Source organism: Ursus arctos, unplaced genomic scaffold (genome assembly GCF_023065955.2).
Source record: "Ursus arctos isolate Adak ecotype North America unplaced genomic scaffold, UrsArc2.0 scaffold_10, whole genome shotgun sequence".
In the NCBI taxonomy this organism is placed as follows: Eukaryota; Metazoa; Chordata; class Mammalia; order Carnivora; family Ursidae; genus Ursus; species Ursus arctos.
In genome coordinates, this window is record NW_026622764.1 from 48,634,433 (window position 1) to 48,922,790 (window position 288,358).

At 39.9% G+C, this 288,358-nt stretch overlaps 1 long non-coding RNA gene across 1 annotated transcript; it reads right to left on the reverse strand.

Annotated features, from left to right (window-relative positions):
• Positions 1-42,194: 42,194 nt before the first annotated feature.
• Positions 42,195-229,291, reverse strand: LOC113251390 (uncharacterized). The gene is made up of 5 exons (XR_008957938.1): positions 229,163-229,291; positions 196,279-196,422; positions 171,077-171,130; positions 73,921-74,039; positions 42,195-49,503 (listed from the first exon to the last, which is right to left on the reverse strand). It is a non-coding gene; the product is annotated as an uncharacterized LOC113251390 (long non-coding RNA).
• Between the last annotated feature and the right edge of the window lie 59,067 nt (positions 229,292-288,358).

The following is a 288,358-nucleotide window of genomic DNA, read 5'->3' on the forward strand; positions in this document are numbered from 1 at the left end:
TGCTCAGCCCATCCATACAAAGATACTGCACAAGCCTGAGACATAACCACACAAAAAGATTAGAGGAAATAATCCCTGGTGCCCACAAAGGGAAGGAAACAGCACCAGTTCCCACAAGCAGAACAGAAAACTTCTTAATTCATAAGGAATTGGAAAAAGTCCTCAGGATTTTGCCACAGTGATACGGCAATGTTTCAGACGAGACGAAAGGTTATTCTTGTCCCTTCTAATAAAGCTTAAAAGCAAGACCCCAAAGGATCAAACCGTTTTTTAATAACTTAAATGTGTCTCAGAACAAAGCTGAAGAATATTTATAAAAATACAAAAACAGTAATCAACTAGGTAAAATTCATAATGTTAGGCACCTAATCAAACCCTGGCAGGCAGGCAAACATATAGGAAAAAATGACCAATAATGAGGTGAAAAATAACTTAATCAAACAGGCCCTAAAATGAAACAGATGATAGAATTAGAGGGAAATCGTTGTAATGGTATTCCGTGTGCTCAAAAAGCTAGAGAAGAAAACATAAGTAGAGTCATGGCAAGTATAAAAAGAACCAAATCAGACTTCTAGAGGTAAAAACTACAATATCTGGTACAAAAAAATAATAATAACTGGATAGGATTAACATTAGCTTAGACAGAGCAATACATTCATTAACTTGAGAACAGAGAACAAAAATTATATAAAATAAAATACCAAGAGAATAAAGACTAAAAATAAAAATGAGCAGAATATCAACAAGCTATAGGACAAATGCAAGCAACCTAATATAAGTCTGATTAGAGTCCCCCAAAGAGATCAGAAAAAAGGACAAACAAAAATAGTTGAAGAAATAAGGGCTTACATGTTTTAAATTTGATGAAAAGTATAAATCAATACATGAAAGAAGTTCAATAAATGCCAAACACAAGAAACAGGAAGAAAACTATACTAAGGCACATAAAAATCAAGCTTCTTAAAACCAGTGATAAAATAGAAAATCTTAAAAGCATCCATGGAAAAAAGACACATCACCTACACTTTACAAAAATTTTAACAATATATTATGGAGCTTATAACATGTCTCACAGTACAACTTATTACAACAACAGCATAAAGATCTGGAGGGAAAAAATGGATATAGTTGAAAGTTTCTTAGAGTTGAAATGACATAAGATCACTTGTAGATTGTGATAAGTTAAAGAAATCACTAAAATTGCACACACATACACCACCACCACCACCACCCCGTGCCATACAAGAGACTCTAAACTCTAGGAAACAAACTGAGGGTTGATGGGAGGGGAAAAGGGTGGGGGGTAGGGTAACTGGGTGATGGGCATTAAGGAGGGCACGTGATGTAATAAGCAACTGATGAATCACTGAACTCTACCTCTGAAACTAAGAATACACTATATGTTAACTAATTGAATTTAAATAAAATTTTAAAAACAGTTATAGCTAATCAGACAAAACTGGTGATTAATAACATCAAAAAAGTACTAGACTAATCTGCAAGTAAACAAAAAAAGGGGGAATAGGGAACAAAGAACAGATAGGACAAATATAAAACAAATAACATGATAGACTTAAACTCAATCATCTCAGAGATCACATGTTCTCACCACACACACACACACACACACACAAAGTCAACTATGTAAGGTCATGGATCTGTTAATTAACTTGATTTTTGTAGATACTTCACAATGTATATGTACATCAAATCATTATATTTTACACATTAAATATAGACTGTCTTTATTTGTTAATTATACTTCAATAATGCTGGAAGAAAATTTAAAAATCACATCTATATGCAAACAGGATGAACATACCAATTGTAAGGCATAAAGTATCAAAATGTATGAAAGGGGAAAATCCAACTATATGCTGTGTTGCTGAATGTAAGAAAATATATTTTTAAATATAAAGACAAATAATTTAACAGTAAAAAATACAAAAAAGATATATGCTAAAAAAATTTTCTTTAGGCTGGTGGTGCTATTTAACAACAGAGAAAGTTGATTTTGGTCAAAAGAATATTAATAAGGCTAAAGAAGGTTAATTCATAATGATAAAAGGGTCAATTCATCTAGAAGACATAACCTTCTAAGCATTTGTGATCTAATAACAGAGCTTCAAAATACATAAAATAAAAACTGATGAAATTCCAAGGGAAATGGACAAATCCACGATTATAGTCAGAGATTTAAATACTACTGTCTCAACAATTAATAGAGAAAATAAACAGAAAAGCAGTAAAGATATAGAAATCTTGAACAGCAACAGACAGCTTGACCTAATTTACTGACATTAATAAAACACTCCACCCAATAAAAGCATACCTTTTTTCAAGAGCAGATAGAACATTTACCAAGGTAGAACATATTTGAAGCAATATACAGGTATCAATGAATTTAAAATGATTTAACTCATATACAAAGCGTATTCTCTGATCACAATGAAATTAAATTATTAATCCGTAACAGAAAGATAACTTAAAATCCTCACAGATTTGGAAATTATATAACACTTTTAAATAATTATATATTAAAAAAAAGAAAAAAGTGAAAGTATTTTAAATTAAATGAACATGATAAGAGAATTAATCAGAACTTTAGAGATGCAGCAGCAGCAGTAGATAAATGGCAACAATAACTACAAGGTTATATACAAAATTATGTTAGCAAAGAAGACAAGTCTCAACACAGAGATCTTCTCTTCCATTCAAAAAATACAGGAAAAGTAAAGCAAATTAAACCTAACCCAAGCAGAAGAAATAAAATATTTTAAAAATCAGAGCCAAAAATCAGTAAAATAGGAAAAAAAACGATACCAGTGGAACCCAAAACTGGTTTTCTCAGAGAATCAATAAAATTGAGAAAAACCTGCTACACTGATCAGTAAAAAAGGAGAAAGCACACAAATTACTAATAGAAGAAACAGAAGAGGTGATATGACTGCTGAGTCTACAGATACTAAAAGGATAATCAAGAAATAGTATGAACAACCTTAAGACAGTAAATCTGACAATGCTAATGAAATTGACAAAAGTCTTTGAAAGACAGTAACAACCAAAGCTCAATGAAGAAGAAAGAGACTATCTCAACAGTCCTATATCTACTTGTATTAAATTTATAGTTGCAAACATTTCCAAGAAGAAAACTCCAGGCTAATTTCCCTCACCGACATAGAAAACAAAAAAACTTAACCAAAATTTTAGCAAATTGACTTTTAAAATGTAAAAGGATCATAAGCAAGTGGGGTTTATTCTAGGAATGCAAAATTATTTGAATGTTCAAAAAGTACTGGTGATTCTCAATAAGGATGGAAAAGCAATGGACCAAAGAAAGGATAATATTTTCAACAAACTGTATTGAAAAAACTGAATATCCATATAAAAAAAGAGGGAAAAACTAACTTTGATCCATGCCTGGTTTCATATCCAAAAAATAACTTAAAATTGACTGTAGACCTAAATGTGAAACCTAAGACTATAAACCTTCAGAAGAAAACTAGCGTAAGATAAGACCCAGTCATTCCACTAGTAGATATAATAAAGTGGATTCTATGTTCACTTAAAAACATATTCACAAATATTCAAATCCACTTTCTTTGTAATAGCCAAAAAACTGGAAATAACCCAAATGTCCATCAACAGGTAAATGGATAAAAATATTGTGGGATGCATGTGTATTTCATACCACGGAAAACAACTCAGCAAGAAAAAGGAAGGGTCCAATGATACTAATGATACACATAATAAACATGAACATATCCCCCCAAATAATTATACTCAACAGGGAGAAAAAGGCAAAAACAAAAACAAAAACAAAAACAAACAGAAAACCCATACATATTATATGATTCCATTTATATAAAATTCTAGAAAATACAAACCCATCTGGAGTGATAGTAATCAGGCCAGTGACTGCCTGGAGAAGGGATTTAGAGGTGGGATGGATGGACTGCAAAGGGGTATAAGGAAACTTGCGTTCGTTCATTCATTACCTTAATTATGGTGACTGTTGCATGGGTGTATACACATGTCAAAACTTTCCAAATGGTACACTTTTCTCCATGTTAATTATTATATGTTAAATACACTTCAATCAAGCTGTTAAAAATGCCATTGGACACTAATTTCTCTTAAAATAATTGCATTATTCTGACCAGCCCAGAATCCTGACAAATAGTATGTTTACTGAACAAGTATTTACTGAAGATTTAGTAAGTGCCAGATAACAATTTGTGAATCTAAACAGGAAAAAGTCCTTGCCCTCAGGTCACTCACACTGTACTGGCAGAGGTCAAATGTAGACACACAATACATTGAGGTCAGTTCTACGGGAGAGGCCTGCAGGAACTGAGAGAGGAGGGAAGAAGGAAACGTGGAGCCAGCCAGACAAGGCTCCCATGAAGAGGAAAGGCTTGAGCATCACGATCTCGGAAGGTCAGGATGAATCTGCTAAAAAGAAGGCAATGATATGAACTAAGGCACAGAACCATAAGCAAGCATAATGCAGCAAGAGAGTGTGCATATGTGAAAGAGACAGAGAGAGAGTCCGCAGAGAGAGAGGAAACTGAAGAGTAGGCCAGCTCAGAAAGGCTTTTTGTGTGCTGGCCTAAGGAACTGCAGTTTTACCCAGCTGGCTATCAGGAGCTGGCTAAGGATGTTAAGAGGGAAACAATGACATTATCAAGTTTGAATTTCAGAAAACTCACTTTGGAAGCAGAGTGGAGAACAGTTGGGAGGAAAATAAGACGGGATGCAGTTAGATCAGGTGGAGAACACTACCGTAGTCTCCGCACGCAATGGTGATTGCTTCAACCAAAGGGAGCACGGAAGAGTCTGGATGCCATCAACACGTTGGGGGGAGAGTCTATAGATTCAGACACTGTTAGTGAAGGAAATGAAGAGTGCTTTGCTACAACCAGGCACCTGATGTGGGCAATCAGGTGAAAGGTGGCGCCACTCACTTGAGGACAAATAACAGGTTCAGAGGGAAAGAAAGTTAGTTCGGTTTTGGAAACGTTAAGTTTGATGCACATTTGGGACATCTATATGGATGTATTTCAGTAAGCAAGATTCTAGATAGATCTTAGAGCTCCTAGAATGCAGCAAAACTGATGTGTCACATTAGAAACTTCAGTCACTCCTACAGACGACATTCACATTCTGGCAAAAGAAATAATAGTTACCATTTGCTGAGCACTTCTTTATACTAGTTATTGGGCTAAGCTCCTCACACGCATTATGCTATGTAATACGCACAGAAAACTGATGTCAGGATTTTATACTTGTGCTATGTATGAATAAAGTGAGGCCTGTCCAGCTGATGCAATTTGCCCAGGAACACATTATGCTGCAGTCGGGTTTCAATAATGCAATGCTCTTAATAGGAATAGAATGCCAGAACCCTGTATTTTAAAGGTGTTCCAAAAAATGCAGAATGCAGCTGTGTCCCTAACTCACCCTATGGATTGCCCCAAAGAGCTTGAGAGTAAATCCTGAGAAAAAGCCCCTTGTCTTTAGAAAATAAAGGGAAACAAAGTAAGGAGCAACCATAACATTAATCTAAGATCCAAGCTGAGGTCCCCAGGAGGCAACCACTTGTCTCCAAGTTCCCTCATTATCCATGTTTTCTACTTTGTATTTTCAGATCTGAGTCCTAGCCTGACTGGTTTAACATCTAGGTCCAACTTTCTTTCCTGTGTTGAATTGTGGACTCATGCCAAGTAATGACTTAGCAATTCAGCACTTTTACAAGAGAATTGACACATGAGTGACAGCCTTACATCTGTCTCTTATGGGGTATATGATCTTAGGCAAGTCATTTAATCTGAGAGTCACTGTTCTCATAATTTAATGGAAATAATACATCCAAGCTATCTACTTCAGCACAATCTCCTTCAAAACTATATATTAAAATACACTGAAAACTGTAAAATACAAGTAGAACTGTAGATGAGCACGTGAAGCTTTTGTTTGTTTCCTCCTCTACGGCGTCTCAGTGACCTTCTATGTATAGTTTTCAAGGACAAACACCAGACTCAAAATTATCTGGTGTGATTTATTCCCTAATTTTGCTTTTCCTTGAAAAGACTCTGAGAAATTGCCTGCACTTTACAAAACAAAGAAAATACTATTTTCTTTTGCCTACTAAATTGCATAGCTTCTATCTTTCAAACTATTGCTCACAATCCAGTTATCAGTCTGTCTTCCAAGTTAAGTTTCTTGCATAAAAATGAATTTGATACAGTGCTCCATAAAACAAAAACACTGATATATTTCTCTATATACTTCATGACTATTTTTGGTAATAAAATGTGATGCTAAGCTATTGAGCTCTTAGTTGGTTCATTGAACCTTGGTTCATTAACAGCTCCATTTACTAGTGATGTAACTTTCATCAGATGACATCATTTCATCACTCCATTCCCTTGTCTGTAAAATGAAGCTAACAGTAACATCTAACTCATAAGGTGCTGAAGATTAAATAAGATAGACAACATAAAAAATCATTATGATGCCTGCCATAAATAAGAGTTCAATAAATATCAGACGGTATTGTTCAGTAATATCACTGGTACGCACTTCACATGTGCACAGCAAAGTGCTAGCACACTACATATTCCTCTATTTGTTTTTTAAATCTCTATTTTCTCTTGCTTCTCATGTCTTCCTTATATCCCATAACCTCATTTCATCATTCAGTAATAATGTCTTTTTGTTGCCATGTCTAGTCTGTTAATAAATGAGTTTCCAGCCCATCCACCCCCAATACGGAAGCATTCTGTAATCAGACTATTTTTTACATGGAACTCACTAGCAATTACCTTTGTGCATCGTACCTCCATTAATATAGGAATATCATGTCCTAAGTTTAGCCTTCTCAACAATTCTGAGATAGCTGAGAAGGATCCCGAGTTCTTCCGATTTTTAACTGATGTCCTTATGTTCCTTCAATTTGCATGACCAGATCATGCTTCCTTATGCTCCTCTCATTTGTTGTAGCAACAACAGACAGTGAATATTTTAGAAGTTCTAGTGAATTTTATGGAATTGTGCCCACGTAGTTATGCAGCTATATTCCTATAATCACTGTATAATTCAATCTTGTATACCTCATTTTCCCACAGCCTAATCTTTGCTTCAATCATGTGGCCTGCTTCTTTCTCCCTCAGCCTTACATGCACAGAAATCTTATTTGGTCAGTATTTCCAGACTGGATCTACTTCTCAGGAGTAGGTTCACCTTATCCGGGCTCACAAGAACGACTATAAAACTGAAGTCATCATTTACTAGTTTCCAAGGAAAATATCACTGTGACATAGTTCGGGATCCTGGCATTAACAGAATCATCACATTCTCTGGTTGACATTATACGTAGGGAACAGAAAATCAGATGCCATGGAGAAATTACTTTCACAGCTACTGAACAAACATGAAGTTTCATGAGCAGAACACTATCTCGCTCAGCAGACTTACATAGACAGCAATACCCAGAGTTGCCTCAAGCAAGGGATCAAAGTAATAAAAATCAGAGAAATCAAATGGTTAAAAGGAACAGAGGAAAACCTTTATAAATGGAATTGAGTTTCTGACAGTCAGCTGGCAAAGGTTTCCTCTTCGATGGACAGTGTTTTAATGAGCCCAGCTAAAGAAATGTCTCTCTCTCATTCTCTTTCAATCTCTTTCCTTAGTTAGTCCTTCTACTGTAGGGGGACTTGTTCTTTCTTTAACTGTATTACAATATTCAATTCAGATTATCATTGTCTCCTTGCGGCAATTTGGCATTTTTTTTACTCTGATCTGACATCTATCTATTGATTTTATTGTTCAGTTCTATAAATGTAATCTTTCTTCTTACAAATTCCTGGGGATAGTATTATCTAAATTTTGGTAAAGATTCCAAACTCACAAGAGTTTAGGCTGAGAATATTAGACATCTCACGGAAATGTTTTCTTTCGTAAGAAAAAAATCACACTAAAAATAATTATGCTCACACACACATCCCCCATATGAATGTTTTGGCATACAAACAACAACTCAAAAACTGAATTGTAAAAGGAATCCACTTTGGGTTGGGGACATTTGTCTAAGCACAGTCCTGGCCTCTCTCTGCCTTTGATTCATTTTACTCCTAGGGAAGTGGCCTTTTTCAGTTGGTAATTTACAAAAGAATAACTATTTAGCCATACTCAGCTCAGCATTATCTTTCTTCCTTTTGGGAGCAACCTTGCCTCCATGTCTAAGTGTTTGGTCTAGCTAACTAGGAGTGTGATGGTAGGCATACGTCTAATTCTGGTAGGAGAAATTTGGTAGGAGAAAGCCACTTTACTAACAAATTCAGAGTCCTGCCCTCAAAGCTGGCCACAATGAATGTGTTCTTTTACCCTTATTTACTTCTAATTTCTCAACTTACTCATAAACCAGGTGGGAGATGGGCATACAATTTGCTAGCCCATCCCTTGGAAATTCCAAATCCAGTGAAAGCTAAATTTTTAGTACCCTTAATCCACACGCCTATCAACTTCAGGTGACTTAGCAGCAAACTTTGGATCAATAATTTACTATTCAGCCTAGAGAAGATTCTAAATTATTGTCGTCTAAAAAATGTTTTATAGGCCAGTGCACACATTTTTTTTAAGTTGGAGCCGTGCAAAGCTCTCCACACGCTGTTTTAAGCACTAATGTGTTTCTGAGATCACACAGGTCTGGAAGGACGCACTTTCCCTTCCCAAAGACATCCTTAAGCCAGACACTTTAATTAATTCTTTGGGGGCAATGTATTGAGGGAAGACTGCTGGGACCATTTTCACTTATACCACCAGCTTTTGTGTGAAAGGTGAGATGTGTTTAGCTCCACGTCTCAATTATCCTGCCTTTGCTCTAGTTGCCCACATCAGGTCATGCTGCTGGTAACAAAATCGTTTCAGGACCCTTGTGCAACAGTGAAGATAAAGTATGATAGAATTCTCTTCTTTTTAATGAGAAAGCTTTTCCAAACTTGACAAAACAGTACTGTATGACCACTTGATTTTAGTCTTTATGAAGTAAATTTATTCCCAATCAATTCCCTCTGTTCACAAGTAGATTTAGTTTTTCATTAAGATTTGTTAGGATAGTGATATTCGGTATTTGCTGAGTCTCCCAGTAAGACACTGAATTTATTGGCTACCTTTCCATCTTCTTTCAAGGCTGTTCGGCTTCAGCAAACAAATTTTAAAAAGTCATTTTTTCACTGAGAGAATGGTGTTGACTCCTTGTTAGAATTCTGATTACACGGTTCGCCCTTTAAAGGTAAATTTCAGAAGTAGATACAGTTGCCAAAATCTCTCATTTAATTTGATTAAGGTATTATTTAAAAAAAAAAAAAAAAAACTAATTCCACCTCCTCAGATCTCTTTGACATTCAGAGAACTACCATACAACTGGTCAAGTGGTCGCATGAATGCTTTCAGTGGCAACCTCATCAAAAGAACATAATCAGGAAAATTATTGCTGACTATTCCCCTTCAGAATATTCTGTAAAGCATGGGAGGAATGTGGAAAGCGAGTCACATGCCTAGACTTTCCGGACGGCGACGAGGACCCTTGTTCCTTGTTGATCTTAATCAGGTATGTAATTGCCTATTTAATTCTCAAAAGTTAAATAAACTATTATTTATTCCCAAGGACTCAAGCGTCCTTTACAACCCAATCTTTTCCCACTTAGAATCAAACTACAGAGCATGCGTTTAAGACAATTCTCCCTATACTGCTTCCCAGCTATGAAGACGGCTTGCGTGAGGCAAATGTGGTTTGCGCGTGCGCTGCATTCACCCATCTCGTCTCCCGCAGCACAGTGCCTCGTCGTGGCATTCCCGAGTCAGGTTCTTTCCCGGGTTAGGGTATGTGCATAAAAACTGGGGCTCAGGAAGTTACAGACCACCGAGCCGCTGTTTCAAGATTCCAGACATCTTCTAACTGCCATCAGTTAAAAATCTCTCCATATCCTCAGTTAGTATAACTTTGGGGAAATAACCGGTCTAAAAAAGCGCCAAGAAAGTAAGCTATCACGTGCAATATTGCTGTAACTTTAGACTGACCTTTATAATAGAAGAAGCGGTGGTAAGGCTTGGGAGCAGGAAAAAAGTGAAGGAAATCTGTGAGGAAGGAGGGCAGCATAAACTTCAACTGGGGGTGAAGTCCGCAGGAGATAAGCGCTCAAAATGGCTTCCCCTGCAGGGCAGCTCTACCTCTATATCACCAACGTTGATGCTAGACAGCTGTTTTTTTTACTCAGGAGTCTACTTCTCTCAGGCTCTTTGAAATCTTGGAGATAGCACTGTCAGCAGTAGAGGAGATGAAGATTTACAGCTGGTGTCAGCAGCATATTAATGCCTTTGCGGTCTGTCGTGTCTTATGAGTTTCCACAGTGGTTTCACATAAATTTTGACTTAAGACGCATTAGGATAGAGTAGTCTTTGGGGATACCGGATATAAGTCCCTGAAGTCAGATAGAGAAGGGGGTCAACGGGCAAAACATAGGATTCCATAGTAGGGTTCCATAGTAGTCATTATTGCCTCTTAGGGGTTAGATCCAATAGCAGCTTAATCTACAAGAGCGCACGTTCCATAGTGTCATCTACAGCAAAGCTTCTCCAAGCAGCACACTGACAGTCTGGATTAGATCATTCTTTGTTGTGTGGTGATGTCCTGTGCACTGCAAGATTTTTCAGATCATCCCTGACCTCTGCCACTCGATGTCAGCAGCACTTACCTCTCCAGTTGTGACAATCAAAAATGCCTCAAATGTCCCAAGTGGCAAAATCACCTCCATTTGAGAACCACTGGACTAAAGCAGCCCTAGTGCATCGCACTGAATTTCCCATCATTTTATCCAGCACAAAAATATGCCCCCCATGTCTATATCTACATACAGATATGCCTATCTATATCTACGTATGTCTATATACGTAGATGGACTGCTTTAAACTACCTTTTAATGATCAGTTTTTTAAAAAGTGTTCTACAGGGTTAAAAAAATTATCAAAGGGTAAAAATTTTTTGTTTAATTTTCAGATGCAATTAATAGAGTCAGCCAGGAGGTTGGTAAAACCCTTGCTTATACACTCTGATTCAAAGTTTTTCGGAAGGAAATTTCAGGGGATTTTAAACTATTTTTACTAAGTTATGGAAGAGTAATTAACATACTTATAGGGAAATTTTAAAAGGACTTCTGTTTTCCTTCTTTCACTTAACCCTCACAATTACCCTAAGCAAGCATTATTTTGAATTTGTATGAGAAAGTCTAAGTCACTAAGAGCATATAAAAGAATTCTGGAGGAACCAGAAATCAAACTCATGTCCTTTGACTTTAAAACCAGGCATCTTCCAACAAAATACTCGGTGCCTCTGCTAATGCAACTTGAGGCAACAAGCAAAATGTTATCACTAGGATCAGAAAGCTCAGAGAAGGAGGGGATTGATGTCTCTGAATCCATATGCCAGGTTGGGTAGGTGTGCTGGCTTCTTTTTAGTTGTGGTAAAAAACATAAAACATACCATCTTAGCCATTTTTAAGCACACAGTACAGTAGACTTAATATATGCACATTGTTGTACAAGAGATCTCTACAGAGTTTTTTCATCTTGCAAAATACTAACTCTTCATCCACTGAGTCCTCTTCCCCTGCTCCTGGCAGCCACAATTCTATTTTCTGTTTCTAAGAGTTTGATGACTTTAGATACTACCTCTTATAAATGGACTCACGAAGTATCTGTCTACTGTGACTGGCTTATTTCACTTCATGTAAGGTCCTCAACTTTGCTCCATGATGTAGCAAATAGCAGGATTTCCCTCCTTCTCATAGACAAATAATACTCCATTGTACACATATATACCACATCTATCCATTCACCCATTGACAAACACTGGGTGGTTTCCATACATCTTAGCTATCACTTATACTGCTGCAATGAACATGGGAATGCAAGTATCTCTACAAGAGCTGGTTTTCAATTATTTTAGATATATACCCAGAATTGGGACTGCTGAATCATATAGTAATTATATTTTGGGTTTTTTTTTTTTTTTTTTTTTTGAGGACGTTCCATACTGTCTTCCATAGGAGCTGCACCATTTTACATTCCTACCGAGAGTACACAAAGCTTACAATTTCTACATCCTTGCCAACACTTTGTTATTTTCTGGTTTTTTGATAGTGGCCATCTATTTTCTGTTTTTTGATAGTGAAGTCGTATCTCATTATGGTTTTGATTCACATTTCCCTGATGATAAGTGATGCTGACCATCTTTTCTTGCGCTTGTTGGCCGTTTCTATATCTTCCTTAAAGACATGTTTATTCAGTCCATTGCTTATTTTTAAATAAAAATATCTGGGGTTTTTTGGTGAGTTGTAGTGTATGTAATATATTGCAGAGATGAGGGGTGCTTGGGTGGCTCAGTCGGTTAAGCATCTGCCTTCGGCTCAGGTCCTAATCCCAGGGTCCTGGGATCGAGCCCTGAGTTGGGCTCCCTATTCCCTGGACAGCCTGCTTCTCCCTCTCCTTCTGCGTCTCCCCCTGCTTATTCTCTCTCTTCCTCTCTCTCTCTCATGAACAGATATAATCTTTTAAAAAATATATTGTAGAGATTAACCCAATATCAGATATATGGCTTGCAAATATTTTTTTCCGTTATGTAGTTTGCCTTTCCACTCTTTTGACTGTTTTATATACTTTTATATGTAAAGTGAATTGTTTTCTTAATTTCCTTTTTGGATTGTTCGTTGTTAGTATACAAAAACACAAATGATGATTTTGTATCCTGCAACTTTGCTAAATTTATTAGTCCTAGAAGTTTTCTAGTGGAATCTCCTGGGTTTTCTACATCCGTCATGTAGCAGAGATAATTTTATTTCTTCCTTTTCAATTTGGATGCCTTTTATTTCTTTTTCTTCCCTGAGTGCTTGGCTAGGACTTCCAGTACCATGTCAAACAGAGTAGCAAGAGTGTGTATCCTTGCCTTGTTCCTGATGTTAGAGGGAAAGCTTTCAGTTTTTCACCATTGAGTATAATATTAGCTTTTCATGTATGGCTTTTATCTTCCTGAGGTAATTTTCTTCTACTACTAGTTTCTTGAGTGTTTTTATTATGAAAAGGTGTTGAACGTTGTAAAGGTCTTTTTCTATATTAATTGAAATACAGATCCTATGGTTTTTATCCTTATTCTGTTAATATGGTGTATCACACTGATGGATTTTCATATGTCAAAGTAGCTTTGCATTCCAGAAATAAATCCCGTGTGGTTATGGTGTATGACCCTCTAAAAGTGCTACTGAGTTCAGTTTGCTAGTATTTGTTGAGGATTTTTACATCAATACTCATCAGGGACATTGGTCTGTAGTTCTCTTTCCTTGTAATATCTTTATCTGATTTTGGTATCAGGGTGATGCTGGCCTCACAGAATGAATTTGAAAGTGTTCTCTCCTCTTCAATTTTTTGGAAGAGTTGGAAAAAGATTAGTGTTAATTCTTCCTTAAATATTTGGTAGAATTCTCCAGTGAAGCCATCTGGTGTTGAATTTTCTTTATTGTGAGCTTTTTGATTACGAATTCAATCCTCTTACTCATTATATATCTGTTCGGATTATTTATTTCTTCTTGATTCAGTCTTGGTAGACTGCTTGTTTCTAAAATTTATCCATTTTTTCCAGGTTATTCAATTTGTTGGCATGTAAATGTTCATCGTAGTCTCATGATCCTTTTTATTTCTATGGCATGAATTTTAATGTATTCTCTTATATTTCTGATTTTATTTACTTGAATCTTCTCTTTTTTTTTCTGAGTCAGCTAAGGGGTTTGACAATTTTGTTAGTTACAAAAAAAGCAACTCTTAATTTCATTGATTTTTCTATTTTTTCAGCTTTCTATTCCATTTCTTTCTGCTCTAATAGTTATTTTATTCCTTCTGCTAACTTTGGGTTTAGTTTGTCCTTTTTCTAGGTCCTTAAGCAAAGTTAGGTTACTTTTTTATTCTTTTTAATATAGGTATTTACCACTAAAAACTTTGCTCTTAATACCGTTTTAGCCGTGGCACCTAAGTTTTGGTATGCTATATTTTTGTTTTCATCTGTCTCAAGGTTTTTTCTTTTATTTTTTAATTTCCCATGTGATTTCTTTTTTAAGCTACTGCTTGTTCAAGAATGTGTTGTTTAATTTCCACATATTTGTGATTTTTCCAGTATTCCTTTCGCTATTGATCTCTAGTTTCATTCCACTGTGGTCAGAAAATATACTTGGTATGATGTCAGTCTTCTTAAATTTTCTTCTTTAGTGGCCTAATATGTGATCTATCCAGAAGGACTGTTCCATGTGCACTTGAGAAGAATGTGTATTCAGCCATTGGATGGCGTGTTGTATGTAAGTGTGTGAGGTCTACCAGTTTTTGACTTAAAGCCTCTTTTGTCTGATAGAAGTATGGCCGTCCCTGCTGTCTTTTGGTTACCATTCGCGTGAAGTATCTTTTCCTATCCTTTCACTTTTAGCCTATGTATGTCCCTGTATCTAAAGTGAGTCTTTTGTGAACAACACATAGATGTTTCTCGTTGTTTTTTGACTGCAGAATTTAATCCATTTATATTCAAAGTAATCAATATAGGGAAGGACTTATTGCCATTTGTTTCTGACCTCTATATGTCTTGAAGTTATTTTGTCCCTGCTTTCCTCTCTTGCTGCTTTCCTCTTTGTGTGTGCGTGCATGTGTGTATGTGCACACGTGTGTGTGTGTATGTGTGTGTGTGTAGCAGCATGCTTTGATTCAGTCCCATTTTCTTGTGTGCACCTTCTGTAAGTGTTTTCTTTATGGTTACTATTGGGGATTTAATAAAACATCTTATGGTTAAAAACATATATTTCTAACTCATAAAAACTTCACTTCAATCATATACAAACACGTTACATCTTTACATCTCTACCCACTTTTTGTTATCGACACCACAAATTAAATCTTTTACATTTCTAGTGATCTACATAGTTTTATAGTTATATTTATGCTTTTATCTTTTATCTATGAATTAAAAGTGATTTACACACCACTTTCATGGTATTACATGACTTTGTATTTGTCTCCATATTTACTTTTAGCAAAGAGCTCCATATTTTTGTATGTTTTTATGCTGCTGTGTAGTGTCCTTCTGTTTGAACGTGAAGGATTCTCTTTGTCAATTCTTTCAAGGCAGGTACAGTGGTGATAAACTCCCTTAGGTTTTGATTATCTGGGAAAGCCTGTATTTCTCCTCATTTTTGAAGACCAGTGTTATTGGATATAGTGTTCTTGGTTAACTGTTCTTTTCTTTTAGCACTCTGAATATGATATCTCTTTTGGTCTGTGATTTTTTGCTGAGAAATCCACTGATAATCTTATGAAAACTCTTTTGTACGGGGAGACACTTTCCCTTGCTTCTTTCAAGATTCTCTCTGATTTCTGATAGTGAGATGAGATTATAGTGTTTCTTCATGTGGACAGTCCTGTAAACTTTTTGTTTATTTGTATATTTTTTAATAAAATTGTACATATTATATATATTATATATATATGTATTATGTGTAATACACGATGATGTGAAATACATACACATAGTAAAATGATTGCTGTGTTTAAGCTAACTATCATTGCCTGACATAGTTAACTTCTGTGTGTGTATAAAGAAGAACCTGAAAGCTATTATTCTCTTAGCATATTTTCAGTATCCAATACAGTATTAATAATGATAATCATCATGCTGGTGCTTTAGATCCCTACTATTCTCTTATCCTTTGAATGTCTATTGTATCAGTTGTAATATCTCCTCTTGCATTTCTGCTTTTAATCATTTAAGGCATCACTTTTTTCTTAGTCTAGTTAAACATTCGTCAATTTTTTTAATCTTTTCAAAATGTCAACTCTTAATTTCACTGATGTTTTCTACTGTTTTGCTAGTCTCTAACTGATTTCTGTTCTGATCTTTATTATTTCTTTCCTTTTTCTAACTTTGGGCTTAATGTATTCTTCTTTTCTAGTCCCGGAGGTGAAAGTTAGGTTGCTAATTTAAGATCTTTCTTTTTTCTTACTGCAGGTATTTATCACTGTAAAATTCTCTCTGAAACCTGCTTTTGTTGCATCCCATAAGTTTTACATGTTGTTTTTCCATTTCCATTTGTCTCAAGATATTTTTTTATTCCCTTGTGGTTTCTTCTTTGACCCACCGGTTTTAAGAATCTGCTATTTAATCTCTACCTATATATGAATTTTCTTCCCATTATCAATTTCTAATTTATCTTTCAAGTCAGAAATTTAATATGATTTCAATCTTCTTAAATTTGCAAACATTTATTTTGTGGCCTAATATTCTTTTTTATGGTTTCTTTTTGTTGAACTTCTCATTTTGTTCACGTATTATTTTCCTGATTTTGTTTAGTTGCGTGTATGTATTCTCTTGTAGCTCACTGAGCTTCATCTGCATGATTATTGTGAAATCTTTGTCAGGCAATTCATAGATCTCCATTTCTTTAAGGTTGGTTACTGGTAGTTCATTTATTGCTTTGATGGTGTCACGTCTCCTTGATTATTTGTGATCTTTGTGGCCTTGAGTTGATGTCTGTGCTTTGGGGCATGCCAGGAACCTTGGTCCATAAGATTCAGCCTGGGGCCAAAGGTGCCAGGCTGGTGCTGGGGCAGGCTGTCAGCTTGCAGGCATGGTAACTACCCTAGCACTTGAGACTGCAGGAGCTTGCCTGGGTTGTTACTTTTCCTCATTTCTTTTTTATTTTCCTCTGACTCAAATCATTCTAAATGACTTGTCTTTGAGTTGGCTAATTCTTTCTTCCACTTGATCATGTCTGACATTGAACCTCTCTGGTGAATTTTTAAATTCAGTTCTCTTCAACACCAGAATGTTTGCTTCTTTCTGTACTTCCTATTTGGCATGTTCATTTTGTTGATATGTTCATTTTGTTCATGTATCTTTTTCTGATTTTGTTTAGTTGTCTATCTGTGTTCTCTCATAGTGCATTGAGACTTTCAAGGTGGTTATTTTGAATTCTTTATCAATTAATTCCTAGATCTTTCTTTAGGATCAGTTTCTAGAGATTTATTTTTCTCCTTTGATTGGGCCATGTTTCTGGTTTTTTGTGTGCCTTGTTACTTATCTGCAATGATTTGTGCATTTGAAAAAAGAACCACCTCTCTCAGTCTTTGTGGACTGGCATCATACCAGGGAAGAACTTCACCAATCATCTGGCTGGAGATTCCTGGAGCCTTTCAAGCCATATTTTATGAGGAGGATAAGGTGGCATCTTTCAGGATTTGTATTTCCCTATTTAAGAGGTTGTTGGTTACTTTTCGGAAGCTTATAATCTCTTGCTGATTCTGGGATCTGTCTGTGGTTAAGAAGGCTCTCTGGGGCTTCGAGGAGCCAATGAGCTCTCTTTTATCCTCTCTGACCCCTAAGCATCCAAAATATGCCAGTTCTATTAGCACTCTGAGTCAAGTGAGACAGAAACCAATTCTTTAAGAAGTCCCCTGAAAGCTGAACTGTTGGACATACACATTCCAGTCTTCTCTTTCCCTCCTGAGGTAGAAGCCACAAACTGGGCACTTTTTCCTTATCCCTTTGAACTGTACTAGCTTCTAGCTGAAGTGGCTGGAGGTACTCTGGTGCTGCAACAAGCCAACAAGCTCTTTTGTTTTCATCTGCCCCTACCCATCCAAAGTACACTGGCTCCCTGTCAGCATTCTGAATCAGGTGAGCAGAAACCAGTCCCTTGTGCAACCCCTCAAAAACCAGAATACTAGAAAAATGTTACATTCTTCTCTTTCCCTCTCAAGGAAGAAGCTGTAAGTTGGGTTTTTTCTCCTGACTGTACTCAGCTGTGCCAGCTTGGGGTAAAGTCTGATGTGGCTAAATCAAAATGGTTTTTCTTATCAGTTTCAATGCAACTGTTCTTGGCTTTGAGCTTGCTTGAAGTACCGAGATTTCTTAACTAGTTTCTGGAATTCTAATAAGAGCTTTTTGGACCATACATTGTTGTCAAGTCAATATCTGCATGGGGGAATGACATCTGAGGCTTCCTATTCCTCCATCTTGCAGATGTTACTCCCCAGCTTGCTGGTTTTTTAAAAGAGCATATTGTTTTATTTAAAAGAATAACTTAATTTTTAATTTTTTGTCTTAAAAGATGGATGTGATTTCACATGGTATATACTCCTGGTCTCAGAGCATATAATTCTGTTTCTTTTACCTTCTACCCAGAAGGAAATTAGATCAACTCTTTTTCAGATATAAAGATATGATTGATCAACAGAAATCTCATTTAATGGACTCACCTCACCTAGAATAGAACAAATGTGGAAATGAAAAGAGGATTACAGTCCTATTCTAAATAATTACAGAAGACTCCAGTTACTATGAATTCAATAAAAATCCACTTTAGCTTTTGTGTACCCTAAGAGAACAGGAAAAATAGGTTTGAGCACTTGCCCTGCAACTTACTGTGTGATCTTACACAAGTTGTTTCACCTTTCCTAATCTCCATTTCCTCATCTATAACATGAAGATGATGACAGCATCTGCCTCAAAAGTTTATGGTGGAGATTAACAATGAGTAGGAAATAATAAATGTTCAAAAATTGTATCTATTACTATTAACTGTGCTATGTAAATATTATTAACTTCATTACCAGATTCCACCACTTATGCCACCATGATGGCAATAATTTCTATTAATAAATCTAAAACAATCCTCCTCCTTTCTACTAACCTGCATGATCATGTGTGTCCTATCTCAGGCTTAGGCTAATTAACACATGTTTACCCAAATGACTCTCCTGGTAATGCTGCTCACTAAAGCCTTTACCTTTGAAATTTTTTCTGTGTGTTTTAATATTCAAATATGTCTTATTCCAAAAATATGAGTGACACTACATCTCTTTTAATACCCCTTTAAATAGTCTTCTCTAGCATCACTAAAAACACTTGTTCTTTCCTAAATCAACTAAAGTAAAAGAAATGGATTCTGGATTATATAGCCTCTTTCCATTGGCCATCAGAAAGTAATACATGGAATTTGGCTATCGTTATGTTAGCTTAATCAATGAAGACAGTGAAACTGAATCACATTACAAAGAATATTTTCTCTGAAGCTGAATAATCTAGCCTATTTAAGTTGATGAAATTATCTGGAGATCTTGCCTGTTCTTCCTTTTTCTGCCAGGTAGAAGCAAATACATTAAGTTTCTTGGAAAAATAATGTATTTGTTATTTCACATAACATTTATTATCTTACCGCTGAATTAAAAATTACCCCTGCAATTAGCAGCTTGAAATGACAAATATTTATCTCACAGTTTCCGTTGGTCAGGAGTTCAGGCACAGCTTAGCTGGGTCCTCTCCCTGAGGATATCTCACATGGCTATAATCCAAGTGTCAACTGAGCTACAGTCATCTCAAGGTTTGGTGGGTGGTAGGATACATTCTTGACCTCCCTCATGAGACTGTCGACAGGTCTCAAGTCTTTGGGCTGTTGACCTGAGATGCCAATTCCTTGCCATGTGAACCTCTCCATAGGGAAGCTCAGAATGCAGCAGCTGGCTTCCCTTTTGAGCCAGTAAAAGGAGAGAGGGTGCTTCAGCTGGAAACCACAGACCTTTTCCAACTTCATCTTGGAAGTGACATCCCATTGCTTTTGCCACATGCTTTTCACTGGAAAAAAGTCATAAGACTCAGTCTCCACACAAGGGTAGGGAAGTACCCAAGGGTGTTTATACCAGGAGGCAAGATCACTGGGGACCTTTTAGGAGGCCCTCACACACATAAATCAATAGGAAATGAGCAGGAAAGAACAACTGAAAATACTGGGTAAGTAAGGTAAATTAGGTTCTTTGCTTTCTGGATCTTTTACTCCTAATGCCAGTCAGATAGTAAGAGAATATAAATTGTTTTCAAGTGAAGACTTTCCACTGCCTTTTATGATGCCAAGTTTAGAAGTGCAGGATATTAAGAGGGATTCTTCAAGAGGAACAGCTCAGCACCAGCCAAGGCTAATGAGCGAACACCATGATACTATTTCTAGAAGTGTCACCTTTCTGGTGATCTTTTTCTTTAAAATCCCCCTGGAGGTCTGCATTTATGTCCTTTGACTAGGAAATGTGCAGTAGCTCACTGCAGAAAGATGGAGTCCCGCAGGAGGAAAACTTCTACAAGATATTATTTATTCTCTTCCTCCCTACTTATTCTAAAAGGAAGGGAAATTGAAATAGAGGAAGCTTTTGAACACAGCATGAATGCAGAGCTTGTAACTGTCGTGTTACTTTTAGTTTAAACTTAAGCCTCTCTTGTTCTTCCAGTAGACCCTTTGAAACTGCTGCTGTCAATGCAGAGGAGACCACGTTATTTCAGAGTGACTACTTTTCAAGCAAACACCGCATCTAAGTTAATTAAAATGCCTACGTTGTTTTCCTTCTTGAGCCTTAACAGCTTTGAGGAAAAAGCAGACAATTCAACTGCCAGGGGGAAAAAAGTAAAGTCAAACAAATTGACAAAAAAATCATGGGCTGAATGTATCATCACCACATCCTTCAAACTGTACATTTCTTTTACTGGGCCATTGTTTTCAACTTGTTTCTTCTTGTAGCATGCTGATGACCAACTATACTATTTACCTCTGGGTTTTAATGACCAAAGCAATTACAGTGCTTTGGGGCTCACTTCCCTTCTATGAGGCTACTGGGCTGCTGCTGTGAGCTTTGTTGGGTCTGAAAGTGAGATGAGTGAGCCCTACCAACCCAGCTCCATGCACAGGCAGAGCAGACGGTCACATGCTGTGACAGAAGCAAAGAAACCTATTAAAGTATTTAAATTCATAGTGTTTAAAGTGTTAAATTCATATATTCAGGACTCCTGCTTGCTGTCTGCTAGTCTCCTACTTTGCAAACACTGTAGAGAGAGATGAACTCATGTAGACAGAAGTAATTTGATGTGAATTCACTAACCAGGTTGCTTTTCTTTGGCATTGTGAGGACAAAGAAATTAAAAGACCACAGACCATTTAGAGAGACAGTACCTTCAATCCTAGTTCTCTCGCCTCTCCCTTTACCCCCCCTCAGGACTACCGGTAAGAAGCTATTAGACATGATTACATGGTAACACAGCAACCCCGGGTGGTTCAAATCTGTGCTGGAAGTGGAACTTTTCTCACTTGTGATGATTAGTCTTATGTGTCAACCTGGATAGGCTATAGTACTCAGTCACTTAATCAAATACTAATCTAGGTATTTTGCTGATATAATTAACATCTACAGTCAATCGACTGTATGTGAAAGAGATTAGACTCTGTACTCTGGGCGGACCTCATCCAGTCAGTTGAAAGGATACAAAAGCAAAAACATCTCCCAGAAAAGAAATTCTGCGTCAAGATTGCAGCACAAAGGCAGAATATATATATATATATATATATATATTTGGAAGTCATTTTAGAAATCTTTCTTCCCTTTCATTCCCTTGTCCAATCCAATCAGCTCTACTTCATATATATTTCTGAAATGAGGGTAAGAGGGAAGTAGAAAGATACGAAAGAGTTTGAGTCTGTAAGATTTGGTCACCAGTCAAATGTGTTAAATGAGAGAAGAGGAACACAGGATGACTACTGGGTTCTTCTATTAGATAACTGAGTTGGCAGTGATGTCTCTGAGACAAAAAAATACAGAGGAAAAAACATTTTTCAGAGAAGATGGGTTTAATTCTGAAATTCTGATTTTGAGATATCTGTGAGACTGCCAGGAGAAAATGTACAAGAGTTGTTAGACTTAGGAGCTTAGTACTCAGAGCACTCTTGGTCAGGAACAGAGAGATATGAGAGCCTCTCAGCCTACATGCACTCACTCAGGAAATTCAGGAGGCAAAAAAAAATGATGATGAGATGCTAGGAAACAAGGAAACATGGTGTCAAGATGATCAGAAGACATAAAGAAAATCAAGAAGGAGCAGTTCAGATGACCTAGAGAGTACTTCATTTTCTTCTTTTCTTTCTTCCCACAGAAAGGCCCAATGCTGAGAAGAAGAAAAACTGAGGTAAAGATTTAAAAAGTGCCCAATAGTATCAAAAACTAGGAAGTTATTTGGTGACCTGACCAAGCACAATTTCAATGATACAGAAGCCAGAAGGCAGCAGACTGAGCAATTGATGAGATGTGGGAAACCAGAGAAAGTGATTATACCCCTGAAGGGAAGAAAAGAAATGGAGTAGTAGCTGGAAGACAATGAATGTTGAAAGAGGAATGCACTTTTTAACTATGCAAGAGTCTAAAGCATTCAAATTAAGGGATATTTCTGTGTTGTTTGTTTTAACTAAGGGAGAGTCACTCTAGAATATATTTACGTGCTGAGGAAAAAGAAGAACAGGTGTTCTTAATTTGAGAAATGCCTGGCTGGTCTGAAGAGGCTCCATAAATCCCAGAAATTGTAGACAAAGACTGTGTATATACTATTCTGTGCAAGTTAGTTTCCCTGTGGACCCACCTTTCAAGGTCTCTTGAAAACATACGCGTTTAAAACATTGGTTGAATGAGCGGATGAATCAAATAACCATGGGGAGCTGTGACCCCAAAAATGGTCAACAGAACCCTTAAAGATAAAATCAAGAGAGAAGTTAAGAAGTGTTTTTATACTGAGTGAAATAATATTTACATTAAAAAACAGAAAGTTTGAAAGACCCCAAAGTGTACTTCACTGGATATGGCAGACAATTCTCAGCTGTGAGATGTCTAAGCCACGTGGCGGTGTGGCCAAAGCAAATCTGGTGTTCTGGTATATTTCCCAGTGACTAAAGTACCAGACAAACTATACATGCCTTGAAGACAGCCTCTTATTTTTGACAAATAGAACTTTATAGATATTATTGATTTCTAACCCTTTCTCTCTCTCTTTTTACACGACTTTGTATCCTAACCGAAAGTCTTTTGTTAAATAAACATTAAATAAATTTTCTTGCTCTAGGAATGGTTTGAAAGAGGGCAGCTCATCTTAGCTCAGTGTTAGGTCTCAGTCTCCGAGAAGGTCATGCACAGAGGAGATGAGCTGCACTTACTCTGAAAGAAACCCTCACAAGTATTTCTTTTAATGAGAGCCTGGAGAAACAGCTGGGGAGATATTCAAACGGGAGGTGTTCCATCTTGGAAGGTTAACATCGAAGGAGGTGCCACACCAAACAAACCACAAATATTTAAACTGTAAAATGAAAGGAAAGAAAAAAATATATTCTAAATCTGTATTAAAAGTAATGCCATGTAGCTGTATAAAACTCTAGTGAGGGTTGCGGAATGAATCTTTAATGGTATCATTTATACTTGTCCCAATGCACTATGTTCACAATGAGAACTGCCTACAAATCTTGATGTACCATTTTATTGCACAGAAAACTGCCCACCATCTCACAGAACAGCAATTGTAAATTAGAAATATATTCTGTTTGGTTTGAGCCAACAACACATTTGGAAATTTATGAAGTTACATAAAAGTACACAAAAGCATTTCTGAGACAGTTGTGGCTTTTCTTCTGGTCTTGGGATTCCAAGAAGGGGAGTCCAGGCTGCGGGCAGTGCCACTGTTTCATCAGCAGAGCAGCTCTACCCGAGTGTGGCCCCCAACTCCTCCGAATCCAGCCGGTAATGATCCCTACATTCCCCCACCCCCATTTGGGGCCTAGCAGAGATGACTCAATGACCATGAAAGTTTCCGAATCCTGAGAGAAAGTAACTGACACTGCACGAGCGTGGTTGGGTATACTCCTGTCTCTCATGTTACTCGGTTACATTTTAACTAAACAAGACCTTATTATAGGTATGAAATACATGTCATGGCAATTTCAGATGTTAGAAACTGCTGAATCCAAGTTTTCGAGACCAAAAAAACCCAAAAAACAAAAAACAGAACAAACAAAAAAACCTGTATAAAGACTTACTATATTTTAGGTGGTTTTCTTTTTTTTTTTTTTTATCCTGTTTTATCAAAGTTGGGCTTTTTAAAAAATCAGTAAAACAAGAGATTCCTCTTTCCCTAGCTCCATTTTGTGGGGACTGTTGTTTAGTGCCAAATTAAATACTGATAAAAATCTTAAAGAATGAGTGTAACTTTCATTTAGTCTTTGAATATTCTTTGGGTTAATTTTGTTTTACGTCAAAATCAAATGCCACATTTAGCAATCCAATGTCCAGATTTATGTTGATCACATGAACTAAGTTTCCAAAAGACAGAGAGCACTAGGTAGACAGGAATGATAATTATATTTTGTTTTTACAAAGTTACATCCAAATTCTACATGAAAGATGTATCTAGATCTAAATAGACTCAAGCCCTCACTTTCTTTTCATAGAAAATAGTTTCAAATAAATAATTAGAAAGTTCAACAGGACAGAAAAATTCTTAGCAATGAAGAGAATAATTTAAGGGTAGGACTGGAAACATAGGAAGAGTAAATTTTAACAGATATTTACAGTGCTCTGGAAGAATTCTGTGTACACATAGTCTGTACTAACTTGAGAGCTAGTGAAGAAATGATACAGAAAGCAGAAGCTGAGCCTTAACAAAAAATATACTAATAATTTCTTAGCAATGAAGAGAATAATTTAAGGGTAGGACTGGAAACATAGGAAGAGTAAATTTTAACAGATATTTACAGTGCTCTGGAAGAATTCTGTCTACACATAGTCTGTACTAACTTGAGAGCTAGTGAAGAAATGATACAGAAAGCAGAAGCTGAGCCTTAACAAAAAATATACTAATAATTTCTATGTAGGTAAAACAGGTACCCATGCTAATTGCAAATAATACAGCCAAAATATGCCTGGCTATTAAGGTGACCTTACTGAAACGAAGGAGAATGAGTCATCAAATAACACCTTAGGAGGAAGTTGCTTATAATTATCGAATGAAACGTATCTGAATATAATACAATATAGCACAGGTAACATTAAAACACTCTTGAAGTCTTGAGAACTCTGAAGATTCCACTACTAGAAATCTAGTAAAGACGTTTGAACAAAATTGCAGACATGTTTTTTTTAGATATCAAACTAAATAAAAGCTGACAAAGCAGGTTTTATTTGTTTGTAACAGATTACACATACTCTTGTCCTATTATACTGATTTCTATTTTGAACTGTAATCCATCTTCAAAATACAGGATTTTTGACTATCAAACATTTACTCATCATTGTCTACTCTTTCAGAATTACTATGGTCACTCAGTTTCTCATGCAGAAGGACAAAGAACATTTATTTTTGAGCAATTTTATTGTAAACTGAGAAATAATATTTAAGAATGGAAAAGATAGGAAATCTCTTTTCCAGGGATTGAAAAACAGGAAATAAAAAGGGAAAACTGATTGAAAGAGGTTATAAGATGAAGCTAGCTGACAAACAAAATTCCCTATTACTTTAAGTGAATATGTTTTAAAATACCCAAATCCTTAAAAGTTACATATTTTATTTTGAATAAAAATTCCAGAATAAACAGACTTGATTTTTTCCCACAAATAAAACCCCATTTAACATTATTTTAAGAAAAATTATGGAATTTTCTTTCTCCTGATCGTACTTGGCACAATGTCTCCTACCTCCAAATGAATTACTGAATTAGAGAATCTACTTTCCAAAGGCTTCAATTAGCTTTAATACACAAAATAATCAAAGGATCACTGATTTTCCGATAATGCTGAAAAAATCATCTATTTAGAATAAAAAGTCAAAATAAATTGCTGCTTTAAGACGTAGTACATGTCTCCTGCATTAGACAACTTTTAAGATGGCCTCACTGAGTCTTCCATGCTCTGTGTCATCCTTTTCCTCTGTATGTAGACTGCACCTGGTGACTCCCTTCTAATACACAGAATACAGCAGAAGTGAAATGAGACATTTCTGACATTAGATTTCAAAAGGTCTGTGGCTTCTGTCTTGTTTGCCCTCCCTCACTGTCTTGCTGTCTTGCTCTGAGGCAAGCCAGCTGCCATGGAGCCACCTTATGGAGAGGCCCACATGGCAAGGAACTGGCCAAGAGCCAGTGATGACCTGAGGCATGTCAGTAACCACTGAGTGAACATGGTAGCAGATCTTTCCCCAAATGGGCCTTGAGATGACTACAGCTTTCAACACCTGTGAGAGAACCTGAACCACAGACACCTAGATTCTTGGCCCATAGAAGGCACGAAATTTTGGGGTCATTTGTTATGCAGCAACACATACCTAATACAACGTCTAAAATTGAACCCAATTCAGGCACATGCCTAAGAAGTTTTGATATCTAGCAGAAATTATATTTTGTGTCCTCAGTGGAAACATTCCTACAAAATATTTGTGTACAGTGACACCAGGATAAAGTCATAATCAAAGATATTCTTAAGAAAAAAATATACAGTAAAGGGATCTTTTTTATTCACAAATTATTTTGATAATCATTAATATAATTTGGCAATATTTTATGTTTACCCTTTTTAACCACTCAGACCTTTTCTGTAATAAGTGATATTTTAATATTACATGGAGGTTTTGAAGGAAAAATGACATTAATGTCTTAAATCATCAATAAGTAAAGTTTCTAGAAAATATGAAGAAATTCATGTCATCCAAACAATACCATTGTTGATACCCCTATTGGAATCCTGCCTTTCAAAAGACGTTTCCACATAGCTCCAAATCAGGTTTCCTTATCAATTTTTCCTCTTCTCTGTTAGAGATTTAATAGGAAATGAAAAGGGAAAGCAATCAGATCAGTGGGATAATGGGGTTGGCAGATCTAACAGTTAAAGGGCTCCACAGTCTCAGCACCACACACTAGCCCTGAGCTTGCGAGGTTACGGGTGCCTCCAATGAATGTTTCTGTATATTGGGTTCTCGTTCTTACACAAGTTTTTGGTTATAATCTTCCCATTGTAAATAAGAAACAGCAGATGTGTTTTAATTCATATGTCAAATACCAATTATTGGTATTGTCTGTGTTAAGAAGTCTGAAGCTCAGCAACAAAGAAAGTTGAGATCTTATTAATCATCACTGCCATTTCCCTAGGAGGGGACAGTGGGCCTGAGTAATACACTGTCATCTATTTCTTATCAGTACTGTGTGCTGTCCAACCTAAAATTTCATGATTCAAGTGCAGTAAATGCTCCAGTCTGGTTTGATGATGTTTGGATGCCAAGTACAGAGAATAATTATAATTAATTTTTAATGGTTGAAGTTACTTTGACCTTTGCTTGCCCAAATGGATGCATTTTTGCTTGTTTGTTTGTTTTACCTTGGTCAAGTGTATCTAATCATCTAACCCAGATACAAAAAAAAAAAAGGGGGGGGGTGTTACACTAAGAAAGGACTTCATTCATGAATCACTAATGAGAGGCCTAAGTGGGAGGGAAAAGACGAGACTTAAAATGTAGGTAGGGAACTACTGCAGGAAGAACCAACATTTTAGTCAAGATAATAACTCTTTCCATTTTCACCTTGCTGTGCTTTTAATAGAAGTTTAACATGAAAACCTCCAGACATAAAATAAAATAAAGTAAAAAGGGCAGCGGGCACTTCAAAATTTCCAATATCTAACTGAAAAATCTTTGTCCTAATTAGCCATCTGCTATTATATTGCAGAGATTCACAGGATATAATAATGACCCTTACATCTTTTCACTCCTTATACTCTAGTATCATATTGTCCCATTAGAGGCAGAGAGGCTGTTTAAGGGTTCTTAACAGCCAGGTATGCTTCAACTGGAGAAGCAGCTATTAATTCTAATGTCTTTTGTATTAACACATTAAATCAAAGGAATCTGATAGATCGGGACTAATGGATCCTGTACCCCCTGCTTCCCTAGAGTATATCAATATGCCCTGCATTTCCAAAATACTCTCCAAAAGTTTAATTCTTATCGAATATAGGAAGAAGTTTAAGAAAACTTTCTCAAAGTGCACAATGCTCACAAAATTCACAGAATCTCCTCATTTTAAACTTCAATTACATAGCTGCTACTGCAGAGCCCGATTTTACTTTCTTCTAATATTGCAAAGCTCATAAAACTCCCTCTAACTATGATTTCCTGGATTATTCATTTATTTACTCATTTAATTTTTTTTTAACTGAAGACTTTCTGTTGACTCATAGTCTCAGCGTCTCTTCAGGGATTCAGAGTAACACGGGTATTTTAAAAGGAAAGCTTCGGAAATCTTCCATAATGTTTGCGATACAACACTGATGGGAGACAAAACACCATAATCCTCGAAAACACTAGTCCAGCTCCAGCTCCAATCTCAAAGTTCTGGAGCTTTAGAGCCACCTATCAGCATCCCATGACAGGCATCCCATGACAGGCAGTGGAACATTCCATTCCATGGTGACCTTCAACCAGCAACCCCAGAGCCTGAGTGCCCTTTCTCTCTTAAGAGAGAGGAGAGCTTTTCCTTCACTTTTATGCAACTGTGTGGAGGTATGATTAAGGTCAAACTCCCGGAAGTCCAAAGAAAACGATATTCTAAAAAAAGTAATAATACCCAGAGACAAGGAACTGTGAAGATTGTATGTGTGCTGGATCATTCTCTTGAGATGCATCTCTGGGTGGGACAGACTTAAAAAGAACACTTAAAGTTCATGCAAACCCGTAAATTAGATGATAGGCTTATTCAGGATACAAAATAATTCCTCCTTTTATAAAAAAATAAAATCTTAAGTCCCTTTAAGTGTTTGTTTATAGATTATTAAGAACTTCATGTAGTGAGAAGCTCAATACTGAAGTGTTTCAAATTGCTTTTTTTTAAAGAATTTATTTATTTGACAAAGTGAGACTGAGAGCACTAGAGTGTGGGAGGGGCAGAAGGAGAAGCAGAGTTCTCGCTGAGCAGGGAGCCTAATATGTGATGCCCGTCTCCATCCCAGGACCCCGGGATCATGACCTAAGCCAAAGGCAGATGTTCAACCCACTGAGCCACCCAGGCGCCCTCAAATTACTCTTGATTAAGTATCAGAAATTATAAGGAATGCAATGATGAATTGTTGAACACTACATCTGAAATTAATGAGGTACTACTGTATGTCGGCTAATTAAATTTAAATTAAAAAAAGAAAATAAATTATAAGGAAAATTAAAAATTATAATAGTAAAATAACATTTACAAGTCCATTTTCAGTTTTAGTTTTTAACTTACTAGGCAATTACAAACCTACTTGATCAAAATGCTGAATACTCCTCTGTTTACCTTCCATGGTCTTGCCCTTCATCACCATGACAATCATTTTCTCTTAGATGTATGTGTGGATGAATGGATGGATAGGTAGATGGAGAGGTGGATGGAGAGGTGGGTGGGTGGATGGATGGCTGGCTGGCTGGCTGGCTGGCTGGCTGGATAGATAGGCTGATAGATGATTGATAGATAGATAGATAGATAGATAGATAGATAGATAGATAGATTTTTCTCCATAAATCTTCTCCTCATTTCTATGCCACTATCCTAGTCCAAGTTCCATCACCTCCCACTGACCTCCTTCTGCCATGGCCTCAGGACAGACCCTTCTACCTCTTCTCCACAATACCCTTTCCACCCTCGTATTAACACCATGTCCAACACTTTTCTTACACACCATGCTCTGTCCATACCTTCCTCCCTGCATTTCCATCAATTCCCCATGGTTACTCCCAATACTGAGACTTTACAATCCTCTTCCCACTCACTATCTTTCATGCTTTTTTCCAGTTCCTTCTCTCATTTAGTACCAGTTCGTTCTTCAACTCACCAATCCCCAAAACTGCTTGATTATACCCACATCAGTAAAATTTTTGCACTTGCAGCCTAATAAAAGTGTACACACACACACACTAACACATACATACAGTTATAAATATGCTATGTATGTGACAAAAATACCTGAAAACAGAAAGTGTAAAGGATAGTCTAAGGATGAAATTTAAAAATTATATTTTTAGTAGTACTTATTAAAGACTAAGAAGCTTCTTTCTTCACTAAAAAAATGTTTTCAATATTTTTATGAGATATGCTATTAAATATGAAGTGATTTGAAAGTTTACTGCTTCTAAATTCTGTGTGTGTGCGTGTGTGATTTTACATACATAATATATGCACAGTTATTATAGCTGAAAAAAGATACCTCACAAAGGTATAGAGACAGAATTCACTAATTGCCCCTAGAGTCTAACTGACCAGATTAACGTGGTTTAACCACGTTCTAGTGGTATGATCTTCAGGAGGGTTATGAACTTCTCTGTACCTCAGTTTCCCTCTCTGAGACACTGTAATTTTATCACCCTCCAAGAGTTTTGATGACTAATGAGTGAACACGTAAGTCACAAAAGGACAGAACCTGGCTCAGAGGACGTTCTTCATTAATGCCAGCTAACACTACAGTTGTGTTTATAAACTCAGAAATACACCATAGCACTTTGCACACTTCCGGCTTCACTTTCCTGCTCTGCTATGAATTACCACAGAACGAAAACATTTTAAATGTGATGCTAACTCTGTGCCCTTGCCCCGTAACCATTCTTACAAATTTCAGCCAAGCTGCCACTCTATAAGAGTTTATACCTCCATAATTTGTCTGTAAAATGTTTTAATTAAAGTATAAGTCCAGTACATCTTTTTTCTTTACTCAAGTGGCTCACAAAAATAATTACTTTTATATTTCATTATTAAAACAAAATCTTGCAAATACCATAAGCTCAGGCATGTTAGAAACATCTGTTCCTTCAACCAACTGCACAGCAAACCTCCCACATTGTGAATTTGTTCTAATACTTGTTTCTTCAAATATTAAACAGTATTTTCTTTGTGCCAGTATTTACTGCCAAAGGAATGTATTTTAGTTTGTTTCTTACTGTTCTCTACTGTCCTCAGCTGTTTTTATTATACCATGAAAACCAAGTGGCATTTTAAATTCTGTTAATAAACAGGAAATCTCAGCGGTTTTTAAACATGTGTCGTTATGCTTCGTGAAGACACAGAGTGCTGCATTAGGTATCACAAAATGTTAAGCATAATTGAAAACATTATAGAACTTTGTCCTCCTGCTTTGGTTTCTTGGGCTTCCTAGTACCACCAGCTAATTTCCCAAGGCATTCTATGCACTCTCCAAGTGGATTGTAATTGCGTTCCTTCAGCACGTGTCCTAGAAGAGCTCACACAAGGAATGGGACAGTCAGCTCTCCATTTTCTTGCGCACACTCCTTGCATTATTATAAGTGTGTTCTTCAGTTGTGATCTCCATATGGTCACTATTTTTCAAGCAATCTGTTCATTTTGTGAGGATTAATGTGGTTGACAATATAATCTTACGCAATATGACCTGTGCAAAAGTAGACTGTAATATATCTCAATATACCCTGAACCAACAGAAGGGTGAGCACACCACGGGCAGCCTCTCCGTAGAGAAATCCCTCTTGAACATGGCTCAGGGCTGACGTAGAGATCAATTTAGGGTGCCCACGTGTGTCCACATATTATTAAATAATGGACAAATGTGTTTTCATTCTAATTGGTAGATAAATAGACATGCGTGACTTCTATTCCTGTCTTGGTGCTCCACCAATGGAAATGCTTCATATGTTGGCGCTCCAGGGTAGGTCACCTCTTTGGGTTTTTTTTGGTGGAGGGCAGCTGGGTTTTGTTTTGTGTTGTTGTTGTTTTTCTCAGTTGCCACTCTGATTTTATTTATTTACTTATTTGAGTGTAGTTGACACACATCACTTCCACTTCAGAGGCCCTTCATTATCACTTTTCTCAATCATCACTTCTTTGGAAGCATGTATCAGGGCAATGAGTGATGGAGGAGAAGTGAAAGCCTTATCCGTTGACTCTGGCAATATAGCTTTTCGAGGGGTCATCATGTTGCTTTTATACTCCTGACAGAAACAAAGTCAACATGAAGATTAGGTAGACTGGTCTAGCAATGTACCTTACTCTATATGGTAGAGAGGGAAAAAAAGTGGAACTGGTTTTAATATGTCATTCTGGCCACTCAGGAGTACAAATACTCCCTGATTTTGATCTAGTGGCAACATACATTCTTTATTCTTATTTCATTTTTTAACTGGCTTTGATGTTTTCCAAATTATATCTCCTGGCTTCATTTTGAGTCTCTTATTCTAAAATTCACAAGTTTCCCTCAAATTGAATTGGAAGATGCCCAGAAAACTGGGTCTGAAAAGAGATGGCTACAGAATATAAAACCTAGGAATAAAATTTAAAAACAATTCAGTAAAGAAGACAAATTACAGAAATAGGTTTCATTTATGAATCACTCAAAGAGAAGTAATATATATGTAAATAAATATCAATTGGGCTAAGTAGTGATTAAGGTTGACAGACATGAGACTATCACAACCATTGTAAGGCGTGCACATTAAGGACTGAGAAAATTTTTCAAGGCGAATTCAAAGCATGAAGTTAAGGGGTGGTAAAATGCATGCTTCTGGAAATACTTTTGAGAGTAGACACTTCTGGAATAAGAAATAAAGGTTCCTCAAGGGGAAGGATAAAGAAATAATAATCACCTGTTGCTGCTAGTTACACGGGGAAAAATCATTCTGGAGGGTGTGTGGTGAAGAGAAGTTCTGAAACCCTAAAACAAGCTATTGGATTGGTTGAATTACTTGATTTTTCCACATCTGATTTTTCAAATTCAATCAATTTCCTACCAGCTTTTCTACTTTGCCATCTGTTTCTAAAGCAAAACTCAACACAAGTCTGTGGAGAATGAGGTTTGTTTTGTTTCTTTTCTAAGTTTTAGTGACTCATGTCTAGGCTAAATTCCAGGTTGAATGGATCATCAAAATCCAGCATCACACTCACATGTTTTCTAAAATTCGGGCAGAGCATATTGTCTTTCCTGATACATTACGTTTGAACCACAGAAATAGATTTACTATGCTAAAAAGCATCCAAACAGCACGTGCAGTAGTGCTTCGTAAGGAAAGAGATAGTTAACGAGCGTTTCAATACCGTTCATCTCCACCGAGTACCAAATTCTTCGCTCTTCTTAATGCATTTTTAAACTCTGTCTATCCTAAATCTGATAGTTCTTATGCAAATGAGTTTGACATACACTGTGTAGGATAATCTGGTCCATGCTGACATGTAAGGATAAACAACCGGCACACATGTACCGTTCTGTTTACGTTAAGGATGATCCTGAGTTCAAATTTATATAAGAATTCATTATCGCATCACAATAAATTTCCATACAACAGTAATTCTTACATTCTTCCTGTGGATAAAGAATGCATTTGCCCTTGAGCTTTGGAAGAAAATAAATCGAAAACACGGTGCATAAATAAAGACCAAATATTCATGTCAATATAACAACCCCTAACAACAGGGGCAAAAATAATATGAGGCTCGACTGAGAAACGACGCATGAGAAATGGTTGGTTTACACAAGTTACTCAATAAATATTAGTTGTTATTGTTATGAGACTTAAAACAACTCTATAAAACTCTGATTTTTAGTTTTTAAAGGAATACATGAGGCAACAAAATGCTGTTCTTTTGCACACTAAAATCATGACTCATTCAGGAAAAAAGAAAATCCATTTCGAGGCTGAAAGTAACCAAACTGCATACTCTTATATCTAATATAAAGACTTACAGAAAAGTGTGCACAAGAAATGACAGGTTTGCACTGAGGTGCAGAAAAAGATCCTGGGGTGTCAATTCAGTGTTTACTGAGTTTACTGAGCAAGTTCTTTACTTGGTGTACTTAGCTGAGAACTGAGAGTCCACAGGTACAAAAGAAGTTTTGCTACAAGAGGAAAACACTCCTACAAACCACCTCACAAAAATGTGAACTCAGCCGATTACTGTTAAAATCTGCATGCCTTCAGGTACTGAATTTGTTTCACTTCCAAGTATTTGCCTATGATTAAATAATGTTGATTTCGAGAAATACGTTCTGAAATTTGAAATGTAAATTGGTGCTCTGATTATAAACTTCTTAAGGGCAGGGGTTATTTCCTTGACATTCTTTGTTAAATACAAATGGTTTATGAACTCACAGAGTTTATTCTTCCTAACTGTAATGATAATGTTCAAATTTTCTTCATAACGCTAATGATAATGTTCAGAATAAGACGTGGGGGAAAATAATGTCATTTGATATCATTTTACAGCCTCAATTTTTCCTTTAACAGCCTTAGTGATATAATTGACATACAATTTGATAAGATTTAAACATGTACACAACCATGAAACCGGCAGGGCAATCAAGGTAATTAACATATCCATCACCCCTAAGTGTTTCCTCCTGCCTCTTGTAATCCCATCCTCCAGGAGGCCTCTTTTCACTACTTCCTCCCTGTCCAGTCAATGGATCTTTGTTTTGCTAATATTAATTAGTTTGCATTTACAAGAATTTTATATAAATGGATTCACAGATAAACTTTTAGGTCTCTTTTACATATGGTAATAACAGAGATTCATCTCTGTTGTATCATTTACAGTTCATTTCTTTTTATTACTATTTCATAAAAAACAATATACCACAGTTTGATAATCCTTTCACCTGTTGATGGTTAGCTGAGTTGTTTCCACTCTTTAGCTATTACAAATAAAGCTCCTATGAACATTTCTGCGCACGTCTTTATATGGTTCTATGCTATCATTTCTTTTGGGTAAATACTGAGGAGGAGAATGGGTGGGTCAAATGTTGGATGAATGTTCAACTTTATATGGTCAGGGTGTTTGTTTTTATTATTTACTTATTTATTTTTAAAGATTTGTTTATATATTTTGAAAGGGTAGGGATGGGCCTGAGGGAGAGGGAAAGAGAGTCCTAAGCAGACTTGGCACTGAGCGGGGAGCCCAACATGGGACTCAATCTCATGACCCCGAAATCACAACCTGAGCCAAAACCAAGAGTCAGACACTCAACCGACTGAACCACCCAGATGCCCCTATCTTTTTTTTAGTCATTCTTATCGAGATGTAGTGATACTTTATTAGGTTTTAATTTTTCATTCTCCTAATAACTAGCAATGTAGACAATATTTTCATATTTTCTTTTTGCCATCTGTATCTCTTCTTGCTGAAGTGGCCATTAAAATCCTTTACTCATTTTTTTGGACTCTTTTATTGGTATTGGGTTTTGAGGGTCATCTGTATATTTTATATACAAGTCATTTGTCAGATAGATGATTTTCAAATACTTTGCCAAGGCCTATAGCTTGTCTTTTTGTTCTTTTAGCATTGGCTTTTGAAAAGCAGAACTATCAATTTTGATGAGGTTTGATTTATCAATTTATTCTTTACTCTATCATGTTTTGGGGGGTTGTATCTAAGAATCTTACTTAAGGGGTGCCTGGGTGGTTCAATTGGTTGGCATCCGACTCTTGATTTCTGCTCTGGTCATGATCTCAGGGTTGTGAGATTGAGCCCCAAATCAGGCTCTGTGCTGAGCATGGAGACTGCTTAGGATTCTCTCTCTTCCTCTCCTGCCCCCTGCCTCACACTCTGTATCCCTCTTTATCTATCTAAAAAAAGAAAACAAAATAAATTTTTAAGAAAAGAAATCTTACTTAACCCAGGTTATAAAATCTTCTCCTATGCTTCTCCTAAAAATTTTATAGTGTGGGGAATTATACTTAGGCCTGTAACCAATTCTGATTTATTTTTATATACAGTGTAAGTTATGTGGAGAGGTTAAATTTTTGCATATAAATGTTCAATTTTTTTAGCTCTATTTGTTGAAAAAAAAAATTCTCTCTACTGAATTGCTTTTTAACTTTTGTCAGAAATTGATGACCACATACACATGGCTGTGTTTGGGGGACTCTGCATTTTATTATGTCAATCTACTTGTCTCTGTTGACATGAACACCAGATTTTATTGAATACTATAGCCTTAGAGTAAGTCATAAAATCATGTACCATTCATTCATCCTGATGAGGGAACAGAAGGCAAGCTGAGGACAAAGCAGAAACTGACACCCCACAACCCCCCACTCCACCATGGGATATATGTGACATTCCTCAGGCACTCCTGGCTGCCCTAAAGGACAAAGAAATAGTTAACCTATAGATACCACAATCCTGCAAGATTTAAGTCTCCCTCAGTTTTACAAATGTCTTTAGCAGTTTACAAGAACAAAGCATTTCTATCAATAACCTAGCTTCTGGAAGGGAATGTAGATACAATTAAGTGTCCTTGTAATCTGCAGGTTCCAGGAAGTTCCCAACTATCTTCACATTAACGCCTTACTAGAGGGGTAAACAATATTAACTTGACAATGGCAAAGCCTCTGGTATCTTGTGAATCTTCTTTAACATATGAAAGTATTTCCTCAACCTCCCTTTTTCCTTACCTTCCCCCAACCCCATAGTATATAATCAGCCACCCCTCATAACCCGGGGCAGCAGCTCTTTCTGCCCACGGGTTTTGTCACCGGTGGTTTAATAAACCACCAATTTTGCACCAAAGATGCCTCAAGAATTCTTTCTTGGTCGTCGGCTCCGGACTCCACCCCACTGAACCTCACGTATATTCGGTAACCTCATCAATCCCACTGTTTTGTTCTTTTTCAATGATGTTTTGGTTATTCCATGCATTCAAACATGAATTTTAGAATTAGTTTCTTAATTTCTAACCAAAAAGTCAGCTGAGAATTTGGTAGGATTTCATTGAGTCTGTAAGTCAGTTTGGAAATACTGGTATCTTAACAGTATAGAACATTTTGACCAATGAATACAATAATCTCTCCATATATTCAATTATTCTTTAATTTTTCACCAACAGTATTTTCTACTTTTCAGGGTACAGGTCTTTCACATATTCAAATTTATTTCTATTTCTTTTTTTTCCTACTTCATAAAAGGCACTCTTAAAAAATTTCAGGTCATTTCATCCCTACATATAGAAATACTATTATTTTGGCACATAAGTCGTGTATACCGAGAACTTGCTAAGCTCATTCAATAGTTCTAACAGCATTTTTATAGATTTCTGTAGAATTTTCTACATAGATGATTATGTCACATAGAAATAAAGATTGGTTTACTTCTTCCTTTCCATTGCAGATGCCTTTTATTTCATTTTCTTACCTAACTTAAGAATACAATAATGAGTTAAAGTGATGAAAGTGAACAACCATGTGTTTTCTTATTTTAGGGGGAAATTATTCACTCTTTCAACATTATTATGTTAGTTGTACATTTTTTATAGATGTCCTTTATCAGATTTGTCTATTCCTAATTTACTCAGAGTTATATCACAAATGGGTGTTGAATTTTGATTAATGATATTTCTGCAACTACTGAGATATTTTCTTCTCTTTTACTGTTAACATGATGAATTGTTTTGATTACTTGTTTAAAAGTTAATCCAACCAAAAATCCAAATAGAGAGTCCAGAAATAGATATACACATATGTAGAACAATTGATTGTGCCAAGACAATTCATTTAATAAAGCGTGATCTTTTAAACAAATAAGGATGGAACAAATGAATATCTATATTCCACATGGAAAAAAAATCCTTGACCCTTATCTCATGCCATAAAAATCAACCCAAAACAGTAATAGGCTTAAATGTAAATGGGAAAGCCATTCATCTTTTTGAAGAATACATAGGAAAAAAGTTTCATGACCTTGACATTTCTTAGATATAAAACAAAGAGTGTGAACCATTTAAAAATATATTTGGGACTTGATCATTTAAAATGTAACTCTTTCAAAGACACTGCTAAAGTAATTCAGAGGTGGGCCACAGATTGGAAAAATATATTTAAAAAACAGATATATATTTTAAAAGCCTTGTATTCAGGATAAATTAAAACTTTTACAACACAATCATATGAGAAAAACTACTAATTAAAAATATGGGAAAAATGTGAACAAATGCTTCAGAAAGAAAAGATATGCAAGTAGAAAAAAAAAACACATTAAAAGACATCCAACATCATTAGTCATCAAGGAAATGTAAATTAAAGCCACACTGAGATTTCTCAAGATTCAAACTGATCTATTGTTTTAATAATTAAAACAGCAGGGTTTTGTTGGGGTTTTGTGTGTGTGTGTGTGTGTGTGTGTGTGTGTGTGGAAAGTGAGGAGTTAATTCCAAAATTTATATGTAAATACAAATGATCTAGATTATCTAAACAGCTTTTGAAAAGACAAAGTTAGAAGGCTTATACCCAATTTAAGACCTAATGTAAAGCTACAGTAACCAAGTCCATAAGATTGAAATAATAATAAAGATAGATTAATAGAACAAAATAGAATCCAGAAACAGACTCACACATCTCCGATCAACTAATTTTCAACAAAAATACAAAGACAATTCAATGGATAAAAAATAGTCTTTTAAAAAATTGTGCTAGAAAAAATGGATATCCATGTGGGAAAAAAATGAACCTTGATTAAAGTATATAACATCATTTCCAAAACTTAATTCAAAAATGATTCAAACAAATATGCAATAAACAAACACGCAGAATCATATCTATAAATAAAGAGAACAAACTCATCGTTGCCAAAGGGGAGGGGAGGGGATGCGGGGAGGGGAGTGAGGGGATGGGCAAAATGGGTGAGGGGGAGTGGGAGGTGCAGGCTCCCAGTTATGCAACGAAAGGTCATGAGAATAAAGGGCAAGGCGCAGGGAACAACGATATTGTATTAGCATTGTATGATGACAGATGGTAGCTACGCTTGTGGTGAGCATACCTGATAAAGAAGCTGAATCACACCATGTTGTACACCTGAAACTACTGTAACATTGTGTGTCAACTATTCTCAAAATTTTAAGAATCACAAAACCATTCTAAAAGTAAAGCCTAGGGGCGCCTGGGTGGCACAGCGGTTAAGCATCTGCCTTCGGCTCAGGGCGTGATCCTGGCGTTATGGGATCGAGCCCCACATCAGGCTCCTCCACTATGAGCCTGCTTCTTCCTCTCCCACTCCCCCTGCTTGTGTTCCCTCTCTTGCTGGCTGTCTCTATCTCTGTAGAATAAATAAATAAAATCTTTAAAAAAAATAAATAAATAAAATAAAAGTAAAGCCTAAAATTATAAAAGTTTTATAGAAAAACACAGGAGAAAATCTTTGTAACCTTACCTTTGGCAAAGAGTATTTAGATAAGACACCAAAAGCATAAGCCATAAAAGGAAATGAGTGATAAATTGAATTTCATCAAAATTTTTTAAAATTAAGGTCATTATTAAGAAAATGAAAAGATAAACAGATGGAGAGCAAAAAAGTCATTTCTTTCCGATTTTACATATTTTATTTCTCAAGTCTAAAATTTTTTTATTTAAATTCAATCAGCCAACATATAGTATATCATTAGTTTTTAAGGTAGTGTTCAATGATTCATTAGTTGCATATAACACCCAGTGCTCATCACATCACATGCCCTCCTTAATGCCCATCACCCAGTTATTTCTAAAAAAGGATTTGTACCGAAAAATATATATCTATATGATAAGAGATGACATGCATTATAGTGTGTGTGTATATATAAAGACAAACTATAATAAAACACCAAGATAACCAACATTTAGTTTTGCTTGTTCTAAGCCGTTGCCTACTTACTCAAAGTTACTCCTTGAACTAACACCAATGATCCCACCTTGGAGTTTATCAGAAACAGCATCTTGCACCCCATCCCAGAGAGCATCTAAATTAGGATCCGTATTTTTAATGACTGAATTTCACATTAATATTTGAGAAATCCTGGAATCTTTTTCCAAGCTGGAGTCTTCCTATGCTGCTCAGAGCTTGTCTTGGGATCCCTCATCTATCTCACAGGTGTCAAGACCTCTCAAGTCTTTACTATTCAACTAGAGAATCTTATCCATGAATACCTTCAATTCTAAGAAAAGTTACTATCCTTCACTTAATCTTTGCCTAGTTGTGGGTATTTTCAGGAATCTGTATCTCTCTCTCTTACTTTTACACCATGACAATAGTGGAAATCTATCCAAATCCTACTTGCCCTTTCGACGTCATTATAACCCTATGACTGTCTTTTCTCCTAATCAGAAAGGAATCACTTTGTTACCTGCCTGCCTGCCCTCACCTAAGCTCTTTGTCCTTTGAAGCTATAGTTTTCACATGTATAATCTGAAATGAATAATTACTGGTTATACCTTACACACTTCCTTTAGTAGCCCTCAAGTTTTACAAACTAATTTTTTGAAACTCATCTCATTCTGCTCTGGTCCCTGAAAACACAATTTGATAATCATGTAGAGGTATCATAAACATGCTTTGATACAAAATGGCAACGTGATTTATTCAATGTCTAGTACTTCGGTTATCGTTCATTTCGCCGCATTTTAAAAAAGAAAACATACATCCTACATGAAGAGCTATAAAGATGTTGTTCATTGTCAATATGCTGTATGCATGCTATATAACTGGAAGATAAAGTAAAGAATAAAGGAATTCTTGTTCTTTTGTCCTTTGCTTTAAAGTCATGAGAGATTAAAGGTAGAAAGAGTTGGAAAAAGAAAAAAAATCAGAAATAATACATGTTTAACTCTGGTTAAAATTACACATAAAAGCAGATGAGAGGGGCGCCTGGGTGGCACAGCGGTTGGGCATCTGCCTTCGGCTCAGGGCGTGATCCCGGCGTTATGGGATCGAGCCCCACATCAGGCTCCTCTGCTGTGAGCCTGCTTCTTCCTCTCCCACTCCCCCTGCTTGTGTTACCTCTCTCGCTGGCTGTCTCTATCTCTGTCGAATAAATAAATAAATAAAATCTAAAAAAAAAAAAAAAAAGTAGATGAGAGGTGCCTGGGAGGCTGAGTTGGTTAAATGCCCCACTCTTGATTTCAGCTCAGGTCATGATCTCAGGGTCCTGGGATGGAGCCCCATGTCAGGCTCTGAGCTCAGCGGGGTGTCTCCTTAAGATTCTCTCTCTCTCCCTCCACTCTGCTCCTCCCCCTGTTCTCTTTCTCTCTCTCTCAAAAAAAAAAAAAAAAAAAATAGATGAGACTATTGATGCCTATTCTCCTCCATACACATGAAAACATAATATGGTACAGACATCTACATGAAAGCAAGCCGTGATGTAAAATTGGGATTGATAAACCAATGAATAATTAAAGATCATTTATTCATACCTAGGTATATAAAATTACCTGAGACTTATACTGGAATTGTCAACGTATTACAGTTAGACCATTTTTTCATTCCAGATCATATAAGGCCTTTATTCTGCGTATTCTCTCTATACGTTACTAATTTTGAAAGTGAAAATATTAACCATGCATATTTTTCAAAATGATCCCCAACTCGCAACACTGACATTACAACTCTTCCTTTTAATATATCTCAAATAAGATGCTAGCTATATAGAGTTTTATATGCTTTTGTAGGGGTTATCAAATTCCACAGAAAAACTTGTTACTGAAATTTGACTCATCACCCCAAGATTTTTTTTTTCCTATTTCAGGTCAACATTTGACATGGCTCAAATATAATGAGCTCGTATGCCAAAGCCTGCATTTCAATGAATATATTTCTCATTTAAAACATGAGCTATTGTGCCAAAGCCTGCATTTAAGACGAACAGATTTCTCATTTGAAGCAGCAGTAGGATATAAAGTTTGCTGAAATAATAAAACCAAGTTTCTAAGTGAAAAACAAATAATTAAGAAGTAGTGAGAAACGCTTCACAAATAGAAATGTAATAAAGACACATCATTGGCTCACTTCTGGTTTCTTAGAAATATCATCTCCTGACCTTTTCTCTACTTGATTCTCTGAAGTTCTTTCTAACTACATTTTGCATTGATACAGTTCAGTTCTCTTTTAACCCATTGGTGTCATTCTTGCTTTTGTACCTACTCTTAGCCTTCCTCATCTTCTATGGATTTCTGGAATAGGTATGAAAAAGCAGAGCTTGGAAAACAAGAGAAAAAGAGATCAATTGGTAAGGCAACAGGCTTTTGCTTTTACTTCTCTGTTGTTCATAGAGGATTTAGCTGGTTTTGTCATTTCCCCCTACACTATAAACCATAAAAACAAAACCTTTAAAGTTTAAATGCACAAGCTTGGGCAGAGAAACAACAAATTGGCCAGTCTCAGCAATGCAAGGTTAATTGGCATCTCAGAGGTTCAGTTTTCATCAGAAAGACCTTGGCACTGATTCTTTCCAGGACAAAAAAAAAAAAAAAAAAGTATCATCAGGACATTAGCTAAAAGAGAGAGCATACTAAGCTCTTGGATGGGATAGAGAAAAGTTCAAATCTTCTTTTCAGTGTTAGTTCACAGCCAGATTACTCCCTGGGCTTTCATATGTTTGAGAGAATTTTCTAAGGGTCTCTTGTATTTCTGCACATTTTGCAAGTAGATGCACTGACAAGCTCTGTACTGGACTATCTTTTCAAGGATATTTTTATAGAGAATAGGCATAGGAAATTGAGGACTGACTTTCTGTAGAGGAAAAGGTGGATTTGTTGGGTCACCAGTGTAATAAAGATAGTATCTCCTTCTGGCACAAGGGCTAAACAGATTTACTTATGGCTTATTGTAAAAGACTGGGGTTTCCTAAACTTGGGGTTCCTCCTGGAGACACAAACACACTGCCTGAACAGCATTCATCTATATGAACCTGTGTTGCCCTGTGGAAATTGGGGAGCATGAGGAACCAGTGGAAACCTGAATTGTGCAGCTTGTTGCATCGTGAGTAATCAAGGCTTCTGTCTCTGGCTCAGGAGTCTTGGTTTTCTGCCAGCATCTATGAATCTGTGGCAAACGAACTTGTTAACGTGCAAGCAGGGTAGACTCTCAGACCCTTCCCATTTCCATACTCCAAGTCATTTCTGAACATTCAGTGCACCTACCTTCCTCAAACTCACTGATATTTCACATGTGTCCATAAGGACATGCTGATGCAAATGTCTGGGCCGAAAGTACATTTAGTCTTTAGTTGCTCATATTACTTAATCCACATATAGGGTGCCAACAAAACATTTGTAAGGACAAGAAAACTTTGAAACAGCTGCGGTATTTTACGGCGGATGTCTTTCATATAGTCGCTTCTGGTTTCTGCGGAAATACTGGTTCACCAGAAGAGGAGCCATGAACTGGTATATAAAAGTAATCGGCGAGTCCCACCAGGAAAAGTATCTGAGTGGGGGTTTATCACGGTTGTTAGTGAACTCTCCCCATTTATAAACAGGCCAGAGGGAAGGCAACAAGGTAACTGGCCGCCAGGCTGACCCTCAGCTGGTTTGCAGACATACCGATGTACCAGCTGCATATGACTGCGTTAGTTACCAACGGTTATGTACCAACGGTTATGTACCAACGGTTATGTACCATAGTACCAACGGTTATGGCGGGCATCTCCTCTGACCAGTCATACACCCATATTTGCTTTCGCCTCTGCCACCACAGCACATTTTTTCTTGTCCTGGGTAAGAGAGTCAGGATAAGGCATACGTAATATTGGGATTGCTTACAACAATATTTTATCCAAACACACTCTCCCGCAGTGTACAAAGAAACAGGGATGTATCCAAAAAGTGGCAAGAGACCCTGGCTAGCGTAGGTAACCAAGAACAAGCAGAAGAGTTTCTGTGAAAGGGAAGTTATGACTTCTCATGAAATTGTGGTTGTCTATAGTAGACTCAAAATAATTAAAAGCTGCGAAGTTATACCAAGAGCAGAAGGAATGGGTAGATGTATGGGAAAACAAGAATAAGAAACTAAGGGACTGAAAGAAAATACTGATTTTCCTTCTCTGTTCTAAACTGATCCATTATTTCTAGTATTCATCGACTCAAAGAATGAAATGATGTTAAGCAGAGAAATAACAACTAAAGGGTACAAGCTACGTGACAGACAAAGATAAATGGCATTCACAACATTCTTTGAGAAACTTCTCATTAACCCAATCTGCCAATGAGGCTGGTGCCTCACCAAGACCAAGCTCAAAGAGCTAACAAGGGACAAAGCACAAGTTTTAACTCTGTTTTCTCGGATTCGAAAGCCACATTAGTCTGACTAGTTTTAGTCCCAATATCCGCCAAATTGTGAGGATTTCAAGCGATGACGGGCTGAATGCTCAGCACAGTGACAGACACAAAATAAATCACTGATTGCTAGTACTGTTGGTCATTTTAATAAATCAGGAAAATGTCAGCAGGATTCAAGAGACGGCTTTTGTTTTATCACAAGAAGTCTGGCTCATTAAGTCAACAAATTGTTTTCAAATGCTGACTCCCATTCAGACTTGGGAACGTTGTGTCCTGGTTGAACAAAAACAGGTCTCTACTGTCGGGGAGCTTGCGGTTCAGTTGGAGACAGGCAATTGCACTGGCCATCTCAAAGCCATATTGAAAGGGAAGTTTTGGTGAGGTTAGTATGCGTGTTACAGAAGGACCTAGAAGGCACACCTTCCTAGTAGAGGGGATTTCAGGATCAAGACATTTTCCCCAGGGCCTTCACTGACTTCTTACTGAGAAGAGTGGGTTCCTACCCAGGCCAAATTGTTCCACAGAAGTATCTGCCTTCTGGGGCAGATTTACTGTCTCTGAGATTTCTGCAGACTTACTACCCGGGAGCAGCAACGTCCAGAGAAATCAGCAACATCAGTGTGTGTCTGAAGTCCTGTTATCTGACACCACCAAAGTCAGAAGTAACCCCTGCACCCGATGTCCTGTCTCCTTACGCTAGGCTCCAGCAATGAACCAAGTGCGGTATTTTCCTCCTCGAGTTTGCCAAAGGTCAGGAATGAAAGGACAAGCTATACTACTATTCCTAAATTACTATCTGTATATCCAAAATGAACTACAAAAGAACAGTTTCAAGGAATGTACTCCCTGTACAATCAAACTGAAGTAAAGCAACTTCTGACTTCAAAAACTTCCTGCCTCTTTGAGCACTAAGAACACATGTTGTAAATAAGATAGTTGAAGCTACTTATTATGCTCGGAAGGCACATTTCCAATTCCCTTGAGCTTTTCTACCTGTAATACCCGCATAGAGCTTGGAGCCACCCCACACAGAACAAATTCCCCAGAGACCAATGAATTTGAAGAGAATGCTAATTATCATGGGGAAAGAAAAGGTTCCAAAGCTCCATTTCATCCTCTCTGATTCTGTACAATCTTCCCTAAAAGAGAGATTTGAAAATGAGCACTTCCCTGTACTTCATCCACTTCTTGAACTAGAATAACTGGAGAGTTTGCTGAGGATGGAAACAGAAGGAAACGGAGAAAGGACAAGCAGACCGTGAAGTCTTTTACTGCTACAAAAGCCACCGTGGGAAGCCCCATCCCTCATCCCAGCAGCGTGCAACTGCAAGCCCAGGAAATGAAAACACACAGGCAGACTAACGCTGAGCCTCTGCGGAGACCCAACGCCAGCCCCATCCTTCCACAAACAAGTAAGTACCCAAGTCTGTCCACACATCACCGTCCTGGGTGGGGCTGGGGCCGATGTTGACTTTGCGTTGGCAGACACCCGAAACGTCTCCGAACAAAGACAAAACTAAAGAAGGTGGGTCCACAGATGTTCAAACTGTCAGCAGGGAATGACTTGACCATTTCAGAAATAATGTTCTTACAACTCTAGAAGAGTAATGAATGGAGGTTTGTAGAAGGAGCAAAACCAGACACCCAGATAATGCTCTCTATATTTCTTATATCCGATTTTCCCCTTTTAAAAAAAGAAACAAAATCGAGATTTGTTCTGCCTGCTTATAGGTAGTACAAATTCTAAACGTCTGCTCATTTGGCCTGTATCTCAGAATAAAGCATTTGTTCCTGCGAGCACGAGGAGAGGCTGCGGTGGACAGGGGAGACGAATTGTACCCAGATCAGTGCATACCCGTCACTTCCCATGATTTACGTTCCTGAATGTCTGGCTCTTCAAAACAGGTGAGTAGATGAATATCTGTGTTTACCTTCGAGGTTTATACCACAGAATTCCTGAAGGGAAATGGGACATTGGAAATGAAACCTGATTAATTCTGATGTGAGAGGCATTCTATGCAATGGAAATTAAATTTGGAGCCTTGGGGATTGCTAGTTTCTCGAGCTCTTGAATAAAATTGGAAGTTGCAGAAGCTTTTGTGAAGTACAGTCTTTAACTTCTCAGGAAAAAGGTTAAACACTTTGTTTCTTTTTTTTTCCTCAACAGTTATTCTTTTAATAATCTCAGACTTTTCACAGGAATTTTCTTGAAAAGCTTTCATTTCCTTGATAGGTATGGAAATGTGCTCTTTAAAAAAGTAAAAATGCTCTCTGCGTGCTTGTCTAGAGAAGAGAAACACACCCTTTCAGGGGAGAACAGGATGGGCTCTCCGTATAAAGAAAAGAAACTAGCACTCATGAGAAGATATGTCCTAGATACTCATATTAACATTGTGTCCTAGATACTCATACTGTGTGTCCTAGATACTCATATTAACAGTATCCTAGGTACGTATATTAACCTTGATAACCTCAAGAATTTAATATCAATAATGTGTATATATTGATGTCGTAGAATATACCGGCATGCTAATTTCAAATGATCATGCTTTAGAACTAGTCTGGCTGTTGCTGTTTTCAGGACTGCTATCATTAGTTGTAGTAGGAGTGGTAGTAATGGCTACGGTATCTGGGTATCTACGGTGTCTCACCCCTGAAGGATAGGCACATTATCGAAATCGCTTCTAATCTTTACAATGGCCCTGATAAATATTATTCTCACTTTATAGATGGGGATACAGAGTTTAAGCAAGGGTTTGAGATCTTGAAAAGCTCAACTTGAGGAATCGTGCTTCACAAAGAGACAAAGTCAGGAGGGAGGGCAGTGGGCAAAATGGGAAGAAGACGATCTCCCAAGATGGCACAGCAGTTATAGGCCATAAATGTTAAGTCTGTGAACTTCAGTATGCAGGCAGTGGAACTGTATTTTCCCAAAACTAAGCTGAATTTTTACTAAAAATATAGAGAAATATACTCTTCCACTGCCAGATATCTAACCCCCCTCCATGAAGTAGAGCTTCAGCTACAATCTGGGGAAGAGGCTTCTGTGGTGAGAAAGCCTAAGAGGGAGGGGAGGTGCCCAGGCCCTGGCGGATACCCATCTGAGTTGGTATTCACTAAGACACGTCTACTCCTTCCAGTCTTCGATGACAGGGCCACAGGGGCATAGCTGTAACATACTGGTCTGGGCAGCCAAGGTCTGCTGGCTCTCTGGGCCATGTCCATTCTGCTGCTGGGTGAACGTGAATCATCTTTTTTTTGCCCTTCACATGATGCATAGACTCTGCGAGGCTACTTTAGACCTGCCTCCACAGATTCCCCACAGGACATTTCTGCCAAGCTCCACAATGGAAATGATCTCAGACTCTCAAGTTCTCGGGGCAATGTGGTTAAGGAAAACCAGTATCATCATGGGTAAGCTGCTGGCCTGGCCTCATCCTCTGTGAACCTGATACAGGTGTAAGACACCATCTGATATTGGAAACAGTCCTCCGCCCCCAGACCCCACAAATAAAATTAAAAAAATAAATCTCTGTTCTGGCTAGAACAGGTGTAGAGTTGAATGAGAATAAGAATGCAGGGGTAATGCCTCATACTGACTTGCTCTCGGAAATGAAGAGAAGACATAAAGAGGCTTTAAGGAATACTCTGTAGAATCTTCTAGCAAGTGTCAGCTTTGAGGTGAGAGTCAAAACCAATTCCTGAATTCCTGCACCTACTACCGTCTAACGGGTCTGCCTATGAAAAGGTTCTTAATTTACCTCTTGATGGTGCAGTGTCCTCATTACAAAGCGGCACAAGGACAACTTCATTACAAGACTTTTGTGAAGATTTAATACAAACCAAACCTAAAACTGTTACAGAGCCTTCATAGATCAGGCCCTGTTGGCAGGGCTTTGTGCCTAGTAACTCAAGTAATCCTCACCCCAACCACAGGGATAGATGTTATTATTATCCCCACTTTACAGTAACCACAGTCCAGAGACAGTGAGGAATTTATCCGACGTCGTGTGACGATGAAGCAGCAGAGCCGAGATTTTTCTCTCGGGAGCTCTGTGCGACAGCCCGTCTTGCTAGCCTCTCTACCACGTTGCCCTTCCACTATGATGGGAAGTGGGTTGCCATATCACGAATCGTCCAAATCAGGATCCTTCGGAGTAAAAGTGGCACTAAAATAACGACACTAGGGTAAGATGTGTACACAGAGATTCTCCCGGGGAAACTAGAACACGGGAGCACGTGAATCACACGGAGGGCCTTACTTCCCCAAACAGAGAAGAGAGTACTTTAGCATGACCCAGAGCTATGAGCCACACTTCCACGTATTCCACTGAAGCCACAACATGGCAAAGTTTTCATCAAGAGTGGCAAAAACAAAATTAAGCACTATCTTCGAGTGAATCATGTCTCACCAGGGTATCAAATTTCTCTTCTGTTCCAACGGGCAATCACCTCCCCCGGTCCCATTCTCTCTCGCTGTCAGTCTAGTTGGGGGCCGTCTCAGCATCTTTGCAAATCACACCACTAATCTCCCTATAGAGAAATCAATCCAGGTCCTCACTTGAAGCTGAGAGCAATTGGTTAGGCTCCTCTGCCAAAGGCTTTCCCACTGAAGACTCTCCTTCACTTCTCCCTGAAGCATTACTCATCTTCCACCTGGGAAGCTCCTCTCTCTCAGTAATCAGAAGACTGTGGCAGGTGGGACAAGGAAAGCTGCCCAGGGAGAGGCTGAATGGCTCTTTTTGGTCCTTACTGCTGAATTGCTATTTTTCCAGGCACAACTCACATTTATTTAAGCTATATTGCAACACTGATGACTCACAGTCTGTCTGGCATTCAAAATAAATCAACCAACATCAATCAATGCATACGTATTGAACACCTATTTTAAGCTCACAGGGAGCCTGACCTTCGTTCTTACACAGCCAATTAGTCCCCATTGTGCTGATGAAGGGTTTGCTTTTCTTCCTAGGCCTGCTGCTCTGTCCTTGCCCATGCTGACCTTCATCTGGGTTGTCTTGACATCCTGCCCAGATCAACAAGGGCACTTTGAATTTTGATCCAGGCTTACTGGATGTTGGCCACTCTCCCGTATCTTGGTGCAAACATAAAATGAAATGAAAATTTTCCTTACTGATTCTCAGGACCTCCCAGTAACCATTCACCATCCTGAGTCCAGGAATGAAGGGTCCAGCATAACACAATGGACTCAACACAGGCATATTAGTTATCTCTTGCTGCAAAACAAAGTACTCTAAAACATAATGGCTTGAAAACAGTAAACATTTGTTATTTCATATACTGTCTATGGCTTAAGAATCTGGGAGCAGCTTTGTTGAATGGTTCTGGTTCAGGGTCTTCCATGAAGTCGCAGTGATGATGTCAGTAAGGGTTTCCATCTTCTGAAGGCCTGGTGGGCTGGAGGGTCCACTTCCAAGATGGCTCACATGTCTGTTGGCTGGAGGCCTCAGTTCCTCATCACGTGAACATCTTTATACGTGGCAGCTGCTTCCCTTAGAAAAAGTGATCTAAGAGAGGAAATAAGAAGAAAGCCATAGGGCCTTTTATCACCTTGCCACACACTGTCTCTTCTACTGTATTCCATTCATTAGAAGCAAGTCACTAAATTTAAGGGAGAGCAGAACTAGGCTCCACCTTTTGGAGGGAAGAATGTCAAAGAACTGTGACCGTGTTTCAAGATCACATCACCAGGTATATTAGTAGGGGTTCTCTAGAGAAACAGAACCAGTATGACTATCTATCTATCTTTCTTTCTACCTACCTACCTGCCTGCCTGCCTACCTACCTATCTACCTAGTATAAGGAACTGACTCACACAATTGAACTTGGCTGGCAAGGTCAAAATTGGAAGAGCCGATGTCCCAGTTCTGGTCCAAAGGTCAGAAGGTGCTGTAGAACCAGGAAGAGCTGATGTCCCAGTTCAAAGACCATCAGACAGAATTTTCATTTACTCAGAGGCGGGTCAGCCTTGTATTCCATTCAGGCCTTCAACAGATGGGCTCACCCACATCATGGGGGACAATCTCCTTTACTCAAGTCCACTGATTTAAATGTTAATGTCATCCAAAAAAATTCTCACAGAAACATAAGAATAAAGCTTGATCAACTATCTGGGGACCCTGTGGCCCAGTCCACTTGACACATAAAACGAACCACCATAGTCGGCTTTCAAAACTGTCCATTAATAAATGACATACTGGTGTTGTTGCTCCAGAATTTCATCAACTGACTGACCCATTCTCTGAGAAACAATGAGCTCTTGTTCCAATGGAATATTGTAATTTACAAACCATTTCTCCAAAGCTTTAGTAACTTGTTCAAGAGCTCACAGCTAATTGGAAGAACAAAATCAAAAATCAAAGGAGGTTCTCTGAGTCCAGCTCTATGGAATTTTCCTTCACACAGCTTTTTCAGCAACTGCATATGCTCTTAATATTTGTGCAGACTAGATCAGTGTTGTTTTGTCTTGGGTTTTCTACAATGTTTATAGCGATCAATTCCTTTTGTAAATGAAGTTTCCTAAATAATTAAATGTCTTAAAGGAGAAGAGTGGACCTGCTGAGGACAAAGACAAGCAAGGCTGGAGCAGATGGAGCTCCCCCCGCTCTGTCCCTCCTTCCCTCCCCTGTGGGCTTTCAGGCATCACTAAGGATCTGTGGGACCTGGTTTGAAATCCACTGGCCTAGATCAGCTTGGCCTCTGTCCTGAGAATGGGACTTTGTGGGAGGAACAGAAAGCTCGAGATGGGAAGGATGACTGGGTTGTCACTGTTACTTTACCTTCAGGCAGATGGGCATCTCACTCTCGTGTTCTAGTGTTTCCAGGAGGAAAAACTTGAGTTTAGGTTTGTAAAGTAGGGTATTAGACTGTGATTTATCTTGGGCCACTTATACTTCCACCTTTAAATTAGTTCAGAGTTATACTGTTTCTGAAGTTCGACTCTCCTCAGTTTCCTCAGTTTTCTGTGTTGTAAAAAGAGAATTACAAAAAAAAAAAAAAAAAAAAGGCTGCCAGAGCAAAAAAGGTTTGAAAAGGCACTTGGCAAAGTGAATTGGAACATAATTTAGAATGTCTGACTACATTATTTTTTATAATTAGAACATTTCATGATTATAAATGGTTGATTATAAAACCTCAGCCAGCCTGTCAGCCAGATACCTTCCGAAGCTCTAAAAAGAGCACTTTTTAATCCTGCAAAAAGCCCCACCTCCATCATAAAGTAAGGTAAAATAACATTCCCAAGTCCCAAACGAGAAAAAAAACAACACCACAGTGGCCACTGAAGAGTCAAGCTAAATGGATACCCTCGGCTCCGACTCCCTACAACGTCTCTCTAACTTCCTCCAGCTCAGACGCACTGAATTACTGCACGGCTCTGCAAGTCTCCCGACACACAACTCCTCGTCACCTGCAGGACAACGTTGCAATTCCTGACCCAGCATAAGAGACCCATAAGATACACCATAGTTCTGTGTATTTGCATACTTCAATTCAATTCAAATCCATTTGACAAATATTAGCTGAGAGTTAATAGGTCCCAGGCTAGTTGAGAAGATATAAACAAACAAAAAAAGGCGCAACACTGAGAAGCTCTCAACTTCCAAGAGGCTAGTCTGACAAGTACACAGGTAACAGGCACAACATGACACTGCAATCACAGACACCACACAAGGGACAGAGGTGTGATCAAATCGGAGACTTCCACAGGTAACAATCTCGTGGTAGATATTGAAAAGCATGTTTGTTTGTTTGTTTGTTTAAGAAATAGAAAAGATAGCCAAGTGGAGGGCAGGGCAGTGGGGTGACAGGTGGAGGAAGGAAGGGTGAGTTCCAAGTACAGGGAATAGTCTATCTAGAACTTTGTAGAGAGACTGTCAGAGGTTTTCATCCCCAGCAGCTTCTGGAGCAGTTTCAGAGCATCTGCAGGAGAGGAGACTTCTAGCTTCCAGCTCAGTGGCCTCAGCAGGAAGCTAGCACTCGCCACGGCACTGGAAGCTCCCCCTGCACACTGGCCGCTGAGCTCCTAGCTTTCAGCCTAAGGGGGCAGTAGTTCCCAATGTTGAATAACCACCGGCTTTTCTCTTTTGCTATTTTGATCCTCCCAATACATACATACATACATACATACATACATATATATATATATATATATATATATATATATATATATATATATATATATATATATTTCCCCAGCTTTAGTGAGATATAATTTACAGGGAACATTGTATTAGTCCAAAACGCACAACAGAATTTAATATATACTGTATATACCGTGAAATGATCCTCACAAAAAGTTTAGTTAACAACAATCACCTCACATAGTTACAAAAATGATTTTCTTGTGCTGAGAATTTTTACGATTTGCTCTGTTGGCCTTCAGCAAACATACAACACAGCATCACCAACTAAACACTGTGCCGGACATTCCATACCCAGAACTTATTTGTCTTATTATTGGAAGTTTGTAGCTTCACCTAGTTCACCTGCCTCCCTCCCCGCACCTCTGGAAACCACCAATCTGCTCTCTGTATCCATGATTTCGGTATACTCAGATTCCAAACTTAAGTGAGATCATAACCACATTTGTCCTTTTCTGTTTATTTCCTTCCATATAACGTCTTCAAGGTCCCATCCATATTGTTCCAAATGACAGGATTTCCTTCTTTTTTACAGCTGAATAATATTCCATTGTGTGTATATGCTGGTGTGTACACACACATACGTATGTCACATTTTCTTTTTGGTTGTTTCTATGGATTGGCTTTTGTGAATAATGTTGCAATGAAAATCCAACACCCAATATGTTTTGTTTTTTTTTAAAGATTTTATTTATTTATTCGACAGAGATAGAGACAGCCAGAGAGAGAGGGAACACAAGCAGGGGGAGTGGGAGAGGAAGAAGCAGGCTCACAGAGGACGAGCCTGATGTGGGGCTCGATCCCATAACGCCGGGATCACGCCCTGAGCCGAAGGCAGACGCTTAACCGCTGTGCCACCCAGGCGCCCCCAACACCCAATATGTTTTTTAACTTATTTCCTCTGTTGAATTCTCTCTGCTTGAAATGCCTAGAATAACTCACATTATCCTGGCTGGACATTGACTAATCCAAGCTCCTCCTACAGTGTTATTACTGAATAATGAAAGAATTAATGAGGATGCGCTTATTCTCAAATTACCTAGTTTTGGCAAAGAAGTCACGCGTGCACAATGACATCGTGATGGAAGAACAGCATCAGCAAGGAACAGAGAATTTCCTAAGGTTCTTAAACAGAAAAGGGAATGACCACAGCTTCATTATAACTATATTAAGCTACACTGGAGACTTTATAATCCTCTATCATTCTCCAACAAATGAGGAGGAGGAAAATTAGACATCATTTTGGATTCGGATATTATGAACTACAAAGTACACCCTATTTTCTGTTGAAAAATGAAAAGTCCCAATGGAAAGGTTTTACACTTTCCTTCATAAGCTTCCTTAATCTCTAGGTTTACTTTGGTTGTATTTTCATACAGCCACTGGAGGTGAAATCAGAGTTATCTGCAAACAGTTTTCATTTTCAATGAGGCCATAAAGTTTAAAATGTACAGAAAATCATGTATTGACTATACAGCATTTGAGGCTATTAGAGCCAAAGTGAATAGACTATACTTTTCTGCGAGGGGACAATTTTGTCAGTAAGCTCTGGCAAGCAAAGATCAGACAGGGGAATTAGAGGGACAGTTTGATTTCTTAGGGAGATCAATGAATATGACAGGTTAATAGATGGCACACATCTGGTGTCAGGTTCAGAAGAAGTGATGACAAGGGACAAAGGAGAGGACAAGACAAGCATTTATAGAACCAGAGTCCAGTTCTGTCTGGAAAATCAGAATGCCCTGGGGGAGACAGGAGTTAGCAGTTATCTTTCCTGGGATAAGCAATCAAAACATCTTAGATATTCAGAGGGTCCCCTAGGAACCCAGCTACTTTCTCCTCAAGGCCACAGAGACTTCTCCAACCAGCAGTCCATGCAGTGAAAATGTCAGCCACAGTGTTTGGATGAGTCTCCTCTGAGTGACATGCTCCCCTCGGGAAGACAGGAAGGTGTTCCCACCTTGTGAAGGTCAGAAAGGGAAATATTTTTCTTTTGTGGCCATTACCCACTTATGGGGGACAGTGTAACTGAGCAGGAAGAAAACAGTCTTAGAAGTCAAATATACCTGCACCGAAATTCAGTCTCTACCATTCAAGTAATTCAGCGTTGATTAACCTCAATTTCCTTTGCCTTAAAATGAGAATAATATCTCCAGCCAATGATTACTGAAGGCTTTAAACAAGACAATGGTGATGATGATGCAAATGATAAAAGCAAACATTTGTGTACAATTTACTAGCAGACACTGTTCTGAGTGCTGTACGTGTCAAGTCAGATACATATTTAAGATACAAATGTTTATAAAGTGCCTTGCGCATTAGGAGTGCCTAATAAATGGCAGCTCTCTTGCTGATCTAAGTTGGTGGTGGCTACTTCCCCTTCAGTTCCAACCACTAAGGCCACGAGTACATGAAACTGGATATGCCAGGCTCATGCTTATGGGACTTACAGCAACAGCAATTCTTACCTAAGGACAGTGTGATCTAAGCAGAATTTAGACCACCTGCAGAAAAGCAAAACATCTTTATTGATATTATTCTCAATATACTCATTCTTGGTCATGTAATGGAAAAAATACGAGTACCATCAGGAGGGTAATGTGGGGCATAGTGAATATCGAACTCAGGGATAAAAATTCTTAAAAACCAGTAGTGCGAGCTTTTGGAAGTGCACGTTAGAAATAAGAGTGCAGAGAAGATGTTAACTGAGGGGGGGGGAGTATTAGTAACAGGATGCAAGGGAGAGAATTTATGGGAGATAATTATGGGTGATGAATGTATTCAAGAAGAATCACAGGTTCAAACTACATATCAAAACGTCACAAACTCATGGCACCTGAGTGGCTCAGTCAGTTAACTGCCTGCCTTCAGGTCAGGTCATGATCTCAGGGTCCTGGGATCCAGCCCTGAGTCGGGCTCCCCACTGAACAGGGAGTCTGCTTCTCCCTCTGCCACTCCCCACTGCTCATGCTCTCTCTCTCTAATAAAAATTTTTTTAAAAAGTCTTAAACTCATACAACATGAAGACAAAATCAGAGAAAGCATCAATCTCTAGAGAATACTGCTATGTTCATTTGTATAATTATGTTTAGAAAGCACATATACAAATATTTACAGAAACGGTGAGAGGGTGCACTGGCCTTGGAGTCAGGCTCTTAGAGTCTGGCAAGTTGCCTAACATGCCTCAAATTTCATGCCTTTGTCTACTAGGTGGGAATATCTGCCTCCCAGAGCTGGGTCTGTTTACCAAAGTGATGTATGCGACATGCTAATCTCTACACAGTAGTCACTCAATAAATGTTAGCTCTTTCCCAACTTAAATTCTGTAAGTTCTTCAACAATAACAGCTGTGTGAAACATTCCCAAATCATTGGATTAAGAATACTAATTTATGGGCCCTTCCTAGTAAACCTAAGATAGCACTTGGTGGCAGGGGGAGGAAATGTTTGGAATTTTGTCTTATATGAGTAATGTTAATTACAATTCAACAAATCATAAGAGTCAAAATTGATAATCAACTTTTTTCATCAATTCTCTCTAGAACTCAGAATATTTTTAAATGAACTTTAATAGGCTTAACAGGAAGACGAACAAAAAATTACAATTAAAGAACTAGACCACAATACTTTGAGAACAACCCTTAGTAATCAATTAACTGACTTAAGAACACCAAGGAAAAAGAGTACTCTAGAAAAGGACATTGGATATAGGCAATAAATACGCCACTGCATCACGTGCAGAAACGAAACCCTATGATGGGTACAATCTACGGAATACATACTTCTGTAAAAATAACATTGCAAATGAGAACTAATACAACTCCTATGAATGCACTGTATCAATATTTCATCAGATAAGGAACTGTGTATTATCCAAGAGAATTTCACAGGACCGCTGAAGGTCAGCAGGCCGGGCTTTGGGAGGTGCCAGGAGACACTGGTCTAAGAAACGCAGTATAAAATGGTGTATGAGGCGGCCTCCATGCAATCTCCGGCCATCACACGGTCTCATCCGGGACCACGGCTTGCACCGACACTAACATTTCAGCTGGAGTGCGGAGGGGAAGGCGGAAAGGCTCCTCGCCGGTGTCAGCTCCATCGGCAACAGAAGTGCTTTCTAAGACGGCTCTCCAATCGTGAAGAACACTTCTGCCGTACAACAGAAGAACCTGTGGTTTGCTTCTCTCCGCTCTCAGAACCCTGATCCGTAGAGCTGCGAGGCTGCAGGACAATAGCTCGCGTACAATGGGTAGGTTGCCAGCCCGAAGATTCTCAACTTGTGCTTTCCGGGTTGCTGGGTTTGAAACTGCCCGGAGTTATACAGGTGTCTACATCCACCCACTGACTTTACAAGGAAAAAGTTTCATTCCACCGAAGGGTTGCCTTGTGTGTGTGTGCGTGTGTGTGTGTGTGTGTGTGTGTGTGTGTGTGTTTTAATAATAGTGTTTCCTATTTTTCTAATACATTTGCCATGAATCACTTTAAATAGCAAATACTTTCTCTAGATCCTTTCCACATAGGTAGCAATAACTTTATATCAAATATGATTTTATATTGTTCACATTTTGAATAAAGAGAAAGGAGAAGGACTAACTGACCTTTAGCTAGTTGTACCTCAGAAGTCTAGCTAGACAATCAAAATTCCCCTATAATTCCCTTCACCTTTCCACGTGAGATATTTATGGAGCAGTTCGTAACTGCTCCCATTGCCAAACGTTAAATGACTGAAACAATTAAAATCCACCCCATTTCCCAAATCTCTATAAACAGCAAATGAAAATATGTGAGAATTGTAAGAAAATGATTAAGTGATAAATATTACTTTTTGATCATAAATCAAGCAACACTTTTACTGATCATATGTTATATGAGCCAACATAGTATATTTATCAGAAGGCAACCTAATGCAATTTATCCATCTCACAACCCTATACACACAGAGACTAGAAGTCAAGGAATGAAGAGATTTAAATTCTGGCTCTGTCAGTGTACTAGCTGCAAACAATGTATTTAATTTCTCTCAGCTTTAATTTCCTTATTTATAAAATGAGGATCATAATATCACAAAGTATTATGTATAAATATATGATTATATGTATATGAATGAGATACGGTAGCAGTCCACAACAACTGCTCAGGAAACAGTGCTCCTTTCCCCATGTGCAGAGTTCTGTCCCGACAGCAAGGTTATGATGTGGCCACTGAAGAGAATTACAAAGACTTTATAATATGCTATACTTTTACCCTCAAGGAGCTACCACTGCAGTAGAGCATGAAAGACAGTCATTCATGAAAAGTCAATTCGTAATATTTTAGCATACAGAGGTTTATAGTGAGATGCCCACCAAATTTAAAGGCAGATTCTATATCTGAAATTAAATAAAACTGTACCCTAACAGATGAGATGTGCCATGTGTCGAGGGGGTTCAATACTAATGAGCATAGCAACTACAAACCGAGGCGGCGTGGGAGAAACCTGCATCCAAACAGTCTTGCCAGGCAGGGCTTGGGGTTGTAGTGAGACAGGGGTCTAGGACGCCCCAGGAGTCGAACTCACGATCTGGTCAGTCAACTCAACAGCTGTAACAATTGACCTCACTTTCTTTGTTCTGATACCAGGCTCACAAAACAGCCTTTTGATCATAACTTGACTTCCTAGGTAGGCTTTCATCCTGGGGAAAGGATTAACTGACCCATGGTCACAAGCTTTCCTTTCTGTTTGGAAGTTCTGTTTTCATTTTACACTTCACACTGTAAACTAACAAACACCATAAGCTGCCGTAAGATTCAACAACCAGAATCATTTCCCTTGAGACTGGACATCTCTGGGCACACATGCAAAACCAGATGAGGCTCTGGACTACGAAACCATGACCAGATCCTGGATCACGTAAGCTGGCATGCTTTTCCTGTCTCAGTAAATATTAATCAGCATGGTTTATGTTCCAGATTGGTGCTTCAAAATTAAAATCCAGAAGAAAATAGCACTAGAAAGAAACACTCTCATTTCATGTTTAGGCCACTGCAAATGTAAAACAGCAGATAAAACTTCAAATAATACAACAATGATTCTCTACTGTGGTCACGCAGAACCACTGGTTTTGGTTGCTGGGTATCTATCTATCTATATCTAGATATCTCTCTCTCTCTCTCTCTATCTCCAGGTAGAGATAGATAAATAGATAGATACAGATATAGATCTCAGGCCACAGTTTGTCTTCTGACTATAAACCAAGAAGGGTTATGTGACATATGAAGCCAACACAGAGGTTTAAATAAACAAGTCCTTAAATAGCAAGGAAAAATTAACACATACTAATTCTGTTGTGTGACATCCCGATCAATCAATTGTTACACTGTTTTGCTTTATCTATTGATGTTTTATCTTGACATTAGTCAAGAGCTTAAGTATCTTGAAGACAGGAATTAGATTTATTTTCTTCATGTCAGTTTCACTTCCCTAGCCTTGAACACACCCTTGAGTACTGTTAAGTTTTTTAACATATTATAAATGTGATGTATGAAATGCCTTATGGATTAAACCAGTCTTCTTTTTCATGTTTACTCAGAAAAAAATACACAGTGAATCAAACAAGTATCCAGGAATGTAATTAGTGGTCAAAACAGTCTGTTCACTGCAATATTAAAAATCTCCCTCTCTCCCTCTGTGTCCCTTCCTCCACCCACCTCCTCTCTCTCTCCTCTTCCCTGTCTGCCTTCCTCCCTCGCTCTCTTTCTCTGTAACTTTTTCTCCCTCAAAAGCTGGGATCCACCTGATCTTGAAAATAGCACTTTTTAATGTACAAACAACCTGTAGAGAAACTGAAGAGAGTAAGTTTTCTTAAGACTAACAGTGAACAACCATGGATGGGCTGGAATACCGACCATGAAAGATTTTAATTACACTGATATCGACTGGGATAATTGCAATTTAATTATAGAAAAGAGTAAAAGTTCTGTCCTCGAGTCACACTGGCTTTTGTTTCTAAGAGTTTCTTTGCCTAGTCTTTATGGAGAGAAGTTTTAGGGGGTTTTGTTTTTTATTTATTTTATTTTTTCTCCTGGAACCTTTCCTAAAAATTCAGCCAAGTATGATAAATCAGATTGAAGCCAGGGAGCATCTCAAATCTAGTTATCAACTTATTATTTGATTTGAAATGCTCAAGGGAGTATGCTGCTTATGAAGAGAAAGAATGCAAGCATTTGTGACTTTGAGAAAGAAGACTTTGAAGACTTTGAAAGAATGCAAAGTGCCCTGAGGAATGTTGATTGGAATTCTATAAAGTATGAGAAATTTACTGCACATAAGTAAGGAATTGAGCATTTAGGAAATAATTGGAAAGGCTAGCATTGAAATTCAACTGAGACAAGTAGTAATCACAGCACTGAATTTAGAATGAAAGAGTTGAATGTGAAATAAAATACGAGAACACTCACTAAAAGACCATTAAAGGCAGTGCTTTAGTTGAGGGGGTCTTAAAAAATTTTCTTGTCCATGATACAGTTTATCTTAAAACATCATGTACTTCAAATTTGCAAGGAGGTGAATACTTTATTATGTTACAGCACTAGAGAATGTAAATACATAGCCTATGATTAGACATTACTCTTAGTGAAACTTATTTACTCAACAGAAATCAATGTAGAACACCTGGATCTTTGAAAAGATTGGACTAGTCTAAAAAACTTTTCATAACTACAAGTAACAGCCTTTATAATGAGAATTTTTAAAAATTGGTCATCATTGGATAGGACTGAAATTTTTTTCTATTATGGATTTGGGGTTTTTTTTTAAAGATTTTTTTAAAGATTTATTCATTTATTTTGGGGGAGGGGATAGAGGGAGAGGGAGGAGAAGAGAAGCAGACTCCCCACTGAGTGTGGAGCCTGACACAGTACTGGATCCCAGGACCCTGAGATCATGCGCTAAGCCGAAATCAAGAGTCAGATGCTTAACTGACTGAGCCACCCAGGTGTCCCATGGATTTGGTTTTAATAGCATTTGTTAGAATAGGTTTGACCCCATGTGAGATGATATATATATATCATCAGTTATAGTTATGTAATTATTAACTATATTAAATTATAAGTATATATATAGTTATAATAGAAATATAAATACATGCAGGACATGACAACTCATGAGGAAGAATATAAAATATTTTAAACATGACAGGGCTCAGAAACTTCCTTCCCCCTTCAGCCCTTTCTACCTTTTCACCTCACTGTATTTTATTCTTTTATTTTGGTTTCTATTCCTTCTTTATTCCTTAAGTCATTTTAAGCATGTGTATTTTACAAAGTCCTTCAGATTTTTTACCCCAGTTCTTAGGAGTGGCTTCTAGATCTCCAGAGTGGATTACTTCCTCCGATGGTTTATAACTTTTACCAGGTGTTGCTTTAACTCTAGGAGTTCTGTACAGCCTGGGTTGTAAAAAGTCCCTACAGAGGAGTGATGCATTTGCTTCTTGAGGGAGATCCATGGGTTTTACCACCGTGGGACTAATTTTTTTTTTCCCAGAGATTTATTTATTTACTTTAGAGAGAGAGAAAGAGCGCAGTGGGGAGGGGCAGAGAGGGAGGGAGAAAGAGAATCTTAAGCAGACTCCCTGCTAAGCATGGAGCTGGATGCCAGGCTCCATCTCACATCATGCCACAATAGAAATTTGGTCACATAATCCAAACCCAGCACCACCGGTGCCTTTGTCAGCTCACGGGGAAACTTCGCCCCACCTCCAGCGCCTCAGGCAGAACACACAGACTCTCACTGAGCAGGCAGCACTTCCAGGAACCAGCCTGATGCAAGAGTCTTAATTCAAGCTCCACATCTTATATAAGCCAAGGCTCCTACCACCTGTCCCCATATGGTTGTTAGAAACTCAGCCCCTGAGTTCCTATAACCAGGAGTGTTAGGGCCCAGTTTGTTGTGCCATCAGCTGGGGTTGCTTACTGCTCTGGCTTTCATCACTGGTGTGGGCATTTTGGGTTTTCCTTTTCTTTTTTTCAAGCTCAGTGTTTACATACCTAAATTCTGTATATATTCCATTTTGTTCATATACATTTAGATTTTTATTGCTACTAGGAAGAGGGCTATGTTAAATGAGTCTTCTGTGTTGCTAAAATCAGAAGTCTCCTGATAATGGGGAGAACAGATTTTTCATGAGAAAGCTGTCAAGAAGGAAAGAAAAACTCCCCAAGATTTTATTCAAAGTTGTCATGGCATAAGTATTTAAAGCCCTTCAAAATTATAAGAGAATGTGAGTATGAGAAAATCTTATCTAAAAAGACTTATTTAGATCTAGTACCAGCTATCTACCCAACATATTTTTCTTCTACCAAAAAAAGTAAAGACATCGGCGCTGTGGAAACATAAAAATGTGAATTGTTGGTGTAATTTAGTTCAATCCAAGATCTTGACTAAAATGGGAGATTTTCATCATTCTTACCAAGTGCCTATCATAAATCCCATAACCCAAGAGAGGCCAGAATGCCAAAATGCAATGAGGTAGGGCAGTGGCAGGAAAGGACTGCAAGGTATTAGATAGGGTCTGACCCTTTTTTTTAACAGAAGCTTTTAGGGAGTAGACGGCTGCAACCGACCACCACCAAACAGGTCAACGAAGCATCCCACAATGCCAGAACCACACAGAGGCAACGGCAGCAGCAAACCAAAGTGCCAGGCAGGCAAAGAAGAGCCAGAGTCTGACACCAGGAATGAGTGACAGGGCAGTGAGCAGCAAGGCACCAGGAAGGCATCCACCAGGCAGATCTATTCTTTTTTTTTTTTTTTTTTTTTTTTTGACAGAGAGCACAAGTAGGCAGAGTGGCAGGGAGAGGGAGAGGGGGAAGCAGGCTCTCTGCTGAGCAGGGAGCCGATGCGGGGCTTGATCCCAGGACCCTGGGATCATGACCTGAGCCGAAGGCAGATGCTTAACCGAGTGAGCCACCCAGGCACCCAGGAGGCAGATCTGTTCTGAGAGCATATTTGGGATGGTCAACAATTCCTGAAGTTCTAATCCAGGCTTTGGCTTCCTCCAATGCTGAGGACGAGAAGGGCCCGATCCCTGAGCATAACCATAACTTACCTCAACAACACTGGTTCTACTGCCTTCACAGGATTGCCACCAAAGGGCAGGCACCCAAAATGTACATCAGCAGGATTTCTGCAGGATACAGCGTAGGAAAGCCCTTTTTCTCATACTGACCAAGAGAGGACCTGGCTTCTGTCCAACAAGTTTTTCTTTATAATTAAATACATCATTTCTAGTAATCATACATAGTAACCCCCACTGTATGAGCGAATAAATGAACATATGTATATCAAAGCTTAAAGCTAGAAGAAACCTTACGGAGCGTATTTTCAAACACCGGAACTTACAGAGAAGGAAATACAGTCCACAGCTTGATGTGGCTTGGTCAACTCTGTACTGCTAGCTGGCAACATGGAAATATGGCAGAACATATGCTAGGATTGAGCTTCCTGCCTCTCCGGTCTTCCCAGCAGGACACCACTATATATATACTTTCTACAGACTCGTGAAGAGGGCTGAGTTCATCCTAATTCTCATAATCCTCAGCTATTGGTACACTGTCATCTTAGTCTATGTAATACCTTTAACTGATATTCTCTTAATTTTTTAGAAGGCATTTTCCCTTTATTCTCCATTTCCCATCCTCCACACAGGAACTCAATCAAATGTGACCAACATATGATTTGAATATGGACATTTCCTTTGCCCATTGTACATGTGCCTTAGTGTGTATGAATGTGTTTTTAAGTTCCCTAAATGGTATGGATACAGTCTTGAGTTCTTACTCCTCTTCCTAAAATCTACCTTTTAGAACAGAGCATTGTGCTGCATGTACACCCAATCCATTGCTTCTAACCATTGCCTAGTGTTACATAGTAAATATCTACCACATTTCAGTTGTCCACTCCCACTGATAACAGGATCTAGTCTTGGAGCTGTTGAATAATTTCCTATTAATATTTTTCTCCCTCTGAAATTCAAGCATTCACTACAATCTACATCCAGATTCTATCATCCAATAGGGCAGGTTTCCTTACAATGAATGTATAAGGTCCCTTACAACATATAAGGTCTTATGAGCCTCCTGTTTACAATTTATGGAACCTTTCGCTCAATGTGCTATTTCTTAAATATACCACTGATAGTTACTAACATGGGAGAAAATGCCAGTGGTTACAGGAATTTGGGCTATGAACCCATCATATCTAAATGGTGTGGGATAAAAATTCTCTGTAAGATTAGCAGAGTGCTTTGTGGTAAGTTTATTTGTGTCAGTTAGTACTAAATTTATTGGTTCACCATAGAAAATAGCTTTAAAATATATGGGAACATCATTTGCCAATTAAAATTCTAAAAACATAAGTCAATTGATGACTTTAGTCACAAATAAATAATGAGAAAGTATTCACAGTACAATGTGTGGGAGCAAATATTCAAAACAAACGACACACTATTAGTGACTCAGTGTCCCGAAGACTGAATATTGCTAAATACTACCAGACCCCCAACATGAAAAGAAAAATGTTTGTTTCTCTTAGGATACTTCCTCAAATCTGATCATGTATTCTGTCCAATACGTACAATGCATTTTTTACTTACACTTTTTTAAACTGGAACTAAGACAAGGAATGAGAGGACATCAGGCATGCAAGAGACTGAGATGGATGGAGACTCGGGACAAGCAGCACAGCATGGCAAGCTAAGAATTATGTCATCCATATTTAAGAGCTACATTGAAATTCTGCATGAACCCCAAGCAGTGACTATCGGGAAAGCTGTGAGTTCTAAACGGAACACCTTGTTTAACTGATGTGTGACTTTAGGTTAGTTATCCAACCTCCCAAGAATATCCTGATCCTCTATTAAAGACAGAAGGAACATGTCCCACACTTCACATAACATGTTGTGATCATAAACCCAGTGACACCAAAGCACTTAGAGTAAAACCGAACTTCAGTATTTTAATATTCACATAGAATGACTCTAACTGCAGCTGATGTGCTGACCACCAAGAAGGAAACATGAATAATAGGGAAACTGGTGCTATGGGCGTTTGAAAATTTTCCTTTGTAGTTAAATTTCTTTTTATTGAAGTTGATGTGTTATGGCGTAAGAGTCATTTAGGGTAGGGGAGTATTTAAAAGACGTAAGAAAATTATTTAACAAGATTATTAGGCTAATAGACATTAAGTTGCCAATCAAGAAATGTTTCTGGCTACTGTTGGAATGTAGGGTTCTGTGTGCATTATCACAGAGGTGGGAAATATTCATGGGTGCCTGGGTGGCTCAGTTGGTTAAGCATCTGACTCTTGGTTTCGACTCCAGTCATGATCTCAGGGTCGTGAGATGGAGCCCCACGTGGGACTTGGCATTCAGCTTGAAGCCCTCCTCTTCCCTCCCTCTCTCCCTTCCCCTGCTCGTGCTCTCTCTTTCACTCTTGCTCTAAAATTAATTAATTAGTTAATTAATTCTTTAAAAAACAAGAAGTGGGAAATATTCCACTGACGTGCCAGTAAGAGGCACAGTAAGCTTGAGACTTGTGCTTGAGACACAAGAAGAGTATCTCCATTCCACTTACCCTTCAAAGCATACACACACACACACACACACACACACGCACGCACGAATCAGGAACAAAAGCCAAGTTCCAAAAAATAGCTTAAAAGAACAGAGGAGAGAATGCTGGTAATAAAAATGATGTGAGAAACAGTGAAAGGTTTGGAGGACAGATCCAGGAGATAAAGTGCACATTACAATGAATTTCAAAAGAGAGGCAAGAAGCAATGAACATGTAAATAGTACCAAAAAAATCTACCAGTAAAATAAAAAATTGGATTTGCAAGTTGAAAAGAATTTTTCCTAGAAGAATTCAAAATAGAATACACTTTTCTAGATTCATGTTGGCAAAATGTTTGAATTATAAGGCTTTAAAAAAAAGCCAATAACCATAAAAAATAGGAAAAAATAAACAAACTTACCTACAAAAAATTAAGTGGCAGGCCATAAGAAATAAGAGGAGAAGAAAGAAAGTATACAAATCTTCTACCTTACACTGGGTAGGCAGAATAGCCATTTTGACAATTACAATCAGAAAAACCCAAATTCAGGGGAGCCTGGGTGGCTCAGATGGTTAAGCATCTGCCTTCAGCTCAGGTCATGATCCCAGGACCCTGGGATGCAGTCCCGCATTGGGCTCCCTGCGACTGGGGAGTCTGTTTCTCCCTCTCCCTCTGCCTCTCCCCCTGCTTGTGCGTGCTTGCCCTCTCTCTCTCTCTCTCTCTCTCTCTCGGTATCCATCTCAAATGAATAAATAAAATCTTATTTAAAAAAAAAATCCAAATTCAGAAACGTTTTTCACTTGAAGGTAATAATAAATAGAGTAAAACGAAGTTGCATGGCTTCCCAATCACTAGTGACAAAAAGAGGAAACACATGTCATCAGAGATAAATGAAAGTATAAAAGTAAAAAATGGGAGAAATGGCATAAAAGTATTAGAATGGCATCAGATTGCTCCTTTACAATACTGGCACCTAGAAAAAGACTGGAATAGCAGGTACAAATTAAGAAGGCAGCAACTCAAGTTTCCTCCATCAAGTCTAGATATAACTCATCTGTTAGAATGAAAGAACGCTATTTAACAGTGGATGGATGGATGGATGGATGGATGGATGGATGGATGGATGTGTGTGTGAACAGACAGGCAGATGGATGGAGAGATAACTATTAGGTTGTTAATACGGGATATACTCATGGAGGGACGCTGCTGTAGGGAGAGGGAAGAGGAAAGAAAAAAAAATAGATAGCACCTTCTTAAAATGTACCTACATAATTATACTTCTGTATTAAGACAAATTATATTTGTGGGCCCATGTATAAATTAACATACAGACTCTTCAATCAAAAGATATTTTTCTGGAAAAAAATTTCTAAAATTGTCTCAAGAAGTAAAAAATGTAAATAGATCTGTAACCAAGAAGTGCACTGAAAGAAAAAATTATAAAAATTCCTGAAAACATAGAGATTAGCATGGCATCCTTGTGACAGATACAAAAAATACTGAGTAAACAGAAAAAAACCTGTAAATAAGAATTCTTCAAATTGAAAACTTCAGCTCATCAAAAGGCACTGTTAAAAAAACCAACCAAACAACCAGCAAACAAAAGCCACAGACAGGGAACAAATATAGACATCTGAGAAAGGACTTGTAGCAAGAATATATAAAAGTGTTAAAATCAATGATAAGAAAATACAAATAAATAGTCAAAGGCTTGAAAAGACACTTCACAAAAGCCGATAAATGAATATCCAACAAGCATATGAAAGAGGATGGGCATCATTAGTCATCAAAGAAATGCAAATTAAAACGAGATCTCACTTCACACCCACTCGAATGACAGAAAGACTGATAATACCAAGGGTTGGTGATGATGTGTGAGAACTGTCTTTCTTACTCATTGCTCATGGAAATATACAATGGTACAATCACTTTGGAAAACGGTTTGGTAGTTTCTTATCAAGCCTCACTTATGGACTAGTAACCATAGTTTTAGGTGTATATGAAAAAGAAATGATAGTATATTTCTATAAAAATGGATAAACACAAACCTACACAAATGCTTTCTTCTCAAGAGACAAAAACCAGAAATAGTCCAAATGCCTATTAACTCCTAAAAAACTGATAACATATCAATAGAATACCACTCAGTAATAAAAAGAGATGATTACTAATATAAAAAAACAACATGAATGAAGCAAAGAACCACTATATTTAGTGGTGTGAAAAAAGCCAGAGACAAAAGACAGCATACTGAATAATTTCATTCATACGAAGTTCAAGAATGGACTGGAAAGTGACATGAGGGAATTCTTTGGGGTAACAGAAATGTTCTATTGGGGTGGTGGCTGTAAGAATGCATTCATGTGTCTAAATCCATCAAACATGTATAAGATCTGAACATTTTCCTGTATTTAAATTATACTTCAATAAAACTGAGTTTAGGAAAGATCACATATAAAAAACAAAGAAGCAAAACTGGCATATAATATTAATGCAGAAGAAAACTTAAAGACCATTTCATGGTCAACAAAATACAAATGAATCTATAAGAGTTGAAGTGATAAAATTAACAAGGGTTTTAGCTATCATCTATTAAGTGCCTTCTGTGCACCAGATGCTGACCTATGCCCTTTTCGACATGATCTCTTTTAATCCCCAAAAGGACAATGACACTACTGGTTCTGTTCCCCATTCTCTCCTACCAAAATTCTGTTTTTGCACAAGTCCCCAGCCCTTCCCACAGAGCCACGTGCTTCAGGGGATTGCGACTCCTCCTTTGCCTCCCCTGGGTGGCCCAAGGTCTATCGGACCCTCCCTGACAAGGACTGGTTCAAGAATGGGCAAGTGGTCCATTCTGACCAATGAGATATAAAAGGAAATCCAGTGAGATGCTTCTGGGAAAGCACCTTCCTTGTAACGCAAGTCATATGAGATTATCTTTCTTCTTCCTCTTGACATTGTCACGCCTGGGGGCAAGGCCTAGATTTGCGGCAGTCATCGTGTCATCTTGAAGCTCTGGTGTAGGTGCTTGCACATAAAAACAGCCTAAGTGACAGTTATTAGTAGTCCCCCTCACGAATGAAGAAACTGACCCTCAAAGGTTTGAAAACTTGCCCGAGGGGACACGGTAACTACGTGGTAATAACGATATATCTAGCCCTACCTCAGACTGAAATTAATGCTAATACTCCTCATTGCCTCTACTCAAGCTGATGTTAGATCTAAGGTAAACTTCACATGTTCATAAAGCTTTACAAATCCTAGTCCACTGTTCATTTTACTACATCAGGGGGTAAAATATTCTTGTTACTGCATTCGAGTAAGGGTAGGATTAACTTGCAGCTGCTTTTCTTGTCTTTTCTGTACGGACTATTTCTTCATGCTCTCTCTGTACGATCAGCAAATCTCAGGTCAAACGCCACCCCTAACAAATCTTTCTTAACCTATGCTGACTGTATTAAGCTTTCTCTCTTCTGTCTTTGCCTCAAATAGGCGCCTGCCCCTGTGAGCTGCTGTTTTAGTCCTCTTTTATCCCAGCACAAAGCGTCATGCCTGGTATATCGCAGATGATTAATGCTAATGGAGAAATCGTCCTTATAGTCCCTAGCACATGCACTTCAATATTTAATACTTATTTATAACAGCTTTATACTGTTTACTGCTGAATGACTGCAAGTCTAGCCTCTTCAAAAAGATTCAAGTCTGAAATGAGACCCTGGAATACACGATCTCTGGCCCATGCTGTCTTTGAGAGTCTATTTCTGTGTTTCTATTCAAGAACGAAGATGTACATTTTCTTTTATGATGCCTACCAAGATGCTTGGCACAGGAAATATTTGCCAATCACTTGAATATTTGAAAGAAAAAGTAATGTTCATGTTATCACATCCTGACATTTCTAATGCCTCCGAAAAGTTATTCTGTGGTGATGGAAATTACGAAAGGAAAATGAGGATGACAATTTGTCCAATTTGGTTCACTGCATCAGTGGGAAGCAGATGTAAAAGAATATATGTATTGGGGCACGTGGGTGGCTCAGCCGGCCAAGCCCCCGACTCTTGATTTTGGTTCAGGTCATGATCGTGGGGTCATGATCTCAAGGTTGTGATCCCAGGGTCATGACATGATTGAGCCCTGCATCAGGCTCTGTGCTCAGCACAGAGTATGCTTGAGATACTCTCTCTCCCTCTCCCTCTGCTCCTCTCCCCTCTCGCTCTCTCTCTCTAAAAAAAATAAGTAAATCTTTAGAAGAAAAAGAATATATGTATTAAAATACAAAATCACAATCTCCCAGAGTCACCCAGAAGACAGAATATTAAAAGCATTAAAAAGTGTTAAAAGCAGTATTATAAGCCTAAGTTTGACTAAAGAACATAGACATTTGACAAAAGAACATAGACAATTTAGGTGGAACATCTGAATAGTGATGACATCTTTTCCGGATCCCCAAGGTCCAGAAAATAAACAGGGGTGGGGTGGGGAGGGGGATGTCAAAAACTACGTCTCATAGGCCAGGTAAATAAACCTGTATGGAAACACAGACCTGCCCCATCGTTCACTTACTGTCTGTGGCTGCTTTCGAGCTGCAGTGGCAGAGTTGACTAGTGGCGACACAGACCATGCCACCCGCAGGGGTCAATACTTACTGTCTGGCCCTTTAAGACCAAGGCTGCAGAGCCCTAGGCTCAACGACATACAAGTGTCACATTATTACGGGGGCGTTCCATCACGGTTAAGACACATTCTAGAAGATGTGCAAGAGTTATGTTTGACATGATTAGGATTAATCGAAAACGGTCGCTAGCTTTGAGGGAACGGTTCTAAGAGTATAGAGAGAATAGGCAAAGCATAAGCATTTATTGAATTACCCAAAATGGAAATTTGTCTTTAAAATGCCAAGCGGCCTGTTTTTCTTCATTAGAAAACAGTCTCGGCTACATGTACAGTATGGATTCATCACAGCAGCAACATTCTAATTGCGGGCTGTGAAGAGTTCTAATTGAAATAAGATTAATGAAGAGCCATGCCAGCCTCCTACAATATCACAATCTGTAGGAACACTTAGCTTCTGTGAGTCATTTTCCTCCCCAAAATAACTCAGATTAAACAGCAACTTCCAAACTAATGGCAACATTTCCGTCCAGATTTCTTTTTATGTCTTGCATCATGTTCCAGGATATAGCACACGGAGCAGGACTCATCTTCTGCCGTCAGCTAATGTTGTTAAATGTCAGGCATTTAATAAAGTTAAAGGGCAAAAAAGTTTTAAAGAATTTATTCTGCCTAGCAATCAGCCCTTGAGAAGACTCAGGAAAACTCATTGCTTTATTGACTGGAGCAGAATGAGAAATTTTCTCATCAGGTTCTGGAAACATCACCTGATGCCCCAAGAAATTCGAAAGCCCTGTGAATGATGTTCCTATAGGTTCACGCATGTATATTTGTGTGTGTACATACCTATGCATTTAGGAGCATTCAGGAAATAGAATAGCGAGTGCACTCTTGTGTACCCCAAATGTAGGGTTTGCATAATAGCAACATGGGTTAAATTCAGGTGTTTGAGAGCCAGGGCACAATTCCTAGTAAGACCTGTTGGTATGTTCCATTTGCCCAAACATCTGCCAAAGCGTGAGAGACAGCAGAGCCCTGCAAACCTCAAACTGGGCTGAAGGGTCTCTCACTGTGATTTCCCCAGTGTCCTTTGAGGAGGGAATCTCCTCAGTCTTCCTACTCTATTCTGCTGGACTCGGAAATGGAAAGATGAGGTTTATCTTCTTTTATTGCCTCAATCTCCCCTTTAAGTATATCATGATGGGGAGGGAACTGGTAGAAATTGAGGGGAAAAAAATAACAGGTTCAAAATGCCGTCTTAGAGCATTAAAAATCAAATGTGCTAAGAAAAGAGGGTAGAGAGTGTTGGCAAAGTCAAGTCCCCTACCTTAAATGAGATCCATTCTAAGACAGAATTACAGCACTTCAGTGTAAGTACGTATAATTAAATTTTAAAACATTTTGGGCATCCTCCTTGTTTTCAGTACATACCATAGACTGATATCTCCATTAGCTCTCTTAAAATAGAAATTCTGTAAGGAGCAGACTTATTTTAATGAAGTATGTATAGTGAACAAAACAGCAGTGACTGACTCCCTTTCTACTCTAGTACCAAATTTAAAAAGGAAAATATATACATGGAACTGTTTTTAAAGCCTCCGGAGCAAGATGCCACAAGCCTGAGAAATTGTTTCCTCTGATCTCTTGAGTTTTAATGACTAGCTAGCAGCATTCAATTACAAACTGGTCATTAACAAGAAATCTAATTGCTATTAGCAGACAGGTAAACAACTCATATCGGCATCACAACGTGCGTGGAGGGCCATTTTATAGTGTCAAGTGAAATGGAGGTTTCCTTACGACAAAATAAATAACATTACCGTATTTATAAAATGGCACTGCCTCGTCTCTTCATATATATAGTTATATACGAATAGCTATAAACAACAGTAGTGAACTAGATTATTTTTTAATTTTTTTTAGTTAACAGTGCAAGCAAAGCTGCTAAATAAGGCACATATCCTATTCTCTAAGAAGTAAACCCCTATCATCATTTAGGGTTTCAAAAACTTAAGCCACTATTGGAAACCTGTGATCAGGAAAGAGTTTACCTACAAATATCTCCCACTATTTAAAACATAAATATACATATATATCAATTACACTGTCGATATGTATTTAAATATTATATAGCTTTATTAAACCAGAAAAAAAGGAAAGTTTAAAAACTGAACAGAGAAAGTCTAAGATAACAAAAGATTCTGTGTTTTGATTTCGACACGGTTTCAAATTCTTACCTTCTTTAAAAAGATCCAGATTGGTTATTTTGCCTGGAGTGCCAAAGTTACTCTTTGTCTATATGGAGTCACCCAAAGTGATTTTGCATCACATTATAGTTCATAAGTTAGGGCTTAAAAACACACAACACCCTGACAGAATCATCAAACACCTTCCTGAATCTTTTCCTCTCTAGGTAGAAGAATTACAGCTATTAGTATCAACTTACAAAGAAAATCTTGTCCTAAAAATCATCAGGAACCGAAGTAAAACAAAAAAAAAGAGGCCTACTATTATAAGCACGTTCTTTATCAACATATTAACCCCATATCATTGATGACCAGGCAGCAGGAGAGACATACTTGGAAGTTCACTGATAATTTAAGGACTCCTACGGCATTTTTCTGCAACTGAGTCTTAGTGAGAAGTTAAATCTTGGTGAAGAAAAAGATAAGTATTAAATTCTATTATCAATGTCATGATTGGATTTGAAAAAAACTAATTTTTACTGGGAATTATTTTTTAAACAATAGACTTCTAACCATTAAAGAAGAAGAAATCATAAAGTCATGTATTACCAAAGCCATCTCAAATGTGTTCCTAATAACTGTGTCCTCAATACTGTGTACCTTTGACCCATAGGGAGGAGTGGAAAGTCCCCCAGACACATAAGTTACTTCTTTCAGCATTTAACAGCCCCGTGGGGAAGAAAATATGTAATAATCAAGTTCTTTCTTGTCTCCAGTCTAAGTCCTTGCCACTTCGCAAATTCATTTTCTCTTGTTTTCCTCTTTGGAGACAGAGAACAGCTGGTTGTCATCTTCCAAATACTGTAACAATCCCTTATATACTTGAAGATAGTAATTAAGTCATCCTCTCAGCCTTCTCTTTGAGAAACTCAAATTCCTTTTTAACACAAATTATCAAAAAAAAAATTGCCACCGCCTTGGACATGAAAATTATTATTGCATCGACATTCTCTGTAAACCCCACTTTGTTTCTGGAATTGCTCCTTCTCCAAAAGCAAACGCAGAAGTGCACTGCCTTGATGCGTTTGAGTTCCACTGTCTTCAGCCTTCTTACAACATAACGTCGCTAGTGAACTTGGGTTCTCCAGTAACCTCCCACGAACACTTTGTACTTCTCAGGTAAACTCGTGTGACTCTTACCTCCCAGTCACCTTTCACTCCCTGCCTCCGCCCCCTCACGTTCTAAAACAAGAGCCGTCATGAAGAGCAGCGTCTCTGGCAGCCATGACAAGAGTGCTGCTCGGAATACTACACAGGCTGCTTGAACCCAATGTTCATCTCAACTGTGTGAATTTCTTCCATAGGGTGTTAGTATGCCAATAAGATTTCAAAACAAACGAAGCTTTCCTTTTAGCCATATCCTTATTAAAAAAAAAAAAAAACAGCACTCATTACACGGAGATATGAAAGAGAAACTACAGATCTACGGACAGTGTAATTTTAGGCAAATTTTTTGATCTCACATTTTCATCATCTGTAAAATGGGAATAATAATAACCCATGGGGTTGTGTTAAGGAATGACTAAAGTAGTCTTGTTACCCACCACATTGCCTGACAAAATTCCTTTCTCTGGCACTTGTGTGGCATTTTCATCCTTCGGTGTAGTGTTCTTTACAAAAACACGGGGAATTAATGAATCAGTTCTCCTGGGGCACATATTTATATTTAAAGAGGGGCCTTCTGGCGTTTTAATTAAAAAAAGAAAAAAGCGACTCTAACGTAGGCATTCCAAGTAGCAAGTCAGACTTGGAAGGACAGTGTTTTGAAACAGGAATAACCCCCAAGTAAGGCAAGCCAGATCACAGATGTGATTTCATCTCCTACGTGAGGCAGAAACATGTTTATTTAAAGCCAAATATCCTCAATCTCAATGATCCCAAGTTGCTTATAATAAGATTTTCTCTGAAATATCAAACCATATATTTTACCTTGGGTTATTTCCCTGGTAAAGAGGATAGCCCTGATTTTGGAAAGATCTGACATGCCAATTTATCCACAATATGGATCTAGAATATTAAGGTACCAACCTTTTATTTCATTTTGCTTTGAATAAAGTAAGACAATTATTCTGCTTGAGGATAGAGTATTTCAAGTGTGAAAAGCTGAAAATATTTTTATTTTTCTTATACGACTACAATTTAACTGTTTATATTCCCCTTCTGTCCCTCTCCCACCCCAACCCTCTCTCTATATACAGCCTGAAAATAAGTTAGAAAGGTCGAATAAAGATTTACCCTCCATAAGTATTTTAATTAATTATCATCTGAGAAGGGTTTGATCATCTACTTACCTGGAGTTAATGGACAACTTCTCGAGTTTCATAACACCATGATTTACCTGTTTCCTAGTGCCCACGGATAATGATTGATGGTCTGTCCAGTATTAATTTCACTTAAATCTACAGGTCATAGAGGAGAGGTGGGAGGAAAAGTATCTCACGTAGGAAACAATTCTTTCTGTTAGAAAAAAAGAACAAAATTAATTTTCTAAGCAGCCACACTAAATGGCTCAATCAGCTACCTGACAAAACACTTCCTTACTTAACATAAGCCTCTTAAATGTCAACCAATAAAAGTCATCACTTACCTGGAAAGTCTATCTTTTTGGTGTTTAGAAGAAAGCTACCTGACTATTTATATACCCAGAAATGTGGATGCATGGGTCGGTACGCGTGTGTGTGTAATGTTTGTGAGGTGAGGGCGTGTGGAGGGATTACACACATACAAAGCTACTTCTGCTCTTCTCTAAACGGCAGTGTCAACCTGCTGCTTGGTGACTCATTTCATAAGGTGATTACTTCTCACCCACAGGCATTTCTAATTTTGACGGAAAAAAATGCCAGTATACCTATAGTGTTTAAACAAGTTGTGTTTCGTTCATGAAATATTCTACCCCAAATGGCCACTATGGACCTTCAACCAAACCAGGAAACTTCTGCAACAAATGAACACTGAAGGTACCAAACCCTTGCTGTGAATGAGTGACTTAGGAGCATTTCCCCTAAGGATTTCAGTAGCATTTTACAACTCTCACTGGTAACTCCTCTTCCATTCTAAAAAAATTTTTAGAGAGGGAAAATTTACCATTTGATCAAAGTTTAATCATGGTTCAATAGAATCCTGCATCTTCAAGGGATGTGAAATTTTCCTCTAGGAGAATGTGATAACCTTACGTTCATCAACAGAACTGTGTGGAGGAGACAAACAGTCAAGATGGCCGGACAGAGAAAGTTTAAGATTTCAGAAGCTCTGCCCCTTGAGCCAGCAAAAGCAGGTAAAGAACGGAAGTAGGTTCTGTTGAATTAACTTCTACCCCAAAGCTCTTCTAGGTAGCAATTGGACCATTTATTTTGTTTGGTCATCTGTCTCATTAATATTGTTTGAAGGCTCTGTTCCACTTGCCTTCCATAGTTCCCACTGCCATTCAACCCCTCCTCCGTCTGGTTTGCACTATTTATTGATTTTTAAATATTACATATAATTTAGTTATGATTCCAAAGGTTACAGTAGCAAGACAAATGGTCTCTAAGACTTCCAATGTGATCTTCTGTGATTTATTTTTTAAATTAATTTTTGAACAGCCTCACTCAGTGTGCCCTTTCTTTCTTGTCTTCTACTTTTTCAGGTTTCGCTTTCCTCAATAAGATCTTTTTTCTTTTGTTCATATGATTCCTCAATTTCTACTTTTTAATCCCACCATTTTTCTTTGCTAAACATAGTCACTGGGCTATCAGTAAAGCACTGGTGTTATGTTTCAACCGAATCTCTCAGATTACACATACCTATTTCATTCCTATTTTCACTCATTGCACAAACCATTAAAACGCTGAATTATACTGGCCAGTAAGGAGGCAAGACACATGTTTACTTATCAAGAAAGTTCATGAATAATCTCTATTGATGCACATAGTTATAGTCCACACAGCTCTCCTCCCTGCACCATAGGGATGTACTCCCCTCAACACCCATAAAAATATTGTAATAACATGCTTCCCAATATTCTTCCCAAGAGAAAAGGAAGGAGGTAGAAGATAGGAGAGAATCAGTCACTGTATTCCAGGGTAGTAGTGGAGCAAAATGACAGATCAGACACAGGCTAGTGAAGAGTAGAAATCAGGAAGGCAATAATCAAGTCTCATTGCTTGTTGAAGGAAAATTATTAACATGGACCATGAGTCCAGCTGAAGGGCAAGGGATGTGTAAAATGGTGAGCTCCTCAAAGAGACAGTTCATATGCCCAGAAGTCAAAAGAACAAGCCTAAGCAGAAGTACACAGATGTAGTCAGCAATTTGCTTGGGAAATTATTGGTATAAAGGCAAAGGTATATAGGAATAATCCTCCTAAGCAAGCAAAGGACAAAGAAGAGAAGGAAGAAGAAAGTTCACTCAGAAAAAGGTAAAAGTGGACAAATATGAGAAACTTTAATGGACACATGTGCTTAAGAAGGAGAAGAAAATTAAAAATCTGGAACCGTTTTATCAGTATAATGATCGTACACATGTGATACATTCGTAATTGAGATATATATATACATATATACACATATATATGTGTTTATATGTGGAAGGGAAAGACAATATTGAAATTTCTCATATCACTGAATACACAATGTGAATTACTATTTCACTAAGTTTTGTGGAATTTATACATTCAGGCTATAAGCGAACGTGATCAGATTCATGGCTTGATGGAATGGTGGACTACTGCCAATACGTGATATTGAATTGCTTTTAAATTCTTCTTATATTCAGATAATTTTGCAAAAAAATACACGAATACGTAAGTAAAAGAAGTAAATTAGTGCATATCAACAAATCCATCATGACCTTGTTATAGTGTACAGGCAAAGATCTCATTCCATGAAGCATATGTCCAATTCAGCATAGCTCTTTCAAATCCACAATCCTAAATTTTTCTAAGCAACATTTTTCACAAAGAGCTTTAATTTCTGCAAGAGTTAAATCAACCAAAATGCTAAACTTGGAAGGGAATGGTGTACAATTACAAAAATAAAGGGATAATTAGGTATAATATTCTAGAATACTTAGAACTGTTTACTTCTTGCAGGCAGTGGTTTTTCCAAATAAAAGCTCAGGGTGAATTAATTGTTGTAAAATAAATACACAATCAAGCAAATAACATTTTATAATTCCGAAACAAGCATATAATAGAAACTGTTTCAAAGATGCCTAATCCAAAGGAACTGGCAATGGAAGTAGATTTGTGAATTAGCAAACGTGATGATCTGGCAGTCAACATCTCCGGTTCCCCATGTTTGAATGCACGCTATAGAATGAGTGAAAAGCACACAGGAAATTAAATATATGCAGCGTATGAAAAATTAAGCAGGTGGAGGGATGCAGAAGGGGAATGAGAGAACTAGTCGAGAGGGGAACAGGAGAGCAGGGAAACGGGAGAAGGAAGAAGAGAGGGAAATGAAAAATATTTGACTATTCAGAAAATCTGTTTATCTTCTTTGTTCAGCATCTTCTATTGATCACCATCAGTGCTGGCAAATAGCTTGAAGCTGTGATCCTGAACTGATATTTAATTAAAATCCAGTTCTATTTTAATAATATGGTAAACACATCACAATTCTGGATGTAAATAACATCAGCAGATGAAGGATAAAAGAAGAATCAAAACTAAGTGCTAGGAAGTTTACAAAGAAGGCAAAGAGCGAATCATGCAAAGAAAAACAATAATTAAACTCTGCTTCCAATTTATTGTTATCGTGGCTTTTATTAAGATTCTGCTTTAGTCCCAAAGTTATTTTCTTTCTGTCTTATTTGTCTTGCCAAGGAGAAAAATAAGCACCAACTGCATTTTATTCTTCTTATCATGAAATCAGAGCCAAGTGCTGCCCTTGACAACTCATCCCCAAGTCTGCAGGCTGGATTATTTTCTTGTTCATCACCTTTCACTTCCTCTGGGCAAAGTTCCTTCCCCAAATTCTTACCCTTGGTTACACTAAAATATCAGGAGTAATGGGAGTTATAGGTGTTTATCTAGGGAAAGATTTGGCATTTGAGATAGGTTCCACTAGTTAATCCAGCCAACTTCTTTGAAAGCCACTTAGATTTCTGAGCAACCTAATGGATTCTACTGTAGAGGTACGCTGTGCTCCCCTGGGAGCCATTGCCATGCAGATATGTTCATATTTATATATTTGTATGCATGCCCATGTATAAAATGAGAAAATGTTTATGAGATCTTTTTTTTATAATGAGAAAAGTATTTTCCAAATTCAAAGTAATTTTTTAATTACAATGATTAGTGTTATAAATCTTTGTGCTTCACCCAGCAAGTGGGCTAAATTCTGATTCCTTAGTGACCTGGAATAGTTACAACTATAAAAAACAAAAACAAAAGCAAATTAAAAAAAAAAACAAAAAAACAACCAACGTTCGTCTCCCCAAGTAAGGAAGTACCTTAATTCGTCTGAGCTATTTTAACAAAAATATCATGTGCTGGCTGACTTAAACAATAAACACTTATTTCCCACACTTATGGAGGCTGAGAAGATGAAGTTCAAGGTACTGGCAGATTCAGGCAGATCCCACGTCTAGTGAGGACCCACTTGCTGGAGGGCTATCTTTCACTGTGTCTTCAAGTGGTGGAAGGAGCACTGGATCTCTCACAGCCGTTTACAAGGCCGCTAATCCAATTCATGAAGGCTACACCCTCACAACCTGATCACCTCCCCAAGGCCCTACATCCAAACACCATCGCATCAGGCAGCGAGATTCAACATATGAATTTGGGAAGACACAAACAACCAGTCCATGGCAGGAGGACTTACTAAAGGTCAATTTTTTTTTTCTTTTCCCCAAAATTGGAAATTCTGATCTCACGAACAGAATCATTGAAATTTCTGCTTCATTTCATCTTCCCATCTATCCATGGCACCTCAGTTCTAGAGTGAGAAAACAGTAAGTGAGTGGAAGTATCGAATGGATAGCCTCTTAAAGAATCAGGGTTGAAAAGATAGGTAGGATGCCTCCTAATCAAATAAATAAAGGAGATGAAATGTAAGTTTCTTGAGAGAGCACAGCCAAAGCCGTCTCGCCCTACGCACCCCTCACCTGAGCCTCCCATCAGGCAAAGCAAAGATTTCATAGGAGGCTCCATTCAGCTTGCAGAGGGGGCAAGGAAAACAGCCAGCCTTTCCATCCTCGAGCTGCCACCCCTTCCAGAAATACAGGGTCTAGTGCACTTGTGTGCATCATTATTCTGTTCCAAAACAAACACATCGTAGAAACCTAACATTGCCCCAGGTGGTTCACAGGGTGAGAGGAATCGCCTACATCAGTTGCATCCTCACAGAGATTAGCAAGCACCTGCACGGGCGGGAGCAAGACGAAAGGCTCACGGTGCTTAGTTACTCTGTCCCTGAAGTAGCCAAAAATTCAGAAAGAGTATCAAAGGGGCCAACAGACAGGATTTTCTTTCCTCCAAGACTAGCAGAAGGAAAGTAAAGCCAAGCGTCCAACTCTTCGACAGTGAGGCACACTCTAATTATTTGAACGGAAAGAAATCTACCAATGCCAAAAACATAAAACACACAGAACAAATTCAAAGATTTGAGAAAAGGATGTGATTTGGCTAAGATATTATTTCTGCCTTTCTCTACTTCCAACCCACTTTAATTCAAGCAGCTCACATCTGGTGTTTTATGTGAAGTCAAGAGGAAAACCTCACTGAACCTAAGCTGAGCAGCTCCAGGCTGGGAACTAGGCCCACACACTCAGAGAGATGGAGAAAATCACAGCGCGCACCCACCCGCCAATCTCCAGCTTTCAGAGCCCAGGATTTGTGTAAGCACTTCCGTTTCAGTTAGAGGAATGAGAAAAAGAAGAGGTAAAATAGCTAAGATATAGTTAACCAGAAGTAAAATTCATACTGAACCCATTATATCAAAATGCAATGACTTCACTGCTCTCTATGATATCTTGCTTATCTCTAAATAGCAAATAAGGATGCTACTCTCTATATTCTTTTATAATATCCTTTACTTTTGAATTCAGTTATTGATTTGTAAAAAAAAAATTAATGTTTTAAGTCATAAAACTTGCAAGGTTTTAATCACAAAGTTGGAGTCGAGATATTTTACCTACTGCATACCTTTGCAGGTCAAAACAAAATAAAACCACAGAGAAGCTTGGCCCACGGTACTCATCACATATGTTGTGTTAAAATGATTTCTGATGGACTGTACTACCAGTCTGATCTCACCTGCATGGTGGAGCTGAGTAACCCCACTAGAAACATATTCACTTCTGAAGCTCATTCAAACAGTGAGAGTAACATTCCATTTACAGAGCTATTGTGAACACTGGGATCAGGGAAGGTTCTGGTACTAGCACCATGGGACACATACTAGCACAGTGGGGCACATAACAGATGCACGGCTAATAACACTGTCCTTTACTTTCCTTTAGCACCATGGGGCTCTTCTAATGCTCAAAGCTGTCAGGCTAACAAAATAAGTGAGGAAAAGGACTATATCCCAATCACATTACAAAAATCTGGGTGCATAATTTGAAAAATCGAATTGGTGCATGATCATCCCTCAGGAACTAAAAGGAGAACTTCTCCCCTGGGAAATCTCATCTCTACTAATCACACTCAGAAGACTTCCTGCCAACATCTTGTATTTCTCTGTCCAAGTTTCCTTCCCATTTACAAATGAATATTTCAAGGTGATTTCTCAGAAGCTCCCTAATTCTGATCCGATAAGATAGGCACCATAAATTTGTAAGGACTCCTGGGGTATCTCCCAGGTTAGCCTGCCTTCTTGTCGAGATCCTTCTGTGACTTAGCTCTCATTATTTTGTTCAATTCTCAGGGATCAGTCAGAGCTTCAGTTCTTATTGCCTATATTCCCTTTAGAGGAGCACTGAGATATGTCAGATTGCTCTGTTTTCCCAAATTTCCAAAAAACAAAACAAAACAAAAAAACCATAGCATTTTTCCTTTCTTTGGGGCATTCATGTTGTACACACATCGGCTCAGTCAGGGAAACATTCTCCTACTTTGCACGCAGTGCTCTTGTATAAACTGGGGGTCCACTGCTCTTATTTCCTCCCACAAGGATGGAGAGTGTGTGCAGCTATTGCCAAAAATGGGACAGAGGATCCTGTGGTCAGCAGAATAAGCAAGAAATTGTCTGGGAGAGGGGAAAAGCTGGATCAAACTTCAAGCACGGGCAGGAAGGGTGAAGAGGCAGGTGGACAAAGTCCGGTGTGTACACCACACATGCCAGGGGTAAGGAGCATCGTAGCAACTGCGCCACCGGATGAGTGAGCTGCAGCCCGAGCAGGGAGGCACAAGGGGTAACACAGGAAGCTTAAATTGCACAATGCATTGGTCAGTTACTTCACACAGGTAAGTCCACCGACAGAGGATATGTATGGTGGTATTTCTTTATGAAAAGCAAGCTACCAGGTAAACACATCTCCCTAAAGATGCCATCAACAGCTGGACAGTCTGCAAAACTACAGATCACAAAACAAACATGCGTGACTTCCATGAATCACCAACTCAGTCTTAGAAGCTCCGCCTTTATATATTTTCTACCTTTGGTTTCCACTGAAAGCTTTACAGTCTTTAGTTTTCGGTCCTTAGGGTCCAAAAATTATTTTTTCTTTGAAAAACAGGGACACCACAAAAATACATCCGCTTGAGCAATTGTCTTTCATCCTACTTACTAACGACGGAAAAGCAGGCAGGTAGTACCGAAAATATGACCATGACCCTAACTAAATTAAATAAGCATTAATTCAACAATACAGAGCATACCCCGTGGCTACAAATGTGTGCATCTTTCTTTACAGCTCCATTAGTTTGGACATGAACTCCAGGCTTTTGAAAATGTCAGTACTACACAGGTTGCAGAGATAGTCAAATTCTTACCCTGGATTCGTTAATATGATTGTAGTCACTGAACTGGTTTGAATTCACATCCAAGGGCACTATGTACTACGACATTTTCCAAGAATAGAGACAGAAATAGGGATTACGTACAGACAGAAATAGAAATTTGAGACAGATACTATTACAGATAAATGCAATATAAATTTCATATTATCTCACATAATTATCACAGTAAAGGACTTTTAAAAAAGATCATGAATATCCCATTAATGAAATATTTTTGATGCTCCCCTAAAGAAAAGATTCCTTAAATTGCTTTTATTTGCCTTGGATTCTATACAGCATATATGGCTAATTCTATTCTAGACTCGATCTTTGTTTGGCATTACCTTTAGAAAACAGAATTGCTAAAAGGTGACTGTCAAGCCCTAAAATCAAGTGTAAACTCTCAGAGCTTGAAAGAGCAGACACAGATTTTCATTCTATTCATGGATATAAAAACTGCAGAGTACCATACGTGGCCTTGTGCAAGCGTTAACTGCACAGACCAGAAACAGGGGGGAACATCCGAACAAGCTATGAAGAAAAGAAGACAGCAACATGTCAACTCAGAAGGAAAAAAAGGAAATTAAATACTGCGAAAAGATATACGTGATAGAAAGTTTAGAAATCGAGACTAAAATGTACAAGAAGGCAGATCATTTTTCCTGTCATTTTTAACACTTCCTTGTTCCACGATGTCTACCATGCTACAAAAGCTATCTTACTGTATTTAAACTTTTGAAGCAGAAGCTTGAGAGTTGATTGTTTAAAAATGAAACAAACGTTAAACAAAACTTTCCCAAACACTGAAAAGAGATTCGAGTTCAATTTATAATAGCACTTAATTCATCCCTGCTGATTTTTCCATTCATGTTAGTGAGGCTAATTTGTGTCTTATATTATTTCACTCTTTTTTACACACTACTTTCACAATGAAATAAAAATAAATTCAATCTCACCTTTGAAGAGTGATAATTATGTTTCTGTCGCTTACATGAAAGATCTTAGTAAAACTCCCTCATGCCTGAGGTTCCTTGAGTTTATAGGTCTTTCACCTTCATAACAGAAACATAATAACCATACTTCACAGGTGAGGCATTCTGCAACAAAGTTCCAGTTCTCCCAGGCAAGACACCCTCCACTGGAGGTTGGAAGAATCAGCTCGGAATCTTCAAGATACTGAGTCCTCAGGGAGATATTCTTTTCCCCACATGGCAGTTTGGGGATGAAGAAACTCAAGAATCTTCTGAGCATGGAGAAAACACACACACACACACACACACACACACATGCATGTATATATGTATATGTGCCTATATACTCACATGCATGTATATATAACAGATACTTGATATATTCTAATTTATATATGTGTACGTATATAACTACATAAATGTGCATTTACGTGTGTGTGTGTTTCAATCACGGTGCTATACAAACTGATTATATATGGCCTCATACTGGGCTATATATAACCACAATAATTTCTTTCTTCATGAGAGTTTTCCAAAGAGTTGAAGATAGCTACCTTAATATGCTTATAATGGATCACATAACTTTATTGTTTCATGGGGTTACCTAAATTATCTCTTACTATGTTCATTTATCATTTCAAGTGAAACACAACTGTCACTCATCATTCGAACTTGTTTTCACATTTTTTCCCTGAATCCACTTGCCAGAATCTGGAGAAAAGAACAGATCCATCTTAGTAGTAACACAGAAAACCTACAGAATGGACTCTGGCATCAAATGGACTTAATATGAGCATCCAAGAAGCAGTTCTGCCAGTTTTTTACCTATTTGTCCATGTACTAGTTACTCACATCTCTATACTTCAGTGTCATAATCTTAGAAATCAGGATAAAAAACCGAGTTTCTGTAAAGATTACGTGAAATTATTTACATACTGCAACTAGCAAACTGGCACGTAATGGCAGAAAATTGTTCATGACTATATTATGTCTTTAGACAGGGATGACCTGTTCCATCCCAACGTTTTCATGAAATTAGATTTTCAGTTATATTTAAAAAATGAGAAACAAGTCACTTGTTATGTCCAAGATGTGCATTGTGTGGCATGGGACAAGTCTAAAACTTTATGATACATAAGAATCTAAAGAGTCATTTCTATACACTAAGGCATAATAAGCCTGGGGATATTTTCCACTCTCATTCTGGGTAAAATTCAGTGTGGAAAATATGGCTATTACTTACCAAATACAATACATGCCCCTCCCTCCTCCAGATTCCCTTGTTTGGGGCCATGTAATTATTTCTTACCAATGGTAAGTAACCAGACAGTCCATTTCTGGTCCAAGAGTTTTAAGAGTGGCTGGAGTTCTCCGAACTCTCTATTTCCCAGGCCTTGAATAATAAGTATGCTATGTTGAAATAATAGAGCCGCAGGATGGAAACAGTCTAGATTCCTCAGTTATGGTCAGAGATTTCCACACCATTCTTAATAATTTAGAGAATAAGTAGACAGAAAATCATTAAGTATAAAGAATGCTTGAAAAACACTATCAATCAACTTGACCTAGTAACTCCACCTAACAATAGGAGAATATACACTCCTGTAATACACATGGGATATTTACTAAGCTGGACCACCCTGTGGGCCATAAAGGAAGTCAAAGTAATTTGAAACGTGTGTAAACCATGTATGTTCTCTATAAAAACAGCATTAAATTAGAAATCAATGGCAAATCAATATGTGGCCAATCCTTAAAATTTTAAAACTAAATAATATCTCTCTAAATAACCAATAGGTAAAAAATGAAATGATAAGGTATTTTGAACTGAAGTCAAATGAAAACACAACATATCAAAACTTGGGTATGTAGCCAAAGTTGTACTTAAATGCCAATAACATTTAACAGCACTGAATAACACATTATAACAGAAGAAAGGTCTCAAATCAATGACCTTAATTTTCACCTTAAAAAACTAAAAAGAGAGAACAAATTAAAACAAAAGAAAAAATAATAATAATAAAGACCACAGCAGAAATCAATGAAACAGAAAACAGAAAAACCCTTTTTTGAGGAGATCCATAAAATCGATATATACCTAAACATAATGGTCAGAAATGAAATATAGAAGGCATAAATTACCAATGTGAAAAATGAAAGAAGTAGCAATGCTATATATTCTAAAAGCATTTCAAAAAAAATATGTGGTGCCTGGGTGGTTCAGTTGGTTAAGCAACTGACTCTTGATCTCAGCTCAGGTCTTGATCTCAGGATTGTGAGTTCAAGCCTCATGTTGGGCTCCATGCCCAACTTAAAAAAAATAAAAATAAAATAATAAACAAAATAAAATAATGTGGACATTGTATATGAAATATAAAAACAGCTTGAAAGACAGAAACTACCAAAGCTAACGAAAAAAGAAACAGAAAACCTGAGTAGTCCTGTATCATTTTTTTTATTTATTTTATTTTATTTTATTTTATTTTTTAAGACTTTATTTATTTATTCAACAGAGATAGAGACAGCCAGCGAGAGAAGGAACACAGCAGGGGGAGTGGGAGATGAAGAAGCAGGCTCATAGCGGAGGAGCCTGATGTGGGGCTCGATCCCATAACGCTGGGATCACGCCCTGAGCCGAAGGCAGACGCTTAACCGCTGTGCCACCCAGGCGCCCCCTGTATCATTTTTTTAAAGATGGAATTTGAAGTGAAAAGGTCCCACAGAAAACTCCATGCTCATATAGCCTCCCTAGTAAATTCTAGTTATAAGGAATAATAATACAATTTTATTCAAATTTCTAGAAAAATAAAGGAAGAGGGAACAATTCCCAATTTTTTCTATGAGGCTAGCATATTTTGGTACCCAAAGTGGAGAAAGATGTTAAAACTACAGAACTATAATTCTCATGAATGTAAATGCAAAAATTATTTCAAAACTTTAGGAAATCTATTTCAACAATATATAGAAAATATAATACATCACAACCAAGTAGAGTTTATCCCAGGAATGGAAGATCAATCAATATAACTGACCATATAAAATTAAAAATGAAAAAGAATATGATCATCTCAATAAATACAAAAAAAATTGACAAAATCCAATATGCATGCCTAATTAAAACTTCTTAGCAAATTAGAAACAGAAGGCGACGATAGGAATCCCCACTAAACTACAACTAGCAGCATACTCAATGATGAAAGTATGAATAAAGTTCCCTCTCAGAACTTTACTAAGACAAGGATGTTCACTAGACCACATCTATTCAACACTGTACTAAAGGTTCCAGCCAGTACAATGAAGTAAAAGAATTTTTTTAAAATCCATATTGGAAAGGAAGAAGTAAAGTGTTCTTTTTTTTTCATGTTTGTAATCTTTATTTTATGCCATACTGGCAATCTTTTAAAAGAAATAAAAAAATTGATAAGATAGAGGAAAATGTTCTTTATTTAAAGACAACATGACCAGGGGTACTTGGGTGGCTCAATCAGTTAAGCATCCCACTCTTGATCTGGGCTCAGGTCATGATCTCAGGATTGTGAGATGGAGTCCTGCAATGTGCTATGCACTGGGCATGGAGCCTACTTGGGATTCTCTCTCTCCTTCTCCCTCTGCCACCACCCCTCCCCCTCCACATGCACGTGGGTGCACCCTCTCTCTCAAATAAATAAAACAAACAAACAAACAAACAAATAAAGACAACATGACCATCTATGGAAAAAAAATCTATGGACTCTATCACAAAGGTACTAGAACTAATAAATAAGTCTAGAAAGATTACAGAATACAAGATCAAAATACAGAAATCAATTGCATTTCTATATTCTAGCAACAACCAGAAGTTGCAGTTACTTAAAAAAACCACATTTACAACAGTGAGCAGTATTAAATTTATAGGGATAAATCTGACAAAAGATATACAAAACTTATACACTAAAAACTGCAAAACATTCCTTGGAGAAATTAAAGAATACCTTTATAAAACGAGAGAGAAATCACATTCATGGATCAGAGGATTTATTATAGCTATGATATCATTTTTCTTCAACTGATCTATAGATTTAATGTAATTTCAGTCAAAATTGAACAGCCTTTCCTGTAGAAATTGACAAGGTGATTCTAAAATTCATGTGGGATGATAAAGGACCTAAAATAGCCAAAACATCTTTTAAGGAGAGTAACAAAATTCTGTGAAAGAGAACAGATTTTCAAAGGCAATGCACAAAGGCAATTCAGTAAAGAAAGGATAGTCTTTTCAACAAATGGTGCTGGAACAATTGGATAGTCATAGGTATTAAAAAAAAAAAAAAAAAGCTTTGATCTATACAAAAATTGACCCTCAAAATGGATCACATATCTTATTGTAAAACCTAAAGCTACAAAATTTCCAATAGGAAATCTTTGAGATCTTTGAAGTTTTCTTTCAATACCAAAAGCACAATCCATAAAGTTAAATGATAAAACTGATCATTTGATTTTCATTAAATTAAGAAATCCCTCTCTTCGAAAGCACTGTTAAGAAAACATAAACCACAGACTGAGAGAAAATACTGCAAACACATATGTAAGGAAGAACCAGTATTCTCAAACTCAGTAACAAAAACAATCTTACAAGAAAAATTAGAGGAAAGATTTGAATAGAAACTTCATAAGGTGAATATACAGATAATAAATAAGTACATGAAAAAAAGTCCCTAACATCAGGGGAGTGCCAAGTCATACTGGAATCTCAAGCAAAAGGAAAAATCAGCATTTTAGTACAGTCTTTATTTAAGATTTTGATACTTTGCTCATTATGGGTATGTTGCTGTACTTTTCATTTTTTTTAATATTTCACTAAGATATTATTTATCTTGGTTACTGAGTTTCTTGGCACCCCCTTAAATTCTATGGCCAAGGTGAGTGTCTCACTCATCTTACCACAGTATTTATTCTGTTTCATATCATTAGCAACTAGATAAAAGGAAATCAAAATCCTAATTAAACACATCTACATACCTATTAGAACATCAATGATTAAAATAAGATTGGTCATTCCTAGCACTGTCGAGAATACGGAACCGCTGGAATGCTCATACACTGGAGATGCATCGTAAAATAGTGCAACCACTCTGAAAAGCAGCTCAGCAGTTTCTTAAAAAATTAAACATACTACCACCACATGACCAAATCATTCCACTAGTAGATATTAATGCAAGAGAAATGGGAGCATACTTCCATAGAAAGACTTTCATACAACTGTTAACGGCTTTGTTTACGATAGCCCAAAACTAGAAACAACCCAAACGTCCATCAACAGGTAAATAAATTAACAGTCTATGGTGTATGTATAAATGGAATACAAATCAGCAATAAAAAGGAATAAACTACTGATGCATGCAGAAAAGCACGGATGAATCTCAAAATATTATGCTCTGTGGAAAAAAAAAACAGGAAAAAAAGTACCTAGGATATGATTCCATTTATGTAAAATTTTAGAAAATGCCAGGTAATTTATAGCAATAGAAAGCAAATGAGAGCAGGCAGGGGGAGTTGCAGGGAGAGGTGGCAGGCAGGGCGGAATTACAAGGGGACACAAAGAAATTTTGAGTGGGAATGATATAAGCACTATCTTGCCTGTGGTGATGGTTTTATAAGTCAGTGCATCTGCCGAGACCTATGGATTTGGACATTTAAAATTTGTACAATTTATTGTAGGTCAATTACACCTCAATAAAGCTGTTTAAGAAACATATGGTTGTACAAGAAAGAAGTCATGTCTTCCTCTATTGCTTGATAGATATCATTTAGAAATGCCAAGGGAAAGGCTGAAAGAATTCAATGTTTGTCTCTAGGGAGTACAACTAGAGTTCAAAGTAAGGGAGAAGAGACTGCTACCTTTCATTATAAGCCTCATACCTATTGATTTCAGAACTATCTACACATCATGCATTGTTTTGTTAAAAATTAAAATAATTATTAACAAGGGAAAATGCATGAGGAATTCTGATACACAAGAAAGGTGAAAAATGATGGGAATATCCACAGTAATATTAACAAATACCAGACAGCAGTGTGGAAAAGAAATTAAACTACATTATTTTATTTTCAGGGGCTCTGAGTTTTGCCTCTTTTGTTTAGCTGGAATTCTCCAGATGTTAAAGGAATATTATCCTCCCCCCCCCCCGAAATAGTATTTCCTGGAAATATTAAGAAACTGCCACCATCCCCCAAACAAATTAAAATATATTGTTGGAAACACCATATTTTTATGCCTCCTGGGAAGCTCCCAAATATAAGAAATACTTTATCACTTTATGTTGTTAGGTTACACAGTATTCTTACCTACTAACAAGGAAGAAGCAACCTCACTGTGTGGACAAAAATGGTGTCATCTTATAATCACTAAATATGCCTTGTTCACAACAGTCATCAGTGGTGACCTCTAAAGTCTGGCCTGTCATGGTCATATACTTGAGAGCTGTGCAATTACTGGTGACTCATTTTACTTCTTTGAGCCTCACTTCCTCAAATACAACAACGGAGAAGCCAGACTAGTTCTCCAAACCTCTTGGCATTGGATATATTTAGTTCTATGACACGATGACTAAATGTCATATTTTATTGAATCTAAAATGTCATTGGTTTTAAGATGTACTATTATTCAGCACAAAAAAACACTGCCAATTAAACTATTTTCCTGTCCTCTAGGATTTTTATTTTAAATTCATTGAAAAAAGCCTTTTAAAACTTAAGTAGACACAGCTTTTTCTTTTTTCATTGCGTTCTTGTTCATACATGAAAAGGGAAAGCGTAAATGAAATAAATTGGTTTAGGTACTTGCAAAAGTTCTTTGTGTGCAGAAATTGGCTCTTCTGAACCAGTTCTTTGCTCAGACAAGAGTGTGGTATGTAGCATTTCTTAAAAGAGTGCCCCCCTATTGTCTCCAGGATTTTTTTCTAAGCTACTTGTACCTATTTTTTTTTTTTAAGATTTCATTTATTTATTTGACAGAGATAGAGACAGCCAGCGAGAGAGGGAACACAAGCAGGGGGAGTGGGAGAGGAAGAAGTAGGCTCCCAGCGGAGGAGCCCGATGTGGGGCTCCATCCCAGAGCACCGGGATCACGCCCTGAGCCAAAGGCAGACGCTTAATGACTGAGCCACCCAGGCACCCCTACTTGTACCCATTCTTTAAGATTTCATATTGGCGCCTTCTTGGAAAGGCTTCAAACTAACAACCCCATACTCCTTCCTCAATCAGTCCTTCAATGATATGCTGACTGACATACCAATGGGTTGCACTACTCCAGTCATGCCACTAAATTCATGCACATGCACAGGAGATGACAGCCATGGCAAAACTGCCCTGTGGACCACAAGCTAGAAGATACTTTTGATTTCAAAGGAATGTGGAAGGAGAAATACACATTCATTTTGGAATGAACAAAATACAACCACAGCAATGAGGAGTCCCCAAAGTACATAAATTACTAATCTGGTACTTTATAGAAGCTATAGTATTTAAATTTATAAATGCTCCGGACATACACCTATGGAGAGACTTTGTGTTTCTCCACATGTGTGTGCGTCTCATGCCCTCTCCATTTCCAGCACACACACACACATACAAACGCATACAAGCACGCGTAGGAGCGCACCTGAAATAGACCAGAAGTATGCTTACCACCGCTAGACCCCTTACTCAATGTGGACAGTTCATTTCATCTGAGCGTGGACGATCGTAATTATACATTACATCGTTCAACTGTGATCATGATCTGTGCAAAGAAAAATGTAGGATGATCATATACCCCGTCCTCTTAATCTTACAATAATTTCTGGTGTGCACGCCTCTTAGGCAGATGAAGGTGTTAACATTTAAATACACGATTTATAGTTGTCTCATCATAATGATATCATGCGTTCTCTCAAGAGGAAGATACCTCTAATGGAAACATGGTCTCTTGATTTCTGCTTCCCAGTGGGTCTCCCTTTTGCCTGGTCAACTGGATTTAATCATATGTCATTGCTTGATTGGGTGTTGGTTCCTCTCAGGAGGCAAAAAGGCCTGTTTCCTCTAAGATTTAGACAAGCAAAGCATTGCCGGGTCATTTGCAATATTATCGATGTGTGGGGGGCAGTGGGGAGGCTGTAAATAGTAATAAATATACATGGGTCCTCATCACTTTTACTGAAAATGAATAGGCAGGAAAAAAATACCCAACTGATCAGTAAGAAAATATGTATTTACTTTTGCTTGCTCAAGCTTGGGAATGAGTACAGAAGCAAGCTAGCTCTGGGACCAATTTCTCTTTGCCCTTGCTGCCCTGCAAACGACATTCTTACCAGACCATTAAGAAAACTGTTATAACTTCTAGTGAGACCACCTGCTAGGTCTCAGTGCTGGGACAATTACATCTATCGGAAATAATGACCCATAACTAGAATAAAACACATTAATAACATCACATTTACCCAGGATAATGCATTTCACCATTTTATATTGCAGAGACCAAGTTAATCAGTAAAAGCATTACCAAAAAACGAGAGCAACTAACAGGCACAGAGTAGAAAATGAATATAAAAGCAAAATGTTCAGACTTCTTTTTTTTCACTCCTAGAAGTGAGAAGATATGTAATGGGCAGTAAGAGATAGAGCACTAGTTTGGGAATGGGTAATCTTACCTTCTGTTTGTGGATTCATACGCTAAAGTAGGGAAGAACTGGAAGTGCCTTCCTCTGGACATAAGAGAAAACAGGAGGTTGTGAGGTTTAATGGAAAGAGCTCTGGATTAAGAGTGAGATGACCACAGGTCTTACTTCAGCTGTGCTATTAATGAGCTGTGTGACCTTGGGCAATTCACTTCACCTCTCTGAGCCTCAATTTCTTATCTGTAAAATGAACAGCTTAGACGAGGTGATCTCTGAAATCCCCTCCAATTCTCATATGTTATGATTCGAAGCAGAATGTCAACCTGACATGGGAATGCTGTGAAGTGTAATAAAAATGCCTATAAAACTTTGGAGCCCCAAGATCCTTAGAAGTGCAGGTAGAAAGGATCAGATTGCAGTGGCATTTAGGAGACAACTTTGACATAATGGATTCAGGTCCCGCTAAAAACTTTAGAGAAGTCCTGCATCAGGACTGGAGGAGGTCAAGTCTGTGGTTCTTCTCGTGTTTATTTTCTTAGATAAATGCTTTGGTTGATTGTAGCTTGTTTCAGCAATTTTAATATCTATAATAACAGGAAAAAGCTAGTCCTAAATAAGGCAGATCATACAAGCCAAATAAACCCCAACTATTAAGATATATAACACACCTAAGAGTTCAACCTTACAATTCATTATTCTTAGAGGTTAAGAGAACAGGAAATTAGTTAAGCATCTTAAGGTTTTTCATTCTCTCTCATAATTTTCTGCTTTGTTCATATGACTGAGCACTTTCATTTGAGAAAACACATTTCCTAACTCACCACAACAGCATTTCCACTGAGGCATTAAGCGACCAAAAGACAACTGCAGGAAAATGTATATGAAACACAAAACTAAAGGTCTTGGGACCAATGCCTAGTGTGTGTCTTGTCTCCTTCATCCTGGTTGGCAGATGCTCCATTCTTTCGACCGTTGTCAGTATTTTGGAGGAAAAAAGAGCCAGTGACCTTTTCATTTTAATCAAGACTCAAAGTGTCACGTTGATTTTCGGGAAAAGGAAGAAGTGGGGACAGTACGTACCGGCACTTTGCATGCAGAGCCTCAGTGACACCTGCATACCAAACCCTCTGGGACACAAAAACTCTAATCTTGCCACATAATGCTCTTCCATTCTAGCCTCACATTATTACTTGGATTGAATTTTAAATTAGTCTACTTACAGAACAAATCACTAAAAGTTTAATTTCCCTTTTCCAACAAATCCCACAGCAAGCACCATGCACAAGAAGCCAAGAGAGTTCTATATTTTGACCACACGCAAGTGAAATAAAATATCCAAATCAACTAATTCTCCCTCAAAATAAACATGTAAACCACTTATACTACCAATCTTTGGTCTAGCCAGATTTTAGACAAACACAATCAGAAATGGTCCTTAGGTCAAGCATCCACCTTGTTACCCTAAATAAAATACAGAAGACAATAGAAAGGCTGGTAGCTTCTTGTCATGAAGGCAAAAGTGATGAGAAAAAGATGTAAAAATTAATGATATCTGGCTGACATTATTTAAATAGACAATGGCTCTATCAATAAAAAGAACCCCTAACAAATGTGTTTCATGACAGAAATATATTAACCACTTTTCATCATCTGGAACCTTCATAAATCAATAAGAGATAATATTTACTCTATCCTACTGGGGTGGCTTTTTGTATTTCTAATAGAATTCATTTAATTCTGGTTGCCATAGTTACAACAGAGTTGTAGAATGAGTTTTGTTTCATCATAATTGCTGCACGTTAGTATATAAACAGCTGAACTGTACCTTCTACCAGCAGCACTCACTTGTGAATAAAGAAAATCCCTTATCATAAAGTAATTGAACTCGAATTCAAAATATACCATTGAGGCCTTACTCTCCTCAGAGAGTTGGCAAATACTTCTCAAACTTTTTTTTAGCACAGCTATCTCTGAAAGGCACATCAATAAATAGCACAAGAAGAATTCAGAGGAGGATTAAAAATATTTAAAGTGATACAGAGGTTTACAGAATTTAAAATTACTTATTCTTGGTCTGTACCATAAGTCCTAAGGAAAAATTTGACCTTCAGGCTATTGGCCTAGCTTTTTTACCAAATACCTGTCAGTTCGTATAGATACTACATTTGAAATGTGTTACTTCCCAGCCAATTTATCCACTGAAAAAAACACAAGCCAGAGGAATTATCATTAAGCCTGATATATTTTTAGCACTAATTTCAAAGGCCACAAAGTAAAAGTAAAGGGGAAGATGTATCTTCTTGTTACATCTTTAAGGTCGCATCTATCCATAAAATATAAAATCAAAAAAGGAAGACTTGGATCCCACAACTTGAGAAACAGGTATTTAGAAATCAGAAGGAAAAATATTTGTGCCTCAAGAAAAACTCAAAATTTCATAGACAGAAACCCAACAACCTGTGCCGTGGCAATTACAATGGCAGTTCAGTGAAAGATACAACCCTTTAAATTTTGAAAAACAAAATACCTCTGGTTACCACTAAATCTTTTTAAATATGTATTTGTCTAGTAACGTTCTGCAATACTGACTGTGAGATCTGAAAGGAGAACACGTCATGAAAGTACGGGAAGACAAAAAACCTCAACCAAAATTGTCTTTTCCCATAGGGAAGCTTAAGACAAATAGTCATAAGCATGTTATTTTGAGAGATACACAATTTTTAAGTAACTGAGCATACCTCAAGTTATTCCAGAAAGGAAAAGTAAAAACATGCATTTTTGCTGATTCACTTACACTTTTCTTATTTAGTCAGGCGCTGCCATTCAATATATTCCATTTGAACCTCGTTTTATTCTACATTTCTAGTAACTGTTTCAAGGGGGAACGATTTCCTTCTATATATTCGATTTGAATCATGACTATTTTCATGACATTTTATTGAAATACATGATTTTGAACATGAACAAGACATGTTAATAATTCTAAAGATACAAAGATAAATAAGATGGTTCTTGACCAAAAGAAGGTGAACTCGGATTAGCCTACCAGAAGAACTTAGTAGAAGAACGGGGAGAGGCAGGTAATACTAGGTAGTTAAGTAATACGGGGTGTGTCTGAATGAGAGGAAGGAAGAGCAGAGCCAGTCAACACAGCAAGGAGACCTGTACTTTGCAGGACCAGCAAAGGCTTCAAGAAGACTGGCATTTGAGTTGAGGATCCTGTAAAGGTAATGAGGGATAGTCTGATATTCTGAAAGAAGGAAAAACTCTAGCAAAAAATTAAAATGATGACCAGGACAGGATATGTAGCAGTTCTTTCTAGAACCTTGACCAATTTTTAATAAATGTTGGTATAAGCAAATGCAGACTATGAGTGGGGGCACCTGGGCGGCTCAGTCAGTTGAGCATTCGACTCTTGGTTTTGGCTGGGATCGTGATCTGGGGTCCTGGGATCAAGCCCTGCACAGAGCTCCAGGCTCAGCAGGGAGTCTGCCCCTCCCCCTGCTGGCACACACATGCACACTCACTCTCTCTAATATACAGATCTTTTAAAAAATTATTAGAAGTACAGGTTATTAGAAGTACATACTGCAGTTTTCACAGCAACAAATGTGAAAAATTTAAGTCGGTTTTGTAAATTGAGGGCAGAGGCTATTTCCGGCAAGCGGAAAGATGCCAGGCAGCAGCTGGCGGGGTGAGGAACGGGCTTTGCAGACAGCCTGTTTGGGTGCAAATACTTGCTCAAACACTTTACTAACAGAGCAACCGGAAAAGTGACTTAACCTCTCCGTGACTGTCTCCTTATCTAAAGCAGGAATATCAGTACTGCCTACTTCCTGGGTTGTCCTGAGTATTAAAGAATTAATACGTATAGAACACTTAACCTAATGCCTGGCAAATGGAAGCACCTGGTGTGTGTTAGCACTTATTTCTTATTATGTGGAGCAGGGCTGAAAATAGTTTTAATTCCAATATAGATTTTTTTTTTTTTTTTTTGAAAATTGTCTCTTCTTTAAATAATCTCAGCCTGCTCTGGATCATCTAAGAATTTCAGTAATGGGGGGAAAACTAAAGTAAACGAAACTTGCCAATTAAAGATAACTTCCAATTTAAAAGTCTCCTTTGAGTTTCTTTTTCCTCATTGCAGCAGTTCTAGAATCCAGCTGCACTTTTTAATCATATGAAGATTTCTTTAAAATACTAATGCCGGGATCCCACCTCCAGAGATTCTAGTTTAATTGGGCTTGGCCGTAAGGAGTGTTTAAAAGCTTCCCAGGTGATTCCAGCGTGCAGCCGAGGTTGAGAACCACTAATCCAATGGGTAAATCATCTGCCGATTTGAAATTCAAAATCCCCGTAAGAGCTGGTTCCTCACCGCTCAGGGGATCTTCTCCTCCTCCCCTCTTTCCCTCTACAGTGGTACGGGGGGACACCGTGACTGCCCTCAGTGAGGGGTCTCTGTCTTGGGGCTGTGCTAGTCCTCACCTACCAGGGAGTCGGTCTACTTTTGTTCCTGGGAGGCCGGCACTGCTGGCCACGGAAGCGTGGACCTGGTATGCCCCTGACCGCCCTGCCTGGCCCTCGGCCCAGGTAACACTCCATCACACCTGGCCTTTGTGGGCACCTTGCCGGGCGTGCTGCTGAAGCACACGGCCTCACCCGCGAACCTCAGGCGGTGAGGCCCTGTGCTCTGTGGCCTCTCCCTCCTGGCACGAAGGCTGTCTGTTGGTCACGAGTGCTCTTGACATCTCCCTAAACCATCTACTCCACCCCCAACACCAGGCATGCGGGGACTCCGTGGTCTCTTGCAAAGGCTGTGCAGGCACGGGGCTCGGGGTCCTTTTGCAGGCAAATCTCTCAACATCCCTTTCCCTCTGCTCTTGCTAGTTCACTGGTCCTGGACCTCCGTTCCTCAGGTCACATCCTCGACCCTTCCCATGCTGTAGCTTAAGGAAAATTCTGTGATCTGAGTCTCCTAGGTTGGGCTTGGGACATGGAAAGGGAAGATTTCTGGAATTCCACAACATTTTCCTCTTTCAGTAAAGCCCCAGCATACTGTCTCACAGTGAACTCAAAAAACTTCATATTTAGTCAAAATGTGAATAAGCAAACTGTTTCTCTTTGTGTTTCTGCCCCAACTTTCCTGCCTTTGTCCTTCCTAAGGCAGCAGATAGACCTGGACATATCAGAGGACAGCCCCATCCAAGGAAGTATAAAGAAGAAAAACATTAACATATTTCAAACTATATTATTTCCCTAGTATCTGTAACTGAAAACAATCCAGACCTGAATCTTCCATTCACACTGATTTAGCTTTAGGCCCAGTGGACAGGATACTCCTCATGGTTTTCATACAGACAATTCTTTCTCTCTGTCCCTCACATTCCACATCCTAGTGTGTGTGTATCTGCGTGTGAGTCTTGTTTTGCTCGCTAGATGCCTTAGATTTATGAGTCAAAACAAGCCAGTATGGGCTAAGAATGTAAGACCAGGACTCACGCCGTGACCATCTAACCACCACCACAGCTAAGAATATAGAGCACACAGTAAGAATCAAAAACTGTTCCTTGACTACGCAACAATATAACCTGATATCCTGAGTTTGGAGACTTTGTTTGGTCTATTTTCCTTTCCCTTTGGCCTCCTTCAGTGCTTCATGGAAAATAAATGCACTAAAGCTCTGGCTTCTCTCCCATTAAGACTGAATCGATATCCAGAGATCCAAATTGCACACAGCGTGCTTCCACCTACAGAAACCTGGATGGAGTAAACTTCGACCCACGCCTCTGGGAGACTCCCCACTCCAGCTGCACGTCCTGTCCCATCAACTCTGCTCCAGAATGCTCTAGGTATGACTGACCTGTCACCCTGCTCCCCTGCAAAAAAATACTTAGGCAAGGAAGATTTAAGAAAAACTGGAAAATTGAGAAGAGGATAAAGAAACACAAGCATCCAATAATTACCAATGTTATCATTTTGGTATATTTCCCTCGAGAACAGTATAAATTATAAACAAAAAATAGCTGCTTTGTTCTCTCTCTCTCTCTCTTTTTTTTTTTTTTTGAGAAAGAGTGAGTACAAGTCAGGGGCGGGCTCGGCACAGAGGGAGAGGGAGAGAGAGACTCTTAAGCAGGCTCCACACCCAGCACAGAGCAGGCAGAGCTCAATCTCAGGACCCTGACATCATGACCTGAGCTGAAGTCAAGAGTCAGACGCTTGGGGAGCCTGGGTGGGTCAGTTGTTAAGCATCTGCCTTTGGCTCAGGGCCTGATCCCGGAGTCCTAGGATCGAGTCCCACATCAAGCTCCCCCAATGGGAGCCTACTTCTTCCTCTCCCACTCCCTCTGCTTGTGTTCCCTCTCTCGCTGGCTGTCTCTCTCTCTGTCAAATAAATAAATAAAATCTTAACAAAAAAAAAAAAATCAGACACTTAACTGACTGAGCCACCCAGAGGCCTCATTTTAGAATTTATTATGACAATTTACTCATGTTGTCTTTCAAAATGTTTGTCTATTTTTACTCATAAATAAAACTCGGATGAAAATAACAGCAATATTATAAGCAACAAAAAAAATATTACTAGCATGTATAATTGCCGGGTACGAGGCTAAGTCTTTAAAGTGCATTGGGTCATAGAATCTTCACAGAAACTTGGCATCATTATCACATTTCAGATGAAAAACTGTTAGAATGATTAAATAATCTGTCCAATGACATAACAAATATCAAAAAATGGATTCTGCACTAAAATTTAGTTCTCCAACACTCTACTTCATACGTGATTCTATTGCCATGGAGGAAAAAACACATCCCTGGAAGTGGAATCCAAAATTTAAACCATTTTAACTCTTTCATGCTTCCTCCCCATATCTAAGTGGCTTTCCAGAAAGGCTTTTAAAATACTTACCAACCTATCTGGGGAGTCTGGGTGGTTCAGTCTGTTAAGGGTCTGCCTTCAGCTCAGGTCATGATCTCAGGGTCCTTGGATGGAGCCCCGCGTCAGGATCCCTGTTCAGTGGGGAGCCTGCTTCTCCCTCACCCTCTGCCCTTCCCCACGCTCATGCTCCCTCTCTCTCTCAAATAAATAAATAAAATCTTTAAATATATATATATATTTACCAACCTATAAATAGCATATGAAAATATCTGTTTCAGGGGCGCCTGGGTGGCACAGCGGTTAAGCGTCTGCCTTCGGCTCAGGGCGTGATCCCGGTGTTCTGGGATGGAGCCCCACATCAGGCTCTTCTGCTATGAGCCTGCTTCTTCCTCTCCCACTCCCCCTGCTTGTGTTCCCTCTCTCTCGCTGGCTGTCTCTATCTCTGTCGAATAAATAAATAAAATCTTTAAAAAAAAAAAAAAAAGAAAATATCTGTTTCACTGCACCTTTCTCAAACTGTTGCCAATCTGAAGGTGAGAAGCTGTAACTCAGTGTTTGATCATGTTCTCATATACAATGCCCATTTGTATTTCTTTCCTGAATTTTCTCTTCTTCACTCTTGTTCATTTTCCTGAGATTTTTTTATTGTGGATTTTTAAAGAGTATCGAACATATTAAAGCTTATAATCTTTTGTCCATCTTTGCATATTCCAAATATTTTTCCCAGGTTGCCAAATTTGCTTTGCATTTGGAATTACAGAAGATTCTAGATTTTGTTTTTTAATGTTTGGTTTGCCGTTGCCCATCTTTTCTTTCATCGTTTCTTCAGTGACTATGCTTTCAAAAATCCCTTCCAATCACAAGCAGATAAATACCTGACAGCTTCCTATCCCACTGTTCTGTGTGCTTCATTAGGGGAAGTCCATTGTGGCATGTAGTGTGTTCATTCCTCACTGGGATGGTCTGTGTGGAATCCCAGCCCTGCCCTATCCACGGAGTCACCCTTTCTGAGATATCCCCATTCCTTAAGTGGTGATGATCCCTATCTTGAAAAGTTGTCATGAATATTAAATAAAATAATATATTGAAAACACAGCATGGCATGCACAGTAAGTACTCAATTAACAGTTATTACTTAATCACATGAAAATAATTTTTGGTTTAATATATAACATAGATCATTTAATTATTGCCCCAAATATATGGCTAGTTGTCCCAACATTAGATATTTAAAAAAATTTTACTGCTGTGGTGTCTGCTGCTAAATCTCTATTCGTGCTTGAATTGGACATGGAACGAAGAGACCCTGTTATAACGTGATTTATGTGCCTGCGTTCTCACTCACTCTAGGCTCCGTTATGCACTATGCCTTGGAAATGAGAGCTTGAGCTTTTGTGCCTTGTACTTCACATCGAACAACCTGGCAACCCTACCTAAGGGAAGGCCCAGTGGAGTCAGGGCCGGCCACAGTCCTGTCTGTTGACACCCCCACATTGGGATATACCTCTCTTCACCCCGACAGGCACACAGAGATGGCAGGACCAAGCCGAACGAGCAGGCACACCAGGTGACCCACAAGTGACCCACATGCAGGACTGCAGAGAGAGCCGTCCCCACCCATTCTGCCCACAACACTGGCAGAGAAAACACATACAACTTTTCATCCTTGGAATTCTGATGAAGTGCCAGAGGAACAAAGGTAAGACAGAAGATCTAAGGAAGATTATTATTCTCCTCAACGGGGTGCTGCTTCTCCTACCCTGTTTATTCTCTTCTTATCCTAAGGATAGCTTGAATAACTCGCCCCAAATAGGGGAGAGGCTCCCTCAGACAATCCTTTCAAGTTGTCAAATTCTCGCTCCATGAAACCTATCTTGTAGATTTTTAAAAATGTTTTCCTCCAGCTATTTAATTTAGCTCTTACCCAACAAGAAGGAAAGAAAAAGAAAATCTTTAATAAATAATATAAACAACTATACATAGATTTTTCACATTTGCTTTCAAGTTGAAGAGAAAATAGCTTTACAGTGATGTAACCACCTATCCTCAGACTGAGACTTGAGTCGATGTAAGCCTTCACAATTACAGCAGCCATGGATTGTGGTTGAATTAGGTTAGGCAATGTCTAACATTCTCCGCTTCCATTTCTATTCACCAATGATTACCATAAATTTTTTATTCTCTCCCTGAATTCTGCTGCTAGTTCCTCTGGCCTGGCCTCTGACTTAGCCTGCCACTGTGAAGTTTGCCTTGGTTCATTAATTCCTATGTAGGTTTCTGACTCGCCTCCAATTCACGGAGGGGATTTGTGGTTCCATGAGGCTTGTGGGAGCACCTACTCCGTGAGGGTCATTAGCGGTGCAGAGTCACCCAGCTCTGAGCTGCCTAATTCCACAAGCATAGCTGACTTTGGTTTTCTCCTGGGTCTCAAGGCCACGCACTGCACAAGACCCAAGACCTTAAAGCTGAGTAAGAAACTGAACCCCTTGGAAATGCAGGGAAGCCTTTAAGCCTTTTTACCTCATTTTCCAGCTCTTCTCTTTGGGGTAGAGAACTATAACAAGCAGAGACCCTTCATCTCTCCGCCAGTGGGGTTTCTCGACTAATATTAAAGCTGTCTCAAATATGCCAGCTCCGCGAGCAATCCTATTTCTGAAGCAGTCGTTTGTGGCCACACTTCCGTGTTAGTTGGGACAGGCCCCTCCACATGGCCAGTACAGCTCCGTTCTTTGTTCACTTTCAGATCCCACCCGCCAAAAGTCAAGGATGTCTCTAAAAAGTCACACAGGTTTCTCTTATTTTACTTACCTCTCACATGGTCTGCATTTTTGAAAAGAAAACTAGCTGAACATTTGAAACATATATGAAAGAAAAAAACCCTATGGGGCTCATGGGTGGCTCAGTCAGTGAAGCGTCTGCCTTTGGCTCAGGTCATGATACTAGGGTCCTGGGATCGAGTCCTGCATCGGGCCCTCTGCTCAGCAGGGAGCCTGCCATTCCCTCTCCCTCTGTCTGCCTCTCTTTCCTCCTGCTTGTGCTCTATCAAATACATAAATAAAATCTTTTTAAAAAAAGAAAAAGAAAAAAACCTGTAACCAGACAATAGAAATATTCCACCATCTCCTCCTCCTCATCACTGTCATCGTCACCATCACAGACGTCATCTCTAACAATTATATAGTGCCTGCTCTGTGCCAAGCACTACTATAACTGCCTTACACCTGCTAACTTATTTAATCCTTGCAACAACCTAATAAGGAAGGTAACAGTATTACTCTCATCTCACAGACAAGGAATCTGAGGCAGAGAGAGAAGAGACACTTGTGCAAGGTCACAGAGACAGTAACTTGCCAAGACAGCTTCAAACCTGGCCTCAGCTGCCTCACCCTTAACCCTTCCACCAGGCTGCCTTCCTAACATGACAATCCCCCAGCAGCTTCTGCAAAACACTGTCTTCTCGTGTAACCAAACAGCCTGTTTTGTGGGTTTGCAATTCACTCCTGAGTGTATGGATTTACCCCTAAAGAGACAGTCACTAAAAAATTTCAACGGAGCAGAGGTGGCTTTAAAAGGAGGCAAGTATAAAAACTGAGCTTGAAATTTCCACAACAAAGTAGCAGTTTTGCCACATGCATATCCAGTATCTAAACTATAACAAAACCTTTTAAGCAATAACATGGGGAGCACTGCCCCCCATTTTCTGAATAAAGAAACTAATGGTCAGAGAAGTCAAATATTTTGACCATCACCATCTAGGTACAACCTGAGCTATTTGCCTACAGCATGCATGTTCTTTCCAGTTTAATGCACTCATTAAAGATATTCTTATAAATTATATGATACCCATAACATACTCTGATAAATTACTCTGAAACTTACTTCTAGGAAACTAAAGTTTAATTCTAAGGGAAATTCTTTTCAACTATCAACATCCAGAGTGACCACAAGTACCAAAAAGCAGATCCACCATTTCCATGTGCTCTTTATTGAATTCAGATGACCCCCTTGATATTCAAATGAGAGAAACAGCCAAAGGTGGAGGTGTGGATGGAAAGACCCCATAGACATTACACAGAGATGCCTTGTCATATATAATTCACAGCCAAACTCATAAGGTGTTCTGAGATGCTACAAAGAGCTAAAATTTTCCTTGATTCCTACACTCAGCCCATTGAATGACAGAACACCCAAACTGACTTGTCTGCTAGGTGACAACTAATCAGTTTACCCAAAACTCGTTTGTAAAGAGTAAAGTTTCACCATCCCCACTCTTTTGAGACACTGTGGTGTGAAGTATTAAAAAGTTTTTAAAAAACAATCAACTAGATTCAAATCCAAGTTGTGTCATTTACTATCAGTGCAAACATGGAAAAAAAAAAAAACTAACTCCCTGCAAGGTTTCAGTTAATTCATGTATAAAATGATATTATTATTTATTTGTTTGTTTAGACTTGGGAGCACCAATAAATGCCACCCTGTAGTCCACTCTTGAGTTCAGAATCAATGAAAAAATAGACATAAGAGAAAGGCCAATCAATATTGTAGTGCCTAATATATGGATAAAACTGGGGACCATGACTTCAGTTGGGCTCCTAAAATTACTCCAAAAATGGGACATAATTATTCCTTCACTCATAGGTAGAGTAAGATAAACCCTAACAACTGGGATCTAGTCCAGAGCTACTTATCTGGAAGACCATACCTGTGTCCTGAACACCTGTGAGCTGCATAAGAGTGACCCAGAAGGCACAGAGCCCGGCAAGCTCAGTTCTTTCTACAAAATTTATCAGTGCAAGATAAATCAGTCTTATCAGTGAGGAGACAGTGAGGATGCTAAGAATAATGTTTTCAGGACATCCAGGGAAGATGGTGGAGTAGGACAACTCTGGCTCGCCTCCTCCCAAGGTTACAACTAGATAACACCCACATCAGTGTAAATAATCCAGAAAATAACCTGAAGAATGGCAGAACACACTCTCCACAGCTAAATGTTGAGAGGAGGCCACAATGAAGAGGGTACAAAGGACAGAGACAGTCAAGAGCTAATCAGACTCATAGGACAGTCCCCAGGAGGGAGCGACACCATGAGTACAGAAAGGGGAGAGAAAGAGACTCTCATACCAGGTAGCCCACACAAGGAAGACAAATCCCAACAGCATTTGGCTTTGAAAACCAGAGGGGTCAAATTTTGTTGGGTTCTTACAATGACTGGGGTTTATACCTGAAACTTTAAAAAATCAGTGGGCTGGGCTCTGGGAGAGCCAGGAGGGCAAAGGAAACTGGGTCCCTGCTCTTAAAGAGACAGCATAACAAACAGCCCTGCAGATATACAGCACAAAAAAAGGTCAAAGTCATACCATGCATCTCTTCTGACCACAATACTATGAAACCGGAAATCAAACACATGAAAAACACTGTAAAGAACACAAATACATGGAGGTTAAACAGCATGCTACTAAACAATGAACAGGTCAACCAAGAAATCAAAGAGGAAATCAAAAAATACATGAAGACAAATAAAAATGAAAACACACTGGTCTAAAATTTTGGGATGCAGCAAAAGCTGTTCTAAGAGGGAAGTTTATAGTAATACAGGCCTACCTCAAGAAGCAAGAAAAATCTCGAACAAAAAACCTAACCTTGCACCTAAAGGATTTAGAATAAAAGAACAAACAAAATCCAAAACCAGTCAAAGGAAGGAAATAATAAGATCAGAACACAAATAAATGAAATATAAACTAAAAAAACAATAGGATGGATCAATGAAAGCAGGAACTGATTCTTCGAAAAGATCAACAAAATTCATAAACCTTGAGCTAGATTCATCAAAAACGGGGGGGGGGGGGACTCAAACAAAATAAGAGATTAAAGAGGAGAAATAACAACCAATACCACAGAAATAAAAAGGATTGTAAGAGAATATTATGAAAAAGTGTATGCCAACAAACTGGATAACCTAGAAGAAATGGACAAATTCCTAGGAACACATAACTTTCCAAAACTGAATCAGGAAGAAATAGAAAATTCAAGTGGACCGATTACCAGCAATGAAATTAAATCAGTAATGAAAAAAACTCCCCCCAAAACCAAAGTCCAGGACCAGACAGCTTCACAAGTGAATTCTACCAAACATTTAAAAAAGAGTTAATACCTGTTCTTCTCAAACTATTCCAAAAAAATAGAGGAAGTAAAACTTCCAAATTCATTCTATGAAGCCTCATTACCCTGATACAAAACCAGATAAAAACACTACAAAACAAGAGTACCACAGACCAACATCTCTGATGAACATAGATGCAAAAATCCTCAACAAAATAGTAGCAAATTGAATCCAACAATATGTTAAAAAAAAAAATCATTTACCACGATCAAATCGGATTTATTCCTGGGATACAAGGATGGTTCAATATTCACAAATCAATCAATGGGATACATCACACCAACAAGAGAAAGGATAAAAGCCATATGATTATTTCAATAGATGCAGAAAAAAACATCAAAGTACAACATCCATTCATGATAAAAACCCTCTGCAAAGTAGGTTTAGAGGGAATATACCTCAACATGATAAAGGCCACATATGAAAAACCCACAGCTAACACCATACTCAATGGTAAAAATCTGAAAGCTTTTCCCCTAAGATTAGGAACACAACGAGGATATCTACTCAACATAGTACTGGAAGTCCTAGCCAATCAGAGAAGAAATATTGCTAAAATGTCCATACTACCCAAAGGAATCTACAGATTTAATGCAATCTCTATCAAAATACCAACAGCATTTTTCACAGAACTAGAAAAAAAATCCTATAATTTGTATGGAACCACAAAAGACCCCAACTAGCCAAAGCAATCTTGGAAAATGAAGAACAAAACTGGAAGTATCACAATCTCAAATTTCAAGATATAATACAAAGCTGTAGTAATCAAAACAGTATGTTACTACTGGCATAAAAGCAAACACATAGATCAATGGAACAAAACAGCCCAGAAATAAACCCATAAATATATGGTCAGTTTAATCTTCAACAAAGGAGGCAAGACCATGTAGTGGGAAAACTGAAGTCACGTAAGACATGGCTGCTGAAAACAGTGGTGAAATCCCAAAGGAATATAGAGAGAGAATCCCTCATTTTTATCACTCCCTACCTCTGATTGAGGTCTGGTCCATAAATATTTAGAATAGACATAATGCAGCTCAGTTAAAGAAGAAAAATATGAAGTGAAATCAGAGCTACCACTTCAGAAGCAGGGTTTTCATTTCACATCTAGATTTTTTTAATGCCCGATAAAACAAAAGAACCAACACTGATTGGAGAAAAATATAACGGAACCCAGAATATCCACAACTTGACATTCATATTGTCTAGGATACGATCCAAAATTACCTGTTATTTGAAGAGCCAAGAAAATGTAGAACATTCTCAAGAGAAAACAAAATCAACCTAGTTTGATTCCTAAATGAACAAGATGCTGGAATTATGAAACAATAAATTAACTATTAATATGACAGATTACTATCATGTATTATTATCCAGAATAAAACCAAACAAAAAGAGCTTGTGATAAATGGAAAAAATACACAGTCACAGTAAAGAAATAGAAAACATAAAGAAGAATCAAATGAAAAGTTGAGAACTGAGAAATACAATGTATGAAATTTTTAAAAATCACCAGATGGACTTAACAGTCAAATGAATATGACAGAAGAGAGAGTAAATGAACAAGAGAAAATGAATGTACATCAACAGGAATTACCCTGAAGGACTTCCAAGATAATATCAAATTGCCCAACTTATGTTTATCTGGAATCTCAGAACACACAAAAACATTTGAAAAAAATAATCGCTGAAAATTTCTCAAATTTGAAAAAGATAAAACATATCTCATACAAAATATGTAAAGATTGACAAGCAAGGGGGCCTGGGTGGCTCAGTCATGATCTCAGGGTCCTGGGATCGAGCCCCACATTGGGCTCCCTGCTCAGCAGGGGAGCCTGCTTCTCCCACCTACTTGGGCTCTCTCTCCACCCCCTCTCTCAAATAAATAAAAAAAAGAAGAAAAATCACCAAGCAGAATAAAAATGGTGAAGGCCATGTCAGAGCCTATTGTTGTCAAATGTTGAAAACCAAAGATAAAGGGCAAATCTTCCATCAGCAAGAGAAAATGATATTACATAAAGGGAAACAACAATCTAAATGACAGCTGACTTCTCATGAAAACCATGGAGGCCAAAAGAAATTGGAAAACATCTTTAAAGAGCTGAACAATTTGTCAATCAAAAATTCTCCAGTCAGTGAAAATATTCTTCAAAAATGAGAGGAAATAAGACATATTTATAAAAGAAAACTAACAGAATTTGTTCTCAACATAAATGTGCTTAAAATAGCTGCTGAAAGAAGTTCTTTAATTTGTTCTGTTAATTTCATAACAAATGACCAACTTTTAGTATATTAAACAATAAAACCTTATTATTTTACAGTTCTGTAGGTCAGAAATTTGACATGGATTTAATGGGGTAAAATCACGCGTCAGGATGCATTCCTTTCTGGAGTCTGTAGGGGAATTTACGGCTCCTTGCCCATTTAGGGTGTTGGCAGAATTTAGTTTCTCACATTTTCAGGAGTGAGGCCCCTTTTCCTTGTTGGCTATCAGCCAAGTGTTGTTCTTAGCTTTTAGAGGTAACCCTCGTCCTTTGTCTCATGAACCTCTTTCTCCATCTCCCAAGAAATGGCAGGTCAAGTCAATTTTTAAAATCTTTTCTCCTCCTTCTTTCATCTCATTTCTATGACCCAGAAGAGAAAGGCTCTCCTTTTTTAAGGACTCATGTGATTAGATCTGGCCTACTCATATAATCAAAGATAAGGCCCTCTTCTCAAACACATCTGTAAAGTAACTTTTGTCACATAAGATGACACATGCACAGGGCTGGAGAATAGGGAATGGGCATCTTTAGGGGCTATAATTATGCCTCTTACATAAGAGTATCCTGAAACATGAGGGAAAGAATATATATCTATAAAGCTGAAAAATGTTAAATATTTTATAGAAAGTGATACTATCGTTTGCAGTAAAATATGAAGCTAATGATATATGTAGTAACACCCAGGACAACCATCTCAAAAATTGCGGAGAAACATAAGAGTACAAGAGATCAAAATGTATGAGATGTAGCTAAGCAGTGCTTAGAGGGACATTTATACCTGTTTGCCTACGTTAGAAGTAAAAATCTAAAAAGCATCTGAGTTTTCATCTTAAAAAAACAGACAAAGAGAAAAATGAACCTAAATTTCATAGAAGGGAGAAAAGAATAAAGGAATAAAGCAATAAAAAGGAAAATAGGAAAATAATATACAAAAATTTATAAAATCAAAATCTAGTTACTGCAAACACAGGTAAAATGAAACACATCTATGTGCACTCATTAAGAAAAAAGAGGAGAGACACGCATCAAAATACAACATTGAAAGAGGGTATATCACTACATATCCTACCTACATTGAAAGGATAATAATGGAATTTTATGAACAACTTAATATGGTAATACATTTAATAACCTAAATAATGAATAAACTTCTTATAATAAAGTACAAAATTTGACCCAAGAAAAAGCAGAAGACTTGAATACCCTACATCAATTAAAAAACTGAATTTGTAATTTAAAAATGTTCCCGCAAAGAAAACTTCAAGCCCAAATGGCTCCCCTGATGAATTCTATCACACATTAAGAAAAACTAATACCAATTCTATGCAGAAATAGCAGAGAAGGGAATACTTCCAAATCCTTTTATATGTTCAGTATCACTTAGATACCAAAACCAGACAAAATCATCACAAAAATAGAGAACCATAAATCAACATCCATTATGAGCATGAGTGCAAAAATCCTTAAAAATTTAACAACTACAATCCAACGATATTAAAAAAATATGTAACATAACATGGTCAAGTGGGATTTATACTAGGAATGGTAGGCTGGTTTAACATCTGACAATCAATGTAATTCACCATATAAATAACATAAAATAGAAAAACCATATGATCTTTTCAATAGATGCAGAAAATGCATTTGACACAAGTTATGATAAAAACTTCAAAAACTAGGAATAGGAGGCATGTTTCTAAACTCAAGACATGTATGAAAACCTGCAGCTAACTTCACTTTCAATTACAAAAGGCTCAATCATTTTTAGCTAAGATCAGGGACGAAGCAAGCATCATCTGTTCTCCTACTTCCCTTCAGTTTTGCAATGGAAAGCTTTGTCAGTTCAATAAGGCAGGAAGAAGTAATGAAAACATAAATATTGGGGGTGCCTGGGTGGATCAGTCGTTAAGTGTCTGCCTTTGGCTCAGGGCGTGATCCCAGGATCCTGGGATCGAGCCCCACCTCAGGCTCCTCCGCTGGGAACCTGCTTCTTCCTTTCCCACTCCTCCTGCTTGTGTTCCCTCTCTCTCTGGCTGTCTCTCTTTCTGTCAAATAAATAAATAAAACCTTTAAAAAATAAATAAATAAATACTGGAAGGAACAAAATGAACTGTATGTATAGAAGATGTACTTGTGTTCATTGAAAACCCTAAGGAATTTCCAAAAGGAAACAAATCTACTAGCACTAACAAGTAAATTAAGTCTTAGGACATAAGGTTAATATGCCAACACCGAGTTAAGTTTCATGTACTACAAATGAGCAATTAGAAATTAAACATTAAGACATTAACTCTAAACAGCATAAAAATACTTATGAATAAATTGAACTAAATATGTGCAAGAACTAAACACTGAAAACTACAAAACACTGCAGAGAGAAATGAAAAAAGACCTAAATAAACGGAGATACACCATCGCCCTGATTCTGGAAGTGCATAACAGCAATATGGCAATGCGCCACAAACTGGGTCCACAGATCTAATTCAATCTTATTATATCGTAAGAGACTTTGTTCAAGAAATTGACAAGCTAGTTTTTAAAGTTATGTGAACAGGGAAAATGACCGAGAATAGCCAAAAATAGGCATGAAATCAAGAATAAGTTTGGAAAACTTACACTACCTCCTTTCAAGACTCACAACAAAGCTATTGTAATCATGACAGTGGGGCACTGGCACAAGTAGAGTCCAAAAATAAACCCACACATTTATGGTCAACTGATCTGCCACAAAGGTGCCAAGATAACGTAATGAGTAAAAAGAAAGTCTTTTCTACAAATGACTCCGGAACAACTAGGTATCTGTAGCAGAAAACAAAACAAAGAAAACAAACAAACAAAAAAAAAAAACTCGATCCTTGCCTTATATACAAAAGTTAACTCCAAAAGGATAAAAGACCTAAACATAAGAGTGAAGACTATTAACTTCTAGAATAAAACATAAAAAGAAAATCTTTGTGATCTTGGGCTGCACAAAGATTTTTTTTTTTTTAAAGATTTTATTTATTTACTTGACAGACATAGAGAGACAGAGACAGCCAGCGAGAGAGGGAACACAAGCAGAGGGAGTGGGAGAGGAAGAAGCAGGCTTCCAGCAGAGGAGCCTGATGTGGGGCTCGATCCCAGGACTCTGGGATCACGCCCTGAGCCGAAGGCAGACGCTTAACAACTAAGCCACCCAGGCGCCCCTGCACAAAGATTTCTTACACAGGACACAAAAACCAAATACTGTTAAAATAATGATAAATGGAACTTCATAAAAATTAAAAACCTTTGCTCTTTGAAAGATAGGTAAAATCCTACAACTGGTAAATAAGAAATCAGAATTCTACTTTAAGTCTGTCACAGGCCCTAAACCCAAAGCATTTTCCACTACTCTGTGCAGTCTCTGGTACTTCCCTTGGGTACGAGAGTCTGGCTGAAAATGCACAGTAAAACAGCGTCTATATCTAAAGAAGCCTAAGAAGATTGTTAACACAACAGATCAAATGTCAACACTAGTAACCACCATGAGTATTAAATAGGACTAAGCACTAAGTGGAAACTTTCCCCAAAGCAGACGACTTTTTCCTCCCCAAATTCCATAGGTAACCAGCAAAACACATGACCTAATAATGTGAGGAAGTCCCCCAGAATGGAATAAAGAGCACTAACCAGGGACCTGGAGCCCTAGTCTTAACTCCCCCTTGACCTTAACCTTTTGGTCCTTAGACTCCCTCTCCTTAAAAGATAGACTTAGAAGGACAATCCTTCAAGCCCCATTTAGATTTTTAACGTGAACAAGTAAAAGATTCTCCAGTCCTTCAGTCAATAACTTCCGTTGCCAAGTTCCAACCGGGTGTAGATCCCGAGGGGGGTGAGAGGTGGTTAGAACAAACAGAAGCTGAGCCCCAGACCTAAGTCAGGACCATCATGACTGCACTCCCCCTTGGCAGGTGAGCAGCACGGACCCTGCTGGGACACCGTCTGTCACAGCTGTGTGGAGGCAGAGGAAAAGCGGCGGGAAATGTTCACCTGTTTCAGTGGGTCATTTTTCACCAGTTGCAGATGGCTCCGTGGAAAACAAACAAACAAACAAAAAAGGCAGGGGGGTTTCAGTGACTGGCAAATTACCCTCAGTATCCTGAGATGAATGAGCTGTCTGTCTACACTAGGAGCAAGGCCTGTGGATCCACTTCGGGGAAGAGTCCAGCCTCCTCTCTGCTTTCCAACCATCTCCGTCCAGACTCCCACCGGCCTGTGGTGCCTCGTACTGCACAGCGGCCCCATGCTCTAGGTGCTCCGTGCACAGTGATGAGTGAGGCAGGGCCGTGACTCAGATCGTCCACCCATTCCAGAAGTCCTTATAAAGCAGCAGTGAGAACCTGGCCCACAGTGGATGCTTGACAAATCCTCATCAAAATATGGTGCATTGAAAAGTCCTTCCCTAGGACTATGCGTGGAAAAGTCATTCCACTCTACACAGTACTTTCTGAAAATTAAGACTTGTTCATCTAAAACTCTAAATCAGACTCAATCTGATTGTCTCTGTTGTTCCCAGACCCCTTCCACTGTCCCAAACTCCCGGTTTAATTCTGAGCAACCCGACATTCACCTCGCATATTGCCAGCACAGCTGGGGTAACGGGAAGTAAAAAATGAACAGTAACAGGGCCGTAGTGCGATCATCAAACTGATGAAATTTTGTTCGTGGCTTCCAAAATATTTCCCTTCTGCTTTAGCCACAAAGACCAGTAGCGGCTGCTTTCTCTCACCTCGCAGCGAAACCTTGCTTTCACGAAAGGCTCTGAGGGCCCTCGTCTGTGGTGCAGCATAAGTTTGTCAGTGTGATGAGATTCTGAGGAAATTTCTATCCGAAGGCCTAACTCTAATTGTTTCCTGAGAAGCCGAGCCACCTGTACCAACAACTGAGTAATCGGAGGAATTCAGGAGGAAGGCCTGGATGGTGAATCATAAGCACTACATTATCTAGAAGTAAAATAGGCCCTGACTTTTCCCGGACTCTCCTCCACTACTTTCGACCTTCAGCTATCCACACACCAGATTTCAAGTGTCACTTTTGCCGCTGTGATGTGACCTGGATGGCTAATGACCTAAAAGAGCCACTGCCAAGGAATGCCCCGCCGTCTCAGAAGACAGAAGCGGAAGGCGCCGTGCAGTATACCTGTGCACTCAGAGAGTTAACGCATTTCCAAAGCCTTCTTCCCCCTTGGGAGGACATTCCTCACTTTGAGGTAAAAAAAAAAAAAAAAAAAAAATTGAAAAATTGAAAAAAATTTTTGAAAAAAAAAAAAAAAATCCAGGTGTGCCTGAAGAGGAACGCAGAGAGAATGGAGGCTGCTTTTAGGGGATAATGAACTCCAGACCTTAAATGATTTACATGCAATCCCCACGTGCAGCTGTTAAACCAAAGCACCTCACCCCAGGGAAGAGATGAGAAATTTTGAGGACGACTGAACACTGAGAATTCTCATCGGGGCTTAGCAAAAAGTGACTTAGCACATGTGTTTCGGTAATTGTGAAGCATGGGGGTGCTCTCGGGCTCTGTAAAGGCACAGTCACGGGTGCGACAACGCCGGTGCTGGTGGAAAAGGCAATCAGCCGAGGCAGCCGTGAACGTCTTTAGCCTTTGCAATCTACCGATGCTCCGGGCAACTTGTCTTCCTGGAATGGTGTCTACGTTGTGCATGCACACTGAGATTATTCATTGCTTTTTAAGACTGGGTGTGCAGAGCTCATCAGGGAAAGAAGAGGGAGGTAGAATGCTTATTAAGTAGCTGCTACAGTAGCTACTGGGGGCCTGGAATTTTACATACATTCCTCTAAAACAGGAAAGAAGAAACTTTTATGGTGAAATTCCACATTATTAAAGAAAGCTAGAGATACATAAGTTTTCTCTAAACTCTGCACAGGCCATAAAATAAAAGACTGCCAAGACCTCAGAAGGCCACTGCATACTCATGCCTCCGAAAGCCCGCCCCTCCCCTAAAGTTTGGCTCCACTTCCGGCAATCCCTTTTTTACTTTGTAGGTTTCCCATATAAGCATGCATTTCTAAACATTATTGTTCATTGTGCTTGTTTCTAAACTATATATAAACGGAATAATGCTGCACGGATCCTTTTGTATCTAGCTTCTTCCATTCAATACAAAGTTATGCTTATGATGATCGTGTTTTTGTCTGGTTGGTTTCACCGCTATCCTATTACATTCTAGGACTATATCACAATTTATTTATCCATTCTATTGTTGATGGGTTTTGGATTAGAACTATCATGAATAATCTGCTATGACCATTCTTATGCATGTTTTTTGAGGCACATCAGTATGAATTTCTGTCAGTTATATCCCTAGTGGCAGAATCAGGGGTCATCATAAGCTACATCTTCAACCTGGTGAATAGGAAAAACCTATTCTCCAAATGATACACCAATTCACCTCAACAGTGCTAGACAGCTCCTGGTGCTTTACATTCTTAACAAACTTGGTATTGTAAGTCTTTTTCATTTTAGCCATGCAAGTAGATATACTATATTATGTCATATTTTTATTTTCCTAATTACTAATGAGGTTGACATCTTTTAAGATGTGTGCTAGATATCAGCATGTCCAATTTCTGAAATGCCTGTTTGAGTCTCTTGCCCATTTTTATAATTCCTTATTAACTTCTATGATATTGCATCATAAATATAATTACAAATATATTCTTGCCCTCTTTAACTTGCCTTTTAACTCCCTTGATGGTTTCTTCTAAAGACCTGAAGTAGTCAAATTTATCCATCTTTTCCCATATGGTTATTCTGTTTAAAAACCATTACCTTATCCCTGAGGTAATGGAGGTATTATCCTACACTATCTTCTAAAACTTTACCATTTTGCTATTGAAGTCTAAACCCTACCTGAAATTATTTTTCTGTATAGTGTGAAAAAAGGGTCAGGTTTAATTTTTTTTCAACGTGAATACCCAATTGGCCCAGACCATTAATTAAGGCCACTTTCCCCACTATCTTCGCCTTTGTCACAAATGAAGGTTTATTTTTTTCACTCTATTCCAGTGGCCCATTTATCTGTCCTATGCAAAAAACACACTGTCGTAGTAGCTCTATCTTTAAGTCGAGTGTTGATATTTGGAAGTACAAGTCCTCCTCCATTTTGTTCTGCTTCCACTTTGTTCTTTGCATTTTCATATACATTTTAGAATCATCTTGCTCATCTCTTTCTCTGTCTCTCTCACACACACACACACCCCAAATCTGCTTAGATTTTTATTGGCATTACACTAAATCGAAGTATCAATTTGGAAAGAATTGGTATCTTTATAGTAATGAGTCTTCCTGTCTGGGAACATAATATACATTTCTAGTTACTTAGATCTTCTTTGTTTCCATTGTTACCTTCATTGAGATCTTGCATATCCTTTGTTAAATTGATTCTTAGTTACTTGTTATTTCTACTACTACTCTAAATGGTATTTTTATCACCTGATTGCTTATTGCTGATATATAATAATATATATATTATATATAATATATAATAATATTTAAAAATATTGGCTTATATTCAGGAAACCTGTAAACTTTCAATAGAGTCTTGGATCCCCTAAAAATACAAGTATATAATCTGTGAATAAAGGCATTACCATTTTTTTTTCTTCGTAATCATTACATAATTTATCTTTTTCTTGCTTTACTGCATTGGCTAGAAAGTCTGGTACAATGTCAAATAGAACTGTTGGTAATGCCACCCTTATCTTTTTTCCAGTATCAAAGGAAATTTTTAAACATTTCACCATTAAGTACAAGGCTTACTGTTGGATATTTTTAGGCCTACTTATTAGATTAAGAATTTAATCTCTTCCCAGTTTGCTTTTCCTCATAAAATGTATAATGACTTTTACCAAACACTTTTCCTACCTTTTGAAATAATCATGAATTTTCTTTTATATTCTCTTAATGAGGTATAGTTTACATACTCTGACTAATCTCAGTTTTACACGTAGCAGGAATCTCAAGTTTAGGGAAAGACAATATTAACCACCCAATTCAGGCAAGCTGGCTGGAGAAGTGAAGTGGGCCTTTCAGGAACCCATTGCGTGAGAGATATCCCAGCAGAGAATCCACTAAAGGAAAGAGACTAGATGATTACAAAACTCCAGTAGCAGAAATGAAGGTAACTGTACCTCTACTCTGGCAGTCTGTTGTTCAAATTTTGTCTTTCAACCAATCCTATAGAGTGTATTTGGGTTTTAAGGAAAAAGAGGGAAGAGAATAAAAACAAACAATTTCACTTCTTGCATGGGCCATTAACAAAAAGTGATGCAAAAGAGAAGAAAATCATTCCACATTTTGGGCTTCAGAGGACATGGTGCAACTTTGGTACTTCAAGACTTCTAGATGCCAGCAGTGATGGAAAAGTGTCCAGCCACAGCTCTGATAGCGATGACTAGGGACTGAGTCAGTGGGGCAACAGTCACAGCTGTACCTCTTTACTCAGTAGCAACTAAGGTAAGTGTTATGAGGGCGCCTTGGTGGCTCAGTCAGGTGTCCGACTCTTGAGTCTGGCTCAGGTCATGATCTCAGGGTCATGAGATCGAGCCCCTCACCAGGCTCCACACTCAGTAGGGAGTCTGCTTCTCTCTCCCTTTCCCTCTCCCTCTCCTCCTCCGCCTAATTGCACTCTCTCTCTCTAAAATAAATAAATCTTAAAAAAAAATAAAGTTTTATGCAGTGAATGGTATCCCCCCTCAAAAGATGTTGGAGTTCTAACCTCAAGCGCCTATGAACATCAACTTGTTTAGAGTATTTGCTGATGCTTCCATTAATATAAGGTCATTAGAGTGGACCCTAATCCAATATGACTGTGTCCTTATAAAAAAGGGGAATGATAGGCACACAGGGAGAACAGCATGTGAAGACTGGAGTTATGTTGCCACAAGCCAAGGAAGTATCAGAAGCTGAGAAAGAAGTCTTAAACAGACCCTTCCCTAGCGCCTTCAGAGAGAACATGGCCCAGCCAAGACCTTAATCTCAGACATCTAGCCTCCAGAACTGTGAGATAATAAATTTCTGTTGTTTAAGCCACTTAGCTTGTGGCCCTCTGTTACGGCAGCCCTAGCACTCTAGGACAGGAAGTAATGGGTATTGTCATCAGACAAGATGATACCCAATAGAAACAGGTCTACAAGAGAGGACAGTCCACAACAGATGTCATATACCAACTGATGGAATTGTTCAAAAGCACATGGGACGTTCCCTGAAACCTCTGGAAAGAAGTGAGGAGGACTCCTCAGGGTGTTAAAAGTCCCAATTCAGCAACAGAAAGAGAACCAGTGCAATGGATTAAGCCTCTCAACACAGCCAATTTGAAACCCCAGAGTAAAGCAGACTGGGTTTGCTGGTGGAAACAAACAATGAAACAATGGTGGAAACAATGAAAATTTAGGATGAATAATGAATAATGCAGCCAGATTACGTACTCTGTACAAGGTCTGCCACCAATGCTGGTGGCACTGAACTTGAGTTCTCTTCACTCTGCCATGCTGTCTTTGTCACTCTTCTTGACAGTCCCTTTGACCTTCACCATTCCCAGGTTGAACTAGCTGCATGGAAATTTGCATGGAACTTATAACATGATAGAATAGGGGCCTACACAGTCAAGGTCAGGTATATGGATAAATCCATAGCTATTGCTATTCACAGACATTTCTGAAAACTAAAAACAAGTACTTTGGAATCAGGAATCATTCAATCAACAACTGTCCCTTGTCTTATCTAATGCATTGTGCTTGACCTGCAAATGGGACACTCAGAAAAGATGACTCAATCTCACAAAAAAATGTCATTCATTCATTCATTCATTCATTCATCCATCCATCCATCCTCCACCCATTCGTTCTACTGTTTGCTCTGCCTTGAGTACCAACTATGTTCCATATACTGTGGAGGAAGCCTACTTTGTCTCCTGTGGAGGAGAACATTCTAACAGGAAATCAGAATCACAGAATTACCACAGCTTATAACTGATAAAGAATATGGTTGAAGCCACTTACTAAATAAGTGAAAAGCAGAACCACAGAGAACTAAAAGAATGATTCAATTTCCACAGAGCTGTAGAATCCAGGTCTCCCAATTCTCAGATCTAGAGAAAACTTCTCTGAGGGAAAAGAGTAGGGTCAAGGAAGGGGAACTTGTGTGCTCATATATTTAAATCCAACTGTTTCTGAGATCTTTTTTTTTTCTTCTCCTCCTTTCCAAAGCTACCTAGAGGCAAAATTAGGAAGTAGGCAACCGACCAAGGTACAAAGTTTGCTCCTTTTCTCTGTTTCCAAAGACTTTGCCTCTTATATTAACTGTATTTTCCTTCCCCGGGTGCCTATTCTAGCAACCCTGAGACACGGAGGAAACTCGATCCAACTCTTCTAAGATATACATTGGTTTTGTTAACTCTCGAAAAAGCCCTGCCTTCTCAGCCTCACTCGCCATGTCACCACAGCAGCTGTGGCATGAAAGAACCACAGCTACAGGACAGGGATGCACCTTTCTCAGATCAGATACAGTATTCCTGGCAAATGAGATTTGCACGGTCACTTTAGCCTCATGAAAGCTAGCTCTGTACCTTTCCACACCTTTCTCAAAAACCTTTGAAGGGTTATAATTTTGTGATTTTAAAAGATTCACTTTGACCTATTTCTCTCTTCTTTTTTTAAAAAACGAGGACAACACTATTTTCTCCCAAGACACCACTGGTACTTTTGGATGTTTCTTCAAACTAAGTATTGGGAGAGTTCAATGTGCAAAGGTGGAAAAAGCATGGGATTCAGAGGTGGAATATGTGATGCATTTCCAGGCTTCCAGCACACCCCCACTTCTGCCTCAAGGTTGTTACTATTTATAGCTCAGATCAAAGAGTATTAATAGTCAGTGCTTAAAAATGGTACCTCCGTTCTTTATTTTTGTTTGAATTGAGCTCTGGAAAAAGTGCTAATTCAAGTCAAGAATAAAATGGCTTCTGGGTCTGGTCAAGCTTTTTATACTTTTGCAGAAACAGTGTTGTGCCTAGTTCCAATGGTAGGTCCAGACCCCAGGTGGAATGCACCAAAAAATGAATAGGAGTATAACTATCTTTGGGAAGTCCAAGTCAAGTTCAGCTTCCCTTGACGACAAATTGCCACTTCCACAATCCACTTTCTAGAGCAATGAACTGCCTCTTTGACGTCTGTACCGTCCTGTACCTCCTCAAAATGTGTGGGTATTTTTTAATATGGGGGTTTCAAAAAGCACAAAACAGTCCTTTTTTAATTCTTGCGTTAGAGTGTGACAACCCACTTCCTAGAGTCTCATAAGTTTGTACCCCATGTCACAGGCAATCAAAGACAAAAAAAAAAAAAAAACAAGAAAACAAACCAAAAAAACCCCAACCCAGATGCTTAGATAGGCTTTTTTAGCTCTGGGCTAAGAATCAATGTTGGAAAGCACTGGAACATGGCTCATCTTGCTGTGAAAGAACCCAATCAGGGCTCAACCTACAGCAGAGTTAAATTCGTAGAATGCTTCTCTCTCAAAGTGTTCAATTGGGAGTGCTCAAATTTTGATGCATTTTAGTTGGGTACTAATTAGCAACTAGCTGACTGCTAAATGGACTGTCACCTCTCCTTTTGACAGTTTACTGAAAATTAGCCCCTCAATGTTATATGAACACTAGGGAAAGGGGTTGGGAGGGCTGGAGCTAAAGATGGGATTTCATCTGGTGCATTTATGTGAGAAATTTCACTGCGCTGCTGATATTTAAGGACTTCAGCAAATGCAAAAGAGGGGAAAAGGTTGGGAATGACAGACAGTGAGTTCTGCTCAGCAGGCGTTGATGCTATAGTCAAAGTATAAATGGATCTAGTTCTTTTTAAATGTTAATAAGCCTTTGCACTGGAAGAGATTTCATATGTAGTTTCTATAATATCAAGCACTGGCCTATTCCGTGGTTGCCGAGGTGGACTGGGTCTTTGAATTACTGCCAATATTAGGTGAGAACAAATCCAAAAGAGGTGTTTAAATGTTAATACCAAAAAAAACCCTGACATTTGGAAAGTCAACAAAAAAATGAGTATTTATTTCATTCACGTATGTTGCATAACTAGTATTATTTGGGTACAGAATAGAATTTCCATCCGTCATGACAACAGTTATCTAAGTGATAGAAAATGCATGAAAGATGAGCATAAGCATGAACTAAACTAAATAGGAACTCTACTCTCTAGCACTTAAAGAAAAGGATTTTCCTAAGTTCGAAACTATGACATTCCAGGGTTTAGATCTCAAATCTTCGCACTGCCTTCCTTAGCTTCTTAGACAGAAGAAGTCACAGCAACGAAGTGACATGTGATGAGATGGAGTGGTATTAATTCGGATCTAACAAAAATAACATGATATATGTCTTGGCTTCCAAGGAAAAAATCAAACCTATGTTAGGCAGAGTTTCATATTGGAATTACAACCACATAAAGTCAACCCAGTATGCCTTTACCCTGCCTATACTGAGAAATAGAAGCCAAGGTCACCCAGGCCAAAAATGGTCCTTATCCAGTCATCTGAGAAAAAAAGGAAACAAATAGCCATTGGAGAGAAACTGCCTGCAAGAATCTGACCCCCCTGACTCTAGGAAAACAGAGGAGTCAGAGTCCATCAATGATGGGCAGCAGTGCTGATTATTTACCCTCAGAGCTTCTTTAGAGAGCAATCCTCAGTCTCAGACTATAATTTGAGGTATAGAAAACAACTCCTAGCATGGATAATTCAACTGTCAAGAAACAGAAGGCATATCCATCAGGTGAGAAAAAAATGCAAAGGGCAGAAACAGTAAATTACAGGATTATAATAAATGTATGAATTCAATGAAATACAAATAATAATGGGTTTTGAAAACAAAATAACATTCTAAAGTTCATCTCAAAAATATATATGATACTACAGTTTAAAAGAGTTCCTTGAGGAAGAAGGAACTTGTCCAACGTACTATTAAAACATAGTATATAAAATCTTACAATCAGAGGGTGCCTGGGTGGCTCAATTGGTTAAGCGTCTGCCTTCGGCTCAGGTCATGATCCCGAAGTCCCAGGATCAAATCCCGCATCGGGCTCCCTGCTCAGCGGGAAAACTACTTCTCCCTCTGACCCTCCCCCTTCTCATGCTCTCTCTCTCTCACTCTCTCTCTCAAATAAATAAGTAAAATCTTAAAAAAAGAAATAAAATCTAACAATTAGAAACAATGTAAAACAGGAATGGGAATACACAGAAAAAGGGATTGCCACTCCTACGTGATTTTTTTCATTCCATGTTCCAGGAGAAACTGTAAAAAGGAAGATTAGACTAAGCTTATTCTCAACTGAATCCAGACCCAGTTATGATACTATATGGCTTACACAGTTGTAAAATTAGACCGTTATTTTCTGGGAAACCATTTAATTGTACTCTTACAGCCAAAGGACTCAAAGATTAGGGTGTCCTAAGAAGGTAGTAGATAGTCCTATTTTCCATTATCTGAGGAAGAGGCATATCACGGGGTAGGTAATGAAGACTTGGAAGCTACTCTGCAAGCTGAAAGTGAGGGAATTACCTTTCTCTGGACCTGTGGCAGGTCGGCATGGATTTCTACTGGACTCAGAATCATGAAGATCAACCTGGAAATATTCCAGAAGGTAGGTTCAGAAATGTTACTACATCTGTCAAGGCTGCCCCATCAAGGAAATGTGTAAATTGGGGTTTGAACCTGAGAGTTCTGAGAAGGCACATCAAATACCAATTTTATATGTTCTCTATGTCATGCTTCCCTTCTGTTTTCATCAAACCAAAAGAGACTCGATAAAAGTTATAGCCTGAGAATATTTACAAGAATGTGCAAAACAGTGTTTTCTGCAACAGTAAAGGCTGGAAGCAATCCAAATGTCCATCAGCAGGAAAATGGATGAATGAACTGTGGTATATTCACACAATGGGATGCCATACATTAAAAAAAAACTGTATTGTTAAGGGACACATGTATAAGAGGTAAAACTGTCAAGACAAGCAAAGGAATGATAAACTAGTGACTAACTCCTGGAGGAAAGAAAAGGGATACAACAGTGACATGCACAGAGTGAATGTCAGCATTACTGGTATGTTTCTGTTTCTTAAACTGGCTGGTGGGTACTCTGATGTCTATATTATTATCATTTATACCAGGCATCAGCCAACTATAGCCCATGTGTCAAACCTGGCTAACATAATAAAAAAATATTACCAAAAAAAAAAAAAAAAAACCTGGCCAGCAGGATGCTTATGTATGGCCCATGAGCTAAGAATGGCTTTTACATATTCAAAGCTTCATTAAGAAGCAGGAGAAAGAGGCAGGAAGAAAGAGGAAACAAGGAGACAGAGGTATATGTGGCCTGCAAAATCTAAAATATTCTTTATCCTAACCTTTGCCAAAAAATGTTTGCCGACCTCTGATTTATAATGTACTTGTATCTCATATATTGTTTTATTTATTTTTTTTTTACTTTTCTCCATGATTTGACTTCATATATTGTGAAATGCTTCCCACAATAAGTTCAGTTAGCATCTATCACAGATGCAAACAAGAGAAGAAGTTTTATATTCTTAAAATATATTTTATAATATACTTTTTAAAGAGACTACTGTCTAGTTTCTTGTGCACTGCAGGAAATTAAAGGAAAGTTCTGGTACCCATGTAACAGAGTTATCTGAGAATATTTACTCAAGGCAATCACATGAAATAACAGGTTACCTTTGTCTTCCCCTACCAGCTGCACACCGTGACTCTGAGAAAGATGACCTACATTCCACAGGACTGGATCAAAGGCTACATGCCAGGTGTGAGACCATAATCATTGGAAATAAAAGTTGGCCCCCCTGATAATTGAGTTCCTTTTTCTCTCCAAAGGAAGAAGTTTAAAGGGAAATGACAAGGAAAGAGAGTCAGGGATTGAGGAGAATGAAAGCAAGATGCTCACTCCTCTTGATGCTTCTAGCTCTCCTAGGATTTGTCTGCCAGGTCCATCTACATTGAAGTTTCGTGGTTCCCAAGGGCAGGAAAGCCACCATCTTGTTTTTCATTTGCTTCTCATTTGCTGCCCAACAGATGAGGAAAACACTGGGTCAGGTGGAATCCAAGAAAACGGTGAGGAAACAATGAAGAGTGCCCAAGGAAGACCCTGGAATATATCCCTCCCTATACTCACCCCCCAACTTAAGCAAATATTCCTACATCCCCATACCTACAGGCCCAGAGTGAGACAATGAGTTTGCTGAGAACTTGAGGAATGAATTAGCTGCCCTACCTATTGCCATTCAAAGGTCATCTGGCAAAGCAGGAAGATTCCAGAAGCAAAAATCAGAAGAGGCATGCTTGCCAGGAGTCAGGGGTAGATAAAGAGAGGTCCAGCCTTCCCAGGCTCACCGGTATGTACAGGAAGCTGTGCAGGTGGTCAGAACACTTGACAGGTGTCCCCTTACAGCTAACAATAGGGGGTGACTTGGGGCAGGCAGAGGGCAGCGTGAAAGCCCTGGGCTCTTGAAAAATGGATGCTAATAGGTAAGAAATGAAGCAAAAAGAGGGACAAACTAATCCGCCAAAACTTCCACCCATGTATTTTCTGTGTATTTAGTTTCTGAGTCATAGATGCTTATCTGCTTAATAATAATAAGCAACAACCTAATAATAGCCAACTAATAAACTACCCCAACAGAAGAATTAGACAAGCATCACTGTGGGTAAGGAGTTGCTCTTATCTCTCCTTCTCAATACCCAACTCCCTCTCCAGATATTAGTTATATTTAGAGTGACCACAGGATTTATTTGGAACTTTTTGAGACCAAAGAACGTGCTATTAAGGGGTGCCTGGGTTAAGCATCTGCCTTTGGCTTGGGTCATGATCTCAGGGTCCTGGGATCAAGCCCCGCAACCAGCTCCCTACTCAGCGGAGAGCTTGCTTCTCCCTCTGCACCCACCCCCCACCCCTGCTCATGGTCGTTCGCACTCCCCTTTCTCAAATAAGTAAATAAAATCTTCAAAAAAAAAAAAAAAAAAGAATGTGCTATTAATTATTTTGCCAGAACCAGGTGTAACCAGAAGGGCATGGTTACCCTGGTATTACCTGATCCCCTTCCACCTGAACCCACAGGGCTTTGTAACAATAAAAGCTGTCATGAAGGACTGTGGGGATGCCAGGTGCTTTACCTATGCCGTGCCATTTCATCCGGAGGACCACCCGGTAAAGTAGGCATTATTTTCACAGTGTTACAGAAGAGGAATCTGAAACTCAGAAAGGTTAAGTAACTTGCCTAATGTCACACCGTTAACAAGGGAGGCTTGCATCAAACAAGAGAAGCTTTCATCAAGCCTTTAATGTATGTTAAGTCTTTTGCTAGCTGTTTCCACATCTGATGTGTCATGTTCATTCTTAACCTTTGAGAAAGGGATAAGGATATCTTTTTTACACACGAGGAAATAGCATTTCAGGGGAGTTATTATGTTATTCAAGTTCAACCAATTTAGGAAGTGCCTAAGTCCAAGTTAAACCCAGGGCTCTCTGAATCTAATGTATGGGGTTTTCCGCTCCCCGGGCCATCTTTCCGGGGGTTAAGAGGGGAAATGCTGAGTCCTCCGTCACTGAAGCCCAGTTAGGTGAAAACAGAGTGAAGGGACAGCCAAAGATGATGTCCACCTGTTTCATTATTTTTATTATTAGAGCTTCGCATCTGTCATTCGATATATTTTAGAGACTCCTGGAAAAAACCCTGCTGAATTATCAGCAGCCACAAGTGAAGCATAAAGCTATAGCTCTCAACACTAGGACAAGTCCCACTAAGATGCTACCAAAATTAGGGAGGATTTGTGTTGATGTGCAAGGCTCCCAGATGGCCTCCTGCAAGGCACACAGCACGCAGAATGTGCTCATCCTTACTGACACGAAACCAAGCCTTTCAAATGACTTACGAGGGACCGAGGCAACTACACGCACCATCTCTTCAGCATCAGTCACGTGACCACAAATCCTCTTTGAATATCAAGCAGGTGAGCAGTGTGCACTCATGCCATCGGAATCTGTGGGCTGCCAGAAGGGACTGGAAGTGGTCAGTAAGTGAGCAAAATTGGCAGAACAGTGCTTCTGCCTGCCTTCTGAGGCGACCTGAGGGAAAATTTAATAGAGTTTGTGATATATCTCATTGCTCTATGCATTAGGGTCAATCCAAGCGTACTACGAAAGCCTGATGCAATAGGTGAAGGGTCCTAAAAGAAAGACCAGAAAAAGATCTAACAGAAAGTCATTTCATGAGAGAAAATAGAGATTTCCAGGACAGCCTGGAAGGTGTACAACTGTCTCTGAAAATCAGTTCATCCTCAAGTCTATCAAGTCACCTCCTGCAACATGAGACAGGAGGAGAACGACTACAGGCTTCCACATGCGGGAGAGCTGGATCCACAGACGAATTCTGCCACGGACTGGCCCCTGTCACCCTGGGTTAGTCTATTTATCTTCTCTAAGCCTCAGTTGCTTCCCTTGAAAAATACGACCCTAATACCAGCTTCCAGATCCCAACTACGCATGCGCCAGGAGCAGGAGTAGAACGACGTAGTAGAGGCTCGCTAAAGTTAGTTTCCGTCACTTTCCCTAAATGTGTAACCTTCCATACATCACTTGGTGTCTGTTTCAGTTTCCTCATCTCCACAACGCGGATGGTAAAATCTCCTGTAAGTATGAAATAAGAAAATATCTGTAAAGTAGCTACCACCATTCCAGGCACGAGGTAAGCACCCAGTAAATAGTAGTCCATATCCCTAAAGCACTGTGTCTCAATGCGGACTTTCCTTTCCTTCAGCTGCACCCTCTGACTGTACACAGGAATTAAAACAACGCTGCTGTTCCCTAACAGCAAAAGAACGCAACGGTGTCTGCCTGGTTTTAACCAGCATACTCTCTAAACCACGTGGCCTCCGCAGCAACCCCGGGACCCCAGTCTACCTCTACCACCCAACTGAGCCCCAGTGACCCACCACCTGCGGAGCCTTATTATCTCAGACACACTGATTTGCTATGGCGGGCCTTGCTAGCAGGTTTCTAGTCACTCATTTCATGCTTCTTATGGCAAATTATATTTGACTTTCAATTTAAAATCCAGGGTTTTCTAAAGTAAAACCTCAGTGTAATCATGGTGATAAAGCAGCAGCACATGCAGTTTTGACAGGATGGATTTTTCTTGTTTGTCATGAAGAGTCTCCCTCTGCACGTATCCGTGCCCGAACCCTGCCACCCCCTCCCTCACTCCCAGCCCCATGCACCTACCAGAGAATGATAGGAGGCCCACCCATTGGTACTCTCTTGAACGCACAGGGAACCCACGCACTAGGAGGGCATGTGGAGAAGCAGAGGGTTACTGTCCTACTGAAAGTCATGGAGGTCTTCGTTAGGCTTGGTTCAGTGAGCATGAAATGAATGAAGTCAGAAATGGGAAGAAAAGCCATATCTCAGCAATAAAGTTTTCATCTTATTTAATCAAACATATATTTGCATATTTCTTTGGCAAAGACATCAGGTTCTCCAGTTGATGAGCTAAAGCAAAATCTGCCAAAAGAAATTGTTTTGGTTCTCCCTCCTGAATAAGAAACATTTAACTCCATTTTTTCAGCGTGTACCTTTGGTGGCGATTAGAGGCATTTTCAAATCCATTCGGGTGTCTTTTTTGGTTATTTAATTCCAGAAACAAAATCTGGGATTCAGAGTATTTAGAGGGGGGGATACTTAATTTTAACAGTATGATCGATTGCATGAAAGTTGAAGAGCTTGGTCAACTCTGTTTGAGAGGGTAATCTAAAAGTAGTTCCCTTTGGCCCTAGACTGCAGCTGTATCCTTACACTTGAATGAGGATTTTGGACCCGTATCATAGAGAGTACTTGATGTTTCTAGCATCTTGGAACTGGAAACTTTAAAATCAGTCTACAAATTAGGGAATTATTTAAGCTTAACTCCTTTCAAGCATTCTTCATGATACTTCTTCACATAAATGTTGTCATACAGATTAATACATAATCTCCTCCCTTAATACCCGTAAGTATTTCCAGTTTGGAAAGCAAACTGACGACTGAACAAGCCAAACTGAATTCTGATGCTGAAAACTTTAGAACTGCTAAAAATACAGAACCCTAAAATAATTCAACTTACCACTGGAGATATACAAGTTACATATTAAAAGCTACACACTCTAGCAGATATACTCTGTAGAAAGGTTCGGTTGCATAAAAAGTAGGCATTTATAAGTAGATGACACAGGTCCCCATGCCATAAATTTAAAGAAGAGTTTGCCCCCAGTGACAGTAACTAAGGGAAGAAATTATGTGATTCATCCTCAAAAGAGCAGGGCAGGAACTTCTCCATATATATCTTTTGTAATCTCCCTATTGGCCACTAATTTCAGTAGGTCCTCTCTTCCTCACACCATCTGGAATCCCTGGGGCCATGATCATGTTTACGGCTTAGGAAGAAGAAACACTGCCTTAGCACACAAGTCCAACCTTAGACTTTGAGGGACAACCCCAGGAAAGGAAAGAAAGCGGGGATGAAGATGAAAATTGCAGAAACTACCCAGATGTGAGCAGCACCAGTGAATGGTCCTCTCCCCCCAACCTCCCTTGACTAGGGTAGGTCTGTCTCATTTACCAGAAGAGCTGTAACTGTGCTCAGCCAGCTCATCTTGAGTCTTTGCAGTCTTTATTCACAGCTGAACTAATATTTATCCCTGGAATTCCTTTTCTAAGCTCTACTTTTTCCTCAAGGTCCTCCTTTGGCCAAAAATCCATGCTAACGGTCAATATCTATTTTTCAGTTTATACTGGCTACTTTTCCAAATGCTTTTTAACTCGAAATAACCACATTATTATCCTTTTTATTTTACTCATGAGAAAATACAGACATGGAGACGCAGAAGAATTTAATACGAACCTTGAACACTAACTTCAAGGCTTAATATGTTAACTACTACCCTCATTGTTCTCTGGTATATAGTACTTCATCTGAGTGTTTTCTCAGGCTAAGATTATTAGTGAAACCAGGTATTCAGTTCTGGACCTTTAATCTTCTGATTTCTACTATTTGCCATGAAAGAAACTTATTTTTAGTTCAAATTATATAATAGGCACAAATTATATAATAGCAATTACTTCAAGATATATGAAGCCAACAAACACTCCATCTCCAACAACCATCAAGCATTTGCATCTTTTACCCACTGATCAGGGATCCTGACTTATGTTGGCTAGGAGGACAAGGGGGCTTTAGTTCAGGGCAGTCAAGAATATTGTCCTATTCCTGGAGCTAGAGATTCACTTACGGAAGTCATGGTATGAGCACCCCGAAACCACCTAATCTATCTCAACAGGAATAATCCAGAGAGGAAGAAAGAGGACACACGGTAACAGGAATTTTAAAAGGCACATGACCTGTAAGTTGAAGATACCGAAAGTCCAAGGAATTGTAATAATAACCACAACACCCACTTGTGAAATATCTGCTCTCTGTCAGCAACTTACCAGTGATTGTAATAACAATGACGACGAGGATAATACTAATGAAAGCTTGTCTAGGGGCAGGCTTTGTTCTAAGTTCTTCACATACCTTAACAAAGGGAATCTTCACAACAATCCCATGAGATATACGCTGTCAACACTCACATTCTATAGATGAAGAGAATCTTAAAAGAGGTTGAGTCATGAACACTGGTCCAGAGATGGGTTCTACAATATCTTCGTATGATAAAAACCTCCCAAATTGCAGCTAAGACACAGTTTGGTACTAGAAACCCAAAGGACTTGAGTGACACATCAGGACTGTCAGACAAGAACGTCAGACAAGAAAGCAAAAGCCAATGACACTCCTCCTCAGGAGGATATTTCCAAGAAATGGAAGAAACTAACTTTATGGAAGACAGTCAAAATTCTCATCAAAGGGAAGAATTTATGTCCCAGGAAGTGAAAATAATAGAGATACTTGTAAATAATTTTAAAATACATATTTTAAGACTCTAAAGGAGATGAAATATGTACAATCAGGAACAAGAGATTATAAAGGAAGAGAGATATGAATCAAATATTAGTAGATATGAGAAATACATCAATTAGATATTCAGAAAATGAAAAGTACAGCCACTGGAAAACAACTGTATTAAATGGTGTGTACACACACACACATACACACACATAGTACAGAATCAACACAACTGACAAAAACTATTAAATTGGAAGACACTCTTACTAAATTTATGTAAAGTGCAGTACACAATGATAATAGACTGAACGATGCGAAAGACAAGCTGTTGTAGTGTAAGGAAATGCCAACAAACTATAGATTCAAGAACACACAGAAACAGTATTTGAAGAGATAATGGCAGAGACTTTTTGGGAAAAAATTAACATGGGGGCGCCTGGGTGGCGCAGTCGTTAAGAGTCTGCCTTCAGCTCAGGGCGTGATCTCAGCGCTCTGGGATCGAGCCCCACATCAGGCTCCTCCGCTGGGAGCCTGCTTTTTCCTATCCCGCTCCCCCTGCTTGTGTTCCCTCTCTCGCTGGCTGTCTCTGTTAAATAAATAAAATCTTTAAAAAAAAAAAAAATTTAGAACACGAATCCCAAGATTCAAGGAACGCCAATGCATCCTTCATTTAATTAAACAAAACAAAACAAAACCATAAAGCATTTATCCTGTGACCCAGGAATCCCACTACTAGAAATTTATCCTTAGGATACATCTCAATAAATCAACAATATACGCACAAGTTCATTCACTGTGGCCTTTTGCCACATCCAAATATTAGAAACAAATTCACTGCCCATCCACAGGAGACTAATTGAATAAGTTCGTCCACAAAATACTATACAGCTATTGTTTAAAAATTGATAATAAATCTCTCTATGCACTGATATGAAGTGATTTACAGGATGTGTTAAGTGAGAAAAGCACAGGATGGTACAAAGAGCATATATGTTTTGTGCTAGAAAGAAAAAAAATGTATACACTCTTGTTTACCTTGCAAAAAGAGATACAGGACAGAATAAGACAGAAACAAACAACACTAACAGCAGAAAGATCACCTGGGGGGGTTCCTAGGAACAAGGTGAGAGCATCAGGACAGGGAATTAGACTTCTCAGAGCATATAGTGAGGAAGAAAAATGAATATAGAAGGAAAGACTGGGACGAAAAAAGCAATGAAGGCTAAATAACTTAGTTTGAAAATGTTGGCAAATCTATTAACTAAGAAGTGTTATTTTAAATAGCTATTATTATTACATGGTGTTGGCTGAAAAATATTGGACATAGCATTCTGTCGTAAGAAAATTTTGAAATGCTAAGTTCTTTGTCTTATTTCTGCAGGGGGAAAGAGATGCTGAGTGCCTTTCGTCATTGTTTAAAAAACGTAAATATATGTGTTAGAAATGTAACAATAATCACTAAGTAAAAAGAGAATCTATATATTCCAATCCAACAATGAAAGCATCAAGAAAACTTTTGTCAGTCAAGAAAAGGAAGAAAAATGAAAAGCTAAGTGAAATAGAACCAATATAAAATGGTAAAATACATGAGAAGTTTTTAAAATGTAAATGGATTAAAATCAGGTTTACAAGTTTAACCAAATAAATAAATAAATAATAGCCGAAAATAAAGGAAAACCAGAAAATAGCTAAAATAATGTCTATGCATCATTATTAACATTGGATTAAATAGACTTCAAGAGAAAATATATATTTATTATATAGATAAAATTTAGAGTTCAAATCCCTTTCATCCTTTCCTGACTGTCCCTTCCTCACTTCCCTTCCTCAAGAGAAATAAACCTCAAGTGATATTTCTTAAAGGTTAGTTGCAATATGGCATATGAAACCATTTCAGTGAACTTTTTTATGCTCTGTTACCTTAAAATTCATTGTTCTCTCTTGCAACTTGAATAGAACTTTAACCAATGCATGACTTTGTAACATCCTGTATTAGTTTTCTCAAAAATCTTGACATTATTCATTATAAAGTATCAAAAGAGCACATCCATTAATATTAAACTACCATCTCACTGGAAATTCTTGAGTACTGGAAAAACTCACCATAGTGGATACACATGTTGCAAAATTCACATTTTCACTAGAAAGCTCCATGTCTGTCACTGGCGACAAATACTGTCAATTGTTTCCCTTGAAGAGACAGGCTTATTTGTTCACTTTTGAGAAAATGTTCGCCAAATATAAGTCTGAATAACCATAATTTGTCTGCCAATAGTACTTTCAGGTAAAAATGGCATTCAATTGAAAAAAAATAAAACTACAATTCATCTTGCAACTCAAACAATGGCACAAGTACTCTGTCTTGAGATACAACTATATTTCAGTATGCAGAAGTACTTTATGCAAACTTGCGGTTTTGTCACACAGAATATAAAAAAGACAAGTGTCCAAGGGTCAATATTTAATCAATTTAATAATTTTTTACTGCTTCTTCAAGGACATTCTTAGGTAAAACTGATAATTTCTAACTGCAAGCATGTGACTGTAAGGAGTATCATGCCTATTACTGTCTGGTGCCCCTGCCAGGATTTATGCTAAGACACCGTCAATGTCACCTACCATTGCTTTTGAACCATCAGTGCAAATGTCGACACATATAACACTAAGTACTAATATAATACTAAATTACAACCAAGTATTATTATAAAAATAATGGTGACCTCATGGAACCCGTGAAACAATTCCAGAAGTCCACAGAGCATGTATTGAGAACTGGATGTGCATTTCCACTTCTCACTGGTATGGGTTTAAGCCAAGTTCCAGAGGCAGGAATTAAAAGCCATCGCTCAATCTCTCTCCCTCTTGTGTCTCTCTCTCTCAATCTCTACATATCTCTAACTCACTCTGTCAATCTCTCTCTCCTTCTACTTCTCCTTTCGTGCCTTTCTTTCCCTCAATCTCTCTCTTTCCCTCTCTCTCTCTCTCACACACACACACACACACCACACGATACTGGTTCCTGTTAAGTGTAATTTAGCTTTAAATTACAATCCTAAAATGTGTCTAACCTTTCCCACGAACTATCACACCTTTCCTCTTCCCCTTAGCCATGCCGAATGCCCACTGCTGCATCTCTGCCTTTCCTAGGATGAAGCCCCGTCTCCTCCTTCACAGACACCCATCCTGAATTCCCTGCATTTTTCCCAGTAACTGCATCTGCTTTGTCCCTGGTATGCCACTGTTGTATTTGAAAAATCTGGTCACTTTAGATATGGGTTTCGAGGTGGACAACTTCCTTTTAAAAATGATGTTTGCAAACAGTCTCCAACTTCTAAACATCAGCCATGGAAATCACTCATATAAAAACGACTGCCGATGCCAGCCTTCCTATCCTCAGACCACTGTGGAAAACCACGGAGTGTTCCAAGATTCTGCCATTTCAGAATTTGAGGAGAGAAGGTAAGTATTTTGAACAAACGTGACCTGAGCACTTAAATGGTTGTTAAATTATTAATGAAAATGGAATATTAAAAAATTAGAAACACCTTAAAAATTAATTTTTGGACACTATTCTAGGCGCGGCTGGCTGGACTACTTAAATCCTTCTGCCCAAAATACACGCACACAATTTCCCCTTGACCTCATGGCTTAAGATTTTAACTACCAGAGACTAATCTAGGTTAAGAATCTAAATGTGCAAACATCTCCATTTATTCGGGGCTCGGCTAGCAATTCACGAATGGGAATGGGGTCAGAAGGGGGAAGACTGGGGGTTAATAATTTTGGAATATGAAAAGAGGGAAGTGAGTCTACAGAGAAATGCAAGAAATGGGAAGTCAGACAAACTATGTGCAAGAAGCAAAGGAGAGAGTGCCAAAGACATGTCATCTCCTCAAAAATCTTGCCTAGGGTCAGACCAGATATTAAAAAGATGGAGCAAAAATAATCTTTCTCCTCCTGACTGCTGAACTGCATGGTTCTTGATAGCAGATAACAGAACTTAGGTCTCTGCCCTCAGTCCTTGAGTTACATGAGGGCTAGGGATGCATCGGGGCGAACCACAGAACCAAACTGCCTGAGAGCAGTGTTGCTGCGGGCTCCTGAGTTAAAGGAGAAGCCACACACTTGGAGAACATATTCTCAATGCGTATAAATTGACAAAGGATTAGTGTTCCGCACAGTGTGATTTCCACACCACTGATTTACAAACATAACTCCTTTGTTGGTTGAGCTATTCCTCTTTAGGATTACTTTGATTTTTTTTCCTGTTCTCCCCCCACACCCCCCGAGAGGCCAGTAAGTGGTGCGTGCCTTGGTGGGTGCTGTCTATCCATGGATAAATAAAGCATTCTCCTGCCCTCAGGAAGCACCTCCGGGTGTAGCAGAGGAATGCACTGCTGAGGCAAAAATGACTGGATGAAAGAGAGAGGAAAATGTAAAAGAGGTCAAAGAATGAAAATTCAATCGGATGGGTTTTCCTTCACATAGTTCATTGGGTTTTTCTTATTACTTTCTACCAAAATTCTGAGTGTTGTGGACTGAATTTTTGTGTCCCTCCCCCCAACTTCATATGTTGAAATCTTAACCCCCCAGCGTGATAATATTAGGAGGTGGGGCCTTTGGAAGATAATGAGGTCATGAGGGTAGAGCCCTCACAAATGGGATTAGTGCCCTCATAAGACATGAGCTGCTCCCCCTCTCTGCTCTTCCCCCATGTGAGGATATAACCAGACATCAGCCGGCTGCAGCCTGGGCAAGAGGGAGAGGGTTGTCCCCAGTACCCGACCTCGCCGGCACCTTGATCTTGGATTTCCTGCCTCCAGGACTGTGAGAAATCACATCTGTTGTTTATAAGCCATCCAGTCTGTGGTAAATCATGTTATAGCAGCCCAAACTGATGAAGATGCTAATTTCACTAAGAAAGTCATCAAGACATTTTTTAAGTCAACTAGATACAAAAGTAATTTTTCAAAGAAGGCTACTTGATGTATCTGCCCCCACCCTTACCAACCTCCGCCAGCACAGACCAGAGGACCTACCAGAGGACCAGAGTGAGCAGATTTGCTCATACTTATGGATGTGCAGGGTTTAACCTCTCCACTACACCGACAAGCCAGGCACGGCCATCAAAGCGTCACTGTTCTGCCCATAATCTGTACTCTCCTCCGAGGCCACACTGCTGGCAGTTGTTTAAATGGCTGATGTTGCATCATAAACACTATGCAAAAACGTCAGTCCCCAGCGCAGCCTGCTTGCCGAACTCCAGAGGTTACACTTTGTGAGGTTTGTGCCAAACGTTCTGCTTCCACTGAGCGCTTAAGTGCTCTTAGCGGGCAGAGCAGATAAGATCTGTTCCCCATCAAGAATCTAGAAATAAGAAGGTTTGCAAAAAGTGAAACTTCTCCAGTTGGCAATTTGTGCTTAGAAATAAGCTCCTGACCCATAGGCGTTTGTTAAATTTACTTTTAAACTCTTTATTTTTTTAAGTTCTTCTCTCGTGCTTGTAGAGCGTTGTCTCATTTGACGCATCTCTGGCCTTCTCCCCTGCTTTTTTACCAAGGGTTGTCTGTTGTGGTTTGTCTTCCAAATAAACACTGTCATGGCCACAGCCTTTGCTGAGAACCCACCCAGCCCATCAGGAACCATTTGCTCTTTCTGGTGAACCTCATCAAGCCCATGTTAGCTTCTCTGTTCTGAGCTTGGCTCCTCAATTAAAGGAAAAACAAGCTTTGCAGGCCTGGGCTTAAGCCAGCTTCCTCCCTTGAGTAGTTTCAGCCCAGATGTTGGAGAACATTCGCAAATGATGCTAGATCTATTCCTCTCTTTGGATTCATCTCCAGGCGTTCCAAATCTGCCTCCCTTCCTGGCTGCTTCCTCCCCGGCCCTGTGGAACAACTGACATTTAGACAACACCAGCATTTACCCAGTGCTTGCACACACCATAGCAGGCGGAATAAACTAATGACGTGCGGCAAGCCAGGCGCTGGACAAGACACTTAGCAAGCATTACTCTAGCTAATCTTCAAAATTCCCTGCTGGGTATTTCTCTTCTTGTTTTGCCCATCAAGAAAGTGAACTATGCATCCGCTAAATGGAATTTTGCCTCATGATATTTTGCTTAGGCACCACCAGAATGCATGATCCCGTCATTTCATTTTCTGTTTCTTCAGGAGACTTCTGATGGTCAGAAACCATCTTTTGGAATCGTCTCAACTAATTCAACATTTTTACAAAACTTAGCCACTTGGACTTCATTGAGCCTTTTCAGAGCACTCATCTCAATGTTGAAGGAAAGAGCACTCTACTTTGTTGTCACTGAGCTCCTATCTCAATGGTTTGCATAAAGATAAATTAAAATGTGCATTTGCAGCAGAAATGCAAGTGGCATAAATGGGCTCAGGAAGAGCCCAGCTGACTTCCTGGTGAGATAAAACTTCAAATGGCCAGCACAGGAGTGTGGGGACATTCCAGAAAGTACCTAGCTGTGTAGCCTCAAGCCTCAGCAGGAGCATTTCAGAAAAGGGAGGTTAGCGGTTTTACTGCTAATTGATGGTACTTCAATTTAGTGCAGTCAGGAAGGTCAAGGGAGATTTTCTGGGAAATGACACTTGAGATCAGAAGGCATAGGAATCAGCTAGGTGACAAGGAGAAAGAAGAGTAATTCAGAAGGGAAGGAACAACCTGTAAAAAGAGCAAACAAAGCAACTTCAAGGGAATAAAATTATCAATAAAGATAATGAAGTGTCTTTAGTCAGAAGAGATATCCCCAAAATAAATACTGGGGCTGCTAACAGGTATTTGACAGGTCAAAAGGGGAACGTTCAAGATTTCCCCTTGGTGATTTCCAGAATTTCTCAACAAAGTGGTAACATCAAATGCCTCAAAGAAGGACATAGGAGAAGAACCAACTCAGGGGATCAGACTCCCAGGACACAGAGTGAGAGGTGGAAGATGTATGGGGAATGAGAAGGGGCCAGATGTGTCAATGGACTAGTCATAGCCCTGGCTCTGTTAAATAGCAGCCGTGTGACATTTGGGAAACCATCACTTTCTCAATTGATTGTGATTCCCCGTCCTGGGTCTAAATCCTGACTCCACACCTTGTTAGTATATAACCTTGGGCAAATTACACAACCAATCTGAGCCTCAGTTTTTCTCTTTGAATGAACAGAGATAATAATGGCTTCCTCATAGAACTGCAAGGATCAAATGAGCTAATAAATGAAGAGTGCTTACTATCTATAGCAGGTGCTGCTGGTTTTTCACCCAGATCCCTCAGAGCTTCCAGTGTTCCCTGAAGGATTTCCAATTTACAGTACCTGCACTGTCTGCCTCGGAAAGTCACTTTGCCCCTGCAAAACTGACACTACCCGGCCTTGCACAGCAGCCCTTAGATAACGGCTCTGGAGTGGAGCGTAAATGCTCCAGCTTCTTCACTCTTAAAATAATTCTGAGGTCTGGATTTTACTCTTTTCCCCAGCTTTTCCCAGAGGATTCAGTTCCACCCACTCTGTACTTCTAGAGTAAACAACCTGCAAGTAAATCTTTATCTCAGGGTCTGCCTCTGGGAGAATCCAAACTAAGACACTGTACAGGTATCACATAGTAAGGACTCACTAAATACTGGACTAATTAGTGATTTATGATGATAACGATTACACCTACACCAAAGGCAGTAAGTTTTCCAGGGGAACTCTAATGACTATTCCAGTTTCTAGGAAAACTCTAAGATTGTTCCTGCATAAAACCTGGAATAGAAAGGATACAACATTTTTTGCTGATACAAAAAAATGGAGAGTACCTACATGGGTAAAGTGAAAGATAGCTGGATTCAAAGAAAAAGTCATCTGGACTGTTCAGAAAGCCACGCAAAGACCTGAAGATAGCAGCAGATGTTACACATAAATTATCTGAAGGAGCTTAAAGAAGCTACAGAAGTCAAATGCTGGTACTTCCCCTGGGACACAAGCCCAGACTCCTGTTGGTACTCCAGACTTAGGAGGAACTGGCCTCTCCTTCCATTCTCCAATACTTCAGGATAGTCAACCATAAAAGGATGCGATATATGAGGTGGGTTTACACAGAGAATTCAGGGGCACTCACTGAAGTGAGCAGGCCTATGCACGGCTTGGCTAATCAGTAAGGAGGCAGCCATGGGCTTCTGAGGGTTTTTCAGACTTACGGGCAGTTTATCATGATGGTCACAACCAGCCTCCCTGGCAATGTCAAGCCTACCTTTTGGGGATGGGCATGACTGTTGGTAATGGTGGCGAACTCCAGCCAATAAGGATATAACACAAAAGGGGAGTGACCCATTCCAGCCATGAGCCGTGTGACTCCATTTCACTCCAGGGCCCTCACTGTGGACCTCAAGCTAAGGATCCCAGTTATACTATTTTCATTATTAACTAGTGCTACCTTAATAATAAAAATCTCTTCAGAAAACTGTGGTCAGCAGTATTCAGATGGAGAACACAGAGCTATCTGGTAGAATATTTCCCAGGGTTTTTGTGCACAATCAAGCCAAGATACGAAAATTAATGTTGACTTTAACTTGATCTTCGAAAATAATATTTTTTTTCATTTATTATATGGCACTCACTGGGTGGACTATTATGTATATCAGTTTACTTTTCCTCATAACTATCCTCCGATGGTAGCTGTGGCTGCATAGCCATTTTAAAATTTAGTGTCTTAACACAATAACCACTTATTATCTCCCGTGAGTCCAGGGCCAAGCTGATTAGGGCCTGCTCATCTCGGCCAGGCTCCCTCACATGCCTCTAGCCTTGGCTGGGACAGCGGGGCTGACCTGGCTCTGCTCCACATGGCCTCTCGTTCTCCAGGAGGCTAGCCCAGGCTTGCTCTCAGGGTGCAGGCAGAGCTCCAGGAGAATAGAAACATGGGTTTGGAACTGGCCCATCTTCTCTCCCTCCACAATATGTTGCCAAACCACGTTAGCCCCAATTCAGGAAGTGGAGGGAAATCTTCCATCTCGTGATGGGAAGAGCATCGAAGTCTCCTGACAAAGAGCATTCATACTGACAAGGGAGAAAAATGGTGACCATTTTTCAGTCAGTCCAGGACATCTTGTAATTGGTGTGATGGGCTCACTGATACCGTTAAGTAGAAATACAATATAGCAGATCCTTAAGCATCTCAAGGTCTGTAGGCCTTTGTGTGCAGTGAAGGCAGGGAGGGGTAGTATTCAAATTCCTTCAATACTCTCTTTATCCAGTTCCTCATTTTACTGATTAGATTTCCCCTCCGTTTCTCTGGGAAGCTCCCACTTAACCCCAGAGGCCCTCATCTGTTCCTAGAGCACATCTGAATTCTTCAGTCATACCTCTTATCATCTTGGACTGTATTTCTTTAACTCTCCAACTTCCTTTAGAAGGTAGTTTTCTGAGGGCAGGAACTGACTTTCCTCTTCTTTATTATCCCACATGCACATCAACAGGCAGAGAACATGGCAAAGAATCGCCACAGAACAGATATTGTATTGTGTGTCGAGTGAATGAAAATTAAGAAAAATATGAACGAGAAAAATCAGGAAAGTCACTGTGGGACTGAGAGTGCACAGGCACGTGGTCACTGTCGTTATTATTCAAGTGAAGGATAGGAATCCTCTGTGATGGAGAAATCCCAGCACTAAATGCCATCTCCTTTCTTGCTCCCCACCCCCACAGCCCCCAGCCCCGGGTGATGTTCTACTTGCTAGAGGGCTACGGCATTTTAGCACCACAAGAAAAGAGAGTCCATCATTTGTCTGTGGGCTTTTGTGCAATTGAAAGCTAAAAGTCTATCACAGGGTTCTTTCTAAACAAGGGTACATTTCTTGATTGGATTTCTGTCTACCACAGAGCTGGAAATAAATTACCCCCAATTTTTGGTGAGGTATACAGAAACTACTGGGTCATTTTCTCTTCAGCCATGTTTCCAATCACTAAGTAATTATTTTTTCCAATTCGTCCCTAATAAAGTTTTATTTGGATCAAAACTGAACAGTCTCAGTTATATGGAATTAGGTTTGGAAACTACTGGGTGCTAGAGTATAAATGAAAAGATAACCGGGTTACCTTGTTGGACATGCCCAACCAACATAATTAAATTCAGCTTAAAATATACCAAAAAGGAAGGTAATTTCCTTTAAGAAGAGAACAACAAAATAAATGCAATACAGTTCCATTTTTCTGCACCACTTTTCCTAGAGGATTTTATGATCTAACAAGAAAATAGGTTATCTGTGTTTGCTAAAAGTTTTAAATAAGCCTCAATAAAACAGAGTTCCCAATCACAAGCCTTATGAAATAAAATTTGATATAAGTTTTATCATGTTCAGAATTTAAGGAAATTTATCCAGCAATTCAATTTGTAGAAACTAACGACACCATGAAAATAGGATAAATAAACACATAACATCTGACCCAACAGTTTAACCTATAGCAATTAATTTTACAGGTACTCTTTATTGCGTTCACAAAAATGCACATTCAAGAATATTTATTGTAGCACTTCATAATAACAAATTACGAAGAATTTAAACACTCAATAAAAAGCTATTAAATAAATCCAGCACACACACACACACACATAATGGAATGTTATGCAGCAATTAAAATGAACAAGGCAACATATCTATGTACCGATATGAAACTTTCTAAAGATATATTAAGTATAAAAGAAAAGCAAGGAAATGGACAATGTGTATGCATACTAAAAGTTGTATTTATTATTTTTTTTAATGGTTACGAACGTTGTATTCTCTGGAAGCACACATTAAACACCAGTAAGAGTGACTGTCTCCTGGGTGAGAAACAGAGATTGGTAGAACAATAATGAAAGACAGAGTTACCCTTTACTTTATTTGTTTTCTATCTTTAAATTTTTTACCTTATACTTACATTATCTAATCAAAGGCATAATAATAATAATCCTGAAAACAACAAATAAAGCAAAACCTATGTCTACAGAGTTGAATTTTAATGTAAAGTCTGAATTACAAACAATATTTCAAATAGAGATAAACCAGGAGTTGAAAAGGATAAACACTGGTTCAACACGTATATATAAGTTACGAGGACAAATACATTTAAGGTATCTGGTTAGGACTCAAGAAAAGTTTCAGTGAAAAATTATACTTGCTTCTAGGTCAAGTATACAGTTTACACCTTACCCTAAAAAAAACCAAAAACAAAACGCATACACACAACAAACTTCCATCCTAAGCAAAAACATAAAAAAAGGACATATATGTACACACACACACACACCGCAGTGGGCCATTAAAACAGAGAAGTGTCAACATATTTAATAAAATGGAGGTATTTCTCATCTATTTTGGAGAACTGAGATATCCAAGATTCTCAAATGAAGATAGTGTGGTTTGAAGAACAAAGACCAAAAAAGCTAAGCACTGTGTTAAGGAGAGTAACTTACTTTTGAAATGGAAAAACTAGTTTGCATTTCAAAATAGATGAAATAGTTAAACAGGAAAGCCTGAAAAGACAGGACTGCCACTTCTAACAATGACAGAGTAGACTGTATCCAATTAATTCTTATGCTGAGAACTATAAAAGCTCAATAAATATGAAACAAAAACTAAACAGCTCTTTGAGGGCATCAGTGAGCAGACAGGCAGACAAGACAAAATATGCTGAGATCCCAAGAGGAAGGAACTACATTGAGGCAAACCCAAGTTCTCAGCCACTTTTCCTTCTCCATGCTGATTCCTCAGAAGCAAAGGCAGGGCTTCTAAACTGAAAGCAGTGACTCAGAGCTTCAGCCCTTCTGTGGGGCTGCGGAGACAAATAATTGAAGTTCAGGCTTCCGGAAACAACCAGGAATGGAAAAGCCAAGACCTGAGAGAAAAGATTACCTCAGGGAAGTCAAGACATCATTCTTGTTCCCTCAAGCCATTTGCAAATTCCCAATCTGCCATGGCGAGGGGCCAATAAACAGAGCAGCTGGGATCAGCTAGCAGGCTAAAAGGCGAACTCAGAGCATTACAGTACTCTCATGATGTTAGGGAGATGGAAATTGGAGATCAGAACCACCATGAATAATTAAACTACCCCAGGTTTTCAATTAGAAGCAGTGCAGTCTAGTCCCAGGAAAAAAGGTAAATCGGAAATAGACAGGGAAGTGGTCACAAAGGCTGAAACCCTGCCTCAAATTATTGTGCTCCCTGATTAGAACAAGGTGACCTGCCCGTATTCTGATAGTCATTTAATTTTAATGGAAATTAAATACTCTGTGGAGAAAACTAGCATCTAGACCTTCTAAAAGTTTGTACATTGGTTCCGACAATTAATAATAATAATAAAAAGGAATGTCAAAAGACAAATCTGAGCGTCTAAAAAACTTTAAATGCAGACAAGAGAATATAGAAAAACTACATAATCCTGTATCTATTAAGGAATTTGAGGGGCACCTGGGCAGCTCAGTGGGTTAAGCACCTGACTCTTGACTTTGCTCATGATCTTAGGGTCATGAGATTGAGCCTGCTTAAGATTCTCTCTCTCTCCCTCCCCCCTCACTCTGCCCCTCCCCACACTCATGCTCTCTTTCAAAAAAATAAATAATTTGAATGCACAATATTAATTTTTCTTACCAAAAAACATATATATATATATATCAGTACCAGATGGCTTCACTGTCAATTTCTTGCGAGCTTTCATATCTCTAACTAGCACCCTCGCGTTTCGCCAGTTACAGAACACCGATGAGATTGTGCTTGCAGTCCATTCAATTCTCCGTGGAAGAATTCCAAGGAAATGTCCACTTTTTGGAGTTAGATGTGCTGCTGCACCACCTCTCCCAGGCAACAGACCATTTCATTGTCTTCCCCGTGCACATTTTCTTTAAAGTGTTACACTTGAACAAATGGCAGTGTTTTATGTCTTTCACGCACTTTTAAGTTGAGTGAAACTGATGGTTGCCAGAGGGGAGGGGGCATAGGGGAGCTGGCGAAATGGGTTGAAGGGGAGTGGGAGATACAGGCTTCCAGTGACGGAATGAGTAAGTCACAGGAATAAGAGGCAAAGCATAGGGAATATAGTCATTGATGCTGTAATACTGTTGTATGGTGACAGGTGGGAGCTACACTGGTGGTGAGCACAGCTCAACATACAGAGAGGTTGAATCCCTATGTTGTACACATGAAGCTAATGTAACATTGTGTGTCAATTATACACAAATTTTAGAAATTTTAAATAAAGTACATTCATGGAATGGAATTGCTATATAGAACACACAACAAATTATCGCTACACATAACACACACTCAGAATGTTATTTTTTAAGAGCCAGAAAACAGAAAGTGTACATTCTGCATGATGCCATTTACGTCAAGCTTAAAAGTCAATCCAAACATGTCTATGGTTGTAATGAGCTAGGCCAACTGCACAGGTAAAGGACACAGTCCCCACAAGACTCCCTCGCCTCAAGCATCGGCCACAAGTTCAGGATCCCCTGGGCCACCCTCACTTTAGACCAGCGGGCTACAAATTCAGAGGTCTCCAACCAACTACCTTCAGCTGCATAATTTGCTAGAAAGACTCACGAAACTCAGAAAGTACTATACTTACGATTACAGTTTTATTATAGTGAAAGGATAGAAATTGGAACTAGCACAGAAGACAAGCAGAGAGAGGAATGTGGGAGAGTTCCAGATGTGAAGCTTCCTCATCTACAGGGATTCTCTCCTCTTCTGGAATAAATGTGTCACAATACACATGGAGTACTGCCAACTTAAGGAGGCTCCCTGGAGACTTTGGTGTCCAAAGTTATTAAAGGGGTGCAACTGCCTACTGCCTGTATGGCTGACCTTTAATCTCAGCCCCTGCAGTAGGTTTGGGCTAATACCTGTAGTCCCCAGTTCCTCCAGCGGTCAGATATGATACCGTACGTCTCAAAGCCCCCAACGTGAATCACATGATTGGACCTCCTGGAGGCCAGACCTTCCAGGCAAACAAAGACAGTGCTTTCCAGCCAGACATTTAGGGCCTGGAGATCACCTCCCAGTAGCCGAGGACAAAGTCCAGAGCTCTCTGTGGGGAAGATTCATTCCTCACTACCCAGGATCGATGGCAATCAGAGGAGCGGCTACATTTAGGGGCACACAGGAGCCAGGGAGGGTAGGATGCTGACTTCTAGACTGTGCTCCATGTTCTATTTCTTGATCTGCTGGTAGTTCCACAGGTCTGTTTACCTTATAACATTCACCGAGCTGCATTTGTTATGATTTCTGCTCTTTTCTATATGTGTGTTATACTTTAACAGAAATGTATACTTAGAGAAAAAAATTTAAAACCCAAAGACGCTGCTCAGCCAGAGCGGATCTGTGGAACAGGGAGTGTTACATAACCCACCGCTTCTGCCCAGTAGGGAAGCACTTTTCAGGCTGAACTCCACACAGAAGCTACACTCTTCCTGCCAAGGAAACAGCTGCACTGAAACCCTTCCCGCTGCTAAGGTGCGGAAAGACCCTTTCAACCCAAAATGGCCTCGCTCATGAATGGTGTGCGGCCCCGAAAATGTCAGGGAAGGATGCAGAGTCACTGTGAGTGGACAGAAAGAGAAAGGGAAGAGAAAGGGAGGGAGGGAGAGAAGAAGGAAAAGGAAGAAAAAAGCCTTGGTAGCAATATTTCTTTAGCTGAAAAGTCACTCGTGTCTTAGAGTTTCCCAGAACAGTCTCTGAGAGGAGGGTTTGTGTGCAAGTGATTGAAGACAAGGTGTCGTGGAGAAATTGTAAAGGAAGAGGGCAGAGTGAAGGGCAGCAAGCCAAGCAAGGCTGTGATTTTAGGCAATGTCCCAGCCTCAGCCTGATGATCCCTTAGGGGCGCTCTGGGGTATAAGTTATGCCTCAGAGTCTGTCTCATCTTAGGGAAAGAGAGCGGTGTTTCATGTCCCAGTAACAGTCAGTCATTTGCCAGGGGCCACATCAAAGGGATGTTCCCAGGCATTTCCGACTCTTCTGCAAGTGACAGTTGCCTACCCGTGTGACCTATTAGAAGGTGAAGTATACAGCAGTGTAGGAAAGGGCCTCAAATAATAGAAGAAATCTGACAGGATCACAGCAGAGCAATAACTGTGTTCACCACACCTGGTGAAGAAGGGTGGGTAATTAGTTCAAAAACATGCTCTATATACATTCTTGTTTGAATTCAGCATTGAATGTGCCACATCCATTTTTCATTCGTGTATGAGAAGAGTCATTGTCAGTCAACCTTTCTTGATGTCCCAAGTTAGATCATCTTTTCCATTCTTGTTAAAGACATTTACTCACACTGGATGAATTCCAGCCAATAATTGCAGTCACTGTTTTAGAACTCAGAGAAGGAAGATAGAGAGACAAAATGCCCCTTATCTTCTAGTGCTTGGAAAAAATCACTGGCCTGTCAGGGTGGGCTATGAGTTATACGATCATTCATTTAAAAGGTGGTGAGTGAGAAAAACATCGCGCAGGATTCTAGCAATACGAAGATAAGCATATGTAGAACTTGCCCTTGAGGAGCCCATATTCTAAAGAAGAAGACAGACAAATTAGAACTTATAAAACACTATGGTAAATGCTATAATAAAAATATGAAAAGCGAATTTTGCAGAGAAATAACACATTTGAGCAGAACTTTGCACAGCAACTTGAACAAGCATTTTCTTCCTCTGACACACATCCATGTCCATGTACTGTTCTCTGTCCTGCAGACTTATTATCACATTTTAAATAGGTAAGAAGTAATACTATTTACAAGTAAAATTGAAAGTTGTGGCAAAAGCAATACTCTAGCCACTTACTAATGGTTAGTCTGTATGTTGGGTAAACCTGATCCAGCAGAAAATATTCAAAAGCAAAGTCTCATTTTTTTTCAGTTCTAAGTAGAACATATTCAAAGGGGACAGCACACTACTGCCCATGGGCCACATTCACCCCAATGCCTGTTTTTGTAAATAGTTTTACCAGAACACAGCCAAGCTCATTCATTCTATGGCTGCTTTTCTGCTGCTGGGCAGACATGAGATGTGACAGACACCATATGACCTGCAAAGCCTAAAATATTTATTACCTAGACCATTTAAGAAAATGTTTCCTGACCACTGTTATACCACATTAACCATAAATTATGAAAATGGAGTATCTCCTCATAATTTACCTATAACTATAAAAGAATTCCACCTTCTCAGGAGCTGTGAATTTGTGTCATTTCCTATCAATTTGGTAAAATCCCAAAACCAGAGAAGATGCCTATTTGCATTCTTTTCACTCACTACTTTTAACAAAGAAATTCAAAATCAAGTACTTAAAAATAAATGGTTGTGATGACTCTTTCCCCAGGCTTTCTGTGAGCAGTAAATGCAGCAGACACTCAATAATTGTTTATTGGGTAAACTGTCACCATGGTTTTCTGTGGACCTGCTAGCTTTTAAAAAGTTTTTAAATAAATCTTTAGGCAAACATACAGGACTCTGAGTTCAACTTTCAGATAGAGAAGGCCTTCTGTTGTCTTCAACAGATTGTCAAACTTTGTTGGTCAACCCAAAATCAGTGAGAAAAGTAAATAACCTACGAGCCCATAAAATGGATGAGACAGTTCATTTAATATTCAAGAATGATATATAGAGAGGGAGGGAGTTAAGATGGCAGAGGAGTAGGGGTCCCCTTTTTCAGCCGGTCCCCTGAGTTGAGTTGGATAGGTACCAGACCAGCCTGAACATCCATGGAATCAGCCTGAGACACAGGAAGATACATCTGGATCTCTACAAATGAACATCTCCAGTGCTGAGTACTGAGGTACGAAGCGGGGAGCTGTGAAACCGCACACAGATATCGGAAGATAAACGGAAGGGGGAGGGAGCCGCCACGTTCGGGCGCCGGGAAGCGGTAGCCACCTGCACGGGAGAGCGGGCGAACTCGGACTGGCACCCGCAAAACAGCAGACTGAGACCGAGAGCTGGGAGCGCGCGCCACCAGACTTCACAGAACTCCGGTGTGCTCACTGGAACCAAACTGAGACCGGGAGCTCCGGGAGTGTGGGGGCGGCTGGCAGCTGGCGGTGCTAGAAACACAAAGGACAGAGACGCGCCGGCCCTGGAAGTGAGGGCTGGGATGCCGGGTGTGGGGCGCACATCCCAGGACGCTGCAGGGTTGAGCAGCACCAACAGTAACAGAGTTAAAGTGGCCAGAACATCAGTGGAGAACGGTCCACGATCCCTCTGTTCTGAGACAGAGGATGAGATTTGGCCACTGTTGCTCTGACTCTCAGAAGAGGAACAGCAAACCGCCAGGGAAAGCCGCCAGAGAACAAAAGCCTGGAAACACCGGCTCACAGTGTGCCCATCCCCATCTCCCCTCGTAGGGGACACGGAGACTCTACCCAAACAGGGTTGCCTGAGTATCGGCGCGGCAGGCCCCTCCCCCAGAAGGCAGGCTGAAAAATCAAGAAGCCCACATCCCTAAGATCCCTATAAAACAAGTGCCCACGGCCTGGGTCCCGGTCAATAATTTGGGCTCTGGACAACCCCGCAACATCTCCTCATCATAATGACGAGAAGGAGAAGTACCCCCCAGCAAAGAAAAGACAATGAGTCTGTGGCCTCTGCCACAGAACTAATGGATATGGATATAACCAAATTATCAGAAGTGGAATTCAGAGTAACAATGGTCAAGTTGATGTGTAGACTTGAAAAAAGTATTAACGAAAATGTTAATGAGAATATAGAATCTCTAAGGGCGGAAATGAGAGCGAATCTGGCAGAAATTAAAAATTCTATGAGTCAAATGCAGTCAAAACTAGAGGCTCTGATGGCCAGGGTGAATGAGGCAGAAGAACATATCAGCAAATTGGAGGATGGGTTAGTAGAAGAGAAAGCTAAAATAGAATCTGGACTCAAAAAAATCCATGCTCAGGAATGTAGGTTACGGGAGATAACTGACTCAATGAAACGTTCCAATGTCAGAATCATCGGCATCCCCGAGGGGGTGGAGAAAAACAGAGGTCTAGAAGAGATATTTGAACAAATTGTAGCTGAAAACTTCCCTAATCTAGCAAGGGAAACAAACATTCGTGTGCAAGAGGCAGAGAGGACCCCTCCCAAGCTCAACCACGACAAACCTACGCCACGTCACGTCATAGTGCAATTCGCAAATATTAGATCCAAGGATACAGTATTGAAAGCGGCCGGGGCAAAGGAATTTCTCACATACCAAGGCAAAGGTATCAGAATTACGTCAGACCTGTCTACACAGACCTGGAATGAGAGAAAGGGTGGGGGGGGGGGGCATTTTTAAAGCTCTTTCAGAGAAAAACATGCAGCCAAGGATCCTTTATCCAGCAAGGCTGGCATTCAGAATTGATGGAGAAATAAAGACCTTCCAGAATCGCCAGTCACTGACCAATTTCATAACCACGAAACCAGCCCTACAGGAGATATTAAGGGGGGTTCTTTAAAGGTAAAAAGGCCCCGAGAGTGATACAGAACAGAAAGTCACAATCTATAGAAACAAAGACTTTACAGGCAACATGGCATCATTAAAATCGTATCTCTCAATATTCAGTCTCAATGTAAATGGCTTAAATGCTCCCATAAACGCCACAGGGTTGCAGATTGGATAAAAAGTCATGACCCATCCTTTTGCTGTCTACAAGAGACTCATTTTGAACCTAAAGATACATTCAGACTGAAAGTAAAGGGATAGAATACCATCTTTCACACCAATGGACCTCAAAAGAAAGCTGGGGTAGCAATTCTCATATCAGACAGATTGGATTTTAAACTAAAGACTATAGTTAGAGACACAGAAGGGCACTATATTATTCTTAAAGGATGTATCCAACAAGTGGATATGACAATTATAAATATATATGCCCCCAACAGGGGAGCAGAAAGATACACAAGCCAACTCTTAACCAGAATAAAGAGACATATAGATTAAAATACGTTAATAGTAGGGGACCTCAACACTTCACTCTCAGAAATAGACAGAACACCCATGCAAAAAATTGACAAAGAACAAAGGCTTTAAATGCCATACTCGACGAGTTGGACCTCATAGATATATATAGAACACTATACCCCAGAACCAAAGAATACTCATTCTATTCTAATGCCCATGGAACATTCTCAAGAATAGACCATGTTCTGGGTCACAAAACAGGTCTCAACCGATACCAAAAGATTGAAATTATTCCCTGCATATTCTCAGACCACAACGCTCTGAAATTGGAACTCAACCACAAGGAAAAATTTGGAAGAAACTCAAACACTTGGAGACTAAGAACCATCCTGCTCAGGAATGACTCGATAAACCAGGAAATCAAAAATCAACTTAAACAATTAATGGAGACCAACGAGAATGAAAACACAACGGTCCAAAACCTATGGGATACTGCAAAGGCAGTCCTAAGGGGGAAATACATAGCTATCCAAGCCTCACTCAAAAGAATAGAAAAATCTAAAATGCAGTTTTTAATATTCTCACCTCAAGAAGCTGGAACAGCAACAGAGGGACAGGCCTAATCCACGCACGAGGAAGCAGTTGACCAAGATTAGAGCAGAAATCAATGAATCAGAAACCAGGAGTACAGTAGACCAGATCAACAGAACTAGAAGCTGATTCTTTGAGAGAATTAATAAAATTGACAGACCACTGGCAAGACTTATCCAAAAGAATAGAGAAAGGACCCAAATTAATAAAATTAGGAATGAAAAGGGAGAGGTCACAACCAATACCAATGAAATTGGAAGGATTATTAGAAACTTTATCAACAGCTTTATGCCAATAAATTAAGCAATCTGGAAGAGATGGAGGCCTTCCTGGAAAGCTATAAACTACCAAGACTGAAACAGGAAGAAATTGAGTTCTTAAACAGGCCAATTAATTATGAAGAGATTGAGTCAGTGATAAACAACCTTCCAAATAACAAAACTCCAGGCCCGGACGGTTTTCCTGGGGAATTCTACCAAACATTCAAAGAAGAAATAATACCTATTCTCCTAAAGCTATTTCAAAAAATAGAAACAGAAGGAAAGCTATCAAACACATTCTATGAGGCCAATATTACCTTGATTCCCAAACCAGGCAAAGACCCCCTCAAAAAGGAGAATTACAGACCGATTTCCCTAATGAATATGGACGCCAAAATCCTCAACAAGATCCTGGCTAACAGAATCCAATAGTACATTAAAAGGATTATCCATCATGACCAAGTGGGATTCATCCCTAGGATGCAAGGGTGGTTCAACATTCGCAAATCTATCAGTGTCTTAGATTTTATCCAGAAAGAAAAATTCAAAAATCATATGATTCTCTCAATAGATGCAGAAAAAGCATTTGACAAAATACAGCATCCTTTCCTGATTAAAACCCTTCAGAGTGTAGGGATAGAGGGTACATTCCTCAATCTCATAAAAACTATCTATGAAAAGCCTACAGCAAATATCATTCTCAACGGGGAAAAGCTAGAAGCCTTTCCCTTAAGATCAGGAACACGACAAGAATGCTCACTCTCGCCACTATTATTCAACATAGTGCTAGAAGTCCTTGCAACAGCAATCAGACGACAAAAAGGGATAAAAGGTATCCAAATCGTCAAAGAAGAAGTCAAACTGTCGGGGCGCCTGGGTGGCACAGCGGTTAGGCATCTGCCTTCGGCTCAGGGCGTGATCCCGGCATTATGGGATCGAGCCCCACGTCAGGCTCCTCCGCTGTGAGCCTGCTTCTTCCTCTCCCACTCCCCCTGCTTGTGTTCCCTCTCTCGCTGGCTGTCTCTATCTCTTTCAAATAAATAAACAAAATCTTAAAAAAAAAAAAAAAAAAGAAGTCAAACTGTCTCTCTTCGCAGATGACATGATACTCTATATGGAAAACACAAAAGAAGCCACTCCCAAACTATTAGAAGTTATAGAGCAATTCAGTAATGTGGCAGGATACAAAATCAATGCTCAGAAATCAGTTGCATTTCTATACACGAATAATGAGACTGAAGAAAGAGAAATTAGGGAATCCACCCCATTTACAATAGCACCAAAAACCATACGTTACCTTGGAATTAACCAGAGACGTAAAGGATCTATATTCTAGAAACTATAAATCACTCTTGAATGAAATTGAAGAAGAGAGAAAAAGATGGAAAAATATTCCATGCTCATGGATCAGAAGAATTAACATAGTTAAAATGTCCATGCTACCCAGAGCAAGCTACACTTTCAATGCTATCCCGATCAAAATACCGAGGACATTTTTCAAAGAACTGGAACAAATAGTCCTTAAATTTGTGTGGAACCAGAAAAGGCCCCGAATCGCCAAGGTACTGTTGAAAAGGAAAAACAAAGCTGGGGGCATCACAATGCCAGATTTCGAGCTGTACTACAAAGCTGTGATCACAAAGACAGCATGGTACTGGCACAAAAACAGACATATAGGCCAATGGAACAGAATAGAGAACCCAGAAATGGACCCTCGGCTCTTTGGGCAACTAATCTTCAATAAAGCAGGAAAAAACATCTGGTGGAAAAAAGACAGTCTCTTCAACAAATGGTGCTGGGAAAATTGGACAGCTACATGCAAAAGAATGAAACTTGACCACTATCTCACACCATACACAATGATAAACTCCAAATGGATGAAAGACCTCGATGTGAGACAGGAATCCATCAAAATCCTAGAGGAGAACATAGGCAGCAACCTCTACAACATCAGCCAAAGCAACCTTTTTCATGACACATCTCCAAAGGCAAGAGAAACAAAAGATAAAATGAACTTGTGGGACTTCATCAAAATAAAAAGCTTCTGCACAGCCAAGGAAACAGTCAAAAATCTAAGAGGCAGCCCACGGAATGGGAGAATATATTTGCAAATGACACTACAGATAAAAGACTGGTATCCAAGATCTACAAAGAACTTCTCAAACTCAATAGAAACAAATAAACAAATCATAAAATGGGCAGAAGATATGAACAGACACTTTTCCAATGATGACATACAAATGGCTAACAGACACATGAAAAAATGTTCAAAATCATTAGCCATCAGGGAAATTCAAATCAAAACCACACTAAGATACCACCTTACGCCAGTCAGAATGGCAAAAATTGACAAGGCAAGAAACAACAATTGCTGGAGAGGATGTGGAGAAAGGGGATCCATCCTACATTGTTGGTGGGAATGCAAGTTGGTACAGCCACTCTGGAAAACAGTGTGGAGGTCCCTTAAAAAGTTAAAAATTGAGCTACCCTATGACCCAGCCATTGCACTACTGGGTATTTACCCCAAAGATACAGACATAGTGAAGAGAAGGGCCATATGCACCCCAATGTTCATAGCAGCATTGTCCACAATAGCTAAATCGTGGAAGGAGCCGAGATGCCCTTCAACAGATGACTGGATTAAGAAGTTGTGGTCCATATATACAATGGAATATTACTCAGCTATCAGAAAGAACGAGTTCTCAACATTTGCTGCAACATGGACGGCACTGGAGGAGATAATGCTAAGTGAAATAAGTCAAGCAGAGAAAGCCAATTACCATATGATTTCTCTCATCTATGGAACATAAGAACTAGGAAGATCAGTAGGGGAAGAAAGGGATAAAGAAAGGGGGGGTAATCAGAAGGGGGAATGAAGCATGAGAGACTATGGACTCTGAGAAACAAACTGAGGGCTTCAGAGGGGAGGGGGTGGGGGAACGGGATAGACTGGTGATGGGTAGTAAGGAGGGCACATATTGCATGGTGCACTGGGTGTTATACGCAACATTAAAATAAAAAAAAATAAAATAAATTAAAAAAAAGAATGATATATAGAGTTACAAAAAAGAATAAGATAGTTTTGGCATGGTCCTTTTGTGAATTGAGTAATTTATAAAGGACAGAGCTGGAAGAAAACAGGATATAACAGCCTTCTTCATACAAACCCATGAGAAAAATGAAAATGAATTAAATGTATTAACAGCCAACCTAATTTACGAGGTTGTAAAATGCATATAGATTGTATTTTTAAATGTGCAAATAAATTTAAAGGTACAAGTTATGGTTATATAACGCATAGGGAAGGGATTTTAAAATTAAGGTGAAGAAGGTTATCTGAACAGGGAAAAATAATAGTGTTTAGTAGCAACTGATGACCATACCGATAAAGTTTTGCCCTTGTTTATATAATTCCAAACTCATTCAAAAAATTCCAGAATCAGCTTTATGTCTTCAAAAAGAAATACTATTTTTTTTTTACCACAGTGATACTAATATTTACATTTCTGAAGGACTTTATGGTTCATGTGACATGTCAATCATATCTGGTTCTGTAGTTTCTCTCGAATTCATCTATGATTTATTTCCAAGTGGATTTGTCCATAACCTTATTGTAGTTCAGCAGTATGCCTGTCCCCATTGAGAACTGATTTGTAGAAAGGTCTTTGGCTTCCCGCTGTCAGTAAAGAGAACATGTAATCTCCAAGAATGATTAAGGTGAAAGCTCAAGTAAGTTTCTTACTTTAGAAAAATATCAAAACTCCTTGAGATTGTGCTTCCTGAAATCCCGCTCCTTGGACTATATAATTCAATTGCTAATCATGAGAACATCTGCAGTTTCCAATTTAGACAGGGTGAAGTTGGAACTTCTGACTCCCAAAATAAGATCATGGTCTCACCTTTCCATGAATATGCTTCCTGAATTTCCTGGACATTTCTTCTTTACTTTTCGTGTACTCAGATACAGAATTTTATATTAAGAAACCAAACTTTTCCATGAGATTTTTTAAAATTCAGTTTTGTTTTGATCCTCATCGATCGCCTTCAGCATGGAGATACAGCCTTCCACTCTCATTACGAAGCCCAACCAAGAATCTTGGAGAGTACTGTCCTGAGCATTTAGTCATGAAAGCAAATCCTTGAAACCTTCAGCCCCGTTCATTAGCATAAATCCAAACCTCCTGCCAGTAGCTGCAGGGCCAACTCTAAGCTGGGCTCCCTTTCCAGTCAATATCCAAATAAGAAGGAGGTCTGTACTTACAGAATTTGAATTATTACAGCAGGGAGTGGAGTTCAAGCCATAAATAAAACAAATAGCTTGCTCCCCATAAAGCTGATCCTGGGTAGGAAATCAATTCCCTCTCGGCAGAAAACAACCAGTCTTCCACCACCCAGAAGGTTTGTTTGGAAGACTGCCAGTCGCCTAATGGGTGCTCCATAAATACATCTCAGATTATTCCAGTCAAATCCATTACAGTCTTTTCAGGACAAGTCAACGTGTCAGCATGACCTTTGACATTGTCCTCATGGGGCCTTTCTTGCTTCTGCAGAGCAGGGATTGGATTCTTAATGACTCTAAACTTTGGTTTAGTTCTTTCTTCTGACTTGGTAGTTGATCTTGAAAGTTCTTTCAATAAAACAGGTCTTGCTCAGGAGATCTTTTATAACTTGGACAAGGGAGAGCCATCTGACCAAAACAATTAGGTAATGTCTCTACTGCAGATCAGAGACCCATAGTAAATATATTTTTATTGCCCTTCCTTATAGTCCTGTGAGTTTCTGACTTAAAATCTAGACTCGAAATTAATGTACAAAGAACTTTTTCCGAGCGGGCCCTTCAGCAGACCAATCATAGTCACTCTGTGCAGACATTCTGGTTTGTGCATCAAAAGGTATCCGATCCACAAAAAAAAAGACAAATATGTCATGAAATAATTTCTCCTTTTCACATCATATTTTGTTCTCTCTTTGTAGGTAAAATTGCCTAATTCAGAAATCTAAAATCTTCTGTAGCAGTAACACAAAGATTTTCCCCTTTTCAATTTCTATGAGTGGAATAATTTAAACCCTGTATTCTTGCCCATGATTCACAACTTTTTATATTCCTTTCCCACCCCTGACCTCACCAGTCCTGCAGTAGGGTATTCGTGGCATACGTAAGGGTTTGAAATCCTGAGGCCATGGGCCAGGTTTTGTGAACAGTGCTTTACACATTCTCATTTGCTCCCCCTCTCTCTCTCTGCATCTTACTCTTGCTCTCTTTCCACTTGTTTTGTTTACAAATGCTCCCATTAATTACCCCATTTTTTCCCTGCATGAACTCCATGATTTGTTCTCCTTGCCTCCATTTTAAAAACAAGGAATGTGAGATTTGTGCGTTTATCTAAGGTAACGCAATAACCCGTTCATTTGCTCAATTCCGAACTGAGGTCAAAGTCCAGTCTTCTGCTTAAAATCCTTCAGTGTCCTCTAGGTGCTCTTTGAACAAAGTCCGAAGTCCTTGGTTTGGATGAGAAGACCTTGTCTGTCCCACCCTGCCTCCACCTCCCACCCCTCACCTCTGTCTCCCCCTACTTCCCATCAGTCACAGGCACGGCTATCCATCCCCCAGAGCTCCATGGCTTCTCTCACCCATCGTACTCTGCATAAACGATTGTCTCCCCCTAGAGAACTCTTCTCTATTTCCTAATAAATGTTTCTCACCCCTTATTTTCATCGTGTATTTTCTTCTTCTGAGAAGCCTTTGGTGACCCCCTCCCTCAGTGCGGACCCCAGAAGTGCCCCTCATATACTTTTTCACAGCACCCAGCATTTCTCCTCACACATTAATCACAATTGTTATCTAATAGTTATTTGCTTAATTACATGCTCCCTGAAGGCAGATAGTGCTCAGAACGCTTCCCACCAAAATTGGTAATCAATGAATATGCCTGAATACATATAAGTGAATATGTATGAAGTAACTAAAATGCATGAAAAAAAGGCTCTGCCTACTAAGGCGATAATCCTCCTATAATGTGTTTAAATAACTTATAAAATCATTAAATATTAATGACCCTGTTCTTTCCATTTGGATGTTTTAATTGTGCTTTCAATCATTATTTATCATGTGTAATGGTCATGGATGATATGATGCCAGCATATATAATGATCTAACTATTTACAGTCACTTTTCTCTTAACAACTACTTTATCTTTTTTTATTTGTAAACATCTTTATAGATTATCTAAGAAAATATGATAACAAATTATGCTTGGTATACACTGTACACTAAATATACACTAATAATACATATTATTATTTTCCCAGTTTTACAAATACACAAACTACAGTTTAGACTTCCCAAAGGAAAGACAAACATGAGATATGGGTAGTTCTGACTTCAAAGCCTGTGCTCCTAATCACCATGTTGCATCATCTTTCCAAAATGTTCCCCAAATATTCACTTATCCAGTATCAAAGGTCCTCAATATATAATCTCAGAAAAGTGCAACTATACCCTTGAAAAGTGCAAATCTACCCTTCATAAATGTGCCACTGGGCTTCTTTATAATGTTACTTATAATTCATTATGATTGGTCAGACTATTTTTCAGTCTGTGCTGAAGACTCCTAACAATCCTAATGAATGAATATTGTATTATAATTACGCATTATAATCAATATTATCATATGGATAAATAACTGTGCTCTTTAATTCAATCCAGAATTTGTTTATTGAGTATTTAATATATATCGATAATGTCAAAGATCTTACCTATCACTGGAATTCAAATCATACATACCTGAAACATAACAATATGAAACAAAAAGTAATTAAATATATAAATAAGTAGTAAATAGAGGATCTACCTGGGATAGGAGAGATATTATCAGGGCAAGAGATCTGCATCCTAGTTCTTTCTCATCATAATGTCTGGGTCCTTCATTTGGCTCTTAGACTTTGTATAAATAATCTTCCATGTGTGTTTTCTATTTTTCCTGAACTAGACTACTTCCTTGAAGACAGAGCTCACATTGTATAGTACTTTTGTATCCCACATAGTATCTTCAGAAGGCTTAGTAAAAGCTCAATGTTCAATTAATATTTATTTACTCTCTAAATAGAAACAATGGGCCCCGTTATTAAGGCTTTTGAAGATCATAACAAAGCAATTAAATGGCAAGGTAAAATCTCTGAATACTGCTGAGCAGTGGGGATTCTTCATGACCTTAGTGTTTTAGTAAGATTTAATTGAGACCAGTGGGAGAGAAGACAAGAGTAGGAAAGACTGGATCCACGAACATCCGTTTGGAAGCTTCAGTAATAACTCAAAAGAGGGAACTGGTGGAAGCAGAGAGAGAAGAGAGGGAAGAAACATTTTCAGGTAGAACTAAAAGGACTTAGTGACTGATTTCTGAGATGGAGCTGAAGACAAGCCATCAGTCAAAGACAAGTTCAAGGTTCCATTCCTGCAGAACACAGATAATGGCTTGGTCATTTCCAGGGATAGGAAATTAGGAAAGGATGTCGACTGGGGATGTCAAAAAAGCAATGAGTTGTACTTGGAGATGAAAGAAGTAGTCATGAAATTATGTAGCAGTAATAGCTGGAACATGAACCTGAATCGGGGAAAAAACACTGGAGATCTAGGTTTGGTACTGGGCCACATAAAGCCGGTAACCAAGGCCATGAGTCAGAATAATAGATTATCACACTCTGCATAAAGGCAATATGTATTTTCTTTCAGGTCGCTGTCTCTAATTTCTTAACACTTTGCTAAGATTCTATTACATACATAATATACCTACAAAATTTTCAAATCTTATTGTACTTCCATATGTTTTTCCAAGTTTAGTTCTTTAAAATGAATTCAGACCCTCAAGACACTGAATGTTGTAGAACTTCAAAGGTTTCTTCTTTCTATTTACAGTGTATTTTTGTCTTATGTTGTAATTCCAGAAACTAAATGCTGCACTATGCCACTCGGAACTGTGTTTTGTTTCTGCTTTGTGTTTTTCCTAAACACTGCTAATATGATTAATGAACCAGACAAAAAAACTGGAGTGCTGGCTTGTTTTCTTCTCTCCCACCTCCTATGGATGTGAATGAAAAAGGCACTTCGAAAAACATTCTCTACTCCCCTCCTTCCACCCTAGGGAGGAAATGTACATTTTCTGTTTCTAAGTTACATGTCCTTCCTGGCATCAGGCTTATTCCCAAAAGGTTTTCAACTCAAAAAACAATACGTTTTCTGTGCAAATCACATAATCAATCTAAATTTTAATAGCGTCAATGTTGTGCCTTTTACCACGTCTACAGCAATATAGAAATGCAAGGGTGACCTTTAGAGGTTCCCACTTCTGGAACTTACTTCTCATTCATTGAGAAAAACTGCCACCCTTTTGGGGTATAACCAAATGATTCTTCACAACTCCTGCTACCTTTCATGATAGCTTCAGGGGTTGTTCACTTTGGTTCTATCTTTGCAAAAGTCATTTATCAAGCACTGGCTACTTGGCTGTTACCAACTAAAGCCTATTTTAACAGATACTCTTTTAATATTAAAATCAAGAAATACTGTTAGTAACAGTAATTAAAAGGGATCAGAAAGAAGGGCAAATATATAAGTTCAGGTTACACACCTATTTCATGTTATATTTAAGAGAGAAACTTTGGCTAAGATACATTAATTGTTCATTGAACATGTGCTCTGCCCTGTGAAGAAAAGTTCTGTTTTCTTGTGGTGAGAAAAACACACTTTCTCTCTGATGAGATTTTTAGACAGGCGGAAAGGAAGGGTGTGGCAAATTAGCTGTAACTGAGTGAAAGCCAAATGATATTCAGAGTGTGTCTTCAGAGGATCCAAACAATCTAGCCAGATGTAATGATGGTATCTGGCAAACACCCCGCCCAAAGGAGAGGAAGTATTATGGTCTGACTGAATAGGCATAAAAGCACAGAAGAAACTGGGGAGGGTATTTGTGCATATGTCTTGTTTCCTCAAATATCCAAGAAAAGGCTGCACTGTGAAAAGATGACAAGAGGTTCGCCTAGGAAAGGATTATTTGCGTGCATGGAAACAGCATTAAACACACACACGCACGTGTGTGAACGCACACTCACGCATGCATACATACACGTGCGTGCGCACACAGGAGATCTGACTTTGGGTCCCTATCCTGATTGAAGATGAAAGAAAACTTCTACTATCGTAGCCAAGATCGAGTATTGGGTATTAATTTTGGCAATGTAAGATGTTCAAGTAAACTTACTCGTATGACCTAAATTCTGGGTCTTCCGTTAAATCTGTGTGATTCCCAGAGACACTAGCTTCCCATCGTGTAAGGTCTCAATAATATCAGTTATCACATCAAAGAATTCTAGAAATTAAATGTAACCCGTCAGTGAGAGATTCCCCTGACAAAAAAGATCAAAGGTGGGTTTGCATGTGTATGGTGTGGGGAAAGGGGGCCTGTTCCCTTAGCCATAATCCCTGAGAAAAAAATTTGGCATTATCTCTCCACTAACAAGTATCTTAATTTGGAATGTATTTTCCAACTTGGACCTATCTTTGCTAAATGCAACAAAAACAAAAGGCATTAAACACAAGATAATTTAGTGATCATCGTTCTGTTACAGATCAAATATAGGAAACTAAAACCCAAAAGTTCCATGAAGAATCAAAGTGCCTGGATCAGGAATGCTTCTAGACGTGGAGACCACCCTGTGAGAGTCTCCTAACAGCTTGCAATACAGCCTGCTGCTTCTGTGTCAGCCGCTGGAAGCACCCATGCATGGCACATCTAATCTCACCCTTCCTCACTAGCATGAGGAGGGCTGTCCCCATCTTCTTCCTGTGTGGTGCACTGTGTTGTGGCATGTGTCTTACCCTCGATATTCAATGACTGCCAGCCCTCCCCACATGGACTGATTAGGAGGAAAAGAATTCTAAAATTTCCTGCCTTTATCTGTCAGAGCGTACCGCTCCTCTAAGCAATGCTCACAGTTCTAGCAATAAAGGCGCCAGGTCAGGGATTTGCAGTCGCTCTTCCTGAAAGGCATGTGCTCAGTTTTCCGCATAATGTAATGTAGCACGGAGAGTTTCTCCAGGAGGGACGGCTATCATGATGGCTATTCACAGAGCTGACCCATCTCGGCGTCAGTGCTTCACCTCTCCTTCTCAGCCAAAGCGAAGCATTAATTCTTCTCAGGTAAGACTGGTGGGCTCACCTTAGTCATCAGGAATCCCTGCCTTTCTACCAAAGGAGATGCCACTTTCTATGTCTTTTCTCTCTAGAGACCTAGGAACTGGTAACGCTGTAATTTCCAAATTATCAATATCTCAATTCAAGTAAAGCTGTTGTCCTACATGAAATCTAAGAATGACGGCCTAAAGACTGCCTCCTTGCCTCTCCATGAACTATTTCTTGCAGGTGATAACAATTTGAAAGTTAAGAGCAGATCCTGAAGATATAAGGAATTTTCAAAAATTGGAAGACATGAGAGTAAATGTCAAATTAACTTTATAGGAGGAGTGCTAATATCAGTCAGCTTGCATCACTTTAAGTTTCAGGAACAAACAACTCCCAAATTTCAGGGTTTCACAAAATCACTCAGATGACAGCAGCAAGTACACCACGGCTCTGTTCTAGGAGCCAGGGTGAAGGAGTGGCAAGCGTCTCACCCATGCTGTTCGATGAAACGGGGAGAAGAACCACAGCAGAACCAAGCAATGGCTGTGAAAGCTTTCCCTGATCAAAAAAATTCACAGGCCAAGATTGATGTCAACATAGTGGAGAGGTATAATCCTCTTCCAGAAGTGGTGAGGAATTAATTAGGAACAGTAACATAATCCACCCCAGTTCTACACGGTGAGAAGCAGTCCTCCGTGACTATACCCACATAATATAGAGGCCATAGGCTCGCATGCCCATCAGCGAGTTAAGAGAATGAGATGTAAGGAAATGAGATATATAAGCCTGGCCTACTATTTCACTCCAGGCCCCAAGCATCACTTAGGTGTCAATGAAAACTTTTCTGGCACAACCCCAATGAATTCTTGACTTTGCAAGTTCACAAACGCCAACGCTTATCTGTTCACTTAAGAATGAACAGATTTTAGGGGTGCCTGGGTGGCTCAGTTGGGCATCCTCCTCTTGGTTTTGGCTAGGGTCATGAACTTGGGGATGTGGGATTGATTGAGCCCTACAGCAGGCTCCACACTCAGTGGGGAGTCTGCTTGAGATTCTCTCTCTCCCTCTCTCTCTGCCCCTTCCCCACCACATGTGTGTGTGTGCTCTCTCTCTCTCTCTCTAAAATAATAAATCAATCTTTGAGAATGAACAGATTTTGTTAACTGACCCACATTATCCATTCTTACAGGAGAATTACTGATAAATCAGGATATTAATCTAAAGGGTACTGATCAACAGGATATAAATTAAAGGGGAACTGAAACAACTGAGCCTTAACTCCAGACATCCACTAACAGCATCAAAGATTGTGGAAAGCCAAACTGGTAATTTGAAGGTTTCCGTTAAGCCAAGAATCAAAACAAAAGGAGTTGGATAGCAAACCAGATATATAATTTTTATTATATTTGAACTTTCAAACAGAACTTGCCCTTCTAGTTATTTCTACTATATAATCTCTCCCTCACCTCTGAGTAACTCAGGAGTTATTTCTGATACGAGCCCAGCCTCCAGTTTTCATTATACTGTACACCATTAAGAGATGTGACTCTCATTTGCATTTGTCATGAAGCCACTTTCCTTCATTTCTCACAATATAATTCCAAGTTTGTAGATGCTGTGCCACTAATTCTATTTTAAGCAAGTCGCTTTCCGGTTTCAAGGATAAAAGAATTTCTAATTCATCACAAAAATATTTCCATTCTACATTTTGCAATGGATGATTTCTGATGATTTGCTGAGAACTTGTTCATTCCACTTGCCTTGTAAGGTGAAGCAGCTCCAATTAGGCCGTCGATACGTGATGGCTGTTTCATTTTCATTTCCTCTAATAATTTTAAGATCTATCCACTCATTATAACTCATGGAATGCATCTGATTTACAGATTGGTTCCCCAGAGTGCTAATGACCCGATTCAAAGGTAGAAAACCATTGGGACCACCTGAGGCTGCCTGTCAATCAATCAATCAATGTATATTTGTTGGATTTCAGAAATGTGGAGAAGATATAGTCCCCGCCCTCAGCGAATCTACCAAGGACTATGTGAGAAGAATATAGAGAAACCTAATGTACAAGGCACTGTTTTAGAGGAAATGTCAAAGAAGCACATAATATCGTCGAGGACTAGAGGAGTCAGGAAAGATCTTCTGAAGACTTAACTTTGAAGAACGTCATGATTCTGACGGGCAGAATTGGGCAAAAGCACATTCCAGATATAATTACTTTTTCTTCTAGCTTCAGGCAGGAAACAGTTCTGTCTTTTTCTCTTATCAAAGGCAAGTTCTCAGACATCTTACCAATATTTTTATATGTTTTTATTCATTCTATTTACTTGATTGATCACAGTTGCTAATGACCTTTGCATATTCATCACTTACTAATTCCTCTCAAAGTGTAGTGACCCAAACGGCACTATTATGATCTTTAATGACAAAAATCACCACGCTTTGTTGTCAATTTGGTCAATGCTTCTCTGCAAACTGTCAGTTTTCTGAATATAAGGCAGAGCACACAGAATGCTGCCTTAGAGCGAACAGAATAATTGTGAGGATAGCTGCTTAGGGTTCTATCAAGGAAGCGAAAAGCAAAACTTTTGCGCAAAGGCTGATTACTGGGCAAATGTTTTGGATACTGCAGGCGAACCTATCAGTTCCTTTGTAAAGCCCTTTCCACTTCTTGAGGATGAATATATACCTAGTCCATAAGATGGAGCTTTAAAAGTCAAATACTAAAGCTAGACGACCCCTGTTTAAATTCCAGCTTCTATACTTACCAGATCTGCAGCCCTGGGCCAGTCCCTTCGCCTTTCTTAGTTACTCTCTCAATAAAATGGGGATAGTAAGAGGAGCTAGAACATAGCGTAGTGTGCGCTAAATGAGTCAGTGCCTCTAGAATGTTTGCAACAGCACCTGGAACATCATAAGCCATCAAGAAGTGATGCTAAGCCCTAAACTTAGCACAGAATAAATGCCATAAAATTGTTTGCTCTTATAATTATTATTGCTATAAATGTTACATACATTTAAGAAACGGGAATGCCGACTGACAATAGCCCAAACTGACATGACAGAAGGGTTAAGTGGGTGGAAGAATGCAAAGTATTTATTATCAGCTTGTCAGGTGGAGACATTTTCAGGAGAATAAAACTTTAAATGTGGTTGATTCTGTAAGTCGGAAATTTACAAGTGGTCTATGGCTCATTAATGAAGCACTAAATTGGACAATCAGCATTAATGGGAAGCGCGCAGTAGAAGCGCCGCACATCAAGCTGAGACGCTGGCCTGATGTGTAATCACACACTTCAGCGATTCACTTCCCAGCCCTCTCTGTGTCATCCTCCAGACCAGAGAGACGGAGAGACAGGTTATCTTTATTCACAGAGGACGTTTTATCTTTTGTTTATTAACTGTGTCCTACCTCCTTTAAAGAAAGAATTACAGTTTAAAAAAAAAAAAAAGGGACAGTTAAATTGGTTGAAAAAATATTAAGTTATGGCACAGAGAAGAATAAAATTTATCAAAGAATTGATGGATATAGTTATTTTGATTAAATATAAAACTGAGTTCAAAACTGGTTGGTCATCAAGGATAAGAACAAGTATTTCATGCTACTGATAACAATCTTAGCAGGAAATATTTCAAACTCTATTTCTCTTCTCTATATATGACATGCTTTTTCTACTAAACAGGTAGGAAATTCTCCAAACACCCTACATCCATTCCCCCACTGCTTTAAAGTTTTGTGTTCCCTTTATTTAATATGAGGAACTGGCCATTTGTCATGGACGTTTCTTTATCATGTCTCCTAGGAAACCTATCTAATCCTCAGGCAAATAAGCCTATTTGTATGATGGCCTTAACTCCCAGGATCCCCTCCAGAGATGAAGGTAGCAGTCTGCAAACTCCCATCCTTGAGGAGCTAACCTTTTGCTTGTGTGATTAGGCATCTGAAATACATCTCACTTTCCTTTTATAGCTTATATTTCCTGGACAGATGATTGACATGACATCTCACAGTTTAGTATCACGGAGCAGTTAAATCCTACTCCATTACCTGTCGAATTTAGTTTCTTAATCCCAAACACAATATGCACACAACTTAGCCCTATCCAGCTTTTATTTAAAGCTCATGTCATGGTGTTTTATGCGGAGTCAAACGGTATTAAATGGTGTGGAGTGAAGCAAATGGAAAGATTAATTTTGTAATGTGACACTAAAGGAAAGACTTTAAAACAGGGATTAGAGACTGGTCTGCTCAGGGAAAATACTGAAACATATCCATTATGAGCACCAATACCTCTATCTACCGGCATGAGAAAACCCAGCTTTATAAGCACAGACTCAATATTCTTAGGGGGAAACACAACTAAAATGGAATAAAAAGATTAACATTTCTGGCTAGAAGTAGTCTGGCACCTTGCCAATTTATCAATCTCTTTCCCTATAATCAAAAAGTTGTTAAAGGAAAACTAAAACCTACATTTCTACAGAAGAAAAAAAGAAATATCTATGAATGTAACTTTTAGAAAACCCAGGCTCACAAAGCCTTGCAACCAACTCACTACTCTCAAAAGTAATCATTACAACCATTTTGAAGAACAGAAGTTACTATGACTTTTCTACAAGCAAAAATACAAGAGAATTAGGAAAATTACTTAGTTTTTATTTTGTTTAGTTTCTTATGTTTTCTCTGATGTAAATTCTTTTGAACGTAATTAAAGGGAAAACATCCATATTAAAGAAAACTCCATAATAATCTTTTGAAGGCTCATTATTTTGTCTTGAGAAGCAGCTCAAGGAAGACATGAAGCAAACTTTCAGTGTATGAAGGGCCATCACACAAAGAATGTCTGAAAGATTCCGTGAAGAGGAGAAATGGCATGAGGTATACAGATAAGAATGAAGGGCAAATTTCCTGACAGCTAAGGCTGATAGAGCCTGGGATGTGTTACCAAGGGAAGCAGAGGAGTCTCATTTTTCAGAAGTATTTAAAAACATGATAGATTCTCATCTCACTGAACAACAACATATTGGATTTCTATTCTAAGTAGAGCAGTATACTGGAGAGTCTTGGGAGTATTCAAAAGCAATAGAAACCTATCTCTAACTCTGAAGAACTTTGAGTGGGAGAAGGGAAAACAAAACTATAAAATTATCAAAAAATACTGAAACAAAGTAACATTGGCAAACTATTTAAGTTGGAGAGTAGACAGTCATGGAGGTAAACACTTCTGGAGTAGCCAATATACAAAGCCATACAGATTGATGGAGAGAAAATAGGGCCTCCCAGGCAGAGAGGATGTTGGGGGGGAGGGTAAAGAGAGAGTCTAAATCATCATGAAAGTACTGAATTAAAAAATATATATATACATACTGATGTATTCTGTTTTTCCTCTGAAGAAAGAGAATGGTAATCATTTCTTCACATAAAGCTACATCAAGTATCTTTATACATAACACATTGTCTGATGGAGAACAACTCAACAAATGGAAACAACTGTTAATAATGATCACCATCATTGTCACATCTTCATCATCCACTTCGATGGCCTCTGTCCCCACCACCAGCAACAGAGTTGGATTTAATACTTAGGATTTCTGGGCGTTCCATTCCTAGCGTGATCTGCACTCAAATTGTTTCCTCTAGCCAGCTCACACTCATGCTGGTTAACATGCCTCAAGCTTAGTGATTCCTGTGGTGTTAGCAGTACCTGATAAACCTGAAATAAGAGATTCTCTCATTCCACTCTATGTTTAATAGGAGTCACCCTTGTCTGCACACAGAAAAGCTAATGCCTCAAACCCAAACTCTTGGGACAGACAAATCAACCAGATGAAGCCACATTAGTGTTCAAGATTAATTTTTACCTGGCATTTCCTCAAAGAAAGATCTACGTTCTTGTGAAGGATATTTTTCAGGTTTTTTGGATTCATATTTATCATTTTCATGTGGGTGGTGAGTGATTTTATTAGTAGTATTCATTCAGCCCTATAATTTGGCAACTTTCAGCAGATATACTCACTAATTTATCATTGTGAATTCTATCTTCAATCAGAAGCAAAAAGTTCATTACTGCGTTCAACATAGTCCTTAATGAATGTGCTAATTGGGAGCACATTAGAACATTTCATTTGCTTCTGTGTTTATTTCTAAAGAAAAGTAGAGGGGCACCTCGGTGGCTCAGTCGTTAAGCGTCTGCCTTGGGCTCAGGGCGTGATCCCGGCGTTCTGGGATCGAGCCCCACATCAGGTTCCTCCGCTAGGAGCCTGCTTCTTCCTCTCCCATTCCCCCTGCTTCTGTTCCCTCTCTCGCTGGCTGTCTCTCTATGTCAAATTAATAAATAAAATCTTTAAAAAAAAAAAAAAGAAAGAAAATAAAGAAAAGTAGAAAGTTTGGTTTCCCGCGTATGTTTACCATTAAGTAAATTTCACTATAACACAACCATTTCCAAGTTCCTCACCTCAGCACTGAAAAACTTGAAAGATTAAAAAGAAAAAAAAATTTCTCCATCAAGATATTTTCGTAAGTGATATTATTCAAAGGGACATTGTTATAACTTTTAACAGAAATGGCTGAGGACATTACGGGGTGCCACCATCTTGTTACAAATTCATGATAATAACCAACACGAGCCTGCTGAGCCTGTAACACTCAGCAAAATCCCACTCTATTGCAAAATGGAAATTCACAGATTCAGTGCACGGATATTTACTTAGATGTTCACTGAAGGACATTTCACAAGGTTAAAAAAAAATTTACTTCCTAGAAGAATCATCCTTTCAAAAGGGCCCAAATTATGCTCAGTTCTCAAAGAACCCGTTTATAGTTTGCAGACATTGCTTTCTGGTACATATATCTGATAAAATGCCTTCCATTGTTTAAAAAAAAAAAATCATGTTTCATTTCTTGTTCCCTTGGTGTTCAAGTCACAGGCTGCTTCTTACTCCAGACCCTTATGGAATAGACTTGGCTGTTCAATGAGAAATAGGACACTGCTCCGGACATGGAATTGCAGATTCTATCTCCATCCTCCTTCAGGACCCAGTAATTATTCTATTCAATAATGGCATGGAGTTTTGTTGTAATTCGAGTAAATCAGGGTGGGAAAAACAACAAACAAGAAAATTATAGCCCTGAATTTTAAAGAGAAGCTTTGGTCTAGTGTAGAGAGCCTGGGTCTCTTGTGTAAGGACATGAGTTGGAATCTCAGTCTGTCTCTTTCTTGCCTTTAAAACCACTGGCAAATCTCTTAGCCTCTCTAGAAATCATTTTTTTCATGTGCATAAATGCAGAAAATAATAATCTACCTCAGAATGTTATTGAAAGAATCATGAGGTAACATACAAAATACACTGGCAAATTATGATCAGCAAGGAAGACGAGGGTTACCATTATTCGTAATAATAATACCAGCAAAAATCATATCCTCCTTACAGCTTCACTTCAATGGGATGCTCACACCCCTATCTGGCCTATACAGGCAAAGAGCTGCAGACTGTAACATCAGATATCCAGATGGCTGGCTCTAGCCCTTGCCAGGCCTTCAAACTACTTTAGTCCTTTCTTACCTCCCGTCTCCGCTTACCCAAATATCACTAGTCCTTCAAGGTCTAACTTGTGTTTTATCTCTCCTTAAAGCAACCCCAAAGTCCCAGTTATAAAAGAAGGTGTACTAGGTGTCCCTTTGCATGATACAATCTGAGAGGGCAACAGGTTAGTTTCCACTATTATTAAACACCATCCTCACCATTTGGCATCTATCTTAAAATGCGACACACTAAAAATTTACAAGCATTTAACATTTTAAATACACACACACACACACACACACACACACACACACGGTTTCCACCTCAACCGGGTGTATCACAATTCAAGTCTAACACTAACTACCCAGAGTTACCGCAGACTTCACATGTCAAGTTTCGGTCCTCCACAATGACAGGCACACTTTGAGGAACCCCAGGCCACCCATACTTCTAACTGAATGATTATAAATTCAGGGCTCCCACAACCCCCACAGGTTCAATAACTTGCTAGAATAGCTCACAGAACTCTGGGAGGCTCAATGCTTATGATTATAGTTTTGCTATAAAGGAGACACATCGGCTAGGTCTGGGAGGGAGAACCGAGCATTCGTTCCCTTTCCCTGCGGAGTCAGGGGGCATCACCCTCCCTGCACATCAGAGTGTTCACCAACCAGGAAGCTCCAATAGGCTTTGCTGTCCAGAGATCTTACTGGGATTTCTTTATGTAGGTATGATTGATTCAATCACTGGCTGTAAGATTGAACTCAATCTCCAGTCCACCTCCCTTCCCCAGAGGTCAGGTTGCCCAAAAGTTCCAACCCTCTACTCACATAATTGTTTTTTCTGGTGACCCCATCTGGAAACTACTGAGGGACCCCCTATGGTCATCTCATTAGCATAACAAAGATATTCCTATCACTCGGGAAATTCCAAGGAAATTCCAAAAATTCCAATTTTGAAGCTCTGTGGTAGGAACTGAGGACAAAAACCAAATATATTACTTTACTATGTCACAGTATTTTCTGTTTGTTTTTGCCCCCCACAGTAAAGTATAAATTCTGTGAGGCCAGAGACCTCATCTGTCTCATTCACCTCTGTACCCCTACCAACAAGAAGAGTTCTAATCATACGGTAGATGCTCAATATTTATTAACTGAATGAATTAATAAACATATGGAACATGGATGAATCGATTCTACCATTACAACTTTTTCTTTTGAAACTTGAAAGACTTAGTAGTTCTCTGGCCTCTCATAAGAAAACACAAAATCTATGACAACAATCATTCATAAACCATCAACAGTCCAACCAATATTTACTGAGTACCCACTATGTGCCCGGTGCTGTTCTAAGTGCTACAGATTTAACAATTGGCCCATGTGGTTTTAGCACTGGCGAGTTCGAAAGCTGCCATGGTCTTACTGCTGATATTTCCTATTACCATTTCATGCAATACTTGAAGATTAATCACCCCAAACACCACTTGTATTATGTCTTTTGTAGATCAAATGCCTGGAATTTCATCCACACTCTACTTGATCAGTTCAAGATCTATCACATTCCAACCAAATTAATCACTCCCATGCTTATCATCCCCTAGGACGCATGCTCTATTTTTTCGAACATCAGAGCACATTTGACTCATTCCCACCTTCAAGCTCTTGCTCCTCCATTGCACCCTCCAGGGATGTGGTTCTCTGTTTTTCTCCCTTAATCTGTATCTGATTCATCTACCCATCATGATCCCGCAGAAGGTCATGGCTTCCCGCATCTTTCTATCCACAAAAACTCTCAATTCCCATACTGCTTGTGTCTTTAGTCTATACCACTGGGCTCTTACCTTACTAATCATAAAAATGTATTATAAAAGATTATTACCAATATTGTTCAAATCTGACAGAGTCAAATGTTAACTGATTCTTTTAAATTACATTCTCCACATCTGGAAAAGAGTTCTAGAATATTGGATTCCTATCTGCGTTCTTGTGAACTCCTAAGCATTTAGAATCTGTAATTTAATGTCTGACTCTAACATTTTACAATTCGGCAAAACTGATTAAACAAAAACAAAATAACTTCAGGCACCATCCACTTATAAACATTATTATAGATTTTCTGCTAAATTCTTTCCTGCAGAATTTAACGTAATAAGACAAGCTATTTTTTTCCCCTAATCTTCAATACCTCCAAATAGATATAGGAGCCTCCTTATGGTCAGAAGTTTCAAGGTATATACAGCATACATGTATGTTTCTTTGGGGTCCACACCAAAATAAATAGAGTTATGATACAACTGTGTATTTGTCATTCACAATAGAAAATTATGTGGGCAGCTTTCATTATAGCTGGATAAATTTAGATAAATGAAGTGTGTCAACTCAGTAATTACTAAATGTTATATGTGAAGCAATTAAAGCATGAATGTCTTTAGACACTGTTGTAGCTACAGGCTGATTTTTTTTTAAATGCATTGTGACTCAAAATAATAAAAGCTGCCTTAAAAATAAGTCAAAGGAGGAACAAAGGTGAAGATACCCTCATAAACATTCTACCTTTAGGAAGGTTGGATTTTACCCTTTGGTAATCAAGAGTATAACATAAGGTGACTTTTTACAACAACACTGTCTTCCACTGTGGTCAGAAATAACTAATCCATAATACTTTCAATGTTCCTAAGAGTGTAACTGAGGCAGGGACACTATATTTTTTCATGCAAGATTAAACTATGATTCAGCAACTAAGGCAAGACAAGAACCCACAATTCATATATTACATATTAAAACATACCCTCATGACACCCCTAATATTAGACCATTTCTCAAAACCAGCAAGGTTTGAATTCCCTTATAATGAACAAAATACAGCATATATAAACTTTGACAATAAGGCTATTTCAAACAATAGTAATTCATAGATGGTGTCCTAAAGCGAGTTGATCAATACACTCTTTTCTCTCTAAATATGTTGCAGTAAGATCAAGCCATGCATTCATTTGTTAAGCTCTGTGAATTCTCATCAGTTCTGGGAACTACCAATTTTACCTATATTGATATTTGGCTCTAACTTAAAATGGAAAATCAATATTTTAGAGAAAGAAATGTGCCTTGCTCTTTAATATTTTTCCTCTTTCCCTCCCTCCCTCTCTCTCTCTTTCTCTCTCAATCTCTCTCATTCTCTCTCCTTTCAATGACCAAAAAATTTTCCCCAGGGTGATATAGTCCCAAATGCCAAGAACTGGTAATGTCTTGTCTAAAACACAGTGACAACTAACATCTGTTTGGCTATTATTTTTAAATCATTCACGGGATACCACCCAGTTCCTAAAGATCTGTCCATTTTGCCCACCGTTTGGTTGGTCCTTGTCAGCGGTATCTCTACTGGTAAGACAGCCCCAGAATTAAGGCTGTATGAAACACGATGGCACGTACTGTACATTTTTCCCGTCTCTGATTTTAAGCTGGGCACCTGGCTTCACAGAATAAAGTAACATTTCCCAGCCTATTAAGTCGAAGTAAGCAGAAGTAAAAGGTAAACATCCCAGGAGTGTTCTTAAAGGAGAATGCCCCTTTTCCTATTTCTTCTTCATATACCCTGAAATGAGAACATAGCAGCTAGATTGGAAGCAGCTGAATCACAAAGTAGAAGACATATATTGGTGATAAGGAGGCAAGGACCTACAGCGAAACTACATCTCTGATGAACCAACTGGGGCACCACATCATCCGTTGGTTGCTTATTCCTGCCTTCCTACCTGTGAGAGAAATGTCAATCTCTACACTAATTAAACCATTGTTCTTTGAAGGTGTCAGTCACATGCAGCCAAATTATCCTAACTGATACAAACATAAAAGTTCAATGGGTATCTTTCCTTTATCTGGATACGTATGATGAGTACTCTTAAAAGAAGAACACATATTCCATTGTATTTGTCATTCGATTAAATGATCCTTTCTGCTCACCGCCTCTGAACTCTACTTAATACCTTAAAATATGTTCCTAAAATAATCAAAAACAAAACAAAAAAAAAACCTACACTTTTTTTAAAGGAAAGGAAATCTGTGTGATGCTGATAGCTCTATATGCCCATACTTTCAAAGCTACATGGAAACATCCCAGTATTATTTAGTCTTACGAGCAACCCTCAATTCATCAAGTACATGCAGTCACAAATGCCTAGTCCAACCTAAACGTAACCCCACGTCTTCACAAATGCCAGTCATCCGGAAGACCTTTGCTTTTACTGTGTACATAAACCAGCTCCAGTCCTATGGGGCCCAGGAACAGCGAGATCCAAGGAATCCCTGCACTGCTTGCATTCCTCGTCACTGAACTCTCATCAGTTTCTTCCTTTTTTTCCCATAATTAAAACCTTTCTTTAGTTTTCTGGGGGTGTTTCTGGTTTTATTATTTTTTTAAATTTTTTATCTGAGCATAGCTGACACACAATGTGACATTAGTTTCAGGTGTACAACATAGAGATTCAACATCTCTCTACGTTATGCGATGCTCGCCACAAGTGTAGCTACTATCCGTCACCACACAACGCTCCCACAACAACATCAACCATATTCCCTATGCAGTGCCTTTCATCCCTGTGATTTATTCACTGCGCCACTGGAAGCCTGTACCTCCTACTCCTCTTCACTCATCTTGCCCAGCTCCTTACTCCCCTTCCCTCTGATAACCATCAGATTGTTCTTTGTATTTATAGGTCTATTCAGTTTTTTGTTTATTTATTCATTTCTTTTGTTTTTTAGATTCCACATATGAATGAAATCATATGGTATCTGTCTTTCACAGTGTGGCTTATTTCACTTAGCATAATACCTTCTAGGTCCATCCATGTTACCAGAAATGGCAAGACCGACCGCATCCTTTCTATGGCTGGGCAGTATCCCACTGTGCACATACACCACACCTTCTTCACCCACATCTCCCAACAGACACCTAGGCTGCCTCCCTACCTTGACGATTGCAAGTAACGCTTCGATAAACATAGGGTGCATATATCTTTTCGAACTAGAATTTTTATTTTCTTTGGGTAAATAACTAGTAGTACAATTACTGGATCATTAACTTTGTTTCCATCGACAGACAGGGCTGTTGTGTGTGTTTCAGATCCAATTTCTGACAATAAACACCACAGAAATTTCTTACCACCCATCTTTTTCACTCTGGCCCCCTCTTTCTGTACAATTCTCCCATCTTTCTTGTCTTTTCCTCATCTTCCCAGTCCTGGGACACCACTTTGTTTTAGAATTCTCAAAAGACTGTCTTTAATTCCTATTACTTTGCAAATCAGGGTAACCTTCTTTGACATAATCCTCTATTACCAGCTAGGAATTAAGGATGGAAGGAAATGGGGGGAGGCCTATGGGTACTTTCACAATCAAAAGTTGCACTGGCAAGGAGAACAACAAATACAGACATGAGAGATATAACCTATATCTTCATTTATGAATAGATATCAAAAAATAAAAGTATCAATGTGTCTTAACTTTAAACCAGATTAAAGTTTAAATAGCTAAGGGGACTTTCTTCTAGGTAAGAAAAATCGCTGTGAATGAAAAGGTCGCTATAAAATACCTATTCTCCAGACCTTCAGAGCACATTCTCCAGGATTCTGATTTTTCTTCTCTTTCCCATTCCATAAGCTCAAGCCCTCTACTTATAACACCACCAAGTTCTTCTCATTTCTAGGGCATTGCTTTTTCTGCTAAATTGCATTGCTTTCCAAACCACTTCATTGGAGTTTCTTTTCCAAATTCATTTTTGATCTCTTGTGCAAAAGGAACAGAAGTACTTTTGACAACATGTCTCTTGAATTAATTAATGATAAGGTTGCCTCGTTCCCTTGAGTAAGGGCATGACCAGACTACATTTGTTTTTCATGAGTAAAAGGATGCACTCATCGTAACTACTTCTTAAAATCCTCATATAGAGAACTAAGCCTCTTTCTTAAAATCCCAAGCATGAATTCCTTCAGAAGATATTGTCCTAGAATTTTGAGAAGGATTTCTGCATTTTTTCTGATAATCATCAATTGAACACTTTTTATCTCCTGCTATCACACTGGTCACTAGAGCTACTGAAAGATAAGATGATTTGATTTTGTACTCTGGAGGAGGGAGAAAGTGGAAACGAGATGTGATAAAGATATGATAAGGACCTATTTGAGTACAAAGAAGGGGCGCTTACCTTCATCAGGGAGGTACCACTGAAAGCTTCGTAACAGAGATATCTGAGTTGACTCTTGAAAGACAAAGGAAATAAAAGTTACATAGAAAACACCAAGGCTTAAAGGTCACCTCATGCAAACCAAACAACATGAGCAACGATTTGAAGGCATCAAAACTTCTGTGCCAGTAGTTTAGAATTGTTGTAGCAGTAACTGTAAAGTGAGAAATGGAAAAAGATATGTTACACCTTACTCATGTGTTTAGTTACTTCTCTGTGTTTCTTCTGTCTTCCCCATTAACACTGTAAGAGGAAGAATTCTCTCTGCCCTTATTTCCTCAGCACCTAGAACAACATAGTTGCTCATTAATTGAGCACATAGGTGCTCAATAAATATTTAATGATTGAATGACTCTTAAGTATAGACAGGAGGAAAGGTCGTACAGCATAGGGACGAAGAACATGAGCTCTGTCCAAAAAACTTGTGCACACATACAAGGAGGCATGTCTAAGAATGTGCATGGCAGCACCACTGAAAACAACCACGTCCTGGATACAAGCCAACGCCCAGCAACTACAAAGCAGAGCAATCAAAGGTAGTATCTGCACAAAACGGTTTGTTACATAGTGTCGAAGTACAGTAACATAGGTGAGACTGCACAACAACATGTCTCAAAGAACTATGTGCATTATGACCGCTTTTTGAAGTGAAAATCACCTAAAATAAAAGTGTATACCGTAGGGGAAAACAGATGATCACGTAAGTGTATACAAAAACAAAAGTAGGTTCAGAATGACAATAACTTCAGAGAAACGGGGAAGGGAAATAAAAGCATGAGTCATATTTTTAGGTTTAGATTATTGTCAAGGTCTTAAGAGTCATGTTTTGGGTGGCATTTTGGGGTATGATAACATTATTAAAAATACTGAACTATCCATGCATGGCAATGTTGAGAACGTGTCATAAAACAAACACGAAGCTGATTCTGTGCAACCAAGACCCAAAACAAGGAAAAGGAGGGAAAAGGGGTGATCCTGAGCTCCTGTGTTCTCCTGGAAGTGGGAACAGGGGCAGGGGTATTCCATGCTCTGGAATCAGGCCATCTGGGCTCAAATTCCAAACATGTAGTTTTCTAGCTGTGTGATCCTGGATAAATTCTTTAAAGACTTTGTGCCTCAGTTTCCTGAACTCTAAATGGAGGGAATAAAAACAATACCTTCATTTTAGGGCTGTTTTGAAATTAAATATATGTAAATGCATATGTCTACCACATAATGTTAAGTAAATGTTGTAATAAATCCAAAGAATAAATGAATACTGACTGTTAATAGTACAGGACCAGAAAGTAGAAGACCTTGCATATACGCTAAATAGTTTCTTCTTAACCTGTAAAGGCTTTGAGAACTCCAGAAAAAGTTTAAGTCAGGAGATAGTATGATTAGACTTTCATTTTAAACAGGTCCCCGTAACTGCAATATCATGGAGGAGTATAAGAATTAACAGGGAGGCCAATTAATGTAATATTATAATAGTTATGGAGAAATATGATGGAATCCTAATTTAAGGCAATAGTGGTGGAAAAGGAAAAGTGAGGACAGAAATGACAAAACAGTGAGGAAACAGAATCTTGGTGCACAGTTGTCTGTGGATGAGCTTGGAATGACTCCCAGAATTGAGGATTGTGGGATGAGTGAAGGCTGGCACTGTTCCCATGATAGGAAATACAGAAAAAATGGAGGTTTCCCGATCTAGATACTATTGACATTTTGGCATGAATAAACCCTATACATAGAGAAAGAGCAGATTTACAGGGGAAGATAATGAGCTCAGTGTTGAATATATTGGATATGTCAACTTTCAGATGCCTCTGGGGCATACAGGTGGTGCTATCTAATAAAGAATTAGATGTTAAGAGTATGATTCAGGACAGAACTCTGAATTTACAATATAGATTTGGACACTTAATTTATATACTGTAACTAAAGCCATGGGAGATAGAGTCCACCTATGGGGAGCATATGCAATTAAAGTACTGAAAATATACCAGTTCAGTGATGAGCAGAAGACGATACACTAGCAAATAGATAATTTCTTTTTTTCTTGTCTTATTGCACCTGCTAGGACCTCCACTGGAGTGTTTCATAGCAGAAAATAGCAAGCATTAATATGTTGTTCGCAAATATAATAAGAATGCTTCTAAAATGTTCACCACTTTGAATGGTACTTCTTTCAAAATGTTAGTGGATGTAATGACAAAGATTGCTAAAGAGCTCATTTCCAAGGAGATAAAAATTGGACCGAGGATACAGGTAGAGGAATAAGCTTGAACAAAGTGGCATACAAAGGCAAATGTACCTCTTTCTCCAACAACAGAGAAAAGGAAGTGGGGTTTTGATTGTTTTCTAATAATTACGTCCCTTTCTTCTGTATAAAATATATGAAGTATTTAACTTACTTAGACTAACTTTCATTGCTAGTATGCCAATAAAATCAGACCAGTATTCTGAGCTACACATTTACAGGTTTGGGGAATAGAAAGGAGTTTATGCCTACTAGTCTCATCTTTTTTTTTTTCCTGGTAGGTAATCTGGATGTAGACATCTTAATGGATCCAATGTGCCCCCCACAAAAGTCTAGCAACCCAAAGCTTCACATGATAAAGCTGAACAGGACTGACCCCATTAGGGAAAATGATCTTTATATATGATTTTGCTCCATGATTAAGTTAAATTCTGCTGTTACTAAAGACTTTAGAAACATTTGGAAATTCCCTCAGGTTGAGACAGAAGAATCCTCTCAGAAAGGCAGCGCCTGGGTGGCTCAGTTGGTTAAGCGTCTGCCTTCGGCTCAGGTCATGATCTCAGGGTCCTGGGATTGAGCCCCGCATTGGGCTCTCTGCTCAGGGGGGAGTCTGCTTCTCCCTCTCACTCTCCCTCTGTGCGTTCTCTCTTTCTCTCTCTAATAAATAAATAAATATCTTAAAGAAAAAAAGAAAGAACCCTCTCAGAAAAATGAAGATGCTGAAATAGAAAATCCAGAATGATGCAAGTCAGGGCTTGACAAACTACAGCTTGCAGACCCTATCTTTCTGTTTCTCTACAGCCCATAGGCCCTTGCACTGGCTAGCACTAGAGTCATAGCAACCAATCCCAGGCACCCACCCTGTGTCCCATGCTCCATCCCCACCTGCCTCCCCAGCCCACAGCTGACCCTTGCTGCTACCCAGAGCCAGCTCTTATTGCCCCTTGAATGTGAGGGGCTTTGCTGTTAGCGCTGGGGGATGGACCCTCAACCTAAGGGTCACCTCGCCACCAGGCCCCACCTCTTGAGCCAGTTGCTCTTCTTCTAGCAAACAGGTGCAAAGCCTACCCACCACCTGGGACAGCCCATTCAAGGCAAACAGCAGAGATTTTCTCCCTTGTTGTAGAAATGTCTTCAGTTTTGCCTCTTGATCCCACAGAGCCTAAAATGTTCACTAGCTCGCACAGAAAAAGTTTGCCAATCTCTGGAAATTTCTTGGACATTGAGTAAGGGGAGGAGCCAAGAATAAAAATTTCTTCCAAAGAAATTTGCATTCATTTGTCTAGCTAGGGAAAAATGTATCTTTTTCTTCCTAGGTAAACTGAATTACCAAATGTAAACAAGAAAACTTTGTTACAGTTAGGGTAATGCAGGTCGTCTTATCTGGAACACCCTGACATTTTAGGCCTAGTAAGTCCTATGCACTGAGGGATAGAAGGAGCATCCCTGACCCCTAACTTCTAGAGCAGGGAGCAACCACATGCCTCTCTCCAACAACCAAAATGTTTCCAGACATTGCCAAATGTCCTCTGGGATGGGACCAAAATCACCCCCCAGGTTGAGGACTACTAGAGTAATCAAAAGGTAATCAAATCCCCCAGACCTGGCTCTTCCTAGTCTATCAGTATTTTAACTTGGTATAAATTACTTCATCACTTCGGGGAAATTATTTTAACAGTATTCTTTCCCCAGTAAGCATAAGAATATTAATCGCTGGGACATCCGTATCAGAATCTTCCCCCCCACATGCACCCTCGGTGATGTGTACGGGGAGGGGAAGGGTAGTGGGGGACCGGATGGGAGGTAAAAAGGGCAGCACGTGAAAGCAGAGAGAGGAGGTGAGCACTCCAGCCAATGAGGGTGCTTCCCCCCTGAATGTGCTGGAAATACAGAAACCAGGAAAGGGGACCAAGCTAGGAACCAAGGAGTTGTTATCCTACAGGAGTCCAAAGATTTGCCAAAGACAAAGAGGCCAGAAGCATGGATTAAAGCAGGGATGCAGAGCCTGGACGACGATGGCAAGCACATCACATAAATGGGGAAACATCCAAGACAGTTGCTTTGAAAGACTTCACTGCCTATGGCTATTATTTGTAGCTGCCATATGGCATCTCAACGGCCTCGCAAAGCTGAAAGGGCCAGAGAGGATATTGACATAACTGATCTGATCTTATTGGCACTTTGGTCACAAAAGGAAAGAAAAGTCTTTATTCCATTAGCAATTCATAAGATGGAGGACACGGTGGGGCACCTGTATTAAAGGAAGCCAATGTTCGTTTCTGAAGCTTCAGGTTTCCCGACACTCACAAACCAGAAGGCCCACAGCCAGCTAAGACAGAGTCTGTGTAGAAAGGGGCTCTAACCCAAGAGGGACTGGAGGAAGAACAAGTTTAGAGGGCTAGCACCTTCCTGGAGCTTGGCTTCCTCATTGCTGCCGCCCCCTCAAACTCTTTGTTTCATCTCCCCTCTACTAGGTGCAAATCTGGCTTAGTGCCACCTCTCCTGCCCAGGAGCCTCCCCAGACAATCTCCTCCAGGCTCTGGCTGCTTCCGCCACTGTAGCCACGCCCTCAGCAGCAGGGAACGATGTACTGGATTACACAAGTGCTTCTGAGAGTAAATTTTTTTCTCTCTCTGTATTTTTCAGTGCTTTTTGTGTTCTGTCCCTCTTACTTTTATTAGAGTGCCTTGCTCCTACATCATTCCCCGCTGTGACCGGGACAGTTGTCTGCCGCGCGGCAGGTACTCGGTAAATGCGGCCCGCCTGCATGACCACTCAGACAAGGACTCCCATCCCCAGCATATTAATGACAAGATTTCTTTTGAGATGACATAGTTGTTGTGTTATATCTATGCTGGAGAGTCTTTGAGTCTCTGTTGGTCTCTGCCTCATTATCTCTTTTTCTAAAGGCTTTATCAGTCATACACACACAAGAATTCTAGCCATGTCTTTTCCCCTAGGAACGAGAATATGGACAAGAATAGCAAAATGAGATTCCAACTCAGAAAAGAACACAGAATTTTCCCTAAGAGAATCTAAAAGTGGTGGGGGGTTGAGGGTGGGGAGGAGGGGGGGTGGAATTCAATGAATTGGAGAGGAGTAAATTTAAAAGAAAGAGAGGGTGACAAATAGCAGAACAATAGCACTTCTTTTAATGGTTTGACCTTGAACACCCTGGATCAATTTGTGCTTGTCTTAATGAGAGACCATAGTCTTCCTGCCTCCTTGACAGCAATGGCTGTTGGTGTGAGCCATAAGTACACTACCTCAGTATGTTGGTATAATGAACAGCAATGACCATTCTCACCATTTAACCCTTAAAGTTCCCCCCAGAATAACAGTCTCGGGAAACGCTCCACAGTAAGTTAATTGGGAGAGCAGTGTGGGAAGCACCTTTTCCTCAAGAGGCATTCCACACACTAGCATTGCTAACTCTGTTATGTACTGCATGTCCCCACCTTGTTTTTCTTTGACCATGAGAGCCTTGCATCCTATCATCCACTCGGTTCCAGTCCATTGCCATGCTGAAAAATCACAGCTTGGCGTTTTAGGGTGAGGCCAGAGAAGGAACGGGAGGAGCAGCCAGAGGCTGCTGTCCAAATTATCTCCCTTCTAGTCCTATAATCTTACTAGGGAGCAAAGGAGCACCAGATGGGCCAGTCTCTCTCCCCCATAGCAGAAAGCTTTCATTAGCAGACACAGTGAGGAACAAAGAGAATGAAATGCACTTACTCCCTCCCTCTGCAACTTCTGGAGGATTCCAGAAGGCAGCCTAAGGCCAGCAGCAGGGCCATGTCCAGGACTGATCCAAGCAGGTAGCTGCTGGGATCTGGATGGAGCTTGGCAGCCACGAGGCTGTGTCAAGTCAAGAGAGAATCCTGAAAGATAAAGTAGGAAAGAGGGACACTGGGTCACTGTCCTTTCTGGTAAAAACAATGAGTGCAACAAACCAGCATGACCTCCCAAGCCAGGCAACTCACTGAGCTTCCTGTTGGTGCTTTTCATTCTGTTTGGAACGCTGTAAGTGACAGTTGCTGGATGAAAAAAGAAAAAGACAAGTCATGACACCTGTTCTTTTTCTTCCTCCTGTAATATCAGCTTCACATCCTGCAGAAAGGCCAGAAGTTATAGGATGACTCTCTGTACTGTCTGCTGTTAATGAGGCCTCCACTGACATTTCCCCGCTAGACAGTGAACAGGTAACGATCTCGATTCTGAGAAAGGAGAGGTGGGTCACACCTGGGGGCACCCCTGATTATTTCCAGCAGCCAAACCCTACCTTGGGGGGACCCTGGCCCTGGCAGGTATACTAATCATGGCCGGCTGGCTGGGATAAAAGGCCCTGGATTATTGGGGTGTTGGCCATGCCAGCCTCAGAGCTTTTCCCAGAAACTAATGTTAGGGATTTGAGAGTGAGCTGCCTGGCCAGCGAAAGGTGCAGGTTCTCCTGCGAAGCTCTTCAGCTGCCCACGGGGGTGTCCCAGCATTTGCTGACACTCCCTCATGCCATCTGTAGATGGGCTCTGCCTGGCTCCATCTAGAATCTCACCTGCTTGCAGAACAAAACACTGATGTTACCAAGACTGCTGTGTTTGGTTGCCCAAAGCTGTCCCCAGACAAAGGTCTCTGGGAAAAGTACACTTCAAAAGCACTTCCTAGGATGACGGTGTTTGGGGGTGCTTGCCAGGCATGTTGATTTGCGTTGGTAGAGAGCATGACCCTTTTATCCTTCTCACCATCCCAACTTCCATACGCATCATCCCCAGAGGCTAATGTGTGCAGCTCTGCCCCAGCTCAAACGTTGCACATTTGTGTCACCCACGAACCAGCTCTCTTGTACGCTCCACATTCTGCTGTCCCTTTTTTTTTTTCCTTTAGCTCAGTATAGCATTACATTCCGAGCAAATGCTACTTCCCTGACTATGATTGATCCCCACTTACTTCATCCTGAATGCAAAGTATTTGATTTCGAGTGTGGTTCATTCTGCTCGGTGAACTCATTATGAAGTCAAGCTGAACATCTCGCAGATGTGAAGCACCTCGTCTCTGAGGTTCAGCGATCTAATTTGGAATCTCATTATAGACCTTAGACTGGTGGTGGGCACAGGGGCAACTACCTGGCCGGTGTTCTCCTGCCCATCTCCTATCCCATAAAGAAACTGTCATTTCAATACGAGCACACCAGAATATTCCCCGTTTTGGAAAATAGCTTTATTTATCTCCCCACAAATGCCTCTTGGCACTGATGAGAGAGTAATACTTTGTAGGCTATTTTATTAAGCATCTCAGGAGGTCAGGTGCTGAAAGCGACAGCTCGCAGCTGCTGGCTTCCCATCTATTTGGGAGGCTTCTGGATGGATCGTATGTTACATTATGTTACATTTTCTAAAGTTCGCAGTGTGGTTGTCATTTTGCTAAGAATCTATATGCCAAGAACCTTTGTCTGGCACCGTAATGTAGTTTAACTCTGGGACAATCTGATTTCTGGTGTCTCTATGGTGGACGAAGAGAGAATGGGGTTGAAATAGAAAGTTAGCTCTATTTGCGGAGAGATGCATTGACTCTGAAAGATTGATGCATTCATTTTTTTCGCCTATTTGGTGCTTTCAAAACCAATGAGCATCCAAGGCCCAGTTCTGGCTACTAATGAAGCTTTTATTTCTCCACTTTCTATCTTAAAACTTCGGTTAAGAGAGAATATTTGCTTTTCCAATTCGTTGCCATTCCCCATAGAGCAGGCCTAGCCTTGAAGACAACTGGAACTTTGTTTCTCTGCTATCGAAAAGTACAGAGATTCTTGAATCACACAGAAGGGAAGGTGAGCGGACAGTGTTTGCATAGATTAATAAATCGGGATGGGCTAATGCAGCCATGTCCCGCAACACGTACAGATGTTTGTCTTGCATTTTATATTCAGCAAAAACACAGGTTTTCCTAGCATCACACCCCACCTCCTTGACTTCTCAGTTTGATCTAGGAAAGGGGTCTGCGAACCACAGCCCACAAACTAAATCCATCCACTGCCTGTCTTTGTAAATAAAGTTGTTTGGAACAGAGTCACAAGTAATTCATTTCTGTCCGTTGCTCCTTTCGAGCCTCAAAGGAAGACGGGAGCAGTTGTGATAGAGACCATACAGTCCACAAAGCCTAAAATTTATTTTCTGGCCCTTTATGGGAAAAGATTTGTGACTCCTAGACTAGGAAAAGAAATATTACTGATTTTATTGAATTCGTGTTTAAAACAGCATGTATGCTGAAAATCATTTTTAGTGGGAGAACTGGGATTAGGATTACAATGAGCCTAGAATAGGAATCAGGTCCTGCTGGCCTTTCAAGAAGGCTTTCTAATCTTAGATCTCTGCTATTTCTACCCCAAAAGTTTTTTGAATAGATTGGTTAATTAATAGCAATAATCTGATACAATTTATTCATAGTTTGAATGGCTTTCAACTTGGAAAAGCTGCCTTTCCACTGACTTTTGATTTCCACTTATGGACTTGGAAACTAATTATTTCATTTTATTTTTATTGCATTACATTTTGATCACATTACTCAGGAAAGGTGGAATTAGGAATAAGTGATAGTAAAATTTTACAGCATATCCACCCCGTAAAATTGTCTCATTGCCTATATCTCTCCCCTTTTGGTCCTCCGTTCTGATAGTGTACCTTCAGTTGTTATGACCCATTAGAATGTGCTGGCAGCTTCGGTGGTGGCTGACCATGAGGACTGGCACGCACCACACAGCACTTTGTGGTTGGGAGGATGCCAACCATTTATGACCATTGCCTCCCACATTCTACTTAAACACGAGTTACATGCATCCATTTGAGTATGGTTACAGTAAAGCAATGAGACTAGATGGAGGGATAAAGAAATACAGATAAGTAGATGGTAAGATAGATAGGGAGATACATAGACAGATAGACAGATGAGAGACACAAGACTAGGAGTTGAAAGACCCAGATTCAAATTTTGCCTCTACACTTAACTCAGCCAAGTCAGCTAGCCTCCTAATAATAGTAATGTATTATGAGAATGTCATAAAATATTTTAAAGAGGAAATCTGATAATATATCTGAAGTACATTTAAGTGAAAAGTTTATAATTATAAACTTGTTGTGACAGGTCTAAAAATTACTTTTTACATTAAGTTCATAGCATTTTCCCCAGCTCAAGAAAGAGAACCCTCTGCGGAGAAAGGGCAATTCTCTTCCACTGCTGGTGGGAACTTGAGCTGGTGCAGCCACCCTGGAAAACAGTATGGAGGTTCTTCAAGAAGTTAAAAATAGAGCTACCCTATGACCCAGCAACTGCACTACTAGGTATTTACCCCGAAGACAGAAATGTAGTGATCCAAAGGGGCACCTGCACCCCAATGTTCATAGCAGCAATGTCCACAGTAGCCTAACTACAGAAAGACCCCAGATGTCCATCGACAGATGAATGGATAAAGAAGATGTGGTATAGATATATACAATGGAATATTACTCAGCCATCAGAAAGAATGACATCTTGCCATTTGCAATGACATGGATGGAAGTGGAGGGTACGATGCTAAGCAAAATCAGTCAGAGAAAGACAAATACCATATGATTTCACTCATATATGGAACTTAAGAGACAAAACAGAGGAGCATAGGAAGGGAGGGAAAAATAAAACAAGATGTAATCAGAGAGGGCGGCAAACCGTAAGAGACTCTTAACTATAGGAAACGAACTGAAGGATGCTGGAGGGGAGGTCGGTGGGAGGAAGGGGTAAATGTGTGATGGGCATTAGGGAAGGCACTTGTGATGAGCACTGGGTGTTATATGCAACGGATGAATCACTAAATTCTATCCCTGAAACTATTAATACACCATATGTTAACTAAATTGAATTTAAATTTTAAAAAATTAAGAGAAAGGAAAAGGGAAAGAAAAAGGAAAGAAAGAGAATCCTCCTGGCATTGCCCAGGCCAACCCTGTCCCTCCTCCCTGCTTACAAACAGGATGGAGCTTACGTAGCCAGACGAGGACAGGTCAATGTGCATTGTAAAGGAATGGTGGGGGAGCCAGAGAGAGGTGGGTAGGATGCTGGGTTGGGGAGCTGAAGTAATCTGGGAGCTGGAGAGCAGCTTCTAGTATGTGATAAAAACAGAAAGGAGAGAAATTAGGGTTTTAATAAGTGCTGCTCAGGACCGTGCATCTGACTATCCCGTCCTAGTCTGAAAAATGTAACAAATATTTGATATTTCAAAATTCAGGGGTTTCTGCAATTTCTTTCTTTTAACCGGAAAAGGCCAACCGGGATTAAATTTCATAGCTCATCCAGGCTTTTTTTTTTTTTTTTTAAGATTTATTTATTTACTTTAGAGAAAGAGAGAGAATGAGCTGGGAGAGGGGCAGAGGGGGAAAAATCCTCAAGCAGATTGCCTGCTGAGCGCAGAGCCCGCCGTGGGGCTTGATCCCAGGACCCTAAGATCATGAACTGAGCTGAAATCAAAGGTCAAATGCTTAACCAACTGAGTCACCCAGGTGCTCCAGTTCATCTAGGCTTTTAAGGGTATACTATGCATTATCATTCTGACTCCCTGCTTTGTTACACAGCATCACTCTTACGTAGGCCTGAATTTATGCAAGTGGTGGCTCTAGGTGCTTTTAAGTTATATACTGAAGACTGTCTCATTTAAAAAGCCCTCCTCCAAAATCAGTTAGAAATGTCAATCATTTGTATTTGTCAGACAATGACAGAGCACCATTTCCAGTGAGTCCCAGTTAGAGTATTATTTCAGAGATTTTTAAATTCTCAGGGTGTAGGTTTATGGGGGGTGTGATGAGAGCATAATTTGAAAGAAAAAAAAATTTATTTTCAACCTATTCTTTCAAAACAAACTAGGAAGTATTCAACATACATGTCCTTGTCCATAGGTGATACACAGAAGACAGAGCCAAGAATGAAAACTGAAAAAAAAAAAAAAATAATGGAAATTTTTTAAAAAAGATTAAGACACCTGCTTGTCAATCACTAGAAAGGCCTTCAGGACTGAGTCAACATGATGATAAACTGGGCCTGAGGTATTTGAAATAAAAGCTACAGTTTAATGATGGAAGAGAAATTAATGTTGACAACCTACTATGCACCAAAAATATGTTTTATATACATTTTCCCATTTAATCCCCCCATAACCCTCTAAAGTAAATATAATGACCATTATTGTATAGAAAAGAAGTTGAGGTTGGCAACCAAACGATAGAGGTAGGATCTCACACAGGTGCCTTGGTTCTGCCAAGCCATGTTCCGCTCCTGGAGGAACGGTAGTGCCAAGCTAGCCGGCCTCAAGGTGAGAGCAGGAATCATCCAATTTCAAGATGGTGGGCGGCCCTACTGCACCAATTTATAGATGAGGCTCTGAGAAGTTAAGTGACTCTTTCACAGCTACATAATTAGCCAGTGGATATCCTAGAACTGCCATCCCCTAACGCTTTTTCTACTGGCATTTCTAGTCACCTTGCCATTTTTATCTTGCTTTCTATAGCAAAAAAAAAAAAAAAAAGTAGCCAAAATTATGATATTTTAATATTATTCTTTATACAGACTATAGAAGAGAACCAGCTATTTAGTTGTCTAGGGCTGTCATGAAAAAAATCAACACAAACTCAGTGGCTTAAAGCAACGGAAATTCATTGTTTTGTAGTTCCGGAGCAGAGAAGCAAAAAATCAAGGTGTTGGCATGGCTGCTACCTCCTGGAAGCTCTGGGAGAGAATCCACTCTCTGTTTCTCTCCTGATTTCTGGTAGTGGTTGGCAATTCTTGGTTTTCCTTGCCTTGTAGCTGAGTAACTTGAATCTTTGCCTCCATCTTTACCTGGACTCCGTGTCTCCATGTCTTCTTTTTCTCCCTCTTATAGGGACACTTGTCATTGGATTTAGGGCCGAACCTAAGTCCAGGATGATTTCATCTGGAAATCCTTAACTGAATTACATCTGAAAAGACTCTATTTCCAAATAAGGTCACATTCACAGGTAATGGGGGACAGAACCTGCCTGCCGTATCTTTTTTTTTGGGGGGGGGGGACACAATTCAACTCACTATCCCAGCAAATGCGCTGTGACCCCCCCAAGGTGATATCTAAGCCTATGAGAGCAACAGGTCCTATAAACCAATAATAAGCAAAAAGGGAGCTGTCATCTCATCTCTCAGAATTATGGATGTATGTGCTGTTAGCTGGGCTTTCCAAGGATTCAATAGGGACTGGTCTGAGCCCCAGTGGCCTCACTTCTGTGACCCTGGGTAAGTGGCTAAATGTCCTTAAGCTTTAGTTTCCTTGTCTATAAAATGGGGGAACAATAGTAACATCTACATCCAATTTTCACTATTATATATAAAAAGTTATTTTTATATTGTACAATAGTAATTTCATTATTAGCCAGTTCAAAGTCCCAGTAAATAATTCCATTTCCATTTTTTTTTTTTTTTTTTGCATATCTTTTCCTTCTTCCATTCTTTCAGGGTCACTATTATTCCCACAGTATCGTCTGAAAACTTTTATTTTATGTCAGACCCTTGGCACAATAAAAATAGCTTTCTATATTTCATATTTATATGGACATGACTATATGCAGGTGTACACAGGGAGGAAAGTAGAGGTGACGTTAACAACAGTTAATTATGAAATCAAATATTTCCAAAGTGAAGCTACATCTAAATATTTTACTACATTCACAGCTCACAATATGGCTTATCCTAATATCAGATTGAAAAAAAAAAAGCTAAATGTCTTTGGCAAATACCATGTAAACTTATCCTTCTGAAAACAGTTTCATGATCATTTAAAAGGAAATGAATAATATAATTCAAAAATATAAATAGATGATCATATTGGACTGAAACGAGAGCAGATGTTTTAAGTTATGTAAAATCTTGCCCCATCTGGTAAACAGTAAAAATGTCTCAACAACAACCCACAGATGAAATGTTGCCAATAGTGAGGATAGTGGGGATTGGGTAGAAGTCAATTTTACTGGATTACTTCATAAAAAACTTAAAGGCTATTAATATACATATAATAGTTTCACCTCTGACAACTATTATCATTCCAAAAACTATTCTCAAAACTGTTAGAAACTGCATGATCAAGGATACTATCCATCACAGTGGTTAAATGAAACAGTTTGCTTTCTCCCAGTGGACCTGGAACCTAGAAACCCATTCTGGAGTAGTCAAATGTTTAAGTTAATTGAAACATACTCCACTTCCAATCTAGGGAGGATGAGCACCAATAAGAGAATAAAATTAGAGATGGACCAGCCTCCCACGGTTGCAAGCCCCATTCTGTTTATGAAGAGTAGGCGGATCTATCAGGAACATTTGGTTTATGTCAGTTTGCCTTAGAGCTGGGTTTCATCGTGTGAAACTATTTCCAGTCTTTTCAGCTACAAATAGGTGGCTACCAATAAAATCTTGCTGCATTATTCCAAGTTGAATTATTACCAGGGAAGTTTTATAGGAGCAGTAGAGTTGAATCTCTCTGAACATAAGGCCTGTTCTTCAGCCTCCCTACCACTTGGGTCTAAAAGTTGCCATTACCATCACATTTCTTGTCCCCTCTTCATAACTGCTCTATGGAATCCCCATTCCGCTTCACTTATTCATTCCACCTGGAAGGAAGACCTGCCAAGATTCCCCTACCACAAAGATGTCTGTTAAAAGTTAAATCAATCACTCTCCAAAATGTGTGGATTCTTGATTAGAACAATAAGAGGATTTCTCACATTTATGAAGGGCAATCATAGATTCAGATAGAAATAACATGAAGGGAAGAGATTTTAATTATAAGGACAAGTTATTGTGCTGATTTTTAAATATTTGCTCTCCGAATTCAATTAAAAGGGTATCATATTCACATAAACACATACCACCCCATTCCTCAATGTTCTATTTATACTAGAAGTATGTTTAGCAAAACCTTTTTCATAGATTAGTAGAAATGAGACAATTAAAACTACATGGCCAAGACAATGAACATGAAAAATATGAATTAGTATTCTTTTTAATGGTTTTCTAGTCTCACACGTGGAGTTCTTACAAATGCTTCCAGTGAAAAAAAACAAAAACCAACAATATTAATTTAGACAAAATAAGCCCTGGTCTTAGACAGCTGAATTCAATAATTATCTATATTAGCTTTGAAACATATGTATCAAAAAATATCACATTCCTGCTTAAAACCCTCCAGTGGCTTCCTACTGCATTAGAACAGGACCCAAACTCCTCGTCCTGAGTGATGTGGCTCCAGCCCACCTGCCAGTTCCATCTCCTACCTCCTTCCCTCTCACCACAAAATGACTTCAGACCATTCCTAGACTATGCCAAGCCTTTCCCGCCTCAGGATTTTGTCGATCTTACTCTCCAGAATGTCCTACTTGGCCTGCCCACTCCCACTCCCCAGAATGGCAATTTTTCAGCCTTCAGGTCACCACTACAAGGGAGCTTGCTCTTAGACCCAACTAATGAAGTATCTCCCTTCCTCAGAGACTCTTCTATCCCACTATCCTGTTTGCTTCATAACTTGAATCACAATTTGTAATTATTTTGCCTGTTTCCTGTTTATTGTCATTCTCCCAACAAATTCCATGAGAACGGGGACTACGTGCATTTTGTTCTTTTGTTCTATTTGTCTCCCTGGCCCTAGAACAATGCAATTAGAATGTGCTTAATAAATATCCTTTGGATGTACACGTTTTGGAGATGCAGTGATGACATGACTCATAGTTCTCAAAAAACTCACAGACTGAAGGGAAGAGAAGACAGAAACACAAGTAGAATAAGAGAGGAATGTGAAAATGCTAAAATGGGGCATGGAAGCAAAATGCAAAACCAGGGGAGGGAGATAGAAAATAGGCAGTAATGATCAGAATAGAGTTACAGAGATTTAATGAAAAAAGATGAAATCTGAAAGTGTGATAAGAACCTCAGGAACGAAGGCACCGGAAGAGACAAGTACAAGAGGCTGTGCAGAACAATGGAGAGTTTGGGATGATACAGCAGTGGGTGGATGAAAAGGAAGGGATAAGGGAACAGCACCGGGAAGGTGGCTGGGGGACAGAGAGCAAACAGCATCAATGCTCTGCCAAAGTATTCAGACCAAGCTTAGGGGACACTCCGAGAATGGTCCCATCGGCAGAGAGAATGCCGTGTGGTCCCTACAGAAGTGTGTGACCCAACAGGGCTGGTGCGTGTCCTAACGGGGCCAGAGCCAAGGGGAGCCAACAGAGAACCTGGCTGGCAGGGTTCGCTCTGATGCCTCAATGAAAGCCTTTTCACACCTCTTACTCTCTGCTTGCTTCAGCATCTCTGGCTCTTGACTGAATAAGCCCTCCAGAGATAACGGTTCTATCAGCTGTGCGTCAAAAAATGAAACCTTACATTTTCCCCTCTTTAAGTGCATTTCATTACAAGTAGTTACCCCCCCCCCGCCCCAATTCTCAAAGGCTCTGGTGAGTGATAAAGGAAGAGAAGTAAGAACTTGCGTATTTGAGGTTTATGTTTCTAAGTAATGTTTTTAAACTCATGTCTAGTTTTATCAAGAGAGGAAATCAGGCAATTTTTCACAGGGTGAAGATAATGGCTTATGCCTGTGACGGCTGGAGTATCTGGTGCCCCTCTCTCTTTCTCTGGCTTTAATGCCGACTACAGCAGCACTAAACCTCAGCCAGACGTGGGCTGATACAGTCAGTGGGCTGTTTTACCAAGATAAGAATAAAGGTGAAAATAAGTCTTTATGCTCTAGCCACATATGTTTTGCTCTATGATAGCAGGAAGCCCATCCATTAGCTTTTTAGAAAGCTGTTTCTAGTTGACGTAACAGAAAGAGATTTTAAGTCATCAGAAATAACACCAAAAATTCCCTTAAGACCTGTGTTCCTTCTTGGTTCCCTTTTAAAATTAAGAGTAGTTTCACTCTTCAGTGCTACGTAATTCAGTATTTTTAATGTGGACGGTTTTGATTTGCTGTATCTACGACTACCTATGATGATACCACTTCTGCAATAATATTTCTAAACATCATTGGTGAAGTTAAGCACTGCTTTGTTACAAAGACTCTCATAGCCTGATCAAGCTACAAAGCTAGGGCTGGCCTTCATGCAATCATCCGATTTTTGTTACTCTGAACCTACCCTGCCATTAACCACACACACAGAAAGGAAAATACATCGTAACTGCTGTGTTATTATATGGGCTTATGTAGCCATGCATCCAAAGCACTGAAATATTAAAATATGCTGACAGAATCCTGGGGTGGGGCAGGGGGTAGGGAGAGATGGGGAGTAGAGCAACCTCCCCAAGGACAGCTCTCCAGGTTCAAGGACTTGCTTCCCTTCATACTCCTAGAATCTCTGAACTGCAGGCTGGGGGAGTATGCATCACATGGGTGAGGATTTCCCATTCTTGTATGGTCTTCCACCCTAAATAATGAATGTCTATCTTCCCTGTGCATCCATGGTTAACGATGTAGCATATCACAGACACTCAAAAATTGTGTAAAAATGAATAATACGAAAGGAAGAACTATATGAAATTTGCAAACTTAGAACAGTATGGTTTTGGGGTACCTGAGTGTCTCAGTTGGTTAAGCTTCCAGCTCTTGGTTTCAGCTCAGGTCATGATGTCAGGATTGTGAGATGGAGCCCCAAGTCTGGCTCACTGCCCAGTGGGGAGTCTGCTTGAGAGTCTCTCTCCCTCTTCCTCTGCCCCCCCGCAAGTCATACGCACTCTAAAATATATAAATAAATCTTTAAAAAAAAAACAGTATGGTTTTGTCAAGACTCCCCGAGTTATATCAATACGCCAGGCATATTAGGAAATTCTGAGAAAAATAGTCGTGCTTTGCAAAATACAAGTCTGAGCATACTTCCCCCTACTTAAAAGACTTTCAATGGCTTTGCACTGCATTTAAGGTAAATTCAAACTTCTTCCCATGGCTAAAATGTCTCTGCCTGCTCAGACCCTCTGTCCATCACGCATAGTTCTTTCCTTCTCTCCTACTACACACTCTGCATACTCTGGTACATTTCAGTTCTCGGAACACATCTGTTAACCTTGCTTGGAGGACTCTCACCTGCCCCCTTCCAGTATTTTTAAGACTAAGTCCTTCTTTCGTTTTAGATCTCAACACAGTCACCCCTTTACAGAGACCTTTTCTTATTATCTTAATCAGGCCAAACATTATGGGGGGTTTTTTTGTTTGTTTTTTGTTTGTTTTTTTATCATTTGCCAACTTTATAACCTCGCCTCTTTTCTCTTTCCTCTACGGGCCTTAAACACAACTTTCCAATCATCTATTTATGTATGTGTTTATCGTATGTGTGTGCTTGTATGCTTTTGTCTCTGCATGAGGAAGTCTGTCCCACGAAGGCAGGGCCCCTTTCTGTCTTGTTCACCATGGTATCCCTAGCATCTAGCACAGTGCCTGGAAAACGGCAGAAGTTCAGTAAGTACTTCTTGATCTTAAAATTGAAGAGTTACGTGCCAGGCCATTGGAACTCTACTATTTCCTCCTGAAAGTACATCTCTGGGCAACACTTTTAAGTGTAGTTGTTTTAAAGCATCTCCGACCCATGTTTTTCAGGCTATCCTTGGAGTAATGAGTCACTGCATCCCTCGTATGAGGATCAAGTGACCAGCCACTTGGACAGCTGAGCCACTGAAATATGATCCATTTTAAGTACAATTTCAAGTCATTTTGATGCGTATAAAAGTACTTGTATTTACAGGGAGCAATCCCTTTTGGAAATCTGGCTCATTAGCAACACTGAGGAGTAATGGAGTGTGATCAGAACATCAGTGCTTCCCTCTGGGGCAGCGGCGCCTTGGGGCCACCGTCTAATAACTAATCTCAACTTGCTAGCAAAGCAGCCTCTTCTCTCAGTCCTGAGAAACCTGCCTGAGGCCAACAGCCATATGCCTTGCTCCTGGCCAGTCTCATTTCACAGAATTACAGAACTTTCTTTCCAATTCTGAAGTGCATTTTTGCTTCTTTAAATAGTAAAGAGCGATCCAAGTATCAATCACGAGCGATGTCCAGTGCCAGACACGTGCTCTCAGCTCTTTATTATTAACGGCTCACCCCCCCACACCTTATGCATTCACATCTCAGTTTCGTATAAGTGGATAAATTTGGTGAGGGTTCATTTTCACTTCTTGACAGTTGCTCTGCTTGTTTAAAATTCTCAGAAGCAACAGCACATGCCGTATGGAGACGAAATGCATGGAGTCCCTGGGAAATTTAAGTCGAAAGGCAATGGCTGTGTCTGCCAGGTTTATCAGAAAGCACAGCTCCTCTCCCTCGCTCTGTACGTCTTGCTTTGAGAAATGCGCAAAAGGTCAGTTGGAATTCAGCCTCATCAAGTGAGCCCTCATCATCAAAGGGCACACGTTAGGTCCTGAACAGCTTACAACTATCTTGGCACCTCCTGCGTTGCCTGCACGGTGGGTCGTGTTTGTTGACAGTGTAATCAGCACGCAAAGGTACTTCAGTTGTCCAGCTGAAACTTTACGGAGTTGATGGGTGTTTGAATATACTCAGCACTCTCTGAAAAGTTTGACATAGCTAAAAACTGAAAGTGTTAGGATAATTACAGCCCTGAAAGGGCATCCACACGGGCTTTGTAACATGACTAACAGTATCGATGGTAACAATTTCCAAGGAACTACAAAGATTGAACGCTCTAGTTAGAGGGGAAAACAACATGTATATAAAAAGCAAAAAGACAACATGAAGTAAGAGCTCATAAGCAAGGACAAATATCTCCCTTCCATTCTTTCAACTGTGCAGTGCTATCCCATTCCATCTAGAAAAATTTAAAACTAGTTACCGGTTACCATTACTACTTACCATTCAAAACTAAATGACTCCACATGATTTACCCATGTTCACTTCTAACCCCTCTTGTCCTCCTGCTCATGCCTCTTCTCCTCCAGGCCCGGCTGGTTTCTGCCTCAGAGCCTTTGAGTTGGCTCTCTGACTCAACGCTTTCTACCAGATGATAGAAAACATCCCAGCTCCAAGGATCCCCCTGTCCCCATCATCCCACCTATGTTTCATTTCTTTCAAGGCTTCTCACTATGATCTCTTATTTACCAAAATTATCTTATTTACTTGTTTTCTTGTTTTTTATTTGCCTTTCCACTCCAGGAAGTAAGCTCCACGAGGGCAGAAACTTGGTATATCTTATTTTCTGCTGTGTACACAGGCCCTACGTCTGCCACACAGTATGCTTACCAGAGAGGTACTGGATGAATAAATGAATGATGAATAAAGCATTACTGATAGTAACAAACACTTGAACGCTTTATATTAATAAAGCACAGCAAAACACAGAACTGCAAGGAAAGTATAAAATGGGTGGAGTAGATACAAGGAACAGAGCAGTTCAGGGAAGAAAGAATCCCTATGGAATAAACCCATCAGAAGGGGTGCCCCAGGCAGCTGGGCCATAAAAAAAGGGTGAATTTGGGGACGGGAGGCTTGGAGGAAGGGATTTGCTACAGTGAATGTAAAGGAAGAAACAATGTATATAATATATTAGGGGGCATATAAATCCATCACAAGATACAGGAGAGGTTCAAGTAGGAAAACAACAGGAAATGAAAACAGAGCTTCTATGCGGAAGGCTTTGAATGGTACTGTAAAAAAAAAAAGTAGTGTAGGATTATAAGCATTGATGATAATAGCATTACAAAAGAGCGAGACAAGTAGAATACTAACAGCATAGGGTTAAAAGCCTTGATAAATTATAAAAGAGCATGAAAATAGTCATCACAATGATCAGAAAGTGTTATCTCTAGGTAATGAGGTGTTATCAAAAGACAATCATGGTCATAGAAGGCTCCCCGAGAAGCTTCTAGAGCACTGGCAATGTTGTTTGTTGATGGGACCAGTGCTTATACAAGTACCTGCTTTGCAGATATTCTTTAAATTGTATATATGTGTGCGTATGCTTTCCTTTTTACAAGATTTTATTTATTTATTTGACAGAGAGAGATAGACAGCACAAGCACGGGGAGCGGCAGGCAGAGGGAGAAGGAGAAGCAGACTCCCCACTGAGCAGGAAGCCTGACTTGGGGCTCGATCCCAGGACCTGGGATCACCACTTGAGCCAAAGTCAGATGCTTAACCAACGGAGCCACCCAGGCATCCTAAACACACATTTTTTAAAAGGCAATAAAACACAGCGGCTAGGAGGGGAGGCACTGTGTTCGGATGGCTGGGCTTCCATCCGAGCTTTGTCACTGACCACTTGTGTTTTCTGCCGTGTGTTCCCTCCTTCCTCTGAGTCTCAGTTCTCGCCTTGGTAAAAACAGGGTAATTTACAACCAATTTCATGGGCTGTCATGAGAATGAAATGAAAGAATACAGGTAAGCCATTTAAAAGGCTGTCTGGAATATAGTAAATACCCATCGTTGGTATCTGTTCATATTAATTCCACTGGCCTTTGTATGTCAACTGCATTCGATTGGGTTGCATCTTCCCTGTGCTGTGTGTTGATAAAAGCGGATGACATGTTCTCTCTGGAAAGGCCCTGACACCTAAGGAGACTCGGTTAACAAGACTCCATCCCGGTGACCCACATCACAGGGACTCCCCCTTTATCCAAACGATATATCCCACAAGCTCCACTGACTTAGGGTTGGAAGACTCGTGAGCATGCATAGATCTCGAAGATGCAGGGTCTTCCCAAGATGGGTTACACTGGTTACACGGAACTACTCAACCTAAATTTGAGAAATTACAGACTCGATATGTCAGTTTTATTATTATTAAGAATCTGCTTTCATACTCATGCCATCCAAAATCATCTCATGGTACACACATGCAGTAATACTGGTGCTTTCGGTTACAAGGATTTTCTAAACTACTATGCACGTAGTTACTTACTATGTGCCAAGTCTTGCTTAAGCCATTTTTACAAATATTAATTCATTTAATCCTTATAATCACTGTTTAAGCTCTTGCCAGTTTTAATATAGGGGAGCGATAAGGGTCCAGTTCAAAAACTATGGCCACATACAAGAATTATCTGGCATATTATTTTCTTGGGGCTGCTGTAACCAAGTGCCGCACACCAGATGACTTTACACAAATTTATCGTCTCACGGTTCTGGAGGCTAGACATTCGCAATCGAGTTCTCAGCAGGCTGGTTCCTTCTGTGAGGAAAATGTGTGCCACACAGCCAAGCCCCCCCCCCCCAGCTTCTGGTGGCTACTGGCAATCTCTGGCCTCCCTTGACTTGTAGAAGCATCACCCCAATTTCTTTATCTTCACATGGTGTTCTCCCTGTATGCAGGCCCAATCCCCCCTTTTTATAAGGACACCAGGAAATTGGATGGGCGCACATCCCACTCCAGTATGGCCTCATCTAAATTCAAGTATTACATCTGCAAGGACCGTTTCCAAATACAGTCATATTCTGAGCTTCTGGAGAACAGGACACCATTATATGAAGTTAGGGGGACACAAGTCAACCCACAACACTTGGAGAGCTCTTAAAAGTAAGGATGTTCTATGTTCATTTAGAACCTTCAGAGATGATCCCTGTTTTGCCATAAATTTCCTGAGTAATTATGGCCCAGCTACCCTGTGACGGGGTCCATGGACTTGTACCTAGAAATAATCACTGTAAGCCAAGGAGATGATACGAAGAGTTTCTTCTGTCACAGGTTTTACGTGCAGTTGGAATGCTCTGCCTGCAATCATTCAGGCGTGAGGAGCTAAAAATCCGATATTAGTGAAAATCTCAGCATTGCAAAAGGAGGTACAACAGTGGAGAATGAGCGCATGAATGAGACAATGACTATTTCAGTGAATGGAAACGTAAAGAGGGGAATCGGTATGGCTTTATGATTCAAGCCTGTCATCAAGATTGATGACAAAGTTGAATGATTCCAGAGGAAGAAAGGGATTTTCCCCTTTCAACAATGAAAAGCAACATGTATGAAGTGCTCACTCAGGCAAGGCACTACACCAGGTACCAGAAACAGAAAGGTGGGTGAGACCCCATGCCTCATCCCAAGGAGCTCATGGTCTGTTGGGCAGAAAACAGATGAACAACAATAATACAATCTGATGAGAGCAATAATTCAGATGACTAAGATCTATGGGAGAAATCCAAGGGAACATGGTAGGCTCCTCTGGCATCATTCAGAAGAAGTGACTCCAGGCTTAGGGACTCGGGAGGCTTATACTCAGAAAAAAACCCATCTATTGACATCTTGCCCTACAAAATAAAAGTGAATCAGAGGTAGGAACAACATTCAGTCCTGGACACAGGACCCAGATCTAAGACTAGGGTTCTTGTTCCTGCTTATTACACAAGCACGCGCACGCACAGGCGCGGAAATTATCCAGGGCCAGGGGATTCTGTGTTTTCTGAGGATTCATCCTTTTTACAAGCTAAGTGTTTTTGTTTTTCCCAGTTTCTGTTTTCTCTGACATCTATCCACTAAGCTATCCAATATCAGGGAGCAACTTCTTAAATTTCTGTAAAGAGATAAACATCACTGAGCTCAAAGAAATCAAAGAACTTCAGGATGATCTGGTCTGAGTCATCGTCACCTCCAGTCCTCCAGGAGAGTATTTTTGACATAGATCACGTGAAAATCAGAAGTGATGACCCATTACTGCTCAACTGAGTCTCTGCCAGGATTATTTTTGCATCATTTCAGGGGTGTCTACAAACTTGTCAAGAGGAGACCATACATGCCTATTTCCTATAGGTTACCCATTTATTTAGAAGGGATAACAATCAGAGCAAAAGTAAAGTGGCAGCAGAGAGTGGGAGGAAAAACATCTTTACACATTTTTGCCCTTGCCCCTTGCTTCCTCATGTGTAAAAGCTGACACTGGTCTGTGCAGGAAGGACTCTGCCAGAGTGAAGGAAGATGACCAGTCCTTGCTACGCCACAGATTTTTTATACTTAGAATTACATCTTCCTTTCTTCCAAAAAAAAAAAAAATTATAGCAATTATTTATGAATTTCTGGCCGTTTTCGTTTTCTTTTGCTGCTATAAGAAATGATCACCACACACTTCGTTATTTATAACAATGCAAACTTATTATCGTGCAGTTCTGTTGTGAGAAACAAAACATGGGTCACCCTGGGCTAAAATCAAGTTAAAATCAAGCAGGGCTGCTCTGCTCCTTTCTGGAGATTCCCAGCAAGGATCCGTATCCTTGTTTTCTCTAGCTTCCGGAGGGCGCCTGCCTGCCTTGTTCGCGGTCCCTTCTTTCATCTTCAGAGCACTTCTCTCCAATCTCTGCTTCCACTGTCACATCTTTGCTGATTCTGACCCTTACGCTTTCCTTTGCTGAGGGTCCTTGTAATTGCACTGAGCTCACCCAGACGACCTAGGATCATCTTGGCATCTCAAGATCCTTGGTCACATCATCAAAGTCCTTTTGCCATGCCACACTCGTAGGTTATGGGGAATGGGGCGTGGGCACCTTTGACAAAGGCGGGGGCGTTAGTCACCTACCACACTGAGTAAGGAGCTGTTTACAAGGTTTTGGCTCTCTTGCTTCTTGAATCAAACTCTACTCCAGGAAGAACATATCTCCATCTTTTAGCCAACCCTGGACAACATCTTAGACTCCAGTTTGTACAGGCTTTAGAAAGCCAGACTCTTAGCAACCACCAAATGAGTGTTTCAGCTAAGATACCCAAGTCTTTAGAGGAAGGAGGCAGATATGATTGATAAGGTGCTAAAAGTTAGCATGTCTGCACCATTAGCTTCTATGTAAGTTTCTTATAGCTCCAGCAGAGCATTGCACATTCCTCCTGCGGGGTAGGCACATAGTAACTTTAATCTTTATTGAAAGAGTTAACGAGCCTGTTATAAAAATAGGTGCAATCTGATATGCCAGTATTTTTGCATGGCAGGATCAAAATTAATTTAAAAATAAAAGGGTTCTAGTCAGACAGGAGGGACACAAAAACACTCAAAATTGGATAGAAATTTCATTTTAGTCCTCCAAACAGCTCAGAAAACAAAGACAAAAAAGCAAGTGAAACCGACTATTTATAATGAGCTCCCACTTTTTACAGTGTTACATTTGTTATATGTGTTACGTATACATTTACTTGAACGCTTGACAATAATAAGTGAAGGTAAAGCATTTTAAGGCAAATCGACCCACTTTCCAGGCACAGCAAATATAGTCTGTGAAACTAGACGGAGTAATTCAGTGTTATTAAATAACACATTTTATCTTTTGTCTGCCACCTGCTCCCACTCTTTCCTAAAACAAACTTGGCAACCATACCTTGCTCATTTCGTTTCATTTTCTATGAAAGCAAAATCTCATTCATAATCTCCACGTCCTACAAATCACTTGTAAATCTGGGGTGGGTAGGCACAAATTCATTTTTACCCACATAATTTAAGGTTTTGTGGGGGCTTTTTTGTATTGTTTGGGGTTTTTTTGTTTTTTGTTTTTGCCCAACAGTCAGTAATAATAATAAATAATGTTTAAAGTTTTCCCTAACCCCTGCATCTCATGCTAGATGAAGCAGCAGTAGCCTTTGTCCCCACCACCAAACATTTCTGGATCGAAAAGTGTCTTAGTTCTATAATCTCAAGGAAAAACTCATTTTCTTATGCACTTTTAAAATTAATAGTCTATAATGCATTCTCTTTATGAGTGCGAGAGAATAGAATACAAAAACAAATGCTTATTTGTTCTCTCTGCTGAAATTGTCTAATGTTAGAAGAAGAAACTTTGCTTTCCACAGAAAATACTGGCTTCCCCATTAGCCATCTGCTAGATGGTGGGAATGTTCTGTGTGGCTTTCTCAGCTGGAACATTTGGGAAATGAATACATTGTTGCAAGAACTCACATTGTTGGCCATAATGTTTGTGATAATGTTGTTGACTTACCAGATGTCCTGGAAATTCCTGGGGTGGAAGTATTTCCAGTCGTTCCAAACCCCTCCGTTTCGCTGCAGAATGGTGTTTGGTATGTATGACTTCAGCTATTTCTCATGGTTTAGCACGGTATTTTTCATCCGGTCATTCTGTAGACTGAAACAAGATGGAAAAGGATTCCACTGGACTTCTCACGTTCTTCCAAACTGCCCTGTTCGTCAGGGCGTCACAGACCTGTAATTTGCCATTTTTCAAAATAACTCTTTCTCCAACCCCAACTATATACATCTATCTCTATGTAAGATTAAATAGCATGACCTTCCTTGTACGTGTCTCCAGCTGGTAGAAAAGCAACAAAGTCTAACAGTTGAATGCTTTGCTCACTCATTATGCCTAAGGAGTTTGTTTGAAATGTGAAATCACCTGTTTTCAGCCCTGGCCTTCCCTTTTGAAATGAGATTAATGAAGTGATGAATAAAGAGAAAAGTCCTTTACACTCTGGCATGAAAATAGATTAGACTTCTTCTTTTGCAAATGGAATTATCTCTTACAGATCCGCTTCTCTACCTATTTGCCTTTCATTTAAAGCAAGAGAATTCTCTGACCAGAGTGAGGACTTACTCTAAATGGGAAGCCATTTTAATATTCCACACAATCTTGACTGTCGTGCCAATCACACACGGCTGTATTTATTTGTCAAACGATACTACCTGATTGATTTTTTTATAATAATATTTTTTATTATATTATGTTAGTCACCATACAGTACATCCCTGGTTTTTGATGTAAAGCTCGATGATTCATTAGTTGCGTAGAGCACCCAGTGCACCATGCAATACGTGCCCTCCTTACCACCCATCACCAGTCTATCCCATTCCCCCACCTCCCTCCCCTCTGAGGACCTCAGTTTGTTTCTCAGAGTCCATAGTCTCTCATGCTTCATTCCCCCTTCTGATTACCCCCCTCTCTTTATCCCTTTCTTCTCCTACCGATCGTCCTAGTTCTTATGTTCATAGATGAGAGAAACCATATAATTGTCTTTCTCTGCTTGACTTATTTCACTTAGCATTATCTCCTCCAGTGCCGCCAGGATTCATTTTTATCCCTTACTTCTATCAAAAAGAGACACTGTAAAGGTTTACACCTCCAAAGATTTTTAAAGGCAACTCAATTTATATTCGAGTACCCTATTCCACCACATCATTCCAGTTTCGTTTGTTCCTTGGAGCTTACATGGTGTCAAGACAAAGGGGTGGCCTATCTGGTCCCGCGTCACTCATCTTTACAAGCACCCAATGGCTATCCATCATCCATCTCAGTGCTCTGCCATCAGCTACGCCACAGAGACAACCCTGTCCTTCAGGGTGGCCCCTCCAGCCCTGCTCATTCTTTCTGTTGTCTGTGGACATGGGAATAGCTGATGAGCTGTCTGGGGCATGTCCTGTCAGACAGAGCCCTCCCTTCACTGGGCTTTTCCATTTTGGGGGGGTCTCCATTGAGAAAGTCAACATACTCGTTTTCCCCTTAGGTTTCATATCCTCTTGTTCCGTGGCTCTGCCTCCACAGTGCTCCTCCCACAAACAAAGCCAGGTCCCTCCCCAACTCGCAGGCACACTGAGGTCTCTGCTCTCCCTTCACCTTCCTTCCTCTTCATTCCACCTTGAGGCATCCATACTCTGGAGGGCATTGCCTCTACTAAAACAATCTCCTAAAAGGAACCTTTTGGAGAATAACCCTTGTAGGAACTTTGTCCCCCTCTATCCCTCCCTTGAGGCGAGAATTACAAAGCCAGCTATCTGCTTGAATGCTGGAAGGGAAGAGGGAGCAAGGAAACAGGAGAAGACATTTAAAAGCATCCAGTGATATCGTGCCAAGCCCTAGCTAGAAACAGAAGAGAGAAATAAACAGAAGAGAAGGCCAAAATGGAGGACGGAGTGTCAATAACTTTTTTTTCTGATACTCCGAGAATTCTCTCCAACCGCCTTTGATAGAGGCTGGTATCCATACGACACACCTCCACACCTCCTCATTCTGCCCACCGCTCCACGTGCAAGCACCCTTATATTTCCAACCTTGAATTTGATAATTGCCGAGAGTTATTCAATCTATGAATAAATGAATAAATAAATACAAACTGGTGACTGAAAAAAACATTATCTACCATCTCACAGTCGCTTAACACGGTATGCTCTTCCAATGGAAAGTTTGTTTTTTTTAATTAGCAAGTGCCATCTACTTTGAGAATATCCCCATAAGACAGAAAAATCATAGAAATGCAGGGCTGAAAAAACTTGATCTAATCCAGTGGTTTTCAAGCTTGACTGTACCTGTTATCACCTGGGGAGATTTCACAAATACATATGTAATCCATCCTACCCCAGACTAATGGATTTAGGTAAATCCCAATCACTGATATTTTTAAAAGCTCCCTGGGTGTTTCTAACACACTGGAGGTGGAGAACCTCCCCCATTTACACAGGTGAGTAGTCATTTATCCAAGACGCACCATCACAAGTGAAAAAGCAACGGCTGACAACTGCTTCTCCTGACCCATTGTCGTCCATTCTTTCCTCCACACCCCCACTAAATCCCAACATTATAAACCATCTCCCAGTGTCCAAAAGAGGTTCTGCTCCAGTTTATTTCAATGCTGAAGACAACACATTAGAATAGTATCAAAACCATTCTCATGGTTGTCTCACTTCAAAAGCTGTAACATTCGTTCCCATTTCCCCAAAGAGTTACTCCACAGCCCCCAACCCCACCCGGTCCACATGTTTGATAAATGTTAAACAACACCTTTATGAGATGGCATTCCATTCTAGAATGACATTTAAAAGCTCTGAAGTTTAATTGCTGTGGATAACCATCGATCATTGCCGGGATGCCCCTGGGACAGTGGACTTTGAGGTATGCCATCCATCTCCTGGCGATATTGTGGCTGGCTGCCTTCCCCTCTTCATCACCGGTTGATGGGGCTGATGGAGATCGCTGCCACACTTTGAAAGTGCCTTCCATTCCCTCACCTGCTCTGCATGACTACTGAACGGAGCCGTGTTGTGACAGTCTGCCTGCTCTTCCCTGCTCAGATTAATGAATACAGCTTTAGCTGTTAATTCAAAGCTAGTCAAGCTTATATCCAACAATTAGAGACCCATTTTCATATTCAGCGCGAGTGTATGTGTGGAAGGGTGTGGGAGCAGAGTGCAATTTGGCGTGATTCTTTACATCTGGGGGGAGCGGAAGAAGGAAGAGTAGGGGATCCTGAAGACAGTACCGGCAACTCTCACTGGTCTGGCTACAACAAACCGTTTCAAGCCTCCACGTCTTCGCCAGCTACAATGATGCGACCCCGGGGGTTTGAGCTTCCTGCCCTGCAGCTAGACTGCAATCCATCAAAAATAACAAGCACACGGAAGGCCCCTGTGCACTCCTGCCTTCGAGGAGGGTCAGCAGCTAAGCCGGTCTTTGAAGGCGCTTTAGGATCAGAGCCCCACATCTCCCACTCCTCTTTTCCTCCCTCCACAATAAGAAATGAAATGCTTACTTGTACACAGAATTATGTAAGGGACCCAATCTGCCCCCTTCCAGGGTCATCCAGGGCAACGGAAATGGAATACTCAAATTCTCAACCCTGAAATGTCCTTCCCACTAGAGCAAGGGCTACAAATGCTCTGTCTTGCGCGGAAAAGCTATCTACAGACCCCAGGTGCCAAACACTGTCAAGATGCACTCCTGCCGGAATTTCTATTTACAGAAAGGAGAACACAGGAACTGCCAGAGCATTCCTGCCCCTGGTTACTGATGGTACAGGTGGTTCAGAGGAGCACATGCCCATCCACGGTAAGCTACACCTTTGCCCTGGGAACAGAACTCTCTCCTGAGTCACTTTGACTGATCTTATTTTTCAAGCCGGCGGGCCTGGGGCCGGAGCACAGTACCTAGCAGCAGGCGGCAGTAGGCAATGTTGATAAAGTCTAGTTACTTGCTTTATTGACTATCTTTTCGCTCTGCTGCAGTATTTAGCAGTCGTCTCTGGCATCAGACTAGCTCGGCTACGCAAGGAAGGATCAATAATGGAATTGTTGTCCCTTTCGAAGCAGCGCACCCATGAGGACCACATGGAGATGGTACAGGTGTACAGTTTACGCATCTCCACCCGCAGGTGAAAGGCAGCCAGTCAGAAGCAGCACATGCTATAACCCCTTCTCCAGGCCTCCGTGAGGCTCAAATGTTTGAATGAAGTCTCTGCTGCTTTTAAGGGGTGTCAATTATTTTGTCCAAAAACTAGTGATTAAAAAGACCTAACGTATAGTACTGATGCTGGCAATAAATGAGATAAATATAAAGCATTTAGCGTAGTGTCTAGTACATAGGTTGAACTTAATAAATGATACAGTGGAAAACATATCAATAATGGGTCCTGTCTCCCTGTGAGTTTATACCGAATTGGGAACACATACAGTAACAGAGCAAATAAATAAATGTTTATAGATTGAGTGAGGGCTCCCAATGATGGAAGAAACAGTGACTCTGACAGAGAATGATCAGGAACAAGGGCACTGCTTTGGATAGGGTGGTCAGGGGGAGCCACTCTGGGGAGGGGACACTCATGCTGCGATCAGACAAGAAGCCAGAAGAGCGGGACGCATGGCAGGCCAAGCACAGGGAACAGAAACCATAAGCACTAGGAGGCGGCAAAGAGAGGAGAGTGGCTGAAACATGGACATCCAAGGGAGAGAACGGGGTGAAGGGAGGTGGGACAATTCTGATTGTGCTTCAAGTTCTTGCTCCTCCAAGTGTGGTCCTGGCATCACCTGGCGCTCGTTGGAAATGCAGAAACTCAGGCGCCGCCCCAGACTACCCATCCAGAATCCGCATTTTAGCAAGATCCCTGGACGATGCCTTTGCACACTGTGAGATTAAGAACACTGGCTTAGGAAGCCACTGAAAAGTTTAGGCAGCACAGTGGTGTGATGTGCTTTGTATTTTTAAAAGATTCACTCCTGATGCTATGGTGAAAATGGATTAGGGGAAAGAGAGCGTATTTTTACTGCTATTTATGATTACTTTCGAAGTCGCCTGCCTAGCTTACTGTTCCTTCTCCTTCCGAGGTAGGGTCCTGCTGTAATCTGGCCATTTTCCACCTGAAGTCCAGCCCAGTGGCTACTGCCCTGCTCTAAGCTGATGCACTGCTCAGCGCCACTGTCCCCCTGCCTTGTATTTTCAAGTGTCAGCTGTTCTTGTGTTCCCCAGATCTCAGCTCTGCCCACCACACCAGGAAGCCCACCCTCTAACATCCTGATGAACCCCCTCGGAGGCTGGAGACAGGCCTGCCTTTGGTCCTGCACCCCACACCTTCAGCTGGCTCCCTGCAAGACTGGGCCTCTACCTCAGAGGTGGCTCCGGGCCACATCCACCTGTTCCCACTGCGTGCCCCCTTCCACATTCCAGGAGTTCAGAGGCCAAGTGAAAAGTGAGTATTCTCAGCCACTATAATTACATTCCAAAGAGGAGAAGGGACTTCATAAGTAAATGCTAACCATCTTCACAGTAAAAAAATAATAATAATAAAACGTTTTTAATCGATTGTTGGGGGGAGCTGTTAATGAGCTAACCACTTTTAATTCAATATTTGACAGTAATTGCAACAGAATTACCTTTAACAAGAACCTCTATGGGTTTTTAGCAGTCAGATGAGGTAACAGAACAGTTCTGTTAAGGAACTGAAATATAATCAAAGGAGCCTTCATGCCTGTTGCTGAATTTGAGTGACAAGACTACCAACAGTAAGCCCCAAAGATGGCTAATACCGGTTGTCTAGAAAAAGAAACACAAGATAGCCCTGTGCTCCGTGGAGAAGAGTCTAAATGCCCGGGCTGGTGGAGCAGGCAGGTTGTTGAGGATGGACGGAGATCTCGCTTGGCTAGAAGCTATCAAGGAGGCTGGGCGCCCAGGGCCAAGAACATGAAAGTTCACCGGTAACTCTGGCAGCAACACTGCGAGTACACTGAATCCCTCCGATTCCGTGGCAACGGTGAACATGATTTCCTGTCACCCTGGGGTGCTCTGGAGAGCAGGCACTGTCCATGCTGGTGCTAAGCACCCTTCTCTCAGAATGGCAGCGTAAAGCAGCCCTTCTATTAGCAGAGCTGAATCGGACCTGTGAAATGAGGGCAACATTAAAAGAGGGGTGTTTATCTGAGAGACAGAGGAGAGCCGGTGAGAACATCGTGAGGGTTTAATCAGGTCGCGTTGCATTTCATCCTCGGGAGATCTGAGTGAGGCCGCCGGGAACACTACAGAGGCATGGCTCCAAAATTGTTTTCATTACGCACTTTCTTGAAACCCTCTGAAGAAGTTCACCTTTCTCACCTCAAATGGCTATGTCATCACCTTTATTTCTGCTCTGACTCTGGCTCTAATGGATTTTCTGAGCTTCTAGCTTTGAAACCATCTAGAAAGACAGCCTCACCTGAGTACCACAGCTGTTACTCAGATCAAATGTCATCCATCCTCAGGGACAGCTTTAACCTCAGAATGATGTTCAAATTTGGGGGTTTAAAATCAAGCAAACAGATTCTATATATTTTCGATGGTCTCTAAAAGAAGCTTCAGGAAGACAACTCTTCTATTTTCTCTCAATTTGACAATATATCTGTTACAAAACAAATAAAGGAAGTCAAAATGACATTTTATACGGTATCTTTGGGGGGAAATAATGTTAGAAGAAAAAAAAATCACTAACCAAATATTCACATTGCTTTATAAGGGAAAAGAACCTTTGGATACAAAGTTCATATTTGACAGGTAATGTGACAATAAAAGGGGGAGAAACATGAATTAAAATGCAATGAAAAGTTCATACTCTCCGTGCACAGAAAAATAAGTGAATGTCCTTAAATTGATCAGCTCTCCAGCTGGGAGAAGGCTCCAGATGATTGATGGATGCGTGATGGTTTTTCTTTTACATAGATGTTGAACCATAGTGAGGAGATTAATTGGAGGTGCTTTTTAAAGAGAATTCATAAACGCATTTGTAATGCACTGTGCTTTGCATAGAGGAGAAACTTAAAAGTGCTTTTACAATATATCCAAAACCAAGGGAGAGGCTGATGGCGGAGAACTAGGGATCCTACGTATTTAGGGTGAAGAAAAAAAATGCTCTGAACATTGGAATTCATTGGGAAGCTAAACGTAAAGGTGATGGCAGAGGGCAAAGCCAAAGGTGGTGGCTAAACCCTGGGGGAAGAGCCGGTAATGCGTCGTCACAGCCACAAACCACTCAGCGAGTTCTCAAGTTCTCATCGATAAAACCCAGGAGACCCACTGGCTGTCATGCCGCAGAAAGACAGAGGCTGAAAAAGCGTTGAAGCAGAATCTGATTACGTGCATAAATGTAATTCCCTAAACTGACTACTCATGAAAATCATGTGAGAAGCTTCTGAGAGAAGAGATTCTAGGGTTCCCTTGACACTCATGGAATCAGAATCCCCAACTGGACCCCAGGATATTTCCTAGAATTGAGAAACTCTGTTTCTTTTTTCAGCTGAATCAGCATGGTTTTAGACCCATGGTTGAGTACAAGGTATGGAGCGCCCATTTTAATGACGAAACATTTGGGAAGATCACTGTGTTTGTAGTCGTAGGGTCTGCTACTATTGCTAAATGAGCAACTTAGCATGCATAGCTCTGAGGTCAGTGGCTGGGAATCACCGATAGGGAGCATGAGCGTTGTGGAGCAAGTACTATGTTCACCACTGTTTTCGCAGACCCTAACACCGTGCCCGATATATAATGGGTGATCGTGAAACATTCAACTAATTAGCGAATCAGAAGGCCTCCAAATTATTGTGTCTCTTTCAGGTACGAGTGAAGATTCAGGAATACTGTATCCAGTGGATTGCAAAGATCAGAGTGGAGAGCACATCATAGCGAAGTTTGAGAATCGCAGAAAAACTGGACCCAGGAATCTTGCCCGCCTTGACCTTTGAGACCTTTGTGATTATTCCTTTGTATCTTGTGCTTACCCCAGTGACAGGTTCACAAGAGGTGTACAATAAATGTACAATAAGTACCATTTGTTCAACAAATCAATGTATCCTTTCCTAGGGTCATTAGGAGAAGTCAGATTCATCAGTTATGAGGAAAACTCGGGGGGACCTCTTCCAATTATCTTCAAAATAAAAACACACTAAAGAGAAACTACGACTATATCTAAGCTATATGAATGTCATTAATTTACACGATTCTTAGATCAAGAGAAAGCTATTTTAAGTTACTTAAACGGTTAATTTATCAATTTTTTATTAAATCAATAGAAATGAAGGTGTATGAAACCTCAAGGAGCTTCTCCATCATATCCACCATGATTCACCCATTTCTGTGGATTTGCCAGCCACAGCGACAGGTAGAATCGTATCTCAGGATTTCTGACAGCCTTCGCTACTTGTGGCCCCTCCCTGGCTACATGTCAGATGGGAGCGTAAGTGCTGGGGCCAACTTCTGCATTATCATCTTAGGAATGAAGCTGCCTATCTATGCCTCCCTCTATTTTCCCTTCCACTGGCTGCCATGTGGACCTGGCAGTGACCCAGACACGGACACCACAGTGAATGATGGTGGAGCCACGAGATGGAAGGAACCTAGGTCCTTGAATGACTGTCATGAGCAAACCCTGCCCCAGAAGCCTAAACTGCTGGCCTTCGGACTGTTATGTGAAAAAGCAATAACTTCCTTCCTTGAGTCCCTGTATTTGTGATTTCTTTCTTTCAGAAATTTAGCTAATGCCTAAATTTTATACTCCTTATTCTAAAGTTCTGGGATTTCATTTATATCCAACAGGCAAAACATCGAATGGTTTGTCTACTGTGGGTATACCAGTAGCAAGTTTTCCCTCAACAGGCATTGTATGGATTAAAGCAAGTACTCTACTTTGTTATTCGACACAGATGACAACCACCAACAGAAAATATTCTCAAGACAACTGTGCCAAGTAGTGAAAAACGGTGAGACCACAAAGCTAAAAATATTATGATACACAGCATTTTTTGACCTAGATATATCATCTGAAGGTGCATTTTGTTTGGCATACTTTAAACACATTCTCAGTGACAAGAAACAATATTTGTGAGTTTATTTCTGGGCATGTGCATAGAGTTAATTAGCAAACTCCCAACTCACTGTGCATGCAAATTTCAAAGTTCAAGAAGTGGCAATTTACTCACATAAACCTTATGCAGCTTTCATTGTTTTGTCAGATCTGCTTACTTAAATGCATAAATTAAGTACTATGTGTTGTACCCACTTAGAAATATGGCAGGATTCCTTGGGAGAAGTGAAAATTAAAATGTCAGGAAGAAAAAAGCTTTGCCATCTCACCCTCAAAGGTGCGCCATGGGAAGAACGTCAGTTTTGGGAGATGTGTTGGCTGCCAGGCCAAGTGTGGCAATAAAATCTGGCGCTTCTCCTAGGCCACCCCTCCTGACACATACAGTTACTCTTGGCACAGGGGAAGTCTATATGCTGGGCACTGAGGACACCCCAGCTTCAGGGAAACGGTCAAGCACAGAGCTCACCTCTTCTTTTCCCAGCGTTTCATTTAACATTTTAGGACCAAAAATGGATTCAAGATTCTCAGGTCAAGGTTACTTTGTTTTTACACATAGAACAGACTTAATTTTTTTTTTGTCTGAATGGTCCACACGTTCCTGGTGGAAGGCTAAATTTTCTTTGCCCTGCCTCCTTTATGACAGAAACTATCCCCTATTTTAAAAGATTAGGATTACCCCCCACAGTACTTGGTGAAATTGCTTGGTACCATACTTATTCACTTAATACATGTCAATGCTTTGCTTAAGACTACTTTAAAACAGACTACTTATACCTGTATTAGTTGAGATTGCTCAACGGCTTCCACGATGTATTTTAAGTGACTCAGGTATCCTTGCAGGTGATGAACAGGCTTCTCCAACAACATCTGGCACTTCAAGATGGCGCAAACACGTGTGTCACGTGCACATGCACACACACACGCCTGCGCATACACACTTACCCTTGGCAAGACTGAATGGGTCAGCAGACATAACAAAGCACTTTGTTTTGGGTTGAAATTTTAACTCAGCATGGCAAAGCTGGTTACCTTTTACAAGCTGGTCAGAAGTTTCACCAGCCAGAAACTTGGCTCTGACCAAGTTTTTATTAATAAAAACAAGAAAATGGATAAATTGTTACTGAATAAGGTTTACTTTTGGTAGATATATTTTTTAAAAGATAGTGGGCCTTCTGGGCAGTGGGAAATAATTAAGTTCCTCGATGCTTAAAATTAAGATAAATCTATCATTTTCTCCAGAGATATTAATATTGTATCCCAAGATAACTTAAACAATTTCTTGGTAATACCATCAAACTATCAAATGGTATGATCAGGGAGAGTTCTGCTCGTCTTCCATCTCGACTTAATTTTTCCAATAGAGCAGATGTCAAAGGGAAAAGAAATCCCTCCTAATTTCTAAACATCTGCTACTCAGAGAAATAATGAAAATGGAACCTCTGTCCACTGTGTCCTGAACATTTTTCTTTGTCAAAAAAAAAAAAAGAGAGAGAGAGAGAGAGAGAGAAAGAAAATCCTCATTACTTCCCATTCAACTTTCCCTTATTTCTTAATTCTAAACACTCGAAGCACATTTTTGACTGACTAGTTCCCACCCTACCCATACTGCCACGGGCGGTTTAAAGGAACATAAAAGGGAGAGGATGTGGTACCATATTCCATTGTCACCGTGGCCCTCTGCACCGAGCCCAGCCATCTGAAAGAGATCCACATCTCTGCGTCTTACATCGAGTGTTTACTTTTTATCATTTCAAAGTGTTTCTCTCTGATAACACTCCTGTCAAATTTATGAATAAGTCTGGAAATTTTCAAGATAAGCTGAAATTGGTCTTATTTGTTGGCTTCTGACTCAAATTCCCTCTACCTCTTTGGGGAGGAAGCTACTGATTTTAGAACCCAACTGCTGTATGTTTCTTTGCCCCAGCTCGAGCTGTAAATCACACTTGGTTTCACAGATTTGATAAAGCCTGTGAGCTTATAATGTCCCTGCCAGAACGAGCCAAGAGTTACTTCCTGGGGAATGAAGCCAGTCGGCAGCCCTTCCAGCCACATAAATATGACCCTATTAGGTAGAAGTCAGTGGGCCTGTCTAAAGGTGGGGATTTGCCCAAACAGCTCCACAAAGTAGCATGATCAAGGTGATAAGAGAAATGTCCTAAAACGACAAGGGGAGAGAAAACAACAGAGAGTTCTGTGTTGATTTTTGTCGTCTGCCCTTCAACTCTGCTTGGATTCTGCAGCAAGTAAGATGTCCTACCAATACATGACCTGTTTCTATATAAAAACATGAGCTTATCCACTAATACAGCCCCTCTCTCACCCCTCAGATCCCACATCCCATCACAAGCTGCTGTTTCGAAAAGTGAGAGCACAAAGACTTGGACAGGTTCTGGCAGGGTGGGGAGAGGAGCAGGCGGTTATAAAAATTCAGATATCAGGTTTACACACTTCCTGTCTTTCCAACTTTAAAAGACACTTAGTGCCCTATGAGGGTGCGGGTGTAGACCAATGGTGATGGCAGAGAAGAATTATGTTGTCGCACTGAAATATATTTTACCCATGAATAAAAAGGAATATATAATAGAACTTACAATGGCTTATTATCACAAGAACCGCCTTGCTCAGCTGGCTCTTATTTGACTGTATCAAAGACCATCTGTAACATGGAAACACATTGTTTGAATATTCACTCGATATTTAATTCACACGCTATATGCTACACACACACACATACACATACACACATACTACATGCATTTGCTTTTAATATTATTGACACAAAGAACATGGCTGCCTGGTCTGGGGGAGGACAGGGAGAGCGCAGACAAGCATTCAAAATCCAAAAGACAAAGGAAGTTTGGATTTTTTTTTTAATCCAACATAGATGTATTTTATTCTAGTTTATCCCCAAATAAGAGGGGGGAGGGTTTATAATTCACCACAGGCATGAGTCAGTGTTTGTAAGTCGTCAATAATAAAGTCTGAGAATAAAGAACTGTCTGCTTGAAGTACTAAGACCTCAATGTTAAACAAACTTGAATAAATGATGATGCTTTGTTTTTATTCTCTAACATTGTCTTGAACAAAGTAAAATTTTAAAACATAAATATCTAAAACTCTGACAGGAGCCCTAAAGATTGAATAGTGCAACACTATCATTTTATTGACAGGCAAATGGAGACCCACAGGGGTTGGGATTCCTAACATTGCACAAATAATTGCTGTGGGATGCAGAAATGATTAGTCATAGAAAGGGGTTGAGATCACACCTGGCATGACTTCCCACCTTGTGACACAGGAGCTGGGCTCAGACTCATGCCTGTGCTGTGCGGCTCTCTTTGTTCAGGGGCTCCAGGAAAAGTGAATATGTGATTAAGATCGATTTTTCATCGAGGCCCTGAAAAGGCTTTCCTGCCAGGGAGAACTTGCTTTCACGTTTCTCTCTCCACATGGTCTTAACAAATTAATGGATGAGACAGAGATTAAAATATCTCAAATTAGACACTAAATTCTGTGAATTGTTTTCACTCTATAATTAGAATAAAAACCAAAATTGAGAACCTGCCAGTTCCAGAGCTTTTCAGGTCTTCACAAAAGGGGAACTCACTGTCTCTTCATCTTTTTATTAGGGACAAAACCCACTGAATGAGCATCGCCAGCTTCGGGGAGACAGTAATGGGCTGCATTTCACCACGTGCAGGCCTCCTACAAAGAGTTCAATTATCTAGCCACTGGAAGGAGACACTGCAAAACAAATTCAGCGGGCGCTGGTGGACTGAGGCCCCTCGTCTCATCCTCAGTAAGCCGACGGGTGCAACCGTGTCCCTTGACAGCCAGCATTGTACCAAGTTGCTCGACCCAGAAAAGTCCATGCTCTGAAGCTGTCATCAAAGGCACACCTGCTGTGGCAGCACCTCCTACGAGCCATCCCCTTCCTAGAAGGACCCCTTGAGGGGATAACAGAAACCTGTTGCAAATGGGAACGGCCATGTCGACGCAGAGAATAAACACAAGGGAGGATACGGTGCCCTCCTGTGTTCTTCCCACACCATGTGCCCAGTGAAAAGCAGGAAGTTGGGAACAAGATGCACACAGTAATGACGGCCATTCCGGGCGAGCTTTGGTGTATACTCCCACAGGAGCCATGCCAGCAGAAGGGTCCTGAGGAAGCTCCAGTGCAAACTCCGTTTTCCGGGGTGGACTGGCCAATCCCCAAACACCTCACTTTATCTCTATGCTGTACCTGCTTCAAAGAGTTATTCTTGGGGCTCCAGGGAAGAGTACGGTGACAGAGAACTTCTCTGGCTGCCTGCCACCAAAGAAGTGGGAAAGGCAGAAAAACAATTCCTTTTTTTTTTTTTTTTTTTTTTTACAGATTTTACTTATTTATTTTAGAGACTGAGAGAGAGAGCACACGCAGGGGGAGCAGTAGAGAGAGAAGGACAAGCAGACTCCCCACTGAGTGTGGAGCCCAACATGGGGCTCCATCCCATGACCAGAGATCATGTCCGGAGCTGAAATCAAGAGTTGGACACTCAACTAACTGAGCCACCCAGGTGCCCCAACAAATTCCTTCTTTTCGTCAGCATACAACATCATTTAAAGCCCATCCCTAGTGACGCTGCCCTAACAGCTCATATCTGGAGACACCCGAGAGCATGCAATCAAATCCTGACAGGGTCAGCTGGAGCTACCACTCTCAGGCCTTGTGAATTTCTAAGCTCACGGTACCCTGGCAGATTACAGAAATATTTCTTTGGGGTAGTCATTATTCCTACATTTCTGTGGCATTTTACAGTTTGCAAACAGTTTTTACATGTGTCTCATTATATAATCTTCACAACATCACAAACTATCAAATTTTTTTAAAGCTTTAATTTTCCAAGTAATCTCTACAGTCAACTTGGGGCTCAAACTTAACAACCCCGAGATCAAGAGTCCTATGCTCTACTGACTGAGCCAGCCAGGTGCCCCAGAAACTACCAGTTGTACAGAAGATACTGAGGTTCATAAAATTTAAGTGGCTTGCCACACCTCACACAACTGGGAAAAAAGAGACATAACTGAAGCCACATGCAATGGACTTCTGCCATGTTTGCTCATCGGCACTAGCGGGGTTCACTATTACGTGTTTGATAGAAGGCATGGCCCAGTTCCCATCTCTGTGCACCACAGTGAAGTCACTGGACATTATGTATGTACAAATGTACCATACTTAACAATGTCCGTTGCAAAGCTTATTAAGAAATTCCTTACCCTTGGGGCGCCTGGGTGGCTCAGTCGTTAAGCGTCTGCCTTTGGCTCAGGGCGTGATCCCGGTGTTCTGGGATCGAGCCCCACATCAGGCTCCTCCACTGGGAGCCTGCTTCTTCCTCTCCCACTCCCCCTGCTTGTGTTCCCTCTCTCGCTGGCTGTCTCTCTCTCTGTCGAATAAATGAATAAAAAATCTTAAAAAAAAAAAAAAAAAGAAAAGAAATTCCTTACTCAGTCAGCTTTTCCCTCTGATTATTGCTGTATTCCTCCCTCACTATTTCTCTCTGGTCAAAGCCCTATCTCTCACAATTGTTTAAGTAAATGTCTACAGTCACAGATACCAAAGAGGCAGAAAGGGGTTGATCTTCTCCCAGTTCTCTGGGATTAGGGTGCAAGCCCATGACACAGACTTTGCTGATCACAGGTTCCTCCTTGGTCTCTAAAACTTGAGGGAGGAATGAAAGGCACAGGGAGCATCCTGTGGCACCCAGAGCAGGTGGAGAGCTCTGTGCCCAGCACAGCGGTGGTGAGGGTTAGGTGAGGAAACCTCCAAGCACGGAGATGAAACCACCCAGCTGCCTGGAGCCCCGGTTCTCCCGGCTACTCTTCATTGTGTGAGCTACCCAACAGCCCTTCAATAATCCCGTCTGCTAAGTTAGCCAGGGTCAGTTTCTGCTGTTTGCAATGAAGAACCCTGCGTGACACACCCAACTGTCCAATTTTAACATCAGTGGTTTTTCCAACACCCTCAGTCTCTTATAATAACTCATTCGATACTCGATAAGGCTCTAAATACCTAACATACCCTTTCCTAAAAATCAGAAAAACTAGTGTCTCATATTCAGGAGTCTAACCTGAAGTCTGTATACATTAATTTTTTGTCCTTCGGCATTACATAATATGGAGTTAATCTAAAAAGAGGCTAGAAGGACCAGTTATTGCCTTTTTTTGCTAAAACTGTCCAGGACCACTCCAACATATAGTAAGTGCCTCCCCCCTGGAACTCATAACACTTAATGTCGATAACATCATTTGGCAAGCAACCACCTACTGTCTTATAGCAATTCCTGCAGTAGTATCATATCTTAAACATATTCTTAAATTTGGCTCTTAAATGTTTCATATACTACTATCCTTTTTTTTTTTTTTTACAATGAGAATTATGGCAAATTGGAAGAAGGCAGGGACTGGATACTAAATTCATAGCCTGTGCCTATAAAAGGTACCTACTCCTCTATAAATTTGATGCAAAAATGTTTCTTCTAATTTGAGACTAACCAATTATTCTATGTTTCCTTCTATACCTTGCAACCTCTTTTTATATGCTCTCATCTCTAGTGCAGTAACATACATAGTAGATGAAAATCAGTGGTCAATTGTCTCAGAAAAGATCTCTGACATCAATGACTGCCCAGTATTATTGAAGCAGCATTTGACATGAAGTAGCCAAAGAGAAGGACTCTAGAAAAAGGATGGCAACAATTATAGGTTGGATAGGGATCCTTATAATAGGATTATGTTAAATACCAACACACACACACACACACACACACACACACACACACACACACAGTATTTATGCATCTGAAATACTCAAGGACTTCACATTTTGTATGAAGAGATCCTTTCCTCCTTGTCTCCCTGCCCCTGCTTAAAAGAACAGAACTCATACACAAAGAAGCTGCTGGTAATTGTCATTTTTGCCACAGACCCAATCTTCCCTAGTCATAATTATATCTAAAGACAAAGCAAAACAAAACAAAACAAGCCTCTGGTAAATGCAGACAGAAGGATATAGGGAGAACCGCTAGTGGGAATTGGTGATGGTACATGCATATTTTAAAAACATTTCTTTCAACTGCCAGTCGCCTTGTCTAATCAGGTTACCTCTATTCTGAAGGAGCAAATATCAAAGTCAAGATGGAATATAAATGCAACATTATAATATATGGCATGTAGAATGAAGATATGGCAAAGGTTGACATTGATGATGATTAAACCGTTTGGGATTTGGTCTTAGAGACATGAGGATGGAATCCGTAATCACCAGCCCTCCTCTCCTCTTCATACAGTACCAGCTAATATACAGCGGCTTCATAATTACCTACTAAAAGATAGGTGGGGAGTTCATTAACCACGCTAATTACAAGAACAATTTACGCTAAATCATCAGCAGGAATGTTAAAAAACACTCGTTGAAAACCACAACAATGTAAAACCGACCTGAGCGGGTGCAGAACATCTGTTCTCTAGGGCAGGAGAAAAGAGAAAAATCACAAGAAAACAGAGAAGATGAGAGCAGAAAAGTATTTTCTTTGTCATTCCCAACTGAATGACAGGTGCAAGTCTATTATGTGAAGAAAACGGTGTGTCTCAGAGATGACGGCCTCACAGATAAAGAGGATCACTAGCAGCGGCTAGCTCAAGACCTCACCACTTGTCACCCAGAAGCCCAATTTGTTACTGCTCAGAGGGATTCTATCTCCTGCTTCCTCACCTCTGAGACGTGAATCAGACAGAGAAGGGCAAGATTCCGAAAGTATATGAGATGTGTTTTAAGTATCGTGTCCATTTGTATATAACTTTATCGGATGGTCTGGAACCAAAGAACAAAAGATGATGGCTGCGTGGTAGAGAAGTCTCATTGTGAAATTAACAAAAACAGCGCAAAAGGTATTTTAAAACATTTTGTAAGTACATATAAGCATCAGAAACTACATTTTACTCAAGGGTTTCTTTGAATCTAAGAGTGTTAGGGCTATTACTTCATGATTAAGAAATAATGCCTTCTGATTAGGCAATGTCAACTAAAATTTAAAAAAATATATTTTTGCAAAAGCCATCCATATCTAAATGCATATAATTACCTTTTCCCCCCGCAGGAATAGAATTTTTAAAGGGGGACCTGATTCAGATAATGTTTTCGGATCTCTTTAAAATGGAAATGCTTCTTTGGAAATTTTCCACACATTTGGCATCAGAAGTCTTCTCTGTTCGAGCTGCACTAATTAGAGGCACACGGAGGTTGCAATGTAAGGTGAAGGGAGAGGCACATTAATGACCCAGGCTGTGATATCATTTGTGAGAACTTCTTCCCACTGATCTGACACTCATTGAAGTTCAGCTTTCAATCCTGTCTTTGAAGCCCAGATCAAGAAGTGTCCTGGACACATGTCTTTTGTGTTACACACGCATGGGTTTGTTTTTTTTTTTACTAAATTGCTATGGACTCCCTGCGAAAGGAGACACCCACCCCAACACTGGCGTTGGACACCACTCCAAACTAGTTTCTCATTTGACATGAAGTCTACAAGGACAACTTTTGCCGCTTTTTGGTAGCTTTGAACGAGGCCATATCCAAAGAGGAGAATACTGCCTTGGAAATGATAAACAGTGACTAGAAAATTCAGCTCTACCAAACACTCCTTTTTTTCCCCAATTCATGGTCTGCTGTGAAACCAACCAACAGGTGAGCCCAAGATGGGTAGGCTCTGCGAAGCCTCTGGTATGATTTCAACATAGCAGGTGGTTTCAGAATTTCTCTGAGGCATGAAGTGACCATTCTTGCTTTCACTGCAGAAAAAAGGAGCCGGAAAAACAAAATTGTTAGTCACTGGCAATGCCCAGCCTTCCTGGCTGGCACCCCTGACCTCCATTTCTCCATCCACCTGATGCTGAGACCTTTCTCACAGCCTTCTCTGCCTGGCTCTGCTCATTTCAGCAAATGATTTTTGATGGAGAACAACATTCCCAAACCCTACAGAGGGAAGCTTCTTAAAAATACCACAGCCTGAGCATCAGCCTTTTTTTAAAGATGTCTCCAGGGGAGTCTAATATCCAAAGAAAATTTAAGAACCGCTGGAAACTTGCTATTCCAAGTATAGCCCCAGACCAAAACACTATCATGAGAGCTTGCTGCCAATGCAGAATCAGACACCGCCCAGACCTCCTGAACCTGAATCTCCATTTTCACAAGAAGTACTGCTCTGGAGCCGAGGACCTTCTGAAATTTACTTACATGCAAGACTTCAAAGAAACCTGGGATCAGAATTATGATGTGTTTGTGTTCTCGCCTTTTTTTCTGGGCAGTGTCCAAGAGTTTTCATGATACCTTCAAAGGCTTCGTGACCCAAATAAGGTGAAAAAACAGGGCTAGAAGCTAAACCAGGGCTCATCAACTGAAATACTCATAGGAGGCAGCCAAATGAAGCAAATGGGAGAAGTGGGTGGGGAACGTTCAAATAAATATGCAGAATATTCTATACAACACGCCATGCCCTTCCTCATTTAAAAACAAAACAAAACACATTGCCTTCTTGCTCCCTCTTTAATTTTGCCACTTTTGGTAGAGACGTGAGTTCAAAACAATGACTCTACTGTAAGGGAAAAAACACACAGGTGCACTGGCGCGTGACAATGGGCACAGCCGCAGACGGCAGAGAGAGAGGAGGATGTGCAGACGGCGAGAGCACACACCTGGCAGGAAGGAGGAGGAGGCCAGGCATCGGCTCCGGCCCACTGCCAGCATGGAGACCTTCTGAGTTTTAGGGACAGTCCAGAACACCAGATTTTTATATACAATGAAATCTCCAAATGCTGCAGCAATATTTGTTGAGACTGAGTAGGCAGAACAAAACTCACACGCATATCTGGATGGTTCACATCCACTGGTACAGACCTCTCTTGCATTGCTCACTTCCAAGGAAACATCTTTCTAGAGCACATTCCACCTAGAATCAAAATTCTCTAAAAAAGATCATGTGACCCCACCGTCTCATGTCAAGAATGAGAAGCGAGATGGCTGAAGTGTCTTGACGAAGGTCATAGTGAATTCATTTTGGTTCATTTCAGTGCAGCCGTGAGATTTCGGTCAGAAAAGCCCCAAATAATTAAGTTTTTCAAGAAAGAAGAGATTCAGTAAAAGGAAATGAGGCCTGAAAACAGTGAAGGTCTGGAGAAACCGCTTCTAGTCCTCAGGCCTATTGACAGCATTCAGGAAAATGGGAAACCACTAGCAAGAGTAAGAGCAGCCTCCTGCGAAAAGGTAAGTGATTCCTAGGAAAATGCCCAGAGGAATGTTCTAGATCCCACCCCCAGCCCTCTGCTACCTGAGGAACAATAGAATGTTTTCTGCCTCTCTTCCACTTTTAAAAATCTTTCACTAGTGCCTCATACTGGCAAGATCTAACCTAGAGCCCTACTGGAAAGAGATTCTGAAAAACGTAGCTCACAGGCTTTCCACACCTACAAAAAGAGCAGAGCACGGAGGAGGAGCAGAGATGGTGCCGAGCCACTGACATGCGACAATGTGGTATCTAAGCATGCTAAGCATTGCCACCTTAACTTCTACCTTTTTACTAATCGCACCTAAATGACAGCCTGTATTTCATGTCAAGGGAATAAATAAAAACATATATGTATAATTAATGTCAAGGAGATACAAGCAAGCAAGCAGGTGCTTGGACCCATGAGAGATACAACTGACGCTCAAGACGGTCAAAACACGGAGGCAGAATTTGTATTTCTTAATGAGTTATCCTTTTCTTTATAACTTGTATCGCTTACGTAAGTAGACCGCCTTCTCCCTTTTGCACTCCTAAAATTTCACATTTCACTAAAGTGAAACAATAGTTTAGACAGACAGGTAGAGAGAGAGATTTAAACTTTTTTTTTTTTTTTGAGATAGAGAGAGAGTCAGAGAGAGGGAGAGGCAGACTCCCCACTGAGCAAGGAGCCCAATGTGGGACTTGATCCCAGGACCCTGAGACCATGACCTGAGCCGAAAGCAGACGCTTCACCGACTGAGCCACCCAGGTGCCCCGAGAAAGATTTAGATGGAAATATTACTACCTCACCTAAAAGATGTCCAACCTGATTACAGTGAAAGGCACCAAAAATAATCAGAAGAGCGGACAGGTGAAGATCGACAGTCCTTTAAGGTCTACACACTGAGGAGACATCTGAACTCTGAGTGGGTTCTCTTCCCAATTCTGACACTGATTCACTCTGTATACTGAAACTTCAGTTCCCCTCGGGTAAAATGGGGAGCTGCCACAGCTTGGATATGGAATTATTATAAAGGATGCCTGTTAATGGAAAGATAATAGGAACGCAGACATTTCTAAGAGTCCCAGGGGGCATAAACAACAGAAATCAATGCTGTCAAGAGAGGTACATTTTGTCTTGTGCCAGTAAGAGCTTTGCTGAGTTGTACACGTTTGGGGGAAGGCAACACGGTGACTGCTTCAGGTGGACAATGGGGCACACAAATGACTTCGGGGTTTTCTGGTAGATTTGGCCTTTTTCTACTAAATAAGCAGACAGAAAGTGATAAAGGGTATTCTGACCTAATGGCAACAGGCACAGTGTAGCTGGGCCGTTGAATATTAATAGCTGACACTTTCTGGGGCTTACCACGTGCCACGCGTTGTCCTCTCGTGTGTTAGTACAGTGAAGCCTCACAGCATCTTCATGAAGAGGAGTCCATGATGACCCCCGTTCACAGGGGAAGGAACCGAGGCGCCAAGAGGCCAGGTAAACTGACTGCCCTAGTCACACGGCAGCACGATGCCCGAGCCAGGTTCAAACCAAGTCTGCCCCAGGATCTTAATCACTCAGCTGTTTCATCACTGAATATGGTTTTTAGTAGAGTTGTACCAGTTTGGCCATTAGTGGCATTTCCCCCAAAATTTTGGCAGCGGTCAGTCTTAATTCTTAATATTATTGTGGACTTCACCTGTTCAATGTCTGTATTGCTATTTTAATTTTTGAGAAAGTACTAGCCAGAAACCATTTTGAACGACACACACTTCATGCTTTATATTCCTGGCCAAACCTCTGGTCTCCCCACTTTCATTTGGGGATTTTGAACCACCCATCTAGCCATGAGTATCTTACAAAGAGTAACAGCTACATACTCAGACACGGAATGAAAATATATATCCTAGGGATTTTACCAGGCCCCCACAATCCAGATGCAAATGTCCCTTTGTTTGCAGCAACAAATAATTGGTTGTCATACAAATCCCAACAGAAGAGCACAATGAACAATCTGGGAGCCTAGGTTCCTTTGTCAGTACAGAAGACAAAAGCAAGCACAGAAAAAAATTAAAAATGTGCATGGGATTAGAAAGGCCACTGGAAATGCTAGGAACATCAATCCCAAGTACTGAAACCAACTTAACTATAAGCATTTTCAACGTGGGAAGATAAGCACTCTGGACTTTTTTAATGTCTCTAAGCTAGGCATCCTGATTTTCAGACTTCTGTACAAACATGAAAACACTTTAAACCAAAGTTCTTCATCAGAGATATTTGCCTAACTCCTTGCTCATTCAAAATTAATTTTTAAAATAACGAGAAAATAGATGTTAACATAAGTATACTTTGAATACATTTAGCATGCATTTATTTATTTTTAAAGATTTTATTTATTCATTTGAGAAACAGAGAGAGCATGTGTGTGCATGAGTTCACGAGGAGGGGGAGGGGCAGAGGGAGAGGGAGACGCAGACTCCCTGCTGAGCAGGGAGACAGACCTGTGGCTGGATCCCAGGACCCTGAGATCATAACCTAAGCCAAAAGCAGACAGACACTTAACCAACTGAGGCACGCAGGCACCCCTAGCATGCATTTTAAAGGAAATACATTCATTCACACATATAAGAAAATTCTGAGGATGTCGAGCTCCTTCGAAGGCTGCTGCTTTCAGCCACCTCCTTCAAGCACTGCACATGTTTCTGAAAGCTGTGACTGAGGTTTTCCAAGGACCTCTGGTCACTCGCAGAGAACTGCTCCTTTGGGCTACAAAAGGCGAATGCTTTAAGTCAGGGGTAAATCACAAGGTAACAGGTGGAGTATCTCCCCATATACCATCTATATTCCAGAAAACTCTTTACAGGGTCATGATCCCTTTCACCATCAGCACCAAATTCACATTCACAGGAAGAAAGATATTTGTGTTTAGAAGACACTCCACCCCAAACTAAGCAAGTGAAAGTCACTTCAATCTTTTCACTTGCTTTTAAATCCTTCTGCAGAAAATCATTAGGAAAAGCTAAGCGATAGCATACATAAAACCACCATTTTCAACTGAAAGAGCCCTACTTTTAAGGACATTTTTCTCTCCAAGCTTCCAAAAATCGGTAATCCAAAGAATAGAGAAATTGGTCCTGAGTAAAAAAAGATTGGATTTAAATTGTGAGGTTCAAAATTTACTAAGCCCTGTGGATACCAGTTTTGATAATACTGAGAGTAAACAGAAAAGCAGTTATATAAAGATTATTTTGGTAATACTCCTGCCAAAGAATTCACTATTTCCATTTCCGCAGGTTGAAGAAAAAGATTACTTTTATTTAGCAAAAGAACATGTAATAAGACACCTCAAACTTGGATAAATGAACGAGTAACAAAATAACCATAATACCATAATTATAAGAGTTTTTCTAATGATACAGTTCTAAGGGAAACATACTTCAAGGAAAAAAATAATAGATAATTATTAACGAATCTCAAAAGAAACACGGAATAATTTTAAAAAAATAGAGTTGCCCAGTATTCTGATTTTGAATGATCTTCTGGAAACATCCTAAGAGTTCGATACATATTTTCAACCGTACACACCAGTGTAATCCAGATGACCCTTTTTGTAAGGAGAAAAAGAAAAGAAAAGAAAAAAGAAAAAAAGGGGGGGTATTTTATTTCCCTTAAGAGAGATTTTATTTCCCTCAAATTACTTAGGGAAATGAAAAGCAAAGCAAACAAAACTCAACTCTGTTTGAAGGCCTGGCCCATCCCCTAGCTCTAACACTGCATCTATATACAGCACAGAGAAAAGGAGAAGTTTGTTAGCTACCTAATTTATTTAACAGCCAACCAAATATTTCAATTACAAAATTAAAAAGTCCTCAAAATTTATTTGAAGCAGAAGCATTCAGATTAGCTATTGAGAACTATCAAATAACAAAATGACTAAACCTCATCATCACATTCCATTTGCAGAATGTGCTCGAGGAGAGGAAACTAATTGAAAAAAATTTTTGAGAAACTCAATTTGACACACAACAAATTTAAAACTCTACTTCTGCACGTGCCCAAGCATGGAGATGTAAGCATTCTATTCCGCAGGAGAAACCAGAGGCAACTCGATACCCAAGAACTGAATCCTCAATCAGTTCACTCTCTAGGGGGATGCCAACCATCTAATGTTTCACATAACCAATTTGGGGGAGGGGGAGGAGGGATGGGATTTTTTGGCCTCATTTTTCTGGATAAATGCCTCAAGTCTCCACTCTGGTTTGCCTTTGTAGTGCCCAATATTGGGAGGGTGGGGAAACAGCCTGATAATAAAACTGTATGAAATTATACTGCTGAAACATATTATTTTTGAAGATGGCGGAATTTGCTGGCAGTGGGATTTATTCTTCTGGAGAGTGAGAAAATGTTTACTTTCCTTTATTTTTATGCTTCAACTCTATTTGAAGAAATAGAAAAATAGTGTATTGATCAGTTGTTAATGAATATTCATCATAGGCTGAACATACCAAGCAGAATGATTAAAATCCTACTCTCTTATTTGGCTCAGATTCCTTTGTTTAGACCTACTGCTTTGATTAAATCTACTGGTTTTCTTACTGAAAGCAGTGTTGTTTTCTGAGACAAATTTCCTGGATTCTTTTGGGGGAGATTTACATATTTACATATTGGTCTTTTCTTTTCCTCACAATGTAATGTCTTACATGTATTACCAAGGCATCCATTTATTTCCAAACTGTAGCCACTCCTTGACATGCAATCCCAAGCCCAGTTGCCTCATGACATTATTTGAATGATTTGTATTGCTCCCAAGCAATGTAAAATTAATCCCATAAACAAGTTTTCACAAATAATGAAGGGAAAGACTTCATCTCCATTGCCTTGGCCTCAAAGTTGACACCTGGGAAAACACGACTTAGCTCCCCGGGCAAGCTCAAGAACATTTCCCTACATCCTATTGCTTGGGAACACCTTTTTTCCCACCCCTGGTTTCCAAGGAGAGGATTTTTCCTAAGCTGTGTGCCCTTTTAACTCTCTGCACCAGCTGAGGAGATGGGGAGGGGGAGACTGTTAGGCCTGGAAAAACTAATGTCTTGCTGAGCGTGTTTCTCCCAAAGTTCTTCCTTCTGGGAGCTCCAAACTTCCCCAGGCAGACTTTCCACCTCTTCTCCTGAGGCTCTGTCCCATGGGAAGGAGGAGCGCTGCCTTGGGCCACAGTGCTGTCACAGGTAACTGCGTCTGCCTAATCTCATTCACTGATTCATTTGGCTCACGGACCCAGAGCCACATCCTCCAGCCTCTACCAGTAATAAAATTATCTTGTAGCTCCTACTTGCCATTCTTAGACACACATCTCTGGTTGTTCAGGCGAAGAAGGGGATTCTACTTCAAAGAACTCCCCCAATATCACCCGCAGCCTGTAACTGCTTCTCTGTCCGGGACCTACAACGCTTGTCCATCTCTCAATTCGGGGACTCCCTGTCTTCTGCTTCATACCACAAACACCATCTCACAGTGGTTTATGAACCCAGGCTCTGATGTCAGCCTGCTGCCCTCACTTGTTCCTACACAAATTTAGGCACGTTTCAGTTTCTCTAAGTCTGTTGCCTTCTCTGAAAGCGAGTAATACAATCTCTTACTCAGTGTTATTATGAAGGTTAAGTAAATCTATGTAAAACACTTAGCATCAGGACCAATACATAAAAGCATTAAATATTTATTATTATCACTCTTATGGTCTGAACTGGGCCCCTGCCAAATTCATATGTGGAAGCCTTAACCCCCAATAAGACTACGTGTGGAGGTAGATCCTTCAGAGAGGTAGTTGAGGTTAAATGAGATCACCGGGGGGGGGGGGGGGCTATAATCGATTAGAACTGGTTTCCTCATAAGAAGAGTAGGAGACACTAGTGAGGTACCCACAGAAAGAAACAGTGATGTGAGGACACAGTGGGAAAGTGACCAAGCCAAGAAGGGGGGCCCTAGGACAAACCAAACCCGCCACCACTTTCATCCTGGACGTCCAGCCTCCAGAACTGGGAGAAATTAAGTATCTGTCATTTAAGCCAACCGGGCTGTGGTGTTTTGTTACAGTGCCCCGAGCAGACTAAGATAATCCCTATTGCCACTGATAGGATTCCACCTCCGATTCACTATCAAAACAACTAGACAAAATACAGGTAGATGAATTTTTTCATTTAAATCAAATCATCCGTTATAACTTTAACAAGGTCAGGTATCTAAAGTTTTGTGAAGATGATCAGTGTTACCAAAGGAATACGACATAGTAATTTCGGGGTCAGTATAATTCTATGAGACTTACTTCTACCATTTCTCCCATGTCAAGAGCCACGCAAGCCTGACTGATGAAGATCCTCCAGTGCAGAGATGGTTAGTTGCAATGTCCCAGTCTCCCTTCCAGTCACAGTAACGGGACCATGATTTTTAGTTAGACATATGGCCACGTGCAGTCAAGGTTGTACTTCTCAGAATGTTTCATATCAGGATGTGGCCATATAACTAAGTAACTAAGTTCTGGGTTATGAGGGATAGACAAAAAATAGTCATTGTATTTCCAAAATATATTCTTAAGAGGGGAAGACAGGCCTTCTTTGTCCCATCCTAAATTCTACTACCTGAATATGAAGGCTAGATTTAGCTGTCATTTTGGATTTTGAAGACAAACCACCTAGAGATAGCAAGACAGTGGCTGAGAAAAAATTGGGGCATCTGAGGATTGTGAAGACTCCAAAATAAGTCTACTGCTGCATTTCTTTGATGTGAAAGGAGAAGCTCTCTACTCTTCCAAAGCGCTGTTATAGTTGAGTTTACTGTTGGTAGCAGACACTTCCGGCGCCCCTCCCCATTTTCCCATCTCATATGAGTTTTCCTACAGTTTTGGTATTTTCCCACCCAAAAACCTGTGTCTCTCAGCTTCTCTGATTGAGGCCTTTCTGTGGTCCCATGGAAACTTGCTCAGCAGACCACAGGCACAACTCAGTACAAGGGGGTGGTTGGCACTCTTTCAGGTTATCCTCCACTAATGAGGAATAGTCCCATCCTTCCAGAAGACAAGTCTGAGACTGTTCGTTCCTCATGGTTTCTCAGACTTCTTCAGTGGACTTGAACCCCAGGTGTGCTTCCCAGAATCACCAAAATCCTTGTCTCCGGGTCTACTCTTGGAGGAACCTAGAATGTACTATGAAGTCACACCACAGACAATGTAGCCTAACCAAAATCAGCTGATTACAGCTCGGCCAAGAACAGCTCAGACGATGCTGTACAACGGCCAGACCCAACTTGGCTGAAGGAAAGAATCCCAGCAAAGGAACAATTAGAAAAGGGTGCAAAAAAATTTGCAAATGGATACAAATGTTTAGTTATCAGAGGCTCAATATAAGAACCAAAGGGAATAGACGTGTATCAGAAACTAACCATCCTTGATTAAGTCTGAATTTGTCCCTCGCCAGTTCTTGACAATATATAACCAAGGCATATCAGAGCAAAGTCTGAATGAGCCTGTCTCTTCTGAAGAAACCATCACATCTCCTCAGATGGGTCCAATTTATTCTCACCCAGACAACATGGGCAAGAACAACATCTTTATTTATATACCAAGCAGAAATGGGACTCCGACTCTTGGTATGGACTAAAAGGATATTCTACACAATAGCAATAATCAGAAAGAAACCGAAGACAATTGTCCAGATCTTTCAAATAAATGAAACTTTAGTTCAACAACTTTATGGTGAAACACTGTAACACATTCTGATAATCAAACTCTCTTTCTCAATAATCAATCTTCCTTAGCATTAAGACTCTCTTTTTTTAGATCCTGGCTGATACTTCTGATGCAGGCAAAAGCTTTCCAAAGAAAAATGCTGTTATGAATCCAGTGATTCATTGGAACATCATTCTAAAAATTAGTTCTTTCAAAATTGGGTCTTTCAAGGAAATGTATGTTTTCAAAATAATTGTCCTTGGATCACTAAATCTGGGTATGTAACATCCTCCCTGCCACAGGGCTGAAAGATTTTAATGTTGTGGAAGGAACTGGTGACAGTGGTAAAGTTAATAGGGCCCTACTTAAGAAATAACTGGACATTTCTCTTATTTTATGAGGCAATAATTTTACTCCCTAGTGAATAAAGAGTAGAAAAAATTGGATCACTGCCAAAGATATAACCTACACTATATCAAGTCATGCCATTCCATTTCTCTTATCTGCCTCCTGGAGGTCATATGGCTGCTTACAGGGGAAGCTTTTCTGATAACTTTTTCTGAAAAATCCCATTAAACAAATACCAGCCTAACAAAGCAAAGATGTAGTGCTCAGCCTTCCACAGATGACTTTCCAGCTTCCCAAATTCATTGCCCTCATTACTACCAAACTGTATCATTGCCTCTTATGTAAACTATCCGAGAAATATTTAAGTCTTTTTTATACCATTGTTTGTAAACACCAATACAGGAAAGCGTAGGAGCGTCAGGGGATTCTTGGCCTAAAAACAGAAAAGCCTCCATTGAAAAGAAGGGGATTACTGTGCATTTGTTCTCTAATGCTCAAATAAACGAGCATTAAAAAGAAAGTATTTTAAAAGCAATGAATCAAGTGTATTAGCAAATGCATTTCCCACCCAAATGTAAATTCTCAGAGAATCCTTCTTGAAAATCAGCTATTGGATTTCTTTCTGCTTATCTGGCTCCAAACCGTTAATCTGCCCACATAAATATATATATATATATATTTTTTTTTTTTTTCACGATACCAAAACAGGCCTTACAAAAGTACACAATAAAGTGGCAGGATCTAATAAAGCCAGTGGCCAAGTCAGTCCCCGAGCACAGTCATTTGCATTCTCCATTAACAAACTGCACCTAGGAAACCTCCCTCAGTCACTTCCAAGTTTTCTGATTTCATCTGCTGATGGTCACCTTAGAAAGACTGACACCAAGTTTCTGAAATAGCAGAAAAGTCCATCACTGAAGAAAGTTTACCAAAAAAAAGAAAAGAAATGAAAGAAAAAGAAAGTTTACCTTAGAGGTAGGTAGCCCTTTATACTCGAATGGAAAAATCAACTCATTTGAACCAGGCTCTATTTGGGATTAAAATCACTGCTAAAATTTTTCCATATGCATTAATTATGCCCACAAGGATATTCTACAGGCAATTGTGAGTTTCTAATTACAGTGCTGTGCTTTGAATTTACTGATTGACATAAATTTAAAATTGTATCACAGTTTTAACTCATTTGCCCTATTAAATGGGTTTGTGGGTTGATATTATCCTCCTACACGTCTAAATACTTAGTGCAGCCGAAAGGTTAAGTAACTTCGCCAGCAACACATGATGAACTCTTTTGCTTCATTCAAGCCTATTCTCCTTTTGCACCTGGAGAATGAACTCCATTCTCTTCTGTGTAGCAATCGTGTCTCCCATGCCCCTCCTCAACCTGGACTCACAGAGGACCCTGGTCCACATATGTCTATACTGCTACACTGAAGAAGGATCTGGACATTTCTTGAGAACTCACAGATGCTTCTAGAGAATCCAGAATGCCTTACCTCCCTCAGTCCGTGACACCCGCCATTTTGTAGCAGGGAAGTCCCCTAACATTATGCTTTAAGGCAGCCCATCTTTTTTCTGCTCTCCCTCTGACTCACTATTTCCATTACTATTGGAAAGTCAGAAACACAGAACTAGGCCATACCAGGAAAGCAATGGCCTACTCCTTGGGGTGCTCTTACCTCTCCTCTGCTGTCCTTACTTTCCCAACCCATACAAACTTCTTCTTCTTTCTCTTACACTTCTTTCTCTTACCCTATCATGTTCCCAAAGCTTCTTGCTATCTATATTTAGTAAATGGATCCAGTGACTTCATGAAATTGAGATGGGTAGGAAAAGACCCCTTGGTCTCCTGACAGAGCCCCATTCCCTTTTATGCGAGGGTTAGGAAGAGGGTAAAAGGAGGTGTAATGGCTAATTTTATGTGTCAGCTTGTGGACTGCGGTGCTCAACTGCTCAAACACTAGTCTAGATGTTACTGCGAAGATACTTTGTAGATGTGATTAACATCTATAATCAGTTAACTGTAGGTGAGATTACCTTGAATAATACGGATGAGCCCCATCGGATCAGCTGAATGCCTTACACACAAAAACTGAGGCCTCCTGGTGAAGAAGAAACTCTGTCTCAAGACTCTAACATAGAAATCCTGCCTGACTTTCCAACCTAAGTCTCCAAAATCTGTAGATAGAGATTTGGGACTCAAGACTACAGTATCAGCTCCTATCTGGGCTTCTTCTACTGACCTGCCCTTCAAACTTACCAGCCCCATGATCATCTGAGCCAATTCCCAGTTCCTTAAAATAAGTCTCTCTATATCTGTGCATCTGTTGTGTATCCTCCTGGTTCTCTTTTTCTAGAGAATTCTGATTGATACAGAAGACAACAAACATCTTTGGAGCATCTGTTATGTGTCAGGAACCATGATATCAAGTTACATGTATTACCTCACTGTGGGGGTAAAACCTTCTATAAGCAACCATTAAAAGACCCTGATATATATATATATATATATACACACACACGCGCACACACACACACACACACATATATCCCCCCCCCCCCAGCTGTCACTCACAATGAATTATCCCAAACATCCCTAAATCATCACCCCGGCTTCGTCGCTAATGCTGTGTGATGTGGTGACTCACCCCGTACGTACCATCTCTGCCCTAAGGAAAGAGTCCAAACACAGCAGCAGGGAAATGGATGAACACGAGCCCACAAGAATTTGAGGCCTACTATACGAATGAAAAAGAAATCTCCCTGACAGTCCTCTATAAAACACAATATTCAAGAACAAAACATAAAAAGTAAACACTGGGTACTGCTAAATATTTAAAAAGATAAAAAACTGCTACACGGATTCCATTTTAAGATATGTTATTTTACACTTTCTAAAGGGGAAAAAATATGAGGAATGTAAAACGCCATATAAAAAGGGGAGGCACTTTGCAATTTATGTATTCTCTGAGGTCAACTGCCATCATTTCCCAAAACAGAAAGACTCTCAGTGCCTAGTTAGAGGGAAAACCAAGGAGGTGGAGTGATTTGCATGCCATTATGCACGTGCCTGAAGCATAAACCACATTTTACTTTATTCCAGGGAGAAAAGGGCCTGGCTAACAGATGCAGATAAAAGACTTTAAAACCAACAGCATAGCTGGGATACATTTCGGCAAATTTTTCCCAGTAAAATAGAGAGATATTTTACCTATTTGACCCCAGGCAGTGACTCCTTCCTAGCTTCTAAGTACAAGCCAGCACCCAGCAGCAGACACAATAATACCAACAACCATAGCGAAACAAGGACAATGTCAGTATTAATAATACTACTTACTGTCCACCGGGGCATTGTTTTGTGGACTCGATCTCATTGTTTTTAAAAATCTCTACAAATTAATAAAATATAAACTCCAAAATAAGGAGAGGTGCATAAAGAAAGGCATTAATTGCATTTAAAAAAATTCAAATGCCAATAAAATTAGAAGAAAAAAAAAGTTTGACCTTGCTAATAAATAATGTGAATTAAGACAAGACTCCATGTCCATTGTATTTGCTTGTTAATGAAAATACCAGTGTGGGTTAGGGTGCTGGACACAGGCACCTTCACCCACTGCTGAGTGCTGGAAACTGGTAAGGCCTCTTTGGGGAACAATTTGGCAAGTGGGATTAAAGACTTCTGGACACACGTACCCTTTGATCCAGAAATCCCTTTTCTTGAAACTCATCTTCAAGAGTGATAAGCATGTGTACAAAGATTTACGTGTAAGGGTCTTTATCGCAGTATTTATAGAAGTGAAAACATGAATATAAATTAAATACATCAAATAGGTATTTAGTTTAATGCGGCATATCCATAAGCCAAAACAATGTGCTTTAGCAAAATATTTAGCAATGCTGAAAAACACTAAAACATTTTCAAGTGATAAAACAAATGTTTAAGAACATGTTATCCTTACGAGTGTGGCTTGGCAAAGCACACTTCACTTTCCCTGGGCCTCAGTTTCATCACCTTTGAATTCAGGAAGTCGGACTGAATGATGGCCAGGATCCCTTTTCATTCCAAGATTCAAAATGTTCTGCTTTCAACCTGGAAAGGTTTTTCCTGCACTTAAGAGATAGCCAATAGTTTTTGGCATTTACATTCTAGACCAGACCTAGGCTTACTCCATCAACAGATGCCACTAATTCTAATTGTGCAAATTTAACGCCAGGTGAGACCCAGTTTGAACAGGTGGGAATAGGCAGCACCGTCCTTCAAGCTACACCATGAACACAATTTAAGTTTCTCTTTTTAAAAAATGGTTACTCAGCTACCAAAAAGAACAATTTCTCAACATTTGCTGCAACATGGACGGCACTGGAGGAGATAATGCTAAGTGAAATAAGTCAAGCAGAGAAAGACAATTATCATATGATTTCTCTCATCTATGGAAAGTGAACTAAGAAGATCAGTAGGGGAAGCAAGGGATAAAGAAAGGGGGGGTGAGCCAAAAGGGGAATGAAGCATGAGAGACTATGGACTCTGAGAAACAAACTGAGGGCTTCAGAGGGGAGGGGGGTGGGGGAATGGGATAGACTGGTGATAGGTAGTAAGGAGGGCACGTATTGCATGGTGCACTGGGTGTTATACACAACTAATGAATCCTCGAACTTTACATCAGAATCCAGGGATGTACTGTATGGTGACTAACATAATATAATAAAAAAATTTTTTTTAAATGGTACCATTTCACAAATGGTGCTCACCTTCCCTTTTAAGCCTCGTTATTCGTCAATTACACCACCATGCAAATAAAGTCGGGGCTCCCCAGAAACACTGAACCAGCAGGAGATGGATGGACATATAGGTAGACAGATGACAAATAAATAGATGGATACGTGGGCAGATAAATAGAAATTGCCTAAGGTGTTTTACCGGCAAGCAAGTTCAAACCTGTAGGGCAAACCAGCAGGCTGAAAATTCCTGGACGGGAGCCGATGTTGCGATCTTAAAGCAGAATTTCTTCTTCCAGGAAACCTGACTTCATTGCTCTTAAGGATTTTCAACTGATAGGCACACCCGTAGTATCTGGGGTAATCTCAATTACTTAAAAGTCAACCGACTGCAGATGCGAATAACGAGGTCTACAAAATACCTAACATTAACAATTACATTCGTGTTCGATTAAATAAGGGGGTACTATAGCCTACCTATGTTAACATATAAAACTATTAGAGAAATTATATGAGTGTTTTCCTCTGACATCTGGCTATAATCAATCCCTCTAAAAAAGTAAAATTTTGCTTAGACTTGTAAGTAAAGAAGGATCGGAAAGAAGCAGAAAGAGGAGCCATTTTGCAAAAGTACAGAACCGCTTCCGACCTTAGCACAGATACGGACCCAGACCCTCACACTCTCTCACCCAAAATCCCTCTCCATGTCTCACCTCTCCTGTCTCCGTGCAAGCTGTACTTTCGAGCATTTTCCCTGCAAGCGGTGACTGATTAGCAAAATTACTGCGTAAAGAGGCAGAGGAGGCAGACCAGCATGGTGATCTGAGCACGTAAACCTGTATAAAGGAAGCCTTTTTCGCGCTTGCGTCGTGCGGGTTCCCCCCCCCCCACCTCGGCCGCGCACGGCTTCCTGCTCCGCCCCCACCACCAGCAATGTGCCCCTGTCTAAAGAGCGCTGCGCCCTGGTTGTAGTGAGTCGGGCGCACGCATTTGCTCTTGCCTTTCCTCTCTGCACAATCCATGTACCCAGATGTATGAACCAGTGTGTTTATTTTAGAGAGCCATAATTCGAGAAGGATGGATATAGTTAAAAGAGCAGGTTAGAACAATGAAAATGGTCTGAATTCTTGAAAACATGTCTTACTAAAACAACTGCTGTCACTTATCTGTAGTTTTTCTAATTCAACGGATGGGGGTTATTCGGCTTTCAGAAACCTCATGCTTGTAGTTTGGTTACCTTGGCACTGGGTGAAAGACATTTGTGCAAACCAAAACACATATGCCTTCGTGTATTTTGCTGACATCTCAAAAAGGGGCTTTTTGCTCAAAGTTTGAAGTTAACCATTAAATGTCTTCCTCAAAAAAAATGTGTGTGTGTATACATATATACATATATAATGTACATGTGTACAACATATATTAATACATGCATATATGTTATACAGATACGTATATAAATGAAATGGCTTACCATTTAATGGCAACCATAAATTAAAAAACAAAATCAGAGGATCCTCGACTTGATCACTTCCTCACTATTTCTTACCTGTCTCTGAAGGTTGAAGCCCAAGGTCTACCTCAGTAGTTCATCCTTAATCTCTCTCCTGGCTCAGCACCAGCTTGCTTATCTCTCTATTGCTGGATTTTGCCTCCACAGTCATATATAGCCTATGTTACCTGCCGGGTCAGCGTAAGATAATCAAAGAAGGATTTATTTTGCTTTTCATGAAGTCATAAAAATTTTCATTTGGCAGATCTCTTGAAGATTTCCTAATCCGACTACTTATTTTATGGTAGATAAAACCAGGCCTGGAGAGGTCAGGGAATTCACCTACCAGCATACAGGTAGCAGAGGCAGGGCAGAGACTGAGACCATCTGTGTGGAGAAACAAAGTTGCACATAGCCCAAGCTAAGAATACTAAATAGCTGATGTGAGAGGAGACTGATCACAGTAAAGAGGAAAGTGACATCATAAAGATCAAAGAAAACCAAACCAGGCAGCACTGTGGCCGCCATTCAACAGCTCCACTCCATCTGCTTCTCCTCTCCTCCTGCACACTTGTAGGAGTGCATTCTTGCTTTCCCTGTGGGTAGTTGGGGGAGGGAGGGGCACACAACTGGTTCTCCCCACTGAGTTGGAAGTGACAGGTAGCCTGTCACCTGGGCCCATGGCTAAGGACTATAGGCCATGATACTTGTTCTTTCCATTGAGTTTACACTGAGTTGGAACTGACATGTAACCCACCAACCTGAGTCCCTGAGGAGGACTATGAAGACATGGAGTGAAAGTCTCACTGACTCATGTGGGATCTCTAGAATAAAAAAGATACAAGCCTTTGTTATTTAAAATGTTGCCATTTGGGGAATTCTGTTAATTGCATTATAACTTAGCCCACCCTGACCACTATACTCATCCCGCCACAGCATAATTTACTTCATTTCTTATCTGGCATCTGCAGAGAAGAGCAGCAGCAGCAATAAAAGTCGAGAGTTAGAGGCTCTGCAGCATTCTGAGTCTGAATTACAGTCCCATCACTACTATATGTGTAGCCCTAAGTTTCCAATAGAGTAGGGATAATAGGATCATTTGAAAGGGTCATTATGAAGATTAAATGAGCTAAGACATAGCAAGCATACCAGAGTATCCTAAAATTTTTGAAGTACTCAATTAACTGCTATTTCCTACTATTATTATTAGAAACAAATTCTTCAGAGACCCAGGCCAGTTCTCTTTCCATGACACCACCTGACCTCACATTCCCAACCTTTACAAGCTCCTGCTTTTTTTCCTGAATGTTAACAGATGGGAAAGAAATGGCATCACACTGCTAGGATAGTTTAGCCACACCACAACCCCAGCTCCCATGCTGGACAAATCCTTCAACAATCAGTAAACTCAGATCTTCAAGTTTCCTCTTCCCACAGCTTCATAAATTTTAGAGCTGGAGCTATATGTCATTCCGGTTGCATATAAAAATTCCTAAGTCAGCAAACTAAATGTTACTACTAATGACTTGAGGTAGGCTAGTAGGGTAACCAAGAAGATTTCTTTAGAAAGTGTTTTTTCAATGAATGATTTTTCTTTTATATAGAAGAATGCAAGTTGGAAGATTGTGAAGAGGTGATAGGAGGCTCCTGAGTCTAAGGTTAGGAACAAGACAAGAAAGCTCACTCTCACCACTTTTATTCGAAATGGTACTGGAAGTCCTATCCTGAGCAATTAGACAACAAAGAAGTGAAAGACATCTAAATCAGAAAAAAAGTAAAATTGTCTCTATTTGCGACGACATATTATATATAGAAAACCCTAAAGAGTTTGGGAAAAAAAATTATTAGAACTAATACACAATTTCAGTAAAATTGAGGATACTAAATCAACATCAAAAATCAATTGCATTTCCATATACCAACATCAAATTACCAGAAAGATAAATTGAGAGAACAATGCCATTGAAAACAGCATCAAAAAGAATAAAATATTTTGGAGTAAATTAACCAAGGAGGTGAAAGATCTGTATAATGAAAATTTAAGACATTGATGTAAGAAATTGAAGACAACACAAATAAATGGAAAACTATTCCCTGTTCATAGCCTGAGGAAGAATTAATATTGTTAAAATGTCCATACTACCCAAAGTAATCTACAGATTCAAAACAATCCTTATTCCAATTTCAATAGTATTTTTCACAGAAATAGAAAAAAAAAAATTCCTAAAATTTGTGGAGGATAAGAAAAGACCCCAAATAACCAAGGCAATCTTTAGGGAAAAAAGAACAAAGCTGGAGGCACCACACTTCCTGATTTCAAGCTGTATTACAGAGTTCTAGTAATAAAAACAGCATGGTATTGGCATAAAAGCAGACACACAGATCAATGGAACAGAATAGAGAGCCCAGAAATAAGCCCATGCATTGTACGGTCAAATAATTTTTGACAAAGGAGCTAAGAATATGTGGTGGAGGAAAGATGGTATCTTCAATAAATGGTGTTAGTAAAACTGGAGAGCACATGCAACAGAATGATACTGGACTACTCTCTTACACCAGACACAAAAATCAACTCTAAATTCATTAAAGACTGACCATAAGACCTGAAACTATAGAAGTCCTAGAAAACATAGGGTAAGCAATTTGACATTGGTCTTGCAGTGATATTTTGTATTTGATACCAAAAGCAAAGGCAACAAAAGCAAAAATAAACAAGCGAATGACATCAAATTAAAAAACTTCTGCACAGCAAAGGAGACTATCGACCAAATGAAAAGACAATGTATGGAATAGGAGAAAATATTAACAAACCACATATAAGAGATTTATATCCAAAATATAAAAGGAATTCATACAACTTAATAGCAAAAAACAAATAATCTAATTAAAAATGGGCAGAAGACAGGAACAGGCATTTCTCTAAAGACATCCAGATGACCAATAGTCACATGCAAAGTTGCTCAACATCCCTCATCATCAGGGAAATGCAAATCAAAATCACAGTGAGATATTACCTCACACCTGTCTAAATGGCTAAAATAAAAAAAAAAAAAAAAAAACACAAGAAGTAACAGGTGTTGGTGAGGATGTGGAGATAAAAGAACCTTCATGCACTGTTGGTGGGAATGCAAACTGGTACAGCCACTGTGGAAAACAGTATGGAGTTTCCTCAAAAAATTAAAAATAGAACTACCTTATAATCCAGGAATTACACTACTGGGTATTTACCCAAAAAAATACAAGAACACAACTCAAAGGGACACATGTACCCCTATTTATTGCAGCATTGTTTACAATAGCCAGACTATGGAAGCAGCCCAAGTGCCCACTGATAGATGAATAAAGAAGATGTGGTTATATAGTGGTATATATACACAATAGAATATTATTCAGCCATAAAAAAGATTGAAATCTTGCCATTTGCAGCAACATGGATGAAGATAAGGAGTTTAATGCTAAAGAAAATAATTCAGAGAAAGACAAATACCATAAGATCTCACTCATATGTGATTTTAAGAAACAAAACAAACAAGCAGAGGATAAGAGAGAGAAACAGACCAAGAAACAAACTTTTTTAAAGATTTTATTCATTTATTAGAGAAAGAGAGAGCAGAAGAGGAGATAGTAGTGGGGGGAGAGAGGTAGAGGGGGAGGGAGAAGCAGACTCTCCGCTGACCAGGCAGCCTGATGGTCCCAGGATTCTGGGATCATGACCTGAGCCAAAAGCAGACGCTTAACCCACTGAGCCACCCAGGCACCCCCAAGAAACAAACTCTTAACTATAGAAAACAAACTAATGGCTACCAGAGGGGAGGTGTGGTGGATGGGGAAAATAGGGGGATAGAGATTAAAAAGTATACTTACCATGATGAAAAAAATTTTTTTAATTAAAAAAAGAATAAAATCCTATCATTTTCAATAACATGAATAACCCAGAGGGTACTATGCTAAGTGAAATAAGTTAGACAGAAAAAGACAAATATCACATGGTATCCCTTACATGTAGAATCTTAAAAAAAAAAAAAAAAGAAAAGAAAACAGAAACAGAATAGAAAAACGGAGAAATAAGGAAAGGTTGGTAACAGGGTTCAAACTTTTAGTTATAAGACAAATAATTTTGGGCGCCCTGGGTGGCTCAATCAGTTAAGCATCTGCCTTTGGCTCAGGTCACGATCCCAGGGTCCCAGGATGGAGTTCCACATCCGGCTCCCTGCTCAGCGGGGAGCCTGCTGCTCCCTCTGCCTGCCGCTCCCTCTGCTTGTGCTTGTTCTCTCTCTCTTTCTGCCCCCTCTGTTAAATAAATAAATAACATCTTTTTTTAAAAAGACAAATAATTTTGAGTATCTAATGTATAACATGGTGACTACAGCTGATAACACTGTATTACATAATTGAAATTTGCTAACTGAGTAAAACTTAAATGATGTCATCCAAAAAGAAAAAGAAATATAAAAATATTTTGTTTGGTCTAAGTATTATGTTAACTCTCTACTCTTCCCAAATCATGAGAGAAAAATACCAAACCAGTTTAAAGTAGCACAGGCAACATTTGATGTATAAGGTAGAAGAAGGTGAGAAGTATATGTAAAATGAGAAAAATGTGTTGACAATTATGGTATGAAGTTTCCTCTGACATTCCCTGAAAATCACATGCCAAATAAACAACTAAATGAAAAAAAAAAAAAAATCCCAAACTATTTGTTACAAAACATTCTCATGCCCAATAACAGCAGAGGCAGATGTTTGCATTTTAAAAAAACTCAATTTGGATAAAATTTTACCACAATTTAATTTAATCTAAAGAGAGAGAAGTTGACAAAGAGGTCTCAGAAGAAGCAGATTGTCTCAAGTAGAACTGAAATGCTGACAGGATCCCCAGTTAATAAATACAGCCACCCAGAAAGAATGGGTTTAAGTGATCGATGTAACGATGACACAGAAATCATGGAATTGACCTTCTTGAGATGTTAGTAGTTTAAATTGCTTTGCAAATGATTACTAAAACTGTTTCAGCCCACTCACTTCTTTGGGCCGCGAAATTTGCATTGACTGGTTTTGCTCTTATTGACATGACAAGAAGATAGCATCTTCTTACAAGAACTAATGAATCCCTTCCATGAACAGTTTCCTTGCGGACGGACTGGATCGGGCCTTCTAAGTTCATGCCCATCTCTCACGAGGTCCACCCTGAATGATGTAGGTGCTGGACTTGGTGTTTATTTCCATGGAAAACTTAGGATATACCTTCATACAGTAGGTGTTTCCAAAACGAATTAGAGTAAGTTGGTTTCTCACCACCTCCTTTTAATTTCATTCATTCAAAAGTAAAGATCATGTTTAACATGTAAAATGGACTGAGTAGAGGTGACTAAGTGACCAATTAATAGGATGTCACATAAAACATTTCCTTCAATACAGCGAAATTTCCCTAGAATAAAACTATTTCCTGTACCCCCTGGCAATACAGATGGGAAAAGCGAGGTAGTGTGGACACATGAAGCATTCCATTCATTCACACTCTGATGAAGGTCATCAGGAGGTACAACACGTGTGAAAAACCTAGGGAGATCTTGGGCCCTCAAAGTGAGTTTAATTCTTCATACATCCACAAAGTCTTTATGATTTTTTCCTCTGTCTGACACATCAACTCACTGAAATTTCTCCCCAGACCTCCACCTCACCCCTGACTTTCCCTCTACTTTTGGAGGTTGTTCAACTTCAAAAAGCTATATACTTGTTTGTGTGATATCTTTTTTTTTAAAGGTTTTATTTATCCATTTAGAAAGAGAGAGAGAGAGAGCAAGCAGGGGGAGGAGCAGAGGGAGAGGGAGAGAATCTCAAGTAGCCTCTTCACTGAGCACGGAGACCGGTGGGGGATTCCATCTCACGACCCTAAGATCATGACCTGAGCCGAAATCAAGAGTCTGGCGCTTAACCAACTGAGCCACCGAGGCACCCAGTTTGCATAAGATCTTAATACAGGGCCACAAGCACCTGGAACATGGAACGCCAGTTGGGATCAGCTGGGAACTCTATGCTTTGCTTGGTTCTACTTCAAATGTATGTTTTTAGTGCTTTTCCTTCTGCAATTGCAAGAACACAGCTATCCTATAGGCTTTTTCTTCTCCTTGTTGTACGTGTTTCTTCACAAGTGCCAGTTGATAGAGTACTTTTCCTAAAGTTTACTCACTTAGCTCAGTTTATTTTTCCACCAGCTATGCTTGCTCATGTCTGTTCACCCCACACAATAGCTTTCCTTATTTCATCCACATTGACATTCAGCACTCACAATCATAACAACAATACAGTGCTTCCCAAATTAAATACTGTTCCGGAAATGTTAACATGTGTTCTAGGGGGAGGGCGGGAGGGAGTGTTTGGTTTTTAAAAGTTTGGAAAGAGTTGGATTAAAGATCTTTTAATGCCTTTATTGCAGGTTTTCCTCCAGAGTCAAAACTCTGTAAAAAGCTGTAATGTGCACTGTTAAAACCCCTAAAGTGAGATATGGAATGTATAATTCCATATAATTTATGACCTGGTTTTTTTCCTAACCTGGTTTACTGTGCAATCCTGGATTACCATTCTTTTCCTCATCCTAGTTTATGGTTACAGAAGCACTGCATATGGAAAACAGAGTACTAAGTTCGGCAGCAGTTAATTCAGGATTACCAAGTAACGCTCCCTAAAATAGCTCCATTAATGACCTATATCACAGCCTTTTCACAATATTTATGATACTTACTGATACTATTCCTTATACTAAAAGAGATTTATTATGACTTCAAAAAATATTTTTAAATGCCATAAAATAGAAATTAAATGAAAAGAGAGGCATTAGAGTGGGGAAAAAAGTCAGAAAAATGCTAAAATAAAGCTGGAATGAATGTAAGAGTACATAGAATCTAAAAATGTATTCTAGAACATCCCATGTAGAAGCTAATAGGGGTCAAAATTGGCGCTGAGCTTACTGACAGTTCAAATCAAAAAGGGAAGAACAATCATTTGTAAGATTTATAATGTCTATGAGATCAAAACACAGCAGATGCTTTGGAAAAGCGTAACATTCCCTATATTCCTCAGACTGAGAAATTTTCTCTTCAGGATCTTCATAGAGAACACAATGTGTGGGTCCCACAGCCAGCTACATGTGAAAAATCACCTGGGGCAGTTTGTGAAATACTTCTTCTCAGTCCCCACCACAGGATGACTGAGTTCGGATTTTTAGTAAGTTCTCTCCTGGGTCTTCAGCCAATCTGGAAGATCAGAAATCAGAAATTCCTACTCTGATAGACAATATTCTTAACAATGTCCTTGTTGAAGTTGTTGGAACAGTTGCTTTAGGCCAAGATTTCAGCCTCACGAGGAAATAGATACTTGGTCAATTACTTGAAATATTCCCTTAATGTATTTTCAATCGTCTCCCTGCTCAATGGCAGAGAAATCTCCCATAAATACATATCGTAATTGAGCCCCACTTCTCTGAAAGCCTGTGATTCCATTACCCAATTGAAATATTCAATAAAGTCAGTGAATATTTATTTGGAAAACACTCAGCTACAATAAAACACAACTTAAAAACAAAAATTTTCATTTATAAACATACTCTCTTCTCTCTAACTCAAAGCCATCAACATTAATTGGCGACAGAATTCTCCACTTCTGAAAGCTATATAAACAAACACAGATGTCAAACAAGAAACAAATTGATAGGATACACAAAATTATCTCAGTTGCCTTACAAGGTGACACTGAATATATTAAACAAAAGTTGGAAAGAAAATTTAATTTACAAATCTCACAGGAATATTGGTTCCATATTATAACAGTTAGTTCTTATGCTATGAATTTTCCCTCAAGGAGGGAACGCCAATGGAGAGTAATCTCTAGAAATTTTCACACTCTACTACAAAACAATAGAACAGATCAGAAATTATCTAATCAATGTTGGAAAAAAGTGTCAAAATAAAAGCACAGATTTGCATTCCTTCTGGGGCTGCTTACAATTGCTTAGTTTTGAAAGAGGAAGAATTGAAGTTTTTTAAGAATGTCAACAGGCAGGAGGAAAAGAAGGATGGCTCCAAGAGTGACAAGAGCTCTATCAGCTCAGGGTTAAGAGGGCCTGTCACCGCAAATTGCTGTTGTTTATTGAAAATGCTAAGGACTACAGGACATTGTTCTTCTTAGTTACCTCAAGTCCAAAAGAGCAAAGGAAGGAAAAGCCACAATGATGAAAGTGACAGGGAAATAAATTGAGGCTCAATAAGAGGAAGAACTCTATGACAATCAGAAGCAAAAGTGAGTCACCGATGCTAGACAAATACAGAAACAAGTCATTGGGACATTTGACTGGCCTTCATAGGGCACTATTTCTCAAACTCTGGAGTATATTTGAATCACCAAGAAGGCTCCATAAAGCCATTTGTTGGGCTATAGCTCCAGTTTCTGATAGAGTAGGTCTGAAGGGAGGCCCTAGAATTTACATTTCTAACAAATTCCCAGGTGATGCAAACTCTGTTGGCCCTGGGCCACACTTTGAGAGTCTCTGTTGTAGGATATGGGTGACAAATTCCCAGCCTACAGGATCTAGACAAGGTTACTTGGCAGGAACAGATTGATGCCCTGATGGTACACAGGTTAAGTGTTCTGGTTTCTCAGTGGAAATCAGAATTCCAAACTTTTATAAGAAGTCTCTTGATTTTTAAGTATTGGTAACTGATTCTTTAAAAACAAAAATATTTAGGGGCGCCTGGGTGGCACAGCGGTTAAGCGTCTGCCTTCGGCTCAGGGCGTGATCCCTGTGTTGTGGGATCGAGCCCCACATCAGGCTCCTCTGCTATGAGCCTGCTGCTTCCTCTCCCACTCCCCCTGCTTGTGTTCGCTCTCTCGCTGGCTGTCTCTATCTCTGTCAAATAAATAAATAAAATCTTAAAAAATATATATTTAAACAATCGGTGAGCTAAACTATATAGCTAAACTCTATATACTTAGAGTTTGAGATCTCTTCTGTAGAGGGATTCACACGTCAGGTAAGGAATTTTGTTTAAAAAACACATCGATTTAAAATGACTCTCTAAAACTAAAGGTGAAGTTCAAAGACCCAAGTTGTCAAAAATAATAAGTATAACAAAGTGTCAAATGGTAAAAAATATACCAACAATATCTTACTTTTTTTCCCAGTTTACTAAGTAGTTTTATATATTACCTCATTTTATCTTTAAAGTCATAAAAGAAGTAAGGATTTTACTGTCATCTCTATTTTCCAGATTAAGAGCCTGAGACTCAGAGAGGTTGAATGTTCAGAATTTTAAAACCCTATTACAAAACACTTACACTCTTTTGCTACAGCAATAGTTTGATGCTTTTAAACGTTATTCACAGCCATTTCTACTCATCGCATTTGAGGACACAGCCCTTTTAAAAATCTAACAAATGTAGATGGGGATTGGGGTCCATGTTGGCCCAAGAGCAGGTGGGTTGGGCAACTAGCAAGATAACCATCATCAACAGGAAGTAATTATGACGTAGTACTGAATTCAGAGCACTGGGATTACTAAAATAAAATCTTCTGTGGACCTCATAGAAAATATAGATGGCCAGGCCCTGGTATTCTATTTTAGAAGGTCAGAGGTCAATAAGAAGAAATTACATCTCCCTATCACTTGTCATTTATGTTTAATTGTGCCCAAAGAAGCTGAATTTTTATGGAAATTTTTTTATCCCACTGTTTTCTTTTGATCAAAAATGTAGCCATAGAGAGAAAACCTAATTCTTTACAGGGATATTCAAGGAAGAAAGTCCTAAATTGTTCCAATGAATGAAAATCTATTTTATTCTTCAAGATAGCCAGAGAAAAAGATGATCCAGTCCTTTTGGTAAGACACTTTATGTCCAATCACTTTTGGTTCGGGAACTTATTCTTTCCCAGCTAAAGCCTCCCGTCTGGGGCATCTGTCGTCTATGTGCTCTTAATTCATGACCAATGGCACACTGTCCTTTGTCTAGACCCTTATGTTATATATCACATACCGTAGCCTAAGATCTATGTGATTAGTGAAGGTTCTAAGTACGATTTAAAAAAAAAAAAAAAAAAAGCATAGGAAAGGGGGAATGGCTGTATTTTTCCGAACAAAACCAGGATACAAATCAAAGTCTTCCAAGTACTTAAAGTTGAAACCGCCCTAGAAATGCATAGTCATTTGGTTATTTGATATAAAATGAGCATCCATATGTATGAATCTATTGGCTAAACGTACCAGTCCGACATCCATTCTCTCCAGTCGAAGACCTCAATGGAATATTGTCTCCCTGCTCCCAGTGAGGGGAAAGAGGACAATCATGGGCTTCAGAATCACACTTGTGTCAAGGGACTCAAAGCGTGTCACTTAACTTCTCTGAGTCCTAGAGTCCTCCATTGACTGAAGAAAATATAAAAGCAAAAACAATGATACTTTTTTTTTCTGGTAGTTTTATGAGGAGTAAGTGAAAGAAATAACATACATTAAGGGGCTATTGAGCCTGCAGTAATTCTCCATTTATTTTGATTTCCTTCCTGTCTTCTTTTCTACGTCACCCACCTTCACCATTAGCTTCTTAGTCTGGTTAATGTACATCAGGGTTCCTCAACCTCAGCACCAGTGACGTTAGGATCCGATCACTCCCTGTTAGGAGAGCTGTACTCTACACTGTAGGAGATCTAGCAGCCTCTCCCTCTCTACCAACGAGGTGCCAGCAACAGCCTCCTGCACAAAGCTGTGACCACCGAAAATGTCATTAGACATTGAGAATAAGAGAGACCACCCCCCGCCGAGAACCACAGGTGGAAATACAGGGTCAGCTGTAAGAAATAGAGTCCATTTTTGCTTGTACTTTGACCACTCCTCTAGGAGGAAAGAAATAAGTGAGCAGCTTTAAATCCATCAATCTTCAAGTCTTAGTGTTAGAGGATATAAAGTGGAATCATCAAACTAATGGATGACTCCTTCACTAAGGTGGAGCGTATCTGAGAAAGACAGACAAAAACCAAAGAGCAAATCACACTCCTGAAACACTCCATCCTCAGACAGATTTTCTCTCTGTCTCTCTCTCCTGCTTTCCCCCCCTGCCTTCCTGCCTCTCCCCATCTCAAGTACACTTTGGCCTCAATAAATTAAGGTAATAAAAACAATACTAAAATATATAGTGTTATTGAGGACATTTCCAAGGTATAGTGTTGGGGAGAGAGTATCCTGAATAAATAGATTGTTGTTTTAAACTGAATTCATGATACTATTAAGTTTTCAACCTCATCGTCTGGAGAGGAGCATTTCAAAGATAAACTATCTTGATATTTTCATTTCAAAGACAGGTAATAAGTAGAATACAACAATTTCCAGGGTACTCCAGACAGGCATAATCTACTTTATGCAACCAGTCACCATTCTGAGGTTTCTCAAAGAGCTTTACTTTATAGTCAGTCTGAGAAGGTGCAGATTTGTGGTGGCCGCACTGCCTACGTGGTAAAGATGGATTACTTGATTAATAAATTCAGAGAGAAGGGGATATGAGGGAAGGACAAGGTGAAGTGCAGAACTAAAATGAAAAGATAAGATAGGTAACGAAAAACACAGTCAAGTGAGGAGGGAAGGGGAAAAAAAGCAGACAAATGGTCCCTTTTCATGTATTGGATATTTGGATACACTATATTTCTGAGAAAATATGATTGTGAAAATACGAAATATTTTCTTCCACCCAGAATATATTCCTCCTCCCTCTCATATCTTATTTTATAGGTAACAAATGTCCTCAAAGATCTACAACACTGATCTATTCTGACTCCCACTTATGAGACACGTGTCTTTTCAGAGCCAGCCACAGGAAGTGTCTCCTGTGCCAAGGGACCCGAATGTAATAGGAAGGGAGAAAAGCATTGCTATCACTCCTGTATGAATAAGAAAATTGAAGATTAAACAGGGTATTGCTTGTGCTCTGAAACTTGTGGTTAATTTAATCAGACACCCTTGTGGTTCAGGGCCTTAATAACAAAAAAGCAAGTTCCCTCGATAACGGATCTTTCCTTTTTTTTTTTTTTCTTTTTCTTTTTTTAAAGTGAGAGAATTGCAGGCCTGAAAATTTCAGAAGAAAACATACCTCATAGTGGGGGTATATGCCATGTGCAAAGGTAGCAGCAGCACCTCAAGAATATTTAAGAGCCTCGTAGAGTTTACGGGGATTGGATAGTGTCTGGGGAGAGGTGCCCGCAATGCTCCAGAGTGAAAGACTGCAGGACCACGAGCTACGACAGAGTCTTCGCAGCGCTGGCCTTAGAGATGGAAAAGGTGTCTGTGCGCCCAGTGCTCCTCCGTGTTCCAGAAGAGGAGCCAGAGTAAGAAGCGAGTGTTCCTTCGCAGGCCCCGAGGTCCGTGGCTTGAATGAACCGATGAGGGCCTTGCGCTGGGACAGTGAGCGCCATTGCTCTGGGGCTGCCTCCGGGGCTGCCAGAGGTTCTCCCTGCAGTGCCCTCCTGTCTCCCCTCCCGGCCTGGGCCTCTCCCCTTTCCAGCAAGCCCTCACCAACATCTGACCCCTCACCGCTGCCCCCCGTCACGTATGTGAGCAATGGCTCCTGAGTTAAAGAATAATTTGAGGTGCAAAGAGCAAATGCCTCAGTCACAACCATGCCCAAGGATTCTGATCGCTTTTCCACTTTGGACTCTCACTGGCTCCCTACCCTGCAGTCAAGCCTTACAGTGTTCCATAGGGGAAAATACCATTAGCAACCAAGTTCACCAGTAGAAAACCTTCACGACAACAGAAAAGACAACTGATTTGATATTCAAAACAAATAAGGGTACCTAAAGTTAAGTCTCTTGAGTTAGTGCCCTTTGCTTAGCTTCCTGATCTCTCTATTCCTCTGGTGAGCAAGAAAATGCAGGTGCTAATATCTTGACGATCCTCAGACAAACCAGCATGGGCAGAACTGTCTTGAGTGGCTGTCCGCTAAAATGGAGGCCATACCAAACATGGATTTTCCTCAACTCACTCACTAAATTAGAGATTTAAAATACCATCTATGGATTATACCACGGTACTGTCCTTTTCAAAATCATGGTTTCTCAAATTTCTTCTGAGGAATTTACCATTTACTTACTGCCTTAGAAATGCAAGTGTAAGGTGTCAAGACAGAGGAGCATAAAATGTGAAGCACCAAGGAAGAGTAGCCAAAGGCGCTGATAGCATAAATAAGCACCTCTTGAAACCCCATTCCAGTGGGCTATGCTGAGCAAAGAACCAAGGCATTGTCCCATAGAATCACAGAACCATGGCTCCTCAGATTATCAAGGGCCTTAACAGCAGTCTGGTCTTACTCACGTCTCTTTACTTATAAAAAATATGGAATAACAGACCCGTGGTGGGTAGGTGCCTTGCCCAAGATCACCCAAGTAGTGTTATCTTTATTTTCTCATTGGCAAGAATTTCAAAGAAACTGAGATTTTTTCCTCAACTTGTAAGCTAACAAGTTAACCTGTCACAGTGTCATGGATGCCGGCAGAAGACAAGAGATTCCTGGCTCTGAAACAAAGACCTTTATCACTCACAGCGATAACAGTAGTACTGGCATTTCCTTGTGTTGGCTCACCGAGGCATATTTAAAGAGGACAAGCTGGCACCTGCACATGCAGGGGGTTGAGTTATAGGAGAGGAACCCTGAGCCTAGGGAATCTGGTTCTTTTCTAATAGATAATAAGCAGACTGCCCTTGGAAGACAGTCATGATCGTTGGGAAATGAGTCAAGATGGTTCAGAATAAAGACAGTCAGTGCCTCTGCTTGCAGGTTGGGCAGAAGATGATTAACTTCCACAGATGATTAACTTCCAACAACATCAAGCCCTCCTTTCTACATCATCTAGGCTTTTGGCAAATTTTTCTGAGTATACCTTTGATTTGGTCACTCTGATACACCTTGCTAACTGAGGCTGGGACCGAATCTGCCCATTTGTCTTCTATTGCATTTACTCTCAAGAGGATTCTAAGCCCCAGATTAAGGCCAACCTGCAGGAGTGACCTCAGCCATGCCTCGCTACCCCCAGGTCCCAGAGCCAAGTAACTGAACAAACCCCACCTACCATCAGGGTCTACCTTAGAAAGCAAGGTTGATTTCTCCCTAAGCTTTGGTGTGAGGTATTAATCCAGGTACAGGACAATGTATTTATAACTGCGCATACTCCACCTTGGCCCCCAAGGAGCAGATCTAGGACAATTTTAGCATCCACAACAATCCAGGCCAAATGAGATCAGGTGTATTCAGGGTGGTATGGATTCAGACTGAAAAGACAAATAGAAAGACAAGTATGATTTCACTTCTATGTGGAATCTAAAAAAAACAAAACAAAGGAACAGACAAAGCAAAACAGAAACAGAATTATGGATACGGGAAACAAACTCTTGGTTACCTGAGCCGGCAAGGGGATGGGGGGCACAGGGGGAGACAGAGGAAATAGGTGAAGGGAATTAAAGGTACAAATTTCCAATTAAAGGTAAATAAGTCATGGGAATGTAATCTACAGCATAGCAAATATGGTAAATAACACTGTAATAATTGTATGTAGTTACAGATGGTAACTAGACTTGTTGTAGGGAACATTTCACAAAGTATAAAAAAAGCAAATTATTACGATGTACATCTGAAACTACTAAGATATTGTACGTCAAATACACTTCGGTAAACAACAAACAAAAATTAAAAGACACCTAAAAAAAATAATAATCCAGGCCAGTGTGTAGAAGCTGACCTGGAAGTTTTCCAGGGCAAGGGACTAAAGATCATCCCTGCTATGAGTGACTTTTATAGCAAGGATAACTGCCCCCGAATGCATAAATAACAAATCAGTTATCCCTCCAGGAAGAGTAGAAGCAGTTTGTGCCAGCTCCGACCTAGAGCTCTCGGGAGAGTGAACGTGCCTCCTCCACGTTCTTTCCACTTCACCCAGCTGCATGCCATCCATGAAGAGCTCAGGGGAAGTGGGAGACCCAGTTGGAAGGAGGCTAAGTCCCTGAGTCCCCTCACTGAAGAGACCACCCACTGACATAAGCCCTTGCTTTGGGTTATTACGCAAGCAAGAAATGAACTTCTGTCTTGGAGCCATCACAAATTGGCCAACTTTCAGCAGCAGAGACTACACGAAGTTATGACATAGCAATTTCACTACACGAAGAAGCGTGGGCATGTGCAAAAGCAGCCTTAATGATAGAAAACAAATGGAGGGGCGCGTGGGTGGCTCAGTTGTTAAGCGTCTGCCTTGGGCTCAGGCCCAGAGTCCTGGGATCGAGCCCCGCATCAGGATCCTCTGCTGGGAGCCTGCTTCTTCCTCTCCCACTCCCCCTGCTTGTGTTCCCTCTCTCGCTGGCTGTCTCTCTCTCTCTGTCAAATAAATAAATGAAATCTTAAAAAAAAAAAAAAGAAAAGAAAAGAAAAGAAAAAGAAAACAAATGGGAAGAGCCTAAATAGGCCATGAGTAACTTAGACAATGAAATACGACACAACAGTTCAAGTGAGTATACTAGGCCTACCTGCAGCAGGATGGGACAGTCTCAGGAACCTAACTGCTGACTGCAAAGAGCAAGGTGTGGCAATACATACACTCTGATGGCATTTATGTAAAACCGTAAGACACAAAAATAACAATATGCTTTGTTCCTTGAGAGCGACACAGACATAAAAAATGTAAGTATGATTGGAAATGACACGGTCCTTCGGAATAGCAACTGCTTCAGGAGCCAGAAAAGACGAAGTGATGCAGGGCGGATGCATTAACTGTATTGATAATTATTCTAGCTCTTTAAAAGGAGAGAGAAATATGAAGCAAAAAAAAAAAAAAAAAAAGGCGAAATGTTTAACATCTATGAAATCTAGATAAAGGGTGCGTGGTCTTTATTACATTATTTTCTATGTTGTTCTGCATGTTTGGAATATTCCATAATCTAAAATAATCTTTAAAGCAATATAGGAATATTTCTCTATTCCCAGAGGCCTGTCACTATGAACTCTTACAGTTTATCTAACCTACTTGCATGTGAAGATCTTTGGGGAGAAAGAGGCATAATTTGACTAAAAGCAGGATGTTATAGAATTCTTGCTCTCTAGGGAAATAAACAACACACAGTAACGGCTTCGGATGCCTAGTCAACAGGGAGTCATCCAATTTTACTCATCTTCACAAATGCAGGGAATCAAATGCGAAATTTCACACTCTGGGGCTACATTGTGAAGCCATGGCATTCCCTGGAGGTCGCCAGGTACGTGAAATAATTAATGGCCTACGCTCACCCATAACTAATTTTCTCATCTCTAAAAGAACTTACGGGAAATTGTCTTCATTTAGTAACTAATTGGAGTATAACTCAATACAAATTATAAAATATTTCTTATATTTTTTAACAATCTCAGACCACTGTTGGAATCGTAGTTTCAATGGATTGACATTGTTTATGACTAAAGATGCGGGAGTAAAGTCGGAGACATCGCGTCAACGTGGGCCAAGACCAAGTCCATAGAAAACCTCGCTCTTCCGACCTCTTAAACACTATTGTAGGTCTACTTTCTGTTGCTGCTGAATGTGAGTGGTGAACAATTTACTGGATTTTTTTTCATCCACTTGGATACGCCTTGTTTGACATATATTTGTATCTTCCACAGCACCTGGTACTGAAATGTACCCTAATTAGATGTAGCGGAAAATTGTGTTGTTGTTGATTAGCTGATACGTGTAGCACGCGAGCCAAGTTGGATTTTAAGGTTCAATTATGTGTTCCTTGGATTGAGCCTTATAATCCCAACTCAGCCTACCTTCCAATCCAGTGCCTAGCATAAGGTATATGGCAAATATTTTCTGACCTATCAGCCAATCAGATGAGCCAATAAATACATCCACATGTTCTACACTGTTCAGAGTAAGGAAACATATTCCTTCTAGCTTCACATGGTGAGGTTAGAAGGAGAGATGGATCATGTTGCACTTAATCTTTTCCTTTTCTGTCTGTTGCTCCTACAATGAAAACAAGTTGACTATTTGTAACAATGCTCCAGAACACTCCGACAGTCCCTGAGCTTTATATATACGGTGACAGAAGGCTTCAGAAAGCTGGGAAGAGCAAATTAAGAGTTAACAGGATGGGGGCTCCTGGGTGGCTCAGTCGTTAAGCGTCTGCCCTCGGCTCAGGGCGTGATCCCAGGGTTCTGGGATCGAGCACCGCATCGGGCTCCTCTGCTGGGGGCCTGCTTCTTCCTCCCCCACTCCCCTGCTGTGTTCCCTCTCTCGCTGGCTGTCTCTCTCTCTGTCAAATAAATAAATAAAATCTTTAAAAAAAAAAGAGTTAACAGGATATATTGCATTCTTTACGAGAAAAACTATGTACAGTCAAAAGTCAGACCTTGGTAACAAGCTTAGGCTTCACAAGAAAGGTGTATATCACCTCAAAAATTATGTCACTGCATTCTATGACAGGTAAGCATTTCTCAGGCAGTTGAGACATATTTATTCTGACACATCCATTATTATCCAATGACAAAATAACAAGCTGCTTATAAAAGGAACTGAAGAACTAACACCTCTGGACTAATGAGCACACAGTCTACAGAGGACATCTAAGCAGGCAAGAGTCAGGATCTCTACTGAACCATGGTCTCACACCCCCGTCAACTGTTTTTTGCCCGTGTTAATTAAGAAGATGAATAAGGTGGACAATGGACTCGAATATACAAATAATTAGAATGTTATTTTTAACCAAAGATTTGCACCTCTTCTCTGCCCTTACAAATTACATGCCAGAGTTACCAAATATATTGATTTCAGGTTAGACTATCGTACTCCCCTCTTTAGAAGTCAGCAGTGTTTTCCTATTACCTGGAAATAATACTCATACTTCTTGGTGGGACATTAAAAGTTCTTCCTTCTCAGGTCCTAATGCATATCTAGAAGCCTGTATCCGACTCTATCCATCCATTCACTGTGTGACTCGACATGCCAGTCTGTTTGCCAGTCCAAACACCAGGAATAGACCATGTTCTTTGACTTTGTGTCTCTGCTTAGGCAGTAGCTTGAGAGTCCTGCATACCTTACTTACCCACACATTCCAAGTTTTACACATCTTCTAAGATCCAATTCAGATATTGCTTCATCCGTAAAGCCATCCTTGATCCCCCCAGGCAAATTAAATATTCTTCTGTGGAACCACGGCAAATTTCTTGCACACGGATTTAACTCTGTTAATAACATATCTTGTAGGAGTGAAGACTACTTGAATGTCTTTACCCCTTCCTATATTATACATCCCCTAGGATGAGGAACGAAATCCTAGAGTCACAGTGCTTACCATGCTGCTTTGCACTCGATGGACCAATGAATATTTGTTCCATGACTAAATGAACAAATGAAAATGTACAGTGGCTTAGTTTATATTTTTGACTAGAGATTTCATAATACATAGAGTCCAATAAGCTATAAAATCATTACAATAAAGGGAGTAATAAGATGCCTAATCTACAGAGTAGACTTTAAATAAGGCAGAAGAATAGAATAGAGATGTTAGAGCCAAATTTTAGTGTAAAATTCATGATGCAGTGTAGTATAAGAGGGAGAACACTCATTTGGGGGCCATCAGACCCAAATTCATATTTTTACTCAAGCACTTAATTCATCTGAATCTATTTGCTCATCTACATAATGGAAGCAGAAATCTCTGCCTGTCAGCACTATTGTTAGGACCAAATAAGATAATGTGCGTATGGAGGTGGGGGAGGCTGATGGGGGAGGGGACTATGATGAGATAGTAACCCATGGCTTTGCCCTGTGTTGTCATAAATTCTTGTCAACTTGGGGTTCATTGCCTCAAGGAAGGCATGAGACAGCAAACAGGAGTCAACTCTTGGGTCTTAAGATTTAGATATCTAAAGCTCAGCAAAGAATGAAAAGAAGTCATAGGTATCTATCATCAATTTAGAAAAATGTGTGATGAGTAGAAAGAAACTTTCCTTTTTCCCACTTCTGCTGCCTTGGCTCTGAATTAGACAAAGTTCTCCAAGTTGGGCAATGAAGGAGAGGTAGAAGGGAACACCAAATTGACTAAACTTTGCACCTCTGGGAAAAGAGAACCTCCTACAGGAACTCAGCCCAGGCTGAACTCCAGGGAATGGAGGCAAACACTGGATAGGCTTATGGGTTTTGAGAGCACAGGAGGCCTATAGCTCATTTTTCAGGAAGCAACAAGACCACTGTAGAAAAATGGAAAAATGTGTCCGGAACAGAAGGTTTCTCTGACTCAGGGTGGCCAAGAAGCAGTGGAGGCATCACATGTACCTACCCGAGCTCGGAAGCAGATGAGGCCTCCCACAACCTCTCAGAGGTCCTGTAACCCCAGCACCCCGTAAGAGATTTATCACAATGTCAATCCCAGAGTGTCAGAACAGATGCAAAGAGAAGTCTATCCAAAATGGCCTTCCTAATGGGAACAAGAACAATGGCAGCAAGACCTCCATGAGTGAGCGACAATTACCTGGTGGGAGTGACAGCAATGACATTGATGGCAGTGACCAGAGGCAGCCCAGCCCATCCGACATCTTGGCAGGCACTGTACCCTCACCCCAACCCGGAGCACAGATTAAGAGAGGGCAAGACTGAAGTGCAAAGATTGAGTCCCTGCCATCCACAGGATGGGATTTCTTTCTTTCTTTCTTTTTTTTTTTTAAGATTTTATTTATTTATTTGAGAGAGAACGAGTGGGCAAGAGAGAGAGAGCATGAGTAGGGGGAGGGGCAGAGAAAGCAGCAGACTCCCCGCTGAGCAGGAAGCTGGACGCGGGACTCAATCCCAAGACCCTGGGATCATGTTCTGAGCCAAAGGCAGACACCTCACCGACTGAGCCACCCAGGCACCCCAGATAGGATTGCATAATAGAAATTCCATAAAGTTTCAGAAAAGAGGAGGGAAGTGATGGCTCTTATTCCCCTGAGTTTATAGCCCTGGGTTTGACTTATGCAAAATACCCCGTCCGGGATCTGCATGGAGTCCTCAACAAATGTCAGTTCCTTCCTCTCCCCTTCTTACCTTCTAGAGCGACATAATCAGAATTTGGAATGGGATAGGTATCTTCTAGTCTACACAGGAGTTGGCAAACTTCTTCTATAAGGGCAGAGAGTAAATGCTTTAGGGTTTGGGGGCCATTGCATCTTCTGCAACTGCTCTACTCTGCCTTATAATGTAAGATCAGCCAGAGAGAATACGTAAATTAATGTGGATGGCCATGTTCCAGGAAAGCTTTATTCACAAAAACAGGCAATGGCCTGGGTTTCCTCCGCACGCCATACTTTGCTGGAACTGGAAGAAGGGAAAGTGGCTTAAAGAGCTGCTAAAATAATGAGGGGAGAGAATCCAGGCTTGAGCTAAGAGGGCAGCTGTAGGACTGGAAAGGCATGAATACGTTCTCAAGGAGAAGGCAGGCAGCTACAGAAGCAGGGACTTCTCCCCTGTTAGACCGAAAGAGTGTATTATTGATAAAAATGGAGCAGTTGGAAAAAGTTTGGAATTCAAAAAGAGAAAAGATTAGCCACACCTTCCTTATCACAAAGGGTCTTGATGCCCCCGCATTCATGTAAAATTCAAAGGCAGAAAGAGCGTAGAAAAATGACAGTTCCTGTAGGTTCGAGCTCCAACATGTCAACAATCATTACAACACAATACAATATTTCACAAGTGCCGACTCAACTCCGCATTGAAGTCAAGGCTAAAAACTCTCCATTTCCTTTTTTTTTTCCCCCAAGCAATTTGCTAAGCCCCTCTTCAACCACTTCCTTAGCACTCCCCAGAACCACTAGGCAAATACTCCAACTTCCCCAAGGACCGGTCGTGTCTAACAAGGAAGGACAGTATCTGTGCCCCAGACCCCACAGAATAGCCAAATTAGCCAGTCCCCAGAAAGCCCAGGACACTCAGCTACTCTCACCACAGTTGATGACCTGAACGTCAGCCACCTTCTACATTTCTAACTTGCTGCTACCCTCGCCCAGGGTAACCCCCCCCACCCCCCCCCACCCCCCGTGTGGCCCTGTACAGTAGACTTCTCTCCTGTAAACAACATGGAGCCTTGCCTTTCATCCATCTAAGTGTCATTGCGCTGGGGGCCTCTGGGTGGCTCAGTCAGTTAAGCTTCTGACTCTTGGTTTCAGCTCAGGTCATGATCGCAGGATCCTGGGTTTGAGCCCTGTGCAAGGCTCCATTCTCAGTGGGGAGTCAGGATTCTCTCTCCCTTTCCCTCTGCCCCTCTCCCGCTCTTATTCTCTCTCTCTCTCTCTCTCTCTCTCTCTCTTTAACAGTTAACAATTTTGGTGTGAATGGTGGTAAGAGAAGACGACATTTCCAAACCCGTTTCCCTGCAATTCCTATTTCAGTCAAACAGTGGGTACCCGACACTGCACACACGACACAGCGCTTGCCCAAACATTTCTGAACAGTTCTCCAAAGCAGACACAACATTTGGAGAGAAAGTTGAGGAAAGGAATTTGCCATTAGATTATCACAGTACATCTGTTTTTAAAAGTCATTGCCACAATGTTCCTATTAGGAGGCTCTTGTGCTTCCCCTGAAATGCAATCAGCAAATCACACCAAACGAGTTAACAGACTCTCCTCGCTGGAAACTGGAGGGAACTTTGTTAGCGGGTACTTTCCGCCCATGACTGTCACACGTAAATCACTGATGAGGGGAGTGAAGTCCCCTGGAAGTGAATTTGCGCGCTGTCCCTGCAGGATGTCCGTTCCACAGGCATTTTCGACTTGCTCTCTGTAAGATTTGCTTCTTGCCATCTGTTCTGAATTTGTCACCCTTAGTTTACATTACCTAAAACTGTAAACTGGATTGACATTAAGCATGCAGTTTAAGATTTTACTCCCATCAATAAATTCCCTCGTAATCACCAATTTAGACTTTATGTAGCTTCTCCCTGCTCTCCATCATTGGCCTCCTTAAATAGCACTCTGGCTGCCCCTCACTTCTGCTTGCTAAGCATTATTTGAATTCCCCCTTCACACTGTCCCGTCCCATCCCCGTGCACACGCTGCCATCCTCTGTTTAGGCTGTTCTCACTCGGCTTTCCGACCCCCTTCCTTACTGCTGCCATCTTGCCGTTTTCCTTTCAGCTATAGTATATTCAAAGACGCTTCCCATTTCTTGATTCTTCATTAAAGTATCTCCCCAAATGCTGACATCTGGAGGCTCCCCGAGCCCCCATTGTTCTCTGGAAATAGAAGATTGTATTTCTAGAACAGGCAGAGTATGAACTTTGGAGTCCTGGCCCTGTTATTGATCGGTTTAATAGCCTTGGCCAAGTCTCCTAAACTCTCTGAGCCTCAGTTTCCTTACCTATAAGATGGTTTTAAGAAAAATTGCCCACCAGACAGGACTAAGGGAGATGTGAAGCATCTAATGTAATGCCGGGTGCACAACTGGTGCCCAATAAAATGTTACTTATGTTATTTATTGTTTCTGACAATTACCTGTAATGTGATCCATGTTCAAATTGAGTTTTAAGTATGGCTTATTTACCATCTACAGAAAGGATTCCCAATGCTGCTATTTTTCCTAAAGCATTGTTTTATTACTCCTTCATATTATTTTATATCACATGTTGATTTAAATATACCTTGTAAGTCAGTATAATTACAAGGCCGGTGGTAGAAGAAGGATCTTTAATGTGAAGAGACAACCCGTGACTGGACCACCGAGGTCTTTATTTTAATAACCACCCCTCAAAGCTAATTTTGGAAATTCTGAGAAATTATATTGCATTTTGACACTCCTGGGGGAACTGCAATCTGAACTCAGAAGATTCTGACTCAGTTATAGTGAAACTGTTAATTTACACTTGGTATGAATAGGAGAAAACACCATCATCTTCAGGATTGTTTATATCGTAGAAAGCAATTTAGGATAAACGGTATTTAATCTGAACTAGTTTATTCCTTTTCCCTGTCCCTCTAGCATGACCTCAAGTGCTACCCCAAGTGAGGAGTGCCATTGCTGAGGCCCCACAGGGTGACTATAGCGGAGGCTGTCCTGCCCTTTACCCAAGGCAGCCGTCCCACAGCCCATGAACATTGATCCATGACTCCTTCTTGGGACCCAATAGGAGAAAAGTATTTTTGTTGCAAGGCCTGCTGACTGCCTAGATTCACTCAGGACTGTAGCTTTGACTTAGAAAAAAAAAAAAAAAATCACAGTCCTTTGTCGTCGTTGTTGTTTTTAAATATATATATATAACTTACAGCACCAAGATTTAACCCTAAACCCTAATGTAAACAATAGACTTTGAGGGGTGCCTGGGTGGTTTAGCCATTAAGTGTCTGCCTTCGGCTCAGGTCATGATCCGGGGGTCCTGGGATGGAGCCTCCATCGGGCTCCCTGCTTGGTGGGAAGCCTGCTTCTCCCTCTCACACTCCCCTTGCTTGTGTTCCCTCTCTCACTGTCTCTCTCTGTCAAATAAATAAATAAAAATCTCTAAAAACAAAAAAACAATAGACTTTGAGCAATAAAGATGTGACAGCATAAGTTCAACTGCTGCAACGTGAGTAGAGATAACGGCGGAAGCAGTGCATGAGTGCGATCAGGGGACATATGGGAACTCTCTGTACCTTCCACTCAATTTTGTTGTGTATTTAAAACTGCTCCAAAAAACAAAGTTTATTAAATACGCACATACGTGTAAAAAAACAACAACAAATCATCATAGTAATAAATGTTCAGTGTAGAACATTTAGAAAATACTATAAAAAGATACAAAGGATATAAAAATGACTCAAAATATACTACTGCCTAAAAATAATTAATAATTGTTAAGACTTTTGGTACACTTCTTCCCAGAATTTAATACACACACACACACCCAGCATACTGCAAATCGAATCATTCACACATTTAACTTGTGCATAGACTTTAGGACCTAGCTATCTGTTGCCTTCCCCAAGATGGATCCCTACTACTTCATTCAATGCTCACGACAGCCAACTGTTCTATTTAATCCACTTAATGTTTAGAGGCTTAATAATAAAAAGAGGGAAATGGTACACTTAAGAAACACTTTATTATTCTCAACCCACCCCTCTCCCATTCATTTGTAGGGATCTGATAGTTATTTTAAAGACAGAATGGTTCAAGTTCCCAAATATCCTCATATAGGCCTTTCCTTTAGTTTTTTCCTTTAGTCTAATCCCATGGTTCCCAAATTTCTAAATGTACAAGAGTCCCTGAGTGGTTTGTGTATATATAAAACCATATGTATTATTCTTTATGGGTGAATTAAAGTACTTCTAAGCAGAATTTGACTATAAGTAACCTCCTGATTAACAAATGACTTAATCTCGTGTGATGTAACTTCACTGCATGTAGACATGCATTTCTTTTTTCATAATGTATATTATTAAGTAAGCTGTTTAATAGACACAACTTTCCATGTTATCAAATATTTATCTACAACATTCCTTTTGATGGCTGCATGGTATTCTGATCAACGAATATACCATAATTAAACCAACACTCTTATTTGTGAATTTCTTAAGTTGTTGTTCAGTGATAACCCCTTCTTTTATTAAACATGCCAAAATGTGAGCTCAACTCAGGGATAGCGTGAAAATACCCAAGAATCATTCTTAAGACACAACCACAGCTCTGTAACTCCTTTCTCTATCTCAGAATCAGGACTCAAATAGAGGTCCCAACCCCAGAAAAACACTGAAAGCTTAATGATATTTGAGGTTATTTCATCTTCCAGATCAAGGTACTTTCTCTTCCCCAGAGTATACAAATATATACATAAATCTAATTTTTCTTTCTTGGGGGAATCAGAGAGGCAAATGGCATCAGCCTTATTATCATTTTTAAGAGCTACCATAGACTAGGTAGCTTAAGCAACCAGCATTGATTTCTCATGGTTCTGGAAGTCTGAAGTCAGGATGCCAGCATGCTTGAGTCCTTGGTGAGGGCCCTCCTCCTGGTTATGCCCTCACAGGGCCTTTCCTTGGTGTGTGCAAGCAGAGACAGAGAGATCTTCTGTCTCTGCCTTTTTTTATAAGGGCCTTAATCCCATTATAGGGGTTCCACCCTCAGGACCTAATTATCTCCCAAAGGTGCCATGTCCAAATACTATTACATTGGAGATTAGGCATTTAACATATTCCTATTTGGGGATTTAGGGGAGATGCAAACATTCAGTCCATAGCAGAGCCCTCATGTAATAATTGATTCGGGCAAAGATCACCAACAAACGCTAGCACCACTGAATGAAAGATTATTGAGAGAGAGGATATTCACACAATCTCAAAATATCACCCTACAGATGACTTATCATTTACAGATTAGAAAGTATCTCTTTGTAGTGAAGGGTGTATTGATCATCACCTGTATATAATTAAACTTGGCACCATCAATAGTGAGAAGTCTGGTGTCAAATCATGTAAAAAGTGAACACAGTGACATCAGCACAGTAGTAGAATAGGAAGCTTCAGACCTTCCTTCCCCACAGAGGCCCAGGTTCAACAATAATACATGGACCAAGTCCTTTTTTGAGAAACCCAGAAACCAGTTAAGAGGCTCCTACACCAGAGGCAAGGGTGAAACCAGCACATCAAGCCAGCAGGAAAATCCACGGTATTCACTCACCTTAGTCCCTCCCCACATCTCAGCTGAAGCAATCAGTGAAAACTTCCACTTCCAGCATCTCTCCGGGGAGAGAAAGAAAAGGCTGAAACACATGTTCAGGGTTCAGATGTTTGGTGGATAGGAGGGGGGTATCTTCCTAAGGGACTACATTCTTTCTTGCCTGAATCCAAGTTCTGACAATAAAAGGTTTGGATTGCGTGCCACTGAGAACAAAGGCAATGATGTGAACTAACACACACTTACTCAGTAGAGTCTCTCTGTTCAACGTGGAACAAGCTGGCGAAAATCCCCAATTCCTGGCTTCTCCCAGGGGAGGGAAAGAGTTGGAGCATGCATCCAACATTCTGACTGTTTGGGGGACTGCCGGAGGGTCTTGTTTCTTTCTCACCTCAGAACACTGACAAGACCCAGTACATCCTGCATTCCTGGGGGCCACAGAGAGCAAGAGGGCTGAGGAGCTTGCTGTTGATTCAGAGGACACAGTAAAACAGAGACTAACAAAACTCCCCTTGATGCGGAAAGAGAAGAGTGGAGCATTTGTCTAATGTCTAGTTTTTGCAGGGGTTGTCCAAGGGACCAATTTTAAGATAATGGACTCAGAACACTGACAGGGTCTGGCATTCTCTAGAAGCCTAGGGGACACTGAAAACAGAGAAAAACTAGGCAGTTTACAGACACTCCAGAAAACTACAGTACCACAGATAGACACCAGAAGAAGGCAAGAGATGGCAAACTCCTGGAAAAAAGATAGTGGCAAAAAAACCCTCTCTAATTGGAAATGTACATGCGTAAGCCCAGAGAAGACACCTCCATCAAAAGGTATGAGAGGCCCCCAGAATTTCTAGCCAGGTAGATTAGTGACAGTCTTTCACTGCACAAAACCAGTCCATAAAGACTAGGAGAAGTGACTGTTTTTCCAAATGGATGGATCGCAACATAAAGTTACAAGGCATATGACGAAAAAGGAAAGCATAGCTCAGTCAAAGGAACAAAATAAATCTCCAGAAAATGACCATAAAGAAAGGGAGGTAAATGAATTACCTGACAAAGAATATAAAATATCCATAATAAAGATGCTCAACGAGCTCGGGAAAATGAGGCACAAACAAAATGAGAATATCAACAAAATAGATTTAAGTCAAAGCTGTCACGAGAGACAAAAAAGGACACTATATAGTGATAAAAGGGCTAATTCACCAGGACTCTGTAACAATTATAAATATATGTGCAACAAACATAAGAACACCCAAATATATGTAGAAAGCAGTAACAGAACTGATGGGACAAATACACAGCAACACAGTAACAGTAGGAGATTTCAATACTCTACTTTCAATAATAGAACACTCAAACATAAGATCAATAATGAAACAAAGGACTTGAAATAACCACAACAGCCCAAATGGGCCTAACAGATACACACAGATCATCCTACACAACAGCAGCAGAATACCCATTCTTCTCAAGCGTGCATAGAACATCCTCCAGGATAGGTCACAAGTTAGGTCATAAAACAAGTCTTCCAAATATGTAAAAGACTGAAATCATATCAACCATCTTCTCCAAACATGATGGAATGAAACCAGAAATCAAGCACAAGGGGAAAACTGAAAAAACTCACAAATATCTGGAAATCAAACAATGAACTCTTGAGCAAGCAATGGGTCAAAGAAGAAATCAAAAGAAAAATTAGAAACTACCTTGAAAAAAAAATGAAAACAAAAACAGAGCATACTAAAACTCATGGGATGCAGCTAAAGCGGTACTAACAGGAGAGTTTACAGTGATAAATGCCTTCATTGAAAAAGCCTCAGATAAAAATCAAGCTTGACACCTCAGGGAACTAGAAAAAGAAGAACAAGCTAAGCCCAAAGTCATCAGAAGGAAGGAAATAATAAAGGTTAGGGTGGAAATAGAAAAAAATGACAAGACTAGGAGTTGGTTTTTTCAAAAGATCAACCAAACTGGCAAGCCTTTAACTAGACTAACTGGAAAAAAAATAGAGAAGAGTCAAATAAATAAAATCAGAAATGAAAGAGGAGACATCACAACTGATGCCACTGAAATAAAAAGAATTATAAGAGATGACTATGAACTATACTGTAAGCAAATTGGAAAACTTAGAAGAAATGAATAAATTCCTAGAAACATACAAGCTATCAAGCCTGAATCATGAAGAAACAGAAAATCTGATCAGACCTGTAACTAGTAAGGAAATGAAATCAGTAATCAAAACCTTCCCAACAAGGAAAAGCCCAGGACCAAATAGCTTCACTGGTAAAATGTACCAAACATTTTTAAAAAAATTATCACCAATCCTTCTCAAACTCTTTCTAAAGATTGAACAGCAGAGAGCACTTCCAAACTCATTTTATGAGGCCAGCACTACCCTGGTACTAACGCCAGACAAACTCACTGCCAAAAAGAAAACTACAGACCAATATCTAGATAAACATAAACACAAAAATCCTCAATGAAATACTAGCAAATCAAATTCAACAGCACATTGAAAAGATCATACGTGACCAAGTAAATTTATTCCTGGGATGCAAGGATGATTCAACATATGAAAGTCAATGTAATATATAACATTAATAGAATGAAGGATAAAGATCACATGATCATCTCAATAGATGCATAAAAAGCATTTGACAGAATTCAACACCCTTTCATGATAAAAACACTCAACAAACTAAGAACAGAAGGAAGATACCTCAACGTGATAGAGACCATGTATGAAAACCCTACAGCTAACATCATACTCAATAGTGAAAAACTGAAGGCTTTCCTCCTAAAATCACGTATGATTTCATTTACATGAGGTGTCTAAGGTAGTCAAACTCATAGAAGCAGAAAGAGGAATGGTGGTTGCCAAGTGCTAAGCCAAGAAAAAAATGAGGAGTTGCTATTCATGGATACGAAGTTTCAGTCATGCAAGATGTAAAAGTTCTAGATATCTGTTATACAACAATGTGAATATAGTTAATACTACTATACTGTATCTTAAAAAATTAAGGGGGTAGATCTCATGTGATGTGGTTTCTTACCACCTTAAAAGGAAAATTTGACATGACTCATGTCTCGTTTACCTCTTTTGTAAAACATTTAACCATAAGATCTCAGTGGCAGATAACAAATAAACTATTTGCTTACACATCTGCAGATTGGCCGAGGTTCTTCTGATCCAAGCAAGACTTGGCTCCAGGCTGTGGTTTCAGGTCAGGTCTATATATCACTCAATTTTCTGAAATCTAGAAAATGTTTTTCTCGTGTTAATCTCCGAAAAACAAGAACAAGCCCACTACTTGGGTAAGAAATATGCTCTTCTAGGAAATGTTGGCAAGGACGAGAGGAGAGTAGTGACATTTTTTTGGACAATAAGTTAATTTACTACAATCATCTTTGCAATATTTCTACCAAACAAAGCTCTACCTTGATTCTAATCATAAGTAAACAATCAGACAAAGCCAAGATAAACAACATTCTACAATAACTAGCTTGGATCCTCAAAAAGTTCTTTGACATAGAAAATAAACAAAGTAAAAAAATGAAAGAAAATTTTCTAATTTAAGAAAGACTAAATGCACAACCTGAAATTTGATTAGATCCTGGAAAAATTTTTTTAAAAAAACCTATGAATAGCATTTTTAGGGCAACTAGGGAAATTTGAAAATGGACTAGATATTAAACAACTGCATGTGATTCTTATTAAAGTCTTTGTGTGATGAAATGGTAGTTAATAACTAAACATCTTAATTTATAAAAGACCAGTGCTAAATACTTATGAGTGAGATGTCATAATATCTGCAATTTATTTCCAAGAAGTTCGTGGAAAAATATGTATTTACATAGAGAGAAAAAAATTAAAATGTTTAACAGTTGATAAATCTGGGCCAAAGTTGTTGATAATCATTGTCCTATTCATTCTTTTTTGTTGAAGTTTCCTAATATATATATATATATATATATATATATATATATATATATATATATATATATATATAAAATACACACACATATTTTTAAAGTTAAAAGAAAAATGAAGAAAGGGTTGAATTAATTACCTTGAGAATTCATGGAAATTTTAATTCATGTGGAGGAAGAACCAAGATCCTTATGCTGAATTAAACAGATTGGGGGCTCTAGGGGTGGTTTACTTGGTGGACCATTCAGTCTGTCCCACACTGATCATAACAAGTTCAAAAAACCTAAAAGCAGTGAGGTTTCGCACACAACTTGGCCAACTAAAACATTTATTTAGTGGTAGGATTAATTTGATTTGGAGGAATAATTATGACTAATGATAGAGATAACTACATATTAGAGACATATCTGTAGGTGTAAACAGTTGAAGAATCCCCACATGGGACAAAATAACTTCTAAACCGATGAAGGGGAGCTGCAGGAATATTCTCGCATCTCCTGCTAATTGTGCCACCTGGTATCCCTTGAGGATTCCATTTCTATGGTCATACTGCCACCCCAAGTTACACTTTCTGGAAATAAAACCTCCTCTGGTTTCTGTGAGTTACTTCTCTTCGCAAATGCCTCCTTGAGCCAACTCAGAGTTCTTCACCGAGTCCCCAGGAAGCACAGCTCATGTTTCTTGTTAATAAGTTTGATAAGGCTCGTTAAGAATTTGATCCTTTTCAAGCACCAAATTCTCACTTTGCTTCTGATCCCAGAAGAATCCATCTAGTGGCCTGAGGTCCCTGTTCAGGGAAGAGCAGGTACAAAACAAGAGAGAACCGAGCAAATGCAGCCGTGGCTCTGAGAATGAATCTCCCTCAAGTGACTGTTCTCTAATCTACATACAGGAAATTAGGCAAGCATTTTCTGTTCCGCCTTCTCTTTGGGGAACTGCAGTCTGTCCTGATGAGGAGTCTGCTCATTAATAGGAAGGACAGTTTAAAGATGTCATATTGCTTCATTCCCATTTTTCTACAAAAGGAGAAAGCCAGTATTCTAAAGGCGGACAGTATCAAGCAGAAAATAAATTTCACCTTAAAAAGTCTGTTGGATGAAACCTTGGGGGCTTCCTAGGTGGCCCCTCTTTGCCGAGGGCAGGGGGAAGCTGAAGGAAGGGGCAGGCTGCTCCACATGGGTGGGCAGCAGCTTTCATAAGCAAAGGAACTTGCATTTGAGGCTTGTCTGGGCATGACAGGATGAGTAGATCTTGGTGCCTGCCACCCACCAGAATCTGAAAAGTGTGTATAGAGGCCATGGCTCCCACTGTGTGCATGGTGGGCAGAACTACATTCCAAGGACAGTGGAGGGGGAGGAGACTCGATTGCCTGGGTCCTGCTCTTGGGTCAACCAGCAGTCCCAGCCTCTCCATGACCTCCCTGTGACCAGCTCTTAAAATCTTGCATGTCCCCCTCTTCTGCAGTGGGCCCTGAGCAGTCAGAAGGGGTTTCATTAGCACAGAGGCAGCTCATTTGTCAGCTATCTGGGTGACTAGAAGTAGATACCACAACAATAATATAGGCACATGCAAGAGAAAAAAGGTTAAGATCATGATTCCCAAAATAAGCAGCCATTTTTCCCACCAAGAGCCCCATGGTCTAAACCTCTGATTGATTAAATACCCTAGACTAGGGGTCGGATCACTCAGGATGTTCACTTGTATCCTCGTGTGATTTAATACATTTGCACTTATCAGGTACGAACACACAACATTCTGTTTGGATAATGGCACAGATGCCTCCATGGGAAGCAGTAATAAAGTCCAAGGTTGTCCTATTTTGGAGAACAGCCTTTCTCCTTAGAGACATTTTAGTGTTCAGTAAAGACAGGCTTTGCCAGCTATCATTTAAGGCTTGCTGGGTGAATTTAGTAAGAGCTCCTATACGTGCTATAACATCCTTCAGGCCAGTGGAGGGGACAGAGACGGCAGCCAAATGTTCATACAGTAGAGAACAGAACATGCCCATCCTACCTTGAGGACGAGGCTGGCAATATGTGTTGCCATGGGGTGGATTCTCCCCTATGTCCAGGGAAAATCCAGGGTGCAGTGACCCAACCACCCATGTGGAATCCATGGCCAACAGTCTGTACCACACACCCACAGGGTCCCCTTTGGGGCCACCCAATAAATACCCGGGCAGCACAACCAACTGTGCCAAACTAACCACTCTCCTTTATTCTTGGTTCAACTGGCTTGGCTCTGTTTAGAGTGATTTTTCTGTTCCCAACATAGAGATGAATGGGTACTCAAATGTCCACAACCTAGATGAGCCCCATGAACCCATCCCAAATCTGAGCATATCTACCGATGGCTCTGATGGTGGCCATTTTAGGACCCTTCCAGTTGGCGGTTTGATGGGTTGCGTGTGTAATATCATCGACAGAAAAGAAGACCTGTGCCTAGCGTTACTGACACTGTGTGCTACAGGCCAGTTTTCTGGATCCGTATTGGTAATATCAGCTGAATTAAGAGTATTAGTGCAGCTTGTTCTTCCTTAATGTATGTTTTACAGCCTGCTAAGCCCCTCCCTGGAATGGTGACACCATTATGGCAATCCTGATGAGAGAGAGGGACAGCTGCCCACATGCCCAACAGCTGGATTGATTCCTTTGCTAGGAATATAAGGGGACCCACTATAGAAAGGTATTGGCCTCAGGTGCCCATCCCATGATCAGACAGCACAGGAGCAACTATCTAAGGTCAAAAAGACAAATATTTACTAGGAACTTGTATGGAAAAGCCTTCTTCCGTAAGAATCACACTTGGGGTCTTATCCTTAGATGTTCATGTGGCTGCAGCTTTAGGAATTTGACCTGGTTCCATATACCATACAGATTAGCTGGGGGAAGCAGCACTGCTGACATGAGGAGACAGATTGGAGGTGGCATACGCCAGACCAGGATTCATGCCTTCTCCCCTCTTTCAGTGATCTTTCATGCCAGGTGTAGCGTGTTTCAAGAGGTCTGGTTTGTAGCAGGACAACCAGACCCCAGGGGAGCTTGAGTAGCTCCGCCTGACCCACGGATGGAAAGTAAGTCACTTACTTGTGTGATGAGACATCACATGGCAAACTCCAGTAGATAATGCCTTTCGCAGGTGTGATGCGACCTGGTGTTGCTGGCAGCATAGTACATTGATACCTGGTGAGAGTCAGGGCAATAGCTGTTCCCTGTGTCTTCCATATGTTTATGGTGTTGGTTGTCCCAGCAGGCATCCCCAGTATGGCATACAGGGCAACAGTTTCTACTGGTGGATCATTCAAATGTAATAGAGCCTAAACAGTTCTTCAGTCTACCCACCCAAAGTGGTTTTGCTGATGAGTAACTTAATCTGCCACTTTAACAATCCATTTTTCCTTTCTACCAACCCTGCTGCTTGTGGGTTACAGGGGAGATGGAACCTCCATTCAGTGTCATGTTCTTTTGCCCAGTCTCGCATATCATGACGTTTGAAATATGAGCCCTGATCATTGTCTATTCAACAATGGTGTCCATACATGGTACTCAGCTTCTCTAATCCCCTAATGGCAGCAGCCAGTTTGCAGTGATGGGGGGGGGGGGGGACTTGGGTTAGACAAGATGCAGTATCCACACAAACCAAGGCATATTCAGAACCTCCCTCGAAGGGAAAGGGCCAACAGAATCAATGTGTCAAGCCCTCAGTGGTTGAGAACTCCAGTGCATGGCCCCAGACTCATTTGCACTTGCCTTGAGTGTGGTTTAGAACACACAGGACATGCCACTAGACATTAACCAAGTCACTGAATTCCAGAGGAACTCCAGCATCCTTGGTACTAACTGTTCCCCTACCACATGCTGGGGGCAGATGGGACTACCTTAGCTTTCATTCCTGCAGTAAATGTGGCTCAATCGGGACCTTCAAAGACAGGGGTAGAGATGGCCTCATTCCCAACTCCATAAAGAGTTATTGCACCTCCTCTACCTTTCCAGGATCTCACGTGCCTAGAGGGATCCCTCTCATTGAGCCAAGCCTCCCTGCAGGCCAGAATAATCCAATCTATAAGGAACTGAATACCTTGAACCCCCTAAGTGCCATGCAGGTGTTGCCAGACAGCAGGGTGGGTGGTGATGTTGCTCATTTTCTCTGCTTCCTGCCCCAAGAAATGCCACTGCCCCATATACCATAGCTGCATTAACCACGCCTGGATACTTTCTCTGGCCTTTGCTGGAATTTGGCCGCTTTATCAATAAGCTCAGCGGGAGTGTATTTTCCATTATGAGCATTTCCTGAATTGGGGGCTGCCCTGCTGGCTGGGGTTGTTGCTATTCTTTGTAATAGGGGTCGGCTGGCACGAGGCATTTCCTCCACTTCACTGTCAATCACAGCATCCTCCTCTTCGCTCTCCTCACTTTCCCAGGGATTGCACCTGCCCCTGCCATCCCTGATGTTTGCACGCTCCAGCGGGGGCCTTAGGGATGCAGTCCTATTCGGGGTAGGTGCTTCCCGTGAGCCGGGTATAGGATGCAGGCCAAGAGTGTCTCCAGGTGAGGCCTTGCAGGCAAACAGAGGCTTCAGCTGAGTTCACTATTCACTGGTCCCCCCAAAATGAACAAAAACGTGATGGCTCAGCTTGACACTGGAGCGGAATGTACTCTAATACATGGTAACCCTCAAAAGTTTTCTGGCCCCCTCGGGACCATGATGACCGGCTGCAACAGAGTCCCCACATCTTGGTTTATTCAAGCTTTGGTAGCAAAATTGCTTTAAGTCTTTCCTTAGCTCCTACTTAACCTTTGGTTTCAAAGGCACTTGAGTTGCACTACCCACTTACAAGAAATACCTCTTTGGTCAGAGATGGCTGTATCTGTAAAGTGAAGTAGGACTAATTTTGGCCTTTTCACTCCTTTATTCTTTTAGTCCCTTATTTATCCCTTCATTTATTGTACCCTCTTCTGCCCCAAACATTTTTATTCATTTTAGGTAGTCTCTGATGATGATTCTAAAAACTATAGCTTTTTAAAAAAAATCAGGGTTTCTCTGTCCAGTGGCGCCACAACCAACAAAATCCCCTCCTCTCCCTCTCTCCCTCTCTCTCTCTCTGACTCTCTCTCTCTCTCTCACACACACACACACAATGCACACACACTTTCTAAGGTCTACTTTGATTGACAGGCCAGCCAAGCCTCTCCACATAAGTCCTCCTGGGGCAAGATATTTTTCCAGACCAATGCCAAATCTGACCCAAACTGCAGAGTTTTGGAGTTTTCATCACTACTTGCAGTCCAAGGAAACAGACTAGAACATCTAATTTAGTATAGTAGACCCTTAACCTGGCAATATTTAACTTCAGCTGAGAAATCTAAAATCCTCTATGGGAAACCCAACTGTTTCTAAGGTATGCATTAGAAAACTGTTTTGTGTCTGTTTGCTTTAGGGAAAAACGAAGCCTTACTTCTCAAGATCAGGAACAGACATATGGTATGTTGGTGAACCCAGAAGGGGCATGGGGATTCACATGGACTTACCTCCACCATGCTACCTTCAGGGCCCTTCCATGTTCCGTCAAGAAGGAAACTACAGCCAGAGGGACCCTGGGTAAGGGAACCATGTATAAAATAGCCTGAAGAAAACTGGCTTTGGCCCCAACTGTTCTTAAGTGACAGAGGAGAATGGCCAAGAAGCTTAGATTCACAAGATTACGGGAGAGCAAAGGTGAGACTAGAATTGACAGCTCATATTTCTCGTAGTCCTAGTCCCTTGTTCTGTACTCCCTACTCCTCCTCCTTCTTCAGACTGTATCCTTCATTTTAGGTATACCTATGGCAAAATCAAAAGAAACCTAACATCAATCCGTGTATAAGAGTTTGACCTTCTGCCCTCGTCCATTCCTTTTCATGCCTTTACAATTGTTTCTTTAAATCGTGAACACTGTCTTAAATACCCATAAATAAAAAGCTTGATTTGGACTACTCTGATTTCTCTAATAAATCTCTGCTGTCACCTGCCTCCAAATTAAACATTCTTCAGGCCAAAGATTGATGTGCTGCCCCTTATTTAGTCTTGTCAGAACAGTTTATCACTTTTTTGATGAACAAAGGAGACGGACAAAATGATATTTTCCTGAGCTCTTCAATTTTAAGAGTATCTGAGATTTCACATGATTGAACTGCCTTCTTGTTGTCATATTACTAATTCTCCTAAATAAACATAATAACAGAGAGGGAACTTTATGTAAATATCTGTGTATATTTGAGAAGCGTGTATAAATACCATAGGTACATGCATACATGTATACACATTAGAGGAAAAAACACATTTTATGAAATCTGTGGGTAAAAATAAACATAATAAGGGGCGCCTGGGTGGCACAGCGGTTAAGCGTCTGCCTTCGGCTCAGGGTGTGATCCCGGCGTTATGGGATCGAGACCCACATCAGGCTCCTCCCCTATGAGCCTGCTTCTTCCTCTCCCACTCCCCCTGCTTGTGTTCCCTCTCTCGCTGGCTGTCTCTCTCTGTCGAATAAATAAAATCTTTAAAAATAAATAAATAAACATAATAAGGGCAAAGAGGATATCATGGCATCACTGCCTCCTCACAGGATTCACCACTCAGGACACCAAAAAAAATTAGATTAAAATATTAAGAGTTTAAAATTCTGCTAATTACTACTTACTACCAATATTTTTTTGAGAGAGAGAGCATGCGCACATGCATGAGCAGGGGGAGGGGCAGAGGGAGAGGGAGAGTCTCAAGCAGACTCCATGCTCAGCACAGAGTCCCTCGAGGGACTTGATCTCAGGACCCTGAGATCACGACCTGAGCCCAATTCGAGAGTCAGACGCTTAACCGACTGAGTCACCCAGGTGCCCTTATTTATTACCACATATTTTAAAGTATCTTTGTATACAAAAAAACCTTCCTTAATAACCAAACATACTGTAAATCATAAAACTTGCAGCATAAACTCAGCTTGCCGAGGAAACATGACCTTGAGACCCTCAGTTTTCTGATTAAAAATCGTAGTCGGTTGAAACTATAGCCGCTTTGACACAGTGAAAAGGTAACTACACAGGTGAAAAGAGGACAAAGGGGTGTTTTTCCAAAACAGAAGAATTCCTCTGAAAACTAACGCTTTGAAAATATATGAAAAGCATTCCAGTCTGATGCATGGACAATGAATGCTGATTTGGAATGTGTAAGTATAAGAAAGGACAATGACAGATTAAAACTCATTAAAATTAAATCAGCTCATTGTGTATCTTCAGCTAAAAGCAAAATGATTCTTTTGTAAAAACACGTATGCTCCTTTTTTCCCCTTTCCGTGCAATAGTCCAGCAAGACACTTCTTAGGTATCTTAAAGTCTATTGCTATTTCTACACTGCTGTAATTCTACAGAAAAAAAATAAATAATGCTAAGGCATCCAGCCATCCAGGACACATGAGAAACTTTGTGGAAGAAACTTTGTTTGACCATCAGCCACCAGGCTGAAACAGAAAGCAGGCAACACTGTCATCACGGTCTCTGTGGGGGTTTTATGTAGAATTCTAATTAACCAACACTCATTTTCTTTTCAGATATCGAAAAAAACAATCTGGCTACAGTTCCTAAGGAATTTGGGAGGAAAATATGAATTTATATGTGGCATACATTAGAAGGGGCTCCCTGTAGATTCTTCAGGAGACCATTCGAGCATCTGTTTAAAACATTTCTTCAAGTCATGAAATTGAAATGCCACTCATCAGAAATCGAACTCCCTAGAAAATATTGAATTACAAAACAGAAAACTGTAGCATTTCAGTGTCTTGGGATTGATAAGAATAAAGTATAGATAATAAATTTTTGAAGCACGAATCCCCTTTGTAAGTCCCTATTTAGTGGCTATCCCCTCACGAACTGTAAGCCCCAGGAAGGATGCAATGGCGCTGGCTTGTTCATTTCTCTTTCCCAAGGGTTAGCCCCGTGGCTAGCACACAGGAGGTAGTCAATAAACATTTGTTAAATTTTTTCTAGTAACTTCTTCCTAACACAGGAGGAAGCAGAGGAAATGAACAAGATCAGCAAACCTCAACAGAGAGCTAGGAGGTTTTTGACAGAGGAGCAGAAGAATGCAGAGAAGTAAATCCTCATCCCTCTGTTATTGCTGCCTTAGGTTTTCTGCCCTTCTTTTTGCAAGAAAAGCTCATGATAATGATGGTAGTAATAGTGGCATATGAGGAGAAAATGCACAGATCCATTTTCCAGGTTTCCTTTGATCTTGAATAACGTATCACATTTGGTCCAGGAGTTTGGTCCAGGAGTTAATAATTTGGTCCAAGAGTTAAGAATCTGCTGGGAAATCTGGGAATCGTCTGGATGCGTATTTTTGATAAATTCTTAAGCAATCAGATAACACAAGGATGGGCATCAGAATGCACTGTTTACTGTGGAATTGTTTGTTAGGACTCATGTTTTAAAACTCATAAAAGCTGCTTTAAAATTTTGAAACCAGTACAGATATCCACATGTTTGATGAGGATTGTGCAATGTAAAACCCAACATAACCTATATGATGCTTAGGTTTTAGGCACCTGTTCATTTGAAAAACATCTGTGGCATGTTTGGCAACCAATACGGGTGACACACAGAAGCCCCCAGAAGACTCTCAGACCGACTGATGACTGTTCTCACCTGTGAATTATTCCGAGCCAGTAACTTGATGTGAACATCCCTTCCCTGGCTTTGGTAATTATGCTACTAGGCTGCGTAAAGCCTGTTTTCACGTGGGACATAATTACCATACGTAATTGCACGTACGCAAATATCTGTCCTTCCATTGGGTAGTCACAGCATCACCCATGTTCCAAAGCACCAAACCCCCTTTTCAGGGATACACTTGACGTGTCATCGTTTAAGTAATTAGCATGCTTAGGGTTTTTTAAAAATGTATAAATGCATCAAATTTTCACTAGAGACTTTTGTTCTTGTCAAAAATCCCTACTGCAGCAATGCGCGAATTACAATAGAAGGTAATTGGAACACAGCGTTCCATAGGACTGTGCTGAAATACGGAGCTACCTGTATAGCATTGCCTAGGGAGAGAGGCGCAGATTTCCAAGTTCTCGGTGCTGTTTTCCTAAGTTTCTGTTCACACTGTAACTAAGGGAGTTCAAGTGTGTGAGCCTGAACGAGTCACAATGGAATGACGGTACAAACACATTAAAGGCAAGGAGCATTCCGCATAATTCAGACAAAGCAATCCAAAGCACAATACAGAATTCGGAGACTTTCAGTGCTCACTTGTCTGCACTAAAAGCAGCAATAGCAATATTGATTTTATTTATTTATTTGCATCTTGATCCAAAAGCTGTAAATGCACCTTACAAAATACAAATAATACAAGAGGATTTCTTAAAAGCAGCTTCAGGATGTCAGGAAAAAAGAAGAAAAATGAAAGAAAGTCAGAAGTGAAATTAACACCCAAAATGCGTCCCCCGAAGCCTAAATTTGGCACCGAGCTGGGTGGTAACCCAAAGAAAAACATGACCAAACTCACGATGCCATTGTTCAGGAGAAGCACAATTCCTAGCAAGCAGAATAACAGTCCAAATTAGTTCTACCTGGTTTAGAAAGATACCTTGTGAGTTATAGTTTCACTGGATTTACTTTCCTAAATAGTCTAAGACTAGTGTTACTCAAATTTAAAATTACCCAATTTTATAAAATCAATTTTTTGGTCATGACCAACTTTAAAAAAATTGTTAAAATGTATTCATGACACATAGGGTGGTTATTGTTTCATGAAAATGTGTGCTTTCATTACGTATATATATGGGGGCCTGGATTTTGAAATTTTACATTTATTTCTTATTATGGTCATGTTCATGGTCAATAAATTGTTGAAAGCCCCTGAGCTAGTCCGATGAAGTCTCTACTTTCACTGGCAACAACAAGAAAGCAGACTTGAAAAATGCATGGAACTGAGGGGAGAGAGAGAGGTCTGTGCTTCTGTGCCTTGCTCAGGGAGGAAGGCGGCTATACGTAGACGCGGCAGGTTCTCTGGAGGGTTCTGAGGAAGGCTGTATAGCTATAGCAAGTCCCAGAAGACAATGATCTTCAACTGCTCTCTTGCTATTACTTTTGATGAATTTTAATTGGTAATATTAAGAAGGGAAGATAATAGATATTAAAGCTATCTTTAAATCATAAGTCAAACACTAATACTGACCTCTACTTCCAGCCTCAATTCAGGAGAACCAGAACTGTGTGACTTCTTAACCCCAACCCTTCTAGCCACAGTCAATGGCTCCCCCAGACTGTCCTATAAGCCTCAGCTGGGACCCTGCCGACACTGTCACACACGCATCCCTCTTCCTCGCTAGACTGAGAACCTCCTAAGATAGAGACGGTGCCTTTCCAGCAGCCATCACACTGCTCGGCACTTGGTAGACCCTCAAAGCATGTTTGTGCAGGGGATGAATGCATGAACGAGTAACTGAATATTCATTACTACTCCTGTATTTCTCTGATGCAATCAAAATTTGTCATCATGAGGAATACCTGACAGTCCAATATTCTACAACATTTTCAGAATTAAGAGGGAAAGAGGCTTTAACGTTTCATCCATTCTAATTTTTACAATTAGTCATTTATGCTTATCAAGGGTGACATATCAGTTTCAGCTCAGGCGCTGATCCTGAGGGACTGGCAGCAGCTTCCTGGACCCTAAGCCTGGCTTTGGGCCGAGATGGCAGAAGTGCCCACCGAAATGGTCAAGCAGTGCACTTGAGACGACAATGGTCCCCGTGTCCCATGTCTGCCATCTCGACATACCTAGTCAGAGGACCTGAATAGTCATTGGAAACAGGTGCTGAAAACTGGTTTTGCTTAAAGTAGCATTCCTGATCTTTCCAACTCCTCCCGGGAAACAGCCAACGGGAAGGAGCTTGAGAATGAGCAAGCCATGGGTCAGGATAATTTCAACCCAGGTCCTTTGTTGACACTAACAATACAGCCATTAGTTCCAAGTGGAAGAGATGACAATGGGATTTATGATACACAATCTCTTCTCCCTGGACTGGAGCCGAGGAAGAGAAAGAGCAGCTACAAAGAGGCCGTACTTCCTAAAACAGGTATTTCATAACTGCTGCTTAACAGCTGTTTTAAAAATGAAGAGAGCAGCTGCGGTAATTATAGTCAACTTGTCAAAACTTTTCAGTGTTTGTTATTTTTTGATAGCGGCCATTCTTCTATCTCCTCCAGGATCTGTGGGGTTGAAATAGGGTAAGCAGCTGTCTTCAATGCTACACGAGATATACATTTCAAAGAGGGTCTTTTGTTTGGCTTCATTTTTCTTAGATCCATGTTTATATCCAAGATCTCTGTGAAGTAGAAAGCAATGCACTCTAGAGGAAATTGTTTGCAAACCAAAGAGAGAATTCAAAATTATGGGTCAGAGCCATTTGCTTGCAGTTATGATGAAAATTCCTGGTGAGATTTCAGAGCACTGCTTGATCATTAAAACATTGTGCGTGGTGCCTTACTTGAGAAATTAGATAATGGACTCTTAATTCCACTCATACCTCCACATAGTTTCGAAGAAAGGTAAGTTGGCAACATGCAGAAGACTCCCGCCAATGTCCTCCAGGGTGGGGAGAGGCGTCCTTGTGGAAAGCAGGCATCAGTGCAACTCGCTGCCCACCAGAGGAATCAGCTAAGTTAGGGAGAGCCTTATTCCAGAACAGGTGTGCTGAAGAGGAAGAAGTACATGAAAGCCCACGGTGTGGGAAGTGCCCTGCTCTGGACAGAGTGGGCCTTGGTACAGAACATTAAATCTTAAAAAAAAAAAAAAAAAAAAAAATTTTTATGGTGCCTCTTCAGGCCATCATTTAGTCCCTACAAGAACTCTCCACCGGCCCCATGCCCAGGGCCTCAAACTGCAAGGAAGGTGTAGACGGCAACACTCAGGTATAAAACTTGAGCTGAGAGAAGGAAAGCTAACCGGTGCTGGGAAGGAGATCATGGATACATAAAAGATTTTGGTGGAGCCCGTCAGGTTAACATGGGTAGAGTAGAAAGCCCGAGTGTGGGAAGGAGCCAAACACATTACAGTCAGAAGGAAAGAGGGAAAAAGAGACCATGGGAAGCAAAGACAAGAACTGAGACTGGAGGTCCAGAAGAAAAGAAAAAGCACCACAAACAGGAGCAATTAAAAACACAACATCTGTGAAACAAGAGCCTGAACTTAAGTGATAAGTAGCAACAACAAAACGAAATGAAAATAACCGTAATCAAGAAACTGAAAATGGAAAAAAAGAAAATACACATGATTAAAAATCAAATTAATCACTTAAAGAAGAGGTCTTCAAATTTTTCTGAAAATGGTCCCATGGTAAATATGGAAAGTTTTGCGGACCATACAGTTTCTGTCACAGCTATTCATCCCTGCTGTAATATATTATATATGTACTATATTAATATTCATGAAGTGTTTAGGATAGAGCCCAGACATAGTAATCGTCTATTATTATCATCAACATCAAGACACATCCAAATTAAGTGATGGAACTTTAAAGATAAAGAGGGAAAAAAAATCATTCAGTCATTTAGGCAGGAAAAGTTACCCACAGTAGGGAAAATCAGGCTGGCCTCATGCTTTTTCAAGGCAATATTTAATTCCAGAAGCCGACAGAACAATGTCCGTAATATATTAAGGAGCAGCACGTGTAACCAAGAGTAGTACACCCAGCCAAGCCGTTCAAGTATAAAGGCGGTATTCTCAAATATGAAAGAGCTCTGAGAATCGAGAATTTATAATCCCTTTGCTAAAAAATAAATAAAAATTTTAAAACTACATGACAATAAAATCCAACCAACCAAGTGATAAATTAAAAAGCAAGTTCCGTAATGGAAAAGTCATGGTAAAAGAACCAGTGCTGAGCATTGCTTCCATTTAAATAGAGAACTCATAATGATTAACAGAGGGAATTATGACTGCAGGACAAAATGGAATGCTACAGCGCTGACAAAGGGAAATCATTTCAAAGAAATGCCAGGAGGTGTAGGGAAGGAAGGAAGAGTGAAAAATAGAGGAGTCCTCATCCCCTCATCCTCCCTATCAGGTTGCCTATCAGATACTATTTAAAGTTGCAATAGAAAATTAAAAAATATATATATAATACTCTGATCTTGTAAAAGTTTCTGTGCCATTAGCAGGACAATATAAGACTTGACTATTTCTTCCAGGGGCACCTGGGTGGTGTAGTCAGTTAAGCGACTGGTTTCAACTCGGGTTATGATCTCAGGGTCATGAGATCGAGCCCCATGTCAGGCTACCTACCTGGTGCACAGTCTGCTTGGGACTCTCTCTCCATCACCCTCTGCCCCTCCCTCTTGCTCTCTCTCAAATAAATAAATCTTAAGAAAAAAAAAAAAAGACTTGCTATTTCTTCTGGATTAAGAAACACTGGTAATTTCCTAAATTCCACTTCACCTTTTTTTCCTTCTAAAATTTAAATCAATTAAATAAAATTAATGTAGTATTTTATATAGAGAATGACTGCATGATTTCAAAGTTAAAATATTTGTCCATCCATACAGAATCTGTCCCCAAAAAAGATGTACAGAAAGATATTCACCGAATTATTTTAGGTAGTAGAATTTAGGGTGATTCTTCCTTTCTCCTTTGAATTTTACTCCATTGTATTTTTTGACAGCCGATGTATGGTATTCCTAGCTGCCCACCAACGTCCTTTCTTACTTCCGGTCTGCACCATGGCAAAGCCACTTTTCCCAGCCTCTCTTGTAGCTACATGGGACTATGCGACTAAGTTCTCTCCAACAGAATATGAACAGAAGTAATGTTCAACTTCCACAGGGCGTGATCTTTGAATATTTTTGTTCTCCTTCCTGTCTGGTGACCAGAGCCAACTTAGAAAGCATGTGCTGTAGATGGCGGATGTGTCAGGCCAAATGTCAGAAAGTGTACAGAGCAGAACCGTTTAACAGCCGGAAACACTCATGTTGGTGTGACACATAAGAGAACAAAAGTTGTGTTCTTTAAGCCACGTTATTACGAGTTTCTTTATAGAGCCTCCTTTTCTTTTGGTATAATTAACATAAGCATGCATTATTTTATTTTAAAAAAGGATAATAAACTATAATCTAAAAATAGAATCAAAACAGTCTAAAAAAAAAAAAAAACCCAAACCAAATCCAGGCAAAACTCCCAACACATATGTCACAGACTCCAATGATTCTGGCAATAATCTAGGAACAAATGTGGTTGCCACCATCATGACTGACATTGGAGGACAGATCTCACCAGCTGGTAGACTTACAAGTAATGGTACCAAGTGGCCTCATGTAGCTTCGGAATTGAGTTCATCTTTGAGACTTGTTTTGTTTGTTGGTTAAAGACAGTCTGGCTTATGATGTTTCAGATTATTCAAGAAAATGTTTCCTCTAAATTAAGAAGGATAGTAGTCTCTAATATTATCCTTGCTATGCAACCAAATATTTCACTTGGTTTTAAGTGTATCAGTTGCATCTAGACAAGCCTGTGTTCTCTAAACCCTGTTTCACAGCATTTTGAAGATTAATTTTGACATACAACCTTTTCACTTAGATTAACGAAGCTCTTCTGTCCAGAACACAGTCTGCAAAACATCATCCATACACCACCCATTGTGTTTTTGACGTGTAGTAAGAGATTAAAACTCTGTATCAGTGTACAGGGCTACTGAAGGCCAGTAAAAGTCTGTGGGTAATTTGGATCTAATCCTGGAATCAAAGTATTTACAGAAAAAAAGTCTTCTGAAAACTGGAAGGGACCTCAAGAAACCATTTGGTCCAGGGCTCTTCCAAGTAAGGCATCAAATATTTTTCTTAAACTTTTTAATTAAGCTACAAGATGACAGGTTTCCAGATTTTATTTATCACCACAGAGATAAATGGTTTTCAAATAATCACTGAGGAGAGAAACGTGGGAGGTTAAAATAAAAACTCTCATTTAGTTCTCTTCACACATCTGCCCCGGAAAAATCTTTTTTGAACTCCCCTCAAAAAAAAAAAATTAATTTTATGAAAGAACAAATTGGAATATGAAAGGCATGAGAATCCTAAATGTCTGGCTCATTTCCTCTCAAGAAATAAAAATCTTTCAACAACATGTTTATAAGTTACAAGCCAGACACAAATACTAATTTCTCAGTCCAAAGATATCCAATTTCCATTATAATGCATTTAAATCTCTGCAAACTAGAGTGTTTTTAGAAACCATGCCAGTCAAAGATGTCTAAAACAATGTTGCCTGATTCTTTTCCGAAGTTAGCTTTATACCAATTAGCTATTATTTCTAGTGAGTACTCAGCCCCCGCAAAGATAACCATTCCACTCCCTTTATTCTTGACTATCTTATTAATTTTGACATTTTTTCCTTTTATGCATTAAGGTAGCAATAGCAGCACTATCAAATTCATCAAGTAGAGAAAGATACTTCCAACTTGAAATCTAATTAATTTTTCATGTTCATTATCTTTTAAGAGTGTTTCTTGCAAAAGGACATTATCTGCTCCTCTTTTCATGATAATTGATGCAGTTCTTCCCCCATCCTTTTATTTTTTCTAATAGGTGAGGAAAGACCTTTAATACTTATACTTACAATCTTGCCAATAACTTTTTAAAGGATAAGTATTAAATATGTCATTCAAGATGCATAATGTGTTACCAAAATCAGATCCATTAGAATGAGAAACTCATTAAGGGGTAAGTTTAAAGAGTTTACAGAAGTACACTTGCCCCTTTATGAAGCACTGAATTATTAATATGAAACACGGAGATGTGTATTCCTTTTTATATTTTTAAGGAGTCATATAAACAAGAAAATTATTTCAGTGAAAATATAACGAACAATACACTGTTTTTAAACACAGGCTCCCAATTACAGATTGGGAGCAGCCTAAAGAGTGAAGGAAGGAAGAAAAGGGGTGTGTGTGTGTGCGCGCGTGTGTGTGCACACATGTGTGCACACATGTGTGCGCGTGTGTGTGCGCGTGTGTGTGCGCGCGCGTGTGTGTGCGCGCGTGTGTGTGCGTGTGTGCTTTGGGGAAGGAAAGTTAAATACTCTGGACAGTCAAAGTTACCCGATGTACCTAAAGAACCAGCTGCGCATTAAAAAGAAAGATATAGTAAATATTTTATATAAAATTTTAACAATTTTTAATGTTAGCATTAGAAAAGTAGAAGGAAGTGAAAGTTTGCCATTTGAAATTGGAACGCAACTCCTTACGATATACTTACCTACTAAGTATGTCTGCTAAACATACGTTGGAGACCGTGACAAGTCCCTGCATTCCTGCTCAGCTCATCTACCTGAAAGGGCCAGAAGCCTACCGGTCACTAAGAGGACAGTCATAAATTGTCAACAGAAAGAAAAGAGACTTTTTCTGTATCCAGAGAGAAGGAAGAAGTGGGACTGCTTTGCAAATAGGAACTCATCGCAAGTCATGTCCCTCCTCAGGATACACTGAGTCCCAGAGAAACAACTAGTCCAGATCAATGCAGGCTGCCTAGAAAGTCGGAAACAAAGAGAAGGTCAAAAGCAAAACTTAATAAGACTTATTAAAGCACAAACAGAGTTTTATTCGCTTTCCAGGCTCACTCTATTTGAGTCAACCATGATGTTGTAGATGCCAGTCCTTTCCTTCCTTGGGTAGAATGTGTTGCCTGGAGTTGTAGTCTCAGCGATGGAAGCACACTCACTCACACTTGGGAATCAACAGAACATATTAACACATTGAAACCATAGCTTTTGCCTAATGAGTGGCATTTTTCTCTGTGAAAATCTAGCTAGTTCATTAACTAGGATCGAAACCATATACTCAGCCTCATTAGGCACATGTCTATTCAACTGAAATATCCAGCCCAAAAAGACAGTGAAATGCGTGTAATATGGACAGAACAATTCTGAGGTTTCATTTAAACATTTACCTTTGGTTCTCTACTTGGATACAGATTTTTGAATGTTAGAATATCAAAGGGAACAAGAAAACTCCTAACGATAAGAAAAGGGGAAAATGGCAAAAGGAAATTAGAGAATTTGAAACTTTTACCTCAATTAATTTAAGTCTCATCATTGAAGGAGAACAGGGTGTTGCCAATTTTCTGGAGAGTTTACATGCCAGGACCCCCGTGGATAATCTACAGTCCTATGCCTAAGAATTCACTCAAAAAACAAAACTGGCTCCCAGCAGCCATGCCTACATTTTAGAGCTGAGTTAGAACATAATTTTAATGCTTTCTGAAATTACAGATTTTTTATGCATTTGTCCTATCTTTAGCTATTTACATCTCAATTCTTTCTCTCTATCGGAGAAAAAAAGATGCAAGCAAAATTTGAAGAAGGAGGCTAAAAGGTGAGCTGTTTCGCAGAGGTACGTACGCTAACATTGACCTGGTCATGACCCCCTGCGCTGTACAATTTGAAGAAAGAATAAAATGAGTCTCTTCTTCAACAGATGAGCCTTCAACTGCATTCTGAATAAACCCATTCATGACACTGTCATCTTCTCCATTTAGTCTCCGATTAGATACTCGGGGTTTAAATGATCACCTTTCCTTAGGAAGGTGCATACTCTTTCCTTGTCTGTGTTTGTGGAAACCTCTTCAGAGGAGCTCATTTCTGTGTCCTACAAAAGGGTTCTGCTTGCCTGATCACTATCATCATTAAGCATTTATGAAGCACTTTAGGCTTATTTACTAGAGCTCATGATATCCCTATACGATAGGTTGGTGTAATGGTCTTCTTATAAATGAGAAAATAGAGGTTAAGTAACTTAGCCAAGGTCACACAGAGACTTTGGATGAAAGACTCAAAGTCCCTGACTTACTGTTTAGTACACAAGTGAAAACTCTTGAGTGGCATAAAAAGTTACGTGTTTCAGAACTTCACACCTCAACTGCTACTGAACGTGAATAGTGAGAGAGTTGGGTTTTGGTTTTTTGGTTTTGTTTTTGTTTTTGCTCTACCCCTGTGGCTGATGGCATTGCTTTGGTAGATGCCAGGGCCAGTATCTCTATGGTTCTCTCGGTCTTTCCTTCTTAGTCTCAAGACGACACCTCTGGTTCCAGGCAATATGTCTGCACCCAAGGCAATAGGAAGAGGAGTGCTTTACTAGCCTTGTCTCTGCCTGTCAAGAAAGCAAAAACTTCTCGGAAAATCCCCAGTGCAGTTCTACTAATAGGACTTTGTCAAGGAGACTGATATGAACATCTAGTATTCTATCGTTTCTCATGGAAAACAATAAAAAAGAAGGAGGCTGAGAAGGACAATCCTGCCAGCCTACTAATGGTGTCTGCCACACTTATTTACAGCACAGAATTTTCTGTTGAATATTCATTTGCGAAGTATTGTTTGCTTCCACTACACGCTAGCATTTGTCAAGAAGGCAGTGGAAGTCAGCTTCTAATTTCTTAAAAAAAAAAAAAAAAAACTGGGATAAAAACTTATAATTCGGAAAATTTTACCTATTGATTTACTTTGGTGAAAGAAGCGAAATTTTGGTCGCTTAAACCTATGGTCCACCTTATTGTGTTCTGGGGAAATATGAAAATTACTATTGTAGTACAAGTAGCCACACATTTTCCAGAATCCATGCCTCTTTCTTTGTGTCAGTCTCCAACAGATATGTCTCCTTCATTTGCCTCTTTGTTTATCCAAATCTTAGCACTTGACTCACGACTCGGTCCCTTATTTGGCATACCAAACAACTGTGTCCTGCCAGGACACCTGCTATCGGGAGCATTTACTAGAAAGATTCGTGATATAATTTTTCATGTACATTTGTTTCACATCCCCCAAAAGTGTGACCTCTCTTCTGTTCTGTAGCTATATAGAACAAAAGCTAACATATATTGAGCACTCTGTATGGGCCAGTTAAATAATTGACACATTTTATCTTCTTTAATTCTATGAGACCAGAATTATAATTATCCCCATTTCATAGACGAGTAATTGAGTTCAGAGAGGTTAAGCAGCTCACTCAAAGACAAATAGGTAACAAGTGACCCAGCGGGGATGCAAACCCAAGCAGTCACTCTTAATAATTCTGGGATTTTCCCCTGAGCTTTACGGTGACATTATTTACATATACACTATACAATATGATGATTTGGTACACATATATACTATAAAATGGTTACCACACTAAAGCTCACTACCACCTCATCCCTTCACATAATTAATCATCTTTTTGTGTGTTTATGTGTGTATGTTGTGATAACATTTAAGATCTACTCTCTTAATAACTTTCAGTTGTATAATATAGTGAATTATAGTTAACATGCTGTACATCACATGTTGAGAACTTACTCATCTTTTAGCTGGAAGTTTGTACACTTTGACCAACATCACCCCATTTCCCCCACCCTAAGCATTCCACAATGGTAGCAGGGAAGAAAAAAGGAAGGAAGGAAGGAAGGAAGGAAGGAAGGAAGGAAGGGAGGAAGGAAGGGAGGAAGGGAGGAAGGGAGGAAGGGAGGGAGGAAGGGAGAGAGGAAGGGAGGGAAGGAGGAAAAGGGAAGAAAGAAAGAAAGAGTGGTGTGGAGAAGTAGTAAGGAGGAGAAAGGCAAGCAGGCAGGCCGCAGGCAGAGGTGGATTTACTGTGGGGCTGATGAAATTTGAGCTTCAGAGCCCTCAATTTCCCAAGTTTTGAATGAGGTCCTAGAAATATGTGGGTTTTTTTTTTAACTTTGTGAAGTTTTTAAGATATTTTAACTGCAATGAGTTGAGCTCTCTCTTTTTATTCTTACCCTCCCTTCATTATACTTGCCCTCTTGCCGAGGGACATTGGAGTGGCCATCAGTCATTCTGGTTCCAGCTAATGGTAAGTTGAGTGGAAGGCATACTGAGTTCGGATTCAGCAGGATATGGTTACGTACTATACTCTCACTTGCATTTGAGTTGTGATTTTTAGTGTGGACAGACTGAATGTATGTGCCTCCCCCCCCGCAACTGTATGTTGAAATCCTAACCCCAATGTGATAGTTTTAGGAGATGGGGCCTTTGTGAGGTGATGAGGTCATGAGGGTGAGGAGATGAATGTCATTGCAAGAAGAGACACAAGAGTGATGATCTCTCTCTGGTATGTGAGGAGAGAAGATGGCCATCTATAAACCAGGAAGAAGGTTCTCACCAGCACCCACCATGCTAGAACGCTGACTGTCAGATTCCCCAGCCGCCAGGACAGCGAGACATTAATTTCTGTTGTTTACGAGCCACCCAGATTATGGTAGTTTGTGACAGCGACCCGGATGGACTCAGAAATTTTTCTAAGCTGTCAATAAAAAGATACCGATTTCCATTAATTGTGCTGGAGAAAAGGATGACTCTGTCCTCTCTCTATATAGAACGATACTGCAAAACCTTTGTTGTATAAAGAGGCCATTAAAGAGCATGTAACCAAAAATGTAGGGAAAAAATGCTAGAGGTACGTCAGAGAATAAATTCATAAAGATATTATTTTTCTGAACTGTATGATGATTGTGGGGGTTTCTAGCTTTCAAAAATTATAACTTGTTATAATTTGCTTTTTAATTTGGAAAAAATATTAATTTCATATTCACAATTGTTTTTTATTCTTCTTCTTAAAAAGATTCCAAAAACTACCTAAGCTTCAGGACTCCACGTAACATGGCTCTGTCCCTGAAGGAAGCAAGGAAGGCAATGCCATCTACCAGCAGCTCTTTAAACCACAAACAAGACAAATAACGTGTACACGTGTATGAAAGACTACAGGTGTGAGCAGTGAAGACATGAGTGAGGGTGCTGAGAAAAGCAACCCTTCCATGGGACGATCAGTATGGAAACTTTTATTTAAAGTCTCTCTGGACCTCAGGTTACCTAGTTCCATTATGGAGAAGCAGGGTTGGAAAGACGGCACAGAATATTTTATTCACTGAGCTTTTGAAGATACTGAATATTTGCCTATCTACAACTTGGACTGCAGAATCAAATATAGCAATATTAGTACAGTCATGACAATAGGCAGAATAAAGGACAAAAGTGATAAAGCAGCTAATGAAAAGTTCGGCTTCTAAAGCGGGGATGATGAGTGCTCTCAGCAAGACAAAATGGCATCAGTGATCAGAGCAGAGAACAACAGGCGAAGATCAGACACAAAAGGACACGTGACAACAGGAGGGTGAGTGAGGAGGGCTCAGAGAAAGCCTGGAGGAATGAGAGCCTGACACTGACGTGGCCTCGCTCACTTAAGCATTGTTCTATCCGCACTTCCCATCTGAGGGTCTGTGGAGCTAAACAGAAGAATGGGAATGTTGCACGCCCAAGTAGCCCAGTTGGGCTGAGTTCATTGTCACTCTGGCTGGTTCGAAAGCTAACTAGAAAAAAACGGGATTAAAAAAAAATTGCATTAGAGGGAATGGGAAAGACACTGGAAATGCTGAGGGAGAGATGTCAGGGGAGAAGGACAAGTAAGAAAGAAAGCCGGGTCTCTGGTGGAGGGAGGAGGCCCCATAGAGACTCACACCCGGTTCTACCTCCAGAGCACTAGCCCGCACCACAGAGCTCTGATCTCCGCTTCTACCAGAGGACAATGGCTGGGTGGAGAAGAGTATTCCTGAAGTCGGACTCCTGGATGAGCCGCAGCCCAGAGGCTACCAGTGACTTTCTACTAAAAGGCAGGGCAAAGGAAAGCAGATAACTTGGAATGAGATGTCGGCTGCATTTTACTAGATTTGCCCCAATAAAAAGGATAATAGTAATTGCTTGTGTGAATTGACTATGTGTCATGGACCAGATGTTAGGCTAAGCACCTTACAAACATAATTGCATTTTATGTTCACAATGCTCTGAAGCAGGTATAAATATATTATTTCTATTGTAGAAGTCGAGAACATTCAGGCTTAGAAAACTTAAGGAATATGCCCAAGGTCACAGAGCTAGTAATTGGTGAAATTTTTAGGGTGGTCTTTCTGAAAAGAGAGTTCAGGTTCTTTAAAACCACATCATAGTGCCCACTATTTGGAAATAAATACTCAACTCTAACTCAAATTAGAAGCAAATAACCTCCATTTGTGGTTTTGCTCACTTAAAGCTGCAGATAAGATGTCATTCTATCTCTTTTCATTTTTATGCTTTTTTTTTTCATTCACCCACGTACATCTGTGTCTGCAGAGAAGGCATTTCACTGCCTTACTTCCTTCCTCAAGTAGAAAACATAGCAGTCTATTCCGATTACTTCTTTCTTTTAGGTTTCTTGTTAGAAAGAAGTATTCGGATCCTGGTACCAATCCCCTAAATTAGGGGTACAGCCAAAAACGAGAGTCAGCTTGTTGACCATATTTTGTATTCCATCCTCAGGGGGTCATGAGCTGTGTTCCATCAGCGAGCACCCAGTGACTTTCAGCATTCCTTTAGAATCCATGTTTCAAGTCATTCGGTATGTTCCTTTGCATGCAGACCAGAGATAACGGTGCTGTTGTTTAAATTTCAGTATCTTGTCAGTTGTATACATTTACACACTTATAAAAAATAGCTAAGGCACTAATTTCCATTAGGAACTAATGGCCCACAAAATTTCTTGTCTTGGCTTGAAACTGTTTGAGTTAGAAGCCACTAAGTTTCTCTTTATCTTTCTATAACTTCAATTATCCAAAGTTGGCATATCATTTTTACCATATATGTATGTCATCTCCCAAGCAGAATACATTAGAATTTTTAGAATAATTTAAATTACTAAAAAAATTAAGAATTTAAATTTTTATAGTGAACATATATGACATAACATTTTTAAAAGATTTTATTTATTTATTTGAGAGAGAGAAAGAACACTAATGGGGGAAAGGGCAGAGGGACAAGCAGATTCTTTGCTGAATGGGGAGCCTAACATGGAGTTCGATCCCAGGACCCCAAAATCATGACCTGAGCCAAAGTCAGATGCTTAAACAACTGAGCTACCCAGGCGCCCATGACATAACATTTTTAAAGGGTATCATAAAAACAAGTGTAGATACATCCAAGAAATTGCTGTTTTGAAAAAGTATTGATCTCATGTTAAAAAGAAAAACTAAACCAAAAAAAAAGAAAGAAAGAAAAGAAATTTAGCAAACCTGGCAAATCATAAACCCTTGAAGCAGACAGTTCTTCTCCGAACCTCTGGTGGATTCTAACCTAGATGTTACAACTATTTAGAATATATTTAAGATCGTACTACATAGGGGATGTATTTCTTACCATATGACTAGCACGTAGCCCTTCTAGGCTCCCATGTTACTTTGAACATTAACACTATGGGAGCTCCTGTTAAGGGTTTGCTTTGTTCAGTTTCCAGATCTGGGAGGAGGCAAGTCAACACGGGAAATGTATGTGTCCCGAGTAATGAGCGATGCTCCCTGGCTGCCTTTGTCTTAGATCTGTGAGAAAGTGACTGGTACCATTTTGAGTCCCTGGGTTTGGAATCACAGGGTTCTGATATTGACATTGAGCAAGCTATTTCACCTCTATGAACTTCAGTCTCTCATCTGTAAAATGGGGTCATAATTGCTACAGGAGCACTAAATACTCTGTGTACAGAGCACAGAGCTGTGGACTATAAGGGCATTTCTTCTTGAATGTCGTCAGGCACTTCAAACCCCAAAGTAAATTTATCAACCCCACCACCACTCCTGCCCCATTCCAATTACTCAACTGGAAATCACAGAGACCATCACTGAGTCCCCCTTCGCCCCCAGCTTCCATATTTAATTGGACCTGCAAATGCTGCCTCAGCCATCTCCTTCATATATTGGATCTCATACAAAGACGGAGCAAGTTTTCCAAGGGATTCCTAGAAAAAAGGAACATCTACTCCATCGCCTGGCCCTTTTTTTCACCCTATAAAAGCTCAGGAACCTCATATACCCCAAAGTCCACCACACCCATTCATTCCCCAGTACAAAACTAAGGTTTGTTTTTTTTTTTCCTTTGTGAAACATTTTATTGGGGGAGGTTCACACATTCTGACCCTATTTTAGGCCAGAGAATGACAAGAGGGTGACAGGAGCACTGGGACCCTGAGGTGGCTCAGATGGAAGGTGCAGGAACCATGAACCTACTCCTCAGTGCCTCAGTTTCCCCATTGTGAAATGGGAGGGTTATGTTCCTTCTGGACCTGAAACATTGTTCTATGAAAGTGGGGCAAAAGCCTCAAGAGAGAGGTTCCCCACTCCCAGGACCTGCCCTGAAGCTCCCGCCCCACACTCTGGAGCCAGATAACTGATAGAGTTATTACCTTAAAGTGTCCCCTTGGTGACAGTATAGAAAAATGATAAGACAACTGCCAATTCCATTCAAAGCCACCAAAGACAATTAGCCACAGAGCACTGACAGCCTCCTCGCTCCACCCTAGCACACAGATATAATGTGGTGGAATAACAGAAGCAATATGAAATGCTCACCAATGTGTTTTCCCTCCTTGGTAATTGTTTTGGATTGAATTGTGCCTTCACCTCTCCCCCCCCAAATTCACATGTTGATATCCAAAACCTTAGTATCTCAGAATGTGACCTTATTTGCACATAGGGACTTTATAGATGTAATCGAGTTACAAGGAGGTCATTAGGGCAGGCCCTAATCCAATATGACTGGTATCCTCATAAGAAGAGGCACTTTTATCATAGACACTTCCAGAGGGAAATGATGGGAAGACATAGGGAGAAGACTACCATCTACAAGCCAGGGAGAGAAGCCTGAAACTGAGTCTCTCTTGCAGCCTTCAAAAGGAACCAACCCCGCCAACGTCTTGATTTCAGAGTTCTGGCCTCTAGGATGAGAGATTTCTGTTGCTGAAGCCTCCTGGCTTGTGGGACTTCGTTGGAGCTGCCCCAGCGAGCTAATACAGTAATGCAGATACTTTCCCTACAGCCCTTACCCCGTTCCTGCAGCCAGGGAAGGGGTAGGTAAGGAGCTCTTGGGGAAGAGGAAGATGGGATCTAGAGCCACTTGTCAGGATGAAAGGAAGGAAAGAACCCACCCAGAGTCAAGGAAAGTACACGAGTACTGAGCCAACTTGTGGGCTAGGAGAGGCCCGGGTCAGGACAGGGCCCACAGGGTGGGGAACCTCATCACCCCTGACCTGAGCGGTGGCTGCCAGCACAGTGCCCAAAGCACAAGGCAGCACCAGCCACACATCCATGGACGCCCACCTACTTGCTCAAGGATCAGATGCAATGAAAGATCTCAGAGAATGCAGACAGAATGGACACTAGATCAAACAAAGGTCCCTCTGGTGTTCCCATGTGGACCTTAAGCATCCACTTGTACGCACGTGGCATCTTTGTAGAAAAGAGGCAAAAGAGGCCCTTCTGTGTTGAAAGAAACAGATGGGAAGTTTGAACTTTGGACAAAGTGCTTACCAACACCATAAACCCCTTTTTAATACCGACGATACTGAGCTATCTGTCACTGGCAAATTGAAGTTTTTGCAGCCATCATTAGGAAGGGGGCTCCCAGGCAGAGCAAGTGGGGCTCTAAGATCGTTACTATTTTTATCTCACACATGTGAATTGTAGTTTGGCAAGTTCTACCCCGACCTCACCCCATTAGATAATGAGCCTGGCATGACAGTCAGGGAACTTCAATTATATTTTTAAAAATCACACTAGAATGAGTGACTCGTCGAATACAGTACTGTCGTGTGCAAGCAGATGCCACACGAGGCTCTAGAGGGGACCAAAGGATTGCCTAAAGGAGCAGATCTGGAAGACTGGCCAAGGCACAGCCGTCACCCCTCGGTGGGTGCCCACAGCAAGGTTCCCCCTGCACAGGGTGACAGTCTTCTTCCTCCAACCCCTCCCTCTGGTGTAAAGAGCTGTTTTTCAGAGTGCTGAATCCTCCTCAAAAGGTTTCTGGAAAGAGAAGTGTCCTGTACTGGGGGTGGGGGGCGGGGGGGGCGGCTAGGGTGGCATAAGCCATACACGGAATAATCTCCACTTTCAGAGTCGCTGGGGCTTACGGTCTGCAACACCGTCCTCACGTTCTGTGCAGCAAGTGCGCATCTCCTCATCTCTATTCAGGGAGTGATTCTGAGTATTATGTAGCTTGAAAACTTGAAGTGAATTTTCTGGGTGGTTAATAAGCTATCTGCACGAGTACTAATGAGCAGTGACCTTGCACTGGAACAAATGCTTCCTAAGTGTGTGTCTCTCCGTGACGTCTCTGCTACTGTAGGGTTTTGCCGCCTCCTTGCCCAGCTCACTGTTGTCAGCCGGCGTGTCTACCTGGCGAAACCAGACATGCTAAGTGGGCATGCCGGATGTGCGCCCACATGGCCTTTAGAAGCCACGCATGAAGGATGTGAACAAGCCTCTGAGAGCTGTTCTCTACCCGTCCTCACTGCTCAGCTTGTACCTACACAGACTGCACTACTGGCCTAGCTGCGGGCAGTTCAGCTCAGCGGGGGATGGGCGTTCAGGATCCTCCAACGCTTGTTGTGTTGCCCGGTGGGTGTTCTTGTGAGTGATGGATCCCCAGTTCTACTCCTGAAACCAGTCTTACACTGTATGTCCATCAACTAGAATTTAAATAAAAATTGGAAGGACAAAAATGAAAATAAATGAGTAAATGAACAGACGGGCCTGATTGTTCCAGTGAGCAGCCAACGTGTGCCATGCACTGTCCTAAATGCCAACGAACTGCAACGCGCAGAGAACATCACAAAACGGGATACTCTCATATACTCTCTAGAGATTACTCACAGAAAATTCTGAATAGCCTGGATGCAAAATGTAAAAGCTACATACTACCCTGAAAAATTATCCACAGAAAATTCTTGAGTCTACATTTGTAGGAGACTGACGTAGAATAAAAACATTTAGAATATGCGATGAATTTATGCACACACACGTTAATATGTAACATGTACATAAACACTCATACACTACTAATAGTAATAGCTAACTTTTATGAAGTGCCATATTCCCTGATGTGACTGTACTGCATTTGTTTTTAAAATTGATCTCCACAGCAATCCTATTCATTAGGTGGTAGTACTAACTCCATCTTCTTTATGAGGCTGTAAGAAATTGCCTAAAGTCATGTTGCAGCTGAAACGTGGTGAATCTACTATTCAGACCCAGGACTATCTAGCAGACATCAAAAGGACCGTTCTAATCCCCCCATATATTTCTGTCTTTGAAAATACTGCACAAGAGACTCTGGAATATAGTATAATATAGTCTTTAAACCAGCTAATTATCTGAATTTTCTGAGAAGTTTTATAAAATTGGGCTTAACTCCTAGAGATTCTAACTGGGTAGACCTGGGCTGGGCTTGCAAAACTGTAAGTTTAAAAACCTACCCACCCAATTCTAAAAACCATTCAAGTTTTGAAGTGATTGCAGGAAAAGCTGTAGAGACAGGGCTGACACAGACCAATGGGAGAATGTGCTGGAAAATATCCACATTATTTAGAATCATTTAAACCATTAATTCAGAACACACACACCCACACAAACACATACACAGTTACACACAAACCTAGAATCCTAAAATATATTAACTAATAAAATTTGTCAGGGGAAAAAAAAAAGTCACCTACGCAATTTGCTATATGATAAGCAGAGTGTCACTGAAAACTCGTTGGCTCTTGGGCTATGAAAATAGTTGATCTCTTATGCCTTGCATACTAAAAGGCATGGACTCATCAGACAGGTTTTTTCCTAAATTGTTTTCTCCTGAGATTCTCCTGCTGAGACTCCCCAGGCTGGGTGTCCACAGACTGAGATGAACTTTAAGATAGTCAGTAAGGGCAAGACGCTGCTGGGAGTTTGAGTTACAGGGGCTCCCATACTATCTACGTAAAACTGGAAGGAGAATGGGAATCGCTTCTTGCACGTGTTTGCTACTAACCCAGTGCCTCGGGTAATGCCCTGCATGCAGTGAGTAGTAAAGAATCCTTGTGCATTTAGAGTCTCACCCTCTCTTGCTTCTCTTGGAATTTATTCTCCTGAATCCCCAATGTCTCCCATCAAAGACTAGTGTTGCACTTTACAAAGAAAGAGAATTGATTATTCAAGATGAAGACAACATGATTCTACCTTAATCACAAAGCCTGAGTCTCTGGTTTATTAACAGTGTCTAGTCGCCACCCACGGTCTTGCCCTTAAATCCCAGGATAACTTGGTGCAGGTTCAAATCATTTTAGGGGTGGGAGGCAGTCTCTAGTTGCTTAATTGTCTATGTAGAAAAGATATCCAAAGTTCCCCGGTGTTGTCTATCATGTGCGTAAAAGTAAGAAAACGAAATGCGTTTGTTGTCATAGCCACTGCCACTGAGAACAGATTTCTCTTCATGTGTTGCTGGAAGACAAGATAAAAACAAAAATGTAGGAAGGTATTTTGAGCCTTTAGTGGAACTTAATTTGAGCGCTATTGTTTCTCTACTCAAACATCTCATTAACGAAAGCAGCATAAACGTCAAATGTCAGCCTTGAAAACTGTAATACAAGCACCAGTCATTGTTGTTCTAACTTTGCTTTGGCTTGTCAAACTCAGAAGCTCTCCTGCGTACTCCCTTCCTCTTTCCTCTCTGCTCCATTTGTCATTTCCTGGCTCAGGTAGATAAGCGGCTGTGATGAAGTGAATCCCCGCATGTCAGGAGGAGAGCAGAAGGATAGCTATCGTGTGTGTGTGTGTGTGTGTGTGTGTGTGTGTGTGTGTGTGTGTGTGTGTACACGCACACAGATCACGTCTGTGCAGTGCAACTTGTCACAGTGAAGGACTCTCCCATTCACAGAATGCCCCATCCCTCTCTCTTCCCTCCACTCACACCGCCTTCCAGTT